Source organism: Ochlerotatus camptorhynchus, unplaced genomic scaffold (genome assembly GCF_037179485.1).
Source record: "Ochlerotatus camptorhynchus isolate MF236.1 unplaced genomic scaffold, CSIRO-AGI_Acam_v1.1 ptg000263l, whole genome shotgun sequence".
Taxonomy (NCBI): Eukaryota; Metazoa; Arthropoda; class Insecta; order Diptera; family Culicidae; genus Ochlerotatus; species Ochlerotatus camptorhynchus.
The window spans coordinates 260914-532853 of record NW_027040753.1 but is presented as its reverse complement, the minus strand read 5'-3'; the positions used below and the strand labels follow the sequence as shown (position 1 = coordinate 532853).

Below are 271940 nucleotides of genomic sequence, written 5' to 3'. Positions count from 1 at the left end.
TGTCCCCGCTCTTTGATTACCTGTGGATTAAATGTTAACCACTGTCTATACTTATTAAGTAGACATAGTAAACATTCACTTCCACAAAAATTAACTAAACGCTACACAGTAGGCCTGGCCGCTTTATTGTTTGTTTCACATCCTTGATGTGCAGCAGGCATTAATAATGACAAGAAAATGATAGATGTATTTCTATCATTTCCAGGATTCTTTCAAGTACTGGCTGTGTATGTGTAGACTAGACTAGACTAGACTAGACTAAAATATTTCCAGATTGTCTTCGGGTGACAACTGACACACGTCACGGAACGACGAGATTGACGGATTGACAAGAAACGCTGCTTGATAGTCGCGAGCAGCAGTTGAATTGGTCCGGCATGAAGAGTTTGATACTTAATCTGGCAAATCGCTTCAATAAATGATGGTCGATAGGCAACCGAATCGAAAAACGACTCGGAAAGTGGCGCTCAAACGAATCGTGGTTCTTGAGTGGAGCGTTGAAGTCTTATTTCCATTGAATCAGACATTTCTGGACATTGTTCTGTAAATATTGCAGTTATTTATGGGAGGTTGCTTCTTGTGCATTTGAAATGATGTATTGTTTTAGATTTTAGTTTGTGTTTATTTTGCATTTAGTCTGTGTGGTTTTTGTAATAATTGTATAATTACACTGATATTAAGTTGAATAGGAAATAAGTTCAATTTTTAGGAATAACGAAATCGTAGATCATATTTCAAATCTCCTTCTTCCTTTCTACATCCATTAAATTTTAAATATCTACTAACCTAGAGACGACCGCGTGTATACGGTTTAATTCCTTTAACTCTAGATTTAAGACATTAATTAAGTATAACGCAAATGATAGCATGGTTCTGTAAAGTTTATTAGATTGAGCCTGTATAAATAAAATAATTTACAAAAAACAAATCGTGATCTTACAGATTCTGTCAGCCAACTGACAGTTCATAAAATCTGCATATAGTTCCAAGCATGTCGTGGCATAGCTGCTGACTGGAGCAATTCAGGATATCGAAATAAGCTGATTACTTGTTTGTGCTTGAAAAGTTTGCGACACCTTCGGCAGAAAATGCTTTTGGTTGTAGTTGTGGAAGGTCAGGAACTTTGAACTCAAAATCGTCGCTCATTGGGAATCACAAACGGGCAAGTGCTTTGATGGATGAGGAGCGTTCAAGGACTAACTAGTGACGGTTAATGCTCCATAAAAATAGCCTAATAAGTGATTCAGGAAACTGGAATGATTGACGCTTCACATGTGAAGATTGTAACCACCTTGCTTTAGTAGTTCATTCAGCTGTGTGTAGGTTTCGGCTAGAGTTTCAATGCTGTCGGTTTCAGTTAAAACATCGTTGACATTGAGGGCAGCTAAAAATCATACTCTTCAAGCTGCTTTTGACGGATCCAACGACTGGTTGGTTGAAGGTACCGTAAAACGGGAGTTAATTGATCACTGAAGTGAAATTGATCGACTAATCTCCTGAAAATAAGATAGTTTTTTTTGAAGATTTACTAGGTAAGTAACCTCCTTGGGAATGAAAAAAAAATAGTGTTTTTTTTAATTTTATGATATTCAATATAGTAGTTCGATACATTTGTTCCATAGATTTTCCAACTTCATGTAATTTTCCGGAAGGTCTGCAAAATGCTCCGTCGATAATTTCCCCACGTGAGCTCATGTGAGGCCACTTTGCAGCGATTTCGGCCTTCTATCGATCGAATAATACACAGTAATACTCACTCGCTGTTGATGGTTTTTCCTTTTTCGAGGTATTCCATGAAGAGTCAGAGTGACAATCCCAGAAAACCGATGCCATAACCTTTCCGACCCATTGAGCCTCCCTCGGCCGCTTCGGAGCACTCGTGTCGGTTTCAGTCCATTGCCGGGCACTCATTCTGTTCTCTGGGGTGTAATAGTGGATCCAGGTTTCATCAACAGTTACCAATCAACGCCAAAAGTCCGCCCGATTCCGCATCAGCAAGTCCAAACATTCTTTCGAAGTGCTCGTGCGTTCGTGTTTTTGGTCAGGAGTGAGCTTGCGCATTGTGCAGTAGCAGCGCATTCTGACGGTCAAGCAGATTACTTTTCACCTCACCTAGTATTATTGTAAGGTGATTAAAAGGCCTTTTCCAGTGGTGGTGGGAAGAAAAAAACCCCTCACTGCCTCTTATCAATGGGTGAATTTGGTAAAGGAAATGCTCGATCCAATTCATACCTGCCTCAAAATGTCCTTTTCTCGCTTTTTACTTTCTATTCTAATTTCCACACTGCCATACTATAACGGAACTATCAATTTTATACTTTCATCTCCTCATCTATAGTATAAAATGTTCTGATACTGACGTTGAGCATCTCCAACAGTTTCCTACTTTGTCTCTGGCGTCAATTCAATTAGATGAGCCGGATTCGTACTTTGGTTTATTGAAAAATATCAGATAGGGTTAACTACCCCATTTCCGGCCTATTAAGCGCAACCCGCACTTAGTCCTTCTTACTATAATCTAGCGTAGTTTAGCACCAAACGGAATGTTATTATTACCGGAAGCCATCATCCAAATTTATTTACCTTTCCGTACGTACCGTAAGATTTGATTGAGAGAAACAAATTGTTGAGACATTGTTAAAAGTCTAACACTGCTTCTTGACGCCAAACTCGGCCTAACGCATTGAAACGCCATTGAAACGCAAATGAATTTACTTCGGTGTACCCCATCAGGCATAAATACGTTAGGCATACGGACGTTAGGCATACGGACGTTAGGTATAATGGACGTTAGGTATAAAGTCATTAGGCATAATGGACGTTAGGCATAATATACTTTAGGCATAATGGACGTTAGGTATAAAATACCTTGCTGCTGTGCAACTCTAGAAACCTGTTTCGAGCATGGTAAACAATGCTTAAATTGTTTCAGAGATGAACCAGTCTACGGCTGAAAATCTCCTAAATAAAGAAAAAAAAAATGCTTAAATTAGGCTAAGCGTTGAATAAAAAATGATACAAGTTAAACAAACATATTTTAATTAACAAGGAATCCATTATCTATTAAATCATAAGTGACGTAGCTACATATTTACTTAGATCGAAGATTAGTAGCGATAGCGGTTAAGTAATCTGGCAATGGAAACTCATGATAGTTTTGAACTATATCTTGAAATCAATCGCATCTAGAAATAAAAAAAATCACACATTTATTTTAATATATTCTTACACACATTTTTTTTTTATTGTATTATAGACCCTTTTTGGTTTATTCGGGTCTTTATACACTAATTACAATAAATTGGTTTCACTATTCAATGGCGTTTGGCTCGTTCCCTACGATGCATCATTTCGTCTTGATTCGGCGTTAATCCTGGCGTTCATCCCGGCGGTCATCTTGCTGGTCTTCTTGATGGTGTCTTAGACTTGTTGGATGGTGGCAACGGAGCGGGCTGTTTTGAAAGTTTGCTTCTTGCAGAACTTCCATGTCAACTTTAAAATTTTCAGCGCGATGAGCGCTAGTTACACACATATTGAAATTGTCAAAAAAGAAAAGGTTTTTCTCAAAGAACAGCTCATCTAAAATTTGTTTATTTTTTCGCAATTGGGCCTGCAACTGCTTCAAAATGAAATTTTCTAAAAACTTGCTAACTTTCTAATGCTGTAAAAAAAAATTTAGCAACAGCGCTGCTCTAGCGGCTGAAATCCGAACTTCGATTAGGTAACCATATAAAGGCCTAGATGCTAAGGATCAACATTGCTGAAGATACAAGGCTTCCATAAGAGCTAGTAATTGATTCCGCGATTTGGTACTTCTCTGACCACTACACAGTGGGCCAGAAATTAAAGCTAGCAGAATAAAAATAATGCTCTGCTCCAATTGAAGTTACGTCTTGAGCGAAGATTCTAGAGTTAATAAGGACTACAAATCAGAGGATAAAAATAGCTCAAGGTTTGACCGCAACGATGGCGCAGCGATACAAGCTTTTTTTTATTTCGCAAGGTACAGTGTAACGTTTTACGTTTATTTGTAAATAGTTTTTCGTTGAAATCTAATTTAATTAACAATTAAATCCTTTTTATGTCAAGTTTGCTAAGAAATGAAATATTTCAACCGTGTAAATAAAATCAGACCATTACTGTGTCGATTTAACAACTTTGCCATATTTACTGTGTCTAGGCTACAACTTCGCCATAAAAGCTCAACTTATAGTGAGCTGTATTATATTGTACATGCTTTCTGGAGGCGCCATGAAGTCCGTCGCCATTCGAAAGGTTTGGCGCAACTCTCGAATAAAGAGAGAGTTTTTAAAAGATGACCTATCTGAATAGGAAAAGGTCGTTAGGAATTTTCCTGCTCGCAAAATTATTCTGACTCATCCATTTCGCTTTCGAATCGGCTGGATAACAGAAGTGCGCGAATTACTTTACGTTCTCGACTTATATTAAATCAAATTGATTTTGTGCGGTAAGTTTCTCTAAAGGTACTAAATAGTAGTGAGTGAGTTTTTATCAACCAGTGGTTTTTTAAACGTTTTCTTTCTTTTTGTACAGTGGACATAAGTCCGTATTAAGTTCCGCGTAGTCTGTTCAGTGCGTTTATTTGTGATATTGTACAAAAAAGGTAATTTTATTGAATTTTGTTAAAATTTAGAATTGTATGAGTAATGTGAGTTCGCGTTGGATTTCCAGCGCGTTGCGCTTTTTTTGTACGGGCTGGATATACGTTCCGTTCGGCTATCGTCAACGCCGGATCGGGTTCCATCTGTGGCATCGCCATCATCGTTCGTGGGAGACGGACATTTCCCGTGACTCGTGCGCCCTGCTAAGGCCCGCCTTTTCGAAGGTAGCTAAACGGAGGTGGGTGAAGTTCGCTAATCTTCGAAGCGAAATATCTTCCGACGGTCGCCAATCATCCGTCGACGAGGTCCCTTCCACTGCAACCCCGTGGACCATTATTTCCGAGAGCTCGGACCGTGTGAGTGCGTCGCCAAAAGCGTGCCGCGGTCCGGATTCAATCCAACGGGAGAGGGGGTTCATTTCATCACGGATGGTCATAGCGGAAACAAAGTACGCGAAGCCGTCCGAAGGTAAGTTGGCCTCTTCTCTTTGCGGAGCGAATCTCCCGGGACAGCACGACTTCTCGTCGTAGCTCAGCTCTCGATTGCCAAATCGGAAGTCTTCCGTCCAGCCGCCACTCCCTCCGCAACTCTAATTCGGCCATACCGCGTACGAGTCACCTTCCGTTGCTGTGCGCCATACTGCAGCACGTGAGCGGCACCATCACGTTTACGCCGCCATCGCTACACCGCCATCATCGAGTCATCGAGCCCTCATCGGTCAGCAGTCATCGATTCATCGTTTCGTCAAGTAAAACCTGCGCAGGTATGTGAGAGCATGTTTAATTCATGGCCATGATTTGCTCTTTCCCGTAAACCCCTCTCAGAAATCCAATGCGAATGAATGCTAGAATATAGTTTAAAGAAAAAGTTGAAGATTAGTTTTTCGAACGTTTTGAATGCTACTCCCTGAATAAAACACACTTACTACGTTACGTTCTGTTTTCTTTCGTTTCCGCTCAGTTGAGTCAGCATTCTTTCGTTCTCTTTCCGTTTCGTTTCGGGGGTGAGTCAGAGTAATACCTTGGTTTATTTATTTGGTCCATGCGCTCCATTCCTGTATTATTGAAGGACTTGGCATTTCCAGAAAGTTAATAGTTATTTTCATTGCCGTTAGTAACCAACGACCGTTCAAGAGGTCCTCTGAGAGGAAAGTCTCATTTGTCGGGCAAAGCTTTAACACGACCAGTGGTCTCTCTTAATAGAGAGTGGCGCTTAAGCCACTGAGTTAAATCAAAACCTCAGCGAAATTTCGCGAACGGTTACAACAGGTTTGCTCTTATGGGAAAAGTTGTAGAACTTAGAATTTTATGAAAAGTTGCCGGAGACTTCAAAGCTGTATATTTTCAAACAACTGAGATTTACGAAGTTTTATCAAATATGCCTCACATTCACGACTTTAGTATTATATTTTGAACAATAGTTCAAAAGAATACTTTTATCATTTGTCCTCGATCAGTACTGATCAATTCAATCTTTTCCAGAACAATGCTTTTTTTTAGACTACAAAACATATATTTCACAAGAAATTTGAAAAACATTCGTAAGTGAACGCAAAATGGCATCCATTATTCAAAATTTTAATCAAATAGACTTAAATTCCTCAAAATATCTCAGAGGTATACTGATATATATTTGAGATATATGGATTTAAATCAAACAGTATATTTTTTATTTAAATTTCATGAGATCTATATTTTTCAGTACCTTAAAAATAATAGCATTAATATGGAAAATATTGGATTGATCAGTACAAATCTAGGAAAAATAATAACAGTATTCTTTTGAACGATTGCTCAAAATTTAATACCAAAAACGTGAATTTCAGGAAAATTTTATAAAACTTCGTTTATCTCAGTTGATTGAAGATGGATAGCATTGATGTCTCCGGCAACTTTTCGAGAAATTCTACGTTCTACAACGTTTTCTGAAGACAGCAATCCTCTATCTTACGAAATACAATGTTTGTATCACTGCGCTATTTTTATGGCCAAAACTTGAACAATTTAATCCACCAATTTGTAGTGCTAATGAATGCAAGAAACTTCTTTGCAGACGTCAACTCAATTTGATGCAATCCCAGAGCATTATTAATTGTTACCTGCTAGAATTAATACATATAACGGCGCTGGTGGTGTAGTGGTAAGCGTGATTACCTCTCACCCCAGCAGGCCTGGGTTCAATCCCAGTCGGCGCCGCCGGGATGTTCTGAGGCATAACATCTCTGATCACGCCTTCCTTCGGATGGGAAGTAAATCCGTTGGTCCCCAGTTCATGAGTTGATGGGTCGATAGGTAGGGTCCAGGTGTGGGAGCTGCCTTCCTGGCACGTCGGTAGCATTGGTGCTCAGCACGGAAAACAAGATCGACGGAAAAAACAAACCAAAGAAAAAAAAAGAATTAATACATGGCCCACTACGCTGTGTTGCGGTGAAGCCTAAACTGAATAATTAAGCCGAGGATTCTTGTTCACTTTACAATACATCTTAAAACTATAGTCAAAAGGTACAACACAATGAACATTTTATCTTCCGCTATCCAATAAGCCTCCTCCACCAGAATGGGAGCCCTTTCCAGTGGTTTCATTGTATGGCAGATTCGATAACGGGGGTAAGAGCGCTTCCATTGCAGCAATGGACGCAAAACGTGGTCAGCACTCACACATTCAACACGAAACAGTTGCTTTCCAAAGTCGACGACACATCGACTGAAAGAACTCCTGATGCAGAACAATGAGGAGGACCACACAATGGTTGCTGCCGAGTAAACAGACGATCGCGTGAAACATATTGAGAGTGGTCTGCTTCTGTCGACAGCCGAGTGAACACTGCAGAATTTGTTCATGTTAAGCTAAATTTCTGGATTTGCCTCAACGAAAGCTGAAAAAAATCATCATTTTAATATAAATCCAAATATCCATCATTAAAGAGCTGAAAACTATTTAAACAAATCAAATCAATAGATTCAACCAGGGCGAAAACTGAAAAGATTTAATCATTACAATATAAATCCAAAGATGTTCCATCATCAAAGAGCTGAAAAGAAAAGAAAATCATCATAATGCTAATCTAAAAAACGAAAAAAAAAACATTTTCATACAATCAACAACCGCGTCAACAGAAGGTTGAAAAGTCTTTTAAATCTTGATTAAAGAGATTTTTAGCCATAGGCTAGTTCATCTCTAAGGTGTAAAAGTGAATATTTATAATATAAATACGAAATTCAATAATTTAAATGAATTATTATAATATAATCCTAGAGATGTTTCATCATCGATGAGCAGAAGGCAAGCTTAAATAATTGCATGAATGAAAACTGAAAAAGTGTATTTATATTATGTAAATCTAATGGCGCATGACCAAGGAATCAAAAATATCTCCAAATGACAAAACGACAAGCGATCAACGAACCGAATGATATCGCTATGTCAGAAGTGGAAAGTAATAATGATATAATCTTCTTCATTCTTTTTCATGACAAGCAGCCCGTGCGACACAGCTCACTCAGGGCGGTAGAAGGAAACGAGCAAATTGTTGGCAAGCTGCTTCACGAAGCAAAGCCGAAGCTGATACACGTGTGTTAATGGGAATGTTTTTGTTATATCTTTTCTCGATTCTGATCAAGCTATGTCCTCATCCGTGTACCGTGCCGATTCAAATTTCGGACACTTAAACTCGAATTTCGGACACTTTTAAAAGTTGATTATCTCGGTCGAATATGATCCACATGTCTTGTAAATTTTAATTTTTTTTGACTAGTGCCCTCCACGATCATCTAACATTATTACTTTGTTTCTAACTGGATGTAATATTTAATTAAAAATGAAAGTGTCCGAAATTTGAATCGTCCGAAATGTGAATCGGAACGGTATATTGCAACAAAGTAGGCAAGCAATATATCATTATCCTTCTACCACTCCGATCGAGCTGTGTTGCAGTGTGAGTTTGTTGTGGTAGTCGTAGCAAGCGTTTTGTCTGTATCATTGGTTGTTTTATGTGTTTGGATTCTCCATGCGGCATTCAAAGAACTGAAAATAAACTTATTTTTTTTAAACAATGGATCTAATTTAACCCATGATCTTCTACTCACTAAACAAAAACGGTTGTTCAATATCCAATGGGCCCCTTACATTACCAAAATCTACGACCGACTTAACAAGCTACTAAAATGAAGCGACGTCTTTGAAAGCACGTCTCTTTATCAGTTTTGTTTATTTATTTCCATTTCGTCAAGCCAGTGTAGACTACATACAATGATTATTACAATGTTTACTTACATACTATGCATTAATTCTATTCTGTTTTAGCTAGTTTTTATTTGCTGCTTGGACATAGTGATGTCAATAGTTCCGCAATGCAAATTATATAGGCGCATCATTCGATTGATTGGGCTATTTTTTGCATAGTTTGTTCTGTACGATGTTTCTGCAAATAAACTCCGTGTTCTAAGATATCGACAAGGTGTGTAAAAATTTAATTGTGCGAGATAAAGTATTAGGATAAACACTCAAAATTTTATCTTTAAATTAAATTGTAACGTAATAAAACAAGGCTGGCCAAATTTATTCCTACCAATGAAAAAGAATGATTTATCCATTGCAATAGTCACTAATTATTGTAAACATCCTCATCAAAATAAAAGGTTCTGAGGGAAAGTAGCAAAAGTATATTCGACCCTTCACCTTACTTGATAACCATTTTAAAGCTTATTCCGAACTTTATAAAATATGCAATTGTAGACAAATAATGAGAAAGTCACGAACTAGTTCTCATTTCTGCTCTGGAAAAAAGACACCAATTTGTGAGCGTTTTGAGAGGATTTAAACAAAGTGAATAGTGTGGCACGTAGTTTCCGTAAAGTAAAGACCACGTGATCGTAAGCAAATCATCCAATACTTGATATGTTCACGAATTCCAGATTGGGAACTCAGCAAAACACATCATAAACATACAGGGGATCCTCAAAGTAACTAGAATAGGCGAATTTTTGGTCAACTTTGGAGTGTTGTAACTTCGTCAAATATGATGGTCCGATTTTAATTCTTCCAAAAGCATTCGACTGAAAAACTAATATAAAGGTGTAGCCACGAAAATAACCATGATCACCGGATACCGAAGATATTCCAGGTTTCTATAGGGCTTGTATAAATTGCCAAAGTTGTGATGTGATGTCATATAGGATGCCGGTTAAAAATCTTTATTTTTAGTAAATACACAGAAAGAAGAACCATTTCCAAAGCGAATGAATGCGGTCAGATCTTCTAAACACTCAAAACATATCGTGTGACAGCTCTTTCTTCATGGTTGTTAATCAATAGGCTTTCGATGGACTTTAAATGCATCATTGACCACATTAGCCACTCTTGAAGCCCCCCGAGGGAACCTGTAGCAGGGGACAATTGCGTTTTACACCAAAACATGCAGTGTGACAGCTTCTTCTTCATGGGTTTTCATGAGTAAGCTTTAGATAGACTTTAGATGGATCATTGATCTCATTGGTCGCTCTGGAACCTCCGGTATGCCCCTGAGGAAACATGTAGCAGGGGACAATTACATTTTTACACCAAAACATGCCTTGCGATAGCTCATTCTGAATGATTTTTCATGAATTAGCTTTCGATAGGCTTTAAATGGATCATTGACCACATTATTTACCGCTCTATTTAGTTTGCCAGTCAAATGCTATTGCAAGAATCACAATCAGACCATATTTGACGAAGTTACAACACTACGAAGTTGACGAAAAATTTGCCTATCCTAGTTATTTTAAGTATCCCCTGTACCTTTCCAAACAAAAAGCCTTGCGTCATTTGACCAAGGACTTTTCAGATGGATCCATGTGACATACAAAGGTTGAGATTTATGAATTGAATCATTGTAATTCCTAAACGTTTAAAAAGCGAGAAACAACCTTCCCGGCATAACGCAGCAAAATCTATCAACAGATTAGCAGCAATTGGCAATGACCTACACGTTCCATAGCTAAACGGACACCTCTTTTCCAATTTCGAGAGCACCTCTCGCCGGAAGCTGAATCGGATACGTTCGAGCGTTTAGACAACCAATCAATTGATGTGATTTCAACCCAAGGAATAAGGTACGGCGGTGAGATCGGCGAAAAAAGTGTGGCAAAAATGGCACGCTAATTGTGTCCTTGTGGTACAGCACTGGAGAGCACTTATTACGATAGGCTCATTAATTTTGCTGCTCCTCTTTTGAAGAACAAACGGTGACGATGATGAGGCTGAGTTCTACACGAAAATTGCACCGTGCCCAGCGTGCGCCACCAACCGCCAACAAACGAACACGGCAGCAGCGTGAAATGGCAAAGCGAACCTACAAGCAGCAATCCGAAACTTCACATTATTGTACCTAACTATATGATAGTTCGCACCGATGGCTGGATCTTCGTGTCGAGTATTCACAGTATTTACCGATGAGTTAGCGTTGTGGCCAATGTTTAATTGCTTTTCGCTCAAACGACATTCAAGAGGCACGTAGGAAAAACCGAGGAGCCAAATCTCTCCTTTAGAAATGCTCCAATAATGTATTTTGGATATGAAGTTGTAGTTAAACACAGAATCGGTTCAACGTTTCCCACCGTGCATTCGTTGAAATTTGAACAATCCAGCCAAGATCTGAATGGCGATCGTGACAGATCAGTTTCAAGCGCAGCACACACCGATTAAAAGTGCACCGACTTTTGGTAACCTTGATGCTGGGTCGATGTTCCCACGTACCATACCATACCACGATTGGAGACCCGTGGGGACGATTTGACACGAACTGCTTGGGGAAATACGGCGATCCAAGTGCGCGCGAGATCTGTGATTACTTTGAAGAAGATCGCTCATAGAGATAAGTGAGGACTGGAATCTTATCTGTATAATTAGAGATCAAATCATCGGACTATTATGAATCGGTATGGAAGTGCCTCAAGCGTTATCTGAAAATGGGTATTTTTAATTGATAAAAACTGTATCGTGACATTTTACCATGTATTTCACGAAACAACTTCTTTTCGAGGCCCATTAGTCAGTGCAGTGGCGTACTCAGGCGGTAATCAAGAGTCACATTCAAAATTTTAAGTTATGATTTGGTAGTTTTCCTGCTTTTTTTACATTATAGTTATACAAGTCAAGTCTAGCCTCTCCGCACTTTTGTGTACAATCGCCAGCTTCAAAAGCCATTACCACCAGGAACGCTGCTGTTCGAGTTCCCATTTACTTACGAATGAGTTCATAATTAATTGTCCTGACCTTTCCACCGCAGACCAGTTCTCCAATTACCGAAAAAAAATATAGCAAAATCTATGGGATGCCCTCGTGCCCTATCCTCAAAACAAGAAGCATGCAATTGATTGACCTAACTGACGACGAACGGCGCACAGTCAGCTGTACCTACATAAAATATGCCACCCATAATTACTGTCATCACATTTTTATTCCGCTCTCCGCGGAGCCAACCATTGCCAACCGGAGCACGCAGGATGCTTTTTTGTGCATCATGACCGAACCGACAGAACTGTGCCGCTGATGTCGCCGTCGTCGCGAGACGCGATGGGTGTGAAAGAGGGCATAAAGTACGATCTTAAAACTATTCAATCATTTGGCATCCAATGCATAACCATTGCTGGATGGAACGATTTTGTTATTGGCATCATTAAAATTACTGTCAGTAAGGTTGTGAGTTTTATTGCGCGAAAGGAGTTTTGATGAGCTAGAGGGCAAACGTACTTAAGGTGCAAGTGGACGTGGAACATTTTCAATCATTTGTATGCAGTTTTTTTTATTCAAAACTGAAATTCTGCTCACGAAAATGTATTCACTGTGTTTGGCTTATATAAAAAGACACTCCAGGAATATGTACCGTGTTATAAAAAAAGTACCAAGATTTTGATTTTTCAAATGCTAAAATTAAAAAAAAATAAGATTTCGATGTCAATCGTAATTACAGCATGACTTTTTGAAAGGATCGTAAAGTAAGACAATTACTCATGGAAATTGGCAAAATTTTCAACGAAAAATGTTTTAATTTGCGTTGTGAAAAATCCTTATTCATCAAACGGTTTGGTTGACGTTTCCTCTAGAACTCGCGCCCTCTACATTGGGTGTGTATTGAATAAGCCAATTAGTACAAATTTAGAACTCTTTTTTTTTCACAAATTTCTGTTTTAAATAAATTTTTTAGTAGAGAAAATCATTTCACACAATCAAATATGGATGGATTCATTCCTTCAAATGTCTCTACTGATACTGAGATGAACTTTACAGAAGCAATGTTTGCCAACGGCTTGAGGCAGATTAACAGTTTCGTCAATACAAATGGCAGACTGCTGGACCTTGTATTTACCAATTTACCGGAATATCTTGACCTGATTGCACCGTCTTCTCCGCTGTTACCTGTAGATAACCATCGCACACCAGTCATTTTACTACTTGACAAGAGTGACGCACCAATACTACTTGACGATCATGATCAATGTTTCAAATTTGACTATTCGACATGCGACTTTGACTTGTTGAACTGTATTTTTTATGGATATTGAGTGGGAACGATTATGAAATAATGGTACGGTAGATCAGATGCTATTAGCTTTTTATCAATCTCTCTCAAAAGTTATTAACCGTCATGTACTTCGAAAACTACAAAAAACGATATCTGTTTTCAACCAACTGGACTCCTGGGCTACGTAACCTTCGTAACAATGTACGTAAGATGCGCAACCGATATTTCCTTACAAAAATGGGTCCGACAAAGCTAGACTCCGTGAGCTTGAGTTGGAGTACATAGTCATTCTTTCTCCAACACATGAAAACTATTTGCTCAGTATTCAGTCAACCGTCAAGCAAAATCCTTCACGCTTCTGGGAATTCATCATGAAACGGAAAGCCGTAAACGGAATCCCTGGCTCGCACAGTGGTGGAAAAGTCCATTTTGACGCTCTTAATTAATAGCACCATGGAGAGCGGATTTAGAGTAAGGATGTCTTCAACAAAGTTGATGAGTATGACATGCTTCATATTTTGAAGGCATGGGTTTTGTGATTAATCCCCCTAAAAGTGAAATGAAAAATTTATTTTTTCACAATGTCGAGATAAATGGTTGACGTCTTTAGCAAAGTTGTAGCAAAAATGATTACAAACAACTTTGCTCAAGACATAAAAGTCCTAAATTTCACTCAAATCGAGATAGAGAGCGTTGTTTGAGGACGGACCCCCATAAACACATATTTTCTTTAATTTTAGGTCCTCATTATGTTCAACAAAGTTGATTGGTATACTAAAATACACATCGTTCTTGAACTTACTATACCTGCATCATTTTAATAGGATGAGGTATTGATAAATTTTCTTCTATTTTCCTCATACTTTGGACTTGCATATCTTTCTTAGGTGCGAAAAGGTGCAGATGAAATCAAATGCATCTAAAACTACATTAAAAGAGCTTTCAAATGGTGGTAAACTTGTCCGTCCACGACCGTCTGCTGGAGAGTTATGATCAAAACAAACACCCCTTGATAGGCTTTATAGAAGTCATGTCAACAACAAGGGGATAGTGTGTTTTATACCGCGTAATAAATTCGTTTCCATAGTAACCGACTCAATAAACAAATTTCCCACTTCTCAAAATTGCCCAGAAGGCAAAACTGAAGCATCAAGAATGAAAAAAAAATCTGTCAAATTCAGTTAAACTTGTGAGTCGATAAGTGTTTTTCCATAGTGCGCATCACTGTTTTTCATCAAGCGTGAAGCAATTCTAGATAAACATTTCAAAAGCTCTTATCTGTATTAATTGTTTCGCTTCATCGACTTTCTCTTCCGTTATTAACTCAGCTTCAAAACCTTTCGCTATTGTATTTCACGTTTTGGATGCTAGATAAGAATCTCCTTTATCAAACTATGTTGAATAATTAGCGCGAAATCTGTTTGCATAGCAGTGGTTATCAATAGAGAAAGTCGATGAAGAGAATCGATCAAAGCAGATAGGACCATTTGAAATGTTTGTCGAGAATTGTGAAAGTATATAAAGGCATGTAAGCATGTAAGAAGAACTGCGGAAGCCAAGCGAAGGAGAGAGAGAGACTAATTCTGTCAAAGAAACCGGACAGCAGAGGAAGCTACGAGATCAGGGCTTTGAAGTAAAATGACATTATCTGGAAGGGCTTAATTTCCTTTAAATTTTTCAATTCATCGTTAGATCACAACTTCACATCAAGTGCCAGTGATCTTTTTTTTTTTTCTTGATTCAATTTAAGTTGAAATTGATAAGCGTGATCTCTTATCACTCTGGTCAAAAACGAGTGGAGGCCGATCATCAAAATTCAACTGCGTTTATAAGAAGGTACTCCAGTGTTATGCCATAAATGTGAATATTATGCCGGATGTGGCTGCACATGTCGGAAAACCCGTGAAAACGATGTGCGACTTTTTTTGAAAAGCTCTGGACCATTGCATGGTTGTCAAGTGTCACGCCGAGTATGTCAGTAAGCCGTTTACGCTTCCTGAAAACGTTTTAAACTTGCTTCCGTCTACTTCTGAAAATGCAAAAAGTGTGGCAGGACGGAAGGTTGTTCCTTTCGAAGAATGTGGTGAAACAACGTATGGTACATACGTACCATCTTAATGAGCTAGCATTTGCGACACAAATGAAGATGAGAGAATCAGGTGAGAAAGAGGTGACGGATATCCTGAAAACCGTTTCTCACGCAAGTCCTGCAGATGAAAATAAGTTGGTACATTCTTTGAAGAAGTCCTTGAGCAATCCTATACCCGAATAGACAGATCTACAAGCTTTGGCTTTGTTAATCAACATCAACCTATCGAACCTGGTATTACTTGCCAGCTAGTATTCATTAAGTATTGATACATGGATCAGCCGTGATTGAACATTTCCTTGTTCTAATCGGTCAGCTTTCTGAGGAAGCACAGGAGGCAAGGAACAAGGATTGGAAGAGGTACATGTATTTAACCAAAATAATAACGAATAAATTAATAAAACTTTTATTTAACAGATACCAAGAGTTCCCCGCAAGCAATCAAGATCGCTTACAAATCGTGATCTATTGAACTGGCTCCTAGTATTATCAGATCCATTGATTGCATTCGTGGATGTCCTAAAAAGCACGAGAAGCCATTGTCGAGCTATGCTAAACAGCTGCTAGCAGAAGAAGCTGAAGGAAACGATAATGATTATATTAATGGTTATGATTATGATAATAATGATGATAATTGAATACAATACAAAATATTGACAACAAAAATGCAAAACCAATCGAACAAAAAGAATTTAATCAAGAAAAATATGTGGATATATTGAAGTTGATTATCTTTTTTATACTGGTTATACCATAAAACAGAGTAAAGATATAGATACTTGTTTTGATCACAACTCCCCAGCAGACGGTCGTGGACGGACAATTTTACCACCATTTGAAAGCTCTTTTAATTTAATTTTAGATGCATTTAATTTCATCTGCACCTTCCTGCACCTAAGAAAGATACGCAAGGCCAAAATATGAGGAAAATAGAAGAAAATTTATCAATAACTCATCCTATTAAAATGATGCAGGTATAGTATGTTCAAGAACGATGTGTATTTTAGTATACCAATCAACTTTGTTGAACATAATGAGGACTTATAATTAAAGAAAATATGTACCTTTTGGAGTCCGTCCTCAAACAACGCTCTCTATCTCGATTTGAGTGAAATTTAGGACTTTTATGTCTTGAGCAAAGTTGTTTGTAATCATTTTTGCTACAACTTTGCTAAAGACGTCAACCATTTATCTCGACATTTTGGAAAAATAAATTTTTCATTTCACTCACAAAACCCATGCCTTTAAAATATGAAGTATGTCATACTCATCAACTTTGTTGAAGACGTCATTTCTCTAAATCCGCTCTCCATGGTGCTATTAATTAAGAACGTCAAAATGGACTTTTCAACCACTGTGGCTCGGTCAACTTCGATGGAACAAATTCTCGTTCAAGCTCAGAAGCAGCCAATTTCTTTGCAACTTTCTTCGAGAACGTGTTTATTAAAACATCACCCGTACAACGTCGAAACTGTTTTGAGCAGATAACGTCCCATAACATTAATCTACCGTGTATACAGTTTTCTCCAGACGAAGTTCAGAAAGCCCTCGATGAGCTTGATTCAACGAAAGGATGCGGAATAGACAGCTTCCCTCCTGTGTTTTTGAAGAACTGTGCCGCTACGCTGACGACGCCCATCGCTGCTTTTTTTCGCTCCAAGACAGAACGTTCCCAAATGCATGGAAAACGGCGTCTATAGTACCTATTCATAAATCCGGAAGCTACAAGTGTGTCACCAATTATCGAGGTGTATCCATACTTTGTAGTCTCAGTAAGGTATTTGAAAAACTGATCCAAACATGGTCTTTATGACATGCTCTCATCATCCAAATTTTTCTTTTGCCGATGATCTAAAATGTTTCCGTGCGATTGTTTCTCCCACTTACTGTGACGCAGTGCAAGAAGATATACATAGTGTGATAGTCTGGTTTGGTCTCCATTTTACGTTACGCGTATCCTTGCGGCTGAAAGAATTCAGAAAAGTTTTATAAGGTTTGCCTTGCGTCAGCTCCCATGGAATGATCCAATCAATCTTCCAAGTTATCCCGACCGATGCAAGCTGATTGATTTGGAATCCCTCTCTGCCAGGCGTCTTAAATTGCAACGACTGTTTATCTTCGACCTCATAACAGGCAACGTGGACTGTCCCGAACTCCTGGAACTGATTCCGTGGTATCGACTATTCCGTAATTCCCCGTTGTTTGCAATTCCATTTAACAGAACGAATTTTGGATTCAATAGTTGTTTTAATTCTTGTTTGCGTTCCTTTAGAGATGTTTGTAGCGAGTTTGATGTTATTTTGACCTAATATGTGTTTAGTGCTAGAATAAAGGGTTTAGATTGAATTAGGTTTTAAGTAATCAGTCTGTACGACTTAGTCGAAGATGGTGATTAAATAAATAAATAAATAAATAATTAAACAAATAAATAAATATTTTGAGAATAAAACTGAATAATTTTACTAAAAGTTTATTTTTACGCATTTGGTAAATTTTGAAGTGATCATTGTGTCCATTTAAGAAAATTTGTGATTTTTTTTTTCTGAAAAAGCTATCCAGTTTCCTTCAACTTTAACTTAGACGTCATTTCGATTAGATGAGCCATTTTCGTGCTGTTATTGTGATTGAAAAATATCGATTACGCCATTTTGACAAATTGTAGCGAGTCAAAATGGTCGAATTCCGGCACAAACTTGGTTCATTGCCCCTAGTGAACAATTATTCGAAGTTACATGGAGTTCTGACGAGAAAATCTAAAGAATGTGTTTTTTTTTTATTTGACCTGGAACTGCTAACTGTGCAAAAAGTTGAAATCTGCATCAAAATTTTGGAATCCGACGTGGTCAGCCTCAAAAATCGAGAAAACGTTAAGGTGAACCTAGGAGCATCCCACTCTAAACTTTACACTGAGGTCTTTTTTTACACGGGGGATATGTACCTTGTAAAAAAAAACCTACCATGATTTTGATTTTTACATGCTAAAATATTTTTCAAACATTTGATTTTGATTCCAATCGTTATTGGCCCTTATGACCGATGTCACTTCACGGTGAAGTGACAACGTATTACTCACGGTGAAGTGGTTCCCATTTGATTTACATGGCAATCACTTCACCGTGAGTGATAAGTGGTGATTTCACTTTGAAGTGACACCCGTAATAAGGCCCATTATAGCAGTTGTTGAATGAACGACCTGTTCTCCGTGTCATTATTAGGCACTGAGCCACCAAACATTTCGGTCAGGAAATCATCAAATTCGTGACTTGTGTTCATCACCTGTTCGATCGATTTCTCGATCGGCTCGGGTTGATTCAGTTGGCAGATTCTTGACCAAGTATCCAGAATGTATCCCTGAAAGACGAAAATAAATTATTCTTAACAAAAAGAAAGACAGTACAATCAATTCACTTATGATAAATTCAAACATAAAAACGTTAAATGAATAGGTGAATCAGAATTAAGTTGTATTGTGTTAAACATGAAGTTATTACCTGTATTTGATCCTTCTCCTCGGCATTAAATATTTTGCTGTTGAGGTATGTAAATCTAGGATCGAGATAAAGAGACATTTTAAATGCTCGAGATTCTCTTAATCCGGTCAACCTTTTAGTCAACGATTGTGTTAATTCGTGTATGAATGGGTTCGAGACTTGTCTTTTTATATCACTAATGACCTTTAGCCATCGGATATAAAATTCCGACAGTGACATATGGGCAGCTTGCAAGTCTTTTGTGCAAACGTACAGAGGCCCAAAAGCTGCGTGGTAATCGTTGATGAATATCCAATTATTTGAGATATCTGTAATAATATAAATAAAAAAAAAATCAGTTTCTGCTTATCTAATACATTTAAGGAATCCTACCCAACTTAGGGAACTCTTCAGCCAAGTTTTTGAAGAAAATTTCTTGATTTTTAATACTGTCAATCATTTTATAGATGCCAGCCCAACGAGTTTGACTCCAGATGGGTGAAAATGCGGCACCGTGAAATTCAAAAGAGATTTTATATTTGATGTTCTTGCAGCGCTTAGCGATCTCAGTGATTTCTTTCACGTTCTTGTCCGATTTGTTCACAACATCATGTATGGCGAGCTGCAATGTATGGGCTGCACATCTGACTAGATTTATCTGGTTTTGGAATTCCTCTGATAGGTCATGAGTCAGCTTTTGCTCGGTCACATAATGGTCCTCATCATCTTCGGTCTCACCAGTTATAAAAATTTTCTCCAACTCCTTTTTCATTTTCTTAACCGCTGAAACCATATTCGCTCCGTTATCCACGGTTATTGCAAATATTTGGTCAAGGGTTAACCCGTAACTGCTTATGACCTCCAGAATTTTTCCCTTCAGCATTTTCGCCGTCTGTCGTTGATTAACTTCCAGCATGCCTGATTATGAAGAAAAGAACAGATGACAAATACGAATTTTAAACACTTTTTTTTTTAATTCATACGTACCAAGAGTGCGGATGACAACCTTCCCGTCCAATTCATACTGCGAATTTATCCCCAAAACCTTCTGATTGAACCTTGAGGCGGAATCAACCTTTAGACAAATTAATCTTCCTCGCATTTCCTCAGTCAAGAAGAGTCGAATTTTGTCCGCAACACTTTTCAATAAGGCCCATTATAGCATGCTATGGTCCATATGAAGGGTGGAACGGTCAAAAATTGGTCAATCATGATTAAGTGTACACTGATTATGTTATTGTCGAAGTGATTAAACTTTATTTATTTTTGAAGTTCAATGACTACAAAATACAGGAAAATTATTTCATCAGGCTTCCGCTTTTCCAAATGCAAACTGTCGGGGTTTCCGTTTCACACCTTCCATCAGATTTTGTACCGCAGTTGTATCAACCTTATTTGATGCTGAACGTCAATTTGCTTTGAACTGTTTCTCATTTCCAACTGTTTTCTAAGTTTTCTTGAGCTTCCGCTTAACGATTGCCCAATATTTTTCAATTGGGTTCAGCTCCGGCAAGTTTGGAAAGTTTTTGTCCTTGGGTATGGCTTGCACGTTGTTGGCGGTATACCGTTCCTGAGCCATTTTCACCTAGTGACAGGAAGAGAGGTCGGGCCAATACAGCACGGAACAATTGTGTTTCTTAAAAAAAAGCAACAATCATTTTTGCAAACATTCCTTTTCTTAAATATCTTGGTTGACAATGTCAGTTGTCACGTAAATTTCGCTTTTCAGTCCACAGGTGCAAATCGCCTGCCAAACCAAGTATTTTTCGGGAACTGCTTGAAATCCACCTTGACGTATATTTCATCGTTCATTATAACGCAATCAAATTTCTAACGCAATCAATCTGTGTGGAAATAATTTGGATATGTCTTATGCGCGAACAAAATTTTGATACGCTGCTCCAATTTTTGACCGTTCCACCCTTTAGACATATTAGAAAAATTTCTGTGTTTACACCAAAAAGTCTGATTTTTTTAAGTATGCCATTCGATTACCTATGGCTTAAAACGGATAATGTGATTCAAATCAAGTCGATTGGTTGATAGTTATCGAGAAATAGTTAAAATCGTACCATATAAAGTGCGGCTTAGTTTAAAAAATGCCGTTTTAAAAAACCGCGTTAACAAAGACTTGATTGACCGCCTTCATGAACATAATTCTGGTTTTGATAAAAAAAATGATTTTATTGCCAAATTTCCTCCTTTAATCTCTTAAAGACACAGACAAACAGACATAAATCTTAGAAAAAATCCTTCAGAAAATGTCGTCAAGCGAATTTTGCATGCTCTATCAGGCACATTCGCAAGCATTGATTTGCAACCGGAGCATCATTCGTTCATGCATTTTTTGACGTAGGACTACGTCTGTGATTTCTATATGGGGGTACACTTAGTGAAAACCGAAAATGAAATATGTAACAACATTATGAAAGATTTTGAACGCTAATAACTCAGCTGCCCCTGGACCAAATTCTATAATTTTATCACCAATCGATCATATATATTTCTACGCATCTGTTATATTTAAGACATTATTATTTTTCAAAAAGTCATTATTGAAAATTGCATGAATGTGCAACTGTTGCTTTGATAATTAAAATTATCACCGATTGCCTGTGCGAAGCGATTTCCCTTACACAGATTTCAAAATTGAATTCCATCTGGTCTCACCAAACGGTGTTTATTCAATCATCGAGTGGTGAGTGGAGGTGTTCTCCAGTACACAACGAAAGGCTCAACCGGTGATCGAATTCAGTTCCAATCACCATGTGTGGTGGTGTCCGGTAGTCTGCATCAGCTGCAGCAGCAGCAGTGCTTTTGGCGCGTGGCGTTGAACATTGTTCTCTAGTACACAACGAAAGGCAGTCTGCAAGCAGTGAGCTGCAGCCCACATGAGCATCCATAAAAGAAGGAAGAAGCCGCACCGCTATTGATCGGAATCAGTACCTTTTCGTGAGTTGATGTGGGCCATCTATGTCAAGCGCGTCATACTGAAGAGTATAAACAGAGAGAACCCCGCTCAAATTCCTATTCCTACAAAAAACACAAGCTCCTGCTGCAGTAACAAATAAGATTTATTATATAAGACCACGTAGTCTTCCGTCACTTATTGCGTACAACCCCATAAGGCTGTCCCTTGTAGTTTTTTTTTTTCATTAGTTGCTTTTCCCTCGTTCTGTGAAAACGTCAGCTGTGTTGGATAAAAACAAAACAGATGCAAGTCAGTGATGTCAGTTCTACGAAATTGTGCTTTCTACCACCGCAAACCACTTTAATGTATGCACAGCATACAAACATAACATGTATCAATCAATGTTATTCATGATGATGTATTGAACATCAATGTAAAAGTGAATACAATATTACACTCATCAAAATGATTTGTTCACAAATTCTGTATACATCGTATAGCCTAATATTACACAACATGCGGAATGTCCAATGTGTAGCTCCAATGTAATATCAAACTTTTTTTGCTGTATTCGTCAGATTAGTATGTGATATGTGTCTCAAGTGGAATGCCTTGACCCCTTTTAAATTGGTAGAGCTGACATCTACTAAATTGAACTGAAAAGAACTGGTATCTCTGAAAAGTTCGCATTATGGTGGCTTGCTATACGCTTCAATGGTGACACCATGACAAATGCGAACATATTCCCAACTATATTTTAATTGACTCTTAGAGCATGCAAAGAATGTGATTGTGAGAGTTATGTCTGTTTATCTGTGGTTTTACGGTATATGCATCTCCCTTTACTTTCAAAATTTACGAATGCAAAATGCAATTTGTCAGCGCTTACTACCAACCGATGGTGATGAATTGACTATTTCAGCGCTGCCAACGAAGTAAACAAAAATCTCTCCAAATCACCCAGGTTAAAATAAGGAGCAAGAGGGCGCAAAGATTAGAGTTCGCCACCTAAAAAAATATGCTGAGTACGGTGTCATAATACACATTAGGCTGGGTCACCGATATATGGAAAAATGATAACTTTACTTCACCAATCGAGAACAATCCTTTTTTTGGTTCCCTCGTTTGTCCCAAACAACTGCCCAGACAACCAGAAGTCGTATAACAATGTGCAGACAGTATCGTAAATTGCTACAGTTTAAGTCAAAATCGCATATAAGAATGGCATGCATCGCATTATATTTATGTTAAATCGTATATAATGCAAATTTCCGACCTATTTGCGATGACTCATTTTTCCGTCGTACTGTATCACGAATCAAATCGGATTACATCGTAAGACTTTTCAAAGTGAATTTGTTATTACAGACTAAATCGTATATGATGTTAAATCAACTCGTTTAAAATTAAATTAAAATTTTCACGTATATGGCCTCCACTTTTGTACGTAAAAGCCATTTCTTTGCATTCTATACGATTTGTTTGTTTGTATATATGTTTGTATATCACGAAAACAACTTTGAATATACGTGTATTCTGGTTGTCTGGGTGTCCAAAATTTATATGTTTATAAACAAGCATAATTTGATTTCAGTCCATCGGCCATGCGTCTTCCCTGTTGCCGCATTGCCGTTCCAATAAAGTATTTGAGATGAAATTTTGAAAAAATAGTAAGCAACTTTTAAGATTTAATTTGCATTACATTGCTGATGTATGAAGGCAATAATATGAACTTGAAATACGGTGAAGATAATCATATAATATCCACTATTTGGCATATATAGAACGTACAATTTTTAAGGTGACACTCTTGTCCCATCTACCTATTTGAGTTCAAATCTCACCCCGGACAAGTCACGAATAACCTAACATGTGTTAAACAAAACAAATAAACATTAATCGTTAGTTCAACGGCAGATGATAACTTTAATATCTATTTGCTTTCATTTTGTTAAACGACTTTTCTCGGGAATCCAATCGTTTCTAGCTTTTCAACATAAAGCTACACTGAAAAAAGTTTTCACTAAGTTTCCATTCTGGACTACAATTTCAACATTTATAAAAAAAAAAATCTACATTTGCCAGCAACACTGGCTGGTGTATCATATGGCTTACCTTCCCTACTTACATAATTCCTAAATTCCCGAGACATTTATGAGGGGTCGTAGAGTTCTCTGGATTTCTTTTAAGTAAATGTTAGACTAACATATCTTTCCTATCCCTACCAGTTGTAAGGACGTGGCCAGGACAATCCTTAACTGTTGGAGCAGGATATGTCTTTATCTGAGAGATAGTAATTACTTCCTACTTACTATCTGTCCAGTAATAGATATCAGTCTTGCTCTTAATAGTTTTGAATTCGTACCACCTACAATATTGTGCAACTTTTTCGATGCTAATGCTAATGCTAATGCTAATGCTAACAACTGTCCAAAATTGTGGGACGATTGGTTGTAGCCCAGCTTTCCACATTTCGTTTGATTATTGAATGGAAAGAGTTGATGGGTCAATAGGTAGGGTCCAGGTGTGGGAGCTGCCTTCCTGGCACGTCGGTAACATTGGTGCTCAGCACGGAAAACAAGATCGACGGTAAAAACAAACCAAAGGAAAAAAAAAATGAATTATTCAAAAGCAATTGCTCAATCTTATAAGCGTTGTTAGAGAAGTGGAGGGGGCTTACTATACGCAGTTTTTTAATCAAAAATTGTTGTACTGTAAATATTTAATATCCACTCGTCCGTACAGTTGCTAGTAAAGTAGTAAGATGAGGTTTTTTATTTAAATTATAGTTATTTTAACGCTCTTGGGTCATTCGTGACTTGTCCGAAGATGAGATTTGAACTCATTACTTTGGCGTGAGAGGTACAGTGGGTGCAAAAAGTATTCGTCTAGCCTGCATATTTCTTAGAACTGGGTTCGTTTTCAGTGTTTAGGGGACAAGGAAAAACATTAGTGTTGACATATAATAGAAAATGAACCAATAAATCTTAATTATTAAAAATTAATAACGGAAGTCTATTCTTGGTGACAAGAATACGATTACTGAATAATTCTTACCGTTTTGTATGCTCAAAAAGTATTCGTCCACATTAAGAGTATTCGTTGCATTGAAATGTAAAACTGTCAATACCTCTTTTAACGCGTTTTGTAGTACTTCGGCGTAGAGTGCTAAATGACAGGAAACTGCGTAATGTTATTTTGAAAGCTATCTGAGGAAGGTATAGTCACTGTAGTAGAAAAGCTAGAAACATGGGTCGGAAAGGAAAGGAGACGACCCAGAGCGAACGGAGACTTATTCTGCGTCTTCATAACGAGTGCAAGTCAGCGTACGTGATATTCAGGCTTATAGGTAGACCCCGTTCGACCGTTCAATCGATTATTGATCGCTTCTGCACAACAAAAACCTTCCAAAATATACCACGGAGCGGTCGTCTTCGGGCGTTGACCGACAAGGACGAGCGATTTATTGTAAGGGAAATCAAGAAAAATCCTAAAACCAGTGCACCCAAGCTTGCTAGTGAGTTAGAACGAAGAGGAATCAAGGTATGTACCAGTACAGTTAAAAATACCTGCAAAAAATATGGGTACCATGGCCGAGTAGCTCGCAAGAAATTTTGGGTGAATGAAGCAAACCGTAAGAAACGACTTGATTTTGCCAAGGAACACCGCCAAGGAAAACTTCAAGGATGAAGTTTTTTGGAATCGTGTCATATTTTCGGATGAAAGTAAATATAACATATTTGGTTCAGATGGCCGACGCACGGTATGGCGGAAAAATAATGCTGAGATGCAGCCGCAGAACCTTGTTCCAACTGTGAAACATGATGGAGGTTCTGTTATGGTGTGGGGGTGTATGAGTGCTGCAGGTGTGGGAAAATTACATTTTATTGAAGGTATTATGGATCATAAGATGTATATCAGCATTTTGAAAGAACATTTGAATGCCAGTGCTGAACAATTGGGCTTACAAGGAACCTACATCTTTCAACAGGACAATGATCCAAAGCACACAGCTCATAATACTAAGCTGTGGCTGCTATATAATACTCCAAAACAACTTAAAACGCCCCCACAGAGCCCAGACATCAACCCAATTGAACATCTTTGGAAGATACTGGATGATGAAATCAGGAAAAGGCATATTTCAAATAAAAATGAATTGAAACAAGCTTTGAAAGAAGAATGGGATAAAATTCCATCCTCCGTCACAACCAATTTGGTCAGATCCATGCCGCGAAGGTTGCAAGCAGTTATAGATTCAAAGGGAAACCCAACCAAGTATTAATATTCACTGTTTGCTTTTATTCTCAAGACTGCATTGAATAAAAACGTATGTAGACGAATACTTTATGCGCTAGACTGCCAGTTAAATATAATTATATATTTCTTGTGTTATCGAAAAGCGATGTATTTCTGTTGATTTTAAATAAAACAGCTTTTTGAAATAATTTTCTATCAGATTTGAGCACTAGTTTTATTTGTTTTGCCCCTAACATGATTTTAAAAGCCATTTTGTAAAAAGCATGCAGCTAGACGAATACTTTTTGCATCCACTGTATGGATGCTAACCGGAGTCACCCCCAGGTGACGTTGTTTGAATTATTAGCTGTCGGAAGACTTTAAATTTCAATACAAACCTTTAATCTAATCTAAGTTTAATATTTCAAAACTGCCATTTGGGCCACCCTTATATTGAAAACACAAAAACAGAGCGTAAAATTATTGACTGCTTAGGCTGAGTGTGAAAGCACTGCACTATTCAATCCATTGCTCTGTGCATACCGTTTGTACCAAACGGTAAAGGACGAGGCAATGAAAGAGCCAACAAAAACATTCAGTCACTCACGAACAGGCGACTTACACCGCTTGCCTTTGCTCACACATCATGTAATTGAGGCATTTTTCCGACATAGAAAATGTCCGCTCAGTCATTCAAAACAAGGATTTGGTACCATCACTGAAAAATAAACGTGCTGACTGAGCTACTGACTGAGTGCTCGGCTGTCAGTGACTCGTTTACCTCTCAACCATTCAGACTCTCACGAGGCAGTGAATGATGAGGCAGATGGCAGTTCATATTCATATGAAAATGACTCATTGAACCTGACTGTTTTGCACGCTGCACAAAAGTAGTCCTACGTCAAAAACCAACAAGAACAAGAAAACTGTCTTCACGAGTTTCGTCTCAGACACAGGTACAGTCGAACTTCATTCGTTGGGTTATCTTTAAGTCAGCTCTCACTAGTTGGGCTGTAGCCCACCTAAATCAAAGTTAAACTTCATTTCTGAAAGTGCTGATTCCTTTTCGAAATTTCGACCGACTTCATGCGAAAACCGGCAAACGAGTGGAGTAATGATACCGATTATTTCAATGCGAAACAACGAGTGGCTTCCTTGATGGTTGTCAACGACGTGGCTGAACGAGGGGTGAAGCTAATTTCTGACTTTATCAAGAAATCCACCCGAGACCCAGTCCAACAGCAATATTTGCTTCAGGTGATAGAACAGTATAGAAAAAAGTACCCTGAGAAATCGTAGAATATATTAAACTGAAATATAATCATTACAATCCAATGACATTTGTTTGAATACGTCTGACATTGTATATTATACCAAAAGAGGGGTGAGAATATTCGCTTTCAAACTGCTCTTATGAGATTGAGCAAATATTTTTGAATAATCCAACCGAAAACTTGAGAAATGGGAAACTCCAAAGTTATTTCAGTCTTTATCTTTACTTTCATTGATATAAGTGAGAGGACGGAAGGGATACAGTAAGCCCACCTTTCTTAACCAACTACGCCTATTAAATGGAGCAATGTTTGGAATACATCTGAACATACCAACTTGACAAGATTAGAAGCACCAAAGTTATTTCAGTTTTAAGCTTTCTTCCATTTATATGAGTAATAGTAATAGTATGAGCATAGTAATCCCCCCCCCCCCCACCCCGCACCACTCGAACTTTGCCTATGAGATTAAGAAATTGATTTTGAATAATTCATCTGAACATACCAAATCAATAAGATAAGAAACTCTTAAGTTATTTCAGTTTGAAACTTTACTTCTATTGATATGAATGAGAAGCGCGTAGGAAGGTGTAGTAAGCCCAACTACGCATATGAGATATATCTATTATTGTTGAATAATTCATCTGAAAATTCTAAATCGATAAGATAATCAACCCACAAATTATTTCAGTAGGTAGGAAAAGTGGTTTAGCATTTAAATGGAAACGTCAATTTTTGAACAGCTATAACTTTTTTTTAGAGGCATTCTAACCCCATACATCCTTCGGCAAAGTTGCAAGGCACTTTCTGGACTATGTTTGTACCTGATAAGATGCATGGTTTAAGCAAAATTGTGGATCCTAGGAATGAGAATGCAAAAAAGTTGGTTTTACCATCCTAATTCCGGGAAATCCGGGTTACAACCAATCATCCCCAAATTCCCCACAGTTTGGGACCCCAAATGGAACCAAAAAATCATTGTTCTGAAAAAAATGGTCATGATGACCCTCCCTTATACATATGGATATTTTTGTTCGCTAGTGAAAAATTGTCAAAAAATGATTTCCATCGAATTTTTTTTATTTGCTCAATATTAGGGACACTTAGGTCGATATTGGAGATACCAATCCTATATATATATTTTTAAGAAAATCGTCACTGCAGCCCCGTTACCTTGCACAGCAACGTCGGTGCAAACGCGACGGTACAACATTTTGGCACCAGCAGTTCAAGCTCACCTCAATCAAAAATAAATCGAGGAGTGTTCTATTCATATTCATAACTTCATTCTTAGTCAGCGGTGAAATATGTCATCAATAACTCTCGTACCCTCCCTCGTAAAGTGGGCTCTCCAAACGGTGTCACTTGGGTCCATTAATCAACAGCACAGTGCCAGATCTAATCACACATTCAAAAATGTGCCTAGAAGGCAAACCGATGCCTGTGTATGTTTGTGTGCTTACGCATTCCACCAAACCACTCAGAACCTCCAAATGAGCAGTTGTCATATGAAATCGATCACCTTGTTGAACCGTTCATCGAGACACCTTCAACGGGCTCCACTCCGTACTGGGCTAATCGAATTTTTTCAACAACCGTTTAATTGAACGAACGACAACACAATCCCCCTCCCGAGAGCAATGATGTTGTCAGGTCGATAAAGATCGTTCCCAGCACCTCGCATAAATGGTGTATATTGGGTGTATTAAAATTAGGCTTTGTTCGCGATTTATTGGCTGGGGAGGTATGTAGACATTTGAATGCCGTGTGCACGCTCGCGTTACCTTCGTATGTCGTGTCGTGCCCGCTCGAAGGAAGAGGCGAACAGCGGCCTTTTTCGGGGAGTCTCTCGTCCATTTTGAAGCTCGAAGCTGTTCACGCCTTACCAATTTTCACGCTCTGTCTAATCTGCTGGCTAGTCGCGGGCAATTTCATAAATCATAATCGCAAATTGAATTTGATACCATCCAGTTCACCAGCAGCAGCAGCAGCGCCAGCAAAAAAAGTCGTGCATTCTACAGACGGAGACCTCGCGACATTGATTGCTTTCTGACAGTTGGGGTTTGGGGTGGCAAGAGTGGCGCTATTTTGACTGGAATGCGTGGCATACAACATTGTATATGACGTGTGGATGATGATGACTATGAGGATTAAGTAAGGGGCAGTGGTGGAAGTAAGTGACCCTATGGGCGGTGGCTGTTGGCCAATCAGCCGTATGCAAAAAAAAATGACATGCCATCCGAGCGATTGACTGCTTTATTGTATTGAATGCGTTGTTTTGGGGTGGAGTTGACCACTTTGGTGTGGTGGAAATTGACGAATATTTTATTTTGCATTCGTGAGTTTATGATAATGGGTACTGTCAATTGCTTGATCTTATAGTGAAGCATCAATACTAATAGCATAAAATTTGTATTGAGAAGTACAAGGTTAATACTAATTCATCATAAATGGAAATCCGCTTTTTAATCGATGTTGAGAATAAGCAAGCTACAAATTTACTGAAAATGTGTGAAATGTGGTTACATAACATATAACATTCAAGAGGATTTACAGTAAAACGGATCGTCATTGTGTACTGTTAACAAAATTGTGAAATATCTACTAGTCATAACAATATCGGGCCATAAGACTGTTTTTATCCATCAATGACCTTTTTTTTTATAAATTTTCACAAGCCGGGTTTCGAGCCTAGTCAGTAAAGGCACGGTATTACCAAGCCGGAGGCGGCGCGTTCGATTCTCGGGCTGGTCGAGGGAATCTTTCGGGTTGGAAATTTTCTCGACTTTCCTGGGCATAGAGTATCATTGTGCCACACAATATACAAATTCATGCATTGGTATTGGCATCGAAAGCTCTCAATTAATAACTGTGGAAGTGCATTTAGAACACTAAGTTTAGAGCACGCAATAAGCTAATATGCGCTGAGCAATAAGCTTGAAATGAGAATAAGAAAAAGAAGAAGCCGGGTTTCGACAAAACATTCTGACCACTTTTCCGGAAGTACCCGAATCGTGTCGAAGTGTGGCCAATGTGGTTCTAGGCACTCAATATGAACATACATGAACTTGTTATTGATTTTCTGATCACGCCTTCGTTCGGAAGAGGAATAAAGCCGTTGGCCCCGGCCCATGTCCTGATGAATTCGATACCTAGGCTACCGACGAGAAATAAGCAAGACAAAAAATGGTTTTAGTAAACACACTTTCAAGATTTTGTATTCCAAAAGATGAAGAAATTTAAATTTTCTAAATATTAGCTAGCTCTGAAACATAGAAAACTTCCAGGCCTGAACGATGTGCAGCATATCAATTCTTGTATACCTTTATAAATAATCGAAACAGAAAAATGTTCTGATTGATGCACAAATAGCATTGTAGCAATATCAAACAACCCTTAATAAAAACGGAAAAAATACGGGTACCAGCAAACGGGGTTACATTGATAGTTTTTTTTTTTTTTATTTATTCTAAATATTTTTTATAGCAATGAAATTTTTTCAAATTCTATTTTTGTTAAACAAGTACTGAGGATACTAGGTAGAGTTAATTCGTTAGTAAATATGTTTAACGCAAATCATTGCATTTGTGCTATTTTTTTTATAAAGTTTTGTGACCGAAGATCAGTGTTTTGATTTGGGGTTACTTTGATTATGCTCGATGAATATAGAAAAATATGCATGATACTCAACAAATTTAGTTCAAGAAATATGAAGCATTGGCAAAACATCAAAAGCAATAAGAAGACAACATTGAATTTGTGATGGCTATATTGGAGATATATTTAATAAGTGATTGTTTGAGAGCCTTTCAAACAGATGAAAAACTTGAAAATTGTTATATAATATAGTTGGAAATATTTAACACATGCTATTTAAAAACCCTATATGATATTAAGGACAATACTCTAGGCTACAATATGGAACCAATGTTTCCTAATTCGTAAAAAGTACAGAGAGTAAATTTAATCATTATATTCTATATTCAAGACTACCCGCACTATCAAAGATACTTCATTTTACGGTATATCTCAAGAAATTGACTTACAGTTCCATCACTGACAAACAGACATATCACTCGCATGTTGTTCATCAATCACGCATTTAACGCCAATTTAAGATTTTCTTAGTTGGTAGTACCGCCGCCAGTGGCGCGCATTGTCAAATCTCTTGCGTTTGACGTTTACGATCTATCATCATCTGTTGAGCGTACTGCCTATCCCAGTGTACTCAACAGATGGGGGTAGTGTTTTAGCGACGATGTTTTATAGTAAATAATATTCAATGTGTTATGTATGTTTATCTGTGAATCCATGTTCAGAACTTCCAATCGGTAGTCCATTTTCATTGCCAGGGTCTATGCCGATTTGTCCGATTCCTTCCAAGGGGTCGGTCACTCCGCACAGTGTGCCAAAAATAGTTTAGTACATGCACCTGAGCACAGTCATTGGCACAGTTTGGCACCGATGGTTAGAATCTTTCATAATCTTTGAAGCTACTGGCAACACTGGTATTCCCGAGGATTTGCCAACTAATTAACACATTTATAATTCGAAATTTCCAATGTGTTATAGTTTTAAAATGTTCAACCATATTACCAATAAACGACGGTGTGCTTAAGAAAGTTATTTACGATATGGTCAAAAATGTCCGAAATAATAGACTTTGGAAATTTCGAAATATACAGTTGCTCCAACATAACTAGTCCGAATGCCACTAGCCCGAATGTAACACAAGCCCGAATCGTTTTAAAATTGTCTGATTTTGAACCCAGTATTTTTCACTTTGTATAAAACTGATTAAATTTCTGAAATGTCGAATATTCAGATTTTAGGGTAAGGTTTCCCATCAATCATTAAAATACTAGAATTCAGACATATCTCGAAAGAACTGGCCATGTTCAAAAGAAGGAAGAATTTTCTCTAAAATATTAGATTCTGACTGACTGACTTTTAAATCCTAGAATTCACAATTTTTCCATTTTAAAATCTCATATTAAGAGTTCATTCGCAGTGCAGTACAAGTCGAATGAACTTCTCATGTTTAAAAAAAGAAAACTCTCCTAAAATTATTATTTTTGGGCTAGTTGAATTCTGGAAAGTGTTTCATTCGGGCTAAAGACATTCGGGATAGTGGTATTGACGCTAGTGCCATTCGGACTAGTGTTATAAAACCCTCTCATCCATCTCGTTTTAGAGTATTTTTTTTTCTTCAGAATTTGCATAGGGTGTTCCTGAAAACAAAAAAAAAAGGTTTTTAGCTCTAAATATTTGGTATAATTTTTTTCGTGAAATTCGTTCCCGTTTACAACGTTTATAACCTAATAACACTAGTTTACAGCATTTTTGAACTCGGTAAGGTGATGATCATTTCCAATGCAAAATCCTACGCTGAATTCAATGCCGTGGTCAGAAAAAATTAAAGTAGAGCCATTTTTGAGATATACAAAAATTTTGATTTTTTGAATTTTGGACAAAAGTACGATTACTAAAATGACAATATCTTTGGAATTAGTGCACCAATTTTAAATTTTTTTTTATGAAAATGAAGCTAAATAAATTTGCTATCGTTCACTAGAATATTATGTCTTAATTAAAAATTTAATTTTGAAGTCATTTAAAAATTTACAGCATTTTTTTTTATTTTTCCTGCGAATTTTCCATAAAAATCTTGTTTTAATCAACATTTTTAATGGGATAAAAATATTCAAAAAATCATTCCATAATTTATTCTTAAAGTCCATTCAAAACCGGAGAAAATGAGCCTTTAATGGATGAAATCGGTTGGAAATTGTCGAAGTCATGAGCATTTTTGTAAAACACTTAAAAATGATGCTGAAATACAACAGCTTTAGAGTTCCTTTTCTAGGTGTCGTTGTAAGCATCCAAATCGCATGTAAAGTTTTCATGGGAGATTCTTTTCTCTACATATCAATTTGATTAAGGATTTAAAACCGAGTTGATACAAAAGAAATTTATTTAGGTTTTATTAAAAATGATTGAGAATCAAATGACTTTGTCTTCGATGTTTTGAACTTGTTTCTCGAATCAGAAACCAACAATAGTCACCCATCATTGCTTCATCCCAAAACCCTTGGTAACGACGTTCCATCATCTTCATTTGTTGGTGAAAACGTTCGCCGTGCTCATCACTCTCGTCACCAAGATTATCCGGGAAAAATCCATGTGAGAATGTAGGAAATGTATCTTCAAAGACATATTCACGCCTGTGTTCAGTGAAATAAAAGGATTTGAAATTAATTATATGTAACAAACACAATAGTTTTGATTTATACTTATTTTCTCATAATTTTTGAGCAATTCATCGACGGCTTCCTCATAATCTGGGCTTCTGAAATTTCCTAAAAAGGATGTGACAACACGCTGTAACGATTTCCACGCTTCTTCCTCATCTGGTGTCAAAACTGTATTGAATGCGGAATCATTGAGCAGTTTTTTGATCTGTGGGCCAACAAATACACCTTCCTTTATCTTTGCGTCAGATAAATTTGGAAATACTGATTTCAAGTACTGGAATGCCGGCCCTTCTTTTTGCAACGCTTTGACGAAATTTTTGAATAGCCCAAGTTTTATATGTAGTGGTGGAAGTATTATGCGTTCTTTTACCACAAGAGGATCATTTTTAACGTTGTCTTTACCAATTGTGAAATTATCCCGTTTTAGCCAATCTTTTCGGACGTAGTGTTCCTTACAAGCTCGACTGTCCCATTTACACAAAAAACACATATATTTTGTGTATCCCTGTTGCAATCCAGTCAACATGGCAACCACTTTAAAATCGGAACAAATTTTCCAATTGTGTTTATTGTAATTTATCAAATTGAGCAATAGAGCCATTGATTCATACGTTTCCTTCATATTAACGGCATGAGCTAATGGAATAGAAAGTTTCTCATTCCCTTGATGCAGTAAAACGGCTTCCAAGCTCAACTTGCTGCTATCGATGAATAAACGCCATTCAGCTGGATCATATGGCTCACCAAACTCTTCAAACAAGCCGTTACGTCATGGCAAAAACATGCCTTGTCCTTTGTAGAATAATATTTGTCAAATTTCTTGTGACGATTCCTGTGACAAGAAATTTTGACCTCCTTGCTCAGCATGTTGTGTTCTTTCAAGCGTGATGCCAGCAATTCGGATTTCTCCTTCGATAAGTCGAGATCTCGCACCAAATCATTAAATTCGGATTGTGTAAACAGTTTTGGGTTTCTTTCTAATTCCACCTCGAAATCTTCCTCGCATTCCTCCTTGAATTCCTCCTCACTTTTTGTAACGGTCGATTCAACAGAGGGCGCTCGTTTCCACTTTGGATAAACAGGATACGGGACCGAACTTGAATGTGGAACAGGTTTTGTCATAGAAGCCACTTGTGGATACTCAACTGTTTTGTGACGTCCTTGTTGCTTAACTTTTGTCAAGCAGAAATAACAATCCGTTGCATGACAAAACGGTCGACGCCATATGGTGGGCATGTCAAAGGACAAATAGCGACTGACAGATAACAAATAAGTGAGTTAGTAAGTAAGGCATTAACATTTATCAAAAATAGATGAAGTAAGATAATGTCGATCAGGAAAGAACAAAGCACTACCATGCTGTACATAAATTGTTGATATGAAAGTTATTCAAAAAATCAATTTACCTTGCGCCTGACATCCACCTAGCCAAGCACGTTTTGCACGAACTACATAATACTTTTGGAATCCACGGTTCGTCAAAGTCTCCAGGATCAATTTTAAAATAAAGCCTGTATGCAGTTTGCAACGAAGCAGTGAAATTGACCGATTTTGTAAATATATAGTTGTCACACGCGTAACAAAACTTTTGAGGATCATTTTTACACTTGAATTCACGTTTTGTCGTATACATCGTTAAGCAATGTTAAAGAAAGAAAGCTGTCAAATTGAGTTGGTTGCGTTAGGTTCTCGCCGAGCCGTCTCACAAACACTAGCGTAAATTATATTGTTGAAAATATCCCATTTAATTTTGCGTGACAGCTGGTAGTGTTAGTGAAATGCACCATATGCGTACACGTCCGCAGAAAGGCTTACTGGAAGTGGTGCATGAACCTAGGAGCGGGAAACGGCCAATCTTAGAACATTCAATTTCCATGATTTTACAAAAAAATTCATAACTTCGACAATTTCCAACCGATTTCATCCATTAAAGGCTCATTTTCTCCAGTTTTTAATGGACTTTAAGAATTAATTATGGAATGATTTTTTGAAACTTTTAATCCCATAAAAAATGTTGATTAAAACAAGATTTTTATGGAAAATTCGCAGGAAAAAAAAATACTGTAAATTTTTAAATGACTTCAAAATTAAATTTTTAATTAAGACATAATATTCTAGTGAACGATAGCAAATTTATTTAGCTTCACTTTCATAAAAAAAGATTTAAAATTGGTGCACTAGTTCCAAAGATATTGACATTTTAGTAATCGTACTTTTGTCCAAAATTAAAAAAATCATAATTTTTGTATATCTCAAAAATGGCTCTACTTTAATTTTTTCTGACCACGGCATTGAATTCAGCGTAGGATTTTGCATTAGAAACGTTGGTCAACCACTAAAGTTCACACTTTTTATGTTGTTTTGTAAACTAGTGTAATTTGCACATTTTTTGTCGAAGAAAAAAAAAATCGGAAAAAATAATATCGATACCTCAAAAATATCACAAGAAGGAAAGATTTTCTTTTTTTTAAATAAGCTCTTTCCAAATGTCAATTTGAATAGGTGCACTCAGCATTTGGAAAATACAGGGGTATTCTACAGTTTGTAAACTCCCTACATTCAGTGTGAATCCAACAAATGTTATTCCTTTAAATTTGTCGAAACTCTTAACGGAATCCCTTTATGAAGAGCTTTGAGTGGGTTTATTTATTGTTGGTAACAAATGCTGATAACAATGTCGAACGGTCTCATCAATACTTTCCATTTCCGGCATTACTACAAAGCATGAAAAAGTCTTGCTACACTGAACAAAAACATCCGCTATACATCGAATGATTATTGCATTGCTCGAGCCCTTTAACAATATGCTTTTGAATTTCAGATGATTGCCTTATGATTGAGTTCGTCATCAGCTGATGAGCATCCATATGACTGTCATCCAAATAAAGGATGATATTTATTTGAAAATTGGCAGTAAAACATACAGCAACAGAACAATAGTTTAAGAATAGGATGATTTGAAAATGCTTTATACCTTTTTCACATTAAAGCCTATATCACGTAATATAGGCTGTCTTGCAATGAGCACTCATACATAGGATTTCCAGTGAAAACTAGATGTATGAGTGCTCATTGCAAAACAGCGTATATGACGTGATATACGCTGTAATGTGAACGGGGTATTAAATTAGATATTCAATTCAATTGTTTACATTTCCATGTTGAATAGCCAATAACAGACATTCTAACATGAATAAAAAAAATCGTTTGTTGGTAAAGGAAACTTCCTCCCCCACGAAATATGCAATCTTCGGTTTTCACGCTTTACCAGTGTTCGTACTACCTCTGATAGCGATGGCTATGTTTCATTTGAACAGAGGATGATGTTTTGGTACAGTGTAGTTGTTGGATACCTTTGCCATTCTCCGGATGGCATCCATGTTACTGTTCATCAGCGGTTCTCAAGGCGAAATTGTTCACATTTGGCATTTCCATTCATTTGGACTGAACAGTGTTCGCAACGTTTTACATGTCACATATGAGATTTTCGTGATGGAACAGGTCTCGGAACAGTCCCCGATCTACACCGGTGCATTCCGTGTCGACCTGGATGGTACGTGGAACGTACCGCTCGGTTGCAATTCACTATAGTAGATCGTTCCACAGAAAATCACTATTCAGAAAATCCACTTTTCAAAAACTGAACTGGGCATTGTTCTTCATTTATAGCACGTTGGAAGTTAAAAAAGCTTGAAAGCCTACTTTAAAACAACCGTAACCTTTGGTGGTTTGTTAAAATCTGTCTTTATTCAAAATAGTTCTATTTCTTGGGAGTGGGAGAAGCATGGATCAGTTATTAGGTATTAATCGACCAATCCGGTCAAAACAAAAGTATGTATTCTACGCGGCAGCTTTATAGAAAAAGGAAGGGAATAAATTCAACAGTCCCAAGTAACATTGCAGGTTTTCTTGTGGTTTTATAGCACTCTAAACGTCTAAATCATGGTCTACAGAACCCTCATAAAACCAAAATTGTTACTTGGGGTGTATGCATATGTGTGCCTTGCGGGTAATGCGCGATGCACTACGGTAAGCGAGGATGGTTATTGCTTATGTGGAGGATCAGGTTTCATTGGCTGAGGTTAGTTGGCCTGGTTATTTTTCAAGGAAGAGATATTGGTTAATTGTCGTCTCTAATGTGTCGATGACATGAGTTGGGGCTTGGACATGGGTTTTCAATTGAAGTGTGAGCTGATATAGACAAGATTAGGAAAAATGATCTTTAAGCGTGGGATCGGTTGTGTTTTTTGTATTGTTTCGTTTATGGAGCAAAGGTGTATGGCAGGGATTGGTAATAATTAGTTTGGAACTGATTGATTTGCTGGGTCGAGTGGTTACACTTGAGACTTGGGCGTGAGAAATAATTCGCATCGATCAGCTTAGGGGATCTGTTGTTGTGGGGTTCTAGGGTTCAATAATACCGGTACAGTTCACTACTTCCTCAAATTCTCTCGAAGATCACTATCATGAGACATTGTATTTACAAAAAAGTTATAGGTAAAACACGGTGTTCATATGGAAACCTTAACAAAACAAAAATTCTATTCTATAGTTATACAGCGACGGTGATATCTAACCCCTCCTTACTTATTTCAATTCCGATAAAATTGTTGAAGTCTGCATTCAGGAAAAAAAAAATTCTGGTTGATATGTGGGTCTGTTTCTGCTATAGTGTTAACTACCCCGTTTCCGGCCTATTAAGCACAACCCGCACTTAGTCTTTCTTAATCTAGTGCAGTTTAGCACCAAACGGAATGTTATTATTACTGATGGTTTCAAAATTTATTTACCTTTCCGTATGTACCGTAAGATTTGATAAAAAGAAACCAATCGTTGAGATATTTTCAAAAGTCTAACACTGCTTCTTGACGCCAAACTCGGCCTACGGATTCTAAACTCGGCCTAACGCATTGAAACGCCAATGAATTCACATCGGCAAATCGGATGAAGATAAAAATTGATTCGGTCGGAGCGCTTCTTTTGTTTTTGGGAATAATGGGTGCAAACTTTCATATCACGCGTTCTCATTGACATCGTACTGTAGCTTATTAACTAAAGTATCGTACGCATAACGCATAATTTACTTGTCAACTCTGAAATCATGGATATATTTGAATTTTTCTGCTCGATAGGCCCAAAATGGGCGATTAGGCCGAAGTAGTTCTCTAACCTACATTCTGAATGTAACCATTTGAACTTGTTTTTGAATTTTCAAGTTATTTAATATGGCCCCATGCATTAATTATGTCACGCTAAATAGAGCAAAAAATTACCCCCTCCCTCCCTATCGTGACATTTTTCCTATACCTAATGCATTGCTTGTCACAAAATCTTAGACCCCCCCTCCCCCTTTAGAGCGTGACATAATATATGCATCAACCCTATGACACATGATGGGCTTTCTCCATGTTCGAAAATGGTCATTTCCCCTAGGGTACACGAAACAACTATGGATTTTTAAATGGATTTTGAAGTTCGTCGAAGGCACCCGGAACTTCTCCAAATGTGATCCTGGGCACACGATAGCCGTTTCGTGATGGCGAAAATGTTCATAAGATTTTGTTGCCACCATAATTTTGATTGTAAATCAAATTGACAAGATCAACATGTGTACAAGGAATCTGCTGTCTTATATCTACTTGTTAATCAGTTTACAAAATCAAACCACGAGAAGTACGCTGAAGTTGTTTTGAAAACATCACAAAAACAATTGTAAGGGTTCGGCACGAAAGGGATTAACGTGTCACATATCCAGGTGTGGCCAACGTGTGCGCTAAATATAACCACCATTCATCTTGTTTTGGAATTATCCTGTGATTTAAGGTCCTGGTTCTTCTCCTTTTTCGCGTTTCAAGCTTACTGCTTATCGCATATTATCTTATTGCGTGCTTTCAACTTAGTGTTCTAGAGGCACTTACACAGTTATTAATTGAGCGCATTCGATGCTTGTACCATTTATGCATTAGTAGAATAGTGTGGCAAGTACAATCATACTCTATCCCAGGGAAGTCAAGAAATTGTCCGACCGAAAAATTCCTAAACTGGAGCAGGAATCGACGTACCCAGCCATCTCCAGCAATTTTATGCAACTTTTAAAAAAAAATCATGTTTTCTCGAAATCAAGAAAGGTTTTTATTTCGGGTAAGATTTCACAAAGTTTCGTATAAACAGAAGGTAATGTTATGGTGATATTTGCTATGGATTGTAGAACGTATATACTTTGAAAGCAGTTCATATGTTTTCGCTCCCTTTTAGACTTTTTTTAAGCCAGCATTAAAATTCTTAATAACTTTTTTGGATATTCATCAAAATCGTATTAAAAGCTACAGCTGTTAAAGCTGATGAATAAGCAGAATCAATAATAATTTTGAATTTGTGATGTTTCCTTTGGTACCTTACTCAGTTTAGTATGATGTTGAAAACATTAGATTAGACACACTTAATCCTGAGATATCTCATGTAAAATTTGAAAAGGGCCTATCATATTTTGTACACAAAACTTGTATGGCCCTTTTCGCGTGAACCAAAGTACCGAACGTAATCCAAGAACATTATCGGGAAGGGAAGAATTTCCCCTACCCAAAGGTGTTGTTGGTCTGCTTGAGCAAGCTTTGATTCCCGCGAAAGTAGCATTAAAAGATTCGATTGCAAAATATGACAAGCCCTTTTACAATCCTACGCGAGATATGAGTATGAAAAAAATAAAACTCTAATTGAAGAGACCTGATCTCCCAAAATTATCACACATTCGACCAATGTGACTCAATGTGTGTAAAAATTCATATTCAAATGCATATCATAAAAAGAGGATTAAGTCTCCCCTAATAAAAAAATGTTTTTTCTGGCAAATTTCAGTTAAACTTACCTTTAAGAATGTATATTTCATGTCAGAGGCTCAAGAGAATTAAAAATAGATCAAACGAAGGGTATCTGAGTCAACTTGCATGTCATCAAAATGGGATCAAGTCTCCCCCAATTTGTCAAAATTGCGTTGTTGGACATCTTTCAGAAAAAACCGTTTTTATGAGAATGTATAATATTACTTAAGCTACTTCCCTGTGAACCTGTGCAAAAACTGCATCAAGTTTTGATATATATTCAAAATTAAAACAGGGGATCAGGTGCAGGGTTATTAATCGATGACCATCGATAACGTCAGCTTTAACGCTTGCAATGGTGAATTTGCATTACAGACGTTAACGCTGACGTTGTCAAAGGGTTATCGATTAACAACCGGGTTCAAGTGTGTCCTCTACGCATTGCCGCAATGTCCACTACGAACCGTTTACATGTTCACCTATGTACATAATTTGTCGCGACTGTTTTCTGTAGTAATCAGAGATAAGCCACTTCCTCTGTGGCTTTCAAAATATGTTCTGGGGCCATCAATTGACCATTGCCACTCTGGTCTATTGGCATGATATGTCTTTATTTTTAGTTTTTACAATTATTAAATATGATTGTTTTTTTAGGATCTTGAACCAAGTCTTTACTTGATGATGGATTTAGAATTTATATCAAGTGCATGTTAACTGTACCTAGGTATATCTGTTTTGGATTTGTTTTTTCTTCGAGAAAATCGAAGCAAAAACCTCTCTGAACTATGAACATTGACCATTTGCAGTATTGTTGAAGAAATATCTTCAAATTATTTTAAGAATCACTTGATGTTGTCGTTCAGAACTCTCAAAAACAAATATGGCATTTTTAAATACAGTCAGTTTAATTTTCTTTTCCAATACCATCGTTAAGGAAAAAAAATAAGTCAAAAAATAAGTGGATACTTCAACTCAGAAATCTGAATTTGCATGATATTTTTGTAAAAATATACCAAAGAAAGTTTGTATTTATTGAACTTTTTAACGTTTACTAAACACAGCCAAACTGCATCTCAATTCTACCGGTGCACCTATACAATTTACCCATATTAGATTAGTTGGAATGCTTCAAACAGCACAGTTTAACACTGTTTGTATCAACATCTTCCTCTTTGTTTTGAGCTCATCTACCCCTTTCTCCATGCGAGCATGTTCGTTGTGCTCCTTTCGATTTCATTTTATTACCTTTGCCTAATGAAAAACTCCACCAACCCGCGAGCATCCACCTACCCACATACTCCAGCACAGCAGTCATCACTGTGGCGCGCGAGCGATCATCGTTCCACATTCGGTAACAAGTAAAACGATGACAACGAAAATGAGCGCGAAAACGACAACGTGATAGCGCCTCCACTATTATCTCATCCGTACCGCGCGGTCGCCTGTCTTGCGCCACTAAGCATACATACGGATGAAGATGATGGAGTAAAGGTTCGTCGCTTCGCGGATACATACCACCTTCGCTATGCTGCTGCTTGCCACCCGCCGTCTCATAGTGTAGCGTTGAAATCACTTTCGATTTCATTTAGCGCGATCCTCCGCGAGGCAGCTCCGTGAGAGCGATTGCGGGTTCTCCCTCTCTTGCTCCGTCGGTATAGGCGGTAGTAGGTCAGTTCTCGGATGGAAGCAAAACGAAGAAAATGCACTCCTAGCTGGGGGCTGAAGAGGAACCTCGAGAGAAGCCGATCGTGCAGCGTGGTGCCGCGCCGGGTTCGGTTCGATCGGAAGGTGGTCTATGATGATCGCGAGCGGTGTTGAAGAGGCAAAGAGATCGGTGTTCAGGAAAAGAGCTTCAAAACAGTCCCAACGAAAGGGAGAGTGGTGGAGGCTGAAATGACAATGGTTTAAGAAATACACTGCACTGTTAATATGATAACATAAGCTGGAGCCCAAGCAACACATCTTCATGGAATTCACAAAGGTTATATTAACTGTTATAGAACTCGTCTTTTACTTCTGAGGCTTAGCAGAATAGGTAGATTGGAAAACTTTTTTTAGAAATGAAGAAAATGTGTTGACATTTTTTAAAAACTAGTATTTAAAATAATACTTGAACAAGCACCATTGATAAAAATAAGGTGCAAGGAAATTCAAAGCATCCAGTTTAGTATAAAAAACAAATAAACATTCAAAAACGCTAGCAAAAAGCTCACACAATGAATAAAAGGGATAGTAACAACGATAATTTGGTAATCTGTTTAAACATTTGCGACCAACTAAATCTAGCCATTTATATTGCATGTGAGGAACTCTTGCCCAATAAATTTCTTTAAAGGGTGTATTCGATAAAAAATGGCACACACATATTTACTCACCAAAGGTTGATACGGACTTACAATCAAATTTGAGAATCGCGAATGAATTAGATTATCTAACTTCCGTACGTCAAATTAATCTTCTTCTTCATTAGCTTTATTACGTCCCCACTGGGACACACCGGTTCTAAACTAATTGTTTTTTGAGCATTTCTACTGTTGTTACTTGCTAAGCCTGTACGATTTTTCCATTAGTATTATTATTATTATTATTATTTATATGATTTATTTGAACTGAACTTTAACTTATTGTTATTCGGGACGACTGGAGATTTATTACAATAGATTAATTCAGTTAAACATGTTCTACTTCTTTTAGTTTAGGCTGCTCGTTGATTGGGCAGTTTTTATCGAGGCTCGGTAGCTCAGTGGTTACCGTTTCTGCTTACTGAGCAGAAGGTCGGGAGTTCAATCCCAGGCCCGTCCCCTTCCTTGCAATTTTTCACTTTGCCTTATTCTATACCCACTAGATTTTAATGAAAAACAAATTCTTCTTTAACACCGATCGCATCACTTACCACAGTGTGGGTCCTGATCTAAAAATAGAAATTGTGGATGAGTGCGCGCGCGTGTGTGTGTTTGTGTATTATAATCGCTCTACCAAAAAACGATCCCTGCGTGTGCGTGCAACCTTTCCCCACATCCAACATCCCAGTGATTTCTCGTGGAAGCGCAGAGGATTTCTCGATTTCCTTCACAGCGAGTACCACGTCAACACATTCCCTCCCATTCCCTAGTTGACCTGCATTCGGACACGGCCGGCGCTGGTATTGCTAAATATTAGATCTCCAGTTCGTACACATTGAGGATGAATGTTAGTCCCAAACATCATCTGTTGGTTCTCTGTGTAATTGCAGTTGATCTGGTAATAACAGAGCAGCAACCGTGGGCGGCCAAACTGATTTTTTTTGTGATTGGGCAGTTTTTATCCCTTGCTCCGTCCATCGACAGAACCAAACCAATAGTCCTATGTTTCAACATTGCCCTAACACCGTAGAGGATCTAGAGCACAAGTTCACTAATTGTCAACAAATCAGTACTCATATTCAATATTTAGTCAACTTGCATGCAAGGTGATCTCCAAACCAGCAAGTGAATTGTTAAACGCTGAAATATCGTCAAAACTACAAATTGTGCATCCATGGTATGTTCGGATGACAGCTGTATTTAATTGTCCTTTTATTGGGGATAATATTTTTTTTATTAAAATGGTTTTAATTATTTTGGTACCGAATATTTGGAAACTTGCATGTAAATCTTGGTGCAAAGCTTTATTATGTTTTTCGTGCATTCTAGGCATCTACTTTCTCAAAACAAGAAATTCTATCAACCTCTTATACTGTATGAAAAATAGTTTTGAGGAAGCTATATAGTATGTTAAGTGACTTATGAGCGATCAAAGTGAAAAATTAGCCAAAAAGCCATTTATTCTCCAAAAGTGCTTTGTGTCAGGTCATGTGATGAGCAAATGAGCTTATTTTCTGCACAGGGCCTACATAGGCTTGCAGAATGCAAATTATAGGTGGTGAGAAAATAAAAAGAGATCATTGCTGAAAAATGATACAGCTCACTGACTATGATATCAGAGGCACCAACAAATCCAAACCCATTTTAGCTGATTATAAGCTGAAAGAGTTTCTTTTTAGCGTAATTCAGCCCAAAAAAACAATGGATTAGTATCTGTCTGTGAGGACCACCCTAGACATCCTAATTTAGCCGGTAGCTGCTACTGAGGTACATCTGTTGGCTATTGTACTGGCTATCGACCAGCCAGGCAGATTGTTTTGAAGTTGGGTATTGTTACACGCATCGATCGAGCAGCATCCAGACCGATACAACAGCAGCTTCCTTTGACGTCATCGATGGGAGATGGAGATGATGCAGAGAGAGATTCGCCCGGGTTAATCGTGTGACAGAAATTCACCACTAGACTTCGGATATGGGTTTAGTTTTTTATTGCTGACAGAGTCACCAAGACCGGTCATTTGTGTTAGAATTAAGCCAATGTTTGTTAGTGTTAAGAAGAATAAATGTAGTGCTGTGTAGTTAGTGTTTCCATCAAAAAATGGATTGTAATTGTAATTAGCCCAATAAGGGAAAGTGCCAAACTGTCCTGCCGTCATTATCATGCCTTCGAACTAACCGATCGCTTGCTGCACGTACCATCGAGTCGCCGAAGACGATGTAAGAGTGATTCATCGCCATTCCCTCTCCAGAGCTATCCGCGGTTCAGGTAATCCAACAGTATCATTAGGATTAAGATTCTTCAAGTTTCTGTCTTGTTTTCAATTGGATCTAATGTGCATTTTTTTTCGTGTTGACGGATAGCATTTTAGCAGGTGCATTATGAGCTGCCTTCCCCAACATGAAGCGTTTTCTCCATTACCAGATTTTCCGGTTACCATTTCGTGCATTGATCAAATACTGAGCTAGATCACCAACCGGCCATTTCGCGAGACCTCTACTCGCGCTTGTAAGCATACTTCATGGCATGCGCTCGCGGCAAGACCTGTGTGCAACCTCCGAGAGCCACCACTCGGCGACGAGCCCCAAATTGACAAACAATCTCGATTCGTAATTTCCCATGTTGCGCGAACGATGCAGAGCTCTTGTCGAGCACTCTTTTAGTTGCCGTTTACCCACGGTCGGATTCGGTCGGATTTTCAGCAAGCGCAGCGCTTAAAGCCCAGTGTTTGTGGGCTGCAGTGTGTGCCTCAACCAAACCAAACCCCCCACAGCCATTGGTTGGCACATGCACATGGTTGGTGCTGACGGTCCTTCTCGCGATCGTCGTTTTTGTTTGTTTGTTTATTTGTCTGTGAAGTTGCGCGCGCCCGCGTGAGAATTTCGAACATTGCACGTCTCCGCTACCGTTGTAAACACGCGATCGTGTGTGAAAATTTCCAGCTACTGTGCGAAGCGGAGTTTCCCCTTCGGGTGTACTTCATGTTGGATTTTTGTGTTGCCTTATGGAAAAGTCCTCTGTGTCTAAGACCTCCGTATTTGTGGGTGCCCGCGAGTGCAATTAATCGCTTAATTTTGTTTTTCTTCACACGCGCGTGTTTTCACACTCCGTTACCGCTTGATTGATCAATTAATTTCCACACTGATCGATCTCACTTGTGCGGCAGTGAATTTTCAACATACTTCCTTTCTGTGAAGCAACTGCTTGTGTTTGTACTTCATTTAATTTCTGTGTGTTACTTTTCAGCAACAGTCTTGTCCTTGAAAGTGTTTTCAATTGAATATTCATGAATTTGCAGCAAAACAGCAACAGTTGACTGTTTTTTTTTTGCCCAAGTGTTATTTTGCAACAGTGCTAGCGATCGAAAATGGTGAACAAACAATACAACGTCCATAATCCGAAGCTGTACAAGTCCAAGAGTGGACAAAATTCTCCACCGCCAATGCGAAGCTTATCGGAGGTATCCAACCAGCCGAATCCTCCGGATGTGAGCGGCTCGTTGGAGAACAATTTGAACCACAGTACAGAACATCATCACCATCACCTTCACCCCCATCGCCAGCAGAATCAAATTCAGAACAACTTGGATTTGGTGGATGTTCGCCGTCGTACCGGGGGCTCCAATACCCCATCAGAGGAAGATTTTGGTGAAGATGGTGTCTACGGTCGAAACATAACATACTACAGTGAAACCGCCCAGCTTGGTGGTGCCGGTTGTGAAAGCCCAACAGGCGTCGGGCAGAACGAGCGTCTCAATGTGAAGGATTTGACCATCAATGACATTGGCCGATTTCAGTACATTTTACAAATGGATCGAGAAGTGGTAAGTATTCGCTCCTCATGTAGAAAGCTCAGCAACTTTCCTTCCTCCTTTCGATCGTCTGTATAGAGTGATGTGATTCGATTTAATTGAATCAAAAAACGTGGAAACGACACGCGAAGAACAAGAAAAGTGTACCTTGTAGATTTGGTTGATCTTGATTTTACAGCATTGTGGAACGAAGAATTGATCAATTGGGATTGAGAGAGTTGAAGTGATTTTGGGGGTCGTTTCTGATGATGCAATCAAAACCATGCACACCGCAAATCTCATCAAGGCATAACAATTTAAATTTCCTATATTTTAAGGTTTTATAAGGGCCTTCCAAGCTCAGTCTGTAAGGGAGCAGCTACAAAATATAACCATGCGGGAGGCGGTGAGTTCGGTTCTTGAGTTAGTCGAGCAATTTTTCGGCATGCCACACGATATATGAATGCAAAAATAGCACAGATTCAGAGAACCTTCTAGTAAAAACTGACAAAGTGCTCAAATATCTTCATAAAAGCCATGAAGAAGATAAAGAAGATGATGATGTTTGGAAAAATATTTAAGGTAGGAGGAATGCCTATTATCTCAATCAACATTGTTGGCTCAGCAACTTTCCTTCCTCCTTTCGATCGTCTGTACAGAGTGATGTGTTTCGATTTGATTGAATCAAGAAACGTGGAAACGACACGCGAAGAACAAGAAAAGTGTACCTTGTAGATTTGGTTGATCTTGATTTTACAGCATTGCGGAACGAAGAATTGGTCAATTGGGATTGAGAGAATTGAAGTGATTTTGGGGGTCGTTTCTGATGATGCAATCAAAACCATGCACACCGCAAATCTCGTCAAGGCATAACAATTTAAATTTCCTATATTTTAAGGTTTTATAAGGGCCTTCCAAGCTCAGTCTGTAAGGGAGCAGCTACAAAATATAACCTTGCTGGAGGCGGTGAGTTCGGTTCTTGAGTTAGTCGAGGAATTTTTCGGTATAGCACAACTGCAGTTAAGAAAACCTTCTAGTAACAAATGGCAAAGTGCTCAAATATCTCCATAAAAGCCATGACGAAGATAAGAAGATGATGATGTTTTGAAAAATATTAAAGGTTGGAGAAATGCCGGCTTCGGTAATACCTTCACCTATTATCCCAACCAACATTGTTGGTTTTATTATGGCATTTAAGTCCATTCCAGGACCTCCCTTAGCTCAGTCGGTAAAAGCGCAGCTACAAAACAAGACCATGCTGGAGGTGGCTGCGTTCGATTCCCGGTCCGTTCTAGGAATATTTTGGGTTAGAAAATTTCTGAACTTCCGTGGACATAGAGTATGATTGTACTTGTCATTATACTAATGCAAAAATGGTACAAGCATCTAAAGCACTCTATTTATAACTGTGAAAGTGCATCTAGAACAGTTGAGAGCACGCAATAAGCAAATATGCGATTAGCAATAAGCTTGAAATGAGAAGAAGAAGAAGAAAGTTATAGAAATATTAGACCCAATTTTTTATTATTTTGTCATTAGGGTGACCATTTCCATGTTAGGGTGATCAATTTTTTTTTCAAAATGACTTTTTTTTTATTTTTACCTTTTGAACCACTTTTAAAGACTATATATCAAATAAAAGGTTAATAGAAACACTTCTTAGGAACAAATATAGTGAAATTAAATAATTGGGATTTTGTTTTGAAAAACATTGAATGTATTTTTTTATGGATTTCATAGTTTGTAGACAGAGGGCGCAATATGTTTTATATTTTTCCTAGAAAATTTAGGCATTTTTACACAATATATATAAAAAATCAACAACTCTGGAAGTTTTTTTGATGAGGATATAGAAAATTCCTTTATCACCTTGACTACCGCTCATCGCAAGTCGGTCCCATTTGCTTTTTTGTCTAAACTGAGAATTTCAATGGAAATTAATTCTAAACACCCATATTTTCATAATACTTGATAAAATCATTAACTTTGTTCTAGAAAAGTTTGGAAAAACAGCCAAATAGGTTTTCCCATCTCATAAGAAGTAATGGTACGAAGAAACATAAAATGCGTTTTTCTCAGCTTACTGTTTTGTGCTATGGGACGGACTTGCGGCAGTGGAGCTTTCATATTTTGAAACTTTTTTGTATTTAGATCTTACTTTTTCTCAATCAGTCCTCCAGGAATCATCAAAAATATTTTCCCCAGAGAAAATCCCAAGCAACCTGATTCTTAATAGGAATAAATAGTATGACCCAAAATGAAACAATGGGAACTCTCGTGCATACCAAATTTCTGAGCTATATTCAATCACTGGGATTTTAAGGTCTTTTCATAAAATTTATGAGCTCGGGTTTGAGGGTTTGGAACTCGGGTCTAATTTCGAAACATTATTTTCAGAAAAAGATTATCCTCAGGGCAGAGAATCGCTTTTAAATTTGCTTTTGCAAATCTCTCCAAATAATTTTTATGGCAGGATCACGTGTTCTTTGATATTGCCGCGTACGAACATTTTTCAGACGGATCAAGAGCTGATGATCGTCGTCTATTATAATTGAATCGAATTTATCCTCGCATTTCTGAACTTTTGAAACTCTTGCATCAACTATACTGCCTTTATACGCATAACTGTCTCATGTTCTATGCAATCTTTATGCACCGTGGGATTCTTATGCGTATAACGGCAGTAAGACCCAAACTGATATTATGGGAACTCTCGAATTGGTTAGCAAGTTTCTGAGCTTTTTCAAAATTTGTGATTAAAATTTCACCACCTTCTTTAAGCGCTAGAATAGGCTTTTGAGGGTTTTTTTTCAAATTTTTTGTGAGTTTCCAAAAGGGTTTGGAACACGGGTATAATTTCAAAACATTAATTTCAAAATTTTTGTTCCAAAACCCGCCAGATAACTTTCATGGCAGGATCGCGTGTTCTTTGATATTGTCTCCTACGGACATTTTTAAGACGGATCAAGAGCTGAAGATTGCCGTCTATTATAATTGAATCGAATTTAAACTCGCATTTTGGTACTGAGGCAGCTCTTGCTTCAACTATAGAAGTAGTCAGAGATTCAAGAGCATAATTAATTTCATATTTGGTTTGCAAAGGAATATTTGGATCAAAGTCATATTCCATAAATGTTGGGATTAGAAATTATTTCTTGGGATATTTCAAAAAGTTAGAGCCGAAGTCAGCAATTGCCTATTAATTCGACATGAGTCAGTTAAGCTCAAATCAACAGTTGAGGGGTTTTATGATGAAGAAAATCATGTTGGGCTGTTTGGATATTGAATAGTGTAATAACCTGCAGAGCAATCATCAAATAATATATTGCAATTGGAATTGCATTGAGCATTATTCCATGAGCAATGTTTTGCTTTAAAATCACCAATAATGAAGAATTTATACCTATGACGGGTAAGTTTCTGGAGGTCATTCTTGATAAAAAATCTTTTGCTTGCCTACGCATTGGAAAGGCAAATAGGCAGCTATAAACGTAAGTTCTCCAAATTTGGATTCGATGGAAACTCACTAAGTTTCAAAAACTTTGGTTTCTAATAAACAAAGAATTTGATGCTCGATACGTCTAGGAACAATGATGGAAACGCCGCCACCAGCTCCATTAAGACGATCATTTAAATAATTGAAATAATTTGCGTCCCTTTTAATCTTATGGTTAGGTTTAAGGAACGTTTAAGTTATAACGGCAATATGCACGTTATAAACTCTCAAAAAGTTAACTAGCTTGACCTCATTATCTTTGAGATCGAGCATTTCAATACAAAATATTTAATGATTTAAAATCCATTGCTGAATTTCAAAGTCATGACTATAATTTTGACAAATTTCACTCCAGTTTGAATAGCATGAAACATGGAGTTAGTTTTTAGCATATAAGTAATCATGTCGATTAATGATTACGGCGATTATCCATTTTAGGAGCAGTAAGTCAAAATCATCCAAATTTACGTTAGTATTATGTGGGCTAGAATTTGGAATTCGATTTTTACCACCTGCAATAGTACAATAAAATAGGTAGTTCCACTTACTTGCTAAACATTGTTAGCAGCAGGTTTCGATGAAGAAAATGAAGCAACTGAGCTGTTTGTATCTACGGGTACGAATGTAGAATTTGTTTCCCGCTGACCGTTGTTAACAGAAGAGTAGTAAGTATTTTTTGACAATCCATTTTTGAATCTGATCCAGGGATTCACCACTGGACTCACAACACAATCTTGAACATACGTTCAGTTTTGGTGTCGTAGGTGAAAATTTGGTGTTGCTTCTCAGTAAGATACTTGAGAAGACGTTTGAATCCTGCCAAGGTTTCAGCCAATACATAGCATTCACCCTGACTGCTAATTTGCAGTGAAAACTTGAACTTTTGAACTTCGTTAGAAGTTCAAAAGTTCCGTGCGAAGAGCATGGAAATTGAAAGTGGTTATCACAATAGGGAGGACCTTTTTCTTCTTGGGACTAAGATGGGAATGTTTAATCTTTAATAGAATTTCATATCATAGCATATCAAATTGATTGCTCAAATAAATTTCATCAGAAGGGGGATCAAGATATTGCCATTTTCTTTTGCGTTTAGGCCCCATAGCGGCCCATTATCCAAATCGACATCCAGAGGAATTTTCCAAATCGATATCCAAGTAGGATTACCTCGGGTAGGGTCTTTCAGGAAAAGGTAAATAGATCCGCCATAGAGCACGATGCGGATTGGAAAATTGTTATGGTTATGTTGGCGTATTCAAGATTATTTTGAGAGTTTACATGACGTTTTGAAAAGTAATTTCAGTGCTTTGAGACCATTGTTGTGATGTTGTGCAATTTACCATTTTGTCAAGCTTCTGCATTAATTTCCCATCAGATGTCACTGCTGTTGTTTCTGGTGACATCTCTTGGAATCAACGCTTATTCTGTTTTCCGTTAATTGTTTACAGATGACAGTGCAATGCAAAACATGTCTGGTACCTCTATATATGAATTAAGATTAACACCCGAAGTCCCTCCTTTTTTACATATTCTGCACAAAATATTCTTTCTAGGCCCCGGCCCTGATAGGATTTAATATCGTTTTTTTTTATGAATGGGGTGAAGCAGAAAGTATCTTTTGTACAGAATATGTAAAAAAGGAGGAACTTTGGATATCAATCTAAATGCATATGACATGTTTTGCAGTGTGATGTACTCTATATTGTAATCTGTGAGAGGGAAATCACAAATCGAGTGTCATCAAAATTCATGGCATGTTGAGAGATTGAGCTCGTGAGAGAGAATTTTTTACCCAGATTTTAGTTCTTTAGGGGTAAAAATGTATGGGAAAAAAGCTTGTTCGTTCAATTGCATCTTGTTTAAAAATATTTTGTGGAAAAAAAAGTGATCGACAAAGTCCATGAATGATTTCTTAAGCTTGTCGTCTACTTTTTACCTGAATATGCATCAAAAGAGTATTATTTGCACTTTCCCAAATATCTATATGGGGATTTTTATTACGTACTACCTGGGATGGGGAAGGAGATAGCATTGCATACTTGTTCTTCTTGTCATGACATTTTTTGCCATTAAAATCAAATCAAAATAGGCGTAGCAAAATAGCCTTTGCTTTGAGCGTGTAGTGATTGTTTGAGATTGTTCTGTGTGCAGTGAGGAATTTTACTTTTCTGTTTGGTTTATTATGCCTCTAGATTTTTTGACAAACCGTTGATTAATGGCATCTTTCAATATTGCATTAAATGTGTTTTGAATGAATTAAAAATAACCGGTGTTCCATTGAATGAAATAGCTGGAAACGACAGTTTGTGATAAATTGATTTACGCAAGTTTTCAATACCGCCTTGTGTATTCTTTTTCAACTGTAAGGAAAGCATCATCAAACTGCATGGCTCCCAATGACAGTCTGCGACAGCTTGGTTCTGGCTCCTTTTGATATTCATATTTTTTTAGTCTGCTTCTCCCTACCATCTTACTTTTTTATCCTTAATAAAGATATAAAAAAATCTTACTACCAATGCAACAACACCATCTATGTGAAAAATAACCGTTCATTGTTTTTAGCGTTCTTAATGCGTTTTTAAAGTTGCAAGTTAGCCCGTTTTGATTATAGTCGCTATATTCATAGTCTGGTGGATAGAATTTCGATCTATCAAAAAGCGGAACCAATTCATTATATCTTAGACCAACAATTGAAAAGTTACTATCAACTTTTATAAACAAAACGTTCATTATTCTTTCCTCGCCAATCGAACGCAAATTACCGGCATCATCGGATAGGGAAAACTCTCCCCAACCCAAAGATGGTGTTAATTTGCGTAGGCGAGCCTTGAGTCACGAGAAAAGGGTTTCCGAATATGTGTTCGCAATGGCTGATGTGCTGTTTTCTGTTGTTGGTCGTGATTTGCTCGATTGGTTCCGCTATTTGACAGCTCAATTGGTTCCCGAGATCCTATCCACCAGACTATGAATATTGTGACTATAGTTTTGATGTGCTTTGCTTTACTTTTAATATTATTTTGTCGTATTTTTTTTCTTTATTATCATGATTTTTAGCCGTATTTGTCTTTTGATATTTCTCATGCGTTACCTTTTTAAGAGTTTTCAGAATCGATTCGCTCATTAAAGGCTGATTTTGTAATTATTTGGATTTTTAGCGCAATTTTGTCATTTACAGCCATTTTTTCAGACATGATTTTGATGATATTTTGGCTGTACAACATCTGTATTTAATATTGGTCAGTCGCGAGTTTGAGAACTGCTTTGCTATATCATACACTATTAAAATTCCACACATTTTTATTGACGAATTTCCATGTGAAATTCCACATGATTTTCATGTGACCACACATAAACAGACTCCACCCAGAAACACACATGAAGTTTATGAGTCAATTGAATAGTATGTGTAGTTACACATGGCTTTTATGTGTACACATATTAAGTATGTCTCCGACACATAAATATCATTTGTTAATCAAATTGTAAAAATTCATGTGTGGGACACATAAAAACAATCTTTGAAATTTTATCAGTGTTCAAATATTTTCGTATGGGTCCGATTTTGGCAGCACGTCCGCAATGTTTTTTATTTTCTTTTACTCAGCACTTATTTCATATTTTCCTAAGACATTCCAGATAAACGCAATGCTCTAAACATGATCAAATACTCAGTTTATTTTCCCTTGATTTGTTTTCCGTCGATCTTATTTTCCGTGCTGAGCATCACTGCTACCGACGCCAGGGATACAGCTTCAACACCTGGAACCTACCCATCGACCCATCAACGCATGAACCGGGGACCAACGGCTTTACGTGATCAGAAATGTTATGCATCAGAACATCCCGGTGGCGCCGACTGGGATTGAATCCAGGCCTGCTGGCGTGAGAGGTAACCACGTTTACCACTACACCACCGGCGCCGCTTAAATACTCAGTTTTTCAGGTATCCAAAATTATGGAAACCTTCAAAGTAAATAAATATGCATTGCCAAAATTTTACCTTTACTGGATTGCAAAAAAGGCAATTGAAATCAATACAAGAGCATATTCAAACAAAAATATGCTAATTCAGCTTATAATAGCTAATTCAGCCTTTAATCAGCAAAGCTTGTTGGTTTACTTGCTAAAATCAGCAATATTTGAAATTTTGTTCATGGCAACCCATTATGATAATTTCTATAAACTAGTGACCCACCAATACTGTAGGCGCATAATTTACTAGAAATTAAAATGGTCATAAAACGCCAAAAAGCATTTAACGTGGCTCTAAACTAAAAAGCTTTAAATCTTCGCATTTTTGATAATTGCTTAAAATCGGTTCCACAACTTATTATTATATTTCACTTGCTGAGTGTGTCCAGCCTCGCTCGGGATTCAATGTTAGTTTGAGCTTATGCGCCGATTAAAAAAAATCATGCAATTGTGCGTAGCCCCACCCGCTCTTTTATCTAAGGGGATACCCCCTATAACCTCCACATGCCAAATTTGGTTCCATTGGCTTGATTAGTTCTCGAGTTATGCAGAAATTTCTGTTTCATTTGTATGGGAGCCCCCCCTAACAGAGGAGGAGGGGATTCGAACCATCATAAGAACCTTTCTCGGCCCCAAAAACCCCTGCATACAAATTTTCACGCCGAACGGTTCAGTAGTTTCCGAGTCTATAAGGGTCAGACAGACAGGCAGAAATTCAACCATTCTATAGCAAAACGATATAGTGGTTCTCAGAAATTCGTAGCAATTGGTAGTTTTGTTCCTTATCGAAAAATATTAGACCCGTTTTTTTTTTTTTTTTCTCATTAGGGTGACCATTTCCATGTTAGGGTGGTTTACAAAAACGTTTTTTTCTAATTTTTTTTTAAAAAGGCATTTTTTTAAAAATCATAAATTTTGAACCACTGAGCCGATTTGAATGATCAAAATATCAAATGAAAGGTTATTAAAATCAGAAAAAAAATATTAAAAAGTTTTAAAAATGTATTTGTAAACAATGGGCATAACACGTTTTTATATTTTTCTTTGAAAATTTAGGCTTTTCTACAAAACATTTAAAAAATCAAAGATGTATTTTTCTTCGTTTTAGTATTACGATTTTTTGAAAACATCATGTTTCGAAATTTCGCTCATTATTCTGATACGACTAGACAACCTTGCGTCTCCATTTAGTTGGAAACTCAAGAGTTTATAGACATGTTTTTGGAAAAGTTATCCAATGTATCACCACATAATTTCATAGCTGAACATCAAGGTAAATACTTGAAATATGTCAAAGGTAACTTGAAAGTAACGTATTGTACAATAATATGTGATCTTTCAAAAACTGTTCATTTGTTTTACAAGACGCTGTGCAAGGATTTCATTGGGCAAAGGCACAGTGCACTATACATGCATTTGCTATCTATTATAGAGATGATCATACCAAAGATTTGTTTGTCTGTGATTTAATGTTTACTAGTTTCAGTACAATCGCGGAGTTTATCAAGCACAACCATTTTTCAGATCGATAATTCGTAGTTAATTCTATAAATTTCACCAAGAGTAAGATACCCAGCCTTAAGAAAGTTCACTTTTTCTCAGATGGACCAGGCAGTCAGTACAAAAATAAGATGCTAGCCTTTAATTTGTGCCACATGAAAAAGGATTTTGGATAAAGATGCGGAGTGGAACACGGTAAAGGTCCATGTGATGCTTTGGGAGGAGTCTTGAAACGAAATGCTGCTTGCAGGGGCATCACATTACAATTGCTTAAGAGCTTTATACATGGACAATTTCAAAAATGCACTATGGCCTTTTTTCAGATGCAGATCATAAAGGGATGGAAAACTCAAAACCCGTTATAATCGTGTCAAACAAAATTCCGGAACACAGTCATATCATAATTTTAGGCCAGAAAATGAAAATTATATTATTGTGATTCTCGTTCCAATATTCCTTCTCGTCTTCAACTGTTAAAACATTTTATATTTTTTCTGATTTTAATAACCTTTCATTCGATATTTAGATCATTCAAATCGACTCAGTGGTTCAAAACTTATGATTAAAAAAAAGGGTCATTTTTGGAAAAAATAAGAAAAATTGATTTTTTGGACCACCCTTACATGGAAATGGTCACCCTAACGAGAAAATAAAAAAATACGGGTCTGATATTTTTCGATAAGGAACAAAACTACCAATTGTTACGAAATTCTGCCAACCACCAAATCGTTTTGCTATGGAATGGCTGTATAGATAGATTAATAAATTTCTTACACAACACAATCTTTTGATAAAAAAGTTTTATATGGGTATTTAAATTCCCACTGTGAAAGTTAAAAGTACATCATTGAACAAGTATAGGTGTATCAGTGTAGAAATATGCGCTTTTAATATGATGTGTTCCGATTTTTTTATATAATGCGTTTATTTTTCCAAGCTTATTTGCCGTAGCTTTGCGTTTGGGTTACAAAATTACTTAAAACTAACGTTTGTAAAGCGGGGGCCGATTACTCGCGTCTATCTCGAGGTTAGGGGTAACAAATTGTAACAAACGGATGTGTTCCAATTATGGCCTATGGGATTTATATAGGCCATAATTGGAATACGCCCTAATAGGAACGTATAACTGATACACAGCAAAACAAATAATTTTGATATCACGTCAAAGTGGATGCACTACAATCATGTCGAAAATATGGTGTAATATTACTTGCTAAAAGGGACAAAATTATCATTAATACAATGCATGAGCTGACATTACGCTGCTTTTACTGCATTTGTTTATTTATGTGGTCATAAAAATTACATGAAATTTTCGACATGATTGTAGTGCATCCACTTTGATGTGATATCAAAATTATTTTTTTGCTGTGTACACCTACCCTGCATATTATGTAAAAGTCATGCTAATGTTTACTAAAATAGCCGTATAGTTCCACAACACTTCTATAAACATTACTTGGGCATAGTGTGGACCCAAATTTATATAAAATACATCTTTGACCTTCTCTGATGCTGCATGAGACCTCGAAGGAGCAACCACAAGTAAGTAATGCGCAGAACACCTAAGCATACAGGTGGCCGATTGTTTATTTATGGTTTTTCATGAATCAGGATTTAGGAATGAAATCACTGTCTTGCAAAGTAGCTTTGGTTTCCAAGGGGCGTCCCATGCAATGGATAATTTTTTAAATTTTAAAACGGAAGCATTGTAATATAACACTATATTTTCGACACGATTGAAGTGCATCCACTTTGATGTGATATCAAAATTATTTTTTGCTGTGTTATGCATTGTGATTGGATTTGACACCCTGTAGAAACTCATTCAGAATTCACTAAGTCATTTTCCTGCAATTTTCTTTAAATTACAGCACATTTGTACCTCAATTTCATAAACAAAGTGAATACACAGAAAATGCAAAAGATTGGTTTTCATGACTTACAAATGTGAAAACATAAAAACCTACAGTGAATCACATCCAAATTGTGCGCGAAATTAAGTATTCAATTAAGTATGTATACCATGCATTTGCTATTCTAGACGAAATCAAAATTATGTAAAATAGAAATCACTGCGACCACTGGGTAGTGAACCTCTGATTGAGAGTCCGAATGCTGATGCATCACCGTAGTTGCTGTAATAATAAACTCTTTCTGAATTTTAATTGTATTTTAAACAGTAATTTGTTTTATCAGATCCTCTCAGTTTTCCCAGTATCAATAGATGCGTATCTTTTCCAACCTGCTTCAACTCTTCTGTTATTACTATTGTTTTGTTTTCATTTCGTAAAGCCACAAATTCTGTTGTTTATCTGATGGCATTCAAACAAAAAAAACAAAATTCTGGTAGCAGGGAGAGAACGGCTGCTTATCAGATGAACCTCAAACGAGATTGCGGTCAAATCTACTCAATTGGCTCACGGTGCAAGAAGACAAAAAACGGTGCAGCCGATGCGCGAAATACGCGCCGTTTGCGACTCAATTGGCACAAATTGAGCAATGACGCCATGTACCTATCTACTGCGCAGTGCCAGAGAGTCGTGCGTGACGGTGGTCCATTCACCGGACATCGGCGCTCGATGGCAGTTACAGCGTGGTGTTCGTGCACCGCGGGAACTGAATAATAACTGGTCAAGATTTGTAAACCGAGAGGCGCTCAGGCGACCAGCGTCAGTCAGCGTTTGGCACGATCTCATAACGATGATTGTTCTTAGTTCTGGCCACGGGGTTTCTTGAGCAGCTGTTATGCGTAACATTGTACCCATCGCAGAGGCGGCAGATCACGAGTGGCCTAAATGATTCTTGAAAAATAATGTGTGTACAGATGTGAGTGCGTTTCCTGGATTCCATCATCTGCTTGGAACTATTCACACGAGCGCCCGCTCTTACCGGATCATGTGCTCTTTGGCAGCCGACGGCATTGAATTGTTGCAAAATTAATTACAACGTATGCTTATGTGAAGGAAATCACCTTTTAGGTCGTGATGCTGTCTGGTCGTTGATTGGCCGATGTTTATATGCCAGTATATGAGTTTAATTTTGGTTGTTTTGCTCAATTGCGCGTGGTCCGTCAATTTGGAAGGGTATTCATTAGCCGATGGTGACGAAAATTGAACTTTGATTGCTTCAAAATTGCTATGAATTATGCCAGCGACTGAATTTCCGGCCAGCGGAGGTATTGTTTGCCCAGAGAAAACTGATGGTGTGAAAAGGTACTCAGGCGTATTAAGAAACTTTTTTGTTTTTAAATGCTAAGATTTAAATACTGAAACGAATGGCTCATTAGTTTTGCCAGGATGCTCATTTGATAATTACGCTGACGATGAATTTGTGGATGGTTCTTGTATTAAAACCATTTCGTACAGAATCTAAGCAAGCATTAGCAGAGCTAATAACGGGGCACCATAGCACTGTTAGGGTCCACTATTTTGCCTTTTTAGCCTTATATCAGTGCATCACAAATCATTCTTTCATATGCGATTGTTGGTTGCGCTACGTCGAATAGCCCGTCGGACCCGATGCGCCTCGATAGTAACGGTGCTGAACATCCCACGTCAACAGCGACCCGGACGAAAATGAACCTAGTGAAGAAACAACAAAAACAAACATCAAGGGAACAATAGACGTAAAGGATAAAAGGTGGACTGAGTGAAAAAATTACTAGACGGGACGAACGGTGTGCTAAAATTTATCCTGCTATTTACACATTATTAAACTATCTTAATATTAAACTTTCTTATATTTGAACTTATCTACTTACGAACGATCGGCTTATATAAAAATTCATTAGGTACTAGTTGTAAAAGTGAATTCTTAACAATAAAAGTAAATCATGGATTCTAACCTAAAAACTTTTATTACAGCTAAACCGTTTTGCTAGATAAATTTGGTGAACTTAGTCTACTTAACTTAATTATCTATTTAAAACTTAGTTACCTAAAAAGGTGAGAAGAATTGAACTATGTGCACCTCATAAACCTAATCGATCATTCTTACATCTAGCCAAATTATCTACGGATTGAGTTATACAGAACAAAGACACTGGATATTACCAACAATCAATACGAAACTATCGATTTTAAATTGGCTCACTACTTGACTAGCCTATTGGTCCCAAGCAAATCGATTAACGTACCCCATTATAGTCGAAATTCTAGTACTACACAATGTTTGTTTTGATTTGCCATGAAAGTTGGACAGATAAAATGAGGGGTTCGTGGATTTTCCTATGTTTCGAGGGGTGTATCGATTAGCTTGGGACCGAAGATAGTACCAGAGGTGAGCCAAAAAGTTGAGCACTTTTCTTCGGGACTTTCTGGTCTTAGAGTTACCTCTATGATATTACTCTGTCAACGGCGCTGATGGTGTAGTGGTAAGCGTGATTACCTCTCACCCCAGCAGGCCTGGGTTCAATCCCAGTCGGCGCCGCCGGGATGTTCCGAGGCATAACATCTCTGATCACGCCTTCCTTCGGATGGGAAGTAAAGCCGTTGGTCCCCGGCTCATGAGTTGATGGGTCGATAGGTAGGGTCCAGGTGTGGGAGCTGCCTTCCTGGCACGTCGGTAGCATTGGTGCTCAGCACGGAAAACAAGATCGAAGGAAAAAACAAACCAAAGGAAAAAAAAAAAAGATATTACTCTGTATCATAACAGTAGAGGCTCGAGTAGATACAAATATTAGATGTACGGCACGGTGCCAACGAACAAGTTATCAAGTTTGAGTGGTAGTGAACACTAAAGTAAGAAATTAAAATCTATCATAAATTTAGTCTTAAAACTAATACGTTGAAATTTCGACAGGAATTTTGTAATTTACCAATAAACCGGAACTCGGAACGGAATCTTTACAAATATGCTCAACTATCACCCAACAGCGATCATAGAGCAGAGTTAAACAACCACGTTTCAATGTTTATCAGCTACTGGGTGGGACTTATTACTCGTATTACTCCATCGCTATTGAGAAATGATGAAGTATTCGGTTTTGATACAGTTGTCATTCTTGCCTTCATCGAAAGGAATCGATTCTAATTGAAAGGTCCCGCTATTTATACCCTTAGGAGTGTTTATTTTTTTGTTTCAATGATTCATCTGACATATGGTTGCTTAATGAATTAAAAAAGTATAATTAAAACAAAAACAGGACACGTTCTCATTCAGGGCAGTCTTCTTATAAAAACACTTAACGGCACATTAAAGTCAAACAATCCAAAGACGTCATAAAACGCAGCGACCCATTATGCCGATTACGAGCTGCGAGATGTACAAAATTACACAGTTCGAAAAAGTAGTGTAAATTTCTGTTCAATATGATGCACATAAATGGAGCGTCAAATATCATATACGTTTACATTATATATCATGTAAAGTTCTTATACATTTCATGCAATGTAGCAAATATTGTATACAAAAGCCCATCTTCGTAAACAACATTGTTTGCAAGTTGCTCGGTTGCGTGAAATGAAATACAAGTTTACGTGAATGAATGTTTACATCACAATTAAAATTCAGAATTTTTATCTGTGTACGCTGTCTAATCACTCTCTCAGGTGCGTAAAAGAAAAGCTGCCCGAGTAAAGGATTATAACATATTGATAACAAGTTCTCATACCCGGTTATCAATATTTGATAACTGAACTTGTTATATTTGTGGTTGAATAAACAGCAAACATAACAAAAATTATAACAAAATAATACTACTGGGATATCAAAAATATAACTGATTTAGTTATAATTGAAAACATCTTGATAACAAATCCTGTGATTCGTGCCAATTTTATCAACAAAATTCCAAATTATTTTATCGATTTGGTATTAAAGCCTTACGCTGATAACTGAAATATAACTGGTAGTGTTTTTTTTTTGTCTGACCATGTGGATAATATTTGAAGTTTTAAACTAACCTTGCATCATTTCATATTCTTTCATGATACCAACTGATAACAAAACAAGTTGAAGTTGATAACTAAATTAGTTATGCGATAACAACTCAAAACAAAATGATATTTGGAATAACAAGACTTGTTTTCAATATGATATCAGGTTGTTATTTTACTTTGCTCGGGTGTCGAAGTACTTCGGAGGAATCAATCTTGCTGGTAATGATCTTAGCAGCAAACACAGCTTGAGTGTCGTCTACACAGCTAAAAAAAAGTAGTGTAAATTTACGTCACTATGATGCACATAAATGGAGCGTCATATATCATACAAGTTTAGATTATAGATCGTGTAAATTTATGCGGCATGTCCTGCAATATTCCATATATTGTATGCAACTGTCCTCTTTTGTTTGCAACATTTCTTGCAAGCTGCTAGTTTACGTGAAAAGGAAGTTTACATGTATGAATGTTTGCATGCATGGATGTTTACATCGCCAGTAAAATTCAGAATTTTTTGGTGTGTACTTTGTTCCAAGGTATCAATTCCAAGCAGACGACAGCGATCCACGTAAGACGGCAAGTTAGCCGTGTCACACCAAGGCAGATGACGAAGCGCGTAGCGATCTAACTTTCTCTGTACACTCTCAAATCTGGCTATCCAGCATGCTTGGTATGGGCACCAGACGACCGCACGTACTAACGAACAATACAGCGCCCGCAGGCAAAGCGGATCGCGAAAGTCTTCAGATATATTGAACATAAAGCCAAGCTGCCTGTTAGCTTTAGTCAGGATGTCATTGTAGTGCAGTTTCAAGGTCGATTCACAGTCGAGTGTTGCTCCCAAATTTTTGACCTGGCTAATCTTCTCTAATGTTTGCCCGGTAATGGAATAATCAAATATTATTGGGCTTTGTTTGTGGTGAAATGATATCACATTGCACTTGTTGATGCTGACCGCCAAGAAATTACGGGAGCACCAACTCTGCATACGATCCACAATCAACTGCAACTCTTCACAATCAGCGATGCATTTGATAACCACATACATTTTGACATCGTCAGCGTAGAACAGTTGGCAGAAGACACGAAAGCTCGTTGACGAAAAGCGAAAACAGAAGGGGTGCCATATTACTTCCTTGGGGAACGCCGGAAACGTTCGTGAACACTTCAGAACGCGAAGCTCCAATCTTAACGCAAAGCGAACGGTTCGTAAGGTAAGATATGAACCACGAAATGAAGGATCCAGACACTCCGAGTTTTTCAAGCTTGTTCAAAAGAATGTTGAGGTCTACTCGGTCAAATGCAGCATTGAGATCAGTATTAACAGCGTCGATTTGTCCGCCAGAGTCCATGGTCCGAACGCAGAGCGACACGAATTCGGTCAAATTGGTTTGAACTGACCGGTTTGAGGATAGAATACATGCTAAGCCGTGGAGATGTAATTTTTACAAGAGTTTAAGAGCGCCTCATTAAGGACGATCTCGAATACTTTGGAGCAGCAACATAGTGATGTGATGCCTTTGTAATTCTGGACATTCCTTTTATCGCCTTTCTTGTGGACGCGGAACACATACAACGATTTCCACGCCTCAGGAAATTTACTCTCCTGTAGTGACAGATTAAATAACTTCACCAAGGAGAGTAACGACTCCAAACACAGGCTTGATTTGATGAGGCCGAAGATTCATTGAACGAACTCATGAAATGTTCACCAAACAGGCGGCATTTCTCCGGTTCAGATTCAGCGGTTTGCTCACCGAGATGAACTGACAATGGCAAACCGACCTCGTTCTTTTTCGAGTTCTTTTTAGAGTTTACAAACGACCAGAAACGCTTTGGGTTTCTGCGAAGAGATGATTGCGTCGGAAGACATATCGTCGATACAGAAATCTGTTGTATTTCCTATAGTCGTTACTTGTACGGTTGAAATCCTGCTTCGTAATGTACGAACGATTTTGTCAGTAGCTTCGTAGCGATTTAGCCCTATACCGGTTCAGTCGACGCAAGTGACCGTTAGACCACGGTGGCTTTGGTGCGGGGTGGGCAATAGGTACAAATTCAGCCATGATATCCCAAATCATTTGACTGAAATATTCAACGGTATCGTCAACACATCCAGCCAATTCTAATGGTTGCCAGTCGATACCGGAAATAGCAGCACTAATCGCAACAAAATCGGCTCGACGGAAATCCAGTGTACGATTATTTTCGGAACAATCCTCAAACACGGTTGGCGCTGGGAAGTTCATCAGGACGTCTCAAGCAGGGTGGTCTGCATCAAGAATGATCAGAGGTTCTGTGGCTTCCGAAACGGTGCATGCCAGAGTTGCAGCTTCGTTACACAGAACAAGGTCTAACGAACGTGTTGGAACACTCTCCGAAGGCGCGCCCCTTTGTTTGTCAAAATTGGATTCTTTAGCAACAAAAATAAGCAATAACACCGATTATGAACATGCATCAGAACCTTAGTCTTAAACACTTCAAACTAAGGAAAAACGAATAGAAGATTAGGAATCGCATATATGAAGACTAACTAACTCATTTTTTCCTTGTTTCAAGGTCATCCTCGGTCCAGACAACTCAAGCACTTATCACTATTAACAAGGAATAAAAAGTAACAATAACTAAGATGTGTTCCTTTGATTACTAAAAAATCATGTTTCCCCTAGTTTGAAGTAGTCAGGACTGGGAATTGGTGGTAGATCTTACAAATAATTCTGTGCCTATCACCAAAATTCATAATTTATAATTTGAGACAAGTTGTGGGTCTAGTCATCTACGGTTCCGAGTCATTAGACCGAGTATTTATTTATTTGGAAGGAATTTCTCATGCGTAAACGAATAAAAAAAAAGTTGGAGGTGGCGTACAAGACACGACCGCATTGTTAACGTAGGACTACGAAATTTTTGTTCGATTTTCTAAATTGTTGTTTCGGATATTGTTTTGGAATAAAATGAATTTCATAACTCGACTCTTTTGTAGAAAGCTATGGTGGCCCTAAAAAGGTACGATGGTTTGGGTGGTTTTGTATCACAGTGTAGTGTACAACAAAACGAACACCCCTGTTTATCACTCGGCAGTCAAACGATGACTGCAGTCAAACTTAGTAAATTGTTCGTTTATTTCATGGTTTGTTATATTTAATTGGTTATTCTAATGTGATGATTGCATTTAGCGCTAATTTACAGAATACCCTTTTAAGGGCTTGTTTTCGTTTGAATTTAAAAAAAAAATGATAACCTACCTACTTGAGCACAGGAACCTACCTAACTACTTAAACTAGTTTTGCCAAATCACGAATGATCTGGTGGTTCGAACCTTTCCAGCGTGCATTCATACAAATCTTCCAGCTCTTGAAATAGTCGGACAGAACATCCAGGCCTGATTGTTGTTTACTCGCCAGAGCACGGATCACTTGACGCTTATAGACGATGGAGGTGTCATCTGCGAACATTGACAGGATACCACCACCCGGCAGGGGCGGAACGTTTGACGTGACTTAGTTTGTGAATCGTTGAATGACCTTTCCTAAACCCGAATTGCTCTTTGAGTAAGATGTTATTTTCTTTGGAGAACTCCAGCAACCGGCTGAGTGTCAACTTTTCGAATAGCTTCGAAAAGAATCTCCTTCAAACGATAAAAATGCTACAACCCGATTCAGAACAAGTCATCATACGGGGGGATGTCCCAATGAGTGGAGAGAAGAGCCCACCTTCAATTCACGAAATGTTAAAAACAGGGAATTGGCAATTCCACTCTTCCCATGTAAATCAATTCAATCAGCGCCCTGATTGTTTCTTCCATACCCAATTTATTTTTATTTGTTTATATGCAAATATGTAGAATATAAGAATACAATATAATTGCTGCCAACGGCGACTACCAAGACGAACATTGGAACTTACCATTTGTCTAGGATATAACACCTTTGCTTGACACCTCCACTGGATCTTTATGTCTACCATCTGCCACTGTCTGCAAAAAAATCTAATAGCAATACGTGTGTTGTGATACTTCCTTCAACGAAAATTAATTTTCTTGCATTGTCATGGTCATCTGATCTAAAGAACCTGGTCCTCCACCTTAGTACAGATTAGTATGAGATGCTGTTATATGCAAAGTGCGAAAAGAGAATGAAAGAAAGAAATACGATAGGGATTAGTTTCAAGAAGTGACATTTTCATCGGATTCCCAAATTAACCATAATCAAGCATAGTAAGTATATAAAAGCTACCGTATGCGTGATAATGTTTGCACCATTGAGCAATGTCAAAATTTAAAAATTCTTCAAAATTTCGTTTTCGAGATTTTTTATTTATTCAAAGAGGGGATGTTTCTCAGAGTCTTAAACCATGTTAATCATCGATCGAGTGTCCACTTGCTGCAATTACGGCCTCCACATACTTTCGGAATGCACAGCAGGTTCTAATAATGTAGTCTGGATCCTTTTCTCTCCAGGTACGGGTCAATGTTTGTCTGAGATCGGGGCTGGATGGCGGCCACATATCCTTCGCCCAGAACGGAAGATGTTCCTGCAACCACTTCTGTGTGCGGTTCGAGGTTTGGCACGGAGCCCTATCTTGTTGAAAAACAACATTTGGCTTCGGACCGTACTGTTCTTTGATCCACGGAAGAACATACTTCCTTAAAATCCCGATGTAGACCTCCGTGTTGACCTTGTCGCCTTCTGGAATGAACACCGGGTCCATTTTTTTGCCATCGGAAGCCACCAATCCAAACACCATAACGCTAGCAGGATGCTTGGTCAGATACACGTTCTTGTGCTCGTCGGCCACGTTTTTTTACCGGAAGAGAACTAATCTGCTGGTCGGTTCTGCTCTCGTCGGTAAACAGGATTACCGGATTTTTTTCGCTTAACGAAGTTCAAGATTTTATTGCATCGTTCGACTCGTAGCTCCCGGATGCGGTTGGTAATCATGTGAGTTTTTTTCCGTGCCCTCGACTTCACCCAGCAATCTTCGTTTACAGTCTTCCGTGCCGTAAAGTCACTGATCCCGTGTTCCTTTGCCATTTTCCTTATTGAACGCACTGGATTCACCCGAATCTTCCTTTTGATAGCAGCGATAACCCTCGGAACCCGAGCTGACCTCGGACGACCTGTGGCCACCTTGGCGGATAGTTGTCCTTTCTTTTCTTGGTCTAAAACCCTTTTGACGGTCCACCGGGACACTCCCACGGTGATTGAAATGTATTTTTGCGACATTTGCGCGTGGGACAAATCACGAATCGCTGCCACTTCGTCATGGTGAAACTGTCAAACTAGGTAAATCATTTTCTTTTATACACAGCCTACTACGGTATGAGCTATAGGTTACGTGCATGCAAAGAAAACCAAGGCATTGTATGCACAGGTGAAACGGGAACCTTATTTGTACGATGGTGCAAACATTATCACGCATACGGTATATTGCGACTATATGGTTATTTGGGTACTTATATGACCGTCAGGAATCAAGGAAACGGACACACATGGCAGGTCAAGTTACTATCTATTCACTTAGAAATAACTAATTTTACACGTGACGGAATCCATCTTTCACATAAAGGATGAGACGTAAACAAACATGTTATGTAAAATTAAGTGCTCCTAGAGTGAAAAATTCGTTATTCGGCAAAAAGTTCGGCAATCTAAATTCACATGAATTTTTCTAAGTGTGTAGGACACATCAACGAGTCTACAGGAGATTAGATTTAAGTTTTCCTAGATGAAGATAAGCCTAATACTGACTTTAAAAAAATTACAAACTTAACAAGACTTTAATCTGAAGACGTTTATAGTTTAAGATTTGTCACAGCAGATCTGTTCTTTTCCAAAACATGAGCGATTCTTTCGTGACATACCTATTTTTGCAATGATTTTCGACATCTTGGATGAACTAGTCCTCAACATGATTTCACCTTCTTTCATTTGCTGCTCATTCTTTTCTCAAACTGGATCGATGGAGAAGCCGTGAAATTTCGATCTGATGTCCCATTCCATGCGGAGTTTAAACACCTGTAAAGATCCAGTTGGGATTCCATAGCTAAATGAAATGCAGTTGCCTTAACTTTAACCAATTCGGTTCTGCTTGCACATTCCGCATAGTTTGAACAAAAACGACACGAACATGTACAGCACAAGGATTCATCCACTGTAAAGCGAGATGACATTGACGGGAAAATCCACTGATTGTGATCACAATTCACCATAGTGCGACTTACTCGGATGAATTTTACAGGTGCTGGAGCATTACGAGTCAATTTGACCTTTTCCTTAGTGTCGCGTCACTCGTGTCGGTGTATTCATTTGTATACTGGTTCTTTTTTGCCTGAGCGCTTTGTCTTCCCTTTCCTTTATGTTTTCATAAAGGAGACCGGGCTGCTGCTCTTTGGGACTTTGCAAATTAATAAAGCTTAATTCTTAAAGTAGAACAAATTTATAAAAAATTAAAGAGTTGAGAATCCATAATTTGAAAATCTAATTTATTTTCAATAAGTAATCGATTTACATTAAAAAGTTTGTACAATCATGCGTCACTTATAAAGTAAAAAACTTTATACCAATTCCTGCGATCTATGGATGCAGCAGCAGCAGCCAAGAACTGCTGCCGTGGAAGCTGTAAATATGCCAAGCGGGAAGTTTAGAACCGTGAGATTCATCCAAACGAGCCTTCCAGCAGTCATAGCTATAAATGCAATAACACCAAACCCAAAGGAGTGTGAGCTTTCGGCAGCGTGATGCGCAATCCAACGACGTCGGCTACGATGGAGTTGGCTTACAACGGACCCACGGTGATGCATTTTTTCTAAATGTTGCACGATCCTTCGAGGGTTTTACAAAACCTAGGTGCGACTGAGCATAGAGTTTCGAACGCCACCGCGTTGTCGTCGTCGTGGGTTTGTATCATTTTAAAGTAATGCCGTTTTGTTATTTAGATTTATTAATGTCAGCTTTCGTCACACTAATAGCAGAAGTGCGGCAGTAGCATCGCTGCCAGACGGCTTGGTTCCCTGAGACAATGGGAAGGCACCGTTGAGGTGGTCGGTCTTCTTCTGTCTGGAGGGTAGAATGTGCAAACGATGTTCGCTGGCTACGCTGTTTGTGCAAAATATAATTGAAAAGACACGAAATAGTTGGCGAGAAATGTCAAGCTTCTGGTATCGTAAATCTGCCGATGATGATGTTAATTTTCTCATGAGGCAATCAGCAATGTTTGATGAAACTAATTCAGTGAAATCTAAATTTAATCAACAAAGGTTATTATGTTGCATAACAATTATTGAGTGGCTTAGATAACCGATCCAATTATAGTGCAACCTCCCATTGGCTGCTTTATTCAACCATCTGATCAAAACGTCATTCAAAATTGAAACTTTCTTCAAAATAACTAGTGCTATCACACACAAAAAAACCTCTAAAAGCTTTCCATTAATTTTATTGAACTTCCTGTCATGTTGAGCTTGACAAATAGGTACAAAAAATCACAAAGCTTGATCACAAAGTGCAAAATATAACTCAATTCCTTGTCCAGCATTTTGCTATCAATCATTTACGGCCCGTGCCGTTTTGCAAAACTATTCACCGAGCGACATCCCCCGCCGAGGTTAAGAGATGTAGATGTCACTTCACAGTCACCGATTGCTGCCGCTGCCGCCACCACTGCCGCCTCTAGCGATATTCACAGTCCGCTATCAATAATGGATGAGTTGAGTAGAATGGGGACGGAGCAGCAGCGGTCTGGCAGTTTGGCGTCGCGGTTGAGCGAATCATACTCGAAAGGAATGGCTCAATCCACGATCTATGCAACACCTGTCTGCCATCGTAGATAATAAAAAAAAAAACTGCACAACTGGGATCCTTTCTCTTCCTCCACAATTGGCCATGTGTCCTAAAACGAATGGTTTTTAGAGACGATCAACTATGGCTGAGGTAGTGAAGGTTTATAAGGGTACAGTCACCGGTTGCTGCTCCAGCAGTAATATATTTGACCATAGCCAATCGAAATGGTGATTCAATTAGGATGCATAGAGATTTGTTTGTGATGCAATCATTTCAACTAATAGGAATACGTTTGTTACGTTAGAAATGTAATTGATCTGAATTACTGGTTGGTTGGTTGGTTGGTAGGCCGGCACCGGTGGTGTAGTGGTAAGCTTGACTGCTTTCTCACCCCAATGGGTCTGGGTTCAATCCCAACCGAGGTCGGTGGGATTTTTCTGAGGCATAAAAATCTCTGGAAGGGAAGTAAAGCCGTTGGTCCCGCCCCATGTGTGTTGATGAATAATGGGTGCGATATCCAACGCAGGTGGGGAAGCTGCCTTCCTGTACATTCGATTGTCGTCAATGGATGGCAATCGATGTCCGTCGGTGATTGGCACTAGATTTCGGAACAGAGACCGACGTTAAATAAAGGAAAGAAGATGGTTGGTTGGTTGGTTTTCTTTATTAAGGAGATTTTATATGAATTACTTGCAAATAACACTATACGAAAGTATATTTTTTTATAGGATAAGAATGCGCTTCTTAATAAATAGGTCGTATATCCATATGTGGACCGCATGAGTTCAAGCAACTTTGTCATATGTTTTTGAAATATATCGGAAAACTGTTCTGAATTGATAATCATCTTGGGATAATCAAAATTGTACTAACGTAAAAATCAATTTGTTTTCAATTTTATTTAGTTAAAACGATATCATACTATGTATGTAAAACAAAAAGTTGTTATTTTTTCAGCACGAGTCGTATTTTATCGAAAGTGGTTATTGGCACTCAAGGTGCTACTTTTCGACATTATTTTGAATATTATAATCGTCTAATTTTACTAACTAAAATAAAAGTGTCGGAAACTACTACTTTTCAGCACCCAGTGCCAAAAAGTTCTATTTTTTGACACTCTTTTGAATGCATTTGTTGTCTATTTTTCCCAGAAAAAAAACACTATTTTTCACTTTAACTTTGTATCAGGCGTCATTTCGAACAGAAGTGCCGTTTCCGTGCTATTTTTTTTTTTGACAATTTCAAAGATGCCACTTTGATAATTTTACAAGATTCAAACCGGCCGAATATCAACAAAAATGTGTATCATTGCTCATAACAAATAATTATGCAAAGTTTTATGCAAATTGGAGAAGGTTGAGTTTTGCCGATTCGTCTTGTGGCGTGAACTGCTCTTTGCAAGTTGTTACATAAGTAGCAATTTTGCTTTTGGGCAGTCACAATATACGATTCTGTGATTCGCAAGCTTTCATTCATAGTGAGCACTCACGAATTATAAAATTTCAGGTTGTGACCTTCTGAAAGTGAAAATGACAGGTTTTATGTGTCAAACACATACTTTACAACCTCTTACAAAATATGATTTTAACATCTAATGATTACATAATTCCGAAAAAAAAACACATTTTTTAAAAGAAAAGCTAGTGGAAGCAACCCTGTTGCCTAGTACCGTGTGACACTGAAATCCGTACACCTTGTACAAAAAGTAGGCGTTTTGTTTGAAATATACGGATTTTGATTAATTTCTTAGGCAAACGAACTTCGGTTCCCCACGGCACTCAAGCACTTCGGAAGTACTTTTTCCCACTTCCATTTTCCTTCATTTCTGCTTCTAATTTCCCTTAGAAAGTTTGTCCAACATTCTCCAAAAGTTTTTCTGACTTTGCCCAGACTTGATCTTCCGTCATCTCTCAGAATTGTCTGGCAACTTCCCCTGGAAGATTATCCCGATTTATAACCGAAGCTTCTTCCGGCATTCCCCAGAATTCTTTCTGACATTACCCGGGAGTGTTTGTCGTCTGGCGTTCTGCCGAAAGAGTTTTCTGGCTTCTTTTAGAAGTTTCTTTCTACTGACCTCGAATACTTTTCTTGCTTACGCTGGAATATTCTTCCAACTTTCTCCAGAAGTTTGCTCCAAACTAACCCAGGAGGTTTCTTCCAGTTTCCGCCTCCGAATATTTCGATTTAACCCAAAAGTTTTTTTTTCTCCATTTCCTCATCCTCTTGAAGTTTCTCCAGACTATGTGATTTTAACTGACGCTGAATTTCTTCCCAGGAATTGTCTTTCGCTGAAATTGTCTTCCAACTTTCCAAGAAGTTGTGACCGACTTTTTCCGATGTTGCACAGGCTCATTTAGCATAAAAATATGTTTTTCAGAATAATGAAATCAAACGAAGTTATGATCACATGTTTTACTTGTAAGTTACAAGAAAAGGTTGCAAAACATAACACCTCTCAGCTTTGCTTTCTTAGAGTCACAATCAGCGAATTTATAATCACTGAGTGAGTGAGTGTGTTAAAATTGATAAAATCGGTGATTGTGACTCTCAGCAAGCAAAATTGTCAGTTTTTATGTGTCAATCTTTGCACCCTCTCCTTGCACTTTTGGTTTAATTATCCCGAAAAGCATGTTTTTATGCGAAAAGAGCCTTTGCAACCATGATCTTCATTTTCCTTGTATGAATATTTTGACTTCTCCAGGAACTGTTTTCTGAATTCCTCCAGAAGTTTATTTCTGGCTTCTCCTGAAATTGTTTTCTGACTGTTCCTGGAAGATTCTCCATACTTTTCTCACAAGTGTTTTCCGACATTTCTCAGAATTCTCCGGTAGTTGCTTCCGACTTCCTTGTGAGAAATCTGTCAACCACCCGGCCGCTCTTGACCTCTGATCAAACTTGCCAAATACATCAACCTTCTATATAATCAATATCTGGAGATACAGCAGTATACAAAATTCGCATGTTCACTAGCACCGCTTAGGGGCAGAATTCGGAATTCATCTGCCTACCTCCCAGCATTATCTGGCCTGCTGGTCAACTTTGCCGAAGACATCACACAGGGCTTTGAGATACAACAGCTCAGAATATTTGCATACTGGAAGCCCACTAGAATTCCAAATGTATCTGTCCACCACTCAACAGCCCTTGATCTTCTGATCAACTTTTCCCAAGGCATCACCGGTCTAAATAATCAGGATCTTGAGATACAGCAATACAGAATATTTACGTAAATAATGTTCACTAGCGGCAGAATTCAGAATTGATAAGTCTACCTTGACCACCAGATCAATTTTACCGAAAACATCAACCTTTTATATAATCAGGTTCTGGAGATTCAGCCGTTCTGAATGTTTCCGTGCTTATGAGCGCTATCTAGTGGCATAATTCCTGATTGACCTGTCCACCTCCCAGCAGTCTTTGGCTTCCTGATGAAATTTTCCCAAGACATCACCCGTCTATATAATCAGGACTACACTCCATCGACGAGCGTTGACCGTACCGGACGTGCATTGTTTTCTCCCCGTCGTTCTTGAGCAGTGTTTATTTTTCCGTTTCGGGTTTTTTTACGCCATCGCGCAAGTGTGCAAGTGATAGTGCTAGTTGATAATACCACAAGCAGCCAACAACGCTCTTCGTGGAAGCGAGATTTCCCAGCCGTCCCTGACAGTAGCATTTTTTTTTTCAATCGTGCCAAACCGAACTGTCAACAACGATCAGCACCACCGGATAGCAGCGTAGATCGTCGTCACCATCATAACGTTGTACCGGTGTAGTTAGATAAGTAGCAAATATATTGCATTGCCCTTTGTTCTCGTTCTATTCTTCTTCCCTTACTCCCTTCCCCGCAAATAGTTTTTTTTTTACTTTCTCCTTCCCTGTGTGTTCTGTGTGTTCTGTGTATCCTTGTGTGTGTAGTTTCTTTTAAATCTATTGCGGTGGTATGTGCCCGCAATGGATAGTAGTAGTGATGGCGAGGGGACTTCCCTTTCTGCCGTTCCCACTGACGAGCAGTCCGATGTGGAAATGAAATCTCATATGACAAAAAAGAATACCGGAACCATCCCAAAGGTTAAACCTTCACCGTCCCCACCTTCTGCCCTAACACCACCCACACCGTCTCCCTCTACCCCGCCTAACCCGTCACCCCCAAACACCGACCAAGCCGTCTCCGTCTACACCGCCAATCCCTGTAAAACTAACACACGCTGCCCCCCGCCACCAACCTGGTCTATACCAGGTCTATAGACCAGGTTGCCCCACCACAAGGCATACCCAGACGCCTCGAAAGGTCCATGGGTTGTTTTCTTCCGGTCCAAGAAAAAAGCTCTAAATGTTAACCGGATTGAAAAGGATCTTTTCAATCGTTTCTCGTCCGTGACCGACGTTTTGAAGGTGCGGCCAGACAAACTGCGCGTCACTGTTGCTAGTCGTAAGCAGGCAAATGAGATTGTTGCCTGCGAGCTCTTTACGTTAGAGTATCGAGTTTATATCCCATGTCACGACGTAAAAATCGATGGAGTGGTCACCGAGTCGAGTATGACCAGCGACGACTTCCTTAAGAGGGGGGTTGGTGTCTACAAGAACCCGACTCTTCCTGAAGTAAAAATTCTCGACTGCATTCAAATGCAGTCAGCGTCCCTGGATGGGACGAAAAAAACCTACTTGCTATCAGACTCGCTTCGGGTGACCTTCTCCGGATCGGCACTGCCAGATTACGTCAGGATTGGAAGGGTTCAACTTCCCGTGCGGTTGTTTGTACCGAGGGTGATGAACTGCACAAAGTGTAAACAATTAGGCCACACCGCTGCCTTCTGCGGCAACAAGCCACGCTGCGATCTGTGCGGCTAGAAGCATGCAGAGGGTGCGTGTAGCACTCCTCCCAAATGTGTTTATAGTTTGGCATCTCCGCATCCTCTCGCAGATTGCCCTAAGTACAAGCAACAGGGGAAAAACTCAAACGGTCCCTGAAGGCTCGCTCTCAGCGTTCCTTTGCAGAGATCTTGAAGGTTTTTAATCCTCTTCCCAGAATTACTCCGGAAAAAAAAACGACAATAACCCTTTCACCCTTCTCCCGGTTGATGAGGACGACACTCATGCCGGGGGCAATGACTGAAGTCATTTTGTATTCCAAGGTCCTTCTAGGAAGCGAGCCAGGAATTGTTTGCAGAAAACTAAAAATACCACCAGTACTGACTCCCAAGCCCCCTTGGATAAATCAAGAGGTCGTGGAAATGTCCCGAAATCCGTTCCACCGGGTTTCAAGCCTGTCGATTACGACAAAGCATTTCCGCAGCTTCCGGGAACATCTAAACCCCAGATATCCCAGTTTCACAGCCAGAACACCGTAACGCTATGTTCAAGTTTTCTGGAATACCGGACAGCATTCTCGATTTGCTTAACATCTCTGACCCTCTAAGGAACATCATTGATTTGATGCTTCTAATCGTGAAACCTCTTCTGAAGCAACTAGCTTCCAAGTGGCCCCTCCTTGCTTCGATCGTATCCTTCGATGGATAATTTTCCAAAAAAACGATACGGTATCTCTCCTACAATGGAATTGTAGAAGCATTTTTCCGAAGCTAGACGTGTTTAAATTCTTGCTAAGCAACCTGAATTGTGATGCTTTTGCTTTCTCCAGACATCTTTCTCTTCACAGCTTCAACATTGTTCGTCTCGATCGTGTAGACTCCTATGGGGATGTGCTCTTGGGGATCAAAAAACGTCACTTTTTTACAGAATTGTCCTTCCTGCAGTGTCGGGTGTTGAAATTGTCGCATGCCAGGTGAATATTCGAGGTAAAAGCCTCAGTATTGCCTCGCTATACATCCCTCCGAGAACGGCTGTTTCTCTGAGGATATCTGCTCAGTGTTACCTGAGCCGCGGTTGATCTTATTAGGGGATTTTAATTCCCACGGTACAGGCTGGGGAGAGCTATACGATGACAATCGCTCAACCATCATCTATGACCTATGCGACAATTTTAACATGACTATTTTAAACACCGGAGGAGTAACACGAATATCCAAACCTCCAGCAAAAGAGAGCAGATTGGATTTGTCACTTTGTTCGAACTCACTATTATTGGATTGCATGTGGGAGGTTATCCAAGACCCCTATGGTAGTGATCATTTGCCCATCAAAATCTCGATCTCTAATGGCTCATCTTCGCAACATCCAATCATCATCGCATACGATCTCACGAGAAACATCGATTGGGAAAAATACGCGAACGCGGTCCGTGGTGGTTCAGAATCGGTCGACGTTTTCTCTCCTCTGGATGAGTGCTCCTTCTTATCTTGCCTCATCGTGGACTGCGCGCTTCAAGCTCAAACGAAGCCAGTTCCTGGTGCTTCCATTCGTAAACGTCCTCCCACTGTGTGGTGGGACAAGGAATGCACCAATGCGAATAATGAGAAGTCAGCTGCGTTTAAACAACTTCGTAAGCACGGTTCCTACGAATACTTTAAGCGGTACACGGCGCTGGAGGAAAAATTCAAGGCCAAAAAACGCGGCTACTGGCGTCGGTTCGTCGAAGGGTTAACGCGAGATACTTCCATGAAAACGCTCTGGAATGTCGGCAGAAGAATGCGTAACCCGCCATCGTCGGTCAATGAGGACAAGGAGTACTCTAACAGATGTTTGCCCTGATTCGGTTCCGGTCCGAAACAACACTCGCGATACGTCCGTCGGTGGAAAAGAATGACATGGACTACCCGGTTTCGATGGTTGAATTCTCAAATGCTCTTCTTTCATGCAACTCTCACTTGTCTCCAATCTTCCGGAACAACGTTATGCTCCGGGAATGGATCGAATCAAGTTCAACTTACTCAAGAACCTCCCAGACGTCACTAATAGGCGCTTGTTGAACTTGTTCAATCAATTCCTGGAGCACAACGTTGTTCCGGACGATTGGAGACAAGTGAGAGTTATAGCCATTCAGAAACCCGGTAAACCCGCGTCGGATCATAACTCGTACCGTCCCATCGCGATGCTGTCGTGCATTCGGAAATTGTTGGATAAAATGATCCTTTTTCGTTTGGACAAGTGGGTCGAGGCGAATAGCTTACTCTCAGATACGCAATTTGGATTTCGCAAGGGGCAAAGGGACGAACGACTGCCTTGCGTTGCTTTCAAATGAAATCCAATTAGCCTACGCTGAAAAACAGCAGATGGGTTCAGTTTTCTTGGACATTAAAGGGGCTTTTGATTCTGTTTGCATCGACATCCTTTCGGACAAACTCCATACCAGTGGGCTTTCACCAATTATCAATAATCGATAACAAATGAGCTTCTCCCATGGCAACTCGGCAATTTCACGAATTAGCTACATGGGCCTCCCTCAGGGCTCATGTCTAAGTCCCCTTCTGTACAACTTCTATGTCAAAGACATTGACGATTGTCTTGCCGAGAATTGCACGCTAAGGCAGCTTGCAGATGACGGCGTGATCTCCGTTGTTGGGCCAAAAGCAACGGACCTGCAAGGACCATTGCACAATTTGTCTACATGGGCAATGAATCTGGGTATCGAATTCTCTCCGGAGAAAACTGAGATGGTTGTTTTTTTCTAGGAAGCTTTATCCAGCACAGTTGCAGCTTCAACTCATGGGTAAAACAATCACTCACAGCATGTCTTTCAAGTATTTAGGTGTCTGGTTCGATTCCAAATGCACTTGAGGAAAACACGTTGCGTATCTGAGTCAAAGGTGCCAACAAAGAATCAATTTTCTTCGTTGTATCACCGGCACTTCGTGGGGAGCCCATGCGGAAGATCTAATAAGACTTTACAAAACCACCATTCCATCGGTTTTGGAGTATGGTAGCTTTTGCTTCCAATCGGCGGCGAACACGCACATCTTGAAGCTGCAACGGATTCAATATCGTTGTATACGAATCGCACTAGGTTGTATGCATTCGACGCATACAATGAGTCTGGAAGTACATGCGGGTGTATTTCCCTTACCAGATCGGTTCGCGGAATTGTCGTTTCGGTTCCTTATCCGCTGTGAAGTCATGAACCCGTTGGTGATCGAAAATTTTGAGAAGCTGCTTGAGCGAAATCCGCAAACACAATTCATGACCTTTTACTACGAGTACATGACTCTGGAAATTAGCCCCTCTTCGTTCAATACCAATGCAGTATCCCACGATTTCAGTTGTTATTCCGTAAGATTCGATCTCACAATGAGGGAGGAAATTCAAGGAATACCAGAGCCCCATCGCCCCTTGATTGTACTAAAGATGGGCAAAACAGTTCAGTTCACAGAACCGTTCCTTGTAGAACTATTCCGCATAAAGAACTAGTTCTTTGGAACCGTTCTTCGCTCTTACAGATTTTTTCGTTATTTGTTTGTTTGAAAAAAAAAAAATAGAAATGGCAGAAATAAATTTCAATCAATTTAATAATTTCCAAGCAACTTTTTCTTCTAAATAAAACAACCTATATTTTTGAAATCATATTTGACTCTTTGGATTGTATTCAATGATTTATATTCGGTGATCGTTTTTACAGCTATATAATACCACGATTTTCTTAAAGGTTATGATTGAGGAAAATAATTTTCTAAACGTTCGTGGCCTTCAATCTGCTCCTTCTTTCGCTGCATATCTGTCCTGTTTTAGAAAAAATGCGTTGAGAAACTGGTTCAACCGGACGCATGGAAGCAACACATCTAGCAGCATTTCCACCCTCACTTGAAACAATTTGCGCGTGTTCTCTCGAGAAATATTCGATGAGGAGCTCTGTTCGGATGTTGTCTAGGAAACATCGTCTTGGTTACTGGTGCTGCTCCTCTCCATAGGAATCGAAGGGTGTTTGCTTCTCAAATGCCGTTTTAAATTAGCACTGGAACCGGAAGACATTGCTATTGCAGTATGGCAATAACGGCACTTTCCTTTACCATCATCCTGCTTCACAAAATGGTACTAGATGCCACTGGTCTAATATGGACCAACAGGTCTGTGCCATAAAAAAGGGAGATGCCACTGGTAGCTCTTCCTCGACCAGCCATTGCAGATCTACATACAATTGATTTATAATATTTGAATTTATTGTAGCCGAATTCGTCACTTACTATCTAAAAGCGACGATAATATTGAGCACGGAATACACGGTATAGGTATGACTATTGAGTGATTTTTAATTCACACTACGCGAGAAAGAAGAATTCTGTATGTCAGCGAATGATGATCTTTTACAATGAATGACGTTTATTTTTACAGCTTCTTACTTCTGTTGAGCAAATGAATCAATCTGGATCAACAATAGAAAAGGGCCCATCAGCATTTGTAAACAAACCGTTCCAAAGTCCTTTACTCACAAAGCGAAGGCAACCCACACAAACCAACACCATCATCGGATTGGGGAAACTTCTACCTACACGATGATGGTGTTGGTTTGTGTGAGCGGCCTTCGATTTGTGAGGAATGGGCTTTGGAACGGTTTGTTTACAAATGCTGATGGGCCCTTTTTTTATTGTTGATCCAGCAATAATTATTGACAGAGCATAAGCGTTTCGCAATGACGGGGATGCTCTATCTCTTTTCTCCTATAGAAAATTCGTGAGTGAAACATGGCAGACTATTCCTTACTCTGTTGCTCCACTGAAGAAAAAAAAATCAATGAGGAACTATCACTCTGTGCGTGAAGAACAAATCAAGCTAAAAATTGCATTAGGCCCTTAGTAATATTGACAGATTCTCTTTGTCGACTTTCTCTTTCCATCCCCACGGCCAGTGATGGAAAAGTTCGTGAAAAATCACTATGACTCACGAACTTTTCCCTTGGTGAACTTCGTGAAATATCGCGAACTTTTCCAACACTGCCCACGGCCATGTAAAGACATTCCCTGGTATTTTCAGCACACAGACCGATAAAAGAAGCTTATGTAAAAACACAATAAAAAACGGTTACGTGCTCAAGTTATTAACGAAAGACAAAGCCTGTCTTCGTCGGTAGTTCATTCTTTCTCGTTCTTGCTCTTCGTTCGTTCTTTCTCGTTCATACCGGGAGTACTCACCACTCAGAACGAACGAGAGCGACATACACTCTTTTTGTGAACTACCTCTCTAATTCAGAACTACCGTTCTTTAAAAAAAAGAACTACCGTTCTTTCACTCACTGCCGGGACCTAGTTCTTCTAAACCGTTCGAGAACGAAGCGCCCATCTCTAGATTGTACCATCCATCTTCGCGAACAAATAACGCCACGTCAATGCCGAGAAGAGATTTTTCACTGATGGGTCCACAATAAATGCGTCCACTGGTTTTGGTGTATACAACAATCTTCATAGCGCCTCATATCAGCTTCAAAAACCATGTTCGGTATACGTTGCGGAACTAGCAGCTATATTGTATGCGTTAAAGCAGATCTCCTCACGTCCCCCTGATCACTTTTTCCAATTTTTCGGATAGTCTAAGTTCTCTGGTGGCTATGCGTTCTATGAGGCCGATGAAGCACTCGACGTATTTCCTGAACGAAATACGATCGTCACTGAGTGCTTTATCAAACAGCTCACATATCATCACCTTAGCATGGGTCCCTTCTCATTGCTCTATCCCGGGCAATGAGAAAGCAGACTCGCTGGCTAAGGTGGGCGCTATGGAAGGCGACATTTACGAGCGACAAATCGCCTACAATGAATTTTTCACAATTGCTCGTCAGCAAGTCCTCATCAACTGGCAACAAAAGTGGAATGATGGTGAACTGGGAAGATGGTTACATTCGATCCTCCCACAGGTGTCGATCAAACCCTTGTTCAACGCACACCTCTACCGCATAAGGCTTGTAGACAGCAGTTTGTGTGCCTGTGGAAACGGCTATCACGACATCGAGCATGTTGTCTGGTCCTGCACCTCACATCATGTGGCGAGATCCGAACTAATTGAATCCCTCAGGGCCCGAGGGAAACAACCTTATACACCAATTAGAAACGTTCTGGCTTGCCGTGATCTCGATGTTATGAGATTAATTTACGTATTTTTGAAAAGTGCTGACTTGTGTATTTAGTAGTATTTTGTGTTTTAATTCTCTCGTCACCATCCCAACCCAAGTCCCCTCTTGTATCATTTCAGCTGTGCTTTCAATGTTTCGAGATCCACAGCACATGCCCGCCAATACAGTGCAGTGACACTCATCCGTCGAAAGAAGCAGAAAGAAGATTTACCAATATCCCTTTCCCTTTGTCCCCTTCCAATCCTCTAAATGAATGTTTTTATTAATCTCAAGTTAACTACGAGTATTCGGCCCCCATTCTACTAACTTTAGTTGTAAAAACCTGAATTTATCCACCTATGGTATGATCAGACCCTTCTTACTTATTCAAGTTTATTTATTTTATTGTCATTATCAGTGACCAAGCCCCCCACCCCCGTGTCATCCAGTGACGCTACGCCACTGCCTGGGGGTACCTGGAATATATCCGGGTGTAGTCTATTTGGTGAGGCTACCAATCACCTTATCATCGTATTTTAATGTGATTTAATGGGTTTTAATTCAATTCATATTCAAGCAATTTCCCCGGGGTACCTGGAACATGCCCAAGTGTGTCCAATGTGGTCTGGAACACTTAACACGACTTGCATTGATCTTATTTTTGAATTCTGTAGTAATTTGATGTGTCGCATGATGGTTTTGATACGTTTTCCGTTAAATCCAGCGTGAAGGCCCATATTCACCGGATCTTATTCCGGCCATATCTCCGGAACCGGTCCACCGATTCCAAAACCGTTCAATAGCGTTCAATGGGACCCCAAGACCTATCATTTGGCGCCGAGTTTGTCCAAATCGGTTGAGCGGTTGCTGAGAAACGTGAGCGCATTCATTTCGTTACATACACACACACATACACACATACACACATACACACACACACACACACAGACATGTTCCGATCTCGTCGAGCTGAGTCGAATGGTATATGACACTCGGCCCTCCGGGCCTCGGATCGATAGTCGGTTTTTCAAGTGATATCTATACCCTTCTTTGTAAGAAGGGTAAAAAAATTATAAACAATTACATTTAGATTAATTTGGCTTCGCAAAGCTACCGCATTTGAGCCTTGACAAATAAATGGATTATAAAAAAATAATCAGGACTGGAGATACAGCAGTACAAAAGTTGCATGCTCAGTAGCACCGCCTAGTGGCAGAATTTTGCAGTCTTTAGCCACCTGATCAACTTTGCCGAAGACATAACATTAGTCACACACAGCTGTGTACCGGGTATCTTCGGGGAAGTAGTCAAATCTGACATGAGCCAAAAGTCATCAAACGTTACATCAAATCACATAACGATGCTTCAACAAGATCAGTGGTTAAGTGCATAGGAACACAATTCGAATCACTCAAATTTTAAATCCCCTCATAGTTCTTCTTTTGTGAATGGTAGGTGGATTAATAAAAAAAATGTGATGTTCCTACATACCCATCCCTTTTTATATGTGGTCTTATTTTCCTTTTCTCCGATGTTCAACTAAAACCAAGCTTGATGCAACTGCACTGTGGTCCTGGAAGCGAAATTAGGTGGAATAAACTATTAACTCGAAAAATATTAGAGATTGTAATAATTTTGTGAGCTCTATTCGCGTTGGTTGCAAAAGTGTCCAAAACGCCAAATTCTACCTGCAATCACCCTCTCATACTCGAAATATGCCACGACCAACCTGGCACAACGATGCGCAGGCGCAGGGCACTATGTTTGAAAAATTTGTGCGAAAACGGAAATGAATGCATGGACGAGCATTCGAAACATTTTCAATTCCATTATAAATTGAATGAACCACCCAGTACCCCTTTTTTCCAAACTATATCCTAATTTGTTTTTTTTTCTTTTCTCAATTTCCAGGTATGTTCTCTTAGGCATTGCTTGCAAAATCTTCAACCTAGAATAATCTAAAAAATCTGGTATGTAGGTTATACCCAGTAATTGTGTTGTAAAAATCCATCTTCCATACAATTTATTCGGAGCAGAAACCAACGTTCAGAAAAAATGAGCTCATTCCTTTCCGATGTGTCAATTCATTTAAACAGAATTTTATTATACAAGGTTTTTAAATGTGACGAAACAATTTTACCATTTTCACGCTTCCTGCCAACGGCACCGTCTATCGAATTGCTCAAAATAAACTTGCTTACCTTTTTCCATACTTTATGCATATGTATATTGTAAACTTGACATTGAGCATCGGATTAAAAACGATCGTCTGTACCTTATCAATAGAAACCTACCGTTCAGTGTGGGTTGTTGCATTAAAAAAGAAGCGGGAACAGTGTAGTTTCCAACAACCGAAAAGCAGTTTTGCAACTCCTAGCCACGCCGACTCGTTCACGGATATTTGCATAGCAGGTTTCCGAATGGCAGCCAGTGTCATCCACCGAATCACCAATGCAGTCACCTTCCTTCCACATCGCCACGGACGACACAACGCACCTTCCTTCTAAATTATAATTGGACAAATTATGAAACTGCCAAGGCACGCGATAACGGTTGCCATCGAGCTTACGTACCTCCATCGAGCGTTCAAGGTTAAGGTCTTCCTAGCCATTACTGGAGATAATCCCCGTTCGCTCTTTGCATATAGCATGCATGAGTATGAATGAGCCCGACCGAGCGGAGGTTGTTCAATTCATCTCCGCCGTCATCATCATCCTCATCATCGTCGTCTGCCCTCAGAGATGCGGTTGCTCGGTGATGCCAGGCGCACCGGAGACCACCAATAATTAGCCATCAACGTCCAAGTGGCAGGTTTTATAGACCATCCTCGGGCAGCCTTCGAATGTGAAAGGAAGTCAACCGCACTCGATGAATGTGTGTTCACAACTGGCGATATAGAGCACTCTCAATAAATCAATCAATCAGGCAGGCTCACGTAGTCATCAATGGGGTGGCCCATCAGTTCGAAAAAAAAACCAAATACCTTCACACGTCCAGATCAAAAAAACAGGAAACAATCGTTGGATGGAAAGACCCCCATTAGTTTGGCAAGTGGTTCGATGATGCACTTCAAGTTTTGACGTCATGGCTTATGAGTTGTATAGATGTAATCATTCATGCTTCAACTTGAAAACGTCAAAATTATTCGAATCGCATATCTTACACCAAAAAAAGTCCATTGAAATGCATTAATGTGCGGAAACAATGTACCAAAACGATTCATGCTTTGACTAGAGGATCGTGAAGCAGCTTGCGATGATCTTCGTCGTTCAAACTCATCATAGCCATCATCTTCATCATCATCATAACAAATCGCATGCCATTGCCGGAGGGGAGATATTGATCGTTTCAGCGGAAAGTGGTTCATCTGACCTTGCAGACAAAAATGCGATTTAGAAACAATAAATATACAAATCTGACGATTTTCATTACCGCTGTCGATGAATGACGGATGACAGATGATCGGATTGAGAATGCGACTGCGATCACAGCAGGGAAGAAGTTACCGAACTTCGGCTGTCAATAGTAATCTAACGAAAATACTGCTTACAGAAGTTGGGCTTGTCCTTGTGGCTTAAATAATTTGTAGTAATTTGCTGCTCGTGTGTCAGCTATTATTTTATCATTTGCATTCTTCATTTTGGGAACTATACGTTTCAATCTGAAACAAATCCCTGCTGTGGTATTATTTTAGCACTTCCTCAATTTGTGTGTAATTAAGAGCTTTCTGCGTTTGAATATTGTGAGGTCAATTAAAAAGTGGTTCGTGGCAAAGTTGTACCTGTGAAAAATTCATTTAAGTACATATAGCAAACTTTTCCGTAAATCATTATGGCGATGGGCTATATCGATAGAGTTGCGAGTGGTGTAGTGGTAAGCGTAATTGTCTCTCACTCCAAAGAGGGAAGTAATGACGTTCGTCCCCGGTCCAGTTGATGGGTCCACTTTTTCCTTCTTCTTATTTTTATTCTTCGCATTACAAGCTTTTTGCTTATCGCACTTTAGATTATTTCGTGCTCTCATCTCACTCAACTTAGTGTTCTAGATGTACTACCACAGTTATTAATTGAGGCATCAGCCTGTACCATTTTCACATTATTTTAATTATGCGGCAAGTATAATCATATTCTATGCCCAGGGAAGTCAAGAAATTTTCCATCCCGTAAAATTGCTAGACCGGACAGGGAATCGAATCCAGCCATCTCCAGCATGGTCTTGCTTTGTACCTGCGGCCCCATTTTTCCCATGGTAGTACTAGTAGTAGTTTCAAGTACTTTTAAAGCAGCAATTTATATCAGTTCCTTCTGGGGAAACTTGGTACGAGGAGAAAGGAGAAATCGTAAGAATCGTCCAATGGCAGTCAGATGAAACTTCCGGAGGGTGTCTGGAAAAAAAAATCCCAGATGATGTCGATAGAAACTACATGAAGAAACCAGATGCACTTCTGGCGGAAACCGGAATAAACTTCTTGGAGAAGTTGCAGGAATCTTCCAGTAGAAGTGAGAATAAAGTTTCAAGGGAAATGAGAAGATCGTTCCTCCAGAGATAAACAAGTCAATGCTGAAAGCCTCTTTAATAAAGAAAGAAGATGAAAAAGAAGTCTTAAAACATCCTTCTTAATCTGGAACAAGCTTCCACGGAAAGATGAAAGAAAGTTGCAGGGAACATTAAAAAAACTACAGAATAAAATTCCGGGAGTAGTTTTAAGACACTTTTAGGGGAAAACAGAAAGAAAAAAACTTTCAGGGTAAGTTCGAAGAATCTTTCGGAGGAAATTGAAAATCCTTCTGGGGGAGTCTTTCAAATGAAATCAGAAGTAACTTCCGGAGATTGTTGGAAGAAACTTCTGAAGGAAGACAGAAGAAATCGGAGAAAGATTAAAAGAAAATGTGGGGAAGTTAGATGACACTTTCTAGAGTAGCTGTGTGTAACTTCTGGCACAATTTTAAAATAAAAACTTCCAGAGAAGAAGAAGAAGCTTCTAGGATGGATGGTTAGGTTATCTTCATTAACGATGCATCTCTTGCATCTGGATGGAGTTTAAAAACATCTCCCGGAGTAAATCAAATATTTAAATTAAATGGAATACTTTATGCATATTAAGTTCTGCAGGAAATGATTGACGATACTTGGTAGCTTGGTGGCTATCGTATCTGCTTCCTGAGCAGAAGGTCGGAAGTTCAATCCCAGGCTCGTCCCTTTCCTTGTATTTGTCACTATGCCTAATTATTAGGGTGTCCCAAAATTGCACTATGTCTGGAAATCTCTCCGCTCATATATCCTTCTATTGAATTCTAGAAACTTCGAAACAAATTTTATCAAGTGACTTGCAACAAAGTAGGTGATTTGTATTTATCGATTTCAATAATTGTTTGATTTGCTGGTGGACATACTGCAAGTATTGAAATTCTGGACTTTTCTTTCCACAATAAATCACCAATAACTTTTTAACGATTAAAAATGAGGTTAATGTGTCTTGGAAAAAGTTTTTGCTTATAAAATTTCCCATATTTATGTTGCATTTGATTGATAATAGCGCTATGTTTGATACTCACTTTTGATGATTGAATGCAGTGATAAACAACAAAAAACATTATTTTAAAGAATTTGAAAAATTGGAACTAACAAATTGGACACAGAACATGCCTTAGCAATTTTTTCTCTTGTAGTTTTGATTCTTGAGAGTCTGCGAAAAATATAAAAGGGTGAGATTTCACTGAAATTTAAAGAACTAAAAATATTTATTGGATAATAGCTATGAAAAATGGACTTTTTTCAGAAATATCGTCAGGGCGACCTCTAAACAACTTTTCCCCTTACCTATCATTTGGAGGTAGAGCCCCCTGATTTCCAGACATAGTGCAATTTTGGGACACCCTACTAATTATATATCCCCATTAGATATAAATAAACAAACCTGCTTTACCGATCGTAACACTTACCACAGTAAATACGGATCAAAAATAACCTGACTAATTTAACAATCTTTCCCCTTTCAAAAGACCGTGTGGTCGTGGATATACATAGCTTGAATTAGTGCACTTGCACAATGAATATAGATAAACTAATCCCAAGCACCATCTGTGTATGTGGTACTCTGTGCAATCTCACTTGATCTGATCAGAAACGAAGAAGCAACTACGATATCCACGATCTATACAAAAAAATCTACAGGAATTCATCATTAATCATTTTACAACAAAGTATCAGATCATTTTATAACATGATTGCGTTTCTCTTGAAGATGTTTTGACAAGTCGTCAGGAAGCTGGGATTGCGTATAGTGGGGCAAAAGTTCGAGTCAGCGTGGCAAACGTTTAATTGAGACACGACGACCCATGTTATCATTCGCAAATGTCTAAAAATTGTTTGATTACTTAAAACAAGCATAAATGGAGCAGAGTATGACAGAAGCCTCGAAAAACTAGCTCCACTTCACTCATTAGGTTCTGTACAACATCTGGTTGCAGCTTCTTTTGTATGGAAACCCACTTTTTCATCATGTCTTCCTCAGATTTGACCTCCTTGGGATGCTTCCGTAGTGCCTGCTTCATAATGACCCAGTATTTTTCGATGGGCCTTAGTTTAGGTGCGTTGGAAGGGGGGGGTCCATGTCATTGGGTACGAAAGTTACCCCGTTGACTTCGTACCACTCCAGGACAACATTTGAATAGTGGCACGAAGCTAGATCCGGCCAGAAGATCGTAGGGCCCTCGTGTTGCTTCAACAGAGGAAGCAGACGCTTCTGTAGACACTCCTTGAGGTAGACCTCCCCGTTTACAGTCCCGGTAGTCACGAACGGCGCATTCCGTTTGCCACATGAGCAGATCGCTTGCCAAATCATGTATTTCTTGGCAAACTTTGAAAGTTTCTGCATCCTTACTTCCTCCGGAACATCAAATCCATCATGATTAATGTGGGCGTCTTAGTGAAGGATTAGTAATTTCCATTTAATTCCACTACCTTATTTGCTTATCCTTGACAGATACGCGTATTTCGTCTACAATGTGCAGACTTCTTCAGTGTCTTGTACTCGACTGAAAAAAAACATCGCATTTACCGAATACACACAGGTACATTTTCACTTGGAAACTAGGTAAACATAAATTTAATTTCCTGTAGGAACAGGTACTCCGCTGCTTACTAGTTGATGTGTCCTAGGTAGTAACTTGAAAAGCCATGTGTGTCCGTTTCCTTGATCCCTGTTGAGTAAAGTTGAATTACGTTGTTTGTTGATCTCGAGGCTTTCTGCAACATCCAATTTCCATGGTGTAGATACGGTCCGTAAAATCGTGATGTCCTCCGTCGATAGTTGGTGATCCTCTGTGAAGATGTGTTCTGTGACCTTTGATTTGAAATCATATGTTAAAGCCCGATTCAAAGTAAATTTGGACGCATTCAAGTGATCATAACTCAAGAATTGAACAACATACACGGTTGATCAAAACGTCAAACAAAAGGGTATTTATTCAGCTTTCAAACGATACATCACAAGTTATCACATTTTACCGTTTCGAACGAACTGTCGCACTTTACTTATGATCGATGCCATCATGATCTGCACAGTCGCTGGTGACACTGTACCGGCGAACTTATTCCACTTTAAACGCATTTGTAGTGCATTTGTCACTTCTTTACCGCATCCTCGAAGTTTTCGCTTGACAATTGCCCAATATTTTACGATCGGTCTGAACTCAGGGCAATTCGGAGGATTAATCTCTTTGGCGACAAAATTAACATTGTTTGCAGCATACTATTCTAGCACCTCCTTAGAGTAGTGACAGCTGGCTAGATCCTGCCAAAACATAACGTTGGTTTTGTGTTGCCGAATGAAGGGTAAAATCCGCTTTTTCAGACACTCTTCAATGTAAACCTTCGACGTCATTGTGTGAGATGTGATGAAAACCTTGGTTTTAAGGCCACAACTGCAGATTCCTTGCCAAATCATTAGTTTCCGAGCAAACTTATTAGCAAAAACAAATTTTACCTGGAAGGGACATCCCCACGACCAGTTGACAGGTAAAATTTTAGTCCAGGGATTTGTTTATAATCCATTTTGACATATGTTTCGTCATCAATTAAAATACAGCCATCAAATTTCGTCAAAACTCGTTCGTATAGTAATCGTGCTCGCTTTTTGGCCACTAAATTTTGTTTCAGGGAGCGATTCGGATGTTTACTGGCACAAAAAGACTCATATCCTTCTCTTGAAAGGATGTTACGCATGGTGGAAAAGATGGAATCGTATTTCTTTGCCAAAGCACGTATGGAGACACCTGGGTTGCTTTTCACGTACCTCAATACCTTTCGCATCAGCTCTTTTTCTCTAGTGCCACTTTTATGATAGTTGCGCTGTGCCCTATCCACACTCAGAGTATCCTTGTAACGTTTGATTACAAGACTCACCGTTGACTTTGGGAATTTTAACACTTTTGCTATTTTTGAGGCAGACCACGAAGGGTTTTCTAGATGTTTGTGCACAATTAATTTTCTTTTCTCAAGTTCCATGATCCGTAATTTCGGGATGCGTCGATCAATCGAGAAAAACTTTTCACCAATTTCTTAGTCAATGAAACATCAACAAATACCTGTCAAACGTTTTTTGTTCCAACCACCAGAGGCGCGGTGGTGTATTAAACCGTGCGTCCAGATTAACTTTGAATCGAGCTTTAGACCTTTTTCCTCTTGCTTTTTGGCCTTATTAACCTCCGCTAAATGTTCTTTAAATCTAGTTGCTAAAGTTCTCTTGGTTTGTCCTACATATACCTTGTTACAATGATTACAGTTTATTTTATATACACCTGCAAAGCACAGGCACGGTAAATGCGATGTTTTTCTTCAGCCGAGTATTATTACAAGACACTGAAGAAGTCTGCACATTGTAGACGAAAAACGCGTATCTGTCAAGGATAAGCAAGGAAGGTAGTGGAATTAAATGGAAATTACTAAGCCTCCTCTCTCTCTCATTATATCAAATCCATGATGAGACAATGAATTTCGTCAGCATCTAGGTGTACAGTTTCCGGGCCCGTGACTTTCCCACCGTGCGTCACGATTTGGAGCCTTCTGCACTTTGTACATATGCAGTCCCTCCCGATCCTTGGCTCTCTGAACGAAAGACTTGGACAGATTCAACTTTTTGGCCACATCCCTTACCGAAGCATTGGGATTCCGTTTGAACGCTTTCACGACACGCTTGTGATACTGATCACTAATAGAACATCCATTCTGACCACATTTCTCCTTCCGTTCGATGCTCAGAGTTTCGTAGTAACGTTAAAATCACACGACTCACCGTTGGCTGCACGATTCCGATTTGTTTTTCGATGTCTCGATGAGAGAGTTGAGGATTTTCCAGGTGCTTGCGCAAAATCAATTCGCGACGTTGCTTTTCGGATGACGCCATTTTTTCCAACTTTCCAAAAACTGATAGCGATAAAAATAGAGTGTAAACAATACACTCTAAACTACTTCTACCCAATTTTTCAAGAGAAAATACCCAATGGGTAATTTTCTACAGCGTTTTTTTCCGTGATGTAATTTGATGTGGGACACCCTTTAGTTACATACAGAACCGAGAATTTTGGGGGTTGTTTTTTTTTTCTTTGATTTGTTTTACGTCGATCTTGTTTTCCGTGCTGAGCAGCAATGCTACCGATGCCAAGGAGGCAGCTCCCCCACATGGACCCTACCTATTGACCCATCAACTCATGGACCGGGGACCAACGGCTTTACTTCCCTTCAGAAGGAAGGCGTGATCAGAGGTGTGATGTTATGCCTCACCCAGGCCTGCTGGGGTGAGTGGTAATCACACTTACCACTACACCACTGGTGCCACTAATTTTGGGGGTTGTTTAAATATGTTTCCTAACTTCTATGTTAACTGCCAGGAAAACAATGCTAACAAGTTGTTCCTAATTCCCAATGCAACGGATCAACGTGATTACTCCCTTAATTTAAGTGAAAACCCATAGGTGGTACGTTACGCTCTTCTTTTTGACGGTTATGAACCTAGGTTTTGAAAATGGGAAAGAGATGAAACTCCTCACCTGGATTAAGTCATATTTAACGGCCCAACAGCAAATTGTAAGATTCAGCGAGAAAAAATCTAACCCAATTCAAGTCACGCCAGGAGTTCCACAGGGATCGCACTTGGGACCTCTTTTTTTCATTTTGTACGTTAACAATATCTCACTTATTTTGAAAAATCTGAGAGTGCTTATTTATGCTGATGACATGAAATTATTTTTAAAGATAATAAATTATGATGATGTGAATACAGTTCAGAATGAAGTTCAGGTTTTTATACGTGGTGTTGTAAAAGTTTGTTGGAAATAAATGTTGAAAAATGTAATCTTATAACTTACAGTAGAAAACTAATAAAACCAGATATTCGTATTACATTAGTTAATCAAATTGTTCAAAGTTGTGATAAAATAAGAGATTTAAGAGTTATTTTTGATTCTAGATGAACATTTGTGGATAACACAATAATTCATAGAGCAGGCAATATGCTTAATTGTATAAAGTGTTTTGGTTTCAACTATAAAGATCCTTACACAATTAAAACACTTTATGTTGCCTATATGAGGCCAATATTAGAATATTGCAGTGTTGTTTGGTCACCTTATATAAAAAGGCATAAAGAGCGAATAGAGTCAATCCAAAGGCAATTTTTATTATATGCGCTACGTAAAGTGGGATGGACAGAATTTCCTCTTCCATCTTATGAAGCTCGTTGCTTGTGAATCAGCATTCAGGCATTGAAAGAGCGTCGGGATTATGCTATGGTCTCTTCCACAAACAATATTGCATCGCAACGCATTGACTCAGCTTATTTATTATCAAGACTTAATTTTTATGTACCTTCTCGACAATTGCGTAATCGACATTTGTTCGCGGTAGATCTACGTGAAATATGGACCGATAAATCGGATGATGTCTGTTTATAATCTACACTGTGAAATGAATGACCTAAACATGCCGCCCATACAACTGAAACAATATTTTCAAGCACTGTGAAATCATAGATCATAAGTTACATTGTTAATAGGCAGTCCACGATTTGATTGATTGACGAATTAATAAATAAATATATGAGCTTGTAGCCTACATTTATATCGGAGAAATTTTTTATAACTTTGTTCAAAGTGCCAACCCCTAGATTTGTGCCATTAGGTGCGAAAACCACTCAAAACTTTAGCTCATTTGGATGTAACACGAGCTGGCGTCTTAGATTTAAAATTTATATTGGGATATTGGTTGAAATCTATGGAGAAATAATATGCCTTCACTCTGTCGTGCATTGAACTGGTTTAGCAAACTCGATTAAGCACATGAAGCTTAAGCTATAAGGAACAACTTTGCTGAAGACAGCATCATGATTCAAGTTAGTATTAAGGAGATATTAATTAATTATGTGCATTCTGCTCGTACATCGTAACAAAATACAGTCAGCTGATCGTAACAAAATACAGTCATCTAGATTACCCCTAAAAATAAAAGTTCATATTTTCCACATCCAGACTCGTGTCTTTTGGTGTGATAACCACTCTCTGGATGTTTCATCTTTTTGTGACGTTACACGGGCTGGCGCTTTTGGTTTAATGTTCATATAGGAGATTTAGTGGAAATTTTCAAATACAAAATGCTCATATACATTGAAAAGCGAATATCTCAATAAAGCTAACTGGATTTATTATGCAATCTGCAGCAAAGTTGTTACTCATTAACTAAACAACAAATTTTGAAAATCTGAATCAAATCGAGAATAAGGACACTTTTTTATGATCAATGGAGTGTATGAGTGTCATTTTTTCATGTATTTTATTCAAATTCTCCATACAAAATTCATACTAAAAGCACCAGCTCATCGTAGAACCAAATGAGCTGAAACTTTCGGATAATGTTTTACTCACCTTGGAACTTGGCCTAGAGTGAAATATTAGTAACTTTTTGTACAAAGATCAAATCTAGTTGCCGTCTTGGACAAAGTTGTTTTGAATATTATTTTCAAAATAAGTTCGAGATTTGGTGAAATTTGAGCTGTATTTAGATTGTTGGTACGCAAATGAATAGTATCGTTCCGTTTTCCATACATTTTCCCATCTTATTCTTCTTCTTATTCGAATTTCAAGCTTATTGCTTAGCGCATATTAGCTTATTGCGTGCTCTCAACTTAGTGTTCTAAATGCACTTCCACAGTTATTAATTGAGAGCTTTCGATGCTAATACCAATGCATGAATTTGTATATTGTGTGGTAAGCACAATGATACTCTATGCCCAGGGAAGTCGAGAAAATTTCCAACACAAAAGATTCCCTCGACCGGACTGGGAATCGAACCCGCCGCCTCCTGCTTGGTAATACCGTGCCTTTACTGACTAGGCTATGAAGCCCCATACATTTTTCCATGCAAAGTTTAAAATTCTCCCGTATTTCGAGATAATAACCAATTTCGTTAAAATTTTGCACAGTTGTTGAGAAGCTCAATACCCCCTTATGATCATTCACATAGCTTGTAATTGGAAGTGTATAGACAGGACACTGACAAATTCATACCGGAACCATGGTCTATGATCAACCCATGAAGGCTAGACTATATGATCAGATTGTTGATATTTGAATGATTTAATGCTTTTCTCAAAGTTGCACCAGAAATTATAAACTTATAAAATCCATCTACCTAGTATTACCGGGGTAAATTTTCAGGATATCCATCTTGCATCTAAGCCCAGAAGCACACAAATTCAATGTGACCGTTTGAATTTTAAGTAAGACCTTGGTTCTCTACGGGAACATTCTACTAAGAAATAGCAATGGTCGTAGAGAATTTTCACAAGACACCCGCTTCCATGGTGTGACTCAGTGCTAGTATATCAGAAACGCTAAAGACCCTGCCACCAAACAATTATGTAGCATAAAATTGCAAATAATAGCCGCCATTTCCACGGTGTACCACAAATAATGACATTAGATCTTGTCATGTGAGTACAGTGATTTTGCCAGGCAACGACAAATTTACTATCTATATCTCTAGCTACAATAGTATGTAATGCATACCCAGTCGACAGTACCTACATAAATTCCGCCTACACACATGTGCTACAACAGCGAAAGGAGCGCCACCTTTGAGACCGAAAAAAAAGCCACACTTGGCGTTGAGTTGATCAAAAAACAAAAGTTTCCTCACTAGATCATTGAACTCCGCGACAGCCCTAGACACTCGACTCTACAGCTGCTGTACGAAGTGAGTAATGAGGGTCTAACGCAAAAAAGCGCCTTGCAATTAGCGCCAGTTTGCGATTGTTGCGAGTTACGAAAGGTTGAGACTACATTCGTACCTGCAAGCCATTTTTTTCTCTTCCAAATTATGTATGTATGCATTGTTTGACTATTATCTAATAGCGTTGAGGGAGTTCCGATAATTGTACTCCGGACTAGCAGGCATCGCTATAAGGAAGACAAATCACAAGCTGTGCGATTAGAGATCGTAAAAGGAACTACCACAGTGGGTGTAACGAGGATAGAAGAAAGCTATTCAAGTATGACATAACAATGGTTTGATCCTTTTAACATCCAGCGTTAATTTGTTATGACATTCAACGATTGTACTATTCCCTAAACATCGAATCCCAATTTGATAGTGAATAATAAAATGTTTTGCTTTGTCATCAAACAAAACCGGGAAAGTGTGCCTCGGTAAGAAACCCTTGGAATGGGTATCTTTCTCGAAGAAAATACTAATCATCAATAAGCTGCAGTCAAAAATGCATAAAATAAAGATTAAAATAACTCACCCCGTCTCGATTGATTTTTTATGCAGATCCATCAAAACGAATCTCTTACGGCAGTCATCAACAGCAGGTCGTGGCACATGCCACGGGGCGTTGTAACATTCGCACCAGCAGCACGACGTCCGTCCATCCGACGACCACGCGGCCAGTCAGTCAGTCAGTGGGTCAGCAAAGTCGTAGAGTATAAAATTTCTTCCTTACCACCATACTACACGCAGTTTTATCGCGCTTTGCATCTCATCGCCGCGTCGTCGCTGTCGCTGTCACTGTCGGTCAGCCAGGCGATCGGTCGTCGTCGTAATGGTGTAAAACAACAACTGCCACCAAGAAGATGATGTAACGGCGATATCAGTGCAGAAGTGTTCCACCACGCCTCAGCAACGCAACGTATCAAAGTTGGCATCTACGTGAATGCATAAATATGTCTTCCTGAAAGGCGACCACTAGTGCAGTCAGTGGCAGTTTAGGCCTAGATTATGGGCGTATGAAAATGGATAGGAAGATTTTAAAACAATTTTTGATTGAATTTCTCGAACCCACTTATGCAATTGGGTGGCTAAAAACGTAAGCAGGATACAAAATCGACAAGCGAAGTTTTGGATGAAATTGCGTTCAGGCTGAGGGAGTGGCTGAGGATTTAATAGTAAAACAGAACTTTAACTTGTTTTTTTAACTCGTTATTTGTTTCAAATTCAAAATAAATTACATTTCATTTTAACCTAGGTGCTCCAGTTACTACAGTAACTTACCAGCCTTAATTGTTATGATATATATATAAGTTTTTTTACATTGTTTCTGTCTTGGCAATTCAGTATTTTAAACAGGTTCTTTAAACCTGCATGTCAGTATAACAATTGATATCTTAAAACTAAAAACTAAAACTAAATCTTATCTAAGTATAAAGAGAATTAATCGTTGTAATTGAGGATTTGCCTGAAATTATTAATTATTTTGTTGGACATTTGTTCTAAAGTCTCAACATTCGAAATTCTATGTACTTCGGTAGTACTGTACCAAGGAGGCAACTTCAAAACCATTTTCAGAACTTTGTTCTGAATCCTTTGAAGTGTTTTTTTCCTAATAGTGCAACAACAAGACCATATTGGCACAGCGTAAAGCATGGCCGGTCTAAAAACTTGTTTAAATATTAGAAGTTTATTCGTCAGGCAAAGTTTGGATTTCCTGTTTATAAGAGGATACAAACATTTTATATATTTGTTACATTTGGCTTGAATGCCCTCAATGTGATCTTTAAAAGTTAATTTTTGGTCAAGAACTAATCCAAGATATTTCACTTGGTTTGACCAGGAAATTGGAACTCCGTTCATAGTGACTATGTGACTACTACTAGGTTTAAAAAACGAAGCTCTAGGCTTATGTGGAAATATTATAAGTTGAGTTTTGGAAGCATTGGGAGAAATCTTCCATTTTTGTAAATAAGAAGAGAAAATATCTAAACTTTTCTGCAGTCTGCTGCAAATAACACGAAGACTTCTTCCTTTAGCGGAAATGCCTGTGTCATCAGCGAACAAAGATTTGTGGCAACCCTGAGGCAAATCAGGGAGGTCCGAAGTGAAAATGTTATACAATATAGGCCCAAGAATGCTACCCTGAGGAACTCCTACCCTAACAGGTAGTCGATTAGATTTGGAATTTTGATAATTTACTTGAAGAGTTCTGTCAGTTAAATAATTTTGAACTAATTTCATAATATAAAGTGGAAAATTAAACTTTTTCAATTTAGCAATCAAACCTTCATGCCAAACACTGTCGAATGCTTTTTCTATGTCTAGAAGAGCAACTCCAGTTGAGTGGCCTTCAGATTTGTTTGAACGAATTAAATTGGTAGCTCTTAAGAGTTGATGAGTAGTTGAATGCCCATGGCGAAATCCAAACTGCTCATCTGCAAAAATTGAGTTCGTATTGATGTGAAGCATCATTCTATTTAAAATTATCTTTTCAAAAAGTTTACTTATTGAAGAAAGCAAACTTATTGGACGGTAGCTAGAAGCTTCAGCTGGATTTTTATCCGGCTTCAAAATTGGAACAACTTTTGCATTTTTCCATTTATCAGGAAAGTATGCCAAATGGAAACATCTGTTAAATAATCTTACCAAGAAAGACAAGGTACTCTCTGGGAGTGTTTTGATGAGGATATAGAATATTCCATCATCACCTGGAGCTTTCATATTTTGAAACTTTTTAGTTATAGACCTTACCTCGTCCAAATCAGTCCCCCAGGAATCATCAAAAATATTTTCCCAAGAGAAAATATTCAGATAATCCCGAGCAACCTGATTCTCAATAGGACTAGTAAGACCCAAACTGAAATTTTGGGGACTCTGTCGAATTGCTTAGCAAGTTTCTGAGCTTTTTCCAAATTTGTGATCAAAAGTTTACCACCTTCTTTAAGCGCTGGAATAGGCTTTTGAGATTTTTTTTCAAAATTTTTGTGAGTTTCCAAAAGGGTTTGGAACTCGGGTCAAATTTAGAAACATTATTTTCAAAAGTTTTGTTCCTCAGGGCAGAGAATCGTTTTTTAATTTGTTTTTGTAAATCCCGCCAGATAACTTTCATGGCAGGATCGCGTGTTCTTTGATATTGTCTCCTGAAGCGCCCATACTCCGTTGCGCATCCATGTTTCACTCCCGTGTTGAAGTGCCCAACGTAGAGCAACAACTCGCGTGGTCTTTCTTTCTCCGTAAAATGAAAGACAGTGCAATTCCATTTCTACTGTATGGAAAAAGCTCTTTGATGAATCAGTTATCCTGAGGTTGGAACTGTGCTCGTCCGCACCTAGCAAACCTCGGATAATAAACTCATCAGAACAACTGCCCCGATTCTTTATTCTTCGAAACCTTTTATACATGAATTTGTTACTTAAACTCTACACAATAGTTTTTCTCCAGTATGTACATATAAAGCGAGACAGATAGTTTTTCTCTTGGAAAGTCGGTGTCTGTTTTTTTAACAAGAATTAATGCTCCTCGCGGTAGGAACGGCTATGTAGGGTGCTTACTCACCAATGTTTACTTTGACCTTTCTCGAAGCACCTAGTTAAGCCAGCGCGCATCGCTGACGACGCGGTAGCAACTGTTTATAAACAACTGACCCTGGAAATGTGCAACATTGTCACTGCTGCTGTTAAGTTGTGTATTTTCTACTACCGTATGGGGGTCTATTACTGGTTAATTTCTTACTCAGATTGATAATGGATTTTGAGGCCTTTGCATCCCCTCTTACTTAACCAGCTTGAGAATAATATCGAAGAGATTCTTCTCAAGGATATGCGCTGGTATCTATTCTATATTTGCTATTTTTTTTTTACTGGATCTTCTTACTATGGTTCTTACTCCTACTGTGCCTTTCTTAAGACCCTACTTTGTACTATTGATAAACATATTCAGTCGTTCATACTTTAACTAAATTTTGTCATTTGGTTAAATTTTGTCATTCATCTACGTTAACAAGTTTATCACGCGTTTTGCTGATATGAAAATTTGCCTAACTGACTTACGTTAATTATGCGTTTAGTTGAGTTATACCATTCTTGTTGCAATTGATATTTAATGTTAACATTCTATAGAATTATTACGAATAATTCACTATAAGGATTGATGTTAGAATTTGGGGTTGTTGCATCCCCCCTTACTTACTGAGCTTGAGAATCATTTTGCAAAAATTATTATCAATAAACTTGAGTTGGTAATCTTCGATTTGAAAATTTCGTGCTTTCTTGTTGCCATATTTCTCCTAACCTTAGGGTGATCCTCAATTGTACCTTTCGTAAAAGCTCCTTCATTTCTGCTCGTTCATCCATGCAATTGAAAGCTGTTCCTGACTCGTCATTTGGTTGATATCAAATATCAGGTGTGGGTGTATCTGCCATTCCCCGCCATCTATGATTCGTTGTTTGCCGCATTCAGGTTACTCTTCATCGTCTTTCATATCTATGTCTTGTACTGATCGCATCTCGTCATTATGTATGTTTCTGTTGGAAACTTTTTTAGTGCTTATTAGAACTTCAACTTTCTCTATGGTGTAGTATGATTCCACATCTTCGATGATTTTCGTTATAAGATGTAAACTTGTTTTGGATTTTATCCATGACTGTTTTCTATCTGTGTTTATATATGCAGCTAGTCAATACCAGGCGTTAGTTTTGTACTTGATTGTGCTTCATTGCCATTTTTGAGTTTGATGTTTAATTATGTCATATCAACGTTACGTTGTATGTTCTGTAGTTTTATGATGATGTTTGCGAAACCGTTGCTGAAGTAGTTTGTCATTTTAGATGCTGTGTGATGAGCTTATGCCAAAGATCTCATCTATACAGTATAATGTGTTGATCAATTCTGTTATCCTCGATAAACCACTCGATTCCATCTTCCTGTTCTTTGTACTTTTCCGATCATCCTACCCAACACCGTCAATCTTCAATCTTCCGCATGATTTGTCTTTCGATTGTCATCTAGCCATTTTGAATGTGACTCTTCCTTCGCTGTTGACCGTCTCTGAGATTCGCCACCTGGTACATCCAAGGATATTCAAAATAAATTTTCCCTTTTTCACTGTATCATCAATAATTTTCTTTTAGATATATTTTTTTCTTATCACTTTCACTCTAAAACATTCATTAAACTATAACTTTGGTATATTCAAATTATTTTCTACTCATCTTTTGAATCAACTATAATTATTATTATTTTTTAACTTGGCTTACATACTTTGATATCATTGACATGATATGATTAATAATATTCTTCGTTAGTTGCTTGCTGCTATTATTTTTTCAAATTCATATTTTCATCTACACAATAAATAATCAGTATACTATCTATTTGCAGCAAACAAATTCACAATTAACTATTTTAACTGAACATTTTTATCTGATTGTCGATATTACACTTCTTGTTTTACTCTTAACTTTGTTCCTTTGTGTCATACTTCTTATTCTGATATCTTTCATCATGTTTTGCTAGTATTTTTATTTTATTACCCTACTTTTTCTGTTACTTCGTTTAACTCTTTTTGTCTGTAGTTGTAACTCACCAATTAATCAAAGCATCTGAATGGCTACGTCATGAAATTGCAGCAAGTACTCTCTTTCTCCTAATGAGGTTTAAAACGGCACGTATCTGTAATTCGATTCATTTATGCTCGGTTCCAGGTTCCTCTGGCCATACGTTTATGTTTTTATTTAGTCAATTCAATTAATGTCTTGTAAGTGGCCAAATTGCTGCAAGTGCTCGTCTTCGCTAATTGAGTGTAAACGGTGGATATCTGTAAGTAAACTCAAATTTCAGTTAGACTCATTCATAAATTCTCGTGCATTCTGGATTCCAAATGCCATTTTCCAATTGTTTATCTCCACATCTGTAACGGTCTGTAAAAAATAAAACGGCCTTTAATAAATTGTCAACCATAACATCATTTACGACTCTGGGATCATTTACAGTATATTAATGCTGTGTTTTGACGGTATTTTCCGTTCAAAATTGTTTTGTATTCAATCTCGCTGTGAGATTATAGTGCACAGTTAGTCCAAAGCGCTTTGTAGGTACAATCTTCTTGTCCACTTTGATCTTGTTTGTCATCGTTTTTTTTTTCATCATTGTCATAAGTATTATTTTTCAACGTGTTAAAAAATTATTGTGAAATTATTGTATAAATCTGTAACTGTTTTTCAGTAATTTAACCCATATTGTGTGCTGTAATGTCAATCCTTAGCTCTTCGATCCATTCAAAATCGTACTGCAAAATAGTTTGCTCTTTTTTTGATGAATACATTTGTTTTATTAGCTGAATCATTCAGTTACTACATGCATTACATATAGGTCGAAGTTTTTTGTACCTCTTTGAAATGGTTTCATCACTAATTATATTAGAAAATACTGTCTACTATTATTAACTATATATGATTTTACCTTTGTTTTCATTTTCTTGAAACTTTATCTGAAGCTTCGCTTTTATGTTTCCATCTCCATATATGCATGTTTTGAAAATTTTGTTCAATTCCTTATTAATCCCAATTGAAATTTAATATATACTTTTTCTTTACAATTTTCAATTGTCTCTTATCATTCTGGTTATTCCATAAATTCATTTTCAAATAACAATACTTAATTTTATATCTACATACCCCGGGGTCATTATCATTTAGTCAATAATATCCATTCGATTTTTATTCTTATTATTTGTTTATATTACTATTCAATTTAATCATCACCATATACATCATTCGTTCCGGGAACGTCTTCCCTTGTCTAACGCACTCTCTCACAAACATTCCATGTATCCCTCTTATACATTAGCTACAGTTTATCACTTCTTTTTTTTTTCACTAATATTTTTATTATTTGCTCGCAGTATTCTTTCCATTTTCATAGCCATCTCCTGGAGTAACATCCAAATTTTAATTGTTATTTTAATATGTGTGTCTCTCTATTCTTAATTATAATATTAATATTATGTACATAATAATCGATAAATAAATAATTATTTGTCGGTACTGACGAATTTGTTAAGCGTACTTTTCATTGTTCATTGATTAATCATTGTATCGCTTTATACGATTGACGTGGATTTTTTCTAATTTCTTCCCATTCTGTATTACCACGGTTTGTTCACTAGGAATTTCCATTACTGTGTATGGGCCACGCCACAAACTCTGCAGTTTTTGTCCTACCCCCATAGGGTTTGATTGCACTAAAACTAAATCTCCCCACATTGGTTGCCATTGATTTGAATTTTTGTCATATTGAACCTTCCGCTTTTCTTTTGATATTTTCAAGTTTTCTCTTGCGTTATAATGAATGTTGCTCAAAATACTCTTCATTTCACCAACGTAATCATGATAGTCCATTGTGGAATTACCTTTTTTGTATATGGATGTAGGAATTTTCGCCTTTCGTCCATACAATAACTCAAATGGGGTGTAATTTGTTGAAGAGTTAATCGTTGTATTGTATTCAAAGTTGAAGTATGGTATCAATTGGTCCCATGTTCTTTGATTCCCTCCAATAAATTGTCGTAAATAGGTTTTCAACTCTCTGTTTGAACGTTCCACTAAATTAGCCTGTGGATGGTATGCACTTGTGTTGATTTTTTTAATTTTCAAAATTTTACATATGTTTTTCATGAGGTTACTCATGAAGTTCGCACCTTGATCGGTCACTATTTCTTTTGGACACCCGAATTTACAGATTACATTTTCGACAAAAGTTCTTGCTACTGTTTGTGCTTCCTGGTTTTCCATACATGCGACAATTAAATATCTGGTTAGATCATCCTGAACGACTAATCCGTATTTATTACCCCATTCCGATTCGGGTAAAACAACGATATCCATAAATAATTTTTCAAACGGCTCTGTAGCTGTTGTAGTAATTTTCATTGGAATTTTGTTGGACTTGCAAATTTTGTTTTTCTGACACGAATCGCATTTTCTTACATAATCTTCAATATCTCGTCTCATATTTTTCCATGTAAAAAGAGATCCAACTCTCTTTCGCATACGTTTTGCTCCTACATGTCCACCTAGGGGTGCGTCATGAAATTCTCGTAAAATTGTTTCGATTTCTTCACCCTCTATTTGGATACGTTCAGAGTCTGCATTGTACAAAGAAATTTTCTTTTCAAATTTCCATGATATGAATTGTATCATTTGTAATACTTCAAACTGTTTTATTTTGCGAAATGATAATATATGGACATGTTTTGCTTGCTTAAGATAGTCAGGACCTTCTATAAAGCTCCTATTGAGTTTCTTTAGGAAACTTTTACCATTGAGCAAAGAGTTATTTTTCCCCTCGATAATCAATCCTGTAATCTTTTCGTTTGGTATATTTATAATTCCATTTTTATCATAATCCTTCAATCCATGTGGTAAATTACACAGAGTTGAAATTTCCTTGTAGGCTGATCTACTATTTAATATAACTAATGTAGCATCTGCTGAGTCATTAGTTAATTTCCCTGAAATCAAAAGTTCATCTGTGTTTACTAATGATTGCTCTACGCTTGCTTTAAAATCATTGTATAAGTTGTGGTTATCATCTTTCTTTGTGGAGTTTTCATTGTCACTTATATCCATGTTAACTAATTCATTAAAAACTGAGTCCCTTTGAGGTTGGTAAGTTCTCAAATTCTGGTCAGTGAAATCGCTTGATGGCTTGTTGTTTATTTTTGTTTGGGTTGTCTGCCTCTGCATTCTTTGCTGCTGTCGCGTAACGACTGCAACTACCTGCTCTTGTTCTACTGACGTATGTTGTTGATTCTTAATGTGTACGCTACCTTTTTTAACCTTACAACGTTGTAACCTTGATTGCCCCTGACAATAACTTGATGGTTGAATCTGGTTGACGTTTTTGTTTTCCTTCGTGCATGGTAGTCTTGACAAAAAGTCTGCAACAATGTTCTCTTTCCCTTGTTTGTAGCGTATATCACATTTAAGACCTTGCAACTTAAGTCGCAGTCTTGTTAATGTGGGTGACGTTTCCTTTAACCGCCAAATTGAAATTAGAGGCCTGTGATCTGTGTAAACAATGAATTTTTGATCAAATATAAAATGTCTAAAATAGTCAACCGCCCAAACGATCGCTAATAATTCTTTCTCGATTGTGTGGTATCTACTTTCTGCACCTATTAATGCCCTGCTCGCAAAGGCGATCGGTCTATCGACAGTTTTTTCATTAGATAACACCGCTCCTATCGCGTAATTGCTAGCATCTGTGGTGATGACAAAAGTATCCTCATAATTAGGCCTTACTAACAAACGTTCAGATATGAGGCATGTTTTAAGCATTTCGAAAGCTTCCTCACATTCACGTGTCCATACAAATTTTACATTCTTCTTCAATAAATCGTTCAAAGGTTTCCTGTACTTTGCAATGTTGGGAATGAATTTTCCATAAAAATTAATTGTACCTAAAAATGATCGAACATCTTTCACTGTAGATGGACTTTTCATCTTTTGTATACTTTCTACATTTTCTTTGGTTGGTTTTATACCATATTGATTTATTATATGACCAAGATATTTGATTTCTGTTTTCAAAATTTTGCATTTCACCGGTTCCAATTTTAAATTATGTTTGCGTAGTCCTTGCAACACTTTATATAAGTTTTCATTATGTTCTTCGATTGTTCTTCCTGAAATGATGACATCATCCAGATAAACAACGGCTCGAACATCTCCGATTTCGTATAGTACCGTATTCATTAATTTTTGAAAAGTTGATGGACTATTCCTTAATCCCATAGGCATTCTTGTAAATTCAAAGTGTCCTTTTGGGGTTGAGAAGGCTGTTTTAGCGGCACCGACTTTAAATCCAATGTTGAAAAATATACACTATCTCCAAGATTATCCATGATTTCATTGATGAGTGGAATTGGATATACAAAAGGCTTAGTTATCAAATTTAAAGCCCTAAAGTCCACTACAATTCGATATTTCTTATTTCCGGCTGCATCCAAGTCCCTTTTTGGTATACACAAGACTGGTGCATTCCATGGGCTTTTACTTGGTCTGATGATACCTTGCCTATACATTTCTTCGATTTCTTCATTAATTTGCTTTTTTGTTGCTTCTGGGAATCTGTATTGCCGTTTATTAATGGGTACGTTCGTTGAAGTTTCTATTTCGTGCACTGCCGCATCTGTGTGGGTCAGTTTATCACCCTCAAGAAAAAACACATCACTAAAATGGCTTAAAATTGATTCAATTGATTCTAAAGCGCTTCGTGATAAATGATCAAGTTCGATCTGTTCGAAGATTTTATTATATCGTTCGTGTCCTTGAAGCATTTTAATATTTTTGTATTTGACAATATCGTAGTCTATGTCAGCATTTAAGTCCAACATTTCTCTGTCGTCATATTCACTTCCTTCTTCATTATATTCTTCATGATAAAAATTATTTTCCGACGGGTCATCTATTTCCATTCCATTGAATGTATGGACTTGTGTAAAATCTTTACACTCGTCTTCTTTATAGTTTTTCTTGCAAGTGTCAAGTTCAAAAATAGCATATTCAAAATTTCTTCCAATTTGTGCTACATGTTTTTGAAGGAACTCTCCTCCGAGTATACATGGTACTAATAAATGTGTCATTAAATGAAATTTTGCTGGGAATACTATGTTTCCTATGATTAAACCTATGTTAACTGATCCCATTGTTTTTGTATTTCCACCAATTCCCGCTATTGTTATAGTATCATTTGTATTTACTTGGTCTATTCTTAGTGATTTGACTGCTTCATATCTGAGCAGATTTACTGATGAACCTGTATCGAGTAAACATCTCAGCCTATATGCGGGGCTATTAGATGTAGGTATCTCGACAAAAAATAAGTTATCTCTAGAATAGATTTTTTTAAGTGCTATTTTATTTGATATTATATTATAAAGGGGTGATTCGCTGTTATTATATTGCTTATTTTTATTTTGTTTCCCCATTATTGCATGAAAATTAAATTCTATTTCATGACTATTTTTACTTGAGAGCTCCTTATTTCTCTCAATTATATTTTCATCCGCTGTGATTCCTACCATGTCCTTTTTAAAAACGTATGGTTCAATTTCCACATATCGTTTAATGTCTTTCACACTACTTTCTCTATGTATATAATCAATATATTTTTTATTTATAGGATGAGAGAAGCTTTTGAAGATTGCAAATCTGAAGCTCCCACCTATACTTTCGATATGATCTCTTGCGAATGCTGTGCCTATCGTGGCTGGTACAGCTAAATTATGAACTAAGTTAAATTTTATTGGTATGTTACTTCTGCCTATTTTTAAATTGACCCAAATGTCCCCAAATGATTCTTCTTCTTCTCCGTCTATCTCTGTATATGCCACACTAAGTGGGTTTATCAGTTTTGCTCCCACTTTCAATGCTATACTTTTATGCATAAAATTTTCGGTTTTACTTGTGTTAAAATAGTATCTGCAAAAGAACTCCGGGTTTTCTGCTGTTGACATATACCAGTAGAAATCCCCGTTATTTCCGCCGAACATTGGATATTTATGCTTTGTTGTAATGATTGGGTCAAATTTTATCCCAGCGTGAAAACATTGGGAATCTGTAACATGTGTCTTTCCATGATTCCGGAATTTTAGTTTTTGTCTTGTGTTGAAATTATCTCTGATACTGAAATTCTCTCTGCGGTTTTCGTCATTGTATCTATTGCTGTATTCACCTTGGTAATTTATGTTGTAGTTTCCGTTATCATTCCTGTTGTAATTGTCTGACCTATTCGGTGAATTATTGTTATTCATATTTCTGCTAAAATTATTATTTTCTTGGTATTCGTAACTCGTGCCCCTGTAACCATTTTGATTTCCATTGAACGGCCTTTGACTAGACCTTACGAAGTTATTCGGAAAATCTCTATGAGGTCTGAATTTTCTATCAAACGAATTGTTTTGTTGATGTTTTCGTTGATACCGGTTAAAATATTTGGGTTGATTAACATAATTATCCCAATTATTTTGGTTCCTTTGTGATTTTGATTTTTCAGCGATATGAATACACTGAAGTCTTTTTTCGATATCCTCAATTTGTTTTTCGTAGATACACTCTTCCTGTAAACATTTGACTAGTTCATTGAAGGTGTTATTTTTCTGTGATTTTGCCATATTTTTCAAGTTCCTATTTTTCAAACCTCCCAGAAAATGTATCCTCAAATTCCGTAGTGCATATGACTCTCTGCCTTTGGCATTATTTTCTTCATATTCATCCACGTGTTCTTTTAATGTTAATGCCCTATCTTTGTAATCTTGAAAGGATTCGTTTGGTCCTTGCTCCAAAGTTTCGATTTTCTGAAAAATTTCTTCCAGTTTAACATTTGTCCCAAATTCTCTTTCGAGATTGGTTCTCACTTCGGGCCATGTTTCCGCATAAATGCGTTTGAAATACCCTGATGCCGGATCTTTCAATTTCATCAAAATTACCTGAATTAAAGGTTCATGCGATTCTTCTACTGGCAATTTCTTAGCGAAGAAATCGCATTGGTATAAAAACGATCGTAATTCTGAGGCCGCGCCTCTGAACTCTGGAATGCATTGAATAGCTCTTTCAGTTGGGAACTCTGCCATTTTTTTGTTTGTTTTTCGAAGCAAACGAGAAAAAATGCGACTGTTTCTCAGTCTCTTATTAAATTATGGGTATTGCTATTATCTTCCGTTTTTGCGAATTTAAAAAACGCTTTCAGCGTAAATTCAAGACAAAATTATTTTTTTCATGTTTTGTGCTTTGTTAATTAAATTTGCCTGCTGGCCTTTTAAATTTGTTGAAATTAATTTAACGTTCCCTTAAAGTGGTTGAAAAAAAAAGGATAATAATTACACCGCAAAAATTCTGAATTTTACTTATGATGTAGACATTGATGAGTGGAAACTTATATTTCATATCACGCAATCCAGCATCTTGCAAGAAATATTGCTTACAAAGATTAAATGTACAATATTTGAAACATTGCTTGAAACGTATCAGAACTTTAATCAATTTATAATGTTCACTTGTATGATATGAGACGCTCCATTTATGTGTATCTAGAATAGAACCTTACCATTTTTTTTAAACTGTGTACTCACCCTATCAGGAGCAGGATCAGGGTTATTCCTTGTTGAGTCTGCGATGAAGTTCCCAGATGAAGTCCCCATATCTTTATAGTTGACCAGATGTGCACCAATGTGCTGTACTCTTTATTAATCACTAGTTCACTTTTTCCTTTTTTTGTAATTTAATCAAAGTCACTTTTTGGTTTTTTAACACTTACTGATTTTAGCCAGTCGAAATTTTGGCGTTCCAACACTTGAAAATAGCGGTTTAGTTTCCGCTGTCACCAGATGAAGCGCCCATACTCCGTTGCGCATCCATGTTTCACTCCCGTGTTGAAGTGCCCAACGTAGAGCAACAACTCGCGTGGTCTTTCTTTCTCCGTAAAATGAAAGACAGTGCAATTCCATTTCTACTGTATGGAAAAAGCTCTTTGATGAATCAGTTATCCTGAGGTTGGAACTGTGCTCGTCCGCACCTAGCAAACCTCGGATAATAAACTCATCAGAACAACTGCCCCGATTCTTTATTCTTCGAAACCTTTTATACATGAATTTGTTACTTAAACTCTACACAATAGTTTTTCTCCAGTATGTACATATAAAGCGAGACAGATAGTTTTTCTCTTGGAAAGTCGGTGTCTGTTTTTTTAACAAGAATTAATGCTCCTCGCGGTAGGAACGGCTATGTAGGGTGCTTACTCACCAATGTTTACTTTGACCTTTCTCGAAGCACCTAGTTAAGCCAGCGCGCATCGCTGACGACGCGGTAGCAACTGTTTATAAACAACTGACCCTGGAAATGTGCAACATTGTCACTGCTGCTGTTAAGTTGTGTATTTTCTACTACCGTATGGGGGTCTATTACTGGTTAATTTCTTACTCAGATTGATAATGGATTTTGAGGCCTTTGCAATTGTCTCCTACGGACATTTTTAAGACGGATCAAGAGCTGAAGATCGTCGTCTATTATAATTGAATCGAATTTAACCTCGCATTTTGGTACTGAGGCAGCTCTTGCTTCAACTATAGAAATAGTCAGAGATTCAAGAGCATAATTAATTTCATCTTTGGTTTGCAAAGGAAACTTTAACTTGTTGGTTCAAGAGGTGGCGCTATGAAATATATTGAAACAGTGCTATGAATTGTGGTTGTCAATGCAAGATTTCACGCGATATTGACAAAAATATATTTGTTTAGATAGATTAATTTTGCTTAACTTATTTAATTTCGTTACAAATTTAGCTAATAATAAATACTACAAATGTTCGCCACTGACTACTTTGTCACTGACAATTGATATGATTTCCCTAAAGTGACGAATCCCGAGCAAATAACTTATGTAACCCTAATTCTGATCCTGAAACCTAAATTTGGTGTTGCTGACAAAAGAGTAAAAATGCAAAAGAATAATATCAAAAATTGCATGCATAATACTTTCTAAATAACAAAAATTGATATTTGGATTCTGAAAAAATACCTGTGTAGTATCGTGTTGGTATTGCATTTGCTTAATTTGGTATTGGAATGATATTGTGGGAAGATATTCTTGGTATTTCAAAGTATTTTACCTCTTGTGTCAGGCTAATCCATACCAATTTAAGGTATCAAGATATTCGTTCCTGCTCGGGGAGCTGCTTTGTCAATATCTCTTTGTATGGTCGAGATTATGTTGCCCTGTTAAAAATACCGTATGCGTGATAATGTTTGCACCATTCCTGAAAAGAATAGCGTGAATACGGAGGTGTATATCGGCTATCTTAGTAAGTATGTCCTTCCTTGGATTACTGAGTTGTGGCCGCCATCCAGCCCCGATCTTAACCCCTTGGAGTATTCAGTGTGGCGCGTCATGAAGGTCAAGGCCTAAGCCAAACACCTTTCCAGTACAGCAAGCCTCCGACAAACATTGACCCGTGCCTGGAGAGACATGGATCCGGACTATATTATCAGAACCTGCCGAGCATTCCAGAGCGTGTTCCCGAGCAGGAACGAATATCTCGATACCATAGGTTGGTATGCATGAGCCAGACATAAGAGGTAAAATACCAAAAAATTATACCATAAAAATTTTCCCACAATACCATTTCAATACCAAATTATGATAATGCAATACCAAAACAATACCACACAGGTATTATTTTGGTATCCACATACCAATTTTTGTTATTTACAAAGTATTTTGCATGATTTTTTTTTTGTATTATTCTTTGGTATTTTACCTCTTATATCATACTGGTCAATACCAATTTTTGTATCAGATCAGAATGAGGTATTCATTAGTTATTTTCTCCTGCTCGGGTTGAGGCCATAATTACGGCAAATAGAAATTCCATCGATGATTAACATAGGTTTAAGTTCTTATAAATACATCCTAATTCTATTTTTTACCTGTGTTTAATGGTGCAAACATTATCACGCATATGGTAGCCACTTAGTAAATTGAGTTACGGGTTGAATTTCTGTTCTATCCTGCCGAAAACCAGGAAGTAACTTATCTTAGTTTTATGAGATTATTCAATCCAGTCTGAAGCAAGCTGAATCATTTCGAAATTCTTATTTTTACATGTATCACTTTGCAGTGTTCACTCGGCTGTCGACAAAAGCAGGCTACTCTCGATGTGTGCCACGTGATCGTCTGTTTTCTCGGCAGCAACCATTGTGTGGTTCTCCTCATTGTTCTTCATCAGCAGTTCTTCCAGCTGGGTGGCATCCCTATCTTGTATGCCTTGTGGGCCCCACTGACAGCTCATAATTTGTAAACAAATAGAAGATTCAAGCCAGAATTTCAAAAAAGGCGTGACTGATATTACGGATATTCTTAATATTTTTGCTTACATTTTGTGAAAAATAAACTAAGGACTCATAAAATATTATTTTCTGATTTTCTACCACGAAGTCAACCATTTATATGGCATAAAAAGGAAAATAATTTCATTTGATAAAAATAAGACAATTCAGTCACGCCATTTTTGCAGTTCACACTGGAATTGTGACGTTTCAGATGTTGGTTTCAATAACATGGCGGCATGTCACCCAGCTGAGTTCTTCCGGTCGATGCGTCATCGACTTTGGAAAGCAACCGTTTCGTGATGAGTGTGTGAGTGTTGACCACGTTTTGCGTCCATTGCTGCAATGGAAGCGTTTTGCCCCACGATGGCGTAACTACCAAACAAGTAAACCACTGGAAGCGGCTCCAGTTCTGATGGAGGAGGCTTTTTGGATAGCGGAAGATAAAGTGTTTATTGTGTTGTACCTTTTGACTATAGTTTTAAGATGTATTGTATAGTGACCAAGAATCCTCGGCTCTGTACAATTGATTCGGTTGAGCCTTATCAAATAAATTAATGAACTCAAAAAATGTATCACTTTGCAATTTCTTAAGTCAAATATTAAGATTAATAAGAATTTTATTAATGACATTTGGTACCTTTCTACAACTTGAAATTTTAGAACCGTGCTTTCCAATCTGCAAGCTGAGATTTCTGAAGATTGGCGTAACCCCTTCAAAACAGATTATATTTGTACATATTTCTTTCTTCCCCGTGTTATAGTGCAGTAACAGGGCTTTCCTGCAAATGGTTGTCCACATAATGTTCTAAAATTAACAAAATTACAGTTAGATGTTGGTTATCAATAATTAGGCCGAATGCGATTACGCTGAATGGGAAAACAATTCTCAAATGGCCGGAAACTTTTAAAACTCTCAGAATCTTGAAATCTTTTCATATTTCAGAATCTTTTAAATATCTCCATGTCCGCAATATTGATTTTTCAATGTAGGGGAACTGAGCGGGGTAATATGACCATCGACCTATTTTTTAAGGACTGTTAAAGCAGTAGTTTACATGAAAATTTCACTAAATTACAGATCAACAGCCCACCTTGTAGTTCTGGATGAAAAACCATTACATTGTGTTTGAAAAGTTTATGAGAGCACTTACCTTTTTGTCACATTCTAGCCTAAAAAATCAATACCAAACTTTTCACTCTTACTGCACATTTAGAAGATTTAACGCTTTTAACACTATATAACTATACCTAGACCGAAAATTAGGGACGTAATCTTGATGCTTGTTCCTTATTATGGCCCACGAACCACAGAACAGAAGGGGAAGTGCAAGCAAATCGATGAATCAAAACGTGGTTCGTTTTTCTGTTCAACAAGCAATGTGTTATGGTAGCGTTCCACACGGGCATTCTATGTGCACTCACACTATCATAGTATGCTGCCTATCTTAACTGCAGGCAGAAGATGCCTTCTACCGCTAGGTGCGCTAGTGTTCGCAAATGACAAGTGGAGCCACTTTCTGATCCGAAGTTCCACTCGTGTGCACGAGCTTTATTTAATGACTTTGTTTTGTATTGGTGAAACCATTCGCGATGACGACGACTCTGCAACTGTTCACTCCTAAAGGAAAACCCCATAAGCAAATGTCCAATTTCGTGAAATATAGCGGATGGTTTCTTATCCTTTCACTCCACTGAAAAATCCCGTAGGAAAAATCGACAGTGAGCATGCATAAGGACGTATACGCGATGATCGATTCTCTTGATCGATTTTCTCTTTGCATTGCTACAGCTAAGCGAAACAATTTTCTAAAATTTGTTCAATGCAGAGTTGTAACAGGTTGTATTGGCTATCAAAAGCAACAGCAAACGCACCGGAAAACGTTAATTCTAGCTAGTTATTAACAAAAAAGTTTTCTCTCGACGAAGAGAACCGATCATCGCGTTTACGCCCTTATGCATGCTCACTGTCGAAATGTTAATCTTTGAGTGAAAGGAGGGGTCGAGGGTCGACAAGGTACACACACTATTTCTAAACAACCCAAATTTGAGTAGGATCTACTCATATCCGCCAAAAGTAGGGTACACCAAATTGAGAAAACAAAGTTTTAAGAGACAAAACAATTTGGTCTATAAATCGGTGTTCGTGTACCCGTTCATGTCATCGATTCAACTTGTATGTAATATATTCATTAAGCTTAACTTTTACGTACTTGACCTCAACAACACAAAGCAAATTGCTGCTATTCTATCACCTCAGAACCAAATTTCTTGAGACAACCCCTATACGACCATACAAGGTTGGAAATTTCAAAATAGCAGGTTGTCTATCCAGAGCCTGGAACCATTCCGGAGATTTTCCGAAATACACCGGGGTGGAAAAAGTTGCATTTTTTCATTATCTTACATTTCAAACAGCAATATTTTTATGAAAGATATTTGAATGCAACTAAATAAAGCCATATGAGTCATGTTTGGGTAAACAGACCACTCTGGAATACCGAAACAAGGTACTAAGGTATAATTGGGGACCATTAATTCATAACACTGAAACATGCAGTGCGACGTATCAAACTTCATGGTTTTGAAAGATCCACCCAATAGACATAGATTGGTTTCAGGTACAACCTTATGTTGCAACTCCGATCCATCTGAAGCAGGTTTCGGTGGGGCCTTTTTGGGGACAATTCATTTTTAATACCAAGCATGCCGTGCGACGTACCAAACTGTATGGTTTTAAAAGATCATGCAAATACACATAGATAGGTTTCGGTACAAACTTATGGGGCACTTCAGAACGTCTGGAGCAGGTTCCGGTTGGATCTTTGTGGGACATTTATTTTCTATCACCAAAACAAACTTAATTTTAAGTGGGGCGTAACATGTGTCACATGTCCATATTCTTTCAGATCGAAATTTTAGTCCTTGGAATCGGATATCTTAATATCCTGATACGGTGAATTCTGCCTTAGTCGTTCTATCTCGATGAAAATCTAGTCTACTTCGACCACTTATCAGATACATATTTCTAAAATTTACCTTTCAAAGTTACTGCAACTTTGCTGACGATACAAATTTTCTATATCTAAAAATGTACAATTTATACTAGTTTAACAATTAAGGACACCTCTGGAAAATTGATTTTTTTGGAAATAACTATTTAAAGATTGATATCCCGCATCTTGCCTAAGTTGAAAAGTTATTAAATAGGGGAATTTACGTATTCTCGGCAACCTAAGCAGTGACCTTCTTTCTATAGCCTTTTTCTCTAAGGAACGCACACATATGCAGTATTGGTTTGTTTACAATCTTTTGCTGCCAGCTGCTCTAACAATTTCAGTCGAAAGAATTGTCAAAAACTGTTTTGAAACGCTTTTACAAAGCTACAATCTTCTCTAGTGAAAGCGAGTATTGTCGGCAACCAGTTTTTCTTCGGCAACCGTTCCATTTGAACTGCATGTAAATCTGCTGTTCTATTATCGGCAACTCGAAATCAGCTACAATTTGTAGTGCGTGTGTTCCATTTCAAGAAAACCTTGCTAGATTGCTTCTTCTCAGTGGTAAAAATATAGTCAAATTGAAGCTGAAAGCATAAAAAATCGTTTGCATGCATTCAGCGAAGTGTTTTCGTAAGAAAATCCAGTGAAAATAGTGTTTCAATTTGGGTTGCCGAAAATAGTCTGGCATGCCGAAGCCGTCATTTCCCCTATTATCGTAAAACAATCGCTCTTTTAAAAAGTTAATTGAATGAGAGAGAGCCTAGCATAGTATTTATACAATTAATCAATGAAAGCTCGATCTATTAAATACATTTAAAAACGCTAACATCCATTTACTGCTTTTTGAGATACATCTGAAAATAGTTGAGTTTTCAAAATAAAATGTTTATAACTCTACAACAGAAATAGATATCAATTCGAATGCTTCAGCACAAATAAACGCGGTTCAAAGCTTTTAAAAAGTCTTTAACAAATTATTTGCGAGAAATCAATGTATAAAAAATAATTTTAAAAAAACTGATTTTATAGGTCACCATAAGATACATTTTTGAAACCAGTACACTCAGGTCTTTTTTACACGGAGGATACGTACCGTGTAAAAAAAAACGTGTAAAAAAAACCTACGAGATTTTGATTTTTCGCATGCTTAAATGTTTTTTAAAAAATCGGATTTTGATGCCATTTGTAATTAGAGCATGATATGGTCCATATAGACATATTTAAAAAATTCTGTATTTACACCAAAAATTGTGATTTTTTTTTTTTTTTTAAAGTATGCCTTTCGATTACCTATAGCTTTAAACGGATAATGTGATTGGAATCAAGTCGATAGGTTGTATCGTTGTTGAGAAATCGTTAAAAACGTACCGTGTAAATCGTGGAAAACCGTGTAAAAAAACCGTGTAAAAAAACCGTGTAAAAAAAACCGCGTAAAAAAAACCGTGTAAAAAAAGACTTCAGTGTATAACACAAAAATCATTAAACTGAGAATGTTGAAAAAAATCTTTACTTTAAGGAGCATAGACTATGATTGAACTTGCCACGCAATTATACTAATGCAAAAATGGTACAGGCTTGGAAAGCTCTCAATTAAAAACTGTTGAAGTGCTTAAAGAACACTAAGTTGAGGGCCGGCGTAAAGTCCCAGTGGGGACGTAATGAAGCAAAAGAAGAATAATAGAATGAGTTTACATTAACGGTTCCCATATGAACGCTGGACGGTTAAGGTCCCTTCATTTCTATTCAAACCATGCTATTTAAGAGGTTATTAGAAAATGAGTTTACTTTAACGGTTCCCATATGAGCGCTGGACAGTTAATGTCCTCTACAACTGTGCGAAATTTGATGGCATTGGATTATGATTCACAATGTGAACTATGTGGCTTCGAAGTGCTATATTTCAGATAAATAAATAAATACAATTCCAAACCATGGACCAATCGCTCCATCTTCACATCATGATCGGGCTTATTCCAATTTTGCACGTTTTGTCTGCGCCGAAATTGCATCACATTTAGAGTGAGCAGCGGTCACGTTCTATCATTGTGAGACCAATTGGAGTGCTCTCCAGTCCATCGCAGAATGAAAACCTATAGCCAATCAATTCGATAGCACATTAACAACGGCCGATCTTGCACACGTGTATGTCATTTTCGTCGGTAAATTACGCCGAATGATTTGCGCAAATCAATGCGCCCTCTTTGGCGGATCAAGATCTGTCAAAACTGTCAGTACGCATGGTGCAAAAGTGGATAGATGGATTGTCGGCGATCGTGCAGCAGCCGTGAGCGCACAATATGCCACACTCGGACGACGTATGTGATGTTGTAACCCAAATCTCCCGACCGACTGACCGACGACAGCCATTCGACGATTGTTATAACCTCTGAATGGTTGCAAGTTTGCATCGAAAGGAAGATTATTAGAAAAAAAATGCGGGCTAAGGTTTTCAAAGTGTAACGGATTGCTTTTTGCTTCTACTGCCGGACCTGAGTTCAACTGTAGATACGAAGAGAGTTTAACAACGCGTTGATCGTAAGCATCGGATCGCTACACAAGAAAAAAAAACGAACAATTAATCTCGGTTTTATGGAATCAAGTGAAGGAAAAATTGGCTCATCATTCAATCTAACGAAGCTGCCATTGTTGAGGAGATGACGATATGATCATGCCTAATTTGGGCATTATGATGAAAAGCTGCAGTTACATATGAGGTGACCAATGCACATTGGGGTTACTCGTGACCTAGTCAGTGAAGGTGTGGCTAAGCAAGACCGTGCTGACAAAGTGAGATTCCCGGTCCGTTCAAGGAATATTTAGAATTAGCAAATGTCTCAATTCAATTATTTTGTGTGTGCAGGCGTGTATGTGTGATATTTTTTATAGAAATATCAAATAAAATATAGGAATGAGATCTAAACTTCGTCCAAGCATACTAATTCGAAAATGACTGGAACTTGAGCTGAATTTTCGAATACCGGCTTTTCAGTCTAACGTGGATCAAAACGCATTTCATGTTTTTAGACAGACTCTGCTACCCTCGATCAAAATGCATAAAATAGCAACCTTTTATAAATCCAGGATCTTGAGATATCAAAAATCCAAGTAATGTAGTTCATATAAAAACGAGAGCAACCTAGTGAAAGAACTCCGAACTAAACTGTCCACCATTTAAAAACTCTTAACCCTCCGAAAAAAATGCCATAAAACAGCAACTTTGAATATAGCCAGGATCTTGAGATGTCGACCCTGTAAGTACATTAAGTTTACCAGAACATTAGTGCCTGTCAAAGTGGTTACCCATGGTTACTCCATGAGTAACCAGCTCTGAAAACCAATTTGATTTTTGAATCATAACTATTCGGGCGCAAACATAGATATGCTTTTTCTATATGCTATAAACCATGTTCTGAGGATTACAGAAAAGTCCAGAACGTTGGGAGAGTTTAAAGATCTCTAAGGTTAAGTTCTAGCGGTGCCGGTTGGGTAGTGGTAAGCGTGACTGCCTCTCACTCCAAAGGGCCTGGGTGCAATCCCAGTGGCCTCGTCGGGATTTTCTGATCACGCATCCTTCGGAAAGGAAGTAAAGCCGTTGGTCCCCGGTCCATGAGTTGATAAGTCGATAGGTAGATCCCAAGTGTGGGAGCTGGCGCCCTGGCGTCGGTATCATTGGCATTCAGTCAAGGAAAATCAAGGAAAACTTCACAACAGATCCAAATTGCTAACAATTTCAGAAAACTTTCGGTAAACTGAAAGAGCATCGAAAAATTTCTGATAACTTCTGAACAGTTCTATGGAAATTCAGAAAATTGTGTGAGAGAAGTTCCACAAAGTTCAGTAATATTTTAGGAACTTTAGGTCTGTTCGTTCCACTTAAGAAAAAAAATCAGGAACTAACAAGATGTTTTTAGAACAAAGTCCACAAAAAATTAAAGATTTTAGGAAACCTTCCCTCCGTCAGGAAACTTTTGAGAACTTTAATGAAGTTCCAAGAACTTATGGACAGTTTTTAAAACTTAATGTTAGTTCCATTAACATCAGAAAAATTGTGGAAACCTTCGTGAAGTTTGGAAAAATTCCAATCATAAAAATTCCAATAATTTAAAGGAAGTTCCTCAAACTTCAGGGTAGCTCAAAACATTGAAGGAAAGCTTCGAGAACTTCAATGTAAATCAAAGAGGTTCATAGCAGTTCCATTCAGGAAAATTGCAAGAACATTACTGAATGTCCCTAAAACGTGCGTCTTAACCGCCACTCCAGAAGGGAGACCACAAGCCCAGTGTAAATTTTCCCGGTTAAGACTCTCCTAAGGGCGAGTCCATTAAATTTCCTAAAAAGGATTTACGGATCAAGCGGCTGTCAACTAAACGTCCAAACGGGAAAACCTTATTAACCCTAAAAGCGTTTCATGGAAACTCGGCGCTACTCACTCCTCAATCTTAGACAGGCAAAAAATTACTCCGTGGCGCCCTCGCCGGACGCCACACTCCAAAATAAAAGGGCTTGAATCACCAGATGATCGTTGAGTTACGTGATGGTCACAGTCGATGCCCTATCGACGGGTTCGACGCACTCGTTAGTGATCGTCAATGGTGATCTGATGAATGCAGTTCGCTGACAATGGCGTTTCACACACCGATGCGACGGTGGTTACTCTGCCGTGCCGGTAATTTGACGAACCGTCGGGTGGACCGTGTCCACGTGGAGATCCCCTGAGTCTCCTCGGACCGATTTAGAGACGGATCCGTTCGCTTCCGGCCGGTTGGCGATTGCCGGGAAAATTCCGTCCATCAGGGAGAAGTTGCTGCGCTTGGGTACGGCGAATTTGCTGCGAACGATTAATAAAACACGGCTACACCAGAACAGTAAGCACGAGCACGAGCACGGACATGTACAGCACGTTTGAGCACATCAAACTACCTATAATTCAATAGCCTGTATCCTGATTACACACAATTTCTACACGCACACTTTAGCTTCTACTAGCTATGAAAACGAACAAAAAACAACGACCACGAACAAATGCGCACACTTCAAGTTCGTTGACGAAATAATCGAGTCGAGACCGTGAGTCCTCAGATTAAGGAAAGTAAAGCTCGGACGAACCGGAAGTCATTTAACGAAACCCCTATCGTGAATCTAAAGACGCGAAAAAAGGCTTGACTAGTTAAATCGTTCGGTTGTCCCTTTCCTACCTTATCCATAAATTAAATGGACCCGTATTAGAAAAGATTTTAGCAAAAAAATTTGCGTATTCCTACTACCTACACTAAGGGATTTGATGCAATATAATTTAAACCTATTAAATTGTATACAAATTTATACAACATCGAGCAAAGGCTACAAATTTACCAAAACTTCAGTTGAGCTTCGAGCAGTTCGGAGAGCTCAAAGAATTTCATCTGGAAAATTGCGGAAACTTCAGGGAAGTTCCGAGAAATTCAAGTAAATTTCGAGTATTTAATGGCAGTTCCATTCAATTCCTAAAAATAGAGAGAACCATCAAAAAGTACTAAAAATTAAAAATAGTCACATCAAGAAAAATATCAGAAATTTTACATAACTTTAAACACATTTACGGTAATGTAGAAAGCACCGCGAAGTAAAGAGATCTTTAGAGCAATTTTATAAATTTCAGGGCAACTCCAGGCACATCAACAGAAGAGTAGCGAGAAGTACAGGCAAGTTCCAAAAAGTAAAGGAGCAGTCCACAACAAATTCAAAAAAGTTCCAATGAATAAAAGAAGAAGAAAATGTTTCTTAAACAGACTGTGAGATAGTAAGGTTCCCTAAAATTTTGAGCACTTCAGGGAAGCTTAGATAACTTCAAAGGAAGCTGCAGGAACTTTTAAGAAATCTAGGAAGATCCTGAAGTAATTGTTACTGCCCTTAAGATCTCTGCCCTCAATAAAACCTAAAACTTCTTCAGTGAGACTCAGAGATCTTAAGGGCAGTCACAATGACTTCAGGAACGTTCTGAATTTCAGACACGTTATAAGTTCTGTGACGGTTAGTTTCGAGAAATTGAGGACTGCATCATGAACGTTAGTAGAATTTTGAGAAACTTTAAGAAGTTCCAAGTATTTTAGCTACGCTGTAAAATTTCAGAAAACTTCAGTAAGGAATATTACTGATTTCCAGAGAATTTCAGGCAAGTTTAAAGATGCTTAGGGCAGTTCAATTAATTTCAGGGCAGTACCAATAAATTTAGGAGACTTATGAGAACTTAAGGGAAACATTGAGAGCATCAGAAAAGATCAGTAAACCACAGGGCAGTTTCTTTCCTTGATTTGTTTTCCGTCGATCTTGTTTTCCATACTGAGTACCAATGCTACCGACGCCAGAGAGCTCCCTTATCTGGACGCTACCTATCGACTCAACAACTCATGGGCCGGAGACCAACGGCATTATTTTGTTGTACAGTTGAATTTACTTAAATGAAAATGAAGAAACTTTACAGAAGTTTAAGCAACTCTGGGATTTACGAAAGCTTTAGCAATGCTCTGAGATCTTCAGGGAATGGCAAAGAACTACAAAGAAGTTTAGTGATTTTTAAGGCAGTTTCATTATTTATGGGATGATCCTAGTATGTCAAGGATTATCATAGCACTTCAGAGCAATTTCATTAATTAATTGCAGAAACTTTTAAGAAGATCGGAGAAATCATAGAATATTCCATAATTTCTATAAATGTGCAGGTCTTCAGGGATGTTTCGTGAATAGCTAGAAAATTTGTGAACATAATATAAGTTCCAAAAACTTCTTGAAAATTTTGACAACTTGCGGAAGTTTAATGATTTTACAGGAAAGTCTATAAGCTTCAAGGAAGTATCGAAAACATCAGGAAAATTGTGAGAGCTTCGGATCAATGAATATCAAGGCGAGGCAAAGAAAATTTTGGAAACTTTGAAATAATTCAGAAATTCGGCAATATCTAGAAAATGTTATTGAAGTTCAAAGATCTTTAGTTCAGTTCCAAGTAAGAGAAGCGCCGAAAACTTCAGGAAAGTCTACACATTTGAGGAAGTTTAAAAATCTTGATGAATTAGGCATTTTGATTCAGCTTTTTAGCCATCAAGAAAATATGTAGATTATCGTTTTATCATCGTCATCGTTCCGATCCAGGGGTTGTGACCTTCAGCAGGGTTAGTTTTAGTTTAAGATCGTAAAGATGTTTGCGCTGATCGAAATACTGTATCACCTGAAGAAGGCCAAGTCTAAAGACCGAAATGTCTTCTCATCGAATCCAAACACATAAATCAACCAACGATAAAGACAAAACGCTTGATACTACTACCACGATAAACACTCTCTGTTATATATCTTGATCGAAGTTGTAGAAGGCCTGCTTTGTTGCAATATATACGGTTCATGACATAGCTTGATCGGAGTCGAGAAAAACATAACAAATAAGTTCCCATTAGCACACGTGTATCATCGTTGGTGTAACCTCGTGAAGCAGCTTGCCAACAATTTAGTCGTTTCCTTATAACCGACCCGAACGAGCTATATTGCAAAGGCAGTTTGTTATTATAAAAAGGGGAGAAAATTTATCATTATTGCTTTCCATTTCTGACATAGCTGATTACTTGTCATTTTGCCCTTGGTCCTTGGTTTTTCATAAAACATCGTAGCATTTTGATCCACTGTTAAACTTCAATATCCGAGCATGATAGCTGATAACAGACAAATTTACCCGTACTCTAGTGTTAATAAGAGAGCTTTAAATTGATTATATATTCTGAACCAGCTCTAAGTTTACCATGACAGTCCAGTGAGGGAATTCCGATCTTAACTGTTCACGATTAAAAAGGTCTTAGTCTAGTGAACAAAATTGCAAAAAACAGCTTTGTATATAACAAGGATCTAGAGATGTTGATCTTGTATGTTCAAGAAGTTTACACTAGAGCCAACTAGTGATAGAATTTCGAACTAAGCTATCCACGGTTCAAAAAGTATTGACTGAACAAAATTGAATAGAACAGCAACCTTGTATATAGCCAATATCCAGTATAGCAGTGTTGGGAAAATATCAAAAAATCAAATCTCACCAATGCCCAAGATCACGCCTGATTTTCGTAGACAACAATAAACAAGCATACAGCTGCGGTTGATTTTGCAAGAGCTCTGTGATATCGCAGCTCGGAATATCAAGCTAACAAAACAAACTGTGGTGAGGTTGAGTTTAATAATTTTTGCTTTACACCCGAACGCAACCGACACTTCCATAACGGCTGGCAGCAGTCACTTCGCAACTGCCATCGGTGTACAGTAAAAAGGGATAGCAAACTATACTTTCTCTTTCTACGAAATCGATTTGCAACGGAATCATTTTTGTGTCTAGTCAACTCTCCGCTTGATTTTTGCACGTTGTGAATAGTCGCGCAATATCAAAGGAGCTTGTAAAATCAATATCAAGCATGATATTTTGCTCCAGTATCACGCGTGATATTGAGAGCGTATGAGAGCGGAAAAATATAATTTGATTGATGATTTTGCCAACACTGATCCAGAGATATTATATGTACACTTAGTTCATATGAGCACTAGAGCCAAGTAGTGAGAGAATTCTGAACTATACAATCCACTTTAATGCTGGCCTTTGTAACCTTAACAACATTGCCGAAGACCGCAACTTTCTATCGAACTAAGATTGAAAACTGCTAAAACGATGTTTTCCATACACACTAGCACTACCTAGTGAATGAATCCCGAACTAACTTGTTAATCGTATTCAAGGAAATATTCCAGAGAAGAAAATTGCCAAATGAAAATGAAAATAAAAAAAAAAACTCAAGTTTTTCGACAGTATCTAAAAATTCAACTTTAAAGTAAACAACTCATTTAGTAATTAATAAATAAATTAATAATAAAAACCAATATTCGCCCATTCAATGTTTTGTAATTTTTAAAAGAGGGGCATCAACTCCTATTTTTACTATGAACAAAATTGAGAATACATATTTTTTTCAATAATTTGAATTAAATTATTTTAAGTTAATTAACAAAAAACTAGTCAATTATGTTCCTCCGTGTAAATTTTTTCACGTTTTAAAATCAATACTATACACCCACCATTTCGGCACAATCAATAATTCTTGAGATACGGTTTGTTTCAAAAATAGTACTCATGAAAATACATACGCCCTTTTAAAATAAGATGCTTGAGTCGAAATGGTCAAAATATCTATGGAACATTAATTTTTCCGCCTGTCAAAAAATATAGGCAAAGTTTTATTTTAATCGGAAAGCCCCAAATCTGGTCATTTACCTCTCGAGACGTAGAGGTAAGAGCAGTGCTGAGATTTGTCATTGACAGACTTTCGCGCGATATTGACAAAATTGTTTGTCACATACTCACTGACAGACTTGATCCTTCAAAAAACCTTCGTCAAAATCTCATTCATTTCATTCGTCAATGACAAAGATTCAACTGGTAACAAAAAGTGTAATTTCGTGCATTCTAAGTCACATTATTGTTATCCAAGCAGCTCAGGACGTAGATGCTTGTTCGCTTTAACGGCTCCATGTAATTGTTTTGCTCAAGTCATTTAATTTCGTTTAAAATTTAGTCAATAAAAAAATCTCCACATGTTCGTCACTGACAGCATTGTCATTGACAATTGACATGGTGTGCCTTGACGATGACTATTAGCTCAAATGAGTGACCAAAGCAGAATTTTTAATATCACCGTGTATTGTCGAGATCTTGCTGCACTGGGTAAGAGAGGCATTGAGAACAAGTGGGGCATGATGAGCATCCCACACTACAGCTGCAAACCTCTAATTGTTCGAAACAAATTAATTGGTAGTAGGTTCAATATCACCATTGAAATGATTAATGATCAATTAATTTGCTTCGAACCATATGCAATCCAAGGCTAAAGCACAGGAAGCTCACTATGCCCCACCTGGTCACAATGCCCCTCCTCCATGTTACTTACTATTCAACGCTGTCTGAGAACCTAGAACATCTTGAAAACCTGAAATAAGGATCCGCATCATGATTTAAACCTTCACTAATCTCATTTAAGGGACGGCCCCGACGTAGTAGTGAACATCCATACCTCTCACGCCAAAGTCACGAGTTCAATTCTTATCCCCGGCAAGTGACGAATGACACAAGAGTGTTAAAGTAACTATAATCAAATTAATTCCACGGTATGGGAAAAACATAAAATCTCAGCATTTCCGAAACCTTTAACTATTCGGACGAGCAGACTTTTCTCTTCATGCTGAGAGACTACTAATGAAATGTTTCATCGGGGACACTTTTTTCATCTTTTTGCATGAAAAACATCGAAGAAAAAAATTGTTGTTCAAGATCCTCAAGAAAATCATCAAAATAACGAGAAAGATACACGTAACCGCATGGTGGAGGTTCCGGGAATGCCGACTCTTTCTTACCCGTGAACCTCCTGTTTCACTGTAAAATACCATTTACCATAAATTCTAAAATGTAAAAACATATATTCTATACCATTTCATCGTTCTTTACAACATAATTTTACTGAGCAGATACTCTGTATACTGAATCACCGAACCAGTTTTATTATAACGTAAAAAATATCATTATATAATAGCAACCTTTGCACCACATTCAGCAATCGATAGATTTTGATCAAAATCGTGTAAACTATACCCTCATTTAGATAGAGTGCCAACTCTTGACTTTTCCATTGGCTTAGGAGTTGTTCGTAAACAACGTAGACAGATTTTGAAAAAGGTTATTGTCCCCCTGTCGCCCTAATGAATCGTAGACATTCACCATCCACCTCCCTCTCCCATACAGTGTCTACGTAGTTTTTGAGCACCCCCTTATTCCATCTATCGGTCGGGCAATTATCACGACCGCAAAAAAAAAAACATCTCACATTATACAACTAATCAACCCGTCAAGTTTTTAAAGTTTAACTATGCTCTCACAAAATACGAAACCTTATCGTTGGTGCTTTTCCTCCGCCACACCGTGCAGCTACATACCTAGATACCGTCACAAAAACGAACCTTCATCGAATGAGATGCTTCCTCACGATCTTCATTGAGCTCTAACACCGATTATTATTTCACTTTCACATTCCAGAAATCGAACGTCTGATGATTGTTCCATGCTTCTTCCACTTTCAGCATCAGGTATTGTCCCGCCACTAAACACTGCAAGTGCAGCAAGCATCTTCAACTCCAACAATTAAGAAATCCACTCACCTGTCCCATACCAAGTAGATCGGCCTGTCAAATGAGATATTTGCAATTTTTCTTGAATTATGAGAAAAATTTTACTCGCCAATGCATGGACGAGCTTGCAACATGAACTTTCATGACAAATCTTGTTTAATTTGAGTTCAGTATCGACCATTTTTATTACTGATCAATTAGTTTTACTAAGCCAAAAAATATTTCTACTAAAGTAATTTTCGCACCACGTAGATTTTTATTATTCAAGTATTGTATCACCACTCAAACCTCGTGGTGACAGATCATTTAAAGCAATTCACAATCTAATAAGCAATCCACTTGAACCGAACTAGTGTGTCTTCTTTTCAACTGACAAGATAGAGAGATAGAGACATACAAACCACTCGAATAAAGATTTATGTGCACATGATAAAAACCTATTTGTAATAATTATACGATTATGCCCAGCGGCTACCGTGAGTGTAATCGTTGCTCCGGCTAACCACTTCTTCAGTGAAGAGCTGTCATGTAGCGCCTCAAGTGTTTCTGATTCCGCGGCCAGCATGGAACATAAAAGAAGAGACCACCACAACGGCATTGGTGTATTTTTTTTTTTTTTTTCGTTCGGTTCGGTATTATGTTTCCTGCGCTACATTTGATTGGGCCGCGTTCCATGCGTGATGCATGCTTCTGGCTGTGTTGCTGCGCCGTGCTGTATCGGCATAGTCATAGCGGCAAAAACAATTACAAAACCACGCTGACGTGACTTGTTATCGAAATGTTTCTATCGGTGCCACACGGTTTCAGCGTCGTCACCGCCACACCACACCGCGCTCACTGACCGACCGGTGCCAACTGCCACAAAAAGAAATGCGCATGTGGGGACGCCGCAGCTCAAACAGGTGTCATTCCGTTCCATGAGGTTGCTAATATCCACATGTACACCGAACTAGAGGATGAAAGTTTCTCTTACAGTTTTGTATGGAAGATAGACAGAACTTTTATTGAATAGCCCTGTAGATTCTGTAATATACCTATGCAGTGTACGGAAGACTTTACAATGTTTTTTTTTAATCAACATGAACTCCACCAATGAAGCTTCAGTGATAGCTTAAGCAAATTTCATGGCTCAATGGCTTACAGGACAAGTTCATGGAACCTCAAATGCATGGCTGCATATTTACTATCATATGCAAACTCATGAGACGAACTATAGCAAACGACTGAAAGTCTCATTAATAAAGCTAGCCAATAACCTAACCACAGATCATCAGATGCAAGCTCGAAAGGCCTATTAGAACTAATGTACCATACCTGAAAGTATGAGATATCCTTACAGTTTTTTTTTTTAAGATGACCAGAACTTGTAATGAATAGTACAGTATAGCAAAGCATAAGCTGTAAATCGTGAGTGCCTTTACAATGGTAATATAATATGTTTTACTGAAAATATCGAGTGCTTACAGTCGCAGAAGAAGAGAAGGAACGCTAATTCATCATCTACTTAAACCCTGATTAGTCTACCTACCGGTGAAAAAGAATGAGACGAACAATAATAATTAGACGACATTTTATCCATTTGACAGGTCTTCTGCTCGATTGGAATAACTTTTCCTATGACTTTGACAGATAATGGATTGTTCCAATTTTGACAAGTCGTCTCTTTATAAATTCTGGCTCTTTAGTCGTGGCAAAGAAGGAAAAGGTCTTGGTAAAGAAGGCGCCAAGCGACATCCCAAGGTTTTTCGTAATAACCGCCATCCTTCGTCTGGTTCGCCGTGGTGGTGTCAAACGTATCTCTGGTCTGATCTAGGAGGTGTGCTGAAGGTGTTCCTGGAAAATGAGATCCGTAATGCTGTCACCTACACTGAACACGCCAAGCGTAAGCGGCCATGGATGTCATCTACGATTTAAAGCGACAGAGACGCACTCTGTTCGGGTTTGAAGTTTAAATCATCACCAACTTTGGCAACAAGACGGCTCTTTGCAGGGCCAACAAGCTAATAATAGTAAAGAGTTGGAATAGAATTTATCAGTGCATGTTTGTCCATATTCAAAACCACAGGCCCCCAAAGACCACACAAAATGCTCTCCAGAGTTGTAACATTGTAACCAAACTTGGAAGCAGGGGTGCAAGTGATTTTGATCGATTCTCTTCATCAACTATCTCTTTGAAAAAAATTACTTCAAATTTGGTACGCCTACAATTCAAAAACGGAAAGATTTAAGATAATAGATGATCGATCAATTAAAAGAACTTAATGCTCTTCACATTTGTTCCGTCCACTAGCGGTCCTACGTCAAGCTTCTGTTCGTGCCCCTAGACACATACCCTTCTACTTTTTTAATATGTTTGCTGTACATAGACTCTGGGTGGTCACTGTATTGTCTTCCGAAAAATGTAACTACCGTAAAATGAATTGCTTCGTATGAGGACGGCTCCGGCGTAGTGCATAATGTAGATAACTCTCACACCACAATCACGAGTTCAAATATCATCCCTGGGCATGTCACGAATGATCCAAGTGTGTTAAAGTGACTTTAATAAAATATTGCGTCGTACATTTGATTGTAGTATCATTTCATTTGACTCTATATGAATATAGAGTGTATAAAAAGGTGATTTTTGATAAATATATATTGAATAATATACACTGGAACCTCCATTTACGAACCAAACTGGGGTTTGTAAATCGAATTAGTGCGTAAAAAAACTAGTTATTTAGAAACAAAAAAAGGTTTTTGAAAATAATGTCAAATACATATATGTACATGTACATACATGTGACATGTAGGAACCGGAAATCCATTTTTGAAAGTTAGAGAAAAACTGGAAAATCATGTCAAATACCCCTCAATATGGGTATTTTTGGAATCGGGGTGATGTTTAAGGACTGGAAACCCATGTCTGACGCCATTTTGACATTAAAGATAGCAGTTTTCGGTTACTAAAAAACAAAAAAAATACTTTTTTTAGTGTGTTTATATATTTGATTTATGAGTACATGGCACTGATGAAGTCTGCAAGTAGTAGGCGAAATATGCGTATCTGTCAAAGGATAATAACAATAAATAAAAAAACAATAAAGACAAAATACTGTTTAATACTTAATACCCACAATAAGGGTATTTTTTCAATCAGAGGGGGAGAGGTAGCTCATCGATTCTTCCGGTTCGCCTCCTAGCATCGTGCTATAAGGTACCAGGTGATAACCAGGGTAGTTGATCGATAGCTCGATGACGTCATTTCGCTGGCGTCTGCAATGGGAAATTATCATAGCAGGCGTTGACGATGGGACATTGTCGAGTTGTTGAATAGCAACTATCGTGGTAACTCACCGATTACCTGTCGATCTGCCAAATTTGGAAAGACGTCTGCATTGAATTGTCTCATATAATAATATTCCGCCCACTATATCACAAGAAATTGCGAGTAGCTGAGTGGAATGGAGATAAGTTAAGCATTGGGTACAGGACCAAGTCTTCCCTGGGTGGTGCCAAAAGATGAGCGCATTAGAATCATCAAGTTGCCATAAGGCACGGAATGAGACTATTGCATGGCTGGGTAGTCAAAGACTTCCATTCGTTAGTCATTTCAGGTGGATTAGAACAGGTTTAGGTTTAGGGTGGGCGTTGGCCAGATTTGGATTTTTCAGATGTAATCCTGGATAGGACCCTGTCATTGAACGTCGCGTGAAAGTGGAACTTAATGAAGGCCTAAGTACTTTTTCGTAGTTTTTAGTTTTCGGATTTGAAAGATCGTCGCTTACAGTGGCCTGCTTACTGAGCAGAAAAACGCGGTCCCAGGTCCTTACATATCAAAGAGATTTATGGTAAAATCGCTTGTGTATCGTGTATTTTGCGAAACTCGTTGTTGTTGTTGGTTCCGGGTTTGAATGGATACACAAATTTGAGCAACGGTATTATGTGCTATGAGGGGCTCGGTGACCTTAGAGCAACCGTTTTTGCTTACTGAGCAGAACATCATGAGTCTAATCTCAGGTCCACCCACATTCAAGATTCGTCAATCGTTTTATTTGTTAATATGACTACATGGTAATAACAGCAACTCGGTGATTAAAAAGGTGCTCGTCTGCCTAGTGGCAAACGTTTTTGCTTACTGAGCAGAAGACCATGGGTTTAGTCCCAAGCTCCTTCGCGTTATATGATCGTTAGGACATCAATTCAGCTTATCGTTTACCAAAACGAACCCTGCTGCAAACCCAACCCTCTTATCCAACATCCCAGTGATTCCTCGTGGAAGTGCAGAGGTGTTCTCGGCTTCCATCAAAGCGAGTGTCATGTCAACACAATCCTTCCCATTCCTTTCTTGACCTGTGTTCGGGCGCGGCCGGCGCTGGTATTGCCTAATTTAAGATCACCAGTTTTTACATATTGAGGATGATTGCTAGTCCCAAGCATCGTCTATTGGTTCTCTGTGTAATTACAGCTGATCTGGCAGTAACAGAGTAGCAACCGTGGGCGGTCAATCAAACTCAAGCTCAAGCCAAACTCAATATGGGTATTTTTTCTATCAGGGTGACGTGTTAAAGCTCGATTCAAAGTCAATCTGGACGCACGGCTTAATACACCACCGCGCCCCTGGTGGTTGGAACAAAAAACGTTTGACAGGCATTTGTTAATGTTTCATTGCCGAAGAAATTGGTGAAAAGTTTTTCTCGATTGATCGACGCATCCCGATATTACGGATCATGGAACTTGAGAAAAGAAAATTAATTGTGCACAAACAACTAGAGAACCCTTCGTGGTCTACCTCAAAAATAGCAAAAGTGTTAAAATTCCCAAAGTCACCGGTGAGTCTTGTAATCAAACGTTACAAAGATACTCTGAGTGTGGATAGGGCACAGCGCAACTATCATAAAAGTGGCACTAGAGACAAAGAGCTGAGGAGAAAGGTGTTGAGGTACGTGAAAAGCAACCCAGGTGTCTCCATACGTGCTTTGGCAAAGAAATACGATTCCATCTTTTCCACCATGCGTAACATCCTTTCAAGAGAAGGATATGAGTCTATTTGTGCCAGTAAACATCCGAATCGCTCCCTGAAACAAAATTTAGTGGCCAAAAAGCGAGCACGATTACTATACGAACGAGTTTTGACGAAATTTGATGGCTGTATTTTAATGGATGACGAAACATATGTCAAAATGGATTATAAACAAATCCCCGGACGAAAATTTTACCTGGCAACTGATCGTGGGGATGTCCCTTCCAAGTACAAATTTGTTTTTGCTGATAAGTTTGCTCGGAAACTAATGATTTGGCAAGAAATCTGCAGTTGTGGCCTTAAAACCAAGGTTTTCATCACATCTCACACAATGACGTCGAAGGTTTACATTAAAGAGTGTCTGAAAAAGCGGATTTTACCCTTCATTCGGCAACACAAGACCAACGTTATGTTTTGGCTGGATCTTCCCAGCTGCCACTACTCTAAGGAGGTGCTAGAATGGTATGCTGCAAACAATGTTAATTTCGTCGCCAAAGAGATTAATCCTCCGAATTGCCTTGAGTTCAGACCGATCGAAAAATATTGGGCAATTGTCAAGCGAAAACTTTGAGGATGCGGTAAAGAAGTGACAAATGTACAACAAATGCGTTTAAAGTGGAATAAGTTCGCCGGTAAAGTGTCACCAGCGACTGTGCAGATCATGATGGCATCGATCACAAGTAAAGGGCGACAGTTCAATCGAAACGGTGAAATGAAATGAATTGTTATATATCGTTTGAAAGCTGAATAAATACCCTTTTGTTTGACGTTTTGATCAACCGTGCATGTTATTTAATTGTTGAGTTATGATCACTTGAATGCGTCCAAATTTACTTTGAATCGGGCTTTAGAACCAGAAATCCATGTGTGAAGCCATTTTGAAATCAAAGATGGCGGCTTCCGGTTACAACAAAAAAAAGAAAAATACTGTCGAATACCGAACAACATGGGTATTTTTAGAATCGGGGTAACGTGTAGTAACCATAAATCCAAGATGACGGCATCCGGTTATAGAAAAACTGAAAAATACTGTCAAATGTCCCAGTTAGAGAAAAACTGAAAAATACTGCCAAATACTCCACAATATGGGTATTTTTGGAATCGTAGTGACGTGTAGGGACCGAAAATACATGTCTGACGGCATTTTGAAATCCGAACAAGCTAGCAGAATAGTGTGTTGAGGTAATTCATATCGGTGAAACCAGAAGCATGACGACGAATGAAACAAATCACAGTGTATGCTTTGGCAGTTATGTGTTCACAAAACGTTAACGTGGAATCTATCGTAACGCCTAGATCGCAGATTGAGTTTACACGTTCTAAGGAATCCGGTCCCATGCAGTATGGATGAAGAATAACGCTATTGCAGCGGGTGAAGGATACATTTTTTGCTGTTGACTCGCATGACGTTGTCGCCGCACCAGACCAGCAAACGATTTAAATCTTCTTGTACTGCAACACAGTCGGCAGCAGGGGTAACAATAACATAAATTTTTTTTAGGTCATCAGCATAAGACAGTTTGGACGATGAGAACAGCTCACACAAGTCATTCACATAGGTGATAAAAAATAAGAGGACCGAGAAGACTGCCTTGTGGTACGCCAGATGGAGTGTCGAAGGTCCTGGAGCGTACGGAATTCACCACAAAGCATTTCGATCAAACAGGTACGAGTTGAGCCATTTCGTGATCTAGGTTGGATCTCCTATATTATTCATTTTGCTAATGATGAGGTTGTGCGGCACTGTATCGAAAGCTTTCGCAAAATCGACGTAAACCGAATCCACTTGCTGTTTTGATGCTATATCACTTGATATCCCTGACACATAACACATTAGTTTTGATGTCGTTGAGCGGTGATTCATAAAACCGTGTTGGCTGTTGGAGCCATTAGAAATTCCCAAGCATTGATTTGCAACCGAAGCATCCCTCGTTAATGCATTTTTTTTTCACTTGTTGCTTTTCCCTCGTTCTGTCAACACGTCAGGCAGCTGTGTTCAATAAAAACAAAACAAATGCAAGTAAGTAATGTCAGTTCTACGAAATTTTCCGTAGATCAATATAATTGATATTTTGCGGATCTGTAGCAGATATTCACGTTATCTCAGTATTTTTTTTAGGGATTTGTTTTCTTTGCATAGTGTGATTTTTTTTTTTTCTGGAAACAAGTTTCTAAACGTTGTAATGCATCACTAATGAGTGCTCTTTCTAAAACCGCTAATCGCTTTAATGTGTACCATAATAAAATTGTTTTGGTTATTTTGCTTAACGACGTGTTCGGCGTATGATCCAAACCATTTGTGGAAAAGTTCTATCATTTCGGTTATCATTAATGTATGGGATTTTTTTTATTTGGGTACACAGTAAACAAATATAATATGTATCAATCAATGTTATTCGTGATGATGTACTGGTAAAAGTGGATAAAATATTACACTCATCAAAATGATTTGTTATCAAATTCTGTATGCATCGTACAGCGCAATGTTCGGATTTAATATTCAACAACTTTTTTTTCTGTATTCTTAATATTAGTATGTGATACGTGTCTCCAGTGGAATGCCTTGGCCCCCTAAAAGCTGACTGCTAAATTGACCGAAAAAGTACTGGCATCACTGATAAGTTATAAATGTTGTGGCTTACTTGACGCTTCAGTAGTGCCACCATGACAAATGCGAGTACATTCCCAACTAAAACCTTATTTGCGAAGAATGTGATTATGAGTGTTATGTCTGTTTGTCTGTGGTTCAACTATAAAATTTCCTGCAGCCATGGCACTTTTGTAAAGCCTTTAAAATAAAATTTTTATATTTCCTTTCATTTAGGTAATCGAGCCCAAAACATTTGAATTAATACTAATCTGTTTTTTTTTTCTTATTTCAGGTAAGCAATCCATTAGAAGTATTATAAATAATATAAGTGTGTAGGGTAAGTGTTCTTTGGTATTTATTACAGTATTATCGACCTGTTGTCTCCCTAAAATGGGCCAAAAATAAGCGTTTTGGTACTCAGTGCTGAAAAAAGGTTTTCAAAACACTGTTTTGAATAACATAATGGCCTACTTTTCCTAACTAAAAGAAAACTACCGAAAAATACTTCTTTTCGGTACCCAATATCGAAAAGTTTTACTTTTAGACACTCTTTTGAGTGCAAAGACTGTTATTTGCAACTCGACAAAATTCAATTTTTTCATTACTCGTCGTAATTATTCAACCTAGCATGTGAACACAAGATTAAAAATAATAATAAAAATAAAATAAAATTACCTATTTTGGATGCATAGATTGTTTTGATAACGAAAAATATGCATTATTATTTTTTATCTTTTTTTTTATTCAACATCGGTCTCCGTTATGCAATCGAGTGCCAATCACTGATTTGTGACTAATCACTAACGGTAATCGAGTGCTAGGTAGGTGACTTCTAGACCTGGAACAAATCGCACCCATCAACACAATGGCTTAACTTCCCTTCCGATAGACGACGTTACCAGAGTTTATTTTTCAGTAGAACGCAGCCTGAACATAGCCAAAGCTTTTCTAAATGAAAAGCCCCTAACCTGTAGTTTAGCCCTATGCACCCGGTGGGGTCATATATGACTGCAACATAGAAATGGATGTATAACATCATGGTATTAAGGTTGGGATTAGGGTTAGAGAAATATTTATCAATTCTCTTATGTGAAAATAAACAATTTAAATCTCAGTTAATCTAAATTGTCGATCTTAATCTAAAAGGCAGATCTATTAAACGAACCATAAAAATTTAGTTTTCGCTCAACTCTATAAACAAGAGCTGGTCGTGTTGTTCATTGAGATGCTACCGCATGTGCAATACATTTCTCGATCAACATTTCAAAAGGTCCGAGGCATTGGAAATCATTTACATTCATTGCATACATTTATTTACATTCATTTGCCTCTAACTTTTGTCATCAACAGAATTTCGTAAAATTATTTATGAAATTTTTGTAGGTTTTATAATTAACTACAACTTTTGTCAATAACCCAAATCTGTATCTCTTATGCATGATGATCTAGAGTGGGTAGAACTTGTTATTGTTTTGGTGGGTTCTGTTCGCTCTGGTTCTTCATGCATAAGAAATACAGATCAGAATTGTTGGCAAAAGTTGTAGTTAATTATAAAACCTACAAAAGCTTCACACATCACTTTACGGAATTATGTTGTTAAAAAAACAGTTAGAGGCAAATTAATAGAAATTAATGGACGAAATGAATGTAAATAATTGTCCATGCCTGTTCCTATCTGCTTTGATCGATTCTCTCAATCGACATTCTCTTTTGATAACCACGGCTATAGAAGCAGATTTCACGCTATTTTTGCAACATAATAAAGGAGGTTCTCATGTAGCATCCAAAACATCAAATACAGCAGAGAATGTTTTTCGCAGTTGAGTAATTAACGAAAGTGAAAGTCGATGAATAGTATCGATCCAAGCAGATAGGACCTTTAAATTGTTCGTCTAACTTTTGTGAATGAATTAATTGCCATCTTTTAGAGAAATACCGCTACTGCCGTTCACTGCTGATGGGCGGTTGATACACTGTCGCCAGTTGGTCTCCGATTATCTAGTGGCTGCGTTTTTATACAGTGAAGCATTGCAGCTGCTGATGGTTAAAAATTTTTTCGTGATACACATCATCACTCATGTGTCTCAACTCTCAACACAACCCAAGGTGGTTCCATGCTAATAACTGAAAAAAACGGATTCCCTGGCGAGCGGTCGAGAGGCGTCGGTGGAGATTAGCTGCAGTATAGTCGTACAGTGTGCCGGTGGTGGCTGTAGGATTTCAACGGGGCACAGATCTCAAAGCGATTGCCACGAGCTTAAAGTGTTGCGAAAATGTGCGCCTCCAAAATAGCACAGCATGACAATGAGCGCACTTCAGAGGAGTCTTATTGTTTCGAGTGTTTTCGTAAAGCTGACGTGTGACTTTGGGGTAGGTGTGGAGTAGCTAGTGCATGAGATTTGTGTGCTTTTTTTTGGTTTTGTGTGATAATGTGATGATTTCTTTTTAATTGCCGTAATAGTGTACGCCTGCGTGAAACTGTCGCGCAGTTCATGGGCGATTCAAAATAGAACAAGCGATTGTGTACTAAGTGTACTCCCCATATAAGCAAAACAGTTAAATTTTTAATCAATACACAATATAAGATCGTATTTTTTCTGTCCATCGAAAAAGGTTCCAATAGTTGAAACCTTTTCTCAAAGTGCTTCCTAATTTCTGACATCTTGACTGTTAGTTGATCAAATATTCGAGATTTGCCAGTAAATGTTCAGGCTTGATTGGCTGAGCCTATATGAAGATTGAGTTTTCAACCAGTAGACAAAATTTCAGTTGTTGCACAAGCTGATTCCAATCTGAGAGGAAGATCCGGACTTGAAATATATTAACGTTTGAAGGTGCTAAGCATAAACTGTCATCGGGAGCCGGTTTTGATATCTTTCGTAAACTAATGTATGGCAAATAATTGTTGTGAGCTATCCTAATCAATGGAACACTATTTTTTAGATTCATTAATTGAATATACTATATTTATACTTAGATGCATATTGAAAGATACCATTCATCAAAGATTTTGTCACAATCTTTGTTGAACACCAAAAAATTTGTAAATTTACATTTGGCACATTCATGCTTGGCATACACAGTTTTGCTCACGAACTGCTTATTTGCTAATAATTTTGTACAGAGCTGACGAAACATAGTTCTGTTTGAAGCAGTTGATAGAATAGAGTTTAAGCTTTTTATAGGTTAGTAAAAAAAGGATATTTGAATTCTAGTAATAAACTGTATTTGATTTTGCGTTGCAAAAATGAAGTGAGAAATGCTCGCTGCACATCTCGGTCTTTAAGTGTAAACATTAATTGTGTTGATTCAAATGACAAGATTTACCTACTCTTTGCATGTCTACAGTAAACTTTGATTCTAATCTATCAATTACTTTAAAGAAAACTAAATTTCAACAACTGAGTGAAAAGTTATTAACAAATGAGCAGTTGGTGTGTACAACTGTGCATGCCAAGCATGGGCACATTATTGAATTTTCAGCCCTTAGTTGAAACATATTGCAAATAAGCATTAATTTAACATGGATGTATTTAATAATACATTCATTTGCATTGAATTGTACATGCATGTGGTATTTTGCATGGATGTCAAAAGTTTTTTTTTTCCTTGTTTTGTTTTCCGTCGATCTTGTTTTCCGTACGAGTACCAATGCTACCGACGCCAGGGAGGTAGCTCCCACACCTGGACCCTACCTATCGACCCATCAACTCATGAACCGGTGACCATCGGCTTTACTTCCTTTCCGAAGGAAGGGGTAATCAGAGATTTTATGCCTCAGAAAATCCCGGCGGCGCGGACTGGGATTGAACCCAGGCCTTTTGGGGTGAGAGGCAATCACGCTTACCACTACACCACCGGCGCCGTTGGATGTCAAAAGTTCAATTGAAATTGATTTAATTTTCAACCATCAGCGATATAAATTTACACGAACGTGTAAATTCCAACTTTAATTTATTGAATTTCAGATAGTAAAACGTGTAACTTTATGTTTCAAATTTACAATACTTTTTTATCTGTGTGTAGTGGCATAATAAAATGGAATATACAATATTACCAAGATTGATCAAGGCGTTTCAAAGTTAGAGGCCATTGATTTCACATTAGATTTCACATTAACAAGTCAATTAGTCGAAGTTTTTTGATTTGAGATAGCATGATTAAAGTGGCACTAACTTGCATTGACAGAGCTGCTTTCGGATTGTGGTATTTTAATGTGTGGAAGAAATTCAACAGAACCCGCTATCAAATCCCACCACATTCTAGACAGCTTCTTCTTCTTTTTTTCGCATTTCAAGCTTATTGCACATCGCATATTAGCTTATTGCGTGCTCTCAACTTAGTCTTCTAGATGCACTTCCACAGTTGTTAATTGAGAGCTTTCGATGCCTGTACCATTTTTGCATTGATATGATTGTGGAAGGACATGACAGGGAAGTTGAGAAATTTTCCAACCCGAAAAATTCCTAGACCGAACCAGGAATCGAACCCAGCCACCTCCAGCATGGTCTTGCTTTGTAGCTGCGCCTTTACCGACTGAGCTAAGGGAGACCCTATTCTTGACAGCTGCTGTTATTTAATTTGTATCTATAACTTTAATAAATTATTTCTTTGAAATTAATCTCAAGATCTCATTGTACATTTTTCTAGAATTTCCATAGAATTCTATCAAAATGTCTCCAGAATTACTTTAGCTATCAGGGCTCCCCTGAAAAATCTTATGATTATGTCCTTAATCTCTAGAAAATGTCTCCATAAAGACCGTAATTTTGCGCTGAAAATTTTAGGAATTCCCTCCAAACAAGTCTTGTAATTTAATCTACATAGGGGAATCTACGTATTCTCGGCAATCTAAGGAAGGTTCCAATTTCCATGGGTTTTTTTATCGACGTAAAGCACACATATTCAGTATTTGTTTGTTTACATTCATCTGCTGCCTGCTGCTCTATCCATTCCAATCGATAGAATTGCCCAAAACTGTTTTAAAACTCTTTTACAACGCTCCAAACTTCTCAGGTGAGTGTGACTATCATCGGCAGCCTCTTTTTTTTTCCTTGATTTGTTTTCCGTTGATCTTGTTTTCCGTGCTGAGAACCAATGCTACCGACGCCAGGGAGGCAGCTCCCACACCTGGACCCTACCTATCGACCCATCAACTCATGAACCAAGGACCAACGGCTTTACTTCCCTTCCGAAGGATTGAACCCAGGCCTGCTGGGGTGAGAGGTAATCACATTTACCACTACACCACCGGCACCGCTGGCAGCCTCTTTTTCTTCGGCAACATTTCCATTTGAACTGCATGTTCCTGTTCCTGTTCTTTTATCGGTAACTTGAAATCAGCAGCATTTGGCGAAACCTTCCTGGGAAAAAAAATGTTGCTCAGTCGTAAAAACCTAATCAGATTGAAACTGAAAGACTAAGGAATCGTTGGAATACATTCAGCGAAGTCTTTGGTTAGGAAATGCAGTGGAATTATCGTATAAATTTTGGTAAACATAAAAGTCAATAAGTTCCGAAACCGAAATTTACTCTATTTATTTGCATTCTTTAAAATGCTCGCGAGAAATTGCTTTATATTCTTAACAATTCACTTGGAATATTCCTGTAAATCTCTTGGTATGCCATTTAGAATTAATAATAGTCTAACCCCAAAATTTTCTTAGATTCCACCTTAGAATTATACAGAAAATTTACTCAGAAATTCCTTGAAATGCTTCTCAAAATGCTCTTGAGGAGGATCTCTTAGAATTCTCTAGAAACTCTCCTTAGAATTGTATTTGAAGTTTCTTCATAATCACCTAACACTACTCAGAGTTTCTTTTGGAAATATGCTCAAAATGTCTAGCCATATCCTCCCAAACTTTTCGATATTTCTTCGAAATTCTTATAATTCTTTTAGCAATGCTGTTGAAACTATCAAATTGTTTGAAATTCTGCAAAGAGTATAGCTAAATAAATTAAGAATTATATTCCCTTAGAATAATTATTTAAATTTTTGTGACGCGCTCCTCAGAATTTATGTTTGATTAATCGATCGATCTCAATTTAATAGATGTTCACATGTTCTCATTCAAATTGCCTGAAATTTCTATTCCAATAACATTCTCATCGGAATTCTCTAGCCAATGCTTCGGAGTGTCGGAAGCCTAAAATGTTGTCCAAGTCCAAGAGTTATGTTTTTCTTTAATTGGGGTCTTTAAATACGTCAGAAGTCAAAAATCTCGCAAGGTTCATGAAGGTGAAAAGCACAAATTGGAAAAAATATATCTTATGATCTTCAATCAATTTGCTTAATCCGAGAATTTAAATGTTATTCCGTGGAAATTATGAAATTATTTCGAACTTCATAAAATTATCTAAATTTGAAACCTAAGAAATTTTCATGCCGGAACTCTTTTTCCAGTGACATCAATTGCTGAAATCAGTCATGCCGCGATACTTTTATTTACCATATTTAGCTGTTTAAATGGAACCTGGAAAAATATGTTTAACAACTGTGAAAAACCGGAAATTTAATTTCTTAAAATCAGTGGCTGAGTAATGTAAAAGAACCAGGCCCTGGATCCAGGATTGTGTGCCCATTAAGTAAAAATAGTCAGCATTAGGTCACCGATCCCCATACATAACAGCAAACCACTGTGATCGACGATCGCTTAAGCCCAGTGACATAAAGCTATTCAAATCGATAGACGTCCCGAGAATTCTAATTTTATTCGCACGGTTCCAAAAAGTGATTTTCCACGCTCTCTTCGCTATAAAACAGGTTTTTCGGAATTAATAAATCATTAGATGTTTTTATGACATTTAGTACTTATTACTATATTATAAAATGTGGTTGTAAAGTACATGTACACATACTTAAAACCTGTCAATATCGCTTTCAGAGAGTCATATACAGTGAACTGAGTGAACGCTCACGAATGATTAAATCACTGATTGTGACTCTCTGAAAGCAAAATTCACAGGTTTTATGCATTAAAGATATACTTTCAACCTATTCTTGTAACTTACAAGTGAAAAACTATCATTATAACGATCGAACACGAAAAAATTTGGACACGGAAATCTTGTTGGGGCTTAGAAATTTGTTTTAATTTTCATAGTTCAATGTAACAGCTATATGCTTATTGTAAGAACATTGCTTCAGTTTTCCTTCTTACCATAGGCCATTGCTCAAACTTTTCTTCGTACAAGGCCCATCATCTTTTGCACGAGCCCTGTTTGCCTGCCAAATTCCTTCAGGTTAATTGCAGTTCCACCCTTTTTCTTTAGTATGTGCTTCACAAAAGACCAGTATTCATCAATTCAGTGTCAACATTTCAAAGGGGCGTAATTGCTTTTGTAAACAATGGCTTTAGCCATCGATGTCTAGCGAATAAAAGCTTACTTTTATTTGCGAGAAATCGATAGATAAAGCCATTGTTTACAAAAGCAATTACGCCCTTTTAAAATTTTGGCACTGAGTTGGCCTTAGTTTCGGAGTATTGGCCGGATTAATCTCCTTGGGAACCTCTGTGACGCCATTTTCGCTGTACTACTGTTTGATGGAATTTGAATAGTGGCAGCTTACCGAGTCCGACCAGAACAGGCAATTCACCTCATGCTGCTCGAGAAATGGCAGTAAATTTGCTGGTTCATGGTTCCAGATGTAACGCAAGTTTTGTTTTCCCACAACTGCAGATTGCTTGCCAGACATGGAACATTTTGGGAAATTTCTATTTTTTTTTTATTTTACATTCTTCCAAGGCACTCTTTTGGTCAACCCCGGGTATAAAGTTTCTGCAAAGGAATTTGATCGAAAACTACCAGGAGCGGATAGACCGGAATTTTCCTTTGGAACGTGCAGGACCGTCTTTGCTCCGGTGAAGTCATCATGTAAACAAATGAATTTATCCTGACAACCAATGCCTACTGCTACTGTGATTCTATACACTCTTAGCTTGATTTGGTGAAATTAAGAAGACGAAAAAATACTCAAAAAAAGACTTAATGGCAGCGTTTTTAATCTGTACGGATTTTTTGTATTCAACCTTTCGCATCTAATAATTCCATAATTTAAAAAAAAAATATTTTTATAGCGAAGTGAGTCAAAGCAACCCTGTATTCAACTCACGATCATCTGCTAGCAAGCAAAAATGGTCACTTCTAGGCCACCGAGTGCTCCTTACATCACAATCAATTACTACGAATGACGATCGATCAAACCCGACAACCTGAAGCTATTCAAATAGTATTTCTTCAATAAATAATGTGATCATCTAGAACAATGGTCACGTGACTAGCCAGGATTCAAATTAAAGGAGGGGGCAATAAAACATTATATGGAGAATTCGATCAGTCTCGATTAGCCATTATACCAAACGCTATTAGACCGGACGGATCACTAAGTCAATCATCATTTGATCAAAACTGAATTTTCCCAAACATAAAGTGAGAATTAAAATTAAAAAAAAAATTGATACCCTGTTTTATTTATTTTTTTTTTTAAGTCTATTTGATTTTATTTTGATCGAGTTAACGGCTAACCGAACGAAACAAAAATGAGAATATCAACTTTGTTTCAGTGAAAACTCATTGATTAATTATTGTGATAAAAATATTTGGTTTGGATAACAACTTCAGTTATCAAAATGTTATTGTATGTATAGCAAGAAAACAAAATTAAAATAGGGGAAATGGCTTTAATGTTGGCCTATGGATTTAAGATTGGGCCCATCGCTAAAAATCTGCTATTTATCAATTTTACCTTGATGAACGCGTCATTCCCAAGTAACAATGTTGGTTTTATGAGGGTTCTGTATACCAAAATATTACGGGCATGGTTTAAAAATGCATGGCTAAACGACACTTAAATTTCTTCGAATTGCTAAGATTCAGGAAAAAACAGAAAATTAATGAAGTTTCGAAACAACATTCAGATTTCCAGTATGGAATCAAAGTTTCAGGATGCTGGGAATCATTGAAAAGATAAACAAAAGTTTCTTATTATGGGAGACTACCAAATATTTACAACCTTCAAAGAGTCTAGATTAAAATTACAGTACCAAGGAGGAAATTTAAAAATCTCGGAAGAGGAAGTATTTTCAAGCTTGCGGTAAATTTTGAAAATACTGAAGTTTAAAATTACTACTAGGTAATAAATATTTGCAGCACTTAAGCCTTAAATAATCTTGAAGATTTTGGAATAAGGCTGTTTTTTCGAAATCAACTCATTGAGTTGTGAAAATTGTTTTACTTTCAGAGCTTGATTACTCTGATAGTTATTTTAATCTCAATATGTGCTAAAGTTGAACTTAACTTTTATTTTTCACAGTTCTAGGATATTAAGAAAATCATCGATAACGCTTCATTATCAATTTTGTTTTTATGTGTAATCCTGAAAATGCTGCAAATGTAGAATCTTCTTGATAAAACGTGGATAAAGAAGATTCTACATTTGAAGCATTTTCAGGATTACACATAAAAACAAAATTGATAATGAAGCGTTATCGATGATTTTCTTAATATCCTAGAACTGTAAAAAATAAAATTTAAGTTCAACTTTAGCACATACTGAGATTAAAATAACTATCAGAGTAATCAAGCTCTGGAAGTAAAACAATTTTCACAACTCAATGAGTTGATTTTTTTTAAGGATTCACAAACGTATGCAAATAAACTAATTTAATCAATTTTCAATCAGATTTATTACTGCATGCGGTAAGTTAACTATTGCAAAGCGAATCATCAACCTGATTCGCACCTTCCTCAAAGTTGTCCTTTGCTCGTTTTCTACTTTCTATATACAATTTATATACGAACTGCCATACTATAATGGATCAATCAACTCTATACTTTCATCTCATGATCTATCGTATAGAATGTCCACTTTAAGTCTGATATTTGACGTTAAGCATGTAAACTATGTAATCGATCGTAAAGTAATAAAAACATAATTAGTTAAATTATTATACAATTTGACAAAATGTTTTCACTCTGGGAATTGCAGATTATTAGCCAACATAAACATCAAATTATTTGCTCAACCTTCTCCTACTTCTTGGCTATTAAAACCCAACTGGATCTTCACACCTGCACTCAACTTTATGAAAATTCTTAAGCAATGTTTTTGATTTTTGTTCTTTAATTATTTGACAAATCCTGTCGAAACACTGCAACACAATCCAACATCAGTCAATATCATAAAAGTTTCGCACAAAATTGATTCCTAGCTGTGGACCTGGCCCTCATACCTATACAATTTATTTAGTGCAGCCTGGTGAAGCTCACCCATGAACGGCGAACGATGAATGTCGTGACATGCCTCACCTTAGAACTTCGCAGTGCTTCAATCGCGTGCCGCATTCGGTACATCAGTACATGTTCTCCTTCGTTTCGCGCGCTTCTGTGACATTATTACTACCTCCATCGAATCCATAGAAATTGTTGCTGCTCCTAGTTTTATTAGCCCATCCGTATATTATACCTACTAGTCGAACATTTCGGAGTTCGACCACCACCGGCGATGACGAGCAAACTCTTCTTTTTGCCGTGCTCCTATATATCTATAAACGTAAGGTCATAAAACGAAGATGGCACCTCCAAGCTTCGTGAGTTGTGTCTCTTTTTTCTTGTCCCTTGATAGATTCTGTGGCATTATTTTTTTCAAACTGCAAAGTGCAATTCCGTGAGCTTGTAACACCTCGTCACCACTACCATACCGATGCAATACGACAAAGTGTTCTAGCAACATCATCTACGTTAAATGCCAGATTGTATCCATCTCCTGTTATTCCATTACTTTGTCGGTGACTTTTCGTTGCTTTGACCTAGTTTATCGTCTTTTCGGTGATGCAATGTTCAATATCAGTTTCTTTGAGACAACCCAGATTATAATGGACCGGAGACGATTCATCGGATTGCAACTCACAGTAGAGTTGATAAATGTCATTAAACGCGTTGCAGTGCTGATGAGTTGTATGCCTCAGAGTAGTTACACGGGTTAACTTCAGGAATTTTGATTAAGCCTATAATTTGATTTACTGATCAAATTTTACTGATCTCTTACAACATGGCGGAGAAGCTAACCAAAAGATTTCAACACGTCTAATCAAACGTTTGAAAATGAAAGGCAAAAACACTTATCCAATCACAATGAATAGAGATACTTGAGTCAATAAAGTCTAATATACCATAAAAGTTAATTTCCCTCCAAAACAATTTCAAACCATGCTTGAACAAAACATCTACTAGCAACGGCTAAATTTTCTCACGTTACAAATTCTATAAAGCCGCAGCTTTTTTTACAACTTGCCGCTTTATTAAGAGCTCCATTCAAGCCGTTGCAAGTTGCAATACGGTGGTAAAGTGGCTAGGTTATTTTTTAACGCCACCACCCACTCTTCAGACAGCTGTTTCGTGGGCAAGTGAGGCTGACTGTTTTCCTCTCTCCTCTTCGTCATCTTGAATGGAGTGTGTCTGTTTGGGGTGGAAGTGCAAGAAGCGGTTTGTTTTTGTTATTGTTTCTCTTTCTTGCAGGTTTTCGCAAGTTCATTTTCAATCGTCAAGGCGGTAATTTCTTTACTATACTGACCATCGGGTACGGCCCTCTCCTCCGCTGCTGGTCAGTCGTTCATAACAATAAGATACACGTGCGATATTATGAATGATGAAATGATGGCGAGCTTCTGTACTTTGAGCTCAGCCTCTCTTGATTTCATGGTTAAAGTATATGTCCTTTAAAACCCAAATTACATCATTCCTATACTTTACAATAAAACAGCTTCATAGTAGTAATGTTCCCAAGATTTTCCGGCCATGGCTTCGATTTTAATTTTATTTGTTATGGAATTCTGTCTAAGAAATTCCTGACATCCAACGTGTTTTTAGCAAAGCATATGCAATTGTACAATGATCAACACAATACATTTTGCAGAAAATATCGTATGTTGCCGTTAAAAAAACACTTGGGCTTTGTGGTTGTTTTTACACTTAAAAATTTTCGAAACAATCATCGCAAACAATCATAGGAAGGAAAATTAGTCCAACATCTACTTAAGAAGGTGCAGGGAACCTATACTACCTTCATAGATGTCATGGAAGGCAACATTTTATTCTTTTATTTATCTTTTATTTATTTGTCGTCAATCAGTGTAGACCGTTTTACAATTGTTGTCTTAAGTGCTATTTTTACAATTTTGTCTTTGTTTATATTTTTATAATATGTCTTAAGAACAAGTTAAAACATTACTTCTAGTTGACGTTATGCGAGGAATTAAAATATTGCTTTAATTTGGTTTTTGTCATTGTAAAGTTAATGTTATCGCAGTGCTTATTATATGTATCCATCATTTGGTTCAAGGGTCCAAATTTGGCATAATTCGTACGATGACGATTTTTAGCAAATATATTTCTATTTCGTAAATTCCTAGATGGTGTATATAAATTTAAGGATGACAATAGTTCTATTGAATCAATTCGATTTGAAACGATATCGTTTACGAAAGAAATTATAGCAAATTCACGACGCTCTTTTAATGTTTGAATATTTATGAGCACACACCGAGCTGTGTAAGATGGCAGAGGAAATACAGTCCAACCTAACTTGCGGAGTGCATACAATAGAAACTGCTTTTGAACGGACTCTATTCTTTCTTCGTGTGTGATTGAAAAAGGAGACCAAACTTTGCTGCAATATTCTAATATCGACCTTCCATAAGCAATGTACAATGTTTTTATCGTATAGGGATCGTGAAAGTTATAGCAGAAACGTTTTATGAAACCAAGCATGTTGTTAGCTCTGTTAATAATTGTGTTATAATGATCGGTGAAAGTAAGTTTTGACTCCAAAATAACACCTAGATCCCTGACTCTATCACACTTTTCTACGATCTGGTTTCCTAAAGTGATTGTTATATCGGGTAGGATTTGTTTTCTACTAATGGTAATTGAGTTACATTTTTTTTATATTTAATTGTAGCAGGCTTTTTTGACACCAAGTATGGAATATCTGAATTTCCTCTTTGAATGTGATGATGACTTTGGCATATTTTATTTCCAAAAAAAGTTTAATGACGTCAGCATATATTAAAACTTTCAATTTCTTAATACTGAAAGATATGTCATTGACGAAGAGAATAAATAAAACTGGTCCTAAATGGGAGCCTTGAGGAACTCCTGAAGTGACATCAACGGGATTTGATATCTTTCCTTTGTATTTTACTATTTGATGGCGGTCAGTTAAATATTATTCAAGCCACTTGAGGAGTGCGTAATGAATTCCCATTATTGAAGTTTAAAAAGAAGCATGGGTATGTCAATTCGATCAAATGCTTTGCTGAAATCTGTATACAACATTTCTACATGGTTTCCGTTAAATAATTAATTAATTCAAGCAAATTCGTAGTAGTTGTGTTAGTAGGAAATGGTATATATCTAGGTATCTCTGTTCGCCAATATAAAATAAAGATTATGTGGAAATGGGAATACAAGTAAATAAATACAAAAGTAAAGATCACACCAAAATTATTTGCCGGTCTTTCCATGTTTTCGAATCTGTTGCATGCATCATCCTCACCATTACTCTCCAGTATACGTTGCCTTTTTACAGCGGAGCATCGAGGCCATGCACCACTCAGAATAATCACAGTTCTTTCTCACTTAAATCTAGCAATATTTTCAGCGTAAATTCTGCGGTATGTTACCAACTGCGAAGCACTTAATTACATTTACTTTTCAATGAACACCTTGCACTTCTAGATCTGAACAAAAAATAAACCCACAGCGATAAGAACACTGCCTCTCAGACCTCAGACTGCACTCATTGAATGTTTGCAAAAAATTAGAACTTTCTGTTTTTCAATTGGGAGAGGTCATTCGTTTTCGTAACAATACACTCCTATAGACGACATTGGAGGCGAACCAGCCCCAGGCTGAAAGCCTCCCTAATAAAGATAAATTAATCCTATATACGATCATGGTCATGGTCCTGACATCCAACGGGTTTTGTGCACAAAAGTTTTAAACAAAAATATACGGCCTCAATCAAGTTTAAAATAAGTTTTTCTTGATTTGACAATTAGGGTGTTTAATAAGTGTATTGTACACTTTCTGTAATAATTAGCATGTTAAATATGATAATTATTATAGAAAGTGTAGTTCTTGTAGCACATTATTGCATTCTTTTTATTTTTTGTCCGTTTCTATTTCGCAAGCAAAGGCTAATTATCGACATTACGAGCTCAATTTGTTCGCCTCTAAACATCCTAGCAATACAAATGCATAATGATATACAATGCATATGCTGCTAGAGAGAACTATTAATAATTATTATTGTATTATAAATTTGCTCTCTGAAAATCAGTTTTAACCAAATATTCCTTATTGGAGAGTTCTATAGGTTTGTCTCCTTTACTTTACTAAAATATTTGTTTTTTTAGTTAGGCAGGTTCCGATTCAACACATTTTAGTTTCATTTTTAAACCTGTGATCTTGGCATTATTACCAAGGCGATGAGTACTTAAGAGGGTTAGATTTTGTTAAGACTATTTGCCAAACTCCCCAATTGGAGAGATGATCAACCCGATTCGTACCTTCCTCAAAGTCGCTTTCTACTCACTATATACAATTTTCACACTGTCGTACTCTAACGGAACTATCAACTCTATACTTTCATCTCCTTATCTATCGTATAAAATGACCACTTTAAGTCTGTTATTTGAAACTTCGCATCTTGAACTATGTAAAATTGTTAACTTCACGCAGAAGTAATACAAACATAAATAGTTAAAGTAACTTTGTCTTGCTTGTCACAGACCCCATAGACCGTGACATAGATGTTGAACACGACGCTAAAAAAGGGGGGGGTTTTTTGATTATCTTGAAACAAATGTTCAAGAACTCGGAATTAAATTTGTCTTCGTTATTCTGGGACTTATTACAGTTCGAAGATGTAGTGAAAATTTCTGTCACTATAATGTACATAAATCGAGCGCCATATATCACACAAGTTAATATTATAGATCGTGTTTAAATTTATGAGACAATTAATGAAATATTCCAAATATCGTATGCAATCATTCATCTTTGTAAGCAACATTACATGCATGTTGTTAGTTTTCGTCGAAATAAAGGTTACATGCACATCACCATTAAAATTTAGATTTTTTTCAGTGTATTTGAGATCTGTGGCACAAACAAATATCGATTTTGAACGGACTGGAATAGGGTAATTTTCCAAATTGTTGCACAGCTAAGCACGCGTTTCTGGTTATTTAGTGAATTTCAAAGGGTGGTGACTCTACACGCTGAGTGTGCCGTGCTGTGCCGACAGTGTAAGTCATCGGGGTGACGTTGTTTGTTTGTGAATAGTTACTTGTTTGGGAACCCGGTATTTTGACAGCTAGTATGTTTTGAATTGCACAAGTAAACAAAAACCGCAAACCGAGACACGGAGCTGCACCTAGGCTCAAGGACGCCAGTGAGTTCGATCTGATGGATGCACAGTTCGAAAAAGTAGTGTAAATTTCTGTTCAGTATGATGCACATAAATGGAGCGTCACATATCATATAAGTTTACATTATATATCATGTAAAGTTCTGAGACATTTCATGCAATGTAGCAAATATTGTATGCAAAAGCCCATATACATTGTTTACAAGTTTCTCGGCTGCGTGAAATAAAATACATGTTAACGTGAATGAATGCTTACATCACTATTAAAATTCAGAATTTTTATCTGTGTGTGATTACCGGCATCTCGCTGAAGGACTTGCACCTGCAGCTATACAGGATTCCAACTTGGACCCGAGAGATCGAGAAAGCCAAGGCCGGCCAGAAACTAGACTCCCCAAACGGTACTCTGAAGTGGAGGAACGGATGCGATGTGGTTTGTTCTGCGCACGTACAACACCCACACACTTAGAAATTATTATTTTTACACGAGACGTAGTTCAGCTTTGACGTAAATCATGGAACGTAAACAAACATGGCATGTAAAATTAAGTGTCTTGAAACTGAAACACATGCAACTCGACGAAAAGTGCGTTTGATTGAATTGATTTTCTCGTCCTTTTCAACTGATTCTTATGTCAAAAGGGCCGCTTGCGTCGGTGTGTCGGTCTGAGGGCACTGAAATTTACATGTCTTTTTCGTAGTGTGCAGGAACGGTAAATCAGCTTGGAAATTATGTGCATCCAGGGCTATCGGTTCTTCTTCAACAAACTAAGGAACGCGACTAAGTTTGCGCTGATGTACTTCACCAACGAGAAGCAGTACGACGTGCTGCAGGGCATGGTAAGTTTGTCACGCTCCACTGCTGGATCTTGTCCCAACTGGCCAACTGCATCCACATGTCCAAAAAGAGCTTCGAGAAGTACGAATTTGCCCAAACCACCAGCGCGTGACTCAATTTTTGGCTGTACATAGTACGATGTTGTGCTTGAAACCGGTGTTCCAGTCTGGATCCTAGGCAGCTAAGGTCTCCACCCGGTAGACGTTCTAAACTTGCTTGAACCTTGATCTCAAGCTTCTATCGCCCTGCATGCCTTTTATCATTGAGGAGCAGTCAATTAAAATTTGCCGGTCGGCGCGAACGTTGGAGAGTTTCATGGAGCAGCCGTCTATGAGAGCAAGATTCCTGAGGAAGTTCGGAAGAACAACCACGAGAAGCTCCATCAACCTATTGCAGAAGCATTTTTTGTTAGGCTACCGAATGCTAAACGAATTGTTTATAACAGAAGTAGTAACTTATTGTCTCTAAATAGTGTAGTAAACCATCAACGTTGCGCCTTTACATACGTACATAGAACAAAAATGATATCAATACAGTTGGAATAAAATGAGCAAGCTGCTCCAGACATTCTTTGGCTTTGTTAATCAAATCCTCTCTCGCTTCTTGGGCGTCGGAAATTCCCGGTGCTGGTTCTGAGGTGGCAACATTTTCCTTACACTCCCGTGCACTTTCCACCCTGTCGCTATCTTCGGCACTGACCACTACTTCCTGCGCCTGGACAATCTACGCTGAAAGCACAGAACATAAGGGGAAGTGCAAACAAATCGGTGAATCAAAAAGTTGTACTTTTTTTCTGCTCAACAAGCGATGCGATGGGGTAGCGTTGCACACGTGCTTTCTATGCGCACTTACTGCAGGTAGAAGATGCCCAAGTGGTGCGCTAGTTTTTGCCAAATAATAACTTCTGTTCTGTGCTGAAAGAGAATCCATTGCGTGACTTCGTGGTTGCGGTTCCCAAAAATGTATGTATCAACAACAATGATTCAATTTAATTTTGGCACATGTGCACTGCGCAGGCGCAAAAGTAGTGCAGTGTTGCCAATAACTTTAAATATTGTGAAAATTTCACACCATGCGTGCCAAACAGTGCCAATGAGTGTGCCCAATTTGCGTTTTGGCACACTTGACCATCCCCTTGGTTAATTAACGAGGTTGAAAACGTTTTCAAAGTAAGGATTCCTCAAGAAATCTTCGATTTCGTTTGATGAAATATTTCCAGTGTTCTATTACACATGCTGGATTAGGGTTGTTCTGTGCAGTATGAGTAAATCACCACGAACTTTGTCAGCATCGCCGTGTACAGCTTCCAGGATCGTGTTTTGGTCGTCTTGGTTTGTTTATCATCGCGAATTGGAGTCACCACCTTCTTAGGCTCTGGTGGATTTTTTTTTTAACTTTTGGTTAAAATTTGACAGATACAAAGTTATCGATTAACCCTGCTATCCAAGCGTGGTTATTTATGTTTGACAACCGTGGCTGAGTTCTTCTCGAAAACCGATCAATCGACAGCACAGGGATTTTCGAACATAGAGAATAACTTTCGAAATGTCACTTTTAACCACGAGTTAAATTTAACTCGGCAAATGGTTCACAGCCTTATAAGTCGACAGTCCGGCTGATTTTTTTGATTTTTTAGCTCGATGCACGGTTGTAGACGACACTCCCAGTTTGTTTGCTACATCTCGGACGGAGAGGTTGGGGTTTCACTTGAAACCGCTGGCGACTCTTTTTGTTGTCGCTGCGGCTTCCGGCTTTTGATTTCCCCCCGATTCAGACTTGCTGGCTGTCACAAACGTTCCCTAAACACTTTTATTACGTTGGTGTCAATTGGTTTGGTCGCTTTTAACGATTTCGCTTACTTGGCGGGCGAGTACTTCAGATTTTCACAATGCGCGTGCAAAATTTTGATGCGTTGCTCCTCTTGCTTGGACGCCATTTTGATAACTCAGGAGCAAATGTCAAAATCGAAATAGAGGCATCATTCTGCACGCACACACCTACAAAATGAGGAATGTTCAGGTTTTGTAAATGCTCGATTGAAAGAAATACGTCAAGTTTAAGTTGACCAAATTTTGATCGTAACACCCTTTATATTACAACTAGTTTACAAATAAAAGTAAAAATAATGAACTTGAGGTGCCTTCACTCGGTTCCACTGGGCCATAACTGATTTTGAAATTGAGCTCGCTCAATTAGCATGAAGCAATAGCAACCCTCGCGACATAGAATGTACACGGTTAGAAAAAAGTACTCAAAATTAAGTTCTTTTCACTCATCTCGGCACTATAGTGCAGGAATCCAAAAGAAGTTAAAGCGGGTCAAAGTAAATTTCATTTACTTGTGTGCAATTCGTATGGAATTTTCCACTGGCTTTTTAACCAAAAGTAAGTTAGTTGTATCCAACAGTAGGTAAATATGATTATTCTCAACGTTGTGCTCCCACATTTTACTACCCCTGTTGGGTAGTTTTGCTCCTTCCTTTTTGACAACATTAGAAGGAGAAAAGGAGACAAACTACTCAAAAATAGGTAAAAGTGAACTTTCCGTTGGGTACTTTTTTCTTACCGTGTAGTGTAACGCAAAGAAAAATCGCACTGACAAATTTATGTGCCGTTTCGGTGTTCAAATTTGTCGTGTGTTAAAATTCTAATGCTCCTGTTTGCAATTAAAAAACATCTGCATTATATGAATTCATGGAAGTGGTTCATGAAGATCCAGAACTAGTTCTGGAATGTGGATATTTTTTTTTCAATCTGCATACATTGTTTTCCGTAATCCCTTATCTTATGCAACATATATTATTCAATACACTATTATTATTGTTAGCAAAATTGCTTTTAATTTTTACCAGTTCAATGTTGAAGTTTATTTCAATAATTAATGCAGAACAATCATATAAGAGGTATTTTATTGGGAGCGATACTCATCTCAAAAACCATGCCAAAACAAATATTTGCTTAAACCTTTTATCACCAAACGTCAAAAATTATTAAAAGAAACTCCAATACAATATGCATGATTATTATATAAGGTACAGTAATGACCCGATTTTGTGAGCCCGTCCGCGCATCAGACTTTTATCTTTCAATAATTTCACATAACCATAATTCCAAATATTTCTCATGCATCCTCAAGGTGGATGGTTGAGGTAATATTTGGTGCGATAAAACCACTAAACAAGCACATAGGTTTCGTAGAATATTCGAAAAGATTTTCAAAAAGGGGACTGACAAAATCGGGTAATTAATGTATATCTTTAAGTGAGCAACATTCAACACAAACACAGGTATATTTTACTGGATTTTCTTATAGTGCAAATATATATGAATTTCCAATAGTATCTAGATGTCTATTCTAACCGATGACATATCAACAGTTCTTCACTATAAAATATATCGGACAATATTCATATAGATGTATATGCCCATCGCTAACCACGTTCAAAGTAAAGGAATGTCACGTACTAAGTATGTGAAATTACTATAGAAGTCATTCCACAGTTATTCAAAATCTTCTGCCATTGCTATGTTATAAGATGGATCCAATAAACCGCACATGTCGATTTGTTTCAGTGTAGCTCTGATGTACCACACTGAAAAATCGAAACTTTATCATTCTGAAAGGGTGTATTAAAATTCAAGTCAAAGCTCGAATCATGACATATTTTTTACTCGTACAGAGTACTGAACTCTGTAAAGAATATTCTCGGAAAATTTCAAGTAATTTGGAATAATAGTTAAAAAGATACACCACGCCAGCAACCACGAATTTACACATTCCACGGTAAAATCCACTTCAAGTCTCATAAAGTTCATATAAAGTACCTACAGAACTTTCTGGCTGCTTAAGAAACTAAAAAAAAGCCAAGAGGAGCTTCAGACTCCAAAAAGTACCGTTGCGTACTCTTAGCAACTTGAAGTTAAAAAAAAGTACCAAAAAGTACCCAACAAACAATTTGAGCGAATTAAAAGCCGAATAAACAATTTTTTAGCTGAATAAGCATATTGTAGCCTGAATAAGCTCTTATTCAGCATCTAATGGTTGTTGGGAAGCACTTCTTAAGAACTTCAGAAAAGGCTGCAAACATGGCCAAAACAAAGTTCCGAACAAGTTCCCTACGGAACTTCTTAGCAACTAAAAGTATCTAAAAAGTTCCCTGCTGAATTTTTTAGCAAATTTAATGTTTCTTAAAAGTTCTTCTAAAAGGTCGAATGCCACATGAAACAATTCACGTTAGTCTTTATTTGTAACAGTATTTAATGTACGTAAATGTGAAAGGATCAGTGGCTCTAATAAATCACATTTCTTATCTTTATGCAGTGCATCAATATACAATCCAAACATCAAAAAAAAAGTGCATTTAATGGAATCGAACCTGTGCATTCGGCATGTGTTCTACGAACGCTAACAACTGCGCCACAAGTCCGTTGGGCGGGAAAATACCAATTTGAAATAATAGATATAATACCATAGATAGAATAAAAATAAGCTTGTCTATATTTGGACTGCTTGGTTGTCAAATTTCATTACTCTGTGAAATTAACAAAATAGACTTTGCTCTGCCATGAGATTTAAACAATGCAACATGAACATTAGACTGATGCAAAATTTAACTTTTTCGCTCCACAGTGCTTAAATGGTTTCAAATCGGGTCCTGATTAGCCTCCCAAAGTTACAACTCATTTGGTTAGAAACAGACTTTGCACAAGCCATTTGAAGTTTACATGTAAATTAATATGGGAAATCTCAACTTTTTATTCATTGCTTTCTAGTCTTTTTCCATATTAAGCTGCGAAACAGTTCGATAGCCATTTTGATAAAAAAAAATTCTCAGCTACATCTTTGCTGAAGATTGTTTCTACGTTAAACGAGACTGGAAAATGTTATTAATTATTTAAGAGATTGATAAACTTATGACATGATTAAGCAGCTGCTCTGTAGGCAACACTGTATTTTGCAGTGAGACATAGTAGCCGTGATTTTTGTGTCCTATTCAACGCCCCAGAAACACCAATGTTGCCTGCTGAGCAGTTGATTGAGCATGATCATAAGACATCAGCGCATTGAACCATTGATAACTTTCGATCCTTGCATTTAATCAAAAAGTGGTCTTCAGCAAAGTTGTACCTGGGAAAATTTCCTACAAGTACATACTAAAGCTTTTGAAGCAGACCGATATGGTGAATTATTAGATATACATGAACAAAAATCTTGGTTTTACCATAGTAATTTCCATACAAACTTTAAATGGTTTGTGCCATCTCAGTTTCTCACCAAATGGATTCAAATTTTGAGAGGTTAGTCAGGATCCGATTTGGAATCGTTTAAGTATTGTGGAGCGACAACTTCAAATTTTGCATCACTCTAATGAACATGATCTATCATATAATTTGTGGCACTATCCCCGAACAAGTCACGAATGACCGATGAGTGTTGAAGTTACTGTAATTGAAAAATGTGGCGAATCATGTAAATGGGCACCGAGTTCAGCGAGCAGAAGGTTGTAGGTTCAATCACGAAGCAGTGTACACTTGAAGCATTTAAAACTTCGCTAATTTGTCGATAATGTTTGTCAATCGTATCCTATGGCTTATCCTTCCCACTAAAATGAGGGGTCCTCCCTCATGAGGAGAGATCTTGGCCAGGGCAGTTCTCGATCGTTGAAGTTTGCATCATTTCCGTCTAAAAGGTAGTAATTAATTCCAAATTGCCGCCTAAAAGGTAACGGATAGACGCCTACATAAATCGTACAATAACTTGGGACTTGTAACACACCTTCGAATTTGTGCAACTTGGTTAATGCGAATGCGAATAATACAAACATGACATTTATCTCATATTTTTGGCAGCAACATTTCTAAGAAAATTAGCTGAATAATGACGAATAACGGCATTTAATCGGTGGAAAAGCTGCTTTCCATGAACACAAGTGCAAAATATAAGCTAAATTGTACCAACTTATTACCACTTAAGATAGTTTTCCGTTCATTTCATTCTGAATTAGTAAGTGGTCATGCTTAAAGATGATCATTACTCTCTGGGCATGTAATTTATCCAGGCTCCATAATTAGCCGGCGGTTTTTCAAGATCGTTAACATATTTTTTTTTATATTCACCTTTAGTCTATGATCTCCAACCAAAGCCAAGGCAATGACATTGATCCACAGTACTATAGAAGATGACCTGTTGGTTTTTGTTTCGTGCTTATTAACTTGTGTTCGCTCATCGAGCTCATTGAAAATGTTTGAGTACGGGCTCTCATCGTGTCGATTTCCTTTCAATATCAATAATTTTTACTTTACGGAGTAGAGCATACAAATTCATTTTGAAAGCTTCTCATATTTTCTTCTTGAACAACTGTAGCATATAATTTCATGTGTTTCTAACAATACATGTAGCAACCTGCAGTGACTGTGCAATATTTACGGGAAAGAGTTGATATTAATAGAATCATGAAAACTGTGATTCTCATGGGCTTCAATTTTCCCCATCAGCCATAACTTTTCCTATTTGATCGATCCCTTCCCATGGTACCTACAGGCTACTTCGTTATGATTGATCGATCCCATCGATTGTCATACGGTGTGACATTTACATCTCGCAGTTGTTCTCGACGTTGCAGTCATTGCAAAATGTTGTAATCTAAATTAGCATATCTTTGTCAAATCGTTGCCGATCAACAGTTCTTTCCATCCATCCAGCAAAGCGGAATGCCGATGATACTTTTCTCCGCTCAGCCGATCGGTAGTATTAACATTAACTGCACCTAACAGTCATCTTAAACGAAACGGTGACAGCTTAACCAAAACCCGTCGCTGCCGATCGATGATCGGAGCATCGAAAAATGCTTAGGCATAGGTTAAGACTTTTCCACGATCCCAAAGCGTTGGCGCGAGCAGGATTGTTCTTCATTTCGCTCTGTGGATCGATTTTCTTTGATATTCGCTTACACAAGAAATCATCGCGCTTCAATCTGCACTCGACGGCAGTTAATCCTCGAAGCTCGATGGTGGGATTTTCGCACGATTTTCAATCGATCAGGAGGATTTGACTTGCAGATGCATGACTAGACCAGTTTGTAGACTGGTTTTCGTTAATAGTCAGAAAGTAAACAATTTGTATTGACCTATGCTGATCAACCGCAGTAAAGTGTAGTCATCGTGACTGGAGGAAATGTTTAGAGTGATGTAAAAAGAACGATGGGTGGGTAAAATTAGTTGAATCGAGATGAAAATCTAATTTTGTTTGCACAAGAGTTGATTGGATGGGTGGCACAGTTTGGAATATAATGTTATTAGAATGTACGATCGCGGCTAAACTGAGTTTTGCCGTAACTTTTTACAGGGGCATTGACTTATGAAGGAGTATGATACGTTTAAACAACTATCATTATTATGATTTAAAGCAAAGCAAAAGCTGTATTAGTTCTTGTAATGTTCAGGCGAATTACAATATTTCTACTTGTGGACATTGGCACTTTTTGAGATTTTTCAACAAAGCCTACACCCCATCATTGACAGAGTTTGTAAAACGTTTGTAACGTTCAATACGTGCTAGTGTATGATGTTCCTCCAGAGGTCCCGAATAACGATCTAGCAAACATACCATCGTTACCATAATCTTGGCGCAATCTTTACCGGGTTGGTGTTCAATGACTTTGTCTGTAATATGAATCGGCGTCTAACTGGTTACATGTTTGATTTATTTTAATTTTTACTTTGAATAGCACTTCGTTCTTTTTGAAATTCTTTTTCTGCATTGTTTTTCTTACATTTCCGGCTCTTTTTTTTTTCTTGATTTGTTTTCCGTCGATCTTGCTTTCCGTGCTGAGCACCAATGCTACCGACGCCAGGAAGGCAGCTCACACACCTGGACTCTACCTATCGACCCATCAACTCATGAACCGGGGACCAACGGCTTTACTTCCCTTCCGAAGGAAGCCATGATCACAGATGTTAGGCCTTAGAACATCCCGGCGGCGCCGACTGGGACTGAACCCAGGCCTGCTGGGGTGAGTTTTCGGTTCTTAGTTATCGATATTTTATGTTTGTGAATTTATTTTCTCCTACAAACTTCTTCATGTATCTTACTCGAATGTTTATCCTTATGCTATATGCTTTAATGATTTTGTCAGGTATTTTTTTATGTAGTACAGTTTTAGAGAACTAAAAATGAACATGTAACGAAAAAAAAGACAGGTTTTGAAAGATTGAAACTAGGCTATTTCAAGATACATTTGCAATATTTTTATATCAATTGATTGGAATTTTCTCTACGCATCGGGTCAATAGGTAAAACTATTCATTTTCAACATCATTTAAATCAAAGAATCAATTAATCACGAGCAGGCACTCCTTCCCCGAGACCTAAATATACTGTATCAAATTTTTTTTTAGTATGATTGCAGTCAACCAGTAGCCTATATAAGAGAGCGGTGTCGGCGCCATGCGTTCACTTGCACAGGAGAGTAACTTTGACTCTCGGAATAACCCCCAAAGTGCTCTCTGACGTTACCATCACCCAGAGTGGAGTATCATCTAATATACAGGCTACCTTGTTTTGCTAAAAAATACAAAAGCTGCGCTGAAACGTTTCACTTATATGACAGCTGAAGCTAAGTTTATTTCGTAGTACAACATGTTTACATAAGCGGTGCCGGTGGTGTAATGGTAAGTGAGATGACCTCTCACCCCCAGCAGGCCGGGGTTCAATTCCAGTCGGCGCCACCGGGATTTTCTGAGGCATAACATCTCTGATCCTTCGGAAGGGAAGTAAAGCCGTTGGTCCTCGGTTCATGAGTTGATGGGTCGAAAGGTAGGGTCCAGATGTGGAAGCTGTCTACCTGGTGTCGGTAGCATTAATGCTCAGCACGAAAACGAGATCGACGGAAAACAAATCAAGGAAAAATAACTTGTTTACATTCTTGTTCAGTTTGGTAAAATGGCGTCGAATCAAGTGGAAGTACGCAAACGCATTTTGTACGAACTTCAACAAAATCCAACGTTGTCGGTACGCGATCTCGCCAAAAAGCTAAAACTGCCGAAGAGTACCGTGATTAGTGTGTGCAAATTGTTTGACCAGCGCTTAACTGTAGATCGGAAGGCTGAAAGCGGAACAAATCTAAAAGTATGCTCTCAGCAAATGGACTAGAAGGTGGCAGCCATTATTGAGAAACATCCAAACCTTTCAGTTCATAATGTGGCTCGCACAGTTGGAAAATCAAAATCATATGTATAAAAACTGAAACAGAGGCATGGGTTGAAGGCGGCGAATAAGGGGAAAAGGTGCCCAATCGTAATGATTAACAAAATTTCACTGCAACAAGTCGTGCTAAGAAGCTTTTCACCCAGTTTTTGCGAAAATTTTCTTGTATCATAATGAACGACGAAACATACGTGCTCGAAGACTTTCAACAGCTTCCGGGTTTGGCTTTTTATACTGCAATGCAAAGGAAGTCCATTTCCGAGTGTTTCCTGACAAAAATGCTTTCTAAAGTCTCCAAAAAGTTTTTGGTTTGGCAGGCCATATGCAGTTGCGGCCGGAAATCCAAAAATTTCATCTCTTCCGGCACTATCAACAAAGATGTGTACGAGAAAGAATGTTTGCAAATGCGGTTACTACCATTCATCAGAATCCACGACACTCCAGCTCTGTTTTGGCCTGATTTGGCCTCTTGTCACTATGCAAAATCCGTCCTGGAATGGTATAATGCACATGAGGTCAAATACGTGCCAAAAACAGCACAAATCCGCCAAACTGCCCAGAACTTCGCCAAATAGAAAGGTATTGGGCTCTGGTTAAGTGGAAACTATTCGAATCAAAGAGGAAAGCAAATGGCATCAATGATTTCGCCGCCAGTAATGTATCCGAGGATACTGTACGCAACCTGATGGCGGGTATCCCACAGAAAGTACGAGCATTTTACGGACAAAAGAATTAACATTCAAATAAGCCAAGTTTGCTATCGATATAAGTCTATTTTCCCGAAATAAACAATCGGTTTTTTCTTGATTATATGTATATTTTTTTCCCGACCTTATCTTAGTGTCCAAAATTTAACGTGGATAGGCTTTAGAACCAAAGTTAGAGCGATTTTTGTCAAATCACCGAGGATAATCTTGAAACAAAGAAAAAATTGGTTACTTCCCAAATAACAGCCTTCTGGCATCCACTCTGATTTATGATGGTTTTATAACGGCAATGAAAAATCCATTACGTTTAAATACAGCATTTCAAAGTCAATTTTTTCTCGTTTTAAAAACATTTTATAGTCTGGCGAGAATGTCAAAATTTGTCTTGATTAAAAAATACATTTAAAGCAACCGTCAATCCCTTCATAAAACTATTCGATTTCAGCAAAATGTACTTCTTTAGAAGAGCTAGTACGTCTGGCTAAACCGGTACCATCAACGACTGAGCATCTCGCGAATTAAAAAATAAAATTGTCGAAGGCGTTTGCATCCCGTTCTGACTGGTGTTGACTATCTCCAGTCTAATGACAGACCAGCTGGATCTTGCGTATAGATGACGATCAGAATAACTTGCAACAGTGCCAACAGCAAACCACTAAAACTGTCAATTATGTGGTGTTTACATCTGTCCTTTTTTGCTAGCGCTAGTGTACTACACTCATAGAATTCCACAAATTTTTATTGACGAATTTCCATGTAAAATTCCACATGATTTTCATGTGACCACACATAAACAGAATCCACCCAGAAGCGCACATGAAATTTATGAGTCAAATGAATAGTATGTGTGGTTACACATGGCTTTTATGTGTACACATATTAAGTATGTGCTTGACCCATAGATATCATGTGTTGATCACATTGCAAAAAATCATGTGTGGGACACATAAAAACAATCTTTGAAATTTTATCAGTGTAGCACTGTACTGAAAAGTAGCCAGCATAATGTAACAGTATTGCACACTTCCTGAGTAACTGTTTCCAATCCACCGGGAGAAAATCGCCTGGAAGAACGCTGGAGTAAAACCTTGTTGCCAGTGCTGCAAAATCTCGACAATACACGACGATATTCAAAATTCTGCTTTGGTCACTAATTTGAGCTAACAGTCATTGTCAAGACAAACCATGTCAATTGTCAGTGACAATGCTGCCAGTGACGAACATGTGCAGATTTTTTAGTCTAGTCTAGTCTAGTCTAGTCTACACATACACAGCCAGTACTTGAAAGAATCCTGGAAAATGATACATCTATCATTTTTCTTGTCATTATTAATGCCTGCTGCACATCAAGGATGTGAAACAAACAATAAAGCGGCCAGGCCTACTGTGTAGCGTTTAGTTAATTTTTGTGGAAGTGAATGTTTACCATGTCTACTTAATAAGTATAGACAGTGGTTAACATTTAATCCACAGGTAATCAAAGAGCGGGGACATACCGTACCAACCGCTCCGTATGCAGGATTTGAAAATAGGTTATATAAATCGTTGGGAGTGACAGAGCTAAGAAAGTTAATGTACACTCCTTGGTTGTCCGATCTCCTGGGATGGAACACAGGTATTTACCCCTTGTGTTCGAGCGTACAGTCCTCCCTCCGTACAAGCGTGGACGGCACCGCCCACCCACTGCAATCCCTCAATCGATCCAGCCGACCTCAGTCGAAGGACAACAGAGAGCGGTGTGCGGACGTAACCTATACGGAGGGAATGCTGTATTCGCCTAGGTTATAGCGCCCTTGCTCGCTATTCGTTATTCGCTGTCTACAATGAGAAGAAACAATGCATGAACTTACAACACGCCCCGCATACACGTAGTACCGATATAAAATGTATATTGGTACTGCGTGTACACTTCCATCATCAAAGCAATTCCTGCTTTGTAGATGGCACGTATTTAGTAGGATGTCTCCTAAAAAAATAGGATGTCTAAAATCCATAGGATGAAAGTTAAGTCTCATCCGAATCAAATGATTCCAAATGCTACGGATTCATAGAAATTAAGTTTAAATAGATAAAAGTAAAAAGGAACAATCTCACCAAATCAGTCCAAGTGAATCCTTTGCAAGCAGCTCTGTCACGTTTGGTGTAGTAGTTCCGATCATAGACCCGCCTTACGGGGATCAATCCTCAGGTTTAATATAGTCAATTGCTCCTTGACGCAAACACGAAGCGACCGCTCATAAAATCATATAACGCATAAATAAACTGAACTTAAAAACTATCACTCGCGATGCCACAAATTTCTGGAGCAGGAGCATAAGCGAAATCTAATTACAACTTCACAAAAGTCGAGAAAAAACGGAGCAAAAATTGACGGCTGAAAATTTTCCATGTCTTTCTTCGAGCAGAGCACACTACGATCATAGAGGTAACTCTAAGACCACTGGGTCCCGAAGAAAATCATTATTATTTTTGGCTCACTCAGTACCAGAACAACGGTCCCAAGCAGTCCCAAGCTATTTCACTCACCCCTGCATGTTCTGCATGAATCCACACACCCCTGATGTTATCTGTCAAACTTTCATAGCGAATCAAAACAAACATAGTGTAGTAATAGAATTTCAACTAGAATAGGGTACGTTAATCGTTTGCTTGGGACCAATAGGCTACTAAAGTGGTGAGCCAATTTAAAATCGTTAGTTTCGTATTGATTGTTGCTACGATCCTCGAATGACGAACATGTGCAGATTTTTTATGAGCTAAATTTGTAACGAAATTAAATGACTTGAGCAAAACAATTACATTGAGCCGTTAAAGTTAACTAGAAACTACGCCCTGAACTGCTTGGATAACAATAATATACCACAGAATGCACGAAATTAAACCTTTCTGTTTTTTTTTTTTTTTTTCCTTTGGTTTGTTTTTTCCGTCGATCTTGTTTTCCGTGCTGAGCACCAATGCTACCGACGTGCCAGGAAGGCAGCTCTCCCACACCTATCGAGCCATCAACTCATGAACCGGGGACCAACGGCTTTACTTCCCATCCGAAGGAAGGCGTGATCAGAGATGTTATGCCTCAGAACATCCCGACGGCGCCGACTGAGATTGAACCCAGGCCTGCTGGGGTGAGAGGTAATCACGCTTACCACTACACCACCGGCGCCGTTAAACCTTTTTGTTGTCAGGTGAATCTTTGACAAAGGTTTTTTTTTTTTTTTTGAGGATCAAGTTTATCAGTGACTACGTGATGAAAATTTTTGTCAATATCGCGCGAAAATCTGTCAATGACAAATCTCAGCACTGCTTGTTGCACAGCACAACTGTCGAAAACTAAACAAACTATGACGTTTTACTTTTTGCAGGCAACTTGCTTCCATAAGTGCTGTCATAAATCTGAACGGGTCAGGAGCGAACAAAATGTATTTAGATAAATACTTTTCAGTCTGCAAGTTTTCTTCATAAAAGCTATTTTAAAACCTTTTCATGAAAGCAAAACAACTTTTTCACAAATGGCCCATGAAAATCAACTTTTATGCCACTGCCATAGTACAATTATTTTGTTTGTTTTACTTTAAAATCTTCGATTTTGTATGTATATTTCCTCGGATATAACTTTATGTTAGTAAATTTAGCAATGACCAAATATTTAAAAAACAAAAATCATCTCGGCTGAGTTTAATGATCAACCTTAAGAATAATTAATTTCTTTGCCCAATTTAAAATAATTAGTCAAACCGGCGTTTTCCGAGGGCGGACTTATTTTTTCGATATTTTCAAGCACATTTTACAAAAGACCATGGCACCTTAAACTAAGCCACTTTATGAGAACTATTTTAATAATTTTAATAATTCAACAGGATTTTTATACGATCAGTTTATATTTTAATTATTTTGATAAGATCGGATGATATTTATGAATATCTTATTATTATCTTGATTGATGCTCATTCTAGTGGATTCAGCAAGCGGTTGGGAAAAATGGCTCGAATAATATTTTTATTTTATAGCTTTTATTTTAGTTTATATACGGGCTTCAAATGGTTCTGAATGCGTTCGCCATACAAAGCTTTTGCAGATAATCAATCTTGAAGAGCTTCAATAATGTACTCTTCAGAACCTTCTCCAGGATGAGCCATCTAGACGGATTCAAGCCTTAGGCTGTGTTCCATTTGGAGAATTTTCAATTAAATTTGATACTTTTAAAATAAATTATTATGTTCGATTCTCGAAAAGGTGTTTGTCAAAATTGTTTCCTTGTTTGTCAGAAGTAAGTCTGGTATAATAGCAGATTTATTTGAGAATTTTCCATCTGCCGAATTTAAGTGAAAATTCACAGCTAACACAGTAACACAGCTATAATGAAGTTCTGGTGGATGCATCAATCGTAAAGCAGCCTTGACCAGGGTTTTATGAATGTTGTTTTATAGTAGGTTTGTAGTACTTCATAAATCTTAAAAAGATACTTGGGTTTTCATCTACAGTGTATCTCAAAATTAATCGTTCATCCTAGAGGACAATTTCTTGAAACATGGTGAATAAATATATTTTTATTAAATCATAGCAGGTGGAAGAACAGATGTTTATTGATTTATTGCTATAGTTTTGGTCTTTATTGGAAGAACCTGTATGAAGTTACATTTATTTTAGTAAAACGATTTTCAACTTTTTACCTAGTGTATGGGCTACAAAATGGTGAGTGACAATCTGGAAGGAGCGATATACCTAGCTCCGGTCCTCACAAAATCCTACCTCACGCCTCCACGAGTCATATGATCACAAAAGACTGCCAGCTGAAACATGGACACAGCTGGTTGGCGTAGCCTGGGCAATGTTGTCAATCCGACAATAGCAGAGTGAGGAGGTGCGACGCGAACACTGGCGCGGTAACCATAGCACGGTGATAGAGGAAATGCTTCGCCAACCCGAGCGTCTGTTCACCATGGAGGTGCGGCTCAAACAGCGTCTGACTGGCATCCAGCGGCTGAATAAGAAATGCTCTTCCCCGGAAGCTACACCTAAGATGACAGCCCCATCACGGCGGATAGGAGACCTTAGGCCAACCACCTACTGTCTCTGAAACCTTTACAATTGTTACAGAAACCAACAGAGAAAGACATCGAACTGATATAACGGCAACGACTTTTAGCGCAAAACAACGGACACGAATTGGATCATGGAATGTATTGACGTTAGCCCAGCAGGGTAAACTGGCACAACTCGCCAACGAGGCGCGATGCATGAAGCTAGAAATCCTGGGACTGAGTGAAGTTCGTTGGCCAAACTTTGGAGAACACAAACTGCCGTCGGGACAGGTACTACTATACTCTGGTATTCGAGGTGGGAGCCTGTTAATGAGAGGATAATCGTTGCCAGATTTAGAACACGGGTTCGTAACCTTACCATAATCCAATGTTATGCGCCAACCGATGCTGCCGAGCTACAGGACAAGGAGAATTTTTACAGTCAACTGAATGCCGTCGTGGATAAGGTTCCAAAGGGTGACATCAAGATCTACACTGGCGACTTCAATGCGAAGATCGGCTCCGACAACACGGGCTATGAGCGTGTCATGGGACGCCATGGTCTCGGCGAAATGAGCGAGAACGGTGAGCTGTTTGCAGAATTTTGTGGCAATAACGACATGGTGATCGGGGGCTCGCTCTTCCCCCATCGGCCAGTGCACAAAGTCACGTGGGTTTCCCGTGATGGACATACCGAGAATCAGATCGACCACATCTGCATCAGCCGAAAATGGAGACGGAGCCTTCTTGATGTCCGGAATAAACGCAGCGCCGACATCGCGTCTGACCATCACCTTCTAATCGGTGAAATCCGCCTACGCATGGGGCGGATCCAGCGACGGGAGGAAAGACTCGGGCGGCGGTTCAACACACGCCGACTTGAAGATCCAGCGGTAAAAAGGTCTTTTGTTGAAGAACTTGAGACTCGAGCTACGGACGTTCCAGAAGGTGGCAGTGTAGAAGAACAATGGACGGCCATCAAGAATGCCTTTATAGAAACAAGCGAGAACAACTTGGGTGAGCTGCGCACCCAGAGGAAAGAGTGGATCACAGATGAAACCTGGCGGAAGATTGAGGAGCGTAGAGAAGCAAAAGCCGTGATAAAGCGGGCGAGAACCAGAGGAGCCAAGAACGAAGCCCGTCAACGGTACTCGGCTCTAGAGAAGGAAGTCAAGCGCTCTTGCAGACGGGACAAGCGAGCGTGGGTAAACTCCCTGGCCGACGAAGGGGAGAAAGCCGCAAACACTGGCGATATACGCCTCCTCTACAATATCTCACGACGCCTGAGTGGAGCAAGGATGAACCCGAGGATGCCAGTGAAGGACACGACTGGACAGTTGCTTACCGACCCCACTGACCAGCTGAAACGCTAGTTTGAGCACTTCGAACAACTTCTTCAAGTTTCGACGGCGTGCGGCGCATCACTTACGTCAATTCCGAGGCCCCATCACTGCAGGAGATTGAAGCAGCTATCCGAAGCATGAAATCCAACAAGGCTCCAGGGGTCGATCGCATATCAGCAGAGATGCTCAAAGCTGACCCCATGCTATCCGCACAAATGTTGCATCAACTATTCTGTAATATCTGGGACACCGCGACTTTTCCGGCCGACTGGATGCAGGGCATCTTAGTGAAGGTCCCAAAAAAGGGGGATCTGACTGTGTGCGACAATTGGCGAGGCATCATGTTACTGTGTATTGTTCTCAAAGTTCTGTGCAAAGTTATCCTGAATCGGATACAGGAGAAGATCGACGCGACTCTCCGACGGCAGCAGGCAGAATTCCGTGCCGGAAGATCTTGGGTGGACCATATTGTCACGCTCCGCATCATCCTGGATCAGGTCAATGAATTCCAAGAGTCCCTTTATTTGGTATTCATTGACTACGAAAAAGCTTTCGACCGTCTCAATCACGAGAATCTGTGGGGCGCCCTGAGACGCAAGGGAATCCCAGATAAAATTGTCAACCTCATCGAAGCGCAGTATGAGGCTTTCACGTGCAGAGTTCTGCATAACGGAGCCTTGTCCGACCCTATCCGGGTAGTCGCTGGTGTGAGACAAGGATGTATACTATCACCGCTACTGTTTCTCATCGTAATCGACGAGATCATGGTAGATGCAATTGACCGTGTACCGAACCGTGGGCTGCTTTGGCAGCCTATCACCATGGAGCATCTCAACGACTTCGATTTGGCTGATGATGTTGCTCTACTAGCACAACGGCGCTCTGATATGCAGAGTAAGCTCAATGACCTAGCCGAACGCTCCTCTGCGGCCGGTCTCACCATCAACGTCAACAAGACCAAATCGTTGGATATCAACACGGGCAACCCTTCCAACTTTACGGTAGCGGGGCAAGCAGTGGAGAAGGTCGAAAGTTTCCAATATCTTGGCAGCCAAATAGCGTCGGACGGCGGGACCAAGAGCGACATAGGTGCACGAATCAAGAAGGCTAGGGCTGCCTTTGCGAGTTTACGAAACGTATGGAGATCCAACCAGATAAGTCAACGCACCAAAATCCGAGTTTTCAACCCGAACGTGAAATCTGTGTTGTTATACGCCAGCGAGACGTGGTGTGTATCAGCGGAGAACACTCAAAAGCTGCAGGTCTTCATCAACCGATGCCCGCGGTATATAATTCGTGCCTGGTGGCCTCACAACTGGATCTCGAATGCCGAGCTCCATCGTCGATGTCATCAGAAGCCGATAGCAACAGAAATTCGAGAGCGAAAGTGGAGGTGGGTCGGCCACACACTTCGACGGGGCGGAAACGAAATCTGCAAGCAAGCGCTGGATTGGAATCCAGCAGGACATCGCAGCAGAGGCAGACCCAGGGGCTCATGGCGGCGGAGCCTCAATAAGGAAATTAAGCAAGTCGATAGAAATCTGACCTGGGCCCAGGTCAAGGCAAAAGCGAGCAGCCGCCCAGGATGGAAGTCTTTCACGTTGGCCCTTTGCACCGCTGGTGGTGCACAGGACCCTTAAGTAAGTAAGTAAGGACGAATTTTAATAAAATACTAAACTACGACTAAAAATGAGCTACGACTAAAAATGAGCAAAATTTCAAGAAGCCATGAACATTTTATTTCAAGAAAATAAGGTTTTTCCTTAAATTGCTCTTAGTTTTTTTAATCAAACAAATATGCCTAATACTGAAACAATCATTGATAAATGTATGCTGAGTCAGCTGTCAAAAATTCAGGGACGTATCTTTTTAACTTATGCTTTTAGAGCCGTTTTCCTAAAATTGAATGCAGCTGTACGATCAATTTTTAGATACACTGTAAAATTGATAGATACATTGAAAAATGGTTTCCCTAACACAGTCACTTAATATTGATACCAAGCACGAGCATGCCAGACGGTACCGATCTTTATGCCTTTTGGTACAAATTTTAAGCCCCTCCTATCAAGAGCATTATGCCAAAAAAAAAACCTTACCAAAGTCTCTTAATAGAAAAGGGGCTTAAAATTTCCATCAAAAAGTATAAACATAGGTACCGTCCGGTAGGTTCAGATTCTGTGATTGATGTGTTTTCTCTAATAGGGAAAATGGCTCAAATGTTGACCTATGGATCTACACTCAAAAATATTACAAAACAAATATAGATTGAATTTTATGCATTTTATAATTTTTGAAAATTTAAACATAGGTTTGATTAAAATTTTCGTCAAAATTATACTAAGTCCGAATCACGGAGTGGAATTCGATCAGTGTTTACTAAAATGATAGGAAAAAGAACATCTGGATTCTCTTCGGAACTTCGTGCTGGTGAAAAGCTTCATCCCGGCGGCTTTCTACTGCGCCTGTGATCTGTTGGGCAGCTAGAAAATTGTAAGTATTTTTCAAATGATATTCATAAAAATAAAATAATTAAAAACCTTCCTGAGACAATTTTAATTTTAATTTGAAAACAATAATATTTACCATAAATTAAATAAAGAAGCGAAAAATACATTCTCTCGAATAACCGTATCTATGCATTGTAAGTATATTTCGATTTTATACTATTGCACGCATAAACCATTTTTATACTATGTTTGCATTCTCTCCCTTTATACCGACTTTTGCGTCGGTACGGAGAGTTGCGATTTAGCGTAACTTTTATGCTATTTAGATTTTAATATTTTTTGAGTGTAAGATTGGGCCCACCGCTAAAAATCTGCTGTTTTTTGTCTAGATGAACGCGTCATTGGGACGGTACTAATTGATATTTTTGGTCGCCATTGAAAATTTAGTCGATTGCTGAATTTATGTATAGGTCCAAATCAGGGGCATTTAGGCCGACATTACATCAATTTCCCCTACATATTTCATTTCCGCACCGCTATCATTTCCAGAAACACCGAGGAAAAATTTCCACAGTATTGTTCTTAACTAGCTTCCAAGCTTCCAATCCATCGGTCCTTTTCAGGACCACAAATGACTAATAAAAGAGTAAAATAACCTCTTACTTTTTTAATATAAAAAACCGTGTATTTAAAAAAAACCTACCAAGATTTTGATTTTTCAAGTGCTAAAATATTTTGAAAAATTGGAATTTTATGCCAATCAAAATTATAGAATGCTATGGTCCATATAGACATATTTCAAAAAATTCTGTATTTACACCATAAATTGTGATTTTTTTTAAAGTATGCCACACCTATGGCTAGGAATGGATAATGCAATTCGAATCAAGTCGATTGGTTGCATCGTTATAGAGAAATCGTTCCGTGTTAAAATAAAACGTTTAAAAGAAAACCACTTTAAAAAAAACGTGTAAGAAAAGACTTGAGTGTATTGCACATCACGCACCAAAGTAGACTCCTGCGCTAAAAAATAATCCCTAAATATCAACGTTCTATCACCACTAGTATGTAAATATGATACTCTATTGAAAAATGTAGCACTCTGTTACATTCAAAATGGATCATTTTTATTTGTACTGGGCTGAGCGGAAAACAAATCCGATGGATTATTTTTAGCACCGGAGTCTACTTTGGTGCAAAATGCGCAATAAGCGATGACTTCAACCAAAATTACGATTCAAAATAATACATTTATTTTATAGCACACAGTTGAATGAAATCGCCGGTAAGCAGTTTTTGATTAGGTGTCTACAAATTGAAGAATCGTGCAAATATTTATTATCATGAATATCCTCGGATCTGAAATTAAACAAAAAATCTGTTAGGGTTACAATCAACTGTATACGATACGTTGTGTCACAGAGCATAAATCATCAGATCACCAACAAGTCAAATACATAATATTCAACATGCTTGTATTTCCTTTCCAAACACAATGGTCTACAATTTCCTTGTTGATTCCATCTACTCCAGATCCATTTCATCTCTTGCGCCGTTTTATCCACTCAAAGGTGGCAGGTTTCCACTTTGGCATTTAAACAAAATCCCAACTGTTACTGATTGCCTGCCTGCAGCCAACTCAGGCAGTACCAAGGATCGTGACCCCGTGGGAGGATTGCTTTCTTTCTCCTAAAACACTACAATTTCACTCGATCTGAGATATTGCTAATATTTTCTTTCGCACTAATTGATTAAAGATGGTTGGCGTCGGTCTCTATGTGCCTTTCTATGAACACCAACCAAGCGGCTCGGCAGATTTCCTCTCCATTAGGAAGATAACTTGCGGACCTTTTGTACCTATCATTGGCGAGGGCATGTACGATCTCGTCGGTTTCGGATTCCTAGAGTTGGGAGGTCTAAAGCTAAAGTCTCAGCAAAGTGAACATAATTGCATATCCGACGAAGCCGAAGCCTGTATGTGATTCTAGCAACTCAACGAGTCTCACCTTTCAATTAAATTTAATTCCTCCCCCTCTGCTCTGATGGGGACTTGGAATGCTCGATGGACCTACCGGCAGTGATAGATCCCATTTAGTATAATGCAGGTTTCGGTCTCAGAAAACCTGTACTGCGCATCCGGTGAGTCGGAGGTATGCGGTGTTTTTTTTTATGGACAGAGGTGCCAGCTGCAAGCCATGGATTGCTTACATTCCAATTAGATCGCGCGTTTGTGATTAATTGCTGCAATCTCTTGAAATATTTCATTTTGTTTCCTTTTGTGTGTACAGCGTGGACAAACACTCCGTGGAACGAGAAAGAGTGCACGGGCGATCTCTGTGGAATAGCAACAAATGGCTAATTGGTTTGTCGCTTCGGTTCGGTCAGATTAGGACTCGAAGATTAATGTGAAAAATATGGAAGGGAACGTGCGACCATTAGCGGCTAGCGTCGCTGAAGTGATGGGAACGTTTGGTTGATTTATTTCTTAGCATTCAAATAAATTTATAGGAACTGAGATTCCAACAACACTAAATAATAGATGAGGTAGGTATTATTCGATGAAACTTGTTCGAGAAATCACCATAAATTTAATTAGAGTAGTGAATTTCGTTTGCACAAGGAAAGCTTCGGAATGATGATTTAGGTACTGTCAAGATTTCTACAACACGCGTTTTTTACCTGAATTTCTGCTACATATAACTCTTCGGAATTACACACCCCATTTGATTTCAACATTGGTTATAAATTCTAAGCTTAACAACTCTGAGAATTCCTACCTATATTTGAGGATTTAGTATGTTTTGATATTCCAGGTTAATTCTGCCTCCAACCATAGCTACAGACCATCATATTTAATAGAATGTAGAACTTCACAAAGTAAATCATTTAATTAGATTTAAATTAAAAATTTAAACTTTTGAACTGAAAAATGTATTAAATGATTTTTAACAGAAATCAAAAGTATTATTTCCTTTACTAAATATGTGTGTGAAGTTCACGCATTTTTTTCGTGAGTTTATAGGAAAAAATATATGCAATTTTCACACAATAAATACTCTTCATAAACTTCTGTAGTTAAAATTTTCAGTTGTAGAAAGTTTGAACTATGCACAAAAGTGATGCAATTGGCTGACATGTAAAAAAGGCGTGTCTGTCCAAACTCATTCGCTTCTGTGCATGTTAACTATCACCGGGTCATTTCTTATTTCTTGTTCCTCTCAAACTAGCGATGCACTCCGCGTGTCAGTTTCTGTTTAATTACTCTCTGAACTCAACATGAAATGTATAATGCGTTTTCCCACCGACCGACACGGGGGTACTCGAACGCGGATCTTTGCAGCAAAGCCATTACTTACCTCGTTACGGTTGCGTACGTTCACGAAGGCATAGTTATCTACCGCAGAGCCTCATAGCCTCACACATTTGTAGTTTCACAGGGGGCTCAGCTGTGGCCCGGCATTAGTTCTGGTCCCTCCCAGTCTGTGACGCTGATCTTCTGATATACATCATCAGCATCTTGGTGGTGGGTGGGTGAATGGTTGGCGTGCGGTTGAGCTTTGCTGATGATATTTTATGAATGACGGAAGATGTGCTTGGATGTTTAAAATTGAATACCTGGTGGGCATATAATGCATTTGCTGTGTTCGTTTGTGGTCGGCTCCGTTGGAAATAAACCACAGGGAACTGGTTTTAATCTTCAGCCAAAGTCAAGGTTTTGGTTGACATTTATTCAAGGTATCAAGTTAACGTGAAGGTTAGGTGCTAACAGAGCATTCCTGTTCAATCTAAATTGCATAAAATTATATAAATTATGAGAACTAAACCGGAAGCCTCACAACAGGTTGAAAACACATCCAAACCACTTGATTGTTAAAATCAGAAGCAACAAATGATTTCAGATTGGCATAATTGCTTTCAATCATCACGTCAGCTGTCCACTTTAAAGCCCACACAATCCACTAAACTCCTATCAACCTTGTTGTTGCCTGAAGAGGAGAAGGAAATAACTGTGCCGATCCCAGTTCAGTAGTACTGTTCACTGTGCATTATTGATCGCCGGCATTCTAACATTCAGGGTCAACCAGACGCCAACCAGTAGTGACCACTTCTAAGAGATCCTTTCATCACAGCGCACAAACCGGCAGTCGCTCTGAAAACTGGGTGCGTTCAACTTGTATAGACCGGCTGGTATGCGACACTGAATCGGTCGTAGATGTTTTAACGATTTTAATCGATCGTTACCAAGCGTAAACATTTGAAACGGAAATATTTCAAGTGCTCCATTCGACCCCATACGCGAAACCATTACCGCCTTTGGACACCCTTGCAAACGCGCGCTAGTCAGTGGTAATAAAAGCAAGGAGCACTTAAAACTAACCAAACAGGCGAGGCGCGTTGAACTTCCCTTCAGAAGGATTCAGAAGCGACCACAATCTCGACACATTTCTCAAATAATAAAACGGTTTTGACAGTTCATTAACGACCCATATACATCTCTGTTCTCGAACCACACTCTAGCGAGGAGGCATGGCCACCAGTTCGTAAGGCAATTATCGCACGTAAAATGTGGCTACTAAACGTCAACCCAATGACTGGCCAACGATGTCGTCCGAAGGTCCATATGGTACCATATGTGCCACAATGGAGATCGTGTCGACGTGCAGCTAATGCGCTTGGGCGTGAGAATAGGGCAATATGCATGAAAACCACCATAACCATCAGAAGAAGCAAGGGCCTTACCCAAGTAATAATTTTGGTCTTATGAGGGTTCTGTAGACCATGATTTAGACTTGCAGAATGAGTTAAAAACACAATAAAACATGCAATGTTACTTGGGTACCTTTTCATCCACAGACCGTGCACACTATTATAAGTTGAAACAGCTGAACGGTAATCAGTTCAGTAATCGAAATGACTACCGAACGGTCGATAATCGATTTTTTTTATTAACTCTAGATAGAGCTAGAATTGGGGCGTAACAGCATTTGTAAACAATGACTTCTTTCAATGTTTTCTAGATAGTCAAGCCTTGCCCAAAAGGAAAAAAAAAAAACATTTCTTGTGTATAACTCCGTTACAAAATAAAGGTAAAGATAAGATCTAAACTCTAGCAAATAACCCTTCGAGTAATACACTTAACATTAATTCGACACTTTTTTTTAATAATGTGTCTCGGATCCTATTTATACACGTTCTTATGTTTTTATATTACAAAACCGAAACTCAGAAAATTACTTATGTTTTTATACCGTTGGAAAGTTTACTTCGTCATCGAATATTCAGGATAATTATTTTTACCGGAGGCCAGCACTTTTTCAATAGTGCAATTAAAAAATTGACGATGGGGCATACTATTAAATAAGTGTATAAGCTTTGAGGGAAACATATGAAATAACAAATCGATCAATTTTAACTTGCTAAAACAGTTTGCCTATCAATTCAACAAAAATTGTATTACCCAGCGAACCTGTCACAATGAGACAAGATCAATTAAAACATATAAAAGGAACACTAATACCCAAGTAATCATAAGTGTTAATAGGAAACTGTATATCAACCTCAATCAAGCATTCATTATACCCAGAAACCACTGATCAGCAATTATCTGATTTATAAGCAATTTGACAGCATGACAAATGCCACTAAGAATTATACTAATCAAGTACCACCAAGCAGCCGGCGCCGGTGGTGTAGTGGTAAGCGTGACTGCTTTCTAACACCCCAATGGGTCTGGGTTCAATCCCAGCCGAGGTCGGTGGGATTTTTCTGAGGCATTAAAAATCTCTGGTCACGTCTTCCTTCGGAAGGGAAGTAAAGCCGTTGGTCCCGGCCCATGTTTGTTGCGAATGGGTTTTTTATTTTTTTTTTTTTTTTTTATTTAAGAGATTTTTAGCCTTAGGCTAGTTCATCTCTAAGTTGTGAATGGGTGCGATATCCTACACATGTGTGGAAGCTGCCTTCCTGCACATTCGGTTGCAATCGATGGTCGATGTGTGTGTGTACAATCTAACCCCCACTGTCCGGCAGTGTTATTATGGAAGAAAACCGCTTTTTATTACCAATTAAAGCAGGTTTAGTCCGGGAGTTAGAAGGTGTTAGCTCTATTGCAGCTCCAGTGACCCATTTCAGAATGCCTGGTAATTCACGACCACTCCGAGGTCACTTTTACTTACAATAAGCCCCGCATGTTCACTCTACCTTTATCAAATGGATAATGGTATCATAAACACATTTCCAGATTCAAAAAATATTATTTCCAAATCTGGCACGTATAAAGTTTTGAAATTTGTGCAACTGTATTAAATCGATTTGAATGGACATTTCTTACCAATTTTGTTTCGAATACCTCTTGATTCATCTGCTGGCAGCACTTACTGGCCCTTACCGGCGACCAACTCGTCTGCCCGCAAAAGCAACAACGCCTAAATCTCAAATCTCTCCGGACGTCCCCTCGAAAATACAATCGAGATACCTATGTATAAGAACAATCTTCAACTGGAACGTACTCACCAAATCAATACATCCGGGAGCTCATTCCCGATGCTAATTTTTCTCGGGAACTCGGGAACTCGGTGAGCAATTTTGTGATACGGAATTTTTACTGAACATAAACCGCGAATTTACGAATTTCACCACTCCCAACTGCGAAACACGTTCAGAAGCACTTTTGGTACACTTTCGATCAATTACTTTTGAAAACACAAAAAAAAAATGCAAGCAGCGAGCCAACATCAACACCGATTGTGCCAAACTCTTTCACGCACCTTACAGCGCGTAAATAAACTGAAATTAAAAATTATCACTCGCGATGCCACTAATTTCTGGTCCGGGAGAAAATCAAAAAAAAAAATTAAAAAAAATCAGTGCCACCAAGCAGTTTTTCTGGCCCTATAATCACAAATAATGCAAGTACTTGAGCACAGAACAGAAGTGGAAGTGTGAACGAATCAGTGTATCAAAAAGTGTGAGAACAGTTTTGTTCACCAAGCGACGCTTGTGGATGCGCTTCATACGGGTTTTCTATGAACACAAACACCATCAAAGCATGCTGCCCATATAAACTGCAGGCAACGCTTGCCTACCGCTAGGTGCGCTAGTGTTCAATCATCTCTCCTCATCTTGACTTTTGCCCTTCCATTTTATTTCTGGCCAATGCAACACAAATATCGAGATTACAGCGCTTGCAGAATAAAATAATGCGTTTGATTTTGAGATGTAATATATTCACTTCCTCAACTTTGATGTTAGACGCCTTACAATGGTTGTCGGTGAAGCAAAGAATTGTATATTTGACTATGGTGTTCATTTTAAAAGTAGTTAACGGTTTGCTGCCTCGATATTTGTGTGATCGAATTGAAAGAGCAAGTGACTTTCATAGATATAATACTAGAAACGCGGTTGAAATAAGAACACCACATTTCTTGACTTGTGCTTCACAAAATTCATTATATTATAAAGGAATAAATGTTTTCAATTCGATGCCTAGACATATCAAACGTTTAGCAACACTTACAGAATTTAAAAGACACTGCATTTCACACGTTAAAACTGTCGTTTGAACAGTTATCCACTGATTTTTTTTTTTTATAAATTGACAAGTTATGTATCTTGACGAAATTATCTCTAACGGATTATTTTATATGGATAGCTGTCATAACGACTTTTTAATAATTATTGTAGCACTGCAAAAACTATTTTTGTTCGCCACGAGGGTGATGATGGATTTTTAATGTTTGATTTAATAGTAGATTAATTAAAAAAAAAGTAGTCTACAAAGGTTTGAGCCTCGCGCGCGTATTACGGATATAGAGGACTGAATTTAACATTTGATAAAAAAAAATGCAATTTTGAAGCTTATTTGAAAGATACCTTGCGTTAGTAGTAAGTTTTCTGGCAAATGTTAGGAGTTCGTGAGCATTCCTGACATTGCTGAAAATTATTATAGCATCAGATTGCGGGGTTGCTAGTGTAATAGGATGCTTTGTTGATTGTTCATTAACTCTTGATTGCTCGTAATACTTATGAATATTTTAGGTGGACAAAAAGGCGAACTAAGAGGTGGACGCCTGAGCTTTTCCAAATTTATATCGCTGTGAAGCAACTGTAAACTCTAGAGGGAATTTATATCTGTAACTGAAACCAGTTCGATTTTGTTTGCCAACCTGGTTAAAATGTCATATTCAATTATCTTAAAGATAAATCGTCCAGCTCAAACCTTTGTAAGGGTAAGAGGTGGGACCATCATCATCATCATCTTCTAGAACACTAAGTTAAGAGCACGCAATAAGCTAAATATTTATGCGATATGCAATAAGCTTGAAATGCGAAGAAAAAAAGTAAATAATACTATCTCACCCCAAAAGGCCTGGGTTCAATCTCAGTCAGCGCCGCTTGGATTTTCTGAGTAATAAAATCTCTGATCACGCCTTCCTTCAGAAGGGAAGTAAAGTCGTTGGTCCCCGGTCTATGAATTGATGGGTCGATAGGTACGGTCCAGGTGTGAGAGCTGCCTTCCTGGCGTCAGTAGCATTGGTACCCAGTACGGAAAACAAGATCGATGGAAAACAAATCAAGGGGGAAAAAATAACAGATACGCTATTCCATATCAGGTCGCAATGACACATAAAAACAATCGGATCCGGATAGCTACTATTCGCCTGATAATGGCCTTAACGATTATAGCACGCTGAGAATCGTTCAGAGACGATTGGCGTTCTACTACCAAAAATGTTCAAACTCCACAAAGAAACACCCCAAGGACTACCGTTCCACATTCGATTTGACAAAACGAGCCCGCCCGCCAATGTGTGTTTGCTCGGTATGAGACTAACCTCAGGTAGGTTCAGTTCGTCCCTTGAAAAGGATTGGGCTGTCCCAAAATTTATTCTCATTAGTGAGACTCACTGCACTCGAACGACCATAATTTCTAACTTTACCCTCACCGAGCGGCTGGCAAAGCTTTCCTTCAGAGCTTTATTTTATCATCATCGGAGTTCCCATCATTTACACCAGAGGCGACTCCGTTGCGAAAGCGTGATTTGCCCTTTACACCAAAATTAACAAAAATAATCGATTCCAATTTTGTACTCTAAGCGCACGGAACGAAATCTTTCAGGATGCTTTTCCCCATGATACAAACAGCGGAATAAGGAGGGTACTAACTTTATATTGATTTAATAATTAAAAAAAGTCCTTTTAATTCACAATAATTTCAACATATATTTGGTTTCTGCACCGTTCGAATAATTCATGTAATTTTCTGCGAGATATAGCGCACGTAGCCATAACGCTAGATTTGGCATAAATTTACGCGATATTTCGTGTAAATTTAAGCACAATATCGCATAAATTAGCAATATTGTATGCAAGCTTGTAAACGATTTCGCTGTTTATGCCAAGCATAGCTCAAAATTAAACGAAGGAAGATTTTACGCGATAGTTAAAATCCAGATTTTATTTTTCTGTGTATTCTAATCGTCCCTATCTTATCTGTGCGTGTCCTTCTCGGTCCGGACCATTGTCTGTCACCGAAACAAAAGTGCTTGCATACTATAGCCCGCAGGCCGATATCGATCTAGGCGTTCATTCAGGACGACGTTACTAAGTCGTCGGTCTCATGGACAATTAAAAAAAAAGAGTGATAGTGTTTGCACCAATGTCAAAATTTAAAAAAATCTCAAAAATTTCGTTTTCGAATTTTATTTATTTATTCAAAGGGGGGATGTTTCTCAGAGACTTAAACTATGTTAATCATCGATCGAGTTTCCACTTGCTGCAATTACGGCCTCCACACGCTTCCGGAATGCACACCATGTTCTAATAATGTAGTCTGGATCCATTTCTCTTTAGGTACGGGTCAATGTTTGTCTGAGGCTTGCTGTACCCGGGTGGCGTTTAGAACAGGCCTTGGCCTTCATTACGCGCCATATTGAGTAATCCAGCGGATTAAGATCGGGGCTGGATGGCGGCTACATATCCTTCGCCCAGAACGGAAGATGTTCCTGCAACCACTTCTGAGTGCGGTCCGAAGTGTGGCACGGAGCCCCATCTTGTTGAAATACAACATTTGGTTTCGGACCGTACTGTTCTTTGATCCATGGAAGAACATACTTACGTAAAATCCCGATATAGACCTCCGTATTGACCTTGTCGCCTTCTGGAATGAACACCAGGTCCATTTTTTTGCCATCGGAAGCCACCAATCCAAACACCATAACGCTGCTTGGTCAGATACACGTTCTTGTGCTCGTCGTCCACGTCTTTTACCGGAAGAGAACTAATATACTGGTCGGTTCTGGAATTTGATACGGAATCAACGGTAAACATGCTCTCGTTGGTGAACAGGATTACCGGATTTTTTCGCTTAAGGAAGTTCAAGATTTTATTGAATCGTTCGACTCGTAGCTCCCGGATGCGGCTGGTAATCATGTGAGTTTTTTTCCGTGCCCTCGACTTCGCCCCGCAATCTTTCTTTACGATCCCGTGTTGCTTTGCCATTTTACTTATTGAACGCACTGGATTCACCCGAATCTTCCTTTTGATAGCAGCGATAACCCTCGGAACGCGAGCTGACCTCGGACGACCTGTGGCCACCTTTGCGGATAGTTGTCCTTTCTTTTCTCGGTCTAAAACCCTTTTGACGGTCCACCGGGACACTCCCACGGCGATTGAAATGTCTTTTTGCAACATTTGCGCGTGGGACAAATCACGAATACGCTGCCACTTCGTCATGGTGCAACTGTCAAACTAAGTAAATCATTTTCTTTTATACACAGCCTACTACGGTATGAGCTATAGGTTACGTGCATGCAAAGAAAACCAAGGCATTGTATGCACAGGTGAAACGGGAACTTTATTTGTACGATGGTGCAAACATTATCACGCATACGGTACAGGCCTGTTGTCGTACTTCTTACTGCTGTACGAATTGCTCGCTGCTAGTACTTTCCCAAGCCACCTAGCAGGGCGAGATTATCCCGGGGGAATGCTGTTTTGTTGATCTCGTTCGGTTTGGGCCTTCTGACCTAGTTGACGATTGGCCAGGGTATTTGCGCAATGGAAAACTCAACGGAAGAATGCGGCGACGGTTGGTCGAATGGTTTCCTACTCTGGAGATAGAAAGCCGTCGAACGGCTGTTCGACTACGATTAAGACACGCACATTTTCCTACACGCACAGAGTTTTTTACACAACGGTAACTTTCGTAGCTACGGAAAAGGTTTCTTACTGGTTTTTGACTAGCAGTCTAACTGAAAAGAATCGCGGTTAATTAGCACTTGAAAGATTATATAATTTTAAACTTTCCCTACTTCGAACACCGTGGTAACAGGCAAAGCCACACTTCCGACACTTAATCGAGTTTCCAGGCAAAAGGACGAGAAAGTCTCAAGTCCTCAGATAAATACATTCAGAGAATTTAATTACAGGAAATGCGACTCACCCGAACGCTTTTGGAAAAGTCGTCGGTTATGGTTCGTTAGATTGAAATGCATCTCACTCTTGCATGTTTTATCATATCTCGCCGTCCCGCTTTCCCATCAAATCCAAGGACACGAAGTGAAAATGACCTTTGGACCAAGATCCGAATATCTAATTTTATGACCGTTAAAAAGGAGCATTTCTCTCCTCGACCTCGTGAATATCGCATGCGAAACGTCATGTCCAAGGTGTTGCCTATTTAAAGGTGCAGTTTGTTCGACAATTTTTTTAGCAGTCATGTAAAACAATTCAAATTATGATTTCTTGTTTTAAAGTTATATTGCAAATTAACCACTGAAAGCTATCCATATTTCCTAATAATTTAATTCAAATAATATACTATATATACTATTTATAAAAAAAATATATATTAAATATTTAAATATTTGGCACCAGTGTTGCCAAAATCATCAATCAAATTATATTTTTCCGCTCTCATACACTCGCAATATCACGCGTGATATTGGAACAAAATATCATGTTTGATATTGATTTCACAAGCTCCTTTGATATTGCTTCCTTGCTTCCGTCTATTAACGTCTCTTTAAACTGTTCCCCTGGTAGAGGAGAATTAAGTTCACTCGAGACGGCCTTTGATATTGCGAGACTATTCACAACGTGCAAAAATCATGCTGAGTGTTGACTCGACACAAAAATGATTCCGTTGCACATCGTTTTCTAAGATAGAGAAAGCATTGTTTGCTATCTCTTTTAACTCTTCACCGATGGCAAACGTGAAATCACTGCTGCCTGCCGTTATGGAAGTTTCGGTTGCGTTCGGATGTAAGGCAAAAATCATGAAACTCAATCTCACCACAGTTTGTTGAGATTTGTTCCACTTCGGGATATTTTGGCTAGACACGATTTGGAGTTTATGAAACTCATATAAGTTTTCCTGAAGAATATCAACCTTAGGTTATAGTTAGATTAACTTTGTGTTTAGATTATATTTTGTGTGTGTGTGGTTTTTAATTGATGTTTTTTTTAATAATTGTGTAACTAATCTGCTGATATCAAGTTGAATAGAAATAAGTTCATGTTAAAAAAAAATTGTGAAATATTTGTATATAAATCGTACAAATCGTAAATCATATTTCAAATTTACTTCCCCCTCTCTCCGACCATACAATTGTAAATCTCCACTAACCTCGAGACGACCGCGAGAATTCGGATCAATTTTTGTAACTCTAGATTTAAGGTGATACTCTAAGGAAGCCTTAGCGTGAAACTTCAAAGGCACAAATGTCAACTTCCACAAAACATATAGATTTGAAATTGCTACTCTCTGTTTGTAGTAGCACAGCAAACAAGAAGTAGCAATTTCAAATTTGTATGTTTTGTGGAAGCTGACATTTGTACCTTTAAAGTTTCACGCTAAGGCTTCTTTAGAGTATCACCTATCAAGATTAAATATGTATGTATAATGAATACGATAACATGACTCTATAAAGTTTATTCGAGCTTGTAAGCCTGTACAGATAAATAAATTCACAAAAAAAAATTGGGCACCTGAGAGCATGACTATATGCATACTGAATATTAGTTCAACGATCATCCCTCTTGCCTAAAAGTAATTTTATTGAAAAAAAACTGATGTATTCTGAAATTTGATGTCCCAGCTTCATGTTGAAAAAGAGTCCCAGCATCATGTTGAAAAAGAGTCCGAACATTCTCCTATTTTCATGAAGCTTTGCATAATTGTTTGTTATGGGCAATCATTCAAATTATTGCAAGAATTCGGCCAACTTGCATCTTGTATTTTTCTTTTTTCAAGATGGCGTTTGTAATGAGTCTCCCATGAACTTTTTTGTAAAAGCAATTTCTTAAATTGAAGTACATTTTGATATATTTGAGTTTTTGGCCCGTATTTGGCTCTTTTGCTCAAAATTGCCCAAAAAAATTACCGTGTGTATGTACACTTCTCGAAAAGATTTTATTTTTATACAACTTTGTCTCAGACGTCACTTCGATGAGAAGTGACATTTACATGCTACAATAAATTGAAAAATTACAACACTGATATTCACTGTTCTATTAAAACTCTTGGGTTGTTCGTGACTTGTCCGGGATGAGATTTGAACTCGTGACTTTGACGTGAGAGGAATAGATGGCCCGGGTCGTCTCCTCGAAACAGTCTTGATCAGAAGTTTAGTAACATTTTGTTTATCTACCCAGAGGCGAATGTCACATGAGGGTCAAGTCTCTTAAAACAAACCAAAACTATTTATCTATATTCTATCAGAGTCACATCTGCTGCAGCTTCCAATTTGATACATTTTAATGTTGCCATTTTTATTTATTCTTTGCAGGTAAGCTGATACGCATAACCGCATTCATCATATAATGCTACCCACTACCACACAAGTTGAATGGCAGCCATCCATCATCCATAAGTCTTCGTGTAAACCTTGTAATTTCATCGATTCGTATGCTATATATATATTTTCAATTAACAATTTAAAACACAACAAAGTATCAACAATTACTCTAATTGCGACTCCGAAGCATCTGAACGACCCGATCATGATCTTGGAAACTTGATAGATTATCCAACTCTCATCTGCCTGATGCACCGCCATGCGTTGTACGCCATTCTCGATTGAGGTTAAATCCTAAACCTTTAATTTGTGTTTATACCTGTAGCCCCTGAGTAATGATCACCTTCCAACTCTCGGTTGATCGATAGCACATGGCTGAGAGTGCTTACTTGTTGTAGCATGCCGGTGGGTACGGCACGCGAGGCAATCCTATTCGCGCTCACGTGCGGTTGTAGTAGGTACCTATATCGAACTCTTTACCGGAGGGTATCCTAACAACACCCCCTACAGCGCGAAATGGACTATAGGGGCACATCCAATTCAAGCGTGAGTGACAATCGAATGATTCTACCGCTGCTGCTGGTTTAAAAGTTGCGGGGGACCCTGAACGTCAACGCGATGACACAATTGCATCGTTTGCGGTATTTTATTTTCCATACGCCGCACCTTCGTTTCCTTGAGGCAGAGACAAACCTCAAACCATTCCAATAGAAGGCTCCATCCGATGACAACCGGAGCGATGCCATGCCTGCCGCCGCCACTGCACGAGAGACAGTTCAAAGTGTTTATTGATCTGTCCTCTTCATCGAGACTGGAATAGATAGATCGAAATCGAACATTATCGCGAGATCTGAACGATCCGAGTGATGGCAATAAAAATGCACATGAGTGCCACGATTCGTGGTGATGGTTTTGTAAAAGTTGCATATGCGTTCAACGAAGCAAGCGCACAGGATCGCGATTTGACCTTTCCAATTAGCTCGAGTTACAACTGCTCTATGAGATATCCATCGCTGTCAAATGGAGATCACTTGCTGTCATCCCGCAGGCTTGCGACCGCAAATTAGTACCAGTTTCTACTGGAAAGGGCGCAATTGTAAGTATAGCTCGAGAAGGAATGCTTAAGGCTACTCTGGAGATGAAGGATGTACGCATAGGCATGTTCGGACTTGGCGTTGCACTTTGTCGTATCTAAATTTACGCTAATTTCAGCTCCTGCTGTATTACCTGACTCATAACGAATATAGGTTGTATCCACGCGAACATCAACCTAATTTTACATACACACAACTAAAAATTCATGTAAATTTCTGTTCTCTGAGACCGACACATGTAAGCCACCCTTTGGCATAAGAATCAGTTGAAAGAAACGAGAAAATCAATTCAATCAAACGTCCTCTTCGTCGGCTTGCGTATGTGTCGATTTGAGAACGCTTAATTTTTCATGAAATGTTTGTTTACATTCCATGATTTACGTCGAATATGGATTACACCTCGTGTAAAAATAGTTATTTCTAAGTGTGTAGCATAATGAACGTATCATTAAACGAGTATATGTACCCACGGATGCAACTTATCTGTATATTATTCATTATAAGGTAGGTAAGACAGTAGAATTTAGAAAAAAACTACGATCTTCTCATACTTTGAAAGTTTAAGTACCTATGTTGGATTTTATATCTCTGCCATTTTTGTCTAATTTATGCATATTTCAATCTCTGCCATTTTTGTCCAATTTTCGATCTCTTTAAAGTATTGAAAATGCAATGAATTGATCTTCCGTCGCTGGTATGCGGCTATAATATTTTCCGCTTATTTGTACTAAAATTCCAAGGAAACTTACAAAAGTGACAAAACATACTGTGGAACGACCCCAAACATTTGATCGACGACTTGAACTATTTGCTTGATTTAAAGCATATTCTAAATTTGCCAACCAAATTTTCACAAACGTGTCTCGATGGGTATATAATATCAATTCTGTTTCCACTTTCATTTCAAAATTTGGCTGACCCAATTCTGAGAAACTCAATCATGAATATTCGTGTGAATTTTGGAAAATGTTGTAACTTTAAGAGAAGTTTTAGCAAACAAATTTTTTTAAATATATTAAACCAGTTACCTACGAACTAAATTTTAGTCAATACCTTTCAAATTCCCTATGAATAAATCGGTCGTAAAATGGCTAAGATAAAGGGTGGAACGGTCAAAAATTGGCCATTCATGATTAAGTGAATACTGATTCTGTTATTGTATAAATGATCAAACTTTTTTTCTTGACTACAAAATACGGGAAAATTATTTGATTAGGCTTCTGATTTTCCAAATGCGAACTTCGGGCTTTACGTTTCACACCTTCCATCAAATTTTGTACCGCTGTATCATTATTTGATGCTGAACTTCAATTTGCTTTGAACTGTTTCTCATTTCCAACTTATTTTTCTAAGGTTCCGCTTAACCATTGTCCAATATTTTTCAGTTGGGTTCAGCTCAGACGTGATTGGAGAGTTTTTGTCCTTGGGTACGACTGAGCCATTTTCCCGTAGTGACAGGAAGCGAGGTCTGATCAAAACAGCACGACTGTGTTTCTAAAAAAAACAACAATCGTTTTGGAAGCATTTCTTTTCATAAATATCTTGGTTGACAATGCCAGTTGTCACGAAAATTTCACTTTTCTACAGGTGCAAATCGCCTGCCAAACCAAGTATTTTTTCGGGAACTTTGACAACTTTTCTGCATAAACTTACCTTGAACCTTTCCATTTCCGGTAGCCGTGTAGACTTTTGACCTGGAAGCTACTTGAAATCAAGGTTGCAAAGACTCATTTCAGCTAAAACAATGTTTTTCTAAATTATGAAATAATTAGATGCCATGATCAAATTTTGAATTGGTAGGATACAAGAAGAGGTTGCAAAGAATGTGTTTGACATATTAAACCTGTTTATTTCACTTCATGAGAGTCACAATCAGCGATTTTCCACAAACTCACTCACTCACTCACTCACTCACTCAGCGATCAGCAAATCGCTGATTGTGACTCATAGAAAGCAAAATTTACAGGTTTTATGTTTCGAACGCATACTTTGTAACCTCTTCTTGTAAGTTACAAGTTAAACATGCCATCATACCATCTTTTGGTTTTATTATTCCGAAAAACATTATTTTAGCTGAAATGAGTCTTTGCAACCTTGCTTGAAATTCGTATATTTCATCGTTCATTACAATGCAATCAAATTTCTGACGAAATAAATCTGCATGGAAATAATTTGGATTTCGCTTATGCGCAAAATTTCGAAATTCCTCTTGCTTCGACGTCATTTTGACAACTGAATGGAAAATGGCATATTTTTTAAATGCAAGATTAAAAAAAAATTCGCCAGATGTGAGTCGACCAATTTTTGACCGTTCCACCCTTTATAAGCAAAAAACATTTACATTTTTGTCAAAGGGTGACCCCAAACTTATGATCGGGAATGTATAAGACATATGTTTAACCATTTCATTTACTTATGGTCTCCTTAGTTAAAGTCTACCGCTCTCTTTTTGACGACGTACCGCCCTAGAGACGTGTGTGAGATCAGTGAGCTTGCAACACGTAGGTGCTCCGCGTTCTGAAAGACACCGCCCAAGTATTATAAATAAATTAACCATGCTGAACAATTATTCCACATGCTTAGGTTGGTGGTAAATGGCCAAAATCGTCAATAATTCCTTATACATAATGAGGGGAGGACCTTAAAACGTCACAGGGTGCTTCATTTTGAAAAGAGTGATAAGTTTCTCATAGGCCACCCTCTAGTTCGGTTCAATACTCCAAAATATGAGTAAATACAATTTTTTTAAAGATTGATAAAAAGTTTAGAGGCGCGGATTGAAGTTTGTCTGGAGATTTCAGTGAATTACTATTGGAAATTATTGAATTTCACTTACATTGCTCTTACTTTGATTTTAGTTGTCCAAACGATGATAAAATTTGATATGTGGTTTTCATGACAATGATAAGCAAACCGGTTATTGCTGTGATTAAATTGGTGATGTTGTCATGCACTTTTTGATGTGTCAATCTACCCTATTTTGTCATTTTTGCGCATTTCTATCTTTCTTGATATGCTGTAAAACTGATCGTATTAACAACAGGCTTTTTGGTCATTATAATAGCAACAACATATTAAATTTTTCCAACATTTGAGCTCCCCAAATAACAATTTTCACAACATAAACACTTTGCTCATTTCATTTATACAGCCTCAAGCTGTATACAAACGCTATACGATATAAGGTAACCTTTACTCAACCTCTATACAAGCAAATCTGGTGAACTTAGTCAGCTACTTATGGACTGGACCGATTTTAAATCTTAGGGGTGCAAACGAATGGCCTTTTAAAGAACTTTCTTGAAAAAAAATAAAATGCCATATAGGAACGCATTTTATTTTATTTTTCTAGAAAGAAGACAATGAAAATATGCGTATTTCATGGTTTTCGTGCAGGCTGGACCAAGGTCACTGTAATTTTCAATATTTTTTTCTTGAAAGCTCAGACTTTCTTACACAACATATCAAAAATTCATTCACATAATTTTTGATCCAGATTTGACCACCGCTAAAGTGGTTACTGCAGTGGTTTGAAAAGTTATAGAGGGTATATAGTCCAAAACAATGATTTTTGGACCACCCTAGCTCAGAAAGATGCACCCTTAAACGCTGGCCAGACTGAGCAGTTATAACATGTTATAACGGTTGTCAAATAATTGCAACACAGAAACCACCATCAAGATAGCGCTATAACATGTTATAACTCTGTAGTCTGATAGTACATTCAGACTACAGAGTTATAACATGTTATAGCGCTATCTTGATGGTGGTTTCTGTGTTGCAATTATTTGACAACCGTTATAACATGTTATCACTCTCCAGTCTGTACAGCGTTTGAACGTACTATTAGGGCATCTTTAGCGGTGGTATGATCTAGATCCAAATTTATGTCACATTTGAAACAGCTAAAATTAAATAAATCAAGCCAAAATAGATCAAACTGTGTGCGGTTGGTCTAGTTTTGGACGATCTATTTCAAACGTCATAACCCGAGTCAAAACCAACTCACTCCCTGATTTCGTGGTTTTACCGCTGTTACATTTGTTTCAGTGTAGTCAGCAAGTGAACAACGCCGACGGCGGTTCTGATAGGGAAACGTCAACAGTAAATGTAGTGGTAGAGATATGAGGATATGTACATAAGTAAACAAAGAACAGAATCTGATGATTGTACATTATCGTTATTGTTTACAACCCTATAAATAGCCTCGGCAATAAACATCGCTGATTGCAGTTTATAATCAGTGAGTAACTAAATAACAAGTGTCTTATTAGTGAACACAACAACTGACGACGAGGAGAAAACCGGAAAGATAGTAGTGATTTTTTGCGTGCTTTTATCCGAGTTTTTATCAGCGGCATAGTGGTTGGCATTTTCCGTCAGTAAAGTGGAGCAACATTTGACGATTTATGTTGCGCGCAGGATCAAAACGGATTCGTGAAAAAGATTGATTTTTTTTTATTCGTGCCGGTCGTAAAGCGACGCAGATACCTAGTTTAGTGAGACGTTATTACGACAAATAGTGAATTGTTGAGAAAAATTTAATTCGTTGAGTTTGGAGGAAGTGAATTTCAAAGAGAAAGAAGCCGGTGGTTGGACTGGCCACAGGAAGCGAATTGTTTACAGGCGGGTGGCAACGGGTTGCATCGGATGGATTCTACTGTGAGGTACAAAGATCGCCGTGGGGTCAATCCTCGTCTCGGCCCACAAGGGGCAGGTGAAGATTCCGAGCCAGACTGGACGAAGGCGTAATTTGACGCTCCAGTTACGAAAGGATGATTGCTATCATGGCCATTCAAGCTCGTTGCCAGGTTCAGTGGAGAAGGGCGGACTCCACGGACGCGGAACGAAGAGACGTTTCGAGGATTTGGAAGACAGCGAAGAAGAATTTCTGGGGTTTACAGTTAGTCCAGAACCACCCTTGCCAGCAAGCAGCGAGCTGCATCCAAGAGTGTTGCAATCCATCCAGCGACCAGTTCAGAATTCAGCTTCATCGTGTTCGCCAAAGTTATGAAGATCGGCTAGAAAAAAAATGAAGAAAGTCGATGATAAATATATTTACTTCCAATGAATTTTCATGTGTGAATTTGAAACTTTCGAAATGAATAATGATTATGAATTTCAGTTTATTGTCTGGTCAAAATTTAGATATTATAAAGATTTTGAATTAAATATGATTTTCAACTTAAAGGTGAAGGTATTGTTACATTTGTTTCAGTGTAGTCAGCAAGTGAACAACGCCGACGGCGGTTCTGATAGAGAAACGTCAACAGTAAATGTTGTGGTAAAGATATGAGGATATGTACATAAGTAAACAAAGAACAGAATCTGTTATTGTTTACAACCCTATAAATTATCGTTATTGTTTACATTATCGTTATTGTTTACAACCCTATAAATAGCCTCGGCAATAAACATCGCTGATTGCAGTTTATAATCAGTGCGTAACTAAATAACAAGTGTCTTATTAGTGAACACAACAACCGCGAAATTGACTTCTGATGGCCGTCTCCGGAAGTGATGTGTAGCGTTAACAAAAAACCGTTATTTTTAAAAGTGCTTTCCAGTGAAATAACAATATAAACCTGTATTTATCCATCTTACAAATATAACATTAATTTATTGCGAAATTTTTCTCACATTATGTCGTATGTTGAGTTTTGGCCCAAGTCAGAAACTGGCCACTTCCCTGAAACATGCCCGAAAGTGGGTGAAGTGATCCTGGGCACTATATTTGACTTCCACTGATCTTGTTTTTAAGATCAAGTGTTATTTGCTGTGTCGCATGATGGGTTTTGGATCAAATCAGAAACTGGATATTTCCCTGGAGGTACCCGGAAAATACCCGGAAGGGGCCAACATGGTCCTGGGCACTATTTTTGACTATCATTGATCTTGTTTTTGACTTCATATGTGATTTGATGTGTCGCGTGATGGGTTGTGGACCAAGCCAAAATTGGCCACCTTCCTGTAGGGTCCCGGAACATGCCCTGAAGTGGCAAAGGTGGTCCTGGGTACTTTAATACATTACCATTGATCTTGTATTAAAATTCTCATGTGACTTGATGTGTCGCAATCTTCAGAACCGGTGGACCGAATCCAAAAGTATTCAATAGCGTTAAATGGGGCCATAGTACCTTTCATTTGGCGCTGATTTGTCCAATGCGGTAAAGCAGTTGCTGAGCAACATGAGCGTATTCATTGTGTTACACAAATGTACACACACACATACATTTTTCGATATCGTTGAGCTGAGTCGATTGGTATGAAACTCGGCCTCGGATCGAAAGTCGGTTTTCCAAGCGGTGTATATACCCTTCTTTGTAAGAAGGGTAAAACAACAGAAACAATCCTGCAGAAAAGAAGTTTCCGTTGGAATTTACATCAGATAATCCGAATGATCCCTGTCTGATCCTTCCCTTACGATGCTTTTGCAGTTGCGACGACGACGCACAGTGGGAAGAAATCAAAAAAAAAATAGTGGGACTTGGTTATTTGCGCCGGAACTATTGAGTGTAGCATTTTTTGTCTTTTAGAATGTTTCTTCATTTTTTGAGTACCGTAAAACGGGGTAACATACGGCAAGGAATGTTTTTCAAATTTTATATTTTTAAAACAAGTACTGATGATCCAAGAGTCAATTCGTCAGTAATATGTTTAATGAAAATTAAAGCATTTGCACATTTTTTTTTTAGTTTTGTGACCGAACTACAGTTTTTTGATTTGGGGTTACTTTGATAATGCTCGATGAATGTAGAAAAAAATGGGTGAAACTCAAACAATTTAGCTCTTTAAATATGAAACTTTGAATGAGTATATAATCAGAAAATATCATAAACAATCAGAATACCATATTGAATTTGTGATGGCTATATAGGAAATACATTTCATAAGTGATGGTTTGAGTGCTTTTTCAAACAGGCGAAAACACGAAAATTGTTTTTTAATATGTTTGTAAAATATGTAACACATACTATATAAAAACTGTACACGATATCAGCGGAAATACCCTAAGCCACAGCTAAAAAAAAATGTAGTGTAAATTTTCGTTTCTATGATGCACATAAATGGAGCATCATATATCATACAAGTTTAGATCATAGATCGTGTAAATTTATGAGACATGTCATGCAATATTCCATATATTGTATGCAACTGCCCACTTTTGTTTGCAACATTTCTTGCAACCTGCTAGTTTACGTGAAAAGGAAGTTTACATGTATGAATATTTGCATGCATGGATGTTTACATCGCCAGTAAAATTCAGAATTTTTTGGTGTGCACAATATCGACCCAATGTTTCTAGTTTGGAAAAACCGCAGCGACTAAATTTAATCTTTACATTATACTATATCAAAGTTACCTGCATTATCAAAGATACCCCGTTTTACGGTTTTTTAATTCAGTAATGAACATTTTTGATTAAGGGGGGTACACACTAAGATAAAAAAAATTACTGTTTATGTCTTGTTGAAATTTATGAACATTTATGGAAACATTGTAGATGAAGTCATTTTAAGAAATTTGTCTAAGACGTCAATTTCCTATCTCTCAAGTGGACGAATTTATAGCGTGAAAATGGCGTACAAATGCTAGTACCCCTTAAAAACCGTGTTTTACCCAAACTTTTTAGTTTGAATTTCTAATTTTTTTTTCAATATTTTACAAAGTTGATAGAAGAAACATTCCACACGACATCAAAATGCTACACTCAATAGTTTCTTCGCAAATGGCCATGTCCCTCTTTTTTTTATTTCGTCCCACTGTGCGACGGTGCCAGCAGCAACACCAGCATCGGTAGTGCTATAGAGCTGTAGCTCCGCCAGTATCAACAACAGTCAACTGTTTTTACGGTAGCGATGACCACTTTGATTGAACCGCCTTCGTTTCGGAGAAAATTGGGGAAAACATCTTCTTCTTATTCTTATTATTCTTCTTCTTCCTCTTTCTTTTATTTAACATCGGTCTCTGTTCCGCAATCTAGTGCCAATCACCGACGGACATCGATTGCCATCCATTGGCGGCAATCGAATGTGCAGGAAGGCAGCTTCCACACCTGTGTAGGATATCGCACCCATTCAAAAACACATGGGCCGGGACCAACGGCTTTACTTCCCTTCCGAAGAAAGACGTGACCAGAGATTTTTATGCCTCAGAAAAATCCCACCGAGCTCGGCTGGGATTAAACCCAGACCCATTGGGTTGAGAAAGCAGTCACGCTTACCACTACACCACCGGCGCCAGCAGGAAAACATCGGTTTGTTTTGCAGAAAAAAATCCCAGTAAAGAAATAAAACAAAACAAAACCTTGAGTAGGACAGCTGTCAAACTGAAGCTTGCGTTGATCAAAATTCAGTTTAAAGTAGATCAAGAACTATACTGGATTTAAAAAAATCACATTTTAGAACTAGTCTAAAACAAAATGTAGACCACCAAATGCAAATTATCCTCATTAAAGCGATGATTGCATACCGCCAATCATTGGATATGCATATCTTCTCTTCTACCGAGATCAAACTGATCCCGTATTGAAAGCAACACGAGCTAGTCATTATTAACATATACTTTATCATTCAAGCCTACGGTGACGTCGCTTTATTCCAAGCTCTTCTATTGAACGCACCATCTTTGTTTATGATACATTAATTCTCACCTTCCCTAATAAAGCTATAATTCTCACTTGCAAATGATGTGTGCAAATGTGAGCAATGAGTGGAAATCTGTTTGCAGTAACGATTAACATGTGCAGAGGCTGCAAATTCCGACTCTCCGTAGGCACGCAAGCTCCGTTCCGTTCGGAGTTTTGTTCGGAGACCTACTGGTACATGATCCACAGCACGCACCCCGCTAAGAAGTCACAGTGGGAAAAATATTGCAGATAGACCATCCGTACGTATTTAATGCTAGTAGGTATGTGCTGACTGTGTACGTGGTGAACGATTGCGTGCTGTCAAGAGGAATTCAGTTCATGATGAATGTGTCTACCTGGTTTGCATAAAAGATATAATAATTGTTTTGCATGCCGAGCCTATAAATTGAACTTTATTCCTCCATGAATTCATACGAACCGACATTTGTTGTGCACATATAAAGCGAAAGTAAACAATTCAGATTCTTATTGCTGCAGTATAAGTACATGAAACACGCAGAATGACTCAGATTGGAGTACCTTTGAGTACTTCATTTGTGACCTTGATGCAGAAGCTACACCTACCGAAGAACAAAATGAAGAAACACTGAATGATGAACATGGTGAGGATGACGAAATTTATGAAAATGATGAACATTGACGGCGTGCTTCGACTTCCAAGGGAAACATGAGATTACTGAGCCGGCGCCGGTGGTGTAGTGGTAAGCGTGACTGCTTTCTCACCCCAATGGGTCTGGGTTCAATCCCAGTCGAGGTCAGTGGGATTTTTCTGAGGCATGAAAATCTCTAGTCACGTCTTCCTTCGGAAGGGAAGTAAAGCCGTTGGTCCCGGCCCATGTGTGTTGAAAATGGGTGCGATATCCTACGCAGGTATGGAAGCTGCCTTCCTGCACATTCGATTGCCGTGACAAGACTCGGCTTTGTCCACCGAGGATGATCTTGAAACAAGGAAAAAATGAGTTAGTTAGTCTTCATCTATGTGATTCCTAACCTTCTATTCGTTGTTTCCTAGTTTGAAGTGGTTAAGACTAGGGTTCTGATGCATGGTCATTATCGGTGTCATACCTTAATTTTGTTGCTAAGGAATCCAATTTTGACTGACAAAGGGGCGCGCCTTTGGAGGGTGTTTCAACACTCCGAAGGGTATAAATAGCGAAACCTTTCTGTTAGAATCGATTCCGTGCGATGAAGGCAAGAATGACAACTGTATCAAAACCGAATACTTCATCATTTCTCAATAGTGATGGAGTAATACGACATGCACTAAACTAAGGACACGGGATATACTACAATAGATCAAATTACTGGTCGCAGCGGTGTTATGTCCCGAACAGAGGGAAAAAAACGGAACTATCTACCTACACTCTTCTAATACTATTTTCTAGCTAATAATTTATCACACTAAAGCTTCATGTTAGACAGCATTTCCAACTAACTCTGAAAATCGCAAACTTTGCGTACGAAGTAACTTAAAAACTAAACTTGTTGTTCAATTATTTTTTTTTCAATTTTGAAGTGTCCAATTTGAATTTTTTACAAAAGTTGCAATTTTTAATAACCTTTTTTTTTTAATAATCAAAAAAATGTTAAGTGTTTCCCCAATGGGAAATGTCAGATTTGGCAATACCTTAACCTATTATCGTCAGGGGATAAACAAAGTCCTAGAGCACTCAAATTTAGCCAATAGATGCTTTGAAACACAATGTATCCACATGCCAAAATTGAGCTCTCAGGACGTTGTTTACCCCTTGACAATAATAGAATAAGGTATTGCCGAAGCCGAAGTTGGAAAAATAGCTTGGAGTGTAAAGTTACGATTGTTGCTGTTTTTTGGATCCAAACGCGCTTTTGAAACAATTTCTAGGCCCTTATTGTTAAGATCAATCAAGCGCTTTGGAATTACGAGTACTGCATATAAATGGTTTGAAAGCTATTTGTCTGACAGAACTCAACGTAGACTTGGAGACATACTTCAAGTCTCCGCGTACATCGTACGGGTTTGGCAAAAGATGTGCGTCTATCTTTAAAAACTGTCGCATTAATGGCCCTTCGCTCATTTTCAACTTCTATTCAATTTTCATACTGCCGTTCTCTAACGGAACTATCCACCTACCCTCTTCTAAAAGATCATTATCTAGCTAATAAATTATCACACTAAAGCTTCATGTTAGCATTTCCAACCAACCCTCAACGGACTGTTTTTAATGATTCTGTTTCCAGTTCCGTGGGGAATAACTTTGGAGTGCCCCGGGGAAGTGTATTAGGGCCCCTATTATTTATTATGTATATTAATGACATGCGACGTGTTTTACGATTTTGCGACATTAATCTTTTTGCAGATGATACTGTGTTATTCGTTGCAGCTAAGGATTTAGAAGTTCCCGTTTTACACTTGAATGAAGATTTGCGTTCTCTAAGTAGATGGTTGAAGTGTAAGCAGTTGAAATTGGATACAAGTATAACTAAATTTATGGTAATTTCGCGGAATCGAGTAAATGAGAATGTCTCTCTGATGATGAGTTCGGGAGATTAAATATCTTGGCGTGATTATTGATGACAAACTTAAGTTCAAATCGCACATTGACAATGTCATCAAGAAAATTACCAAGAAGAATGGAATTCTATGTCGACTGAAAAACGATTTAACTATTGCTAGTAAAATACAGCTATACAAATCAATCATCTCTCCTTATATAGACTTTTGCCTTTCCATTTTATTTTTGGCCAATGCAACACAAATATCGAGATTGCTGCGCTTGCAGGGTAAAATAATGCGATTGATTTTGAGATGTAATAAATTCACTTCCTCAACTTTGATGCTAGACGCTTTAAAATGGTTGTGGGTGAAGCAAAGAATTGTATATTTGACTTTGGAGTTCATTTTTAAAGTAGTTAACGGTTTGCTGCCTCGATATTTGTAAGATCGAATTGAAAGAGGAAGTGACATTCATAGATATAATACTAGATGCCCATGAATTTAATGTCAACGGAATAAAAAATGTAGAAAAGTTGCTGAGTAAAAACCCTTGGAATTTGCCCTGTTTAGGGATTTTTATTGAAAACAACGGAGTGAGGACACACTCATGGCACGTCAAAACCTTGTATGAATAGTCAAAAGGTCATAGGCACTTTTGTAAACAATGGCATCCAGCGTAAATTTTTCGAAACTGCAGGCTCACCCACGAAAACTAACACCACCACTATGGCGAATACGTCCTCTACCTGATACATCTCTATTGTATCTTTGCGTGGGCGAGCTAGCAAGACTATTCATCAAAGAAATACTGGTTTTGTAGTTTGTGAACAACTTTACAAAAAAGTATAAAAAGTTATTTCTCGGACCTTCAAGAATGTTTCGCCCCTTATAGCTCAAATCATTTAAAAATCGTATGGATTTTATGGAAATATGTGTAACTTTCATATGACGTTCAACAGAACTAAGAATTCACTATGCGTTTCATTGACTTAAATGAATGCTGAAATCCCCACGTCCGTTCCTCCAAACAAAATCACAGCCATATGTCTAATGTGCTGTGTGACAGTGCACCATTTTTCTTCATCTACAAACGCCTCTTACGGGGAAATCGCTTCAAGCCACCATATACCACCCCAAGCCGAAGGCATAACATCAGGATTACTACCCCTCCAAGCTTTTCAACCAGTAATCTAGCTAATGGGAAAAAAAGCAAAATCCACCCCGTTTTGAAACGTGAAAACATTTACGCCGCAGGGATTTCCTCGGCGCTCCACATGGGTAGTGTGTCTGGTAGATTGAAACAAGAAATAGGAGACCTCCGCCGAGCACACCGACGAGCCACGGAAGCGAATGGAAGCGTGAGCATTTGAAAAATGAAGACAACATTGCCGGGATACCGGGAGGCGATAAATCTTTTTCGGTTCAAGTGGATGCATGTTGCTAGCTAAACTCAACAAATATGGGTTGGCACTGGGAAAAATGAAACACGGGAAACACGCAAGAAATAAATTGGTCATAATTAATCGAAATCAGTCCGGTGAGGAGGTACAAAGCGAACATAATAACCATAGAATTTAGATATAGGATAAACCCGAATGTGATGGCCTAGATTCAAACGGTGCATTACATACATCGGCAACGGCTCATCAAAACGTTGCTGGTTGAAGGTCCAAGTGATTTACGTTTGGATTCGTCATTACTGTTGGATTACTACTTTGCAGCTCATTAATCGGAATTGGCTAAATGGTGGTTGCTGACAGACGGTCCGGGGTGTTCAATTACATTGCGCCACCTCCAATCGGATCAGAGACATAAAACTACCAGTCAGTGGTGGCACCGGTTGGAAGTGCCTCAAGACACACTTGATGATTATTGTTCAATTAACTCAATCACCGTGGAATAATTGAGACAATTCAATACGATACAATTCAACGCTGAAATGGAAGCTAGCACAGTCGGTAATCAGTAGCCGATTCATTACTCGCTCTGAATAACCGTAAGACCCGAGTACGGCAATTATCGGCCGTTCTGAACAGGTCGGCATGTGTTATGGCTACCGCGTTTATCTCCCGTAAAGTGGTGGAATATTGATTATGTTCAAGATTCAGTTTTTTTTTTCATCGTGAAATGGCATCAAGTTCAAGTTCAGGACGTTTGATCCCTATGAAAAATCTGCGGTAAACTAAGTGATATGTTTATAGAATTGAAGATATCATAGACACATAATGCAAATGGTCAGCAACAAGTAGTTAGTATCTGTTCTTCAAATTCTCGCGTCACTTTTCAACTAGACTAAAGTAAGTTCCAGTTAGTATTTGGACGCTTCTTTTTATTTACTGTATCGCCTCTAGTTGTCGTAGCAAGAAACTATTGACAGCGTTTTGATCCGATAGTTTTTCAATAGTGAAAATGTCATTAGGATTAATATACTTATTCAAAAGTTATCGAAGATGGAACTTGACACGAAGGCCTCGTAAAGTTTTGGCCTGACTTAGCCAGCTGCCAAAACAGCCACGATGTTATAGAATGTTATAAGCAGAATAATGTCGATGTTATTAAGAATAGTATCAATCCACCAAATAGACCAGATTTTCGTCCCATTGAAAAATTTTGGGCAATTATCAAGCGTATATTGAAGAAATGTGGCATAACAATCAAAACACCATCTGATTTGAAGAAGTGGTGGAAAAGAATGGTAGATGAGGTTGACAGTACAACTGTGCAAGACATGATGAGAGGTATTCCACGAAAAGTTCGAAAATTCATCCAAAAATCTGACGAATAATTTTTGTTGTATTCTTCCCTTAAAGCTAAATAAAAATCCTACAAAGTGATACCTTTAGCGTTTTTGTACTTTATTTCCCCTTGGCAAAATGACCTATTTTGTACGGCCAAATTCTAAATGGAACAGACTTTAATCTACATTGATCGATTCTTTTCATCGGCTCTCTCTTTCGTAAATAACTCGGCTACAAAAACGTTTCCAGTCGTCTTTGTCGTATTAGATGCTAGATTGTTGCATTTCCCATCGAACTGTGTGTCGAAAATATCCGGAAATATTTTGACACGACCGTGGCGATGGAAAGAGAAAGTTGAATAAGAGAACAGATCAATGTAGATTTGACCTATTGATAAGTGACGCGAGAATTAGAGATTTTTCACTAACTTTTGACAGATGGAAAATTTGATATGGTCACGGATGTTGAGAATGATCCATCATCCAGAAAAAAAAATCTAATAAAAATTCACGACTTAATGCCAAGAAGGAAAAGGTCCCCCCTATTATGGTAACCAATTCCGATTTCCATGCTCTTCGCACGGAACTTTTGAACTTCGTTAAATTCAAGTTTTCACTTCAAATTGGCCGTCGGGGTGAATGCCGTGGATTGGCTGAAACCTTGGACGGATTCAAACGACTTCTCAAGAAGCAACACAAATTTTTCATTTACGACACCAAAACTGAACGAGCAAAATGTTGGTGCGTTGCTCCTCTTAACAAAATGGGGGGTGTTCAGGTTTTTTAAATGCTCGATTTATAAAAAAAATGCTTCAAGTTTAAGCCGACCACATTTTGATCGTAACACCCTTTATGCTGTGGCTGTCAAATCCAATATATAACACATCCTCATTACATTGATTTGGGTACTTTGCATTTTGGTACCCACTTTCTGGTTGGTTCACCCTAAATCTAGTGCATGGGGGAAATGACTCATTGAGGTGAATGAAGTAGTTTTGGAATTTCTATAGAAAAATCGTTTCAATTTGATTACAATGTTTTTTGTAATGCGATACAATAAAATGATTGATTGGAAGCCTATTTAATTATTTTACTGGTGGCTTACGTCATGGTGATTCTATGATGCGCAGACAAAATACTCTCCTTCGCAACCTCTGCTTCCTATAGTCGCTATATTCATAGTCTGGCTGATAGAATCTCGGGAACCAATTGAGCTATCAAATAGCAGAACCAATCGAGCAAATCACGATTAACAACAGAAAAAAAGCACATCAGCTATTGCGAGCAAAACTTCGGAAACCATTTTCTCGTTACTCAAGGCTCGCCTACGCAAACTAACACCATCTTTCGGTTAGTGAAAGTTTCCCCTATCCGATGATGCTGGTAATTTATTTGCGTTCGATTGACGAGGAAAGAATAATCAAGGTTCAATCCCAGTCGGCGCCGCCTGGATGTTCTGAAGCATAACATCTCTGATCAGCCGTTGATCCCCGGTTTATGAGTTGATGGGTCGATATGTAGGGTCCAGGTGTGGGAGCTGCCTCCCTGGTGTCGGTAGCATTGGTGCTCAGCACGGAAAACAAGATCGACGGAAAACAAATCAAGGAAAAAAAAAGAAAGAAAGAATAATCAAAATTTTGTTTATAAAAGCTGATAGTACCTTTTCAATTGTTGCTCTATAATATATTGAATTGGTTTCGCTTTTTGATTGATCGAAATTCTATCCGCCAGACTATAAATGTTGCGACTTTATAGCTTCCTACCAACGAAACAACAAAATCTGTGTAGAAATAGCCCTGACTAAATTGTTAATTGAGAAATCATCACGAGTCGCAGATAGTGAACGTGTGAAAATATGAATTACGCTTTGCTATCTGTAAACCTGCACTGCATTTTTTTAGAACATCATCATTTTTATAATTTTAAGTGGCAGGACCAGTTTTTGGTTTATGTCCTAGTCAGTCAGTAATAACATGAAAGCAAAGTTATTTTAATATTTATTATCCGTCAAATTCAAGGAAAAATTGAGACACCACCCCACACTTTTATTCTTCTCATTCGCCTTTGCTCAAATTACAGGTCAAAATTTTGTCTTACATGGCGCTGACAGCATAAAGCGCGCAGTAGGACTGAAATTTTGTTTGCATATTGAACGTTTGTTTGTTATCTTACATTACAAAAAAAACACATCTGATCTAATTGAATTACTTTTCTGTTTCTTTGCAGGTATGAAACTGGAGATCTAAATTATTATAAAAAAAAACTTTAGATAAGTTAAGATAAGTCTATGAAGACTAATCGGTGAAAAAGGTATTTATTTTGGAAAAAAAGTAGTGTAAAGTTGTGTTAAATATGTTGCACATACAAATGGAGCGTCATATGTCATAAATTCTATATTCCTTTTTAAATTACGTATTTGATTTTGTAAACAAAAAATCAAACGTCAATTCGTCTAAACTCTTAGCACCTTCTTGTTGAGGAAAAATTACCCTTTCTGCTCAAGTTCAGGTCACCCTAATTCAATTCTGAAAAAAATCTCTAAAACGAGCTACTACAATTTTGTTGAGAAACATACTTCTCCATTTCCAAAAATAAGAAAGATTGTTTTTAAATACATATCAGTTAATTGGAGGACTACCCTGATTTTGACAAGTACAAAAAAGAGTGGTTTTCTTATACACGAATAAAGTTTATAACAAACGTAACAGACATTTTTGTTTTATATGTGAAAACCATCTTTTGCGTTTAACTTTTTTAATTCCAATTTCACAAGAAAGTCTTCTTGAAAAGACTTTTGAAGCATTATGAGACGCATGTTTTTTATGAGAACATCGCCTGTATTTCTTTTAATAAAGCAGCTATACCAAGCTATACTCCGTGGAATTCACGATAAACGTCGACTCTCAACTTGATAACTCAGCTGTACCCGAAAATTGTTTATCGACCCGGGATGCATCGTGAAAGGTACTGGGAAGGCTTCTAATCCTAATCTCTCTGACCCGGTCCTGCAATTTACTGTCTGCGCTCATCACAGTCGTCACTGTCCTGTGGTCGGAAGTAGAGGGGCTTCCCAACACGCTTTATCAGGCAAGTACAGCGTGAATACAGAAGTTTCTCTTCCTGACCTGAATTCACATTGCAGCGGCTTAGTACGTTCGTCGGATGCTACTAGCACCAGTAGCATTTTGATTTACTACCAAAACATCAGTGGTATGAACTCCAGTGTCAAAGAATTCCTGCTAGCCAGCTCGGACGTCTGTTCTGACTTTGTTGTATTAACAGAGACATGACTCGATGGATGCACCTTATCTAGTCAGGTCTTCCGTTGCGACCGCAATGCAACCAACAGCCGCGAGTCCCACGGCGGAGGTGTGTTAATCGGTCTTAACTCCAAATTCAAAGCAAGAATGATCGAGAACGCTCTGTGCGATTGCATGGAACAGATCTGGATTGAAGTAAAACTGGCCGATCATATACATCCCTCCCAATCGTACCCACGATTATACGTTCTCAAGCGCAGTCGGCTATGACCGTTCTCAAAAAAGCTTCTGCAATGGATGAAGTGATTATTCTCGGCGATTTCAATCTTCCGGGATTTGCATGGCACCCGTACTACACAGCAAAAAAATAATTTTGATATCATGTCAAAGTGGATGCACTACAATCATGTCGAAAATATGGTGTAATATTACTTGCTAAAAAGGAAAAAATTATCATTAATACAATGCATGAACTGACATTACGCTGCTTTTACTGCATTTGTTTATTTATGTGGTCATAAAAATTACATGAAATTTTCGACATGATTGTAGTGCATCCACTTTGATGTGATATCAAAATTATTTTTTTGCTGTGTACAGCAGTTTTCTCCATCCTGACATAGAACATTCGGTTCTGCACACTGGAGCTACTGAATCTTTGCTTTATGAGTGAACGTGACTGTGCCCCTCCATTATCTGCTCCACCAGTTCCACTGGTGAAGGATACGTCTCATCACCCTTCTTTAGTGATTACCTACAATTTCCGGAAAACTGATCACAATAGTCTTATCAAGCATCGATTGGGAAACTGTGAAATTGCCGTACGGACTTTTGCTAATGTTCTGTCATATGTTATCGATAGGCATGTGCCAAAAACGGTGCATCGAGATCGAGAGCGTCATCCGTGGCAAACGAAGAGACTTCGTAAGATGAAATCCATCAAGAGAACTGCGTTAAGGGGTTAGGCCACAGTTATGGGTTCAAAAAATGGATTTTTTCTTGGGTCTTAAATGATAGTTTAGATTCTAAAACATACGGGACAATTGGTTTTATACCCCGGAACAGTTTCTTTCGCATTATTGTGGGGTGATACTAGGGCACTACCTGCGCGCTCCCAGCATGAAATTCATCTTTAATCGCGTTTTTCTCGAAACCATGTATTTCAAGTCGGGCGGAAACGAAGGTCATATTTCTAATTGACTTGATTTTTTGTAGCTTGTTTTACATACTTTTTTTTTTAGTTATCTTTTTCTTTATAAGTTTTTTTTATAATTAACGATTATATTTGATATTTCTGCCTGAAAATCAGACCACTTTTTTCGCTAAATTGAAATTTTTTTCGTTTTATACACTGGCCTAAACTTTTAAGACAGTTTACGAGATACCGCACTAGATCACTTCGAGACTATTACGTGAGGCTAAACTTGGCGTACAGAAAGGCAACACTGGAAAGCTTTTCCTTCTACCAGCAGAACCTGCAGCGCGAATTTTGGAAGTACGTGAATGGCCAGCGTAAAGAGTTCGGTCTCCCTTCTACCATGAAGTTAGCAGTTAACGTTGCATCTAGCCTTGAAGAAATTTTCCAGCTCTTCGCAAACACATTTTCCAGCGTGTTTGCCAACGAGAGTATATCGACCCAACAAGTTGCTATGGCTACTTCCAATGTACCCGTCTACAATTACGTACTGAACAAAATTCTGGTCGATAAAGCTCTCATCTCATCGGTAGCACCCAGGCTGAAATCGTCTCACAATCCCGGAACAAACGAAATACCGTCCGTTTTCCTGAAGCAACACTTAACGTGTTTACTGAAGCATATGTGTCATCTCTGCGGAATATATTTGATCACTGGAACCTTCCCAATCTGCTGGACGAACGCACAAATGTATCCAGTTCATAAGAAAGGGGACAGGAAGGATGTAGAGGACTACCGTGGAATCACCTCACTGTGCGCTATCTCAAGACTCTTCGAATTAGTTGTTATGGAGCCACTGTTATCGCACTGTAAGCCGTATCTCCATGAAGACTAACACGGATTCGTTTCCAACCGATCAACGACTACTGACCTGCTATGCTTCACCTCGTACGTTACGAGAAGCCTGCAATCGACATCGACCTATCAGCAGCATTCGACAAGATCAATCACGCTATAATCATAGCTAAATTGGAACGGCTAGGTATAATGGATGTCTACTATCTTGGATCCAAATAAGATATAAAATCATTAACAAAGAGAATAATGGAAATTTCTCTTCGTTTCTTAAGTGTGTCAATGTTTATCAAAATGCAATGGGACTCATAAGAAGGAAGGGGAAAAGAGGTCCAGTCTAGTTTCCTAAAAGCAAATGACAAAAACTGTTTTTGAACTGATTCTATACGATTTACATAAGTTTCATGGTATGGAGCCCAAACCACACTGCAACATTCAAGAATTGATCTCTCGTAAGCTACATAAAGTGTTTTGGTGCTATATGGGTCTTTAAAATGAAAACTAAATCTATTGATGAATCCCAACATATTATTTGCTTTGTGAATTGTGGTATTCCCATGATCTACAAATGTCAACTTCGAGTCAAGAATTACTCCTAAATCCCTAATTTTATCGCACCTTACAACCAGTTGGTTTCCTAGAGTAAATGTAAAATCTAGAGTAGTGCGTTTTATGGAATAAGATATAATGTTGCATTTTTTAACATTAATGTCCAGCAGAATTTTAACGCACCAATTGTAGAAAACATCAATTTCATAGCAAATCAGGATTGTTAAGGATTTCTATGTACAGTCAGCATATATGAGCACATTTAAGCAATTTAATACAAACTTGACATCAACCACAAATAAAATAAATAATTAAGGACCTAAATGAGATCCCTGTGAAACTCCCGAGGTAACATTAACTGGCGAGGACATTTTTCCTTTAAAACGGACCATCTGTATTCTTTCTGTCAAGTATGATCCACTGCATTTTAAAAGTGTACTTGTCATACCTAAACGATTTAATTTAAAAAAAGAAGTAAGGGAATGTCTACTCGTTCAAAGGCCTTACTAAAGGTTTCTACGGTATTACCTCTATCCATTCTTTCAATAGAAAAGTTTACAAATTCCAAAAGATTAGTAGACGTTGACCGACCTTTAAAAAAATATGTTGATTATTTGAAATGCGATGCCTGGTTAAATATTTTCTGGTTAACAATTGCTTCAAACATTTTAGGAATGCATGACATAATTGTAATACCTTTATAGTTTTTAATATCTGACCGTTTGCCGATTTAAATATTGAGGCTAAAAATGATTTCTTCCAAATTTTTGGAAAATCACCTGTTTTAACTTAAAAGCCAAAACAATGGTTTAATAAAACTAGTTGCTATTTTTTTTCAATAAAGATTGAAGTATTTCATCAGGACCAGGTCCTTTGCCGGCATCGAGACTTTCAAGAGTCATAAAAATTCTTTAACAGTGATATTATTAATGTGTAGGTAAGAAAAATAGTTCAAATCGAGAGCATTACTGGATTTCTTATACACTCAGGTCTTTTTTTACACGGGGGATACGGTCCGTGTAAAAAAAAACCGTGTAAAAAAAAACCTACGAGATTTTGATTTTTCGCATGCTTAAATGTTTTTAAAAAATCGGATTTTGATGCCATTTGTAATTAAAGCATGATATGGTCCATATAGACATATTTTAAAAATTTCTGTATTTACACCAAAAATTGTGATTTTTTTTTAAGTATGCCATTCGATTACAAATAGCTTGAAACGGATAATGTGATTAGAATCAAGTCGATAGGTTGTATCGTTGTCGAGAAATCGTTAAAAACGTACCGTGTAAATCGTGGAAAACCGTGTAAAAAAAAACCGTGTAAAAAAAACCGCGTAAAAAAAACCGTGTAAAAAAAGACTTCAGTGTATATGTTCTGGAAAAAAGCCTCCAAATTGGTTACAAATATCCTCACTATCAGTGCTATCAAACTCTTCAAACTGCATGCGTGATGGGAATGTACATGACTTCATTTTTTCGTTCGCGAAGTTAAAGAACGTTTTGGGATCAGATTTTATATTGTTCTCTACTCTTGAATTATAATTCTCATATGCTGGCGATATTTCTGCCTCAAGTGCTCTGCAAATTTCAACGTATTTTTTCTAAATTTTGTGAAGTTTTACAAATTTTTATACGACTTGTGTGCTTTTCGCTTCCTGTTTTTAATATTTCTGATTTCTTGTGTACACCATACAGGATATTTGGTGCTGTTCACTATTCTCTTTAGTCTTTTAGAAACGAATACTTCAATGATATTGTATAAAATAGTATAAAATATGTCAACAGCCTTGTCCATGTCGTTTTCATCTTTGCAAAGATCAGGGATCGTCTGCATGTTGACGCACAGCTCAAAAAAAGGTTGTGCTGTGCGTTATGAAGTCTCCTGCACTAATTTTTTTCAAAAACAAGATACCAGAGTGAGCACGCAATAATTTGAGAGGCGTGCAATGTGGGTAGAAGCGCACAGAAAGAGCACACTCCACAGTTTTCTTTCTCCATTTTCTGGCATCGGAACGCAGCTCGGTATAGCCTAAGAGAGGTATAGCGCATCCTTTGTTCATGTGGTCTCCACTAGCACCCTGTGACGATGAATCCCTCATAATGTAAGCAAATCTTACATCCTTCTGTTGGGTGTAGGAAATTTATCATACTTTCCAAATTTGCAATAATATTTCAGTGTTCTTTTTTTTCAGTTAAAGTACAAAAACTGCAAAGAAAAAACAAGCAAAACCGGTGTAACATCACGTAGAATTGACGTCTAAAAATTAAATAATGTTCTTTCTTAGAGTGCCACACTGGGTAGTGCTATTCAGTGGTAGACTATGAGCTCTTTTAAAAGGAAAGAATACTTTCCAACAACATTTTATTTAATTGCTTAAGGTAATTCTTTGTAGACTCCACAAATGGCCACCACGTAGGCTATACATGCACTTCCACTTCGAATATTCAATTACACACATCTCGAAAATTACTGCCCCATTTCAGCTGAAATTGCTACTTCATGTATGCTGCAGCAGGGTTGCTTCCACTCACTTGCTATAAAAAAATATTTTTGGGAATTATGCAATCATTAGAAGTTATAATTCTATGTTGCACTTATAAGTAACAAGAAGAGGGTGTAAAGTATGTGTTTGACTCATAAAACCTGTCAATTTCGCTTTGAGAGCGTCACAATCAGCGATCTTATGATTCGTGAGCGTTCACTCAGAGTGAGCGCTCACGAGTTGTAAAATCGCTGATTGTGGCGCACTGAAAGCAATATTGACAGATTCTATGTGTCAAACATATACTTCATGACCTCTTCTTTTAACTTACAAGTACTAATTAGCATTAAACTATTTCATGATTACATAATTCCGAAAAACATTTTTTTTTATAGCAAGTGAGTGGAAGTAACCCTGTGCTGCAGTACTGCAAACGTGGAGTAACAGTTTCATTGTGGTACGTATCATAGAAGCTGATATTTGTGTACTTAAAGTTTCGAAGTGGTTACGAGAATAAGGATCTCACAGCAAAACACCTTAACGTTACAAAGTCTCACCCTCAAATTTTTACTAAAATTTGAGAGCATACAACCATCCCCATAGATGTATGGTAGGAGTGCAGACCATAAAAAATATTGATGTCAATTTTCATTGATTTTCAAAATAGTGATGTAGAGAAAAATTACGATTCATTTTAAGCCCTTTTCAAATGGTAGCAATATTTCCAAATCTGAAGACAACCATCGTAATAGATCGTAATTAATTCCATTTACCATCCTTAATCACGTCGACCACATACACTATAGCTGCAGAAGAAGAAAAAACTAGTCCTACCTCACTTGGTCGCGTAAGATTGCCTTGCCCCAAAGAGTGCACCGATTTATAATCGACTGGCAGAGGCCGGCAAAAATGCTAGCATCCATTGCAGCAGCGTACTTTCGTTGCGAATTTTACCACACTCTGCCACCGTAGCCACACGGTTGTTCTGTCACGGTCTTCGTGTAGTTCCATTTGTCTAAGTTGACATATGGGAGTCAACTATAACTAGCGTAGTAGTAATGTAACCGAGATGAAGAACCCCGGTCTGTGAAATACAACGCGGTGGACTTCCACTTCCACACTTGCGGTGTAGTGCGCAGAGAAAAAGTCCTTACCAGCAGTCACAATATCAGATAGCCAAAGGAGTGCCTTGGTTGGCTGAAGTTGATAGATAACATTACACAGGGACGCACAAATTTGCCAAGTGACACTTTAACTGTGGACAGGGGCAGCAGTAAGCAAAAGAAGACGACTTGGTAGATTAATGCGGTGACATTAGAGAGTAATACGATGCGATTAACTTGATTAGATTAGAAACATTTATTTCATTCGCTTCTCTCGCTTGGGCTTGGATTTCAAGTGTTTTCACCGCTCGGTCAACTCTAGTGGATATTTCTTGCCGTTTTTTTCGTTTTCCATGTCCATCGGTAGGTACGTACGGTTTTAGCGTCATTATCGCAGTCTGTATCTACACTGACATAGAAAAGACAAAGTTGACACATGATAAACGTCTAGTTAAAATGTTGCAAAAACTTGAAGCGCGTAAATTGTTGAATTTGTACGCATGAGATTGTTGTTTTGTCACTGTCTTCAATTCGTTTGAAACGGAACCTTATTTGGTATTACTCAACTAATTAGTTAAAGCAGCGCCGGTGGTGTAGTGGTAAGTTTGATTACTTCTTACCCCAGCAGGGCTGGGTTCAATCCCAGTCGGCGACTGAGGCATAACATCTCTGATCAAGGGAAGTAAAGCCGTTGGTCCCCGGTTCATAAGTTGATGGGTCGATATTTAGGGTCCAGGTGTGAGACCTGCCTCCCTGGCGTCGGTAACATTGGTGCTCAGCACGGAAAACAAGATCGATGGAAAACTAATTAGTTGAGTTGACTCAAATGAGTTACAAGAGTTTCTTGTCACTTTGTTTTGCATTGATGTGCGATGATTTTTTAGCTAATTCTTTTGAATGGGATCAACTGGAGGGGAAGGGGGGTCTTTACGGAACCATCTTTGTGTGTGTAATTTTATTTTTATTTTTTATTCTTGAATCAAGATCTACTGTCAACTCTCCATTTCTCATAGTTCAACATCTCGATTTTTCTCCCTATCTCGATTTGAGTAGCCTCTTCAGACTCCTTTACATTTAGTTCTATATATCTCGATATGATTTCTTGGTTTGGCATTCCGTCACGAAAAAAAGAAATCAGAGAGTGCCTACTTTATTTTGCGGACAACTGCAATGTTCAGTATAATTGATTTAATTTGATGAATCATCATTTTTGATATGAATTTGCTCACTACTCTGTTTCTTGTCATGTCTAATATAATCTTTACTTTAGTTGTTACTCGCATCGATAGTAGTTAATAATTTGTATTTTATATAAATTATATTAAGTTACCGTCAAAATGGTAATTTTTTATATACTACTTCGGATTGATGTCGTTCATTATTTTCAGTATCTGTGCGTTCTTTTTAACTCAGTATATGATCTAAGTTCTAAATAAATTACATTTAATTTTACCCTAGGTGCTCTAGCTACTACTGTAGCTCACCAGCCTTAATTGTTATGATATATATCTAAGTGTTTTTACATTTTTCCTGCCGTGGAAATTCAGTATTTTAAAGAGGTTTTCTAAACCTTATAACTGATGTAAGAACTCAGCACTCACCAACCACCTACTCGGAGATCAATCATACAACATCCGGTCGACTCAGGCGACAAGAGCAAGCGCCGGAACACCCAGGGTCGGCTAGCTACCGGGTAATCAGAGGGTTTCGCGAAACAAAAACGAAGAACTTCCACTTTTCTTTAAACGCATTTATTCGCCACTTTCTGTATTATGTGCGTGTTGTTCTGTGTTCATAATTTCGTGTACTATGTATCGTGTAGCCTAATTGCGTTGTTTACTGTACCGGTATATACCGCTGCTGCCGTTGATGGTGAATCGGGTTGGCCGACACAGTGACTCCTGTCCTACTGTGCGGCCGGAACTCGCGCCAGATTGGCGAAGTGAGCGGATGACGGGCCAGCGGGCGTTGCTGAACGGTGGGATGGCAAGCGTCGTCCTTCGTTGGCACGATCGGCTGACCGTGGCAAGGCCACCTTGATCAAGCCGAGAAGGGAAAACTCCTTTGAAATTATAGCCTACGTTTGGCCAGATAATATTGTTTCGGTCCTTAACAATTAGGCTCGGAAACTGTTTCCAATTTCCCGAGCCGGCCATGTGCTGACGGATGACCTTTCTAAGGTCCAACATAAAAGAGGTCCTGAACGCATACTAACTGCTGCTAAGGGGGAGGGTCCTGGTTCACGTTCAAAAACAGCAACCACTGCACTTAGCTAATTAAAATGCGTCTTAGCACATGGACACCTGATTTTAAAAAATAGACCGATTTTGGGCAATGGCCGTTCTTTCTCCCAATTTTCCTTCATCCCGTCATCCTTGTTTTGTATGGCTGTTTGTAGGTCTATGGAGGACATAACGTAACGGCACAATATTTTCACAGCGGTACAGAACCCTATCACTTCTGTGGTATACTGCTGTTCTTGCACAGAAACGTGAAGGTTCTGAATATATAACATAAATGACAAAACCTATGAATTTGTGACCAAACGGTTACAACCTGCATGTCAGTTTAACAATTGACATCTTAAAACTAAAAACTAAAACTAAATCTTATGTAAGTATGTCTGAAATTATTAATTATTTTGTTGTAAATTTGTTCTAAACTATCGACGCTCGAAATTCTATGTACCTCGGTAGAACCGTACCAGGGATGCAAATTCAAAATCATTCAGAACGTTGTTCTGAATCCTTTGAAGTGCTTTTTTCCTGCAGCAGCAACTAGACCATATTGGCACAGTGCACAGCATGGCCGGTCTAAAAACTTGTTTAAATATTAGAAGTTTATTCGTCAGGCAAAGTTTGGATTTCCTGTTTATAAGAGGATACAAACATTTTATATATTTGTTACATTTGGCCTGAATGCCCTCAATGTGATCTTTAAAAGTTAATTTTTGGTCAAGTATTAATCCAAGATATTTCACTTGGTTTGACCAGGAAATTGGAACTCCGTTCATAGTGACTATGTGACTACTACTAGGTTTCAAAAAGGAAGCTCTAGGCTTATGTGGAAATATTATAAGTTGAGTTTTGGAAGCGTTGGGAGAAATCTTCCATTTTTGTAAATAAGAAGAGAAAATATCTAAACTTTTCTGCAGTCTGCTGCAAATAACACGAAGACTTCTTCCTTTAGCGGAAATGCCTGTGTCATCAGCGAACAAAGATTTGTGGCAACCCTGAGGCAAATCAGGGAGGTCCGAAGCGAAAATGTTATACAATATAGGCCCAAGAATGCTACTCTGAGGAACTCGTGCTCCATCAGGTAGTCGATTAGATTTGGAATTTTGATAATTTACCTGCAGAGTTCTGTCAGTTAAATAATTTTGAACTAATTTCATAATATAAAGCGGGAAATTAAACTTTTTCAATTTAACAATCAAACCTTCATGCCAAACACTGTCGAATGCTTTTTCTATGTCTAGAAGAGCAACTCCATTTGAGTGGCCTTCAGATTTGTTTGAACGAGTTATATTGGTAACTCTTAAGAGTTTATGAGTAGTTGAATGCCCATGGCGAAATCCAAACTGCTCATCTGCAAAAAATGAGTTTGTATTGATGTGAAGCATTATTCTATTCAAAATTATCTTTTCAAAAAGTTTACTTATTGAAGAAAGCAAACTTATTGGACGGTAGCTAGAAGCTTCAGCTGGATTTTTATCCGGCTTCAAAATTGGAACAACTTTTGCATTTTTCCATTTATCAGGAAAGTATGCCAAATGGAAACATCGGTTAAATAATTTTACCAAGAAAGACAAGGTACTCTCTGGGAGTTTTTTGATGAGGATATAGAAAATTCCATCATCACCTGGAGCTTTTATATTTTGAAACTTTTTAGTTATAGACCTTACTTCGTCCAAATCAGTCCCCCAGGAATCATCAAAAAAAAATTCCCGAGAGAAAATATTCAGAAAATCCTGAGCAACCTGACTCTCAATAGAACTAGTAAGACCCAAACTGAAATTATGGGAACTCTCAAATTGCTTAGCAAGTTTCTGAGCTTTTTCCAAATTTGTGATCAAAATTTTACCACCTTCTTTAAGCGCTGGAATTGGTTTTTGTGGTTTTTTCTAATTTTTTGTGAGTTTCCAAAAGGGTTTGGAACTCGGGTCTAATTTAGAAACATTATTTTTTAAAGTTTTGTTCCTCAGGGCAGAGAATCGTTTCTTAATTTGTTTTTGCAAATCCCGCCAGATAACTTTAATGGCAGGATCGCGTGTTCTTTGATATTGTCTCCTACGGACATTTTTAAGACGGATCAAGAGCTGAAGATCGTCGTCTATTATAATTGAATCGAATTTAACTTCGCATTTTGGTACTGAGGCAGCTCTTGCTTCAACTATAGAAGAAGTCAGAGATTCAAGAGCATAATTAATTTCATCTTTGGTTTGCAAAGGAATGTTTGGATCGAAGTTATATTCCATAAATGTTCGATATTGCTCCCAATCAGCTCTATGGTAATTGAAAGTAGAGCTGTTGAGATTACAAATTATTTCTTGGGATATTTCAAAAGTTACTCTGAGGTGATCAGAACCGAAGTCAGCATGGGTAACCAATTGGCTACAAAGTTGACATGAATCAGTTAAAACCAAATCAATAGTGGAGGGATTTCTTGCAGAAGAAAAGCATGTTGGGCTGTTTGGATATTGAATAGTGTAATAATCAAACAGAATATTACCATTGGAATTGCTTTAAGCATTATTCCATGAGCGGTGTTTTGCATTAAAATCACCAATAATGAAGAATTTAGACCTATGACGGGTAAGTTTCTGAAGGTATTCCTTGAGAAAATTCAAATGGCAAATAGGCAGCTATAAACGTAAGTTGTCCAAATTTTGTTTCATCAGAAACACCCAAAGTTTCAAAAACTTTGGTTTCAAATGAAGAAAGAATTTTATAAGTAGTTGCAATTTCCAAACCTACGACTGGATGCCTTCCTTCAAATAACAATTGAAGTGCGGTAAAAATCGGTAGAACTGTTTCAAACACACAGTTGGACTTGAACGGGTCGGTTTTCATCTCTCTTTGCCAGTGGTGGCGGGGGGGGGGACACCCCTCACCATCCCTCTCCAAAGGGGGAGTTTGGTAAACAGAGATGAAAAAACCGATTTGTACCTTCCTTAAAAGTTGTCCTAGTTCGCTATTCTAATATCTATATACAATCTTCACACTGCCGTACTCTAACGGAACTATCAACTCTATGCTTTCATCTACTCCATCTATCGTATAAAAATTACCACTACAGTCTGTTATTTGAAATTAGCATCTTCAAGTAAGAATTTTATGTTTGATTCGTCTATGAACAATGATGGCAACGCCACCAAGACGATCATTTCTATAAATGAAATAATTTGCGTTCTTCTTAACCTTATGGTCAGGTTTAAGGAACGTTTAAGTTATAACGGCAATATGCACGTTAAAAAGTTAAATAGCTCGTCTTCATTATCTCTAAGAGATCGAGCATTCCAATTTAAAATATTTAATGCTTTAAAATCCATTACTGAATTTTAAAGTCATGACAATATTATTTGCCAATTTTACCCCAGTTTGAATAGCATCAAACATGGAGTTAGATTTAAGCATATCAGAAATCATGTCAATTAATGAATTCTGTAAAAATTCCATTTTAGGAGCAGTAATGCTTCCTAAGTCAAAATTGTCAAAATTTCCGTTAGAACGTTGGTTATTGTTTTGATTTCTATCCGCTGCAATAGCAGCATAGGTAGCTCCATTAACTCGCTGAACATTGTTAGCAGCGAGGGGAGTAGGTACACATGAAAAATTTGAAGCAGGGGTGATATTTGTACCTACGGGTAAGAATGCAGAATTTGTTCCTCGCTGACCGTTGTTAACAGCAGAGGAATTTGTACCTGGTCGGAAACGTGGAGCGTTTCCTACCTGTCGCTTAGAACGAGATTGTAGGATCGCTTTGCAAGTCTTACATTCCCAAAAATTGGATTTGTGGTTTTCACCACAATTTGGACATTTAAAATTCTTAGGATCTTCCTTCACAGGACAGTTTTCCTTTGCGTGAGAGGAATCACCGCAATTCATGCATTTAGCTGGCATGTAGCAATTTTTAGTTCCGTGACCCCATCCCTGGCATTTACGGCACTGAGTGAGGTTTTGGAAATTTCCTCAAGTCTTCCTGAAGTGTTCCCACTTCACTCGGACATGGAGCATAAGGCTAGCTTTTTCTAAGGCCTTAAGGTTGTTTAGTTCACTAGACTTGAAGTGAACTAAATAAAAATCATTAGAAATCCCGTTGCACGAATCGCCAGGACGGGATTTCATTTTCAATTTGATTACTTGGAGTGGCACAACTCCAAGTAATTTTGCCAGTTCATCTTTGATCTGATCCAGGGATTCACCACTGGGCAGTCCTTTCATGACAACCTTGAACACACGTTCAGTTTTGGTGTCGTAAGTAAAAAAGTTATGCTACTTCTCAGTAAGATACTTGAGAAGACATTTAAATCCGTCCAAGGTTTCAGCCAATTAACTTTCACGAAATTCAAAAGTTCCATGCGAAGAGCATGGAAATCGGAAGTGGTTATCACAATAGGGGGAATCTTTTCCTTCTTGGCATTAAGCCGGCAAAGTTTACTAGAATTTTTCTTGGATGATGGATCATTCTCATCATCCGTGAGCAAATCAAATTGATTACTCAAATTAATTTCATCAGAAGGGGGTCAAGAGTTTGCCCCTTTCTTTTGCGTTTAGGCCCCATGGAGGCAGTAAATTTTTATCCAAATCGACTTCCAAGCAGAATACGATAAGAATCTGAAGGATCGAAGAGGAATTTTCCAAATCGATATCCAAGAAGGATTACCTCGGGTAGGGTCCAAACAAGGATCGAAGAGGAATAAGAGTTGAACAAGGTAGAAAGTTTTTACAGGTTGAGCACTGAAAAGTGCTGTTTAAATTTGTTGTAGCTTTAGGCAGTAGTAACACTTCCTTCAGCAAAAAGCAAATAGATCCGCACGACAAGAGAGCACGATGCGGACTGCGCCGGTGCATTAATGTTGGGGACAACAGGACGAAGCGGTAGGTTTGGTTTGTGGGCTTTCGGAATACCATATATCCTGGAACTTTGGGACGAATGTGAGCGGAGCTGGTACGAGGTGCTGTCATCGATGAGTTCAATAAGCTGCAGTCTGTCAACGATGTTGTTGTTTTCCTTTTGATATCCATCGGTTGGGTCCCGTTTGACCATTTTGTAGGTGTTGGTGTCCGATAGCATCTTGTCGTTGTAGTCCTTCTCGTACATAACGACGGTTTGTTTACCTTTGTCGGACTCGGTGATGATTATGTTCACATTATCCTTGGTGAATTGTCTTGTTGTTTTGCTCGCATGGGCCAGGAACGAAGCAAGAGGATATAGCATCTTATTGGTATTGAAACTGTGCATGCACGGTGGTGTAGTGGTAAGCGTGATTACCTCTTACCCCAGCAGGCCTGGGTTCAATCCCAGTCGGTGCCGCCGGGATGTTCTGATGAGGCATCTCTGATCACGCCTTCCTTTGGAAGGGAAGTAAGCCGTTGGTCCCCGGTTCATGAGTGGATGTGTCGATAGGTAGGGTCCAGGTGTGTCAGCTGCCTTCCTGGCGTCGGTAGCACTGGTGCTCAGCACGGAAAACAAACCCAAGGAAAAAAAACTGTGCATGAAAGTTTGAGTGATGTTGGCAACTGCGCTTCGGTTCCGGTCCCAAAATGACCTATCCGGAGTGGAATGCAGAACATTTTCCAGATCAGCGACCATATGATAAAATGGTACCTGGTTCAACGACGTGCAAGGCAGTGCAAAACTTCAGACCGAGGCTGAGCATAATTTCAGTTTCCTGCAGCAAGGTGACGGTAGTGGCATTGTGGATGGCTTTGGCATTCGATGTGGGCTGTTCAATGTTGCAATGGGCGGCAGTGTTGGCAACAATACGTCCATATTTCCGTTTGGTCCCGTTCGTCTGGCTTGCTAGGTGCGATTCATAGAAGCTCTCATGCGAGGTAAGAAATGTTGAGCACGGATAGTGGCAAGTTTTTCAAGGAGATCCAGCAAAATAAAATGCCGAGCTGCTCGGTCGTGGTGCCCATCTCGGCAAAAAATCTAAGTGTGTAAGTGAAATTAGGGTGCTGGGTTTCTGAGAGCAAAAAACATAATTTTGCTAATGATTATGCCATCGCGGATGTTTACATATGGATTATCTTGAACCAGTTCAAACTCGAACCGGTAAATAGAACTGGTTTACTTAAAAACTCTATTTAATTGCACTAACATCCTCCCAAAAGGAGCTTGAGCTTAGATGACCATACATTTCTTAGTTGCTACTCCGCCATGACTAGAACCAGTAAAATTGCACATAACTATATCCCTATGAATATGACTCGAGATGTGCTTACTACAGGACCTATTTACTACAGAAGTATTTCAATATTCGGCATCTCTTAATGCAGAAATGGTCCCATCTCAGCAAAAAAAATCTAAGTGCGTACAACAAAAGGTTGGATGAAAATTCTTACGAAAATACTAACCTAATTTTTCAGCCAAAACAAAACAAGTGTCACCAATAGATGACTATGGACGCTGGAGGCTTTAAGCAGTTTGGAATCCCTTTACCCGCTAGGGCCAGTCAAAGGCTAGCAGCTTTTGCTCATCTTTACCACCTTTTATCTCATATATTAGTTGTAGCTCTCCGGTGTGTTGAAAGTAACTTTAGAGCCGAACCAGATGCGTCTCTTGGTTCTGGAGTAATGACTTGTGATGAACTCGGTGACAAGGTCACCCAAGTGTGTCAAAATCCATAACTCCAGAACCAAGAGTCACAGAAATATTCTGTGATTCTCTGCATCCCATGCAGGTAATCTCTGAATACGATGTCACGATTTAAGTTCCGTATACACCTTATTAAGGCATGCTATGTCGAAATACAGCCATCCCCCGAAGAACGCGTTATCTACTGAATTTGACCCACCGCTTTTTCTCAGTGGGTATACCAGTCGGTCTGATTTGTTGCATGTGAGTAGTATCAATGGAGCACTAATGGAACTCAGTGGGTTACGCGTTCTTCGGGGGAAAGCTGTACGCCATAAATACAAGCAATTAGTAAGAAAATGCCTGTGCAACCACCAAGCAAATCTCCAGTATTTCTCATCCACTAACGGATTCGGACAATTTAACCGGCAAGAGAATTTTTATCCTTTGAATTTCAGCACTTGTACAACCGGAATTCAATCAGATCAGACCCAATCGTGAGTCATTGAAAATCCAATCATTCGATGTGCACTTGAACTAATTCAAACACTGCGACAGTTCTGTCAAGTCCACTATACAGCCGTAAGCCATGGCCAGCTCCCATATTGAACAGCTGCGAGGACTGACTATTGGGCGGGCTCGAGGGGGAACCGAAAAATTGCACCCACCATCTGTCGTCGCGCTAGCAGCGAAGCTTAAAACCAGTTCGAAATTGGCGCTATTAAACGATAATGACATTCAAACGCGGGCGGGTGGTGAGCAGTTTTATTACTTCGCGGTCAACCAAACCGCGAATTCCTAGCGAAGTGAGCGCCTGCCCACTTTCTGTAGATTGGAGTTATGCTTCGATGCATTTACGAGAGTATGGCACAAGCGCAACTCCGATGTTATGGCAAAAATAGCGAACATAACTCGCGTAGCGAAGGTTCATTCAATCACAAAAGCCACCAAAACAACTGGCGTGTCTGTTTCTTGGCGAGGCGTGGCTTGTAAAGTGAGAAGCTGACACCGTCGTCGGTGGTTAATGGTTTGTTTTCATGGTTTTATGTTTTTGTTGAATTGGATTTGCCAATTTCGAAATTCACGATCAAGATCATTGCTAATGCGTAAAATTTACGGTTTGTGCACTTGGGTTATTGAAATGGTTGTTGACGGAGATTTTGCATTGTTTTTGGATTGTTGCGCTTGTCAATTCCGGCTGTTGTGGTGCATTATGAAAGGTATTCCGGGTTGTGTCGAATGAGGTATTTCATAGAAAGAGATCGATCGTCGTGGATTGATGAAAAATTAAAGCAGATTATGCACGGATACAATGAGTGGTGTAGAAGAGACGCTGTTCTTTAGACCATTTGGAACAATCATAATCTATGCCCAGGAAAGTCGAGACATTTTTCAACCCGGAAATGATAAATGCTATTAAGAAAACCCAAACACCCTTAGAATCACGATTAAGGTTTTATTTACGGAGATAAACGTGTTTAAAGATTTGGAAATCCCAAATCACGATTGAGGCTTTATTTCCGTACCGTTCCGCCCGAGTTTTATCAGTAGCGATTAAATTATGTGACTCGCGCTTGTTGACACCACTACACCGTTGTAGCAACACCGCAAAAAAGAAAACGACATGAGAAAAAGAGCATCGTAAAAAGAGAAACGAAATGCGTAAACCAACCCTTAATCTGAGTTTCCTCCTAGGGATGTCTCTGCTGAATGTTGGATTTGTTCAAATGAAAACCTTGGTTCTCGACGATTCCGCATCCATCAATGATAATCGATGTCCTTTGCAGAACACTCTCCAGAAAGCAATGTAAAATATGCAGATTTTCGTATGAGTGCAGAGTTCTAGAAATACACGATAATCATTACTTAGAATGTTTGTATTCATCGCAAAAGTTCGTTTTAGGGGTTTCTAAGCCAAAACAAAATAAAACTCAATATTTTGACATTAAGTAATCAAAGAAATTTTTTAAATTTTGAGTTATTTGTATTTTTCAACCAAGTTTGAACTTTTACCACACCTCAATCTATTGAAAAAAATGCTCCACCTCAACATTTGGCTCTACATACAATTGCACACCACATTGATACGAAAAAAATCTTATTATTACCAAACTGAATTATGCAACAATGTGGCAACTGAAATGCTTTTGCCCATGACATCTTCGAACGAAATGTATATAATAACTGTCACTGCACCGCGGTCTGATTTACGAAATCGTCCAGCTATCCAAACACACGAACCTCTTATCGCCAAAATTCCACCAGGCACCGACTTCAACCGAGCCGATTTATGCATTACCTCTGCACCGATGCAATAACGAAACCGCAAGAGGATCATTCATCGCACTTTTGCCTGACAGCAACGAAATACATTTCTTGTCAACAAATCTTCTTGCTGCTGCATTTTTCGCTTTTTTGTTGTTGTTGTTGAATCGATTCTCCTTCAACTATACATTTTAACATTTTTCTTCATTTCATAAATTTACGATCACACCCTTTTCCACTAGGCTATAGGTTACATTATCTTTATTTTTGCATTTGCTGGTTAATAATTTCATTCGATAATGACCCTACCGGTTTGCATACCGGCTACATTAATGATTCCTTTCAGCGCCTCCCTGTTGGCGAAGAGCGAAACGTAATGTCTTTTTATTCAATGGGCGATTTTTCAGGTGGAAATCGTCTTAAAGTACATCCACGCCCTCGGAATGCTTCGAAAATGTTTCAACAAAATGATGTTGTTCAATAAAAACCGATAAATCAAGGGGAAACAAACTATGCCGAAAATGTCGTAATCCGACAATGAGCAAAAAATCAATTGGTAAATGAGATGGAAAAAAATGAAGCGGTTCCACGCCGTGCCGGTAGCAAAACTCATTGCTTGTAAGCGTTGAACCATAAAGTTAATGAAATTTTGATCGTCTCGCACTTGTTTGTATGGTTGGTGGTCGGTGGCATGCAGCTGGTGGGTTTATAGAAGTTGATAACTGTTTGTTTGTATTACGCATATCCGTGCAATTTACATGGACTTGGAGCGGCTGACAGTCGGTGGACTTTGCTGAAGATTTCTCTTATTCGATTTCCAATTTTACGATGTTCATAATTACAGTCACAATATTCAATTCTACGGTTCGTATTTATTTAATATCTAATATTCGACTATGACCCAGAGGCCTCTGGGTCTTAGATTCCGATGATACCGATATGATGCTCGATAAACTGGATTATTAGAACTAATAAAAAGGTTATTTTGGTGCCATAATATGTTTTCAGATGTATAATCATGATTCGAAAATGATGAATTTCTCATACAATACATCTTTCTTGGGTAAATTACGGCTTCGGCTATAGCTCTACCTATTGACGTCAGGTGGGTAAATGAAGACCTGGAGCGCTCAATCATTGCATAAGGGTACATCATGTTTCAGAGCTTCGAAGGGCCAAAATTTTGGAGCTCATGGTCTTTGCTTACCCCCCTTGAAGATAATTGGTGAAAATATTGCTGAACCTCTCATTTCCTCTTTTTATTTTCGAACGGAAAAAACACCTTTTCATTTATTTCTCCTACCCATATGATAAAATTGATTCTTCCTGTAGTTAATTTTGTAAAACCACACACAAATGAAGAGCCATGCTTTTTAAAGTGTCCTTGAATTAATTTCCACCAGTGTATACTTGGCAAACTTGACTTTTGTTATGTATCAAAATAAAAATAACAAAATATGTGGACTTGTCCTGGGACGGGACTTGACGATAAGGCTGTCCACGAGACATCTGCGATTCACTGACTTTTTTGTTTACCAAAAACTTTTGACAGATCACAGTAGAACTGGCAGTTTATGCTCATATGAATTTTTGCTTTGTTTATGCGTACATTCAGCACCATTAACACCAGATCACTCACACACTCTAGATTTCTAGCTGTCAGTTCCACTGAGAAACGTCTCTTGGATCACCTTATCGGGTAGCGATTTCAAGCCAATTTGCTATCAAATCCGAGCCAGTTTCTGATTGGTCGATTTGACAGTAGCAAACGTGGAATAAAAAGGACAGAAGGATCGCATCAATCTGGCTGGCAGTGATGCCGGAATCATTGTTGAAGTCAATGGCGTTGTTAATTGTTTACATTTGCGAAAGTAAAGCTGAAAAATTGAGTGCACTGCGTGTTTTAAGCGATGGATATTGTTGTTTTTTATGGTTGTTTTTATTGTGTTGAGCAAAAATGATGTACAAGCTGCTAAACTGCGGGTGAAACTCCGAATAAAATCCAAATGAAAATAGAAAAATATAGTTTACATTCCTGGTATCATTGGTCAACTCCGTCAAACACCACGCATAACTTTCCCAAGGGCATTCTTCAAAAACAATACACAGAGAAAAAAATTACTCTAAATTTAAGTTCTTTTTACTTAATTTTGGGTAATGTTGAGTTTTGCATCCCACCCTCTTTTTTTTTTTGTTGTCTAAAACGGAACGAGAGATTCGATTTTCCCATGACTATCGTTCAATAAGCTACTAGTAAGTATATGAGATATTCTCAAGTTTGAGTCAATTGAACTAAATTTTGGGTAGAAAATACTCACGAGTAAGTAATTATTTTTGCCGTAGTCAAATGTAAACTACTATAAGTGGTTCACTGAAAATTAGCTTATTGAACGGAACATGGGAGATGAGTGAAAAGAACTGAATTTTGGGTAATTTGTCGGTTCCGTGTAAGAAGAGTGCAAAGCAGCGTTGCCAGATATACCGATTTCTCGGTATTTATACCGATTTCTCGGTATTTATACCGATTTCTAAACTATATACTGATACACAGATAAGGTTCCTCAGAATACCGATTTTTAAGATTTTATACCGATTTATACCGTTTTTTTTAAATAATCGAAATTGCGCTCGAACTTCGGAGAAAATTTTCGTGAGAGACTTGTATCTTTTTGAATACCTCATATTTTTTAGCCTTCAAAATTCTAAACAATCATCTCTAACGATGCCTTCCCAAGTAACATTGCAAGTTTTATCACGGTGTTAAAGCATCCTACAAGTCTAATTCATAGTCTACAGAACCCTCATAAAACTCTAATTGTTACTTGAGTTATGCTTGATACTCTTTCGACTAATGTTTGCATTTCCTCACTGTTTTTGGCTACCTATCAATCTTTTTTTTTTTTTTTTTTTTTTAGTCTTTATTATAGAGATTTTTAGCCTGGGGCTAGTTCATCTCTTAACATACCTATCAATCGAGGAACAGTCGATGGCTCTTTCCGGTAATTCCTAGGGAATCGAGAAAATTTCTTTAATTATAATTTAATATATTTTAAACATTTTTTAACTTCCGGAAGTTTTTATTCATTTTTAAACTTCCTGAAGTTTCATACAACTTTCCCTGGAATTTTCTTCGAAATGTAGTAGGCCACGCTTGAAAGCTGACGTGTTTTTCATTTGCTGCGTATTTTTCGTCTGCGCATTGAACATTTTTTGCTTTAAATTTGTTAATTTGTGTTTTGAAATTTAGTTTCAAGTGTTCATAAAGTTATCATTTAGTGATATATCGTGTTTTGCCTGTGTTTGCATTGAGTGACTCGGTTGACCTTAAATCTAACCTCCAAAATCTACGACGCAGCTTCAGTTTCATTGTTCGGTGCCGAAAATTGCCTGCTGGTGCCCGGTTCTCCGAGTTCGGATGCCACATTTTCGACGTGTAGTTCTGTTCTATTGAGAGATTCGTAACCGTGGGCGATTTTGAACCCGGTCGGTTGGTGAATTATCCCGGAAACGTGTTGATAAAGTGTCAACGAGTTTTGGTGGTGATTCGGTGGCCGACGTTGCCGTGAATCAGCAAGTTTTCCGCTTGCAAAAGTGCTCGGCTACTGGTCTCTAGCCGGTGTCGGAGATTGCGAGTAATATGAAAGATGCCTCAGTGCATACGCCCAAGACTGAACGGGTGGTAGATGGCGGCCGCGAAAGGTTCCTGGGGAAAGCACCAGACGTGAACATCCTCCCAGATGACCAAGGCAATGCAAGACAATTTGTGTTCGTTGAAGTAACTATTACGACAAAGGTGAATCACAAAATGAGATGCAAAACGTAGAGAAAACTACGGAACCCATGTATTGGAGGATCAAATTAACATGGTGAGACCAGTCCAAATACATTTTACAATTAAAAAAAACATAAACTCAATACGTGCCAGGATTCAAAATAACGTTTTGAACCTGGAAGTGTGTGTGTAATACTAATATTCAATTGATAGAGATAATACACACATGCGGGGCTTATTGTAAGTGAATGCAACCTCGGAATGGGCGTGACTCTCCAGACATTCTGAAATGGGTTGCTGGATCTACAATAGATCTATCACCGTCTAACTTCCGGACTAAAGCTGCCTACAATGACCATAAATGCAACATTGTAGAGAGAGTTCTTCCATAATAACACTGCCGGCCAGTGGGGGTTAGAGGGAATACACACACACACACACACACACACACTTTCCCTGGAATTTTCTTCCACCTTACCTTGGAAGCTTCTTCAGCCTTTGCTCGAATGATTCTTTCATATTCTTCCGTTAGTTTTTTTTTTAACTTTCCTAGAGTTTCAAGGATGCTATCAGATTTTTATTGCGGAACCACACTAGCTGCAGGCATATTTAAGAAGTTCTGAAACTTCAGAAAAGTCCAGACTTTTGTGTAAGTTTCGATAAATTAAAGACAGTTTCATTAACATTAAATTTGAAAACCCAGAAATTTCAGAAAGGTCCAATGAATTCCAGTGAACTTAAGGAAACATCAAAAATATTTTGGAAATTTCACAAGACCAAAGAACTTCAGGGGGAATTTAATGACCAGAGACTCCAAATCAGCCCCTAATTTCAAGAAAATTAAAAGAATTTTTAAGGAATTTCGAGAAATTATGGAATATTCCTATATGCATTTCAGTAAGGTTCCGATAACTTCAGAAAAATTTCGGAGTCTTCAGGGATGTTTTTTGAATATCAGAAAAATTTCCTGGATCATTAGAACATCCTCCAGGAATCTCTTTCTTCCGGAATTATGTCCTTGTTTCTTTCGACTGTTCCGTAAGCGCTCTGGCTTCCGACTTTCTTCAGATGTTTCTTCCAATCTACCTTAGGAAGTTTCTACCAGCGTCTCCAGAAAGTTTATTTTGTTTTCTCAAGGAAGTTCAATTAATTCTCCCAGAAACTTCTTTCGTCTTCTTCTGGAAGTTTGACCATAAGCCAAAGGTTTTTTTGTTCAACTTCTATTGGAAGGTTTTTGCGAGCTTCTTCTGGCTTTCCCTGGAAATGGCTACTTCTGGACATTTACTTCCGGTTTTCGAAACTTTTCTGGCTTCCTATGGATGTGAAATCCGATTTTTTTTTTCGATAGTTTATTTAAATTTTCGCCACAAGTTTCTCAATTCGTGTCTCGGAAGTTTCCCGCAGGTTTTTCCAGCTTTTCTCTAACTTTATCCAGGAGAGCTTCTCTCGTCTTTCTCTGGATGTTTTTTTAGCTCCATTCAGAATCTAATTCAAACATTCCCCGGAGTTTTATTCTGGGATTTTCCGATCATAGTTCAAAAGATTAAATTTTGCTACGATTAACGGCTTTCTCAGTCTTAAAACACTGCAATTACCGAGGCAATTACAACGATTTAATCTGCCCGACATTTCGGCCGTAGGTTGTGGCTTTTTTGTTTAGTCGTTGTTGTGGTTGATTTTCCATATTTTGGTTTCATTTAATGATATTTAATTGAAAAAAAAAACACTACTTGGTCACAATTTCGATCACCTTTTGAGGACAACAATAATTTAAAAAATTAAATTTAAAAAAAAAATAGAGATTGTTTTAAGACTGAGAAAGCCGTCAAACAAAGCAGTTCCCCCTAAATCCCAGTCGTCACCATCGTTAAAATTTTCGCTTTCAAAAACGGCAAAAATATAAAATTAAATAAAAAGTAAATACCGATAAATACCGATTTTGTAATACCTTTGATACCGACTAGCTTTAAAACCATCTGGCAACGCTGGTGCAAAGCTCGACCGGGAGACTATGTGAACTGTAGATATTTTGTACAAGAAGAGGTTGTAAATTAAGTGTTGGACACATAAAACCTGTCAATTCCACTTTCAGCGTACAATTAGTGATTTTATAATTCGTGAACGTTCACCAAAATCACTTATTGTTACTCTCTGACAGCAATTGTAAAATTTTATGTGCCAAACACATACTTTACAAACCTCATCTTGTAACTAACAAGTACAAAATATCATAACGTCTAATGATTTAATAATTGAAACATTTAATTGAGAAACCACATAAGTCCAAGGGGTAGGTCATCCCGCACACCAAAAAATACCCAACCCGGCAATCCGGTATTTCTGACACCTTGAATGTTTTGGTTTGAAATCGCAAGGATAAATCGGATTGATGATGACGTGGGAAGTGCCGGGTGTGCGAAATTTTGGTGTTTAGGGCTACCCTCAAAGGCAGGCCAGAAACCTAGTCTTTCGTGACGTGAACAGCAACGATGGGGAACATTGCTGGAAACCGACCATAGAGGATGATGAATAAGACTTCTGTAGTTTGTTTTGTGTGAGTTGCAGCATTATTTTAATTAAGGGTACTAATGGGGCCTGATTAACTGCCTCTTTCTCTTGAGCCCACTCTAGAACCTACATTTCGGATTAAGTGAACTGCTGATCTGGTATGTTCAAATAGAGGATGTTCCTGAATATACCAGGGGGAACGACACTTCAGGATTATTCCATTTTTACCCAAATCTCTCATAAATTTTTCAACGTGCACAAAATTTCAATCCATTCTATCTATTCTACCCGAGCAGGAGAAAATAACTAATGAATACCTAATTCTGATCTGATACCAAAATTTGGTATTGACCAGCATGACATAAGACGTAAAATACCAAAGAATAATACCAAAAAATTACATGGAAAATACTTTGTAAATACCAAAAATTGATATTTGGATACCAAAACAATACCTGGGTGGTATTGTTTTGGTATTGCATTATCATAATTTGGTATTTTACCTCTTATGTCAGGCTCATCCATACCAATTTAAGGTATCGAGATATTCGTTCCTGCTTGGGTTTCTATTCCCAACTTATCCCTTCTGCATGCACACAAATTATCAAGCAGACGTGCAGTTTCTCGCAGTTTTCAGGTCGACCGCGAAGCACTCTGCTATACCCACTGGCAGTTTTCAACGAGCTTATTAAAATAGACGATGAACCACTCGTTCATAATCGGTCGCGGGGACAAAAACATCAAGCGCATCATGGAGGAGACGACAACGCACATCCATTTTCCGGTTTCAAACCGATCGAATCCGACGGAGAAGAGCAACCAGGTGTCGGTGTATAGTATCATGGAAGGTGCGGAACTGCTGATCCTAGCCCCGGGAAAAGCCTCACCGGACAATCAAACCCCCTACGTCGAACAGGAGGAAAAGGAATTCATTTTTTCTACTCGGCCGAAGTTCCCAGCTAACATTTTTAGCTTTACAAGCCAACTTTTCCAGCATTGTTCTGTAAAGTAGCTGGAAGAAAGCTGCAGATACAGCTACAAGCAGAAGCCAGCAAAATAGTTTTGGAGAGCGTTTATTCAACTTTTTCACAACCATTATTCAATTTGTCAGTCGCGCTGAATAACATCACCCAATAAACGCTAATGTCACTTCTATGCTAATATTAATCAACTTTCAACTTGTAGCTGCAAAGCAAAGCTAATCAAGTGAATATATTACTCATTTGATGGCTTCTATACAACCAACCACTCTTACTTAATAACCTAAACATCAAAAGTGCTTTTTCAACAGCAATACAACCTGTACTGAACTAATAAACTGAGCTACTTTGGAAGGTTTATTTTTAGACTTGTGCAGTTTTATAGCTTTTACTATGCTTCTTTACAAAGCTGAATAAATTAGTCGAGAAAAGTGATTCATGTGCACTTTTTTAAAGCCTCTACTCAGTGATCTTGTTGTAGAAGGGCATGTAAATTTGTTTACGTCTGTTCAAAGTGTTGGCGTAGCGAAGTTGGTAGAATCAAGGTTCGCCAATGCGGTCGTCTCGAGTTAGATTCCAAGTTCCGGTACAGTGTAAATAATTTGGTGCTTATATTATAACTGATTTTGATTAATTTCATTCGAAGTAAAATAAACATGATATTCCTTCAACAACAACAAATACATAAACAATATATAACCTGGCGTCAAGAGAAAGCTGTGTAGTGATTATTGGATAATCGGGTAAAGGTTGGATAAGCGCCTTTCAAATTCACACACAACTAAACAGCAGGATAATAGCTATATAGAAGCGTAAATAGATATGCAATAAGAGCTTATCCCAACCATCACAACAGCCATAAGTAGCTGACTAAGTTCGCCAGATTTGCTTGTATAGAGGTTAAGTAAAGGTTTTCTCATATTGTTTAAAATTTGAATACAGCTTGTGGCTGTATAAATGAAATGAGTAAAGCGTTTACATTGCGAAAATTGTTAGTTGGGTTGTACTCGTAGCTGGGCCTGGTCAAGAGTTTGGATAAGGAAGCCACCCACTGGCTGATGGACTTTCTGTGCGCGAGTATTGCGAATGAAATTCCCGTCCTAACACAGTTGGGGATATTAACCAGAACCTACTGATCCATCGCCACCACCCGTTCCTCCTTACTTTACGGAGAGTATTTACTTATACGCTTGTTTTTTTTCCGCTGTGCCTATACAGAAACGGGCAAGTCTGACAGCCACCATATCTGAGAATGAATCATTCAAAATTATTATTTGTTATTTAATACAATCATGGAAAACACCTTTTGTTGCTGGACATCACGACTGACATTTAAAAATGGTCTAAAATGTTGGTTTTTCATAATTATATATTTTTTTAATTCGCTTTAACTGAAGAACGGCTAGACATAGAAAAAAAAGTTCACAAATACAAATTTATTGAATTAAATTTATTTAAAATTATGCGTAAATCTAAATAAATTATTATTTTACTAAGAAATGTGCAATTTCGTTAAATTTTGAAAATCAATAAAAATTTAAAAAGATTATACACTTTTCATCAAATTATAGACATTTAAAAATAAATATAAAAATTTAAGGGGGGTGTATGCCCCGTAACGTGGGCAGATCACCTTTTCGTGGTACGTTACGGGATGTAAGATCTACCACCGATTCCTAGTCCCAACAACTTCAAACGAGGGGAAGAGGATCTTTCAGTAATCAAAGGAACACATCTTAGTCTTTGTTACTTTTTATGCCTTGTTGATAGTGATAAGTCCTCGGGTTGCCTGGACCGAGGATGATCTTGAAACAAGGGAAAAACGAGTTAGTAAGTCTTCATGTATGTGATTCCTAATATTCTATTCATTGTTCTCTAGTTTGAAGTGGTTAAGACTAGGGTTCTGATGCATGGTCATTATCGGTTTCATAGCTTGTTTTTGTTGTTAAGGAATCCAATTTTGACTGACAAAGGGGCGCGCCTTTGGAGGGTGTTTCAACACTCCGAAGGGTATAAATAGCGGAACCTTTCAGTTAGAATCGATTCCGTGCGATGAAGGCAAGAATGACAACTGTATCAAAACCGAATACTTCATCATTTCTCAATAGTGATGGAGTAATACGACATGCACTAAACTAAGGACACGGGTTATACTACAATAAATCAAATTACTGGTCGCAGTGGTGTTATGTCCCGAAAGGAAAGAAGGGGGTTCTATTGAGAAAATCAATGTTTTATGTTTTTTTACTATGAATTTACAGAGTTTATTTTCTTTCAATGTATTTTTTTCTCAAAGAACATTTAATTACCTTTAGCTTCTTTTCAGTTGTCATTTTCAGCAAATCAATCATTTAAATATGATTTTTTGAAAAAATATAATCAATTTTACGAATACGCCTTTGAAATAAAGTTACTCTGGAGAAAAAAATCATGTATAAATGAAAAATGCAACCATTGGTAGCAACGAACGTATAAGTAATGTTTCATTCAAATCGAAAACACTCATGGCCAACCGGTTTGCGTTTGGGCTGAAATGCTCTAATATTTCATGAAGAGCGTAGTTATCAGCAACAACAGTTTTTCGCTTCTGTAAAATGTGTGACATCCCAAGTTTTATCGAGATTTTAAAGCTTTCTTTAAGTCTAAATCGTGGTCTACAGAACGCTTATAAAACCAAACTTGTTACATGGGATACAACGATTGATACCCCCCTCGAAGTTAGACGTCGTATGTAACTAATTGAACTTGAAAAAGAAATTTAATTTGATTTTTTAAATAAACGATTTCACCGATTTACACGCGTTTTCCCTTGACCAAATTTTGACCGTATCACCCTTTATGTTTTGATCGGTTGGCACACACATAATAGTTTTTTGATGAGAAAATGAAACAGAGTGGGTTCAAATTTTGCCTTTATTAAAAGTTAGTAGAGTAGTTTCTGGTAGCATTAAAATGTCAATTTGTTTACGTTTATTACATACGACCAATTCAAAACGCGCTCCGGACTTATCCTCTTCGCGTTCAGACTTGTATGCCTCCGAAAAATTTTAACACCCTTCACATCCATTCCATCCCCAGATCCATTCCAATCTATTTTTTCTATCCCTGCTCTGTTATCGTCAAGTCAAAACACTAAAAAAATCCCATAAATTATGTTTTTCCAAGAAAATCCCAAGTAATAATTGAAATAATGCATCCAAATGGGTGTCGTTCCCCCTGGAATACACAGTCAAACAGCACGTAATGTTGTGAACAACTTCAACGACAGTTGTCCAGCAGTAGTCCTATATTATTTACAACAATCCAATGCCTATGGGATTGTGACAAAGGTGTGCCGATGGGTGTTCCCAAGCGTTGCTGACTCTAATTTCGGCACAATGTGCTGAGTGACTTACCCCTTTACATAAGTCACATTGATATGTTTCAATAAATCATAGCAATGAAATGGTTCATCTAATTGAAATGATGTCTGAGACACAGCTGTAGGAAACTGGATTGCACCTTCAAAAAAATAACACTGAAAACGAAGTACAAATTTTTTTCAAAACTTAAGTAACAAAACAAGTGCATTTTTAAGATTTCTGGCATAAACTTGGTTCGTTTCCCCTAATGATCAATTATACGAAGTTTCATGGAATACGGGGAGTGAAAAAACACGAATCTTCAGTTGGCGTGGAACTTCTTCTATAAGAATTAATTTGGGGTTTTATATAGAGCTATGACAGTTCTTCGAAAGATCCGGAATAACCTTAAAAGTGATCAAATTTTGTTACTGATGCTAGCACCTTTCCTTTCCTGCCAAAAACACTTGTAGTTGTGATATCAGAATATTTTGGGTGGTGCAGCCCGGATTTCTGTATAGGGGGTGGATGGGTGGAGGGGATTATCAAAATGACGAGATAACAAAAATCTAATGTTTACTAAAAGTTAAATATTTAATAGCTGTGCAAAGTGTTTCCTGCCAGTGACATCCAGGGAAACAGTTCCCGCGAATTTCACCAAAATTTACGTTTCCCAACTAGTTTTTTCTGGGAATCAGGTAAAAAAGGCATATACATTTTCACAGAAAATAGAGTACATGGGCCAGAAAACCTTTCCCTGGAAATTTTATCTATGCAGATTAATACCATGGAGGTAACCAGCAGGTCCCGAAAAAGACGTGCTCAACTTTTTGGATCAGCTCTAGTACTCTCTTCGGTCCCAAGCTAGTCGCCTAGTCGCTAGTCGCAGCCCTCGAAACATAGAAAAATCCACGCACCCCTCATTTGATCTGTCAAACTGTCATAGCGAATCAAAACAAACAGAGTGTAGTACTAGAATTTCGATTAGAATGGGGTACGTTAATCGTTTGCTTGGGACCAATAGGCTAGTCAAGTAGTAAGCCAATCTAAAATCGTTAGTTTCCACCGGTTGCTAATACTCCTAGGGAAGTCAAAAGAATCGTCCAGGATAATTTGCAATAATCTCATGGTAGCAGTCAGAAAAAAAACTTATGGAGGAAGTCGAAAGAAACCTCCAGCAGAAGGTGAAAGAATCTTCCGGTGCAAGTCGTAAGAAGCATCCTAATCAGAGCTGGCAAATGTCATTTTCAATGAAAGATATCACGTTATTTTTACAGAGATATTTCTGTCACTATCAACGGCTGAGAAACAACGATAGAGATATTCTTAAAACATCTCATCGATTTTTTTGTCATGACAGAGCGTGACAGTGTTGTGAACATTGTAATTACTAGTCCATTTATTGATTTTATTGTTACTTGTACCGCGGGAATCTTAAAAATATGTTCACTCTACCAATTACACATTGTTGGTTGCTTAAAATCCTCTAAATCATTAATAATTTTTGATTTCAAAACCGTATGCGAATTAATCTCACGAGTGTTTGATCATTGGATAATGAAAGTTCATGATAGGTAGCTCCGTCTCGTGATAGTGATAGAACCTGTTTTCTCATAGTCACATGACGGCCGTGATATTTACCATCACTGATCCTAATAAAACTGGAACTAGCTCCAGCGAAAATATGGAACAAATTTCCGGGGGAAAGCTACCAGAGCTTCTTGGAAAAATCTGACAAATTTTCTGGGGGTAGTCGGAAGGCACTTTCACGGAAAGAAAAAAAAACATCCCAGGAAGTCTGAAGAATTTTTCAAATGAAATCGGAAGAAACTTCCAGAGATATTTTAAAGAAAAGGTCTCCTGCATTTTGAGACTACTACAGACATTTTTCATCGGAGGATATTGAACAAACGCTGAAATTGACTCAAATGGTGCATAGACAACTTTCCCGTTTTGAACCGTTTTGAACCATCGAGCTAGGGAGGACATCGCGTTACGAAGGTAAATTGTGCTTGCAAAATTTCTTGGGAAAGTGGTCGCCGAATACTGAATTCGCAGTTAGTGAGAATATTGAGTAGGGGAGATCGAGAGTAAAAGAGAGTTGACCGCATGACAAGTGTACAAGTTGACTCCCATCAAGTATAAAAAGACAAACTTATATGTGCCTTCATGCTCAATAATCTGGTTCTTTACTGTAGTTCGACCAACACAAATCAAATTTTGATTAATCAATTTGATTCTAAATTAATAACGCTTCAAAGTGGTGAACTTATTTGGTTGCGGAGTAACCTATATTGGAGAACTAACGGATTCTCGTCAATCTAAGCAGCGTCCGCGCTTCTATTACTAATTTCTCAGCGTCACGTATACGTATGACGCATTAGTTTGTTTACATTTATCTGTTGCTTGCTACTCTATCCATTCAAATTGACAGAATTGTCCAAAACGGTTTGAAAACGTTTTTAAAACGCTCCAAACTTCTCAGGCTTTTTCTTCGGCAACCTATCCATTTGAGCTGCGTGTTAACCAGCTGTTCTATTATCGACAACTATAAATCAGCCACATTTTGTAGTGGGTTTATTTCATTAAAATAAAAACCAGACATAACATGTGTGCTCAGTCGTCTAAATGTAATCAAATTTAAGCTGAAAGACTAAGGAGTCGTTAAAAATTTCAGCGAAATGTTTTTGTAAGAAAATACAGTGAAATTAACGTTTAAATTTTGGTTGCCGAAAACAGTCAATGGATGCCGAAGACATCATTTAGCCCTGAGGAAACCAAGCAAAATCCATGAATCCAATATCAAAATAAGCATTTTGGCAAAGTTTGGATGAAATCGGTGACATTTACCACAACTTTGAATACACTTCAGCTGGAATGACCCATAAGTTAAATTTTAAACGTACTATGTCACTGGAAGTAAAAAGTCTACAACTGAATGTTCTTTTAAATCCACAAAAAAAAATTAAAAAAACGTTAGCTGCAAACAATGCAAGAAAAGTAATTCCTTGAAACGCTTCGTTTCCCTGAAAACTACCAAAATGAACGATGTTATGGATGCAAATCATTAGGAACATCTTCTTCTAACACGAAAGCTTAATGGAAGTATAATAGAAGCATGATAATTATGTTGTACATTATTTATAGTTACTCAATGTGGCTCATACACTGTGTGGACCTTTGAAATTCAATCTAGAGCATGAGCATGAGCATGATTGACCGCCCACGGTTGCTACTCTGTTATTGCCAGATCAGCTATAATTACACAGAGAACCAATAGACGATTCTTGGGACTAGAATGCATCCTCAATGTGTTAAAACTGATGATCTCAAACTAGGCAATACCAGCGCCGATCGCACCCGAATGCAGGTCAAGAGGGGAATTGGGTAGGAATGTGTTGACGTGACACTCGCTTTATTGGAAGGCGAGAACACCTCTGCACTTCCAATTGTTTGTCACTAGGCAAACGAGGTCCTTTTTAATCATCGAGTTGTTGTTATTACCATGCAGTCATATTAAGAAATAAAACGATTAACAAATCTTGAATGTGGATGGGCCTGAGATTAGACTTATCATGTTCTGCTCAGTAAACAAAAACGGTCGCTCTAAGGCCACCGAGCCCCTCATATCACATCATACCTTTACCCGAGTTGTTGTAATCATTCAAACCCGGTACTGATGACGATGACAAGTTTCGAAAAATACACGATAAAAAAGCGAATTGATCATAAATCTCGTTAATATGAATGGATCTGGGACCAGGTTTTTTGCTCAGTAAGCAAGCCACTGCAACCGATGGTCTTTCTAATCCGAACACTAAAAGCTACGAAAAAGCACTTAGGCCTTCATTAAGTTCCACTTTGACGCGTCGTTCAATGTTTCGATTTGCTCTTTACACATTGTTCAGGCTATCATAACAAGCTATGACCGACGTGACGATAGTTTAAGCTCTGGTTAAACAAGCTATTCAAATGAAATCACATTCCCGAAAACAGTCAACAATGTATCCCAAACTGGATCAAGCGTGTGCCCTATTTTTTTCCCATTCCGACGCGCTCCGCCGAATATCTATCAATTACTTATTTTCTACAATAGTAACCTGGGATAAATCTTTAAGTCTTCCCCCCCACACGACTAAACTATGTTCTTGCACTCGGTGCACACCTTGTCGACAGTACTGCTTTTCTTATGTTCTAACTAAAACCGCAAACTGATAACGCGCGATCGAGGTTATTCCAGCAGGAAACAAACTGTATCTTTTTAACTGGAACAAGCTCACCAATTACAATCACCAGGGCAGCACCAACAACTTTCCGAGTCTTGTCACTATTAACAAGCCATTAAAAATAACAAGGTCTAAAATGTGTTCATCTGCTCACTGAAAACTCCTGTTCCCCTCCTATTCAGGACTAGGGGACTACGAGCGTCACTGGATTGAAAAGATAAAATTCTCTTATTCCTGCTTGATTCAGATCTATTCGTTGTTCAAGGGAGCTCAACTGCGCCCATATATCCCCCAGCTCCTCCTGCATTACTACACTGATTCCGACTGCCGTTTTTTCTCCACCCAGTGGTGCTACTACTGTGTGGACCTTTGAAATTCAATCGAGAACGAACGAATACGGTATGCACATATTGCACGTTAGTTCTTCTGTTGAACTTTCTATAATTTTAACAACCTGAAGATTATAAATGGTGATTTTCTCTAACACGGGCCTTTTACCTTCATCTCCCTATTTACCGTTTCAAGCTGTTTAGTGTTTTGCTAAATTTTTAAGAAAATTTGATCAGTCCTTGATCATCAAAATCACAAAAAGTAGCCTGGTATTCACTAATAAAGGACTCCTCAAACGGTCTTAGTACGGAACCGGTGATCGTGTTTTGTACATGTTTTGTTATAATTCAGGAGAGCTATGCGCACTCCAATATGTGCTCCATTTCAAATTAAGAAATGATGAGGCAGTTCTACTTCTACCAATATTTGCATAAGAACACGATGCATCGCTTTATACAACTGCTCACCAATCCTATTGTAACCAAAACTGTAAAAAAACATTGCATTTCAAAAAGTCTAACTGAGCCAACAACCTCACAAAGGCACACTTTGACACAACGTGATTGTAAATTGCATAACGCACGGAATTCAACAAGTCGATAAACATATTTATTACAAGAAACCACTCCAAAAAAAAAACCCCTGTTAAGTTAGTCTGCCAGTCTCGAGCAGACGATCTCCCAAGGAGCCGAGGCCAATAACTTTCAATTAGTTTGCACTTTAATCCACATTCCAATCTGCATATCAATGAACCCTAGCAAGATACGCGCTCACAAGCACTCTGGAGCTTTCACCAAAATATATTGCACTTTTTTCGGTCGCTTTTACGCAATCCAAATTTTAATAGCACCAACTTCCTGCCGCAATGCAACCAGACTGCAGCGATCAGAAGAAAAAAAAAATCACCGATTGCATTACAAATCCATCCCAGGTCTACTGGTTCAAACCTACACGCGAACGCTTGCTCCCGGCCGTGGTCCGTCCGGCGTCTTCTCTCCGGGTCCTGTCAAGTCGCGACAATTTACGACTTACACGAATCTCACCCGCCTTACAGGCGAGAGGCTATCACCGAACGGCACATTCCTCGACTCCTCGTATGTGTGTGTATTCTGCTCGGATAATCCACCGCGAAAATGTTCGCAAAATAAATATAAAAATATGCACCATGTTCACCCAAAAAAAAACAGTCTGGAAAACGTAACCGCGAATCACATGTGCATATGCCGGTTCCTTCAATGTCCAAGTCTGGCTCGCGATATTCTTCGATTGCTCTGCGTGAATAAATTAGCCCAATAGCTCATATGAATGTAAAACATCGATGTAAACATAAACATCCTGTTTCTGCTATCATCTGACTGCGGATAAAGGTGCATATGGTGCAAAGCGAAAGGCGAACATACACCCCGACTAAGATATGCATGGATGCCTACATTCAACACATTGCACATTGCAGTGCAACGCGCCATACAAGAAAGTATAGATTCACATAAATTTGTCGACCTCCGGAACCTTAGCTATACTTCGGTTACTACGCCCCTGACTATTTCGGCCGTCGCTCGGTGAAATGCAGGAGAATGGGTCATAACCTCCGAGTGGAACAATATACGCGAACGTTACGTACCTACACCCACGAGACACGACCGACTACCAGTCAGTAAGTCAAACAGCGCATAGGTGTAACCGACGACGGTCACAGCATGGTGCATCTCAGCATCTCATCATTCACGTGCATACGAGAAGCGGACGCACTGGGTTGAAAGGTGCGTTTCACCAAATATGTTTAAGAATTTGCGATTTATCAATTAATACACAACTTTATCAGGTAGGGGAAACGCTCCTATAGTTACGGTACGTTAGAAGCGTTAGGTTCCTATAGTTGTGTATGGAGTCTCCATACACAACTATAGGAACCAAACGCTTCTAACGTACCGCAACTATAGGAGCGTTTACCCTATATCAAATTATACCGAATAAAATCGGAATAACATTCAGTTCTAAGCTTATGATCGAAAATTGAAATACTTATGCCGCGGATACACTTGTATGACCAACTATGAGCATGAGTATTATTTGTATAATAAATTATGAGCACATCCATGGTTACACTTGTATAGTTTTTGGATTTGCTCATAATTTATTATACATATAATGCTCATGTTCATAGATAATCATAAAAGTGTATCCGCGGCATTAAGGTGATAAGGCACGTCATGCAACAATTTCTATCCCGACAATCATTAAATAAAGTGTTTTGATATGCGTGTGGAAGACATCTTCTTTGAAAAATAGTAAATTACTAATTACATACCTTTAAAAATGGACTATGACACAAATGAATAAGATATGGATACATACTTAAGCACTTTTCCACCAAAATATTGCCAATGCGTCCACACATTCGTTATAAATACATTAAAAAGTTCGAACAGTCAATTTTGTTCTGCTCATGACATGAACTTTCAATGCCTGTTTTCACTAGCTTTCACTTAACGGAACAGCACTAAAAACAATTACAACACATGCTCCTAGAAGCACTTTCAAGTTATTTCACTTTTAAAGACGATATTTGCTTGTGTAATATCAATTGAATCATTAAAAACACGAGCCGTGAATAATTGTCTAAGAGGTATCTGTTTTGTTTACCTTTTTCTACACACCGCACCGTGTGTATGAATCATCTATTATCGCATCCCGTGTATCGATGTAATATAACACCTTCGGCACTATTATAGGTTTAGATTTAATTGTAATGTTAATTGAAATTTGATATACATGGTAATTTGAGTATTATTTGACATATTACGTATTCCTAAACATATTTCTTGACGTTACAACCAACTCCACTCAAGCAAGGAGAGAGCAGTAGAGAAAACACAGGTCTGATTATCACAAAGTTCGTGGTCGTGGTTTGAGTCCCAGTCGGCAACCTTTTTTTTTGACATGATTCATTTCACACACTAATACACTCCACATTTTTCTTTCTCCATTTTCTTGCATTGGGCCGCAGCTCGGTATATCCCAAGTAACATTTTAAGCTTAATGAAATACTACAAAGCAACTATAAAACAACATTCATAAAACTCTGGTCAAGGCTATTTTGTCATTAATGCATCCACCAAAACCTCATTAAGACTAGAATATGTCTAGTTGGCCCACCCTGGAGAAGGTTCTGAAGATTGATTTACTGCAAAAAGTTGTATGACGAATGAGAACCATTTGAAAGCTACTACAAAAGCTATTTAGCAATAATAAAACCCTTTCCGAGCCATTTCCCCTAACTACTAGCTAAATCCACTAGCAAAACATCAATCAAGATAGAAAAGGATTTATGAATCCGATCTTATCAAAATAATTAAAATAGAAACTGATGGTATAAAAATTTTGTTAAATATCCAACTTTATTACAAAAGTTCTCATTAAGTGGCCTAGTTTTAAGTGCCTTATTAAATGTTATGTGAAATCTACGTGAAAACATCGAAAAAAATAAGTCCACCCTCGTAAAATGTCGATTTGACTAATTATTTCACATTGAAAAAAAAAAATTATTCTTCAGATCGAGCTTGGCCGAGATTGTTTTTTTATGATTTTCGCATTTAAATGTTTACTTATTGCTAAATTTACCAAAATATAGTTAAATTCAAGGAAATATACACCCCTATTCTGTATTTCGTTTCGAACGAAATTCTCATACAAAAAAATATTTTTTTGTATGAGAATTTCGTTCGAAACGAAATACAGAATAGGGATGATAGATTGAAAATCGAAGATTGTAAAAAACAAACAAACTAATTGTATAATGGCGGTGGCATAAAAGTTGATTTTCATGGGTCATTTGTGAAAAAGTTGTTTTGCTTTCAAGAAATCCTTAACAAATTCATAAGGTTTTAAAATGGCTTTTATTAAGAAAACTTGCAGGCTGAATTGTATTTATCTAAAGCCACTTTGCTTGATCCTAACCCGTTCAGATTTATGGCAGCATTTATGGAGGCAAAGTTGCCTGCAAAAAGTCAAACGTCAAAGTTTGTTTATCTTTCGATATTTAGTTGCGCTGTGGGATTCAGTGTTCTTCCAGGCGGTTTTCTCCCGATGGATTGGGAGCAGTTACTCAGATAGTTTGTTTTGCAACATTTCGGATTTCGAACAGCTGGAAGCGCAATCGTTCCCCAAAAAGATCCCCTTCTTCCGGATGGTTACAGAAGTCCACCATCCAATGATGCAGAGATGAACGGTTGAATGAAATTTTCTAAGAGTCTTTCGCCGAATAAAATCGCTGCTTTGGATCGGAAAACAGCTTTTTTTTTTTTTTTTTTTTTAACTCTTTATTTGTTCCAAATTCAAAATAAATTACATTTCATTTTAACCTAGGTGCTCCAGTTACTGCAGTAACGTACCAGCCTTAATTGTTATGATATATATCTAAGTGTTTTTACATTGTTCATGTCTTGGCAATTCAGTATTTTAAACAGGTTTTTTAACCTGCATGTCAGTATAACAATTGATATCTTAAAACTAAAAACTAAAACTAAATCTTATCTAAGTATAAAGGGAATTAATCGTTGCAATTGAGGATTGCAACGATTTTTGCCTGAAATTATTAATTATTTTGTTGGACATTTGTGCTAAAGTCTCAACATTCGAAATTCTATGTACTTCGGTTGTACTGTACCAGGGAGGCAACTTCAAAATCATCTTCAGAATTTTGTTCTGAATCCTTTGAAGTGCTTTTTTCCTGGTAGTGCAGCAACTAGACCATATTGGCACAGCGTAAAGCATGGCCGGTCTAAAAACTTGTTTAAATATTAGAAGTTTATTCGTCAGGCAAAGTTTGGATTTCCTGTTTATAAGAGGATACAAACATTGTATATATTTGTTACATTTGGCTTGAATGCCCTCAATGTGATCTTTGAAAGTTAATTTTTGGTCAAGTATTAATCCAAGATATTTCACTTGGTTTGACCAGGAAATTGGAACTCCGTTCATAGTGACTATGTGGCTACTACTAGGTTTCAAAAACGAAGCTCTAGGCTTATGTGGAAATATTATAAGTTGAGTTTTGGAAGCATTGGGAGAAATCTTCCATTTTTGTAAATAAGAAGAGAAAATATCTAAACTTTTCTGCAGTCTGCTGCAAATAACACGTAGACTTCTTCCTTTAGCGGAAATGCCTGTGTCATCAGCGAACAAAGATTTGTGGCAACCCTGAGGCAAATCAGGGAGGTCCGAAGTGAAAATGTTATACAATATAGGCCCAAGAATGCTACCCTGAGGAACTCCTGCTCTAACAGGTAGTCGATTAGATTTGGAATTTTGATAATTTACCTGCAGAGTTCTGTCAGTTAAATAATTTTGAACTAATTTCATAATATAAAGTGGAAAATTAAACTTTTTCAATTTAGCAATCAAACCTTCATGCCAAACACTGTCGAATGCTTTTTCTATGTCTAGAAGAGCAACTCCAGTTGAGTGGCCTTCAGATTTGTTTGAACGAATTAAATTGTTAACTCTTAAGAGTTGATGAGTAGTTGAATGCCCATGGCGAAATCCAAACTGCTCATCTGCAAAAATTGAGTTCGTATTGATGTGAAGCATCATTCTATTTAAAATTATCTTTTCAAAAAGTTTACTTATTGAAGAAAGCAAACTTATTGGACGGTAGCTAGAAGCTTCAGCTGGATTTTTATCCGGCTTCAAAATTGGAACAACTTTTGCATTTTTCCATTTATCAGGAAAGTATGCCAAATGGAAACATCTGTTAAATAATTTTACCAAGAAAGACAAGGTACTCTCTGGGAGTTTTTTGATGAGGATATAGAAAATTCCATCATCACCTGGAGCTTTCATATTTTGAAATTTTTTAGTTATAGACCTTACTTCGTCCAAATCAGTCCCCCAGGAATCATCAAAAATATTTTCCCGAGAGAAAATATTCAGAAAATCCCGAGCAACCTGATTCTCAATAGGACTAGTAAGACCCAAACTGAAATTATGGGAACTCTCGAATTGCTTAGCAAGTTTCTGAGCTTTTTCCAAATTTGTGATCAAAATTTTACCACCTTCTTTAAGCGCTGGAATAGGCTTTTGAGGTTTTTTCAAAATTTTTGTGAGTTTCCAAAAGGGTTTGGAACTCGGGTCTAATTTAGAAATATTATTTTCAAAAGTTTTGTTCCTCAGGGCAGAGAATCGCTTTTTAATTTGTTTTTGCAAATCCCGCCAGATAACTTTCATGGCAGGATCGCGTGTTCTTTGATATTGTCTCCTACGGACATTTTTAAGACGGATCAAGAGCTGAAGATCATCGTCTATTATAATTGAATCGAATTTAACCTCGCATTTTGGTACTGAGGCAGCTCTTGCTTCAACTATAGAAGTAGTCAGAGATTCAAGAGCATAATTAATTTCATCTTTGGTTTGCAAAGGAATGTTTGGATCGAAGTTATATTCCATAAATGTTCGATACTGCTCCCAATCAGCTCTATGGTAATTGAAAGTAGAGCTGTTGGGATTACAAATTATTTCTTGGGATATTTCAAAAGTTACTGGAAGGTGATCAGAACCGAAGTCAGCATGGGTAACCAATTGGCTACAAAGTTGACATGAATCAGTTAAGACCAAATCAATAGTGGAGGGATTTCTTGCAGAAGAAAAGCATGTTGGGCTGTTTGGATATTGAATAGTGTAATAACATGCAGAACAATCATCAAACAGAATATTACCATTGGAATTGCTTTGAGCATTATTCCATGAGCGGTGTTTTGCATTAAAATCACCAATAATGAAGAATTTAGACCTATGACGGGTAAGTTTCTGGAGGTCACCCTTGAGAAAATTCTTTTGCTGGCCTACGCATTGGAATGGTAAATAGGCAGCTATAAACGTAAGTTGTCCAAATTTTGTTTCAACAGAAACTCCCAAAGTTTCAAAAACTTTGGTTTCAAATGAAGAAAGAATTTTATGCTTGATTCGTCTATGAATAATGATGGCAACGCCACCACAGGGTCCATCAAGACGATCATTTCTGTAAATCAAGTAATTTGCGTCCTTCTTAACCTTATGGGCAGGTTTAAGGAACGTTTCAGTTATAACGGCAATATGCACGTTATGAACTCTCAAAAAGTTAAATAGCTCGTCTTCATTATCTTTTAAGAGATCGAGCATTCCAATTTACAATATTTAATGCTTTAAAATCCATTACTGAATTTTAAAGTCATGACAATATTATTTGCAAATTTTACTCCAGTTTGAATAGCATCAAACATGGAGTTAGATTTAAGCATATTAGAAATCATATCAATTAATGAATTCTGTAAAAATTCCATTTTGGGGGCAGTAATGCTTCCTAAGTCAAAATTGTCAAAATTTCCGTTAGAACGGTGGTTAGTATTTTGATTTCTACCCGCTGCAATAGCAGCATAGGTAGCTCAATTAACTCGCTGAACATTGTTAGCAGCGAGGGGAGTAGGTACAGATGAAACATTTGAAGCAGGGGAGATATTTGTACCTACGGGTACGAATGTAGAATTTGTTCCTCGCTGACCGTTGTTAACAGCAGAGGAATTTGTACCTGGTCGGAAACGTGGAGCGTTTCCTACCTGACGGTTAGAACGAGATTGTAGGATCGCTTTGCGAGTCTTACATTCCCAAAAATTGGATTTGTGGTTTTCACCACAATTTGAACATTTAAATTTCTTAGGATCTTCCTTCACAGGACAGTCGTCCTTTGCGTGAGAGGAATCACCACAATTCATGCATTTAGCTGGCATGTAGCAATTTTTAGTTCCGTGACCCCATCCCTGGCACTTACGGCACTGGGTGAGGTTTTGGAAATTTCCTCCAGTCTTCCTGAAGTGTTCCCACTTCACTCGGACATGGAGCATAAGGCTAGCTTTTTCTAAGGCCTTAAGGTTGTTTAGTTCACTAGATTTGAAGTGAACTAAATAAAAATCATTAGAAATCCCGTTGCGCGAATCGCCAGGACGGGATTTCATTTTCATTTTGATTACTTGGAGTGGCACAACTCCAAGTAATTTTGCCAGTTCATCTTTGATCTGATCCAGGGATTCACCACTGGGCAGTCCTTTCATGACAACCTTGAACACACGTTCAGTTTTGGTGTCGTAAGTAAAAAATTTGTGCTTCTTCTCAGTAAGATACTTGAGAAGACATTTAAATCCGTCCAAGGTTTCAGCCAATACACGGCATTCACCCCGACGTCCAATTTGTAGTGAAAACTTAACTTTCACGAAATTCAAAAGTTCCATGCGAAGAGCATGGAAATCGGTAGTGGTTATCACAATAGGGGGAATCTTTTCCTTCTTGGCATTAAGCCGGGAAAGTTTACTAGAATTTTTCTTGGATGATGGATCATTCTCATCATCCGTGAGCAAATCAAATTGATTACTCAAATTAATTTCATCAGAAGGGGGGTCAAGAGTTTGCCCCTTTCTTTTGCGTTTAGGCGCCATGGCGGCAGTAAATTTTTATCCAAATCGACTTCCAAGCAGATTACTATAAGAATCTGAAGGATCGAAGAGGAATTTTCCAAATCGATATCCAAGAAGGATTACCTCGGGTAGGGTCCAAACAAGGATCGAAGAGGAATAAGAGTTGAACAAGGTAGAAAATTTTTACAGGTTGAGCACTGAAAAGTGCTGTTTAAATTTGTTGTAGCTTTAGGTAGTAGTAACACTTCCTTCAGCAAAAAGCAAATAGATCCGTACGGCAAGAGAGCACGATGCGGACTGATCGGAAAACAGCTAATTTCCGCTAACTAACAGCTTCAGTGGTTTGCTGCCAGTTGTTATTTCGATTGCCATCTATACGCAAGATCTGGAGAACAACTTTCGACAATGTTTTATGAATTCGAGGGCCCCGCTCACTTTACTCTTATCCGCGAGATGGTTAGTCATTGATGGTGTGCTGGTTCTTCTAAAGAAGTAAATTTTGCTGAAATCGATTTGAATTTTTTATCCTACTTCGTCTATCCTTCGAGATTTCCTAGTCATAAATTTGGCTTTTATTAACTATGAGGAACCATATTTTAAGCTCAATTTGTAAACAAAGTAAATGGAAAGTTTATGATGCCCTTTAAAAAGCCTAAAAAGCAACAATAAATGCTTGTTGCTCTAATGCAAAACCTAATGGTTTTATGATTGCTTTTATAATTGTAGAACACGTTTATAAACTATTTTATCAACACTGCTAAAAAAGTAGTGTAAATTTCCGTTACTATGATGCACATAAATGGAGCGTCATATATTATGCAAGTTTACATTACAGATCGTGTAAATTTATGAGACATGTCATGCAATATGCCATATATTTTATGCAACTGTCCACCTTTGTTTGCAACATTTCTTGCAAGCTGCTAGTTTACGTGAAAAGGAAGTTTACATGTATGAATTTTTTACTGTGAAGACACTAATAAACAATTGCTAATGACGTTTATGCTTGAATTACAGAGCAGTTTTAAGGAGGGATTGAGAAATGCTTTAAATTTATTTTTTAAACAAGACAGTTTTTGACTTTCTTGCCAGACTATAAAAGGTTTTTAACACAGCAAAAAGCTGAATTACTAATCAGGAATGTTTTACACTTTGAAATGCTGTTTTTATACTAAATGGATTGTTCATTGTCGTTATAAAACCATCATAAATCAGAGTGGATGCCAAATGGTTACTGAATTGTTACTTGGGATGGCATCCTCCGTTCATGCGGTCTCCACTAACATCCTCCGATGAAAAATCCCACAGAATTGTAAGCAAATCTTACACCCCCGGTTGGATGCGAGGTAAACATGTCTATTCAGGACAATTTTTTTAATTTCATCCACAGTCCACTGCCATATATCAATTTAAAGTAAATGCGACTCACTTTGTCAGATGAGGTTCGGTTGAAACAGTGGGACCCCTAGTAGTACGTTTGTTGCAAATCGATAGAAGAAACTTCTTATACGACTAATTTCAGTCATATTCAAGGTGATGCAACTTTTTGTGACAGAAGTGTGCTAAAGGGTGTATACGATAAAAATGGCACACCGAAAATCTTCTGTAACTTTTGAACCTTATGAGTAAGAAACCTACAAATTTGAGTAAATCTTTTTCATAGTGTACTGTATACATCTGTCAAGTATCATAGTTATTCAAAAAGTGGTTCCAGTCATGCCGTCGAAATAAGAAATTGTCCGTGAAAAAATGTTGTGCACTTACAATCAAAATCGAGAGGCGTCCCACCGATGGATCGGTAAAAAGCTTGGAATTGCAAATACAACTGTGTCTCGTGTGATAAGAACCTTCAAGGAGCGTCTAAGTGCCCCAATTAAGAAAGGGAGTGGTCGTAAAAGTGGTCCAATGGACAGTAAAATGGCCAGGAAAGTAATGCAACAGTTCAAGAACCGTCCAAACATGTCAATTCGAGATGTCGCTAAAAAGTCCAAGGTGTCAGTCGGTTTTGCCCAGAAAACCATGAAGCATGCTGGGTTACAAGTTTACAAGGTGTAAAAAGCTCCAAACCGTAATGAAAAGCAAAACATCACCGGGAAAACCCGCACCCGGAAACTTTTCACGAAGTTGCTCACTAAATCGTGTTGCATCGTGATGGATGACGAAACATACTTCAATGCCGTCTTCTTCCGTCAACTTTCTGGGCAAGAATATTTCGTTGCCAAGTCTAAGTTCGATGTTCCGGAGGATGTTCGAAAGAAGAAATTATCGAAATTTGCAAAGAAGTTCCTGATTTTTCAGGCAATTTGCGGATGTGGTGAAATAAGCGCTCCCTTAATCACTTCCGGAACAATCAACGGTGTGATTTTTACGGAAGAGTGCCTTAAGAAGCGTCTCTTGCCATTCATAAGGAAGCACAAAGGATCAACTCTGCCACTACGCTCGAAACGTGTTAAAGTGGTACCAAGCCAACGGAGTCAATTTTTTGCCAAAAGATATGAACTCACCAAATTCACTGGAAATTCACCCAATCGCAAAATTATGGGCAATTATATAGACGGAACTTCGCAAACATTCCAAAACTATTAAAGCAGAGCTGGAGTTGAAGAAAATGTGGGTAAAAACAACAAAAACACTGCAAAAATCGGTTGTACAAAATCTGATGGTAGAGTGAAAAGAAAGGTGCGGGCATTCTGGATGGGAGACGAAATTGAATAAAACAAATTTTATAAATCATAACTCATTAATAGTTTTTCATTTCCTAAAAATTTCAAGAAAATCCAATAATAGGTTTCATTTTGGTGAGCAAATATGTGTGTGCCATTTTTATCGAATACACCCTGTACTCGGGTCTTCAAATAATGGAGTTTTTTTTTCTCCGTGTCGTGGACATTACCACTTACCACTGTGATCAGTGTTTTGATCTATTGTGGTGTAAATAATGGAGTTGAAAATATACATTGAACAGAATCGATTAGCAGGTTCTGTTGGAGAATCTTCAATTAAATTTACGGGTGTTTCGGGTATGCTGTCTGGCGAGTTTAAACGTTCACCAGCGTGCATAGCCAAAATACCCGTACATTACCAACCAACAGTCAACAAATCAAGCATAACTTTTAAAGGTTAATGACCTTAATTCGGTTAAAACCTCTAAAAAAGGACGTAGCTTCAATATAATTATATGAAAATTAGCAATTCTGCGCACAACACACGACGGATTGAACCCACGATTTTCGGCTTAGTAAGCAAAACCGTTCGTTCTAAGGCTACCCAGCCCCTCGTATCACAACACAGCACTTATAAGCATTGATGACATTTTGCAGCCGCTACTTTGCGACTGACCAGATCCTGCCAAATCCATGCTCCCACACCTGGACCCTACCTATCGACCCATCAATTCATGGACCGGGGACCAATGGCTTAGCTTCCTTCCCGAAGGAAGGCGTGATCAGAGATTTTATGCCTCAAAAATCCCGATGGTGCTGATTGGGATTGAACCCAGTCCTTTTGGAGTGAAAGGCAATCACGCTTACCACTGCCAAACCGGCGCCGCTAACATCTAATCTATCGTTTCTACAATCCAAGTACATCTCTGCTTCTCTACGGAAAGACTTTTTTGTTGGTGGAATGGGCGAATTCTCATTGAAAATTAATGCAATTTTTCAAAGCATGGCAAGAAAATGAGTCTATCAAATAATCAGTGAAGTGCTATGGGGAGGTCCCATACAAACAGGTTGAAAATTATGTTTATGGCATATTTAAACCCTTAACTCTCCTTTAAGAGCGTTAAACTTTGTGTCAATCTTCTTCTTATTGGCAATACCCATAGTGTAATGTAAAGAGGCCATGTGCCCATAGCTGTAAATAGGATTGATGGCCCTAGCTGACAAGACATACAATATCTATAGTAAATGTCTTCACATGTCACACCTCTACTTTTAAAATTTACTGGTGGAAAAGGTAATACGAAAGGGAATTAGAGTACTTTCATTAATATTTATAAAATTGAGTCTATGACAATTCGTAGAACGTAAGACTTAAGCAGCCATTCCATAGCAAAACGATATAGTTGTTCTCAGAATTTCGTAAAAATTTATAGTTTTGTTCCTTATCGTAAAATATTAGACGTCTCATCGCGTCTCCATTGACTAATAGCAACTGTAACATGGTCACGATGCATGGTAGTCTAGTCGCATATGAGTATTGAGCAAATACCCAAAAACTTGATAACTTCAAAAAATATAACTCAAAAACGAAAAAAACAACACCGATTTTTTATATGTTGTGTTCATTATTAAAAATTAAAAAAATATATATTACGCCCTCTGTCTACAAACCATAAAAACCTTAAAAAAAACAAATACAATATTTTTTTTCTATGCAAATCCCAATTTTTGTATCATTGTATTTTTCCTAAAAAGTATTTACCTTCATTTAATATTTTGATCTTTGAAATCGGCCCAGTGGTTCAAAAGATATAAATTTAAAAAAAAATATTTTTGACCACTCTACTGGAAATGGTCACCCTAAGTGCAAATTAAAAAAATACGGGTCTGATATTTTGCGATAAGGAACAAAACTACCACTTTTTACGAAATTCTGAAAACCACTATATCATTTTACTATAAAATGGCTGTAAGAAAACGTCATTCGATTTCATGAAACTCCCTAGAAGGTTGAGGAACTTCGTAAAAGCTTAGGAAATGTTATTGAATATCAAGCATCTTCATACATCTTCAGAAACATTATAGAATAAGTTGAGGAGATCTGCGAGCTTTGTAAAAGATCAGCAAACTTCATAGAAATCCGGTGAACTTCGTAAAACTTCGATGAACGTCGTAGAAATGCAGGTAATTTTGCAGAACTGCATCAAACTTTGTAGAATTTTATTGAAATTCGGGGACGTCCATTGAAGTTCAGGCAATTTTCTTGACATTTGTTGATATTCTTAAAACTTCAGTGACTTTGGAGATGTTCAAGAGAAATCGAAGAAATGCTGTGAATCCAATATAAATTCAGACAGCTCCGAGATAATTCTGGAAAACTTCGGAAAACTTGTACAAGGTTGAGGAGCTTTGATGAAGTGATTGAAATTTTATTAATATTCCGGAACCTTCTTTGAACTTTAGGGCCGCACGTTGGGCAGCGCTGATTTAGGGGATGCCGTAGCAGTTCAACATTTTTATTGAACTTCAGGGAACATTGTGGAGCGTTCGGGAAGCTTCATAGAAGTGAAGCGAATATATATCACTTCAGCGATCTTTGTAGAAGTTAAGCGAATAAATTTGAATTTGAGTTCAGAGAATTTCACATATCCTTGGTTAACGTTGTTTTACCTTAGTGTTAAGAGTTCTGATGTTTAGCGCTCAGGGAATATTTTAGAAATTCAGCAAACTTCTAAAAACTATTTTCGGAACATCCCGGAAGTTATGGAAACTTTGTGTGGCACATATGTTCAGGAAAATTTGTAAATAGGTTAAGGGTCTTCGAAGAAGATTGTAAATTGTCATGGATATTCTGAGATCTAGCTAGGTTAAAAATATAACAGTGAAGCTTCGAAGAAATTCAGGGAATAGTGAATGAGTTATATGGAATATGGACAAGTTTAAGGTAGAAATTCAGTTTGTGTAAGCTATGGAAAAATCTTATAAGTTCAGGAAACTTCTTAGAAGTGGAAGCAACTTTTCAGGATTTCGCAGAACTTCCTAAAAATTCTGGAAACTTCAGACTCACAGAGCTGCGGATAAGTTCAATGGATTGGGAAGAAGTTCGGGGAAGCTCCTTTGAGTGACTAGCCTAACAAAGCTTGTTTGAGTGACTAGCCCTTTGCCACTTTCTGATTTAATTTATCAATCTTTACTCATATCGAATTTGTTTTTGATTCAGTTCCAACCGGGATCGGGTATCAAGAGTGGGTCTGCTTGTTGCCTTTCAAACGTCAGTGTTAATGTTTGTTTTTGTAACCTGGCTCGGGTTCGCACTGACAATAAGCTCGGCTTTGCACGGGTTGGAGCTGGTTAAAACCTGGATAATAAACAAATATCGCTATAAAAAAAACTACACTAGCCACGACACGCAGATAGCTGAGAGGTTTCTTCGAACTGTTACAATATATTAATTCAACAATTCTGCGTTATTGCAATTAATACATACGCATTCAATTAATACATCCAAACATTGTACAACGCTGTACAATGCGCTAAACATGCTTCGCTACACATATTCATTGTGTATTGCAAAAAAAGAACTATTTACGAGTTCTCTTTCACATGATAGCACTGATTTTCCAATGGTTTTTATCTCAAATCCTATCTCATTGAAAGTCCCCAACATTCTACTTACTCTAGTTTGATTATCAAGCCAGCCAAAATGACCTCCTGCCGGGCTCAAAACAATCCAGTTATTGCACTGAGCAGTTTTCACCTTTTTTGTCCATTCAGTCGTGTACTCGATGGCATGCAGCACGAGGTACGAGGATTAAACTACATATGGACTTTTATTCATATGCAAATTCAAATAATACCCTCGTTCGGTTTTGTCTGCAGCAGTGGTGATTTTTGGGTTTTATTTAAATGAGAATTTCTATAGGTAGGTACATATGTGAAGTAATGAAATGGATCGCCTACGGTGCCAAATAATTCCAAACATTGGCCAAAAGTATGCGCTCTCAATGTACATTTGAATATAAAGTTAATTGAATTATATGGGCAACAAAGGTCCCACTTTTGACATAGAAATCAGCATTTTGGTTAGGCTCTTACGAAATCATATAATCCAAATCCAAATTAGCTGCACAGCGCACATTATCTAAATTGAATAATAAATTTCGAAACTAATATCTTCCTATTTTCTTCTTCACTTTCCAGGGAACACCGTACAGCGGCTACACATCGTCCTCCTCCCAGCACTCTCCCTCCGCACCAAACTCCCTGCCCAGCCACTTGCACGCAAGCCGCCAGAGTTACAACTTCTGGAAGGCTGGTTCCCAGTCCCCACTGACCAGTGCATCCTCCGTCAATTCCTTCTTCCGGCCTTCGTCGCACTCACGCTGCTGCCTGTGGAGTGCCCTCAACCTAATATGGCGCTTCATCAAATGGCCCCTCGCCCTGCTACTGATATGCAGCGTGCTAGGTTTTGTTGTATACTTCTTGGTTGTAGGTAAGTCGGACTGAATCATCTTAACTAAGCTCAATAAAATCAATAATCAAATTCGTTGTCGTTCTGATCGATCTTATAGATAGGGACATCATGAGCAGTTCACTGCTGGGAGAGCACAGCATCTACGATGTGGAAGAGAATCTTTCCATCGACTTCAACGATTTTACTAACGCTAATGATCTGGACAGCGGCCCGGTGACTACCTTTGGTAGGGATCATAAAGACAAAGGAGTTGGGTTCTCCAAAGATGGCTCAACTCCGAATTCCAAGTTCTCGTTTGGTCTTAATAATGATCTGCTGGCGATTTTTGTCAAGAAGACCGAACAGAATCGTAACGAGAACTTGTGGACCTCCACGGAACACGAGAATCTAAGCGAAGAAACCCCTGCTACGGTGGAGAAGGTCAGCAGCAGTACAACTCACGCTCCGATTCGGAAGACCAGCACTATTTCGCTTAAAGACTACACCAAGGCACGCGTCAACTTCGACGATGATGAGTTTGAAGATGCCATCAACGAGCATACGACCAGAGCCATCGATGCCGGAATCGAAACCAATAATGGCAGACAGGTGGGATCAAAAGGAGACGATGGTTCTCTCCGTTCGTTCGGATTCACTTCAGGTCATCAAAATAGTTTTGGCGTTCCCATCGAGGAAGATGAGCGTCTGTTGAGGATGTTGAATGAACAATTGATGAAACTTGAGAAGCAGAGAGAAGTGATTTATTGTTTCAATTATACTTATTTCATCCTTCTCCTTCTGTGTTTTGGGATTGGGAAGCATGAGCCCCTCCACATTTTCCACACACGAACTTTGCACTGCACAGTGGTTCATAAAATATAATAAATAAACCAAAAATATTCTCAATTCGAGCCAATCTCGATATCATTCCACATACCATGGACCACTGTGCACCACAAAAGCTTTACTCTCCCTTGGCTGGTGGACGAAAGTTTTCTCTTGCTTCTGAGCGGTGGCTTGAAAATCTGGTGTGCAGCAAGAATTTATGATGAATTATACACAGACACTCCCCATCCCACGGTCACGCAAACAGATGGTACCCTCAGTACACCTCACAAGTAGAATGCAGAAAATTCCAAACTGTAAATATTTCAAAAAGCGAACATTGCATTGTTCCAACCACTCTCAGATAATGCATTCTACTCCACGTGTTGAACCCTCACGCCAACCATCATCATAACTCCATTAATACCTGCTCCCGCAATAAATCTAACCAAACTGTCTAACCGTTAAATCCCCCCTTCGAAAACTGTTTTCTAGAAAAACCTAACCACCACATCGTCGACCACGGATTCCAGTCTCTATCGGACAAAGGTTTCCCCAACGCTGCCCATACTGTCCCGATTCGAAATTACCACCGAAGGTTTGAAACGATTCAATATTTCCGAAGAAGGTACTGCACATAAGCCAACAGACAGCCCCGCAGGTGAGCTTCCACGAGAAGAACAACCCTTTTAACGATTTGTTTTGCTTTTTTTTCCAACACCAATCCAGGCATCTGCAAATCCACGTCCCTGCCACTTTGCCGAGGAATCCTTCCCTATGATCTGACAACGTTCAAAAATCGCCACCTTAGCAACATCGAGTACGAACACTTCCAGTATCTCATTAATTCCAAGTGCTCGGTACGCGTTGCGGAATTCGTCTGCCTGGTACTGGAACCGGAATGTCGACCAACAAGGATGGGAACCCTGAGCCCGTGCAAGAGAATCTGCAAGTGTAAGCTCATCGATCAATAACCGTGTACCTTCCCATAGTAATAAATCCGTATTCTGAACAGCAATTCTGGAACCATGCGCTCACATCATTGCCAGTTCGGAGGTGCTGACGGCGACGTTCGATTGCGATAGCTATCCGGATTCCAACGATCGAAACGTTTGCGAAGATCCAACAAGACAGAGCGAATGCTTTGCCAACGAGTTCCAGTGTGCAGATGCCAGCTGCATCCCCCTGCAGTGGAAGTAAGTGTCGCCGCTTGGAACAGACAAGAAGTAAAAAGACAAGAAGGCTTATGTCTGACTTATTGAGTCTATGTACTCTGAAACTTATGTGCATATTTAGTAGAAAAGATTTTTGGCATGGATCTTTGGTCAAAATGTCAGCCACTTTTTTGATCAAATATTATTCGATCTACGGTGCGAAAATTGTAAAGTTTGATCGGGAGAATACTAGCTTCAACCTATCTATTTTAAGATGGATTAACTAAAAAGTCTATTGGACTCAGCGTTAGTTTTCTAACAGTTTTCTAAAACAATGAACGATGCTCCAATGAGCGTTACCATCCCTGCCTGAAGGTACCGTAAAACGGAGTGAAGTTGATGGAATATACCATTGAAACGTTGGGAGTAGAGGAAAAACATCGTTTTACTCGCTAAAAGACTGAAAGCCGATAAAATTTATTTACAAAACAGTCCACAAGTCGATAGCATTACACCGTTCGATTTTCGTTTCTCAATAATCCTTCTTCATGATATTGATAGAAGATAATTTGATTAGTATGAATGTATGAAAGCGATTCGGAAATGTTCCGAATGGGTGTACGAAAAGTTCACCGTTAACCTCTTAGCTATGGTCCGAAATTGATCTTGTTCGGTGATTCCGAAGAAAAAGTAAGTGGCAATGAGGAACAACGTCTGCCGTATGTTGCATCAAGGTTGCTCTCAAGGTGTAATTGTAAAACTGTAATGTTTACACAGTTCATCTAATAGTTCAGGGTAAAAGAAAATACTTCCCTACCCACCTGCGAGCTCCGATTGTGGATTGGATGTTTTGTTTACAAAATCAATGCAGCTACTTTTTACACACAAAAATAGTAAAGGCATAGGTGAAATGGCTCTAATGGATCTAAGATTGGGATCATCGCTAAAAATCTGCTATTTATCAATTTTATCTAGATGAATGCGTCATTGGGACGGTACTAACGGATATTTTGGACGCTATTGAAAATTTAGTCGATTGCTGAATTTATGTATGGGCCCAAATTAGGGACATTTAGGCCGACATTACATCCATTTCCCCTATTTCGTAAAAATTAAAAGCTGTCGTTCTTTTAGATGCTCGTGGTTTGTAGCTAAGCCAGGAGCTGAGAAAAGTGTTCACTTCCTTTGTGCAAGCTAAGTATTTTTAACTAAGCATTCATGGAAATATTTTTTCCAAACATGCTAAATTTGAATACAGGTTATATAAGGATTGCACGGTTCTTCGTCATTTATGGTGGTAAGTTCCAACCGGGTTTATCCTCGGATTAAATCCCTATGAGGAATGCAGAACTGCATGGATGTCGATGTCGGTGTTAATCAATACGATCCTAAACAAACAATATTTGGCAGATCCTCCAATGAGGGTTAGTATTAAAAGTTGTCCATTTGCGTTGAAAACAATACTCTTCAGCTAACCTTTACTAATTCACTTCCTAGATCAAATGTTAGGCAAGGCCAGGTGCCCACTTGTGTAGTGTTCATTCGTACCCATGACAAAAATATGTCGATGCGAGCTTCACGTCACTCGCCATGGACGCATTGTTTAACTTGCTGGTTTATGGCATCGCCACCACACCAGTTGACGCCTTGCCTTACAGGGAGAAAAAATAGTACCCAAAATTTACTTAATATTGAGTTTAGTCTCTCACTTGCACTCTTTATTGTTGTCAAAAAAGGAACGAGAGATTCGACCCCACGGTATAGTTCAGCCTAATAAGTTACTTTTGAGTAAATTGCATGTTCTCAAATTTACGTGAATTAAACTTAATTTTGAGTAGAATATACGTAAAAGTAGGTAATTTTTTTGCTGGTGTTAAATGGAAACTACTATACGCGATTTACTCAAATTTGGGTTATTGGGCTGAACCCCGGAATATGAATGTTTAGTATAAAATAGTTCCTTTCAAACATTTCCCCTAACACACGATGCATTCTACCAATTTTGTGGACGTGATAAAATATGCAACTTTTAACTGTTCCTAAGCATCCTATCAGAATCAGCATTAATTCTGGTGCTGTATTCTATGAAATAATTAATTTTACTCAATTATGGGTTGCTGAATCTGAATCTGAAATCAGAGTTTGTTCAAATGAACAATTTCGTTTCATAAAATTGATTTTCAGTGCAAAACTGAAATTAATTGCTTCAACTTTTGAATAAATTTCAATACAAAATTCACCTTCAGCGAACATAAATCAAAGTATAAATGCTAACTTCTGAATATTGCATTAAAAACCTGGATGATCAACTTAACCTCAGAACAAGGGGTTGATCCCTCCACCAGGGTTAAAAAAATTTCCAGCATTCACTATGAAATGAGTGTTGCATCCATAGTGAACTTTGATGATTTTTAGTGATTTTTTTTAGCCTTGCCCTCCACACAGTGTGTCAAAAACAAGCTTGGGCACACCTGGGCACAGTCATTGGCACTGTTTGGCAGCCATGGTTACATTATTCCTGATATTTAAAGTTACTCCAACACTGAACTTTTTCTGCGCCTGCGCAGTGTGCTTGTGTCAAAATTTGTTAAGATATTGCCACAATATAATCTCCCGCCTTAGATTCTCCTAAATCTAATCAGATTCTTCAAAACACAGTCAGCGCAATGCCTGTCCAAAGAAGTAGGTACATGAAAAATCAGGGAAATCGCTTGCCCCTCATTCAATCCCAACATTTCGGGAAAAATGCTCATCCAAGATAGTTTATCAACCGAGGGTTAGGTTGACAAAGTTCTCATACCTTCCGGGTTCATGATATCCTCCAGTTCCGTTATTAAAATCTTCACACAGAGTTCCGTCCACATTTCCTCCAATATGGGCCTATACCCAAGTAACAATTTCGGTTTTATAAGGGTTCTGTAGACCATGATTTAGACTTGTAGCATGCTTTAAAACCTCCATAAACCTTGCAATGTTACTTGGGATACGTTCATTAGATGACCAGAAGACAAAGAACAGCTTACAGTGAAGTTTTAGTCGGAAAGTCAATAGTCAACCAAAAACTTTAACATCCGACCTCACCTCTGACTCAAACTGCTCGAAGACATACCATCAACAGCGGTGGCTACTACTACTGCTGCTGCTACGCCCAGTGATGTCAAATATACAGATTTATCTGTAATCATACAGATTTTCCTCAATATTTCAATACATAAATCTGTATGTATAGATTACATTTTTTTTTAATATACAGATTATTCCAAGGGGGACAAATGTCCCAGATTTATTAAAAAATCCAAAAAATACCCTGAAGTGCGGTGAATTTACTTATATTAGAACCAGGGCCCAACAAAGTCACTTTCAATCGAAAATCGTCAAGCGACTACGAAGGTGTCAACCCTCACTTTCAATTGAAAGTCATTCTGTCTTCTCTTCGAGCAGATCCTCTTCAACATCAACAGAACCACTTTCGATCAGTTTTCATGCTGTTTGTTTTGGTTGGACTCGCGTTCATTTCGTTTTTTATTGTCAAACGAACTTACTTTCACATTGAAGCGAAGCTGTTCGATCCAAATTCGCGCAGTTTTTCTGACTTTTGTTGATTGTTCACTCGGTTCATTTAAGCGCATGCGCATAGATCTGTGTACTGTGATGTCAAATTTATCATTATAGGGTGGTTTGCTTACCCATCAATGTGGGTATTTTTGGAATCGGAGTTACGTCTAGTGGCCGGAAATCGATGACCGACGCTATTTTGAAATCCATTATGGCGGCATTCGATTTCAGAAAACGTGGGAAATACTGACAGCGACCCATCAATTTGGGTATTTTTTGAATCGGTATGACGTCTAAAGATTGAAAATCGATATGCGACGCCATTATAAAATACAAGATGGTGGCTCGCAGTTTAAAAGAAGAGGGAAATACTGTCAAATAGCCATTAATATAGGTATTTTTCGAAACTGGATGACGCCTAGACTGAAAATCGATATCCGACGCTATTTTGTAATCCAAGATGGCGGCTTTCGATTTCCGAAAAAAAATTGGAAATACTGTCAAATCCAATTAATATGGGTATTTTTTAATCGGGGTGATGTTTAGAGGCCGAAAATAGATATCGGACGATATTTTGAAATCCAAGATGGTGGTTTCCCGTATCAGAAAATTGGGAAATAGTGATGCCGACCCATCGATATGGGTATTTGTGGAATCGGGATGACGTCTAGAGATTGGAAATAGATATGCGACGCCATTTTGAAATCCAAGATGGTGGCTTCCAGTTCCAGAAAATATAGTAAATACTGTCAAATATCCATCAATATGGGTATTTTTGGAATCGGGATGGAACAAAATATTCGAAGCCATTTTAAAATTCTTGAAATTTTGAAAGAGTATGAAATTCCATCAAATACCCAAACAAATGCTTTTTTTTAGAATCAGGGTAATGTCTAGAAGCCGGAAATCAATATCCTATGCCATTGTGAAATTCAAGACAGCGGTTTCCTATTTGAGGAAAGGTGTAAATTTCTAGAACGGGGATGTCACGTAGATGCTGAAAATTGACGTTAAACGCCATATTTAAATCCAAGATGGCGACTTCTGGCTTCAGAAAAAGTTGAAAATAGTAATTTCCATTTAATCGAAAAAAGTGTCGAAGACCCATCGCATGTGGGTATTTTCGAAATCCCAGTAACGTCTAGAATCCGGAAAGCGAAGTTTGACGCCAATCTATGATGGCAGCTATTGTGGAATACTGTCAAATACCGATCAATGTGAGTATTTTTGGAATAGGGGTGACATCTAGAGGCTGGAAATCAATGTCCGACGCCATCAAGATCGTGGCTTCTGATTTTAGAAGAAGTGTCAAATATCCTACAAATGGTGTCGAATATCGATTTTCCAAGCCCGATGGCCGCCATATTGGCTTCCAAAATTGCGTCAGATTTTCGGCACCTTCGCGTCGTCACCGTTAAAATACCAATATTGTAATGGCCGCCATCTTGGACTCCAGAATGGACTCGTTAGTTTAATATTCGTTTAATATAAAATAACATTTTGTTGCTACACATGCCATGCCAACCTATATTGTGCGGATACTATCCGGTTACTATATGTTGATGCCTGACGACGCGACACGTGACAAGTCGAATGAGCCCCGAATTGAAGTGAAAGTCGACAGTGAGCATTCATAAGGGCGTATACGCGATGATCGATTCTCTTCATCGATTTTCTCTTTCGTTAATAACTCGCTAGATTTAACGTTTGTCGGTGCGTTTGCTGTTGCTTTTGATGGCCAATGCAACCTGTTACAACTCTACATTGAATAAATTCTACGAAATTGTTTCGCTTAGCTGTAGCAATGCAAAGAGAAAATCGATGAAGAGAATCGATCATCGCGTATACACCCTTATGAATGCTCACTGTCGAAGTGGCAAAAACGAAGGAAGCAGTTTTCGAGTCATTCACTGGATCAATAGAAACAAGCGTTTGCTTCAAATTAAATGAACTGATGTATTTGACGAACGAAACAAGCGATAGTCAAGTCATGTTTGACAGGAGGAATGTTCATCGTGACTCAACAACAAGAAACACAATGGCTTACACGAAAATGATATTGCTGGAAATGAAGCGATTCTGCGGAGGGTTCATTTTCTTTTCTTTGTTTCGAAAATGTAGAACCCTGATTAGAACAAATCCATTTTAAATTCTAAAAATAAATAATATCGTTTTGTATCGTTCACATCTCTGATATCGGGTCACATCTCTAGAATTATAATGTCACCACAGCTAACTGCACGGCCATTCATACCAACTCAGCGACTGAGAATAATTGACTCAGAGAATTTTCTTTCCATACGAAACATACTCAAATTTCGAAGAAACTGCAGTTACTCATAAGCTATGAGTAACTGCAGTTTCTTGCAAATGTGAGTAAATTTCGTATGAAAAGAAAATTCTCTGAGTCAATAATTCTCAGTCACTGAGTTGGTATGATTGGCCGTGTGACAGTTGTTGAGAGTTTCAAATACTCAACGTCTTGGAGAACTGGACTAGAAAAGCAAATTAGTCGTCTCTTTCCCGGACCAGAACGTTATAACAAAATTATATCATGATTATATCAACTTCTGTTATACATAACAACCGTTGATATAATCTTGTTTTAAGAGCTCTTTGGTGAAGTGAGGAATAAAAAATCATCATGGTATTTGATATAAAATTGTTACAAAATTTGTTAGAATAAGCAACAAAAATGTGTTAGCATTAGTAGCACGAAAAATGAAACGGTTTGTTTTATTTTAATTTTTTTTTTATTTAGTCTTGAGCCGGTAGTGAATTTAAAATTTATTTAAGGGCTACGGAAAGTTTTTCACATTGTATTGGGCTAATAGGGTTAATGTCCCTAATGTCAGCCTAAGTATCCCTAATATTGGGCCCATAATTTAATTTCGAAGGCAAGCATTTTTTTGATAATGATGAACTAAAATTCAAACATATTCATTTGTATTGTCCAGATGATGCATTGTTCTACGAAAAATTGAAGCACGGGAGATTTTTATTAGATCCTTAGGCCAAAGTTAGTGCTTTTTCCCCTATTTCTTTTTTTACACCAATCTCTTCTGATTGGGATGCTACACAGAGAAAAAAAATTACCCTAAATTTAAGTTCTTTTTACTTAATTTTGGGTAATTTTGTGTTTTGCATCCCACTCTCACTTTTTGTTGTTGTCAAAAACGGAACGAGAGATTCGACTTTCTCGTGACTATCGTTCAATAAGCTACTAGTGAGTATATGAGATATTCTCAAATTTAAGTCAATTCCCAACAAACAATCGTCTATTGAAGAAACGACTTGTTGGCCATTTTATTCAACTGTACTATTTTTAATAATAACTTCTGTTCAGGCTTTGTTCACACAAATCTGGAGAATTTATTCAACCACAACATTGAACTACTGGTGTTGTATAAGGTATGTCGAGAAGCATTTAATCGACTTATATAAGTTGTAACAGAGTTTATGCGATACAATTTTTGATTATTCAGCGTTTATTAGACATCACTGCTTCCTTAAAACAGTGATTCTGTATACGCTTGATTCTCATGTGGAGTAACGTTTAATTAGAAATTATTATACATTTATTAAACGATTATTCAACTGTGGGAAAATTAACCCGAAAATAAGAGGGACGGGGGGGGGGGGGCAGGGATGGGTGTGTTTCTTAAGTGTGTATTGTATTTCATTATTTCTGACGTGGCTCGCACCGCACAGATATTAGAAAATTAATTAAATACTTATACGTGTCGTTGTATGGAATTCGAACCATGTACCTTCCGATCACCAGCCGCTTGCCTTGTCATCTGAGCTATCCTAGAATTCATCATATGGGCAACTCAATAATCAATAAAAGCTTGCTTGAAATTAAATATCTATCAGCACTCCCGATCGCAACTATAGCTCCTTCAAGGCCCTGTGGGAATGATTAATTCATTCATCGTTGTTTTAAAGAAGACAAATGTTGCCTCTTCACATCTCCAAGTCGAAAGAAAGGGTGCTCGGTTATATTTTAAACTAGATTAATGCATTCATTATCGTGAGTCATGTGATCGATGATTACTATTTAAATTAATTATGTTCTACACAAATAAAAAAAAAAAAGGTTTGAGCTTCGGATTGAACTCACGACCTTCTATTTGGAAAGCGGAAACGATAACCACTCCATTACTGATTTCGCCTTGTTGTAAGACTAAATCAGTGTTGTCGAATAATGAATCTAATACGTCGATTATGAAGCATTTACAAATCCTGTGATTGCTACATGGACACATAGTGGTATAAGAGCTATTATGTTGACTGTATTCACCTTTATTCAGCAATATTCTAAAGCAATGCAATGAAATTTAATAATGGAGCTAGAGAACATCTATTAGACGTCTAATAAAGCATGTTATTAAATCAATTGAAAACAGTCGAATTAAAGTGTGACTGTATGTACAAATTACACTTATTCAGTTTGTTATTAGATCGAACTTCTGGCGTTGAATTGGGAATACATTTAACACTTTTACAGCTTTAAATAAGTAAATTAATCAGATCAGAGAAAACAGTTGAATAAATGTGCATCTATCGATTTCAATGAGCTTTTTCAGCACATAATTCGACAACTCTTTTTGTTCAGCATTGTACACTGTTATACAGCATTTATTTAATATACACTGAAGTCTTTTTTTGTACACGGTTTTTTTTTACGCGGTTTTTTTTACACGGTTTTTTTACACGGTTTTCCACGATTTACACGGTACGTTTTTAACGATTTCTCGACAACGATACAACCTATCGACTTGATTCCAATCACATTATCCGTTTCAAGCTATTTGTAATCGAATGGCATACTTAAAAAAAATCACAATTTTTGGTGTAAATACAGAAATTTTTAAAATAGGGTTTTTGATCTAATTTCCGTCCTACTAAGGACATCCCGCACTTTACCACGCTTTTTGAAAAGCGTTTGAACAAAACATGGAATGTTTTTATCAAAGATAACTTCTAAATTTATCCACCTTTCCATACGTACCGTACCGTTGGATTTGATAAAGAGTCAAACAATTTTGAGATATTATTAAAAATCTAACACTGCTTCTTGCTTCTAAATTCGTCCTACGCGTTTCAATTCCGTCCAAACGCATTGAAACGCCATTAGATTTTCTTCGTCCTACTGATAAACGGAGAAAAAGGGGATGCGCTAGGAGCGCTTCTTTTGTTTTGAGAACAATGAGCGTAAATATGCATACAACGCGCTCTAATAGGGTTTATGTCGTAGCTAATGAACTAACGCATCGGAACAAACGTATTATTGTTTTGTGCATGGTGAAATCATTGATATTATTGATGATTTCTGCTCGATAGAACGGAAATGGGCGATTACGACGAAGTAGCGCTCTGTCTATATGGACCATATCATGCTTTAATTACAAATTGCATCAAAATCCGATTTTTTAAAATCATTTAAGCATGCGAAAAATCAAAATCTCGTTGGTTTTTTTTTACACGGTTTTTTTTTTACACGGACCGTATCCCCCGTGTAAAAAAAGACCTGAGTGTATATGCTTATTTGTGACTCTGAATTGTTTGTTGGGTGGTATAAGAGCTATTTTGCTTAGTGTATTCACCTTTATACAGCAATATTGTAAAGCAATTCAATGAAATCTAATAGGGGCTAGAAAACATTTATAAGACGTTTAATAAAGCGTTTTATTCAATCAATTTAAAAAAGTCGAATTAAACCGACAATGTATGTGTAAATTACACTTATTCAGTTTGTTATTAGATCAAACTTCTGGTTCTGAATAAGGAAGACGGGCAACGTTCATAAAGCTTTTAATAAGGAAATTAATCATATCAGAGCAGGCGGAATAAAGGAGCATTTATCGATCTCAATGAGCTTTTTTCAGCACATAATTCGACATCCTGTTTTATTCAGCATTGTACACTGTTATACAGCATTTATTCAATGTGTATGCTTATTTGTGACTTTGAATTGTTTGTTGGGTTGAACTTAATTTTGGGTAGAAAATACTCACGAGTAAGTAATTTTTTTTTTCCGTATTTAAATGTAAACTAATATAAGCGGTTTACTGAAAATTAGCTTGCACGGTTCCGTGTAAGAATTAAATATATCATTAAAGTCAACTCTCCCTTACTCGATCCCTCCTTAATTCAATTCTCCCTAACTCGATGGAAATCCAGGGACCTCATTTTGCAAGTCGAATCAAACTACCTATCCCAAAGCGACTAGGCTACTATATATTGATTCCCTAAAACCTGAAAATGTTACGTTGGTGATTAAGAATGCACAACTAGCATTATAAAATTGAAATTGTCACTGCAAGACACTTCTGATCAAAAGGCTTACCTAGATGTAACTATCTAGGAACGATTGCGCAATAATAGTGTGAACCAATGAACCAATGGAGAGCAGATGATTTCTTAAATATTTTAACAACAATCTAAAAATAGAAAACACTCAAAAATATGTTACCCAAAAACCGTGTTAAAAAGTCCAGTTCATACCCTTTTTAGTTTTTACCCTAATGGGTTATTTTGTAACAAGGTGTGTTAAAAATATGATATAACCCTAACAATAGTTGTTTTATTCTTGATAGTATGTAGAAGATTTCTTTTTATATTTTTTTTTTGTTATTTTATTTACTAACGGTACATGTTTTATAACAGACCATGTTACGAATAATTTTATATCTCAGTAACACAGTGTGTATTATTTCTGATACTGCGGGTCATTCTCCCGCAGTTCTGAAGTAACGAGTTAACGTTACACTCATCGTTACATAAGAACAGGTAGAGAATGAAAGAGACGAAAAATGCTCTTTGGTGAACCTATTCTCTATGACATTGGATTTGATATGATGTGATATGATATGGAGAACTACCACTCACTGTAGCCAGACAACTGTCGGTAGACTGTGGACTATCCTCGCTGTTCAACTTGATCAAGTTTAATAACCTCTAATTGTACTGAACTTTCCATTATATGAAGAGCCAAAACCGGTTTGAGTGAATCCGTGGGCAACATCGTCCACGAGCATTCACGGGATAAATGAGAATCTCCTTCCAACAACAGGATCATACAACCGGTAAAAAAACAGGCCATCCAACAGGAGGATGTCCCAATGAGTGGGGAGAAGAGCCGGTCCTCTTTCCAAGAAATGTTAAAGACAGGGAGTTAGCATTTCCATTCTCCCCGTCCATTTCGCTTCAATCGGGTGCCCTTTTGAACTCTCCCGTACCCATGCTTTTGATACCGTGGGTTTCAATGCCATAATCGAAGCTGCGCATTATCAAGGGATCCCTTCTATTATTACCAATTGGATTTACCAGATGCTCAAAAACCGAAATCTCTTCTCAACCTTTCGCCTAGTAGAATCTAAAGGAGGAGTCTTGTAACCACTTATTTCGGCCAGTTCAAGGTTGATATAATGAAAAATTCTGAAGGGTTAATGGACATTTCCTTGGTGGTGTTTTTTAAGAGAACTCGTAAGGAAATTCTAAGTTGTTACTGAATTTAATTCCAAGATAATTATAATAAAAATTTCATGGGAATTTTTAGTTAAATTTCAAATTAACGCTAAATAGAATTCGGTGGGAATTCAAAATGCATTCTGAGGCGAATAACAAACGTTATCTTAGGATAAGTTCAGTGAAATTCTCTGATTTCCATGGATATCGAATATTGACGATATTGTGAAGATAAATTCAAGGGATTTTTCCAGGTATTTCTTCAACGGTGTTTCTGAAGAGAATTATAAGGTATTTCTGCAAAAAAATCTCCATGAGATTCTGAGGAAAATTTAAAGTGAATTCGCATATTTTTTGGGAGCATTCCAAGGATATCATTACATGTTAGCATTCTCAATAGAGTAGACTGATAGTTCTTCCACATTCTCATCAATTCCTATTTCAGATGTGACAACATCAAGGACTGCCAAAACGGCGAGGACGAAGCAGACTGCAAGTTCTGCGAACGGGACGAATACCGTTGCCTGTCGAACGACAAATGTATTCCGGATAAATGGCGATGCGATCAGTATGAAGACTGTCCGGATGCGTCGGATGAACTGGACTGCTACTATGATGAACCGACCACATTCCCGACGGGATTCGGTAGCCAACGGGAGTATCCATTCGTACAGGTGCAAGTGCCCAACAGTCCTGTTAATGGGTAATTTTGTAAAAACTATAATTTGTTTGATTTTCTAAAATTTCTAAAATTTGATTTCAGCAAACCATATTTGACGATCACCAACGAGGATCGGGAACGAAACCAGCAGCAGGAACGTAAGGCTCGTCCCTATCCAGACTATGACACCTCGCGAGAGGACGAGTATGAACCGACTGCTGCAGAGAACGTTCCACAGGTCAATCGAAGGAACCGAACCGAAACGGTTGAGAACCGAACGGAACGGGTGGAAGATCAGACCGAAGCGGAAACCAGCCAGACAATTTCCGTTCCCAAATCTTTGAGTAAATCAACATTGAGTTGATGGTTTAATGCCTTGAATTACATTAAATGTCGCATTTGTGCTTTCGCAGGTAACTTTCAGGACAGCAAGGAAATTATGATGACTTCAGATTCCGAAAATGACTACAAGTACAGTAGCACAAGTAGGTCATTCCTTACGACCGCCCACGCATCGCCTTGTCCCGAAGGGGAACTGCGATGCGTTAGCGGTATTTGCATTTCTGTGAGCCAACTGTGTGATAAAGTGAGTTAATTTTGTAATTATGTACCTTGGTGAATAATACTGTTACTATTTTCAGGTTACTGACTGCGCCGATGGCGCCGATGAAGCCATGTGTGTTTATAAGGAATAATACTCGGTAGAGGAACAAACCGAATCCAACCAAGACAAAAACTGAAACCATGACCAGAAAGATTTTTTATATAGCATAGCACTGCCCAGAGATTGATTCTTCTTTCTCCTCTCTTTCCAGTTTAGAAAAGGGATATGATCGAATTGTATTTATAGAGTGATTTTACCTGTTAACTTGTTATTAGTGCCGCGGAGCAATTTGTTAGCCTCATAAGCCAAGATATGGAAGCATCTACTCTGCATCACATTTATCGTTACCATTGTTGAAGAGTTACCCCCATGATGTGTATTATTAGACGATTAAGCGCTAGGACATTATGTGTAATAATTAATAGCAGATAAGCTGAACGCGTTGGAGTGCCGAAATAGTCCACAAAATGGGAAGTTTTGTGGAGCATATTACGCGAAGCCAATGTTTGAAAATTACATTCAAAATTTACGTTCTAATCGGTAGCAAAGCGTTGTAAATAAGCCATTTCTATCTTTTGACTCATTCCATATAATCTGTTGTAAATCTTTTTTCAATAAATTTTACGTTGATTACTTAAGATGGAGAACTTTTCTTTGAATCACAAGTCCTTTGGTTTTTCAATCAAATCATTTATTTGAAAGGCTCAATCGCGGGAGCTTTAAGAAACCGTTATTTCTATGTTAAGTTGAATGTTTACAAAAATCACTTAAATCGTTATCTAGTGTGGGTGATGGAGAGAGGAGCTTGGAAATAGTGTTTCGTAGTCTCATCAGGACGTTTCACATGCTTTGTAAAATCCATAACGTGGGTAGATCACCTTTTCGTGGTACGTTACGGGATGTAAGATCTACCACCAATTCCTAGTCCTGACTACTTCAAACTAGGGGAACAGGATTTTTCAGTAATCCAAGGAACACATCTTAGCCCTTGTTACTTTTTATGCCTTGTTGATAGTGACAAGACTCGGCTTTGCCCACCGAAGATGATCTTGAAACAGGGAAAAAAAAAGTTAGTAAGACTTCATCTATGTGATTCCCAATCTTATATTCGTTGTTCCCTAGTTTGAAGTGGTTAAGACTAGGGTTCTAATGCATGGTCATTATCGGTGTCATTCCTTAATTTTGTTGCTAAGGAATCAAATTTTGACTGATAAAGGGGTTCCAACACTCCGAAGGGTATAAATAGCGGGACATTTCAATTAGAGTCGGATCCTTGCGATAAATGCAAGAGTGGCAACTGTAAAAAAATCGAATACATCATCATTTCTCAATAGTGATGGAGTAATACAACACTAAACTAAGGACACGGGATATACACAATAGATCAAATTACTGGTCGCAGTGGTATTAGGTCCCGAACAGAGGAAAAAAATCATGGCAATAAGACAAAATTATATTAATGAAAAAAAGGCACAACAAAAAGGTTACCTTACCTCATATCTCCAGTCCTACGCTACGAATTCACATGAACTCACGTATTAGGGTTAACACATCACGAACAGCAGTATAATTTGGGGATTCTCCACCATCGTCATCAATGGCAATCACGCTCCCGCTCTTTCTCTTGCCGGCGAGAAAAGTATGACTCATTTATGTACACTTAGAGTACCACCCGAGCGAAGACCACGACGGAGGGTGGTAGACCGTCGAAGCAAAACAAAAATATAAACATCGCGCACGATAACATAATAGTGCTGCTGTTGTGTACTATGCCAGGCCCATTCCACCGACCATTCAGCTTTCCGGACTCCATCAAAACTTGTATGGGAGGGTGGGCAGCAAAGATCGCACGGCCGATGAGACATATTTACGCGAATTGCACAAGACTTCTGACCTCCTTCGATTGTGATAAGAACAATGTAAGGGTATATGCCTTCCGATGGAAGATATGTCAATCTACAACAAAACGCACACACAAAAACGCACAAGACGTAAAGTGGGCTAGTGGGCAAGAAAGGATACTATAGACCATTGATTCTCAACCTCAGGTTCGCGAACCTCCACTAAGCGAATAGCACATAGAATAGAAGCGAGCTTGACCGCGTGGTGGGGGAACGTTGAGAATCGATTCCATAGACGAAATATGCTGGTTCAAAGCATAGGAAGCACGATGGCTTCGGTGAGTAAGAGGGAATTTTTATGAAGTCCTCTTCGGCGATGGAAAATCCTTTTTTTTTCCTGCTGCTATCCCAAATCAGATGCATGACCTAGAAGAAGCGTAAAACCTTGAACAGATTTTCAGATTATTCGAACCCGTGGATATGAATAATCGTTTCTTTTTACGATGCAGCGTAGACATTTGATTTGCAGATGGCTAAGGAAGCTTTTCAGTTAAGGGCTGCGATGCGATGGCATGGAACGGACGAGATTCAATTGATTATGTAATGTAATATAAAAACGAAAAAAGTTTATTCAGCTTGCAAATCGACTTCGTTCGTATGGAAATAAGAAATATGTCTCGAAAGAAGTTCTTTCTGGTGGATTTTATTTGACTACAGGATTTGATGTTTTCAATTCTTCCTGGCTTTTGCGTTCCAACTGCAGCACATACCCGCAATTGAATATTCTTTTAAGCACTTTCACAGCTCATCATCATAAGATATCTACTTACAGCATAATTTTGTATGCATGCATATTGTGTTACGAACATTCTTGATGTTTAAAGACCATTCTAAAGCGTGCTACTGCCAAAGTTTGGTTTAGTTAGAGTCATACAATTTGAATCAAAATACTTTTAGTTGGGAAAAATATATAAAGAAATATATAATATATAAGAAAAGAGCCAACAGTTTCTTCGGTTGTCATGGTTATTGTTATCAAAAACAAAAATAAATCAGATCGTGTGTCGCGTGTACTTTACACAAAGGGTAATTTTCAAAATTTTCAAAAATATCTCAATTTGTTTTGGATAAGATATTGTCGTCAGCGTATTAGATATTAGTAATTAGCATGGGATTTCAATTGCCTACGTAAATGTTTATGATCGTATTCTTTGTAAACTATATAAAGTAAGCGCCATAACGTGGGTAAATCACCTTTTCGTGGTGCGTTACGGGATTTAAGATCTACCACCGATTCCTAGTCTTGACTACTTCAAACTAGGGGAACAGGATTTTTCAGTAATCAAAGGAACACACCTTAGTCCCCTTTTTTTTCCTTGTCGGGTATTTTATTGACTGCGACTATTTTTCTGATCTATTGTGATATATTCCCCATTTTTTTTTGACGTAGAACTACGTCTTTGTCGACTAAACTGGGGTGCAAATAAAAAAATATGTGTGATGAAGGAGTGTTAGGTTTTGAACGCTTGTAACTTTGTCATTTATAAATGAAATTTAAATCCAAATGCGCCAACCGATAGGATATTACATTACGAACCTGCTGAAATAAATATTTTTCCAATTTTTCTGTAATTACACTTTTGAAAATGTACAAATGATAATTTTATAACTGTTTTCATGAAATAAGCCTTTTTCCCAAACCAAGTCATCATAAAAGAATACCACTTGGTTGCACATCATTCTGCTTGAACCTGAAAAGATATAAATCAGCGCTGCTCTCCTGCCTTTGCTCATTACAGCTTCGGACGGCGTGGCACTAGGTCCTGCATCAAGCAGGACCAAGTCAGCTGCCAAAGCTGGATCACGGCGTGTCCACCACAATGAGGAATGAGACTTGAAAAAACGTGCATGTAAAACCCGCTCCCCCTAAACAACCTCGCCCCCTCCCCCCTTAACATAACCCGAAAAAGACATGGACTTTGACGATCATTTTTTTTCGGGAAATAAATTTTAAGCAAACCACAATTATGTATAAACAATTAATTTTTTACATACAGAGCCAACATTTTCAAAAAAAAAACAATTGCTTAACACTCGATGAATTACCAACAACGGACTGTAAATCATATCTGGTACCTCTATAGATGCAATTATATTAACATCCAAAGTCCATCCTTTTTTACATATTCTGCACAAAAGAAACTCCGCCCCATTTATAAAAAAAACGGCGGGAAATCCTAACAGGTACCGTTGCACATCGTTCTGCTTGAACCTGAAAAGATATAAAACAGCGCTGCTGTCGTGCTTTTGTTCATTGTCGCTTCGGACGGCGTGGCACTTGGTCCTGCAGCAAGCAGGACCAAGTCAGCGGCTAAAGGTGGATCACATCGGGTGGATCAGGTGGATGTGACCACAATGAGGAATGCGATACAATGAGGAATGAGGAAAAGCAATGTATGTAAACCCCCTCCCTCCTTCACAACAACCTCTCCACACCTCAACAACCTCTCCCCCTCCCTCCTTAACATAACCCGAAAAAGACATGGACTTTGACGATCACTTTTTTTCCGGGAATCATAGATTGAGATAGATCGATAGGTTCTACGTCATACTGCGGTCGTGTCTAGGACACAACCCTTTAATTTTTTTTTCTTTAGCTATATCAAGATGCCGTATCACTATTATTAGGTGTGATCGCCATCGTTTGACTAATAGCATTATCCCAGCACGGCATTATACTTCGAATAAAGTGCACTGCCGTACTGGGAGTTGTTCTCCAAATGTCAAAGGGTTCTATCAGCCCCTTGTCGAAGAACTTACGCCTTTTATTGAAAATTGCCGGACAGTGGCATACACAGCAAAAAAATAATTTTGATATCACATCAAAGTGGATGCACTACTATCATGTCGAAAATTTCATGTAATTTTTATGACCACATAAATAAACAAATGCAGTAAAAGCAGCGTAATGTGAGTTCATGCATTGTATTAATGATAATTTTGTCCTTTTTAGCAAGTAATATTACACCATATTTTCGACATGATTGTAGTGCATCCACTTTGACGTGATATCAAAATTATTTTTTTGCTGTGTAGCAAATGTTCCGAGTCTTCCTTTTCTATGCCACAGAAGCAACATACATCATCTTGAAGTTTTCCAATTAGCTTCAAGAGATAACGGCTCGGACAATGACCTGTTATAAGAGCTGCATATATACTAAGATCTTTCTTAGAAAGTACCAGGATTTTTTGGGTCACATAAATGTTTGGATTAATGAATCGCTTCGAGTGCCTAGCAATAGAAGTGTTCTTCCAGTTTTCCTCCACTTTTGAAGATTCCCACGCTTTTAACTCCATTCTAAGAGATGCAGCCGATAAACCACAAAAGGGCTCTGGCCCGATGAACTTATGAGAAGATGCAAGTCTTGCTAGTGCATTAGCTCTTTCATTTCCCTCAATCCTGCAATGACCAGGAACCCAATATAAGTTGACTTAATTATGACAAGACAATTTTTGAAGTGATTGAACACACTCCCAGCTCCAAACAAAAAAAAAAATAGTCCTTGTTACTTTTTATGCCTTGTTGATAGTAAGTCCTCGGGTTGCCTGGACCTAGGATGATCTTGAAACAAGGAAAAATGAGTTAGTTAGTTAGTCTTCACCTATGTGATTCCTAATCTTCTATTCGTTGTTCCCTAGTTTGAAGTGGTTAAGACTAGAGTTCTGATGCATGGTCATTATCGGTGTCATTGTTTGTTTTTGTTGCTAAAGAATCCAGTTTTGACTGACAAAGGGGCGCGGGATATACACTGGAGTCGCTTTTTACGCGGGTGATACGTCCCGCGTAAAAAAAACCGCGTAAATTCCGGAATCCGCGTAAATTCCGAAATCCGCGTAAAAAAAAACCGCGTAAAAAAAACCGTGTAAAAAAAACCGCGTAAAAAGCGACTCTAGTGTATTATGATAAACCGCGTAAATTCTGATATCCGCGTAAAAAAAAACCAAAATACGCGTAAAAAAAAAACCGCGTAAATTCCGGAATCCGCGTAAAAAAACCGCGTAAATTCCGAAATCCGCGTAAAAAAAACCGCGTAAAAAAAACCGTGTAAAAAAAACGGGTAAAAAGCGACTCCAGTGTACTACAATAGATTAAATTACTGGTCGCAGTAGTGTTATGTCCCGAACAGAGGAAAAAAAGCGAAGTTTCAGCTAATCCCTGGAGAAGTTCTGGGCAGCGTTGCCAGATTGTTTCCCAGCTTATCGGTATTTTTTTTAAATCGGTTTTTACCGGTATTTCCTATTTTAATAAAGTTTATATTTTTTAAGGTTTTCTAAGGCGTAAATTTAGACTTTCGGACTAAACACACAAAAATCATCTTGAGAAAAAAGAAAGAACCATTATGGAGGAAGTTTGAAGAAAGTTTTATGAAAAGTCGGTAAAACATCCCAGGAACTAAATGTTTGGAAAAATGTATGCAAACTTTCGGAAGTAAACCGATGACACAAGCCAGAAAGGTTTCAAAAATCGGAAGAAAATTACAGGAGTAGTAATTTCCATGTGAAGCCAGAAGAAGCTCGGAAAAATCAAAAACCAATAGAAGTCGTTTAAAACCTCCGGTTAAACATTATTCTTTGATATGTTACTTCTTATGTCATGCTGGTCAACACCAAATTTTGGTATCAGATCAGAATTAGGTATTCATTAGTTATTTTCTCCTGCTCGGGAAAGATCACATTTATTGTTTTGGTATTAATTTGATATTTTACAAAATATTTCGATAACTCAATAATATCAAAACAGGGTTTTATACCACAAGCATACCAAAATAAGGTATCATACCACATCAAGATATTCATATGTTATCGGTTAGCTATCGGTTCCTGCTCGGGATAACTAACCGATAACATATGAATATCTTGATGTGGTATGATACCTTATTTTTGTATGCTTGTTGGCTATTCAGTTATCCATATATTTTGTAAAATATCAAATAAATATCAAAATAACAAAATGTGATCTTTCAGTTTTTAGACAATAACACCTCAAAGAGTTATTGTATTCGTATTAGAAGACCTTTCAAATAGCAAGTTATGGTATACTGGCATAAAAAAAAACGTCTGTTATCCGTCAGTTATTATAATAACTAAATTAGTTATTAGTTCGTTATTCCTAGAACATTTTTGATGTATTATTTTTGGTATTTTACCTATTATGTCAGTCTCGTCAATACCATATTTAGGTTGCCAGTTATGCTATTTTTATACCTGAATTTGGTATCCATACGGTATTTTCTCCTGCTCGGGATGATACGGGATTCGAGATGTTGAGATGTGGTGGCTTCCCAACCATTTTCGTACACCAACTGGGACAATATGGGCCAATACGACTCGATTGGCCGCGCCTGGGGTACGTTTGGGGGATTGTCTTCCTTACGTACAAATGGTATATTATGAGCGGTCAACCAATCCAGAGTGGCCTTTGCGTAATGGCACGAAGCTAGGTCCCCGGGATTTCCTGCAGCTGCTTCTCCTTGTACTTCAGTCTGGATGCTCGCTTGTAACGTTTCACGCCCTCCGCCTTCAAGATTCTGACCACCGTGCTCTGTGACGTGTCGAACTTTTTAGCCAGTTTCCTGGTGCTGGCACCAATCTTGTTCATGGCGGCAGCTTTTATTTTCGTCCGCTTGGCGGCGCTTATTCCTCTCCGTCGGCCCGGTTTTTTGTTGTTGGCCATTGGCCCTCCAGCACAGAAATGAGCGATCATGTTATAAATCGTGGATTTCTTGTGGCCCTCCGTCAAAAAGTGCCTCGCCACCTTCGATTTCGGATGCTGTCCAAGCATCCGAAAGACGCGCTCCTGGAGGAGAACAAAAATACACACCGCTGTTTGTCTCTCTCTAGCGCGTGTAGCGGAAAACGTGACATGGATTTAGTCCCGCTACTTAAGACTCACCCGTTACACTACTCAACAACTATTCACCAAAACTTTTTGAGCTACTAACATCAGCAACTCTTGATAAATTCTTATAAGAAATGTAACGTACTTTCCAAACTGCAATAATATTGAGGGGTAACTATTATTTTTTTTCAGTTACACTACCGTTGTAGCACCACGTAGAATGTGTTTCATGGAGGTACGAATGTCGTTCAATACGTGCTAGGGTACAATCTATAGGTCCCGGATTGCGATCTAGCGTAGGTGCTGGGGAAATACGGAAAGGTTAAGCGTATCAGCCGGGAGATTTGTCCTGCGGAGCTGGGCCTTCAATTGCACACAGGTGTTTGAGGCGTATACATGGACGTGGACGTTCATTTCGTCAATCGGAAAGGAAAGATTTTCAGCGACAGAATCTTGAGATGCATGTAAGATGGAGGGCACCGAAAGAATTCGTGTCCCAAGCGGATGGTCTGGAAGCAACCGGACAAGTCAAAACAAAAACAGATCGAAGAACACAGCAGTACGTACGCTGGTGCACTATGGGACATAAATTAAAATGTTGTGACAATATCAAAAATGTTTTTTGCTGACCAATCGGCATTTTCCTACTAGTCGATCAATAGGTTACCGAAATCAATTCTGGGGACATTTTTAATTTAATTGTGCTTGTCTTTTTTTAAACATGGTGATATCGTGGACCCCCAGTAATCTAATCGTTCTTAATCTGAACACTTTTTAATATGAACCCTGCTAATTTGTAAGACGTGCAAACTAAAAATTGCTCAAATGCCATTCATTGTATGAAAAGGAGGAAAACGAAATGTAACATTACAAAACGGAACGCAGTATTAAAACGAAACAGCAAACAATGGTACCAGAAACATGCTTTTCTGATAAATATGCATTAAGTGAAAAAAGTAAAAAAAAAAATGCATTATTTTTTTTACTTTTCTGCAACAAGTTTCTGCACATATCTGTAGATAAAGTAAGCAGGGTAATTTAAATCAAGCATATAATTTGAAGTTTTTCTACATTTTCTCCCAAGTTTTTAGATTTAACCATTTTATTCTTTAGCAGAAGATCATGTTCTACATCATAAAAAATGGAAGTTTGTTAATGAAAACAATAAAATATAATGAAGAAAATTTTACTCGCAATTTAATCATAACATTTTTTAAATTTCCAAACAACTCGGAAACGGCAGGCTGCGGAACTTTGGTGTCTTCAAAAGAGCTGCTAATTTTTTTAAAGATAAATCACTTTTATAAAGATATTCAGTTTCTAAAATATCAGAGTAAAAAGTAAGATCGTGGCGCCATCTCTGCGGGTGAGATGCGAACTATTTATGCCAATAGATAGTTTTAGTTGTAACGAGAAACTTCTTCGACGGTACCAACCCTAATCCCCGTCAAATCGGAGAAACTCGACCTTCTACGATTTGCATAATTATGGGTTATTGGCAATCATTCACATTTTTGCTCAAGTCTGCCCATTTTGGATCTTGCAATTGTTATCAAAATTACGTCTTTGTAATTTTTCAATATATTGTAGCACAAAAAGTCACTTGTGGTCGAAATGACGACTGAGACATAGTTGTAGAAAAAAATAAATTCTTTCCGGGAAAAATGTACACGGTATTTTTGATTAGTAATTTTGAGTTAAAATAACAAAAAAGTGTTTCAAACTTACACATCTCCAAAAGTATATTTTTAATCTTTGTAATTTTTTAAACTCATGACAAATGCAGACCTTTGAAATATTTTAAACTATGAAGACTTGAAAATTGACAAACATTGTAGAACAATAACTTTTGGTCAATTTTTTGAACTGATTTTATGTAAAGGGTGTCCACGATGAAATTGCCACACTATGAAATTGCTCTAACTTTTTAACCGTTGGGTAGAATTTAATGAAAATTTGGGTGGATTTAGTTCATAGTGCATTATTTACATCCTGCAAGTTTTTAAGTCCTGTGATCAAAACTCGCGGAAATGGAGTCGAAAGAACAGCTCGTGCGTGATAAAATCTTGCGCATTCATCACGAGAACAAGGATCTCTCGCATCGTTCCATCGCTAAAACGTTGGGAATCGCGAATTCCACGGTGTCGCGAGTGATTAAGCGGTTCGAGGAACGGTTGACCACCGATCGGAAGCCCAGAAGTGAAGGAAAAAGTATTCCGTACAACACCAAAAATCACAACCGCGTAGTTGGGGCCTTCAACCGAAATCCGAACGCCTCCGTTAGGGATGTGGCTAAGAAGCTGCACCTAAGCCGAAGTTTTGTCCAGAAGGCCAAAACTAAGGCTGGGCTTCGAACGTTCAAGGTACAAAAGGCCCCTAATCGCGACGAGAAGCAGAAAAAGTCCGCCAAAACCCGTGCCAGGAAGTTGTATCTCAACATGCTGACGAAAGTTGAATGCTGCATCATGGACGACGAAACATATGTGAAGGCCGACTTCAAACAGATCCCCGGCAACCTGTTTTTCACGGCCAAGGATAAGTTCAGCGTTCCGGAGCATGTCCGCACTCAGAAGATGTCCAAATTTGCGAAGAAATTCCTGGTTTGGCAAGCCATCTGCACGTGCGGGAAGCGGAGTGCACCTTTCGTGACCCAGGACACGATGAACGGACAGGTGTACATAAAAGAGTGCCTCCAGAAGCGGCTGCTTCCTCTCCTGAAGGCCCACAACGTCCCAACAATCTTCTGGCCGGATTTGGCCTCATGCCACTACTCCAAGGACTTGCTGAAGTGGTATGCGGACAATAAGGTCAATTTCGTGCCGAAAATGTTCAACCCTCCCAACACTCCGGAGCTCCGCCCCATCGAGAAGTACTGGGCGATTATGAAGCAGCACCTTCTTAAACGACCTAAGGTAGTGAAGACAGTCGAGGAACTGAAGAAAGTATGGGTTTACATGCAAAAAACGGTTGATTCGCAGGTTGTGCAGAATCTTATGGCCGGGGTTAAGGTCAAGGTGCGGGCATTTGCGTATGGACTGTAAATAAAATACGAGTAAAATGGTAAAATGAAGTTTAATAGTTATTTCTCAATCCCTGAAAATTTGATGGCAATCGGATGAAAACTCGAATTTTGCGAATCAATTTTGTGTGTGGCAATTTCATCGTGGACACCCTTTAATTTATATACAGGAAATAATATATGAGATATACTAAATAGTTTTCTGTGCACAACCAAAAGTTAACAAAAGTAATTTTTTGTAAATTTTCAATTATCCATAGTTTAAAATATTTAAAAAGTTTGCATTTTCCATGATTTTGTTTATAAGAAATGACGATGTACTTCTGAAATATTTGAGCTTCTACCACTTTTTTGGAATTTTTACTAAAATTACCATAAAAAATTACCGTATATATTTTGCTCAGGAAGCAAAACAAAAATAACAAGACTCAAAATGGCCGATTTTTGCAATAATGGTAATTGGAGGCGAACCAGCCCCAGGCTGAAAGCCTCCCTAATAAAGATAAATAAATTAATTAATTAATAATGGTAATGATTCCCATAACAAACAATTAAACGAAGTTTCCTGCAAATCGGAGAAGGTCGAATTTTTTTTACCTGGAACAATTATGCGTAATTTCGTAGATTTCTGACAGGTAAGGCTCTAAGACCATAACGCTTCCAGAAAAATACAAATTTCCCAACAAACATTGGAAGCAGAATAGAAGCATATTCAGGCAAAAAATATGATTCTTCAACTTAAAAAAAGTCTTATTCAGTCTTTAATTAGCACACATTGTTTGCTGGATACTTGTAAAACGAAACAGATTCTAACTGAATTTGTTTTTCTTTTTTTCTTTTTTTTTTTCATCGTTTTTAAAATTGAATAAACAAAGTACTGAATGCAAAAATACGAACGATTACTCGGCAGCATTAGCAATTCGATTATTATCCAATGTTTATAATGCGAATACCTCGTAATATCTCTACCGATGTGCCCAATCTTAGATCCATAGGCCAACATTAGAGCCCTTTCTACTATATACAAATTAACTACAAATAAAGACCGGAATAACTTCTATCAACTGTCAGTTTTATGCAGGACAGCATTTTCAAAAGGCAGGCATACTATTTCGGGCGCTTATGATTCACAAAAAAAAACAAACATCATCAATAATCCGCACAAAGGAATCAAATTTATATACTCAATATCAATGGAAAACAAGTTTACCGATC

The 271940-nt window shown here is 38.2% G+C and overlaps 1 protein-coding gene across 6 annotated transcripts; it reads left to right on the top strand.

Annotated features, from left to right (window-relative positions):
* Positions 1-45184: 45184 nt before the first annotated feature.
* On the top strand, positions 45185-260604 carry LOC135705249 (uncharacterized). 6 transcript variants are annotated; one of them, XM_065226869.1, is made up of 11 exons: positions 45185-45313; positions 45764-46340; positions 245442-245733; positions 245813-246303; positions 247015-247117; positions 247249-247473; positions 247535-247715; positions 259147-259404; positions 259465-259706; positions 259776-259948; positions 260004-260604. In XM_065226869.1, exons 2-11 carry the CDS (start codon positions 45885-45887, stop codon positions 260055-260057), a joined length of 2475 nt encoding a protein of 824 aa, XP_065082941.1. In that variant the 5' UTR covers positions 45185-45313; positions 45764-45884; the 3' UTR covers positions 260058-260604. The 6 variants fall into 6 exon arrangements, with proteins under 6 accessions (XP_065082941.1, XP_065082939.1, XP_065082938.1 ...); XM_065226867.1 differs by having other exon boundaries at positions 247015-247147; XM_065226866.1 differs by having other exon boundaries at positions 245813-246450.
* The last annotated feature ends 11336 nt before the right edge of the window (positions 260605-271940 follow it).

Coding starts and splice junctions, on each gene's coding strand:
- LOC135705249 (XM_065226863.1), top strand. CDS start 45,885: ATGGTGAACAAACAATACAACGTCCATAATCCGAAGCTGTACAAGTCC. Junction 245,734..245,812: donor TGTATACTTCTTGGTTGTAG/GTAAGTCGGACT, acceptor TCGATCTTATAG/ATAGGGACATCATGAGCAGT. Junction 247,148..247,248: donor ATTCAATATTTCCGAAGAAG/GTACTGCACATA, acceptor ACACCAATCCAG/GCATCTGCAAATCCACGTCC.